Below are 288,358 nucleotides of genomic sequence, written 5' to 3' on the forward strand. Positions count from 1 at the left end.
GATGTGCCATGCGCTGCCAGGAGCATCGAGACACAGGACTCTTGGAGGAGCTATGAACTGTAAAATCTTGGCTGCAAACCTCCTTTACTCAGCAAGAACACTGATGACAGGTTGCGGATGGGTCTTCTACCATGACGATGACCTAAAACATACTGTCAGGCCAACAAAGGAGTGGCTAAAGAAGAAGCATATCGTCACTGTCGGGCATAAATCCCCATATGTCCAAATATGGTTAATTTCATATTTTATCACAAATAGATAGTATTGGTCTTTCCCCTCATTGTCGGTCATTTTTATATATTATTAACCAATTTAAAGTGCTGAAAATAGCTTCAGATCGTTCGTACCATTTTAACCAATGATAGCATCATAACATTTTTTTAGCAAATTAAATTTGCAAATGAAGACTAAAGGGAGGTGGTTGTGTTGATATTGGTGCACAACAGTATATGTTAAGTTATGATACGGACCTGAAAGTTGCGGTGTTTGGTAACTTAAGCAAGATGACGTTTATTGATTTCCTGAAAAGTAAAAGTTTTGGAGATGCGAGGATTTTGCCCGACAGCGACGATAAGGTCTTGGAGTGGTCTGGTCAGTCTCCTGACCTCTATTCAGAAAAGAAAACCTGTGGTAAGAGCTGAAGCTTTGAGTTGACAGCCAATAAACCTGGAAGGATTTGGAGTTTCTGTAAAGAAGAGCGGGCCAAAATCCCCCCTAAACTGTGTGCAAACCTGCTGACCAACTACAAGAAACGTCTCATCGCTTTGCTTGCCAACAAGGTTTTCTCCACCAAGCGTTAATGTGGTTTGCTTGGGGATGAAATACTGTACTTATTTCACTAACTTGTATGTATATGTTTTTTTAAACAGGTATCATGTCAAGTACTATATTCAATAAATAACCATAAACAGACTTAATTTCTTCTTAAGTCAGCAAACTTACAAATTCAGCAGTGGATCAAATAATTATTTTCCCCACTGTACATACATAAATAGTAGCAATAGCCAATAACCCATAGAACCATATTTCCATGATGATGTGCAAACTATTTCCACCGATGGGAGTATGTGACCTTTGCCAGTAGCGGGTCCTTAAAGACATTTTGAATTGACAAAAACTGCAAAGGGACTAAATGAAAACGTACGGAATCGCCCAAGCTATTAAAAGTCACCCTGAGGGAAATGTAATGGAAATCCATCTAATGGACCCAATGAGCCCCTCAGCTATTTTGAGGTAATTTCATTATCTTTACTTTCAACACAACCTTGTATTGGGGATCTTAACGGCGAGTCAAACACTTTGAATGGATTTTTCTAGAACGGCTGTAATAAACCCAAGTAGTTACAATAATATAGTTGAACCTCTAAGGTCAAACACAATCTATTCCAGGATGTGAATTGGATGAATAAACAATCAAACAACCTTTCACACTCAGATTAAATGGAAATTAAAAAAACGTCTGCCATCATCACACCTCCATTTGTGATACATTTTAGCATTCTTAACTCTTTATAGGGCACTCATTGAAATACAGTGGAACCTCAATTTAACGGACTGATTGGGGGGAGGCGTCGTCACTTAAAGTCGTTTGTTTGGCGATTCGAACCACTTTTTACGTGACCTAAAAACACTCAGTACAGTAAAAACAAACAATCAAACAAACAGTATATTGTAAATACATTTATATAAAAAAAAAATTAAAAAAAAGTTAAGTTCATCCAAACATACCTTTTTTTGCTGTGATGGTCTATACTGCTCCCCTCCTTGAGCTGTCACCTTATCGTGGTGGAGGGGTTTGTGTGTCCCAATGATCCTAGTAGCTAATTTGTCTGGGGCTTTATTCCCCTGGCAGGGTCACCCATGGCAAACAGGTCCTAGGTGAGGGACCAGACAAAGCACGGCTCAAAGACCCCTTATGATGACGACAAAAAATGGACTCAGATTTCCCTTGCCCGGACGAGAGTCACCGGGGCCCCCCTCTGGAGCCAGTGCTGGAGGTGGGGCTCGAAGGCGAGCGCCATGTGGCTGGGCCTGCACCTATGCCGTGACCTCCAACTCTCACTGGGGCAGTTCGAAGCTGAGTGTGAAGCAGCAAACCTCCAAATCTGAGACCATGGTCCTCAGTCGGAAAAGGGTGGCGTGCCCTCTCCAGGTTGGGGATGAGATCCTGCCCCAAGTGGAGGAGTTCAAGTATCTTGGGGTCTTGTTCACGAGTGAGGGAAGAATGAAACGGGAGATCGACAGACGGATCGGTGCAGTGATGCGGACTTTGTATCGATCCGTTGTGGTAAAGAAGGAGCTAAGCCGAAAGGCGAAGCTCTCGATTTACTATTTGATCTACGTTCCTACCCTCACCTATGGTCACGAGCTGTGGGTCGTGACCAAAAGAACAAGATCCCGGATACAAGCGGCCGAAAAGAGTTTCCTCCGCAGGGTGTCCGGGCTCTCTCTTAGAGATAGGGTGAGAAGCTCGGTCATCCGGGAGGATCTCAGAGTAGAGCCGCTGCTCCTCCACATCGAGAAGAGCCAGATGAGGTGGCTGGGGCATCTGATTTGGATGCCTCCTGGATGCCTCCTTGGTGAGGTGTTCCGGGTACATCCCACCGGAAGGAGACCCCGGGGACGACCCAGGACACGCTACATCCTTCGGATGGCCTGGGAACGCCTCGGGATCCCCCTGGAAGAGATGGATGAAGTCTGGTCGTCCCTGCTAAAGCTCCTGCCACCGCGACCCGACCTCGGATAAGCGGTAGAAAATGGATGGATGGATGGTCTATACTGTTGTGAAGGTGCCGTTGCACATACAGTACAAGCTGTAAATAGTTTCCTCCAGGTCCCTACTTTGTGCTTATGGCTATGCATAACTCTTTTCTTATCTTTGGTAGGAACTATGTCAAACTTCAATGCAAAACCTTGTGGTTTTCCCCTTACTCGTACGTATGTCACTTACAGATTGTTTTTTCACACCGCATTCCGCACATACTCTGGGCACAGAAACTCCCGACTCAAACTTATTAATCTGTCATACTAAGGTTAGTGTAAGTTTTTTTTTCCACTTCTTATACGATTGAATTCCATAGTGAAGGGATTGACAAAAAACAACTGTATACTGTACCAAAATCAGTATGGAATCTTAGAGAGACGACGCTCCAGTAAACAATAGCCATAAATATGAATAGGTAGATACGACAGGCTCCATTTGAGCTCCGTGCCTACGGCAATGCTGAGCTAATGTCTATGTATTGCCTTTGATGGGAACGTCGCCCCTACCAACATGGCCGCCACGTAGGCACATCAGTTAGCCAGATCTATTTTTCATATTTGTGACAACAGCAGCACAACCCGGAAATACGAGTACCAGTCACTATGTGGTGATTCCGCCAGTAAACAACAGCGGCCAATTCTGGAACTAACGGACTTTGACTGCCATTTTGCGTTTCAACCGGACAATGTTTTCTGTCCGTTAAATCCGAAGTCTGTTGTTTCCGAATCCGTTAAATCGAGGTTCCACTGTATTAAAAAAAATAACCGAAAAATATTGTAGTAGTCCAGCATATGACAACAATGGTAGTTGAACGCTTAAGTTTTAAGTGACATGAGGACATTCCTTTTTGTTTGAAGATGCTGGACAAATTCTGAATTGTACGACTTTAGGGGCATTTAACAGTACAGCTAGAAATAAAACACAACTCAAGTGTGCTTTGTAGTACAGACAAACCATTTACATTTGACACTCATAGGATAACACTATGATGCCAAGAAGTTATGTGAATTTGGATGCTAATTGGCTCCCATGAGGACTACGGGTTAACCTAAAAACGCAGTCAAGGCATCAGCATTCACCAAGGAAATGAACATAGGCACAAAATGCTCTACTAATCCATTTAAAAGATGGTATTTCACTGGATTAGGGAAAGCTTTGACCAGCTCGGGGAACAAGAGGAAAAAAGTCAGCGGATCAAGCAAAGCCTTTAACCTTTATTGTACACAATTCAGCAGAGATCCAAAAGTCCAGCAATGGCTTTGTCATTGTAAAGTCATTTGATGTATTAGTTTGTGAGGTCATTCCAGTGGTACCTTGACTTACATGCTTAATACTTTCCATGACAACGCTAGTAATGCAAATCGATGAGATTTCAAATTAACTTTCCATATTCATTGAATTCAAATGTCATTAATCCCTTGCAGCACCCCCCCCCCCACCCCCAAGAAAAAAACTAACACATTTTCCTAATGTGTTTTTCCCAAAATAAAAAATTACAATCTCCACACTCTGCTCACCATGCATACCCCCTGCACTCTCCATTCCAGCAGTTTCAGTACCTCGTTCATTCCCAAAGTATGCACTTTTTTGTTTGCTATTTTCAATTTTCTGCCCGAAAGGACTGCAAAAAAATGTAACTCACCTCATGCATCCCAATATCATCGTATAAAAAGTTAGTGAGGGCTGCTGTAAATAATTGTTGTGCCTCTATCTAGCCTGTTATCTTTTATTCATCGTGTGCTACGATGTAATGTAATGTATTATATAACTACAGAATATCACACTGTACAGTTTGTTGTCTATGTATTTGTACGTGCTTTTATTTGCCGTCTGCTGCCGGGTCGCCATTGCAAATGAGAATCTGTTCTCAATTGGGGCTAGGTTTTTATTTTTTTTTTATTTTTTATTTTTTATTTAACCTGAATAAAGGTATAAAATAATATAAATTATGCTGTACAAAAATATACAGTAATAACATAATTACAGTAAAGGTGTTAAATGTGTTTGTGCTCAAATATCATTTGTTTAAAGGTTTAGAACTACCACGATATCAATGCTAGTTTTGTTCCCCTTCTATGGCATTTCGCTTTATATTAGCACTAAGATGGCGCACTTTCATAACACAAATAAGGTTTGGTTAAATATACCAAATGTAATTCTCTTTGTTAGTTTATTTTTAAAGTAAACAACTGGGAGTGGCAGTAAACAGGTTGAAGCAAGCACAGTTTACCACTTTTTTTTTTACTGTTTACAGTCTGCCAAACTGCATGCAGCACAGTGAAGGAGGAAATTATATACACATCATGGTTTAAAAAAAAAAAAAAAAAAAAAATTATAATTTTTTTTTTTTTTTTTTTAAAGTCACTCATAATTCATTTTTGCATGCAACACAAAAAGAAAGTCATAAGTTGGGGCACTCGTAAATCAAGGTACCACTGTACCTTTGAATTTTTTTATTTATTTATTTCAATACCTGACAAGTGTTTGACAACATGGCCCAGCAGCTGCCCGACTGTACCCCGGTGATGGATGAGCGGCTATCACCATTGTCTGGAGTGAGGCAGGGGAGAATACACGGTACACATGTGTCTCAAAATGCCAAGGGCAGGGGAGGCGCATTTTAAACAAATAAATGAAAGTCACAGTGCTTGTGCCAACTTGGATTAGACGGGAAGCTTCTGGAAGAGTGTGTGCTCATGGGAAATGAAGTCGAACTCTTCAGAGACCGCAGACGTAATGAAACGATGGGTTGTCACGCTGAGCTACTCACATTGCTGCTGGAATTGAATCAGCACTAAATGAATGGCCTTGGTTACATTGAAGCACAATCAGTGTCCAATCAGTGTTTGTTTTCAGACTCTTCGGAATATCTTTCAATCCCACTTTGTTGGAAGAGTGGAAGATTGAATGGGGACTGCAAATGGGGGTGGGGGGAGGGGGGGGGGACAATAGATGAGAGTGAGAGGAGCGAGGAAAGTGAATGGAAGAGATTGAAGATGACTAGGGGAGTAATAAATGGATGGAGGGATGATGAAGATGGTTTAGAAGCTGGCTTTGGACAACATGGTTCAAAGGGAACTATTGAATTTTCACCGGGGGGGGACAGCATGCAATGGAAGAAGGAATCAAACCTGGATTTACGATAGATTTTCGTTTCAACGGCAGCGACGTAATACGAATTGGTATGTAATTTGGAATGGGCAGTAGTCCATCACGAAATGAGTAGTAAAGTCATGATTACAGTAAATATTTGTATAAAAAAACACTTCAATCAATGAATAACAGTAAGTTTGGCGGTAGCTGAGTATGCCTTCTTGTGCTGCGTCATGACATTCTTACACCGCGGTACAAAATCGACCTAAAAAGGTCGTAAACCGAGAACCCCATGTATACTCCAAAAGTCTAAATACAGGGGTTTAAGTCATTCTATGAGCACACAAATTCTCAAATTATCTTTATCCGATAAAATTAATAGAAATGCCATTCATTTGTTCCATCACTCTGTAAAAAACCCCAAACAATTATGTAATTTGTTTTTGAATAAGAAAAATTGCACTCAGTTTTTTACTGTATAAAAACATACAGCGATAACATCAACAAGAACAAACAATGTAAAAAAAATAAACAGTTTATTATCATTAGCATTATCATCATGATTTCACGCTTTAGCTGTACAACAGCCATTGTTCGTTCCTTCTGGTGTGCGTGCCCCCACCGGGGGGCAGTAGAATAGAAGCGTACGTAATGTAGCAACGTGTTACGTGTTAGAGTTGTCTAAGTTCCGACTGTCTGCGAGACCGTGAAGGTGTCTGAGAGTGATTTGTGATTGGATGAGGGAGTGAAGCTGGTCTTTGGCAGTAGTCGCTCTGGGCGCGTCTCGGGAGGCGAGGAGGTAGGTTTGGTTAAAGAAAAAGATGCACAAAAATAAAACAAACCCAGGCGGAAAAATGGAAAGAAGTTGTTCACTGCGTTCTGTGGGAGGTTGCGACTGTTTCTCTTCCTGACTCTTCAGGGACTCGCTAGCAATTTCGGAGCGATCACGCTTGGCTGGAAGCGTACTTTATACTTTTAGTAGCAGCAGCTATGATTGCCTAGCAGTGGCCCGCGTAGAGGCTGGGAAGCCGAGTCCGTTCTCATCCCGGCATTCGCGTTGGCCAAACTGCGTGTCCGAACAAAAGGAAAGAGGGGCGACCGAGGGCTGCCCCTTAGCTGGGGAGCCGACAGCAAGAGCCAAGAGAGAGGGTGGCAGAGGAGGGAACCACAGGTTAAATACCAAGGGGGTGTGTTCAAAGCGGACCGAGGACCAGAAAAGACCACACCCATCAGCTTGAATCTAGTCTACAATTTTGACCCATAAAATGGGTTTAAAATTATATATCAATATAAAATACTCCCAACTTTGTACTCACTTATAGGTCAAGCATATAAAATGACTGTTTAAACTTTAGTCTTGGCAAATCCACTGCTTGTGGTTCATTTCATGGTGTTTGGGGTTCCAAATCAGGACAAGCAGTTCTCCAAGTGGGTAAAGTTGACACACTGACACAGACATCAAGGCATACATTTGGAATATTTCTGCAGAGTTCGTGAAATATCAAAACAGACATTTATCTTTGGTTAACAAACAACTGAATGGAAGTTCACAGGTTGCAGTACTCTCAACGCCAGTGGGTGGCGCCTTGCGTGGACATTTGAATATTAATCAAATAATGCGTTGCTGTATTTGCATTCCATCGTCGATCTGTCCCTTTTGGCTGCTGTCAGTTCAAACGAAGAAAAGGACTCTTGGATGACTGTAAACCAAGATTTCGAGGGGACCTGCTAATTACTTTAGGGTCCAGTAGGCATCTTCTTGTGGTAGTCTCACAGCAGGGCCACTTGGAAGAGAGCAGCTTATCAAGTCGTGGGGGAGTCACTGTGACACCTCAGGTTGCGGGGAGCATGTCTGCGACAGCTCATATCTCGAAAAACTCGAAAGTCGAGGTACCACTTTATGGGTAAAAAATATGCAGTGTAACTGCATCGGATATATGCAGTCAGCATGAGTATCACATTACAGAAACTAGGCTTTACATGATGAGGATTTTTGGGGCCAATCAACGATCACAGTTTAAAAAAACGACAGATAACCGATCTGATCACAAGATGGAGCAATGTGTCTATTTAAATGACCTGTTCATTTACTGTATATACTTGTGTACTTAATTGCTCAAAAAAGTACATTTACAATAAATAATGTATCTTTGTTCATCTATTTATGCCAGTGAGGCATAGTGATAGGAGGAAGTACATACAGTAATTAATGTAGCTACTTTTTGTGATATTTTTGTTTGTTGGTGTGCCGTGAGATGTTTCAATTGTAAAATATGTTCCTTGGCTCCATAAAGGTTGGAAGTCACTGCTCGTCAGGTCATGTATTCTAATCAGTCAGGTCAAACCAACATTACAGAAATAATGGGTGCTAATTTACTGTAATTAAATTACTTCACCCACGCCGAAACTTTAGAGCATGATTCGACAGAACGGCAGCAGGTTTACGCACAACCGTTACTGATAGCACTAGCTTGCTAGGCTACATAACGTTTTGTTGCCTGCTTGCGAGCAGTCTCATTAAAAGTACGGGAACATACCTCAAGCAAGCCGTAAACGAACGTCCTCTCCCGAACACTGGTGATCACCAACACACGTTTTTCTCCATTTTGTTCTTATAATACAGTCGGGGCGATCCACTCTTGTTGTCGTCGCCACGGTAACGAGTGTATCCGGTCGCATTTGAGTTGACAAGATAAAGCCCAATGATCGTAAATATCGATGGTATCGGAATACAAGATATTATTGCGGTAGTCTGACATAGTGCAATCGTGAAAGAGCAAATTTGTCTTGTAGTCTGATCCAGGCATTACCTGTTGTCTGTCCCACACCGCAGACTTTTTTATTTTTTTAATATAACTTTATTGGCCGTCAGATATTTACAGTACTACGACAAAAGACACGCGACAAGGCTAAAAATAAACTAGATTTTGGATTCAAATATAGTAAATGTCTTTTGCCGATCAATGACGTCATTGATCGGCTCGGCGAATTATGACATTAAAGCTAATCAGACGATTAGCATAAAATGCTAAATATCGAGCGATACCAATCAGGTCGGTGTAAAGTCTAATAGAAACCCACAGTTAATCAACAAAAAAAAACTAGTTAATCTAAGCAACAGTATATGTACAGACCCTTGAATGTGGTCTAAACATGGTGCATTAGAGGTGTACAGACCATTCAAAAAGGACAATGATTTCCAATGGTGGGCAGTGGAACAATGTTTAGGTTGGCCAGTTCAAGACAACTAAAAGGTATGTATTGCTAACTATATGTATAATTTGTTTATCGTTGTTAACTTCTGTGTTGTTCCTGCCCGGTGGTGACACTTACGTAGCTGTTTACAAGCATTTTAGGCATTCACAGCAAGCACTAACCCGGAATTGTTTACTTAGGTTGAATTTAAATATGTAATCTCGGTATTACTCCGCTGGTAACCCTCAATTGATCCGATCTCTCCATTTGCAGTCGGATTGGCAGCTACCAGACACATATCGGAATTTAATCCAGACTAGGAAGAAACCCAATTTCAATCTGAGGTTATGCAATTTCAAGTGTTTTTTTATTTTCTTGTTATGCTGTCATGACTCATATCAGAATTGAGAAAAAAAAAAAATGTCACTTGAACTATGTAATGTGAAGCCATACTTTGGCCTGCAATGTAAAAACAGCCAGAGGAGTTGGAAGAAATGTGGGTACCACATGTCAGCACACGACCCTCGATGTCCCCAACAAAAATAACCAATCCAATTAGGGACAGGGAAATTTCTACCTGGGATGCGTCCCTCCTTACATACATAACTCCTGCATATATTCATATTTTGCTTCTAATAATATGATTTCAGAAAATAGATTGGACTGTCTGTTATAAAGACGGATTGTTCCGTCAACAGCCTATGACCGGCTAGCGTTAAGATCACCGCTCACAGCCTGTAACTTTCCATTCCCCCCTCCATGTTTACTGCTTTCCCAAGAGTGCAAGCCTGCTGCTGTTTCCATTAGCCATTTAACAACCCCGTAAAAGGAGGGATTTATTTCGGCAAATTAGATCCTGTATAACACGAGTGCAGCATGGATCATAAAGTTTAAGTCAATACAAGAAGGGGCTAACATAGTTAGTGGGGGGGAAAAAATAAAAAAAATTAAAAAATAAATAAACACCTAACTGACCTTATTCCTGCAAACTATATCCCTGCGCCTGATAGAAGTATTTTATTCTTCTTGTTACTCCTACAAGGATCCACAGACGTCCCACGCTGGCCATTTGGTCATCAGCCTATTACCTTCAATGGGTGTTGGAGTAATTGGCTATTTCACACATGCCAGCGGAGGGTAAAGGCCAGGCAACCAGCCTGTCAATGTCCTGTTGCAGAGTCATCCATCAATTATTATCAGGCAAAAGGAAAACCAGCGTGGCCCTGAGCCAACACTTTTTCAAACAGTGTGGATAGTTCTTACTACGTTAAGACAGGAACATTCCCAAAACCAAAAAGGCACCTATAGACAGTGGCTAAGACTATACCAGCTTTATGTAGTATATTTGAATCTTATTCATCTTATTCTAGTGTAGAGATGAAACGGCACAAAAGTTTTGTGATAAGCGAAAGAAGCAGGACAAATAAACACCAAATTCAGCAAAACTAACATTGGTTAATAACTTTATACCAGTAATAATCCCTGCAAATTTCCAGTTCACTATTCTCAAATTTAACTATTCATGTGTTTTTGGAAATCTATCCTCTGTTATTTGCTGAAAAACTCACCTATTTGCATTTTTTGTGCTCTTTGTGAAACTTCCCAAGATCCCACAAGCTGGTGACAAAGGCCTGTCCAAACAGTAAAGTAGTACGGTACAGTAATTAGTCCAAGGAAGTATGTTGAAGTGATAGATCGACAAGGACAATCTTTGTATGTCGAGAAGTTTGAAAAATATAGCAAAGGATTACCTCTTGCGTTTTCTTTTGATTTTTGAATCTTTATTCCAAATCTAAGATATCACAGCAATTCTTGTCCCATCACTCTCAAGCTTCCAATAAAGGTAGGCTCGAGATAAGAGAGAAGAGAATAGCACAACAGATGGCTCCTAAATGTAGCCTCGGCACTGGTTGGCAGGTTGTACTTGTGCGTTACGACACAGCCTCCTCCTGAATGCCAACGGAACGGCTCATCTGGAGCATGAGGTGTTTTTTTTATACGATAGTTTCTCATTCACATTCACTGTGATGTTTGTTTGCATGTGACAGCTTCACAGAAACAACATTTTTTTTTTATGTAACTTCACTTAACTATCGCCTTCTGGAACACGATGTCACAAGAATTTAGTTGAGTAAAATTATGTTTCCCCCCATTTTACTGCACCGCCATGAGTCATTTTGCAGCACACTACTTAAACATCCTTGAACATGCTGAATAGGAAACTACATATTTTCCCACGTAAAAAACCTACATATCACCATAATTTCATTTAGAATGGAGTTAATTTTCTATCAAATTTCATCCAATATTTAAAAAAATAAAATAAAACAGTGTATATATATATATATATATATATATATATATATACATATATCCCTAAATGCCCAACGCGTTGTCGTCGCTTAGGGGCTTAACTGGACTAAATTTGGGCAGTATGCCAACACGCATTGGGCCAGCGTGGCAGACTAGGGTCTATTCCATCTTCATGGCAGTACAACAAAAACACGGCCCTCATTCGCCGTAGGCCAAAGAGCCTCTGCCTATGGCAGCGGGCAGACAAGCTTGGCGGCAGAGGGTGCTAAGAATCACTGGGTTAATTATGGCTGCTTACGGACAACGGACTTGGCTATGCTAGACCAGAATACGGTTACCCCTACAAACATTTTAAGTCAAACCCAAGGACAATGTTTAGAAGTAGCAAGAAAGAAGCAAATAAGACATAACGCACGAAATCTTATTTTTGGGACGCTCAACGTGTGAACGCTAAAGGACGACTCTCGATTAGAAGAGCTACAACATGAGCGAGAAGCCATCAAATGGGATATAATTGGACTTGGTGAAATACGTCGGAAAGATGAAGCTATGTTGACTCTCGATAATGGCCATCTATTTTATTACAGAGGATCAGAAAGCAGACACAATGGTGGAGTTGGTTTCATGATTAATAAACGTATCGCCAGTTACGTTACCAGCGTCAAAAGTGTTTCTGATAGAATCGCCACATGCACATGATGAGGTGGAAGCATTTTACGAGGCTTTATCCCGTCTTTATAGTCAATCGAAGCAGAAATTTCAAATAGTCATGGGTGACTTTAACGCCAGGATTGGCCTTAACTCTGGCGAGAAATCAATTGTATCCTACGGAATGGGATCAAGAGACGAAAGAGGAGAACGCTTAATAGAATTTGCTGCACAAGAAGGCTTATACTTTATTAATTCGTTCTTTAACAATAAATGGAACAGAAAGTGGACATGGATAAGCCCCAAAGGTAACATATGCATCATAAAACTACTTCTTGTCCAACGACAAAGGGGTATTTACAGATTGCACCACCCTAAACAAATTTGACATTGGAAGTGACGACAGATTGGTTTGGGTCAAAGTGCAAATCAACTGTCAAGTTGAATGAAATAAACTTCTAAAGAGCAAGCTTACCAAATTAAACTTAATTCAAGAAAGAAGTGACGAGTTTCAAATACGTTTGGCTAATCGCTTTAAAGCTCTTCTAACGCTGGAAGACACAGATCTGTCAACACACAACAACAAAATTGTAAACAGGATTGTTCAAACTGCACAAAAAGTAGCGTCATCAACGAGAAAGACGACAACATCCATAATATCTCAAGCTACTTTCAACTTCATGAAAAAGTGCACGAGAAGAAGAAAAGGAGCAGCATTATCAACAAAATTTAATATGTTGAATTGTGCAAGACGATTCGGAAAAAGATACGAGAAGAATTGAGAATTTACAACGTTCGGCTTGTTCAGAAAACGCTTGAAGCAGGACATGGAATAAAGAAAAACGTAAAACATTCATTAATTCGCCACAAAAAATTGGAAGATGGAACAATAAAATTGGAAGATCACAGCCGCCAAGAAATCATAACGAGTTAAATAATTTTATACAAACCTATACAGTGACCCTCACCGAATGATTACTGGAAAGCTTGAAGCAGACCCAGTTCCATATACCCTGAATGAAGAGGTTTAAAATGCTATTAGTTCACTTAAGGCCGGAAAAGCTAGTGGTCTGGATGAAATTTCTGAAACTTAAGATCCTTGTAAAACTATTTCAACGCTGCTTGGACTTGCAAGATGTACCGACGACATGGAAAGACGCAGAAATCATTTTGCTACATAAATCAAGCGATAAAATGGACCTAAGAAATTATCGCCCAATGAGCCTGCTCTCAACGATTTATCAAGTCTTTGCAAAGATATTGGACAAATGAATTGGAATCAAACTCAGTGAAGCACAGCCGATGGAACAAATGGGTTTTCGTAGCGGTTTTAATACTATGGACCACATACAGACAGTTCAACAATTAATCGAACGACACGAGTATGAAATGCCTGTGTGTGTAGCCTTCATTGACAATGAAAAAGCCTTTGACTCAGTTACCACCACTTCGATACTGCAGGCGCTAGTAAATCAAGGGATAGAGCCGACCTATATCAACAGTCTACAATCAATATACAATGATTCTTCAGGTTCAATACGAATGCGAATAAGTCTCGGAAAAGGGGTCAGGCAAGGCAACACAGTCTCCGAAGCTATTTACAGCTTGCCCTGAAGAAATATTTAAAAAGCTCAATTGGGAAAAAGGACTAAAAATGAACAGCGCTTATTTGAGCCATCTTCGTTTTGCAGACGAGATTTTATTCTCCTACGATGCTGAACAAGTACAGCGTCGTATTCAGGAATTAGAGTTAGAAAGCCGTCGCTCAGGTCTGAAAATGAACATAAGCAAAACGAAGGTCATGTTCAATTGTTACTGTCCACAAAAATATATCAAAATGGAGGACTATGTCCTAGACGCCGTCGACAACTACATCTATTTAGGCCAACTTGTAACCATGGATGGAAATACAAGCACTGAAGTTGAACGCCGCATAAAGCTTGCCTGACAGGCTTATGGAAGGTTATATTCAAGAACAAGCTTCCCATTTGCTTGAAAAGAAACGTTTTCGATCAATGTATTATACCAGTCCTCACTGACGGGAGTGTAACTTGGACTACGAATGCCAAAGTTATACACAGACTACGTGTAACCCAAAGGAACATGGAACGCCAAATGTTGTTCGCGACAAGAAAAGATGCAGTTGGAGAAGACAGCAGACGTGAGTTACCAACGTCATTCAAAAAATAAAAAGCCTTAAATTGAAATGGGCTGGCCACATTGCCTGAAGAGCTGACAAAAGGTGGACCACAGAAACTATCAATTGGATACCACTGGACACAAAGCGACCACGGCAAAGACCGAAAAGTAGATGGATAGATGAAATCATTAAACACACCGGAATACACTGGCAACAAATTGCAAAATGTCATAGTAGAAACGTGAAGGCCTTCATCCTGCAGTGAATAGATAATGGCTGATGATGATATATATAATATTATGAATTAAAAAATACATTGACAAAATAAACAAATAAAAATGTATAAAAATAAACAAATTGCAATAAGAAAATGAACATTCATGAAATACTACAAAATTAATAAGTAAAAAAAAAAATAATGGATGGATGAATATATAAGGGAAATGGACTAGTGGTTAGCATGTCTGCCTCACAGTTAAGAAGATCTGGGTTAGATTCTTTTGAGTTAGCATGTTTCGCCGTGCTTGCATTGATTTTATCTGGGTAATAAGACTAAATTGTCCATAGGTGTGAATGTGAGTGTGAAACGTTGTTTGTCTATATGTGCATTGCGATTGGCTGGCAACCAGTTCAATGACACCACCTCTTGCGAGATTTTTTACGTTACCAAAAAATTTGCCACAGCAGTCATAGTGGGGGTGAGAAACCGAGTGGGCCATAGTTAAACAGGGTGAATGCAAGGTACAAGAGATGGACAAGTGAAATTTATTATTGCCCCCGCACTGACGCCGACTCTGGAGCCAAGCCTGGCAGGGGAGCTTTTTTTGACTCTGCCACAAACTGCAAAGCTGCCCAGTGTCCATGTTACATCCGTAGACAGCCTTGACAGAACAAGACAAAAGTACATGACCACATCACAACGTAACATGGAAGGGAACGTACTACCTTCCATGGTAGAACACTGGCTGAACTGTGATGCACCTCTGAGGCTGCAGGACTCAGAAGCCTCTTCCCCCCATGACCCGTCTTGCATATCATGATCAAAATTAGCAAGACTTGAATACGGAGAGAGAGAAAAAATGCCCAAAATCCAACAGTGCACGATGTTTCCGGCAAACGGACTTCCGGGAACATAGTATAAACGTAGCCTTAAGGCCTACTGCGCTACAGTGTTTTAATCTTGGTCATGATGGTGGTACTTTAAGAGCAAGTATTTTTTTAGGTGGTACTTTTTAAAAAACACTGATCTTGAGTATACTATAGCAATAAAAAAAGAATATGAATTATTAATTATTAAAACAAATAGAATTCAATAAAAGACAAAATAAATTGTAAGCACCTAAAAAAAAATCCTGCTCAGTAGTCATGTGAACAGGCTCTCATGGGACATTCTATTTTACAATATCTTTTGTTTCTTGGTGTTGAAATCTGCCGCATGCTATCCATAAAAGGCAAACGAGTTTCTCTCTCTGCACTCCCGCCATCACTCCATCTCGCTATGCAGTAAAAAAGAAAACAAAATGAGGGGAGTAAAGACTGAGGAGAGGCGGCTCCGGATTGGCCGGCGAGTTGGCCGGTCGGGGTCCCCGCTGACAGGTTGTGATAGGTGTCATCTATCACGTATGAAAAGGCCGGAGGGCGCACCACACCAATCACACTAGTGCCAGATGTTACAGCCGAAGTATTGCACACAAACACACTCGCGCGCATAAACAACACACAAACAACCTGAAACACATATAGAAACCAAATAGAAAATACGGCTGACGCATAAAACAGATTTGTTCCTTTGCAAAGGAGGACAAAACAAGAAACGTAACGAGACAAAAGGGAAGACCAGAGCGCAACATGAGCAATTAAAGCAACAACTTCTCATGTCTACATCGCCCATCAACACACCCTGAAGGAGCCAACGTTATGAGGCCACCTGTCACGCACCCACATCTTTCATGGTCTCGTCAGATGCACACTGAGCTGCAACTTTCAATTATTCTGTCTTTTTTTTTTAAGATGGAAGCTGTTGTCGGATTTTGAAAAACCAAATGAAAAAGAAAATCCAGCTTTAACAGATACCTGATATGAACAAGAGATTTAATTCCTGAAAATGATATTTAATATCATTTTGAGCCATTGTAACATTACAGTATGTAGTTTGAACATTAACACTGTGCTTAAATATAGGTACTATAATTTCTCGTGTATAATGCACATCCATGTATAATACGCACCCCCAAAGTTTACCTCAAAATCTGGAAAACCCTTCTATGTATAATGTAGTTTTACAATGCATGATTTTGCTTCTACCCATATGATCAAAACATTAAGTACTATCTGTATTTTGTTAGTTTTTACAAATAATAATTCTGAAGCTAAGCACTTTATTTGAACACGTAATACTTTCTTTTTATTTACTTGTTCTTATTTTGAAATTCACAGCCCTACTTTTATTTCGTAAACGGGAAAACACACAGTTGTGCTCATATGTTTGATTACCCGGGCAGAATTTGTAAGATGGGTACAATTCTTTAAAGAAAACATGAAGGGCCGGGCGAAACACATTTAGTTTTATTTTAATAGGATTCAAATTAAACTGTCAAGCATTTCAGAAAAGCATTATCATCAAACAAAACATAACCATAAATAAATTTATTATGGTTGTTGTTCAGTCATCATCCATCCATCCATTATCTGAGCCGCTTATCCTCACAAGGGTCGTGGGAGCGCTGGAGCCTATCCCAGCTATCATTCACACCAACGGGCAATTTAGAGTCTTCAATGAACCTACCATGCATGTTTTTGGAATGTGGAAGGAAACCGGAGTGCCCGGAGAAAACCCACGCAGGCACGGGGAGAACATGCAAACTCCACACAGGCGGGGCCGGGGATTGAACCCAGGTCCTCAAAACTGTGAGGCAGACGCTCAAACCAGACGGTCACCGTGCCGCCTTTTTCAGTCATCAGTCGTAATTACATTAAAAAGAAAATAAAAAATAAAAAAAATTCACAAATTCTGTTAGGGTATGTAAATTTAGGAGCACAACTGTACACATGCAGTCATATGTACCCCTGTCATATTGGAATGCAAGTGTAGGCTACACCTTTTTCATAGCCTCTATGTGGCACTGGCATATTAGAATGAAAGTGTACACCTTTCTCAGCTTAGTACCCGCACTCTTTTACCACGAAGCCACGCTGATAGAACACGTGCAGAATGCGGTTTGGCATTGTCTTGCTGAAATAAGCAGGGGCATCCATGAAAAAGACGTTGCTTGGATGGCAGCATGTTTCTTCAAAACCTGTATGTACCTTTCAGCAATAATGGTGCCTTCACAGATGTGTAAGTTACCCATACCATGGGCACTAACACAGCCCCATACCATCACAGATGCTGGCTTTTGAACTTTGTGTCCATAACAGACCGGATGGTTCTTTTCCTCTTTGGCCCGGAGTACACGACGTCCACAATTTCCAAAAACAATTTGAAATGTGGATTCGTCGGACCACAGAACACTTTTCCACTTTGCATCAGTCCATCTTAGATGAGCTCGGGCCAAGAGAAGCCGGCGGCGTTTCAGGGTGTTGTTGATAAATGGCTTTTGCTTTACATAATAGAGTATTTTCTCACACACTTGTTCATAATGAGGTGAACCTTGCCCCATCTTTGCTTGTGTCTGACTGAGCAATTCAGGGAAGCTTCTTTTATACCCAATCATGGCACCCATCTGTTCCCAATTAGCCTGTTCACCTGTGGGATGTTCCAAACAGGTGTTTGATGAGCATTCCTCAACTTTCTCAGTCTTTTTTGCCACCTGTCCCAGCTTTTTTGGAATGTGTTGCAGCCATAAAATTCTAAGTTAATGATTATTTGCTAAAACAATAAGTTTATCAGTTTGAACATTAAATATATTGTCTTTGTAGTGTATTCAATTAAATATAGGTTGAACATGATTTGCAAATCATTGTATTCTGTTTTTACTTATGTTTAACAATTCCAACTTTATTGGAATTGGGTTTGTAATTCAAATGTATTGCACATAAGTTAAAACTTATACCTCAATGTTTCAAAACAAACCGTTCTTAAATATTAAATGCAAGTGTATTGAATAATACAACCGAACTCTACCAGGGCAGTGATTTTGCATAATCATGAGAAGGAGCCCACTACACTTTGAGAATCGCTGGCCTATATGACTAGTAGGTCGAGAAGCATCACTTCAACATACTTCCTTGACACCATATTACGCTATGTTACTATTTAGACAGATCTTTGGTGGTATTTTGTGACATCTTCGGCCATTTTAGGAAGAACACAACAATCACTAAAAGGTGAGTTTTTCAGCAAAGAGCTGGGGATAGGTTGGAGAATGGGTGGGGCTGATAATCGGAAATGTCAACAGTCAAATATTTACGAAGGCAAATCCTTACATGTGTGGTCAACATCGGGTTCAGCCGAGCCACGGAATCAGTGACTGCAACCTGAAACAGAACGATAGCCATTTAGGAAGCGACTTTAAGTGTACGTTGTTTCCTGACACAAGAAGAAGAGCAACTGGTTGTGTTGAGTGTACAGTATATAGTCATTCACTACAAGAAAACTGACGGATGATGGTGTGTTGGTCATCTGGAGTATGTTTCACACTATAAGCACAGTAACTCACATCGCAATTTTTTTCCCCTTGTCGTGTGGGGTGTCACACATTAAAAAAATCGATTAAGATGTTAAAAAAACAGAATGTGTATACCCGAATTAATAGGGTTGTGGAAACTGGGAATGCAGTGTCATAATTCCTCTCCAAAGAATCTCAACCCCCTAATTTTATTGATCGCATTGGCTTAAGCAACACACGCTCACGCGGCCATGACACGTTCTCTTTTAAATCGGTAGCATCATTCAGGCCGCAGACGATGATGCTGTGGTTTTCCTGTGTTGTTTCTCTGAACTGTGAAGGCCAAAGAGCAGGAGGATGAAGAGGAGGGGGTGGGGGGTGTAAAGGTAATGGACCTCTTCATGCTGTGTTTTCCTGGCAAGACTGCCAGGAGTGAAGGGCGATCCAATTGCTGCCTCTACATTGCCCCCCGACATGCTTTAGAAGGTAACAGAGTTTTGGACACGCCAATGTTGATTTATCAAGACAGACCGCGATGGCCTTATTAGACTGGGCCTCCATCCGATGCATGCTATTGGTGCATACTGTATAACAGCAAGACTTAATATAGTGAAGAAAGGCCAATGGTTGAAGACTACTTGCTGTAGAACACAGTGCTGTGTGTCTGTTTTAGCAATGCTATTATGACCATATAGCTTATAACTAGAATATTACCCACTGCTCACTACTCCTGCCTTTCCATTAGCCAAAAGTAGGCACCCCTGCGATCAAGTACTATATATAGTACCTTGTCAGCCCAGGTTCCAAATGTACTGAATAAAGGTGATGTAAACCACTGCAGGTTACTCATTGGCCGAGGAGATTCATCATTGCAAAAAACATTCTAAATGAACACACATGCTAATGTAAATAGCTAAATTCCCGCATTAATCACCACTCCCCCTAAAATGGTTGATAATTCATTTTCGATGCTACAAGATGGTGGCAAAGCACTACTTATTGCTTCGACAAAAGGTGTGGTCTTCGGCGAATATCGGAGGAGAAGGGTGTGCCGACGTGGTTTTTCATCACGACATCCTATTTCGGCCGTTATGTTTCGCGGACAAAAGTCTGCTGAAAAACGAAAACACACTTAAATTCTTAGGTTACTGAATATTTAGTGCATCCCTCGTCCACACGTATCGTTCCCAACATCTTAACTGATTTTATTTTCATTGTGAGACCCCAGTTTTTGTCAGGAAATACAAATTGCGTGTGTTATTAATGCTCTTACCATGTGTGGTTTACGCGAGATGACCAATACTGCAGACCACAAACACACACATAACAAGATCTCCACCGACAACAAAGAGTCTCCTCCCCCAAGCAAGAGGTCTGTCATAGTACCAAGACAGCTCAGTGCCACAAGGCATCAAGACTCACGGAAAATACAAAGAAGATGAAACAGTAGTAGTGGAAGAAGAAATAGAAGAGCTACGCTAGCTTTTAGTTTATATGGTAACTACATTACGGTCGCAAACGCTTCTCGATACGTTGTACAAACACTCAAAACTACCACTCTTAAGTCTTATCACACCACAACCGACAGTATAATCCCTCAGGAGACATTCGACAGTCTGGTCTTTGCTGAGTTTGATCAGAAGGGAGGGAAAGTGCTCAAATTTGGCCTGGTTCGGTAAGTGAGTACCCAGTCTTTGAACCCTTCGTTAACCCGTGGCCCAGCTTCAACAGTGAAGAAGTGTGAGTGAGCAGATCTGATGGAGGAGACCTTAATAAATCATGTCTGCTCATCTCTGTCGCCTTGACAAAATAAATTTCAATTACAGCCGTGCAAAATTGGATTTCCTCTGGAGTATTAGGAGGATTAAGGATCAGCCAAAAGGTTTCACGCTTCAGCTCAAATCCTTCGCTTCCAAGACAAGAGCTTGTGGCGGTCCAGGCAGAGTTTGGTTACTGGTTTATGAAACCAATACTTCACTGTGGACAGATGTGTTTTCTGTGCTAACAGCTTACTCAGAATTAATACGGATGATTACAGGTCAAGGCCACGCAGGGCTGTTCTCTTTCCACTTGGTGACCTTCCGCGGGTGACTCACCCCTCTTGATGACCGCTTTGTGGCTGTTCTGTCATCACCTCCTGATTAGTAGCGCATAGAGCTGTATATTGCTGTTGTAAATAACATTTCTGGAATCAATAATAAAGTTGTAGATCTGTCAAAATTTTTACTTTATGGATGGCGGTGCGGAGCTTCTGGACAATTGAGGGGTTGTGAAAATGCCACTTGACCGCAGAGACTAAAGATTTGTGTAAACGTCTATTTGAATGGGGGGGAAAAATAGATTTGCGGGAAAAAGTCTGGATGCACAATATAAAGACTTACTCATAGGAGCTTACTCATTTTGTGGCACTCAATCTGTACATTTCGCCCATAGTGTTAATTTTAACTAAACATACTCCTTTAATGCAGTGATGCAAAACCCTAACCTTTGGAGCAGAGACTTGTGCAACCTGCTTTCTGTACAAACAAACCTTTACAATCCTTTGTCAATCTCTCCCTTTATTCCCAGACACAATTCTCCCAACAGTGTCTTGTTCTTCATTGTGTTGCACAGATTTCCTCTGTGAATGTCTCTCATGAATGAGCCTTCACCGGCAGGCTCATTTTCACAATGGGCAATAAGGATAAGGCCTTTGAGTTACATCTGATACCAGACGGCACGTGTCCTCCTTGCAGAAAGACCTGCCGCTGTCTTGGTACTGAAGAAGCATCAGTCTCGTGTTGAATTTTCCTGACGAGGATTGCATTTTTGTGTAATGCTGGATTTTGAAAAGTCATTCAATGTCAATGGTAAAACTCACTGGGTCTTATGTTTACAATGGAGTTCCGCAACACCGAGATCACCTGAGTTTGTAGTCGGAACACGTATCTAGTAGGGATGGGACGTTTGTCACGTTCATGCTGCTCTGCACAGTACAATATGGCCTGATGGACGGCAGATTTTCGGTCTTTCTATTGATACCGTGTGTGCCAGTTGCGGGTTCACCCACTCACAATTTTAAGTTTCCGGCTTTAGAGTGCAGCTCACGGACACAGAGTGTAAAACGGACTAGCAAAAGGAGAGGATCTGAGAGGCGGAAATTTTAAGAAGCACTGCCTTCCTTCAAATCTCCACTGAGGATTAATTTTGGCTTCACTGTTGAATACAATGACAGGGCCATGAAAGCTTTTGACAGACATTTTAATGTTTGCAAGAGCAGTTAACTTGAACTAAGTTATATTATTCAGTAAACTACAAATATGCAGTTTTTGCTGACAAGCAAAATAGCTAAATTTTGAGAGTAATTTTTTCCCCCCTCTTTATGAACAAAACAGATACTGAAAATGTACTGAAGTGTGGCCCAAAAAACCGAGGCACGGACGCTACCGTGGGTTACCTGTGCCTTCCCACCTCTGTTATTTACCTATGTTATGCCATAGTAAAGTCATAATTAGAGTAAATATTTGTATAAAAACCCTTATATTACATCAAATAATCAAAAGAAACAGTAAAAGCCAACCATTCCGTACCATTAATCCCATGGTTCCACATGGAAAGGGTTCATTGCACGCCATTCATACAGGTCCCCCACACAATTACAATTAGTCACAATTACTCCTGGCGTATTTTTTTAATTATTATTAAAAGACTGGTTGTTTTGGAATATAGGTCACCAAGAAAGCCACCATAAAAGTCAAAGAAATGCAAAACCTGCATGCGTAATTAATCAATTCATGCTCACTGAACTGTAGGGCTTGGCAATTAATCAAAATTTAATCGTGATTTAGATTTTGGCTTCTAATGAGCATAAAAACGTTATAATCGAAGAAAAACAATTAATGATCAGCAGCGTGGGTTATGGATGCAAGTTCCTGCATTGTAAACGCACCCTGAATGTATCCTGTGTTGCTTGTAGTAAGGGTGTGACGCATGTTCTTCTGCCTTCCCTGAAGGTGCCTTAAGCTGTTTATTGACACCCGCGCGTTAGAGTTTACTGTAAAACTAAATGCACAACAAAATTAATTACACACATTGAGTATTTCAATACAAGACACACTGCTTTAGAAATCACCAGCTTATGCTATTAGTCAATTGAAAACCCTATTGACCGGCGAGCATTAGATCACAGGAGGGATTTACCTTTAAATAATGAATATTTACACACAAATGCCGTAGTAACACAAACAGACTAATATAACAATACTCACAGGCATATATTCTTCCTAATGTGTGAAAAACGAATTTAATAAAGTTTTATTGTGACATTCTTCTTCTACTCTTTTTAGCTTACTGTAATATGCAGCTCCATGCATGCAACGCATGCACGTTGATAGCTGGGATAGGCTCCAGCACGCCCGCGACCCTAGTGAGGAGAAGCGGCTCAGAAAATGGATGGATGGATGGATGGATATATATAATAGACAATAAAGTCACCCCAGGCATGCCAATGTTTTTAGCCATGGCTGTATTTGTTTTTATATATTGTATTTTTAATATTCTTATTATTATTATTATTTTACTTGTTATTAATTTATGTTTTGATTTTTCTATTAAGTTATATTTAAAGTTGAGTTTTGGTACTTAAATACTAAGTTTTGAAATCAATGAATAATCTTGTTTATTAATCATGATTTCAATAATCAAAATAATCGTGATCATTCGTTTTTCCATAATCGCCCAACCCTACTCAACTCAGGTCTTATCAGGTCGTCTTTCTAAGTATCTTGAGAAATCAGCTTCCAAGGTTCCCCAAGAGGGGATACTTTAGATGGTATATTTCAGATAAATGGCACAGGTTGACAGATAAATCCAGATAGTGGTAGCCACAAATTGTTGTTCATGACATGTCTACCTACCACAAATGTAACTGTGTGTGTTCCAACAGTCTCTTTTGACAGAAAGAAAATCATTTCTTAAGAATCCAGAAAGAAAAAGCACATCACTAATTTGTAGCACCATTTGGGCATTTATTTTAGTCCACAGGACGTAAGGTTCCCCAAGGGATAGCGTCAGCCAGGTTATGGATTCCTATCAATAAACCAGACCTCATTTCAATATTACACTTCAGCAGCTTTGATTTCAATTTAAATCACTTTTCCCAGTTCACCACTCCAGCCTTGGTATACAAGGGCTCTCGGCTGAAGGTACTTCATATATGGTAATGGAAGTGAGTGTGTAATTTTTACAATTAAAATAAATAAAGAAAAATAAAATTTTAGCTGAGATATGCTACCTTCCTCTAAACATAAAAATCAGGTGTGTGTGTGTATTTTACTACACGCAAAAACTAATTTGTTCCATTTACCTCTCGTACAGGGGTGTTAAACTCAATCTCACCTGGGGCCAAAGCTCAAAGCACACATTCGCAGGGCGAACATGATAAACATTTATCGAAACTAAACAAAACCTTTAACAAAAATCTAACAGACAGTAGCCAATATAATTCCGAATTACATTAACTTAAATTTAAAATACAAAATACATTTAAAATAAAATATTTTCGTTTTCAAAAAAAATAAAGAAAATGGTACTTTTCAGTAAAAGTTCAAATAATAATTAATCAAAACTTTCAAGTTACTTTGCCCTTATGCCATTTTGTCAGAGCTGGCTTCATTTCTTTGATTCTCAGGATGGACTGCAGGTGTTCATCAGCGATGTGACTCCTATGTGATAGTTTATTATTCATCAATAGGGCCGTTTGATACCACTTTTTTCCCCCTGAATGATTAAAGCACAAGTATTTATTGTTGTATACTCACCGATACTGGTACCATTAGTACTTTTGATACATAAAATTTAAATTAACACAATGACATAATGGTGAACAAAGACCTCTCTTTCTTTCTGACGCACACGATGACTCGCCAATGTGTAAAACCGCCGCGGTGTAGCACCAACTACTGGCAAGGAAAACTTACACGATGTCATAAGTATCAATGACTGATATCGGCAGCATTCACTAGTACCCGATACCTTGAAATAAGGCCGGTATCGGCCCAATACTGATACCTGTTTTCCGGTACTCGTCCATCCCTAATCATCACAGCGAACAGCTGTTCGCGCAGGCATGCTGTGTTGGTAAATGTTTAGATACTTCACTACCCGGAAGGCTGAGAAAGAGAGATCGAAATGGGAAGTGTGTGTACTGTGGTTGGTCTACGAGTAGGTACGGGATTTATGCTAAAGGACAATTAAGAGTTGAGATGTTGTTACATGTTATTTTTGATTTGTTTAAAAATAATTGAGAATGAAATACATGTTAGTAGTTCAATAAAAAAAATATGTTAGAGGGGGTGGCGATTACGAAATATCTACAAGATAATCAATTATAAAAAGATTCGTGACAGCGCTACGTCACCTCATTAAAAAAATATATTGTGGTGCGTTAGGGAATCGGAGGAAGGCGCCGTTTCCCAGCATGCTTTGCTGTTGTCACAATTATCACGTATGACTGTTATCCATCCATCCTTCCATTCTCAATACTGTTTATCCTTACTCGGGTCACGCGTGAACTGGAGCCTCTCGAGGTTGAGTTTGGGATAATGTCTCTTTAATTTTTTATTCTATGACTTGGTGTAATAGTCAAAGTGGTGTCCTTTCCAGTCATGTACGGTCAAATTATTGCTACTTTTGCTGGCAGTGAATGTGGCACCCTGAGTCATGAGTTTGGTGAAATTAATGCCATGGTATCTGTAACACATGCGTTTGTACAGTTAACTCATTCACTGCCATTGACGGCTTTTGAAGTCTTCCTTCATTCACTCAAGCACGCAGGGCGGGCTTGATTCCACGCGAGCTAACAAATGTAACTGCAGGCCTGACTGGGTACCGAGCCGGATGGGGCTTGCGGGCCAAGAGCTTGACATGCAAGTTCTAGTCGATTGCAACCATGTAATGCTGTGTTTACATTGAACGGTCAGTCAGACAACAAGGACATATCCATATTTCATATAATGAAGTTTCAGCATTTGCATCACTTACTGAACCACCAGCTCCTTAGAAGCTCAACTTGTCACTACAATGTCTGGTTGAGTAAAAGCAATGACACCAATCAAAGCTTGGACCCCGAGTGGCATCCGAGCTGCCCCCCTCCTTTTCCTTTTCATGAGCAAGAATGCATTGATAAAGGCCGCGGGCGGCATAAATTTAGCATTAAATGGCCGACTGTCATGTATAAGGTGAAGGATCACGTCAGACAGCGGGCGCAAGCAGAGGCTTGTGAAGGTCTAATGACTGTGACCGTGTCATCTCTGTATGCATGTGTGTGAATGCATGAGCGAGAACGTCCTAGAGATACAACCCACAAACACACACAGGGTGTGTGTGTGTGTATGTGTGTCTGTCTAAGTACACACCAGCCTGTGAAAGGAGACACGCAGTTTAAAAAACAATGCATACGAACCAATCATGTTGTCATAGGTTTCAAACAATTGTCACTCAGAAGAAAAGCGAGGAACGGTGATAAGAAATTGTACCGAATGTGTGTGTGTGTGTGTGTGTGTGTGTGTGTGTGTGATTTGTTAGGCCTAATTTGGGTAATACACAGCGACAGTATAAAAGGAAAAGCAAATTAAAGCGCCATCCATCATCAAACCAACTGTTGACGGATTCAGGTCTTGGATAGACCAGACCCGAATCGTGATGGGAACCCGACCCAATCCACTCTGTAATATGCATTTTAGCAGCTGTTGCATCCATTACAAGTTCCTGTCCCGCCTTGATTTGGAAGAGTGTGAATATTTGTTTTACAGTTTTTAAATGTTGGACAGTATCAGGACCGTAATTTAATTTGCTCATGTTTGCGTTTTCTTGGGACTTGACTTATTTTTCATCATTTTACACTCGTGACAGTTAAGAATGACAAGACGAAAGTGGCATTGCATCTATCTTACGACCATGAAGGGAAAAAATAAAAAAATAAAAATCCCTAAAACATCAGTCAAAGAAGTGGTATCATAGATGGCAAAACAAGGAATTCCAAATTTGTTTTGTTTTTCGAAATTCAAAATAATATTGACAACAGAAAAACCAGAGACTTATGTATGAAAGGAATTTTACAAATAAAGTTTTATTTGAAAGTAGGATAGTGAATTTAAATGACTCTCTAGTACTAATAAAGTATTAATGAAGTCACGATAAGATTAAAATACAGCAATATAAAGTATAAGAAGTTAAAAAAAACAAATCTCTATATCTGTATCCCATTTGTGTTAAAAGCTCAGAAAACAAGGACAACATTTGAAAAATTCACTTAGCCATAAATCAGAAAAAGGCGAAAGGTTACCCTTCGGCATATGACATCATCTGGCATAATTTTGAGCATAAACAGCCAAACAAAGCGCTTCACCTTGCTGTGAATGTATTTTCATCCATTGCAATGTGACAGAATCGTGTGGAGGGGACAAAGAAAAGCCAGCAGAGGAGACGCACATCAGTTATCTCAAAGGAGAAGAAAATTCATTAACAGCTTCTGGCAGCAAAGGGGGACAGGATTAACAATCCCTTTATGCTCAAATGTAATTGAAAATATAGCCCCTCTCATTTCTCACACAAATGTGATTGGCCGCGCTCCTGCTGCGTTGAGGCTAGCTGCGTCTAAGACGTAATTCGATTGTGAAACGGCCATAGACACTACAGTGGCCCAGTTACGATAATGTCAAGTAATAGCATCAGAGTAAATTGCACTGTAAAATAAAGCATTGATTTATTTTTTATTTTTCTCCAATCAAAACGATGGCCGATTCATCTCCAGTTGATGCATGTCTTTACGTTAGTATACGTGTTCATTCTGAAAATTGTTGGGTCATCTTTTGTTTTTCAAAAGTGAAATATAAATACAGTATGTGGTGTATTACGGTACTGTAATTCTGATTCTGTTACTGCACTAGCGTAGATTACTTCATTAGCGTAGGTTACTGCAGTAACGTAGGTTAGTCTCAAAATACATCGCCACTGTAGAAACGGTACTCATAAAATAAGGACCCCCATTATACATGGCATCTTTTAGCAAACCAAACCTCTTTCAATTCACTCCAGAGGCAACTGATCATGATTGATGGTTGTCCAAGTCGGTAGCAATGAGAGTCGCGCAGCGAAACAAATCTAGTGTAAGCAACCACCATCCAATCCTAATCAACGTGGCGTCACTGCGTTGTCCTGTTAGCAGCCAGAGGTCACAGTAAGGACAAGCTCATGTATAACATGCAGAGTGTATTTTATTATTTGATGAGAAATACTCCAGAAATCAATAGTTCATTGTGGAACCGCAGCACTCTACGAGCACAAGGAGACTGCATGCTAACCAGGCACATTTCATTCATCCTTCTCATTTAAGGAAAACAGGACTATAACTTTGAGTATTATTACCTCAAACCAAGACCATGATATTCGGCAAATTGGATTTTCAAAAGGCGGACCGCTGTCATAGTGCATTTGTTTGATATTTCTGATGTTAAATAGTGCCTGAGGGGAAGAATTTCATTTTCTTTCATGGTCAACCAACATGCTTTTGTTGCTGTGGCAATGGCATGCACCTGCATCATCTTCACACTAATGGCTTGAGATTGTAGCCATGTCAAAGCCAAAAAGCTTAGAAAGCTCATGCATTTTTCACCATGTGGACACAAATACACTGTGAGCTTCTGCATGCACCACATTTAATTAACCACATTGCAACATGGCCCCTAGAATTCCAGAAATTGCAGCATAATAAGAATAAGGATTAAAATAATACAGATGAATGTGGTTCGCAGTAAAATCGAACAAAATAGAGTTTGAACCGATGACATAACCCAAGACCTCAGCGTATAGAATCAGACCTCAGTTTAGTGACGGTCAAGGGATGGACTCTTTGGCATTCTGTGGTGTTTTAATGAAACTTATTTAAAAATGAGCTAAAAACGTCACTTGCAAGGCTACAACTAACAATTAAATAATCGATTAATCTGTCAAATTTTGTTTTACTAAATTGGCATTTTTTAAAATTTCGATCTATTTATTATAAAATTTTATTGTTTCAAATTGATAGTGCAGAAAATGCACAAACATAAATTAATTATTCCATTCCTGGTTTGTTAAAATGTTGATCATTATTTTCCGGAAGTAAAAGCAGATGCTTCCAGATGTCTTATTTTGATTAAAACACAAAGGTAATCAGCCTGATTTCATGGAGGACTACAGAAATCTGACAATATGTACTGTTGCGAGGTTGAAATTCCGAGGATTTGAATAATTTTAAGTTAAGGCCGAAAGTGTATCGGCAACTGTGGCTCTGTTTTGTTTTCCACTTCACTTGAATGGTAGCATTTCTGAAGCTCACTTGTAACTAAAAATTTGGCTCGCAACACAAGGCCCAAAAATACTAATATGACCAATCCGTGGCTTGTAATTCGAAAAACAGAGACACTTGTAAATCAATGTACTGCTGCTCTTTGAAATGTTCATTGCTTCCAATGGGGAACGCTTGGTTTTACTTTAGAGTGGTCTGCAGTCAATCACAAGGAACATATAGACAAACAATCATTCACACCTATTGACAATTTAAAATCTTCACTGAACCTAACTTGCATGTTTTGGAGTGTGTGAGGAAGCTGGAGTACCCAGAGAAAACCCACACATGCAAGGAAGATCATGCAAACTCTACACAGGAAGACCTCAGTAAAATTTGAATCCTGAACCTCACAATCAGACATGCAAACCACTAGTCCACTGTGATGCCTGGGTATGAATATATTGAGGATATTTTACACAGTCCTTGTCAGTTCATTTGATGTTATTTTTTGCAGATTTGGCGAAATCACTCAAATCCTGGCTGGACTTCAAAATACGAACACAAGTTATTCAAAACTCATGGAACATTGACAAACAATACAAATATAAGTATCAGTGCAACAAATGCAGTTAAGGACAAGTTGTGTGATGTATCAATGGCTGTGTGCTCTTTGGCTTGTCACTCTGAAACGCCCTACAATAAAATCAATGAGACTTTCATAAAAGCACCAAAAGGGCCATCAGGTTGCACAGATACTGACTTATGATAGCAATCCAAAATTTGCTTCAAGTGGCCATCCAGTGCCAATGACCTCCATAATGGCGTGCGAAAGAAAATAATGACTCCATTCAAGATTTGTTATGATCGATATTTAACAAATGGAGCAGCCCGGGCCTTCAGGACGTTGCAGAATGGCCATCTGGTTATCTCGCCGGCCGAGGCCATGCATTCCGCTGCCCCCGTACCAGTCGACCGTCCATTGTTTCTGCCACGGAGTCTGGCACCGATCATCAGATAAGGATTTTACAGGTTTGCCTCTTTAAAAAAGAGGAGTGAGACGACTAAACGGAGAGGGTGGAGTATGTGACGCAAAACCGCTTGTGCCTGTAATTATTGGTCCATGAATCAATGTTTTTTCTTATAGGAAAAGACCTGGCTGTCATGGAGGACGAGTATCTATCACTTCCACCTGAAGCCAGAGCACTGTGGCAAGGTCGCCGCTGATAGCCTCGCATTGCTTTGTGCCTGTATGTGTGAGTGAATGAAAGGGATGACAGCCAAGCGATATAAGGAGCATAACTCAAAAGTCATCTTATGTGCGACCGACGGCAACGGCCCTGATTACAAGCGGTGATTTACCACGTCCTCATCTTAGGCCTCATAAACATCTCGCCTCAAGACGCCGCATATGGTGCCTTTTTCGTGTTGATTTTTTGCACCACTGGCTCTAGTTGCTGACCAGCAGATCTAATGTGTGGTGATAAAAATGCGGCATCTCTGCTTTATTAGGCATGCCGCAGTTTTTAAACATCATCCTCTGAACAAACTCCATGCAAGGAATAGCGGTTTCAAAGGAGGAATCGTCATCAGTGCAGGCAAAGTGACATGACGCATTGCCCTCTCGTTGTTGGTGTGAGTGGTCACTGAGCTTATCCCCTTGTCGAAAACATTGTCTCTTTTAGGAATTTTTCTGGTATCGCAGTTTGGTAGAGTAAGGATATCCAAAACATGCATATGAAGAGTGGCTGCTAGAAAAGACAATACTTCCAATACGATATCACATTTACGCGTGCTACCCAACACTCTGACAAATTCAAGGAAACGTAACGTTAATATATTACTATAACACCGTCTTGAAATAAACGTTAGCAAACAGCTATGAAGATTAGCGTGTCTAGAATTGGTGAAATAAACATTATACTGTAGACTTGCTACAAAGACAGATCACATGGGTAACTAGCATGGCTAACATCAGCTCGTTTCCGCTCAGACGTTAGTTCACAAAGCAGACAAGGGCGGTGAAGTATACTACCAGTCAAAAGTTTTAGAACACTCAAATTTTTCTCCAGCATTTTCTTTTTTTTTTTTTTTTTTTCTTTTTAAATTGGAAGCCATAGGCTCACCACCTGTGGGAGGGGCCTTAGGGGTCGGGTGCAGTGTGAGCTGGGCGGTGGCCGAAGGCGGGGACCTTGGCGATCCGATCCCCGGCTACAGATGCTGGCTCTAGGGACGTGGAATGTCACCTCTCTAGCAGGGAAGGAGCCCGAGCCGGTGTGTGAGGTCGAGAAGTTCCGACTAGATATAGTCGGACTCGCCTCCACGCACAGCTTGGGCTCTGGTACCAGTCCTCTCGAGAGGGGTCGGACTCTCTTCCACTCTGTAGTTGCCCACGGTGAGAGGCGCCGAGCAGGTGTGGGTATACTTTTTGTCCCCCGGCTTGGCGCCTGTACGTTGGGGTTCACCCTAATACAGTACTTTCTATAGTTGAGTGTATGTAGTACTTATTTTCTAACGTAGGGAATTTTTCAATGTACTGTATGTTTAAAAAAAATAATTAAAAAAAATCCCCCCTCAAAAGAAATCACAGTTTTTAAAGAACTATTCATCCTCAATTTTAAGCATGCTGTCTGCACCTAACAGACAGATTTTATGTACCTCATAACTGGCCCATGTATACATAAATGTGATGATGACATTATGGAAGTAATGTCATTATATAGTATTTGTTGCTAAATGTCACCATAAAGGCTTTATAAAGCATCGTAAAAGACAAATGGCAGTTTGGCTAAAAATGATCCGCACACATAATATTTAATTATGATTATAAAAGTGTTCGTAGTCATCCATTTCCTAGCGTAAACACAAATTTACGATGTTTCCATGTCCCCCATACTCTATGTTAAGGCCTTTCAAGTGAACCACTTATTCATTTATTGCTTTTTTATTTTTTTTTTATTTTATTTTTTTTTACTTCTGTACACAACCAATTTAAATTCTTTGACTTTGCCTGTATGTGCCATTTGCCTTTGGGAATTTCCTTGGCTCTCGGGAAGTCCTTTGGGATCCTTGTCCAATGGCAAAGAATTGTGGGAAATTATACATAAAATATGCATAAAGGGGAGAAAACTCCCTGGGTTTCCTTCCATCTCTGTCCAAAAAAAAAGAAAGAAAGAAAAACTCCCACAAAGTCAGTACAGTCATCGAATATTCCCCTAAGGCAATTAACCATAAAAGCAGTTTTGAGTCATAAGAGGGCACATTGTTGTCAGGTGTGCCTAGTCGAGATATGGTTAACTAAAATAAAAAAAATAAAAATAAAAAGATACACTGATGCATTGTGATAATTGACTAGAATGCCAACGCTGTCACAGATATAATTTGCAATTGCTTTAAACACCATTACAATTGGTAAGTAAGTAAGTTTAATACTGCTCTGTGAAACAGTGGGGGGTGAGCCCCGTTTTTCACAAAAGTCAGCTGGGATAGGCTCCAGCTCATCCACGACCTCATGAGGATGAGTGGTATAGAAAATTGAGGAATGGGCTGCTCACCCCGCTCCCCTCGACTATGGGGTCAACATCGAGTAGAGCATCTGTTATGATGATAACAGATGCTCTACTCGACTCGGGGCAGAGAGAAGGGGTGACGAGGGATGGTGCTACTACTTGCTAATGCAGAAGCCCCATCGTCTGAAGAAAAAGAGCAAACACCAATAAAGACAGTATATGACAGTGTCACTCATAGAGGCAGCACTTCATCACAAAGATGCCGAATTACACTAATTCCCCTACTTAAATTTCCATGTAAATATACCGTACATTTTCCATCCCCTTTAAAAACCTACCCATGAAATCCAACTATTTCTATACCAGCAACTATTAAAGTCAACTTTCCCTAATATATCTCTTTACAGTACTAACCTAATCATCACATTGGATATTGCATTGGGCGTAGCTTTACACGTACTGTCTAGTGAATGTACGGCAGTGACTGAGATGCGGAGCCTTAGTGCACACATATTCTCTTTCAACCAGTTCACTTCAGCTCACCAAAGACACCCAGAACAAACAACATCCCTGCCGTCACAGAAGTGCGTCGTATCGGCTCAGTCTACCACCGCCTTCGTAGCACTTCCTCCCCGTCTTCCCCCGCCTGGCGCTGTAATTAACTGTCAAGTCGATGCTGAAGAGAGGCCTCGGTGTCAGAGTGTCATGATGCTTAATTAGGAACCTTAGAGGTGTTTGAAGGGAACAAAGACCGACTCACCCTGGCAACAACCGCGACACGCCGAAACACTGCCTCTGATTAACTTCAATTAACTAAGCCGTGGGAGATAACCCTGTGTTTTTCTATGCTAATGCGCTCCCTCGGCTGATGGATAATAGAGACCTTGGACCTTTTCCAAGAGGACCGGAGAGAAGCTGCAAAAAGGAAATAAAAGTGCATGTCTTTGGTACATCACGGAAAGGAAGCCTTGGCATGTGATAGCATCAGTAATAATAATATATACATATCTGTCAATGATATCACTTAATTACACAGCTGCATGTGGACACAAAACACTGCCTGCTGGCCATTATCTCACTGAACATCAGAGGCAGAACTAAATTCAAAAGAAAACAGCTCATATTTAGATATTTTGTTCTTACTTTATATTGTTCCCTCTTTTCCCTGCACCCTATTCTTCACACCTTGGGGGCAGTCATATTCTATCAAAGTGCCTGTTTCTTTTCATGCCTCAGACTATTTCCCCTCCTTGTTCCCCTCTTTCAACATCAATCCCAATTTTCTCGGCGTTCAAGTAGCACAGTAATGAAATACAGGAAGTGTGTTCGTGTATGTGTCTCTGGAAATCCACACACATGCCTCTCGCCTGATCGAAGGCTGCTGTGACACCATAAAATGACGGATCATCGCCAAAAATCTCCTCACCCCACCCAGGACACCACCTCCGGCCAACGAATGCCCATGAAGCACCAGGAAAGACTACATACGAGGTAAACATGAACTAAGATGGTAAAACGCTATTCCAACAGAAAATGAAAACCAAGCTGTACAATAAAATTTTGTATGCCCCAATTTTTTAAAGACATTTCTTATGTAAAGAAAATTCTTCTTATACCACTTTTAAGCACCCTTTGTTGGGGCACCAGTGGAGTCAATAGTGTAAGGTGGAGCTAAACACAGTGCCGGGTGATTGGTCAACGGATTTGTCACTTCATTTAGAAAGTACAACAAAGGTCAAATACAGTCCTGTTCCGGAATCAATTATTAGGAATGAGAATCAATTTGTCCCACTGAAAGTTATGGACCAGAAATCATCTGTGTCAGGGCCAAATTGTTACGATCCTAAGGCTGGATTTACATTGCTTGGGTCAAGTAACAATTCAGATTTGTTTCAGGTCATCATGGCAACGTCAATTTAAAAAAAAAAGTGAAAATTCAGATATCCAAATGTGGATTAAAAACATCAACGATATCTGCCAACGTGAGTGCAGCGTGAACGCGCAGATTGACTATACTCTGTCAATGTTAGTTTTAGATCATTGAATTACACCCATTAAAGAAAAAGGGAAAAAAAAAACATATCTATGGAGAATTCAGAGCGTTCAGTTCATTTAAGGCCCGCCGCCGAACACAGTCACGCGGCTGAAGAGGATCACTGAGAAAAAAAATTGTTTTTGCTGCACACAGTGATTGAGCACAAAACATTTACAGACGCACTGCAACAGAAAAACAAACCCTAACCCACATACTGTACTGTAGTTTTTTTGTTTTTTTTTTCAACTGAACCGCAAAAACATGGCCCGATTGTCAAGGAAGAAGCTGATGACCACAAAGAAGAGGAAATGTGGGAATACACAGTGTGTGGATATTTTGAGAGGCTGTTGGCAATGATCAATCACCATATTCACTGACTACCCCCGTTCATTTTGGTGACAGAGACTCTCCACACTTTACTTTCTAACCATACTGCACGGTACATATGAAAAAATAAATAGTAAACAAACAAATTCCACACAGGACCTGGGACCTCGACTGTGAGGAAGACATGCTCATCACAAGTCCACCGTGCTGCCTGTGTACCACATCCCACATCGCAAAAGGGTTGTGTGTCCAGTTCTGTCACCAACAGAAAAAAGCTCCAAAATAGCCTGTGGTGTTAATTTTTCAGATGCTCACTAAATAAAGTCTCGTGTGATGTGACGTCATTCACCATCGCAGTTCGACCTCTGGATAGTTAGGCGATATTTGCACTGAATTTCAATTAGTCCCTAACAACAATATAGGTCGTAACAAAAAGTCGATTCAACTGAGTTATATTAATCATAATATTAAGTGGTAAGGTACATGCTGTCTTATATTGTCATGCTACTGAGTAGTTGGCAAAACAAGCAAATACAAGCCAGATCAGGATACACGGTACCATGGTGAACCAAATTTTATATTGCGTTTAATCTACAAAATGCATTGTATGTGTGGGGGTGGGGGTGGGGGGAGGAGTCAAATAAGAGGTGAACTGTAACAAAGCTGGCAAAAAATACTTGTTGGTTCATTGCCATCTTGCAGATGGCTTCAACCTTTTTGGAAACGAAAGCAAAATCATCCCCGACTGGAGAATCTCATCACCCTCCCATTCAGAGTCCATCTCAGCACAGGACAAAGCAGATAGACAAACGGCATATTGGTCTTCTCTGCTGTGGCAACCCCAAAGTAATCAAGTCCACGGTCTAACCTTCCAGCTCGTACGCCTACTTCACCCAACCCTGTAACACCACGCACCCAAGATCGGGTGCTCCTCCATGGCAACCTGCTGCAATCTAATTTATATCTAATGAAAGCCCTCCTCCATAGCCGGCCCACTCATGAAAATGGGATTTAAAATTAAATTAATAAAGGACAGGTAGAGTGGGGATGCAATGTCTGGAATTTTGCATGAGGGGATTGTTGGATTTACGTTTTTATTATTGACTCCAACGCTGACATAAAAAAGGTCTCAATTAGAGCTTTGAGGAATGTAAGTCTGAGTGATAGAAAAAGCAGCCATTTTCATTTTCCTACACTTTTCATTTTGGTACTTTGAAAATGAGCAAAAAAAGGGACATAAAGCCTTGTTTTAGTGTGTATTAAAATGTCGACATTTTGAGAAAATATGAAAACTGAAGTATAACAATCTCATCTAGTTTCTCATTCAATTACAAGCAAAACAAAAGCAAATTAAAAAATTAGCGAGCCTGTCTGTCAGCTTGTACCAGCACAACAGTTCTTGGTTTATTTGCAGTGTTATCAAATGTTTACCAACTTTCTCGAAATTAAATACCGTATTTTCACGACCATAAGGTGCACCATATTAAAAGGTGCAGTCACAGTTACGAGGTCTATTTCTGTATTTAACACATACATAAGGCGCACTGTATTATTGAGCGCAGGCATGGTAAAACATACGCTAGCTTAAAACATACGGTAGAATGCATGCACGCTAAAATGTTTTTAAAAAGGCAACGGGAGCAAAACTGAGTTTGGTTTTACTTTATTGAAATATTTAATAATGTGCTCACGTTATTTTTTGATCAATCCTCACCCACAAATCCATCAAAGTCGTCATCTTCTGTATCCAAAATGAATAGCTGGGCAAGTTCTCAATCAAACACACCAGGTTCGAGTCAGTCTCGTTGCCGTGCGGCTCCTCAGAAATGATGCCCGCTTTTACGAAAGTTCGAACAATAGTGCAAGCAGACACGTTAGCCCAAGCATCCACAATCCATTCACAAATTGTGGCGTAACTCGCCCGGCGCTGCCTCCTAGTCTTAATAAAGCGGTGTTCGCCATCTGTCATCCATCGCTCCCACTCGCTCGCAACTTCACTTTGAACGCCCTGTTTACACCGATGTCCAGCGGTTGGAGTTCATTAATCCATTGCTCGAGTTTGTCTTCCAACTCGGGCCACCTCGAATTGTTTCTGCGTTTTGTTTTTCTTTTTTTTCCCTGCAGAAACTCAGCTTCGTCTTCTTGAATTGGCGAAGCTCTTTTTCCTGCTTCCTCAACTTGCGAACCATGGATTCGTTGATCGTGAATTCTCTCGCGGCTGCTTGATTCCCATGTTCCTCCGCGTAACTGATAGCTTGCAGTTTAAACTGTGCTTCCTAAGCGTGTCTCTTCGTAGGTGCAGTTTTCGACTGCGGTCAAGCCAGCCTCCACTCGTAAAGTAGCAGTCTAGGGGAGAAGCTCGAACAAGCTGTGTGGAGGGTGTGTAGAGTCAGCTGTAATCCGACCTGCACGCCATCGTGTCCTGGCGACGTACAGGTCCTGGATGGATGGGAGCATACAGCCAATCACCCTCTCAGTGGCACCCACAGAACGCTGCAGTCTGTGCCTGTCCCTGGCACCAACATACTACAATGCTACTGTTTTAGCTGACTGATAGTGTTTTATGATAATTAGCATGGGTGAGTGATGGAAGATTTATACAATCACAGATTTCTGAATATTCTTCTCACATAGCCCTATGTACAGTATATGTTTGTGATTGATGAATTTCCTGAATGAGTAAATCAGAGATAAAAGATGATGAAGTCAGATGAGACCATCTTCCTGGGAGGTCAAAAGACAAAGTCAGCGCATAGGCCATTTTTAGTGACAGGGCCTGACTAACAAATGTATAAAACAGAAGATCAAAACTATTCTCGGTACAACCACGGTGTGCGCTGCTTTTTGCTGTACGGTTGTTGCAAGAATATAAATCATCTTTAAGGTTATCCAGGTCTTCTAGATAATATTTAAGTTATTCCAGCTCTAACGGTGAGTGTTTTAGCTGTAGCATCAAGGCTAAAGGTCAAACAGATGAGCGGCTAAACCCAGGAACACTTTGTTCCTGTTAGATTTCCAATGTTGGTGAGCTTTATATAATGTAGCAATTTGTTTCTATTCAAATAATGACATGTATTTGTTGTGGACCTGACAGAGGACAGTACTCTGCAGTCTAATAACTCTCTCCTTGTAGGACTCCTGTTAGACATTCACAACAAGGCATCCTATTCAAATATATAAAGTGTAGACCAATGACATGTTATTTGTATAGACTAGCACTATTTCTCCCAAGATTTCAAAAGAAAGACTTTGTGCTTTAAATTGTACTCCTTGAGGTGAGTGCTTGAATTCAGCTCCGTCTGATGAAACGGTGGTCCCAGCGCCTTCTAGTCGCTATCTCAGGTGAAGCCCCCGGACGACTGATAACGAAGCTAATTAAGGGCTATTCGCTTGAAAGAGAGTCAGAAGATTCGATGGAACGGAAATGAGGTAACAGGATATGTGCATCTGTAATGAAGCTAACATGTCGAGGAAAATAGGATCATTTAAAAAAAAAGTGGGGAGGGGTTTGGGGGCAATTCCTTTTTTTTCCCCCCCTCTCTCTAGTCTGGACGTAGAAGGGCTGACAGAATCACTCCTTACATTGATTTCAGAGGACAAGCAAAAGGAATGGCTTCCATCAGCGGTTAGAGGGCGAACAAAGACTTTTCAGCGGAAGAGCCGATGAGCAGAGATAAATGCTTGACTGAAGGCTATTCTCCCAGCTGTAAGACCCTAATGATCTGCAGTCGTCACACCGCCATATCTCTTGTGCTACATGAGGCCCAGTGACATGCACAACGCCCTGGTCCATCGCTCAGATCATAGCCATATTTCGTGCGGCCGCTGTTTCTCTACAGGTCACAATCATGGTGCCCCAGCAGGGGGGAAAAAAGCGAAAGAAAGGCACTCAGTAGAGCGCAACCCTCAGCAAAGGTGCAAGGATTGTGGGGTGTGCATGTAACAAAGAATTCCTGGCGAAAAACAGTGGAAAACTCACATTGTTAAGAATATTAATGTGAAAGTGTTTGCATTTGTAATCGCTTCATAACACGACACTAAAACATTTTGGGGGATTATTACCACCCATTGTGTTATTTGTTTGATTTATATGTAAGATGTTGTGCGCAATACTGATTTGTGCAATACTATACAGTATGACCAAATAAAAGGAGAGAAAAAAAATTGCTCAAAGTACCGGTTACCATTGCTTTATACTACATGTCCACGTTGCCCATTGCTTTGACTCTGTGGTTTATTTCGAGTCGTTCTGAGTATTACTATTGGTTATTTATAGTGGCACATCAAACAAAATGGTTGGGTATGGAGCTTGGATTTCAGGTCCCGGTTCGTTTCCCATTGGGTAAAGTAGTGGTGCCATCCATCCATCCATTTTCTACCGCTTATCCGAGGTCAGGTCGCGGGGGCAGTAGCTTTAGCAGGGACGCCCAGACTTCCCTCTCCCCAGCCATTTCATCCAGCTCTTCCGGGGGGATCCCGAGGCGTTCCCAGGCCAGCCGAAGGACGTAGTCTCTCCAGCGTGTCCTAGGTCGTCCCCGGGGTCTCCTCCCGGTGGGACATGCCCGGAACACCTCACCAGGCACGCAATTTTAAATCGACCCAAAAAGGATTAATTAGGTTTATGTTTTAATCCACAAAATAGAGTGGTGCGCTTGCCTCTTAGTAAACGGCAGCAACACTCCTGGGCCTCCGGTTCGGTCAATAACAAGCAGGGTGAGCACTTTGTCAAACAGTGAACAGCAAAATGAGCTCCTCATGGCATGGCTTTTTAACTGGCAACACCTTTGCCCTCCCTTAGCGCTAGGAATGAGCAGCAAGCCACTGCGGGAGAGCAAATTAGACTCGCAATTACCGCCACCATCATTAAAAAAAAAAAAAAAAAAAAAAAGCATACATATCAAATGAAATACAAATATGAGCGTTAACCACAACCTTCAGCAAAAGCATCCTTATTAGTTCTGCATGCTCTCCCCTCTCGCTTGAGACGGCAACCAAACGGTGGCGATCATTAAAAACATATCCATCTCAATTAGGCGGTGCATTAAAACGATCCCGCGCGAGGAATTTTCTATGCCTACATGGTTCAACTCTTTTCAGACCCACGACAAAAACCTGGCACGGGCAGGTAATGAGCCTCGTGCTCTGCAGATGGTAAATAGGCTCGAACTGCATCTGATAGCCTAATTAAAAAGGATTCCAACATAACATCCATATCGATTATTTTGCTTCCATGTGGCGCCATGTGTATGAAAACAGCCATAGTTGCTGACTTGATTCTAGCAAGAGGGCAAGAGGTTTTATGATCGCTGGTTTGTTAGCAGGATTACCCAAAAACAACTGAAGTGAAAAACTTATTTTCACTTTCCATGGGCTGCAGTGACCAATCAGACCCAGCTTTTGGAGTTGTACCTATTGAGTGGAAGAGTGTGGCCTTGCACGTCATCGATCAAATAAGTCGGATAGACGTGTTGTACGACTGGTCAGACCCGGTGGAAGTTCTGCGCTGTACTCAGTGCTTTTCAGGTTTTTATCATCATTGTATCAACACTTCGAGATTGGATTTGGACTTTTGTGCTAGCCAAACAACCAATCATAACATGTCATATGACACCTTGTTAGTAAATGAGTATCCCCATGTTTCAAAACAGATTTAATGAAGCAAGTAAAGACAACCTTGGATAATAAACAATTTGTTGACCAGATAATTACAGTGGATTTATACTGAACTGAGTAAGACTGACACACGTAGGTCATAATTGGCTCCCAAAATTAGCCATTAATCTGTTAATTATGCTAATTTTAGTGGGGTCCTCGGTTTTGGGGTTCCGTTCCCACGGTGGCAACATAGCGGGAAAGTGCTGAAGTCTACCACTAACCTACGCTACCACAGCAGTAAAGTCATAATTAGAATAAATGTGTATGGACCCAAAACACATTGCCAACACAAGAAAGGACTTCTTGGGGGGGGGGGGCTTAGACTGGCCAAGCCAATCACCGGACCTTAACTGAAGATGAAGAGAGCATGCATTTTATCTCCTGAAGAGCAGACTGAAGGAAACCCCCAGAAACAAACAAGAACTGAAAGAGGCTCCAGTAAAGGCCTGGAAAAGCATTTCAAATGAAGAAAGCAACAGCCTGGTCAAGTTAATGGGTCGCAGTCTTGATGCAGTTATTGCAAGTAAAGGTTATGCCACCAAATATTAAATGTTATTCACTTTAAGTTAATTTAATCATGTCTGTTCCAATAATTTTGCTCACTTGAAAAGTGGGTGGGTTCAAACAAAAGATGCTCTGTCCTGAGTTGTTTAACACATCTAGATGTAAATACCATGAAATGAAAGCTGGAATTCAGAATTTTTGCCTCAAATTCATCTTTTGATCTGAAACCCAAATGTCTTTAGTATAGAACAAAAACTAAAGGAATTGACCTTGCCGTTCCAATACTTTACGAGGGGACTGTATAAAACAATCAAATGAAAAACAGTAAGGTACAGCAATATGTACAACTTGAACATTTAATTCAGTGATTATTTCATGTATCACTAGAGGGAGTCCTCATACCACACTAAGAATAACTGAGTAGTGGCTGTGAAATGATCTAAGTAAGTCTATTAACAGTTACTTATGGTTGTGTTTTTTATGAACTACTACTTTTTGCTGACCCCCCCCCCCCCTCTTTCCTCTTCAGACAACAACATCAATGCACATCTGCCCAGTTTCACCATGGCTACCCGTTGCTGTCGGCCAAGTTAGCTGCAGGGGGTCGCTCAGTAATGACAGCCCTTCCAATGTCTGTATCCCCGTGGAAGGAGCCATCCGTCAGCTCACGACAGCGTGCAAAAGTGGCTGACTTGCTGCCTCTGTGTCTGATGGATGGAGCCACCCTCTTTTTATCTGCCCGAGCAGGCCAATCCCTCTGGGGTCGCCCATAATCAACCGGAGCACCCTCTAAACTTCAACGAGAGCTCCAGCCCAAACATCCAATCATGTTTAATGACAGATAATTAATTATTTCTGTAATATATTGCTTGAAATTCCCTTTTTTGTGAAAAATATCAGTTCTCCATGAGTGCATCATCTTCTTTCTTTTCTTTTATAGATAAATATCTCTGTGATTGATTTGATTGCCTCTTGCAGCTTGGCAGAAAAAGCACTATCATGTCACAGCGAGATAAAAGAGAACATGGTCCTCATCTTCTTAAGGAACAACATGACCTTGGAGTACTTGTGAGTAGTTGCAGGCAATATTTCGCCATTTATACCAAACACAGAGATATTTGTTGAGCACCACAGTGCTTTGATTCTCATTGCAAGTAATAGACCATGTCTTTCGCTGCATGACTTCATCTAGTTTTACATTCAACAGGCTTTTGCTGATACACACATTCAGGGGGGGTAGCAAGAATGTTTTCCCACACAAATCTTTCAAATTTTTGGAGGTTGTCTGAGTAATTCAGCAAAACATAATCACACAGTTTTGTCTACTAGCAGGCTAGCCGTCCATTTCGCCATCAAAAGAGCTCATCTGTGCCATGAATCCGGGCAACATTAAAGTAAATTAATTAGGCAGTCCCTCAATGATTATGTTAATTATTCCTGAGTTTCCACCATATCTATTTTTAATCAACTTACCTGTTGAAATGTAAATTACGGCTGCCGTTTGGTCTGACTTCGAAGCAGTTTACCACATGTAACTTCTTTTCCACTGTCACTTCACACATGCAAACTACGGCGGTAGCAAATGACGCTAGAATCGTCATTCAAGCCCTTTACCCTGTTTTCTTAATCGCTCTGCGTGGGTAAAATGACATGTAAGGGTTTGTTTCATTGGAGAATGCTTGAGCTTTTGCCACCCAGACGTCTGTGTGACATCATGGTGAAAATGTCTATTAACTTCTGTTAGCAGAGAAATGTCACATTAGGACACAACGCTACAGCCACCACGTGAAATGTCGTGGCCTGAGATGGGAGAAACAGAGCACTCACCTCAGAAAACAGTCAGCCGTACTCCCCCGTTGAACTCCTAATGACTTTTCCTCAGCAAAGCCCGCTAGAGCTCAGCTGCGGCTTACTGTAGCCTAATAAAACCTTAAGTGAGCAAAAATGTCTTTCATAAAGCGTGTCAGTTCAACAGCTTTATTATCCTGATGCTGGCCAATGTTAAAGCGGCAGTTTCATTGGCACTCGGTCAAAGTCTCTCATCACATGCCCAATAAAACTTTACATGCCCCATCAAATCAACTATTTATTGCAAATGTAGTAACACTCATCAAATGTGTGATGATTTTTTAAAATCCTTTATGAATTATGGATAAGTACATACTTCATTTAAACTATTCCAATCTCTTTCCAGTCACATTTTAATAGAACTGTAACTAACAGGAGGCAAAAGAGATATAATAATGACAATAATGAATGAATAATTACAATTTATTAATATTGTTAAATCAGGACAAATGCTCTTCTTGTTTTCTTAAAGATTGCTAAAAGTCATTAAGGTTATGCTAAAGATGCTTTAGCTTGGACTACAATGGTGGATACTGCTTACTTGGGCCATCTCATCAACCGAAAGGTTGTGGTGCAGGCTAAAGAATAGATCAGAACATCCATCCATCCATTTTCTGAGCCGCTTCTCCTCACTAGGGTCGGGGGCGCGCTGGAGCCTATCCCAGCTGTCATCGGGCAGGAGGCGGGGTACACCCTGAACTGGTTGCCAGCCAATCGCAGTAGATCAGAACAGTTATCAATAAATAATTACATTTAAATGTCTCATAATGAGTTGAGTTTGCTGACTGGACTGACGTTTATGACCTCAGATGAAGCTGCATGCGCAAAGCATCCATAATCCAGAATGTCATAAAAAATTGGCCCCTTAATGGCTCTCAGTGGTCTGACTGCCATGAGAACAGAGTCCTCCACTACACATTGACGACATGCTACAACTATATGCAAACACAGATATTTGCTTTTAATGCTCTGCTGCTTCACCACAAAATATTTACTTTTATAGATTTAAAAAAACATCTCATCTAAATTTTAATTTTGTTATGAATTTCACACCGTCCTTCATTAAGTCGTAAGACAAACGCTTTACGGAAAAGGGCAGGCAGGATATAATATAGAAGGTGCCTGGACCAACAGTGTGTCATCCACATCCGATTTGACGTTTGCGGAACATAGCGTATGTAGGCTAAGTGGTCACCATTGAAGGATAAACCACAAACAATCACTTAGAGCATTTGTGTATGAAGTAACCAAACAACAAAACCTGATAGCAAGACAAATTCATTGCTAATCATGTCATCCACAATCCACATTATTCTCACCAATAAATTGACTAATTGATTATTATGCCCCTTCCTAATTCAGGTACTGCCATTGTTTCCAACTCTGATGTCTGGGACATATTTACAGTATATACCAGTAATGCCCCATTCACTATTCACAAATTCACCTGTTTGCATTTTTTTCCTATCCCTAGCTATTTGCTGCAAACTCACATATTTTTTTCATTTTTCTGTGCACTTTCAAAAGAAAACATACACACGCTTAGATTAGGGTTGGGCATCGTTTGAATTTGAGCAATTCTGGTTCCGATTCCGGTTCCAAACGATTCCCGATTCATATTCTTTTAGTGGACTGGGTCAAAAAAGTTTGCATGGTTTAAATGAAGGGTGTCCAAATTATCAACATCCATTTTATTTTCATTTCTTAGCAGACCGCAGCATAGACTAAAATGAACATTTGACTCGGGGTTCTTTATAACCAGTATCAATATCAAATCTATGAACTAAAAGGCAATGTGTGTGGAACTAACCCAATTGACTTAATATTCATTAATTAATGTTTCAGCTAAAAGTTAACTATAGTATTGTTGAAATAGTTATTTGGGACCATTTCATCACGTCAAACGGTTTATATGTGCAAGTATTAACTTGACCTCATGTTTTAAGCTTGTTGCCTTTTACTTTGAAGGGTACGTACCAGAACTCAGCATTTTGGCTAAGTAACTTCGCACGGCACCGGTGATATTTATTTATTTTTAAATTGATCAAACCAAATGCTATAAAACGCTGATTCCTTTCCCAATTTTCACCGATGAGGCACAAAGGTTAGTGTTTGTGATACTGTGAGACAATGTGTGTGAATTTTGGCCCAATTCATTGTGATGTAAAGTTGCTACTGTGAAGTTTTAGCTCAATGTTAAGCTTTTTTTTCCCCTGTCATCAGCACTTACGGTGGTTTGAAGACTAAAATAAACGCTAAAAACCATCAGTGCAAATGTGCAAGCAACCGTTTACCTTGTTGGCTGTCTCAATGTTGGCATAGACGTATTTTATTGTTTCACTCACCCAATTGACTGAGAGTTGACTTCACTGAAGCTCCGCGCGGTGTAGGCTGAGGCTCGGAGTGCGTCAGACACTGCACATCGTAAAAGCCTCCTTTGCACAATATAATTCTTATAACAAGGTGTTGCACTGAGGTGACTGCTCATTCATTAAGAGAAGACACACTTTTGTTCACCGCTGTTGGGCAGAAGCACGTCTTCATGTGTGTTCTTCATTGGTTTTCGAGGCTTCTTCGTTGTTTTAAACGATTCCGGGAGAACCCGAACGTTAGTCCCGGTTCCAATCAGTTCTCGATTCTCAATGCCTAACCCTAGCTAAGATGCCACCAAAGTCCTCTCTAAATAGTAAAGTACAACAGTAATTTGTATCAAGAAGTATGTTGAAGTGATGCATCTCTACAAACAAACTAGCTTTGTATTTCGGGGATGAGCGAAGTTTAGCCTGGGTTATCAGTGGAAGTATGGAGCGTATTTGTTGCATGTACATGTACAAAGGCAGTTTATTAAAATCTAATTATCTGTTGTGAGATGAGTTTTAAATGATATTAAACTGTTTTTGGAATCATAGTTTGTGGTGTATTTAGGTTTGAAAGTATTAATAGAGGCAATGTTTTTTTGGGGGGGGGGGTGCGTGAATTATTCGTGGTTTTTCGCTATTCACGCAAGGGCTCAGACCCTATCCCCCACGAATACAGTGGTATGCAAAAAATCATGGTATCTTGGTTTTAGGGTCACAGTTCGGTTTACATTGGGTATACCGTAGTAGGGAACACAATGCAAAACATCCATCAATTTTCTCTCGCGCTTATCCTCACTAGGGTCACAAGCTGCTGGAGCCTATCCCAGCAATCTTCGGGCGGGAGGCGGGGTACAACCTGAACCGGTCGCCACCGTTCCGGCCAATGTAAAACATAAAACTGCCTATCTTTTGTGTAAACAGGTATGAACAAAATAAACAAACAAAAACATACAATAAATATCCATACATCCATCCATTTTCTGAGCCACTTCTCCTCACTAGGGTTGCGGGCGTGCTGGAGCCTATCACAGCTATCATCGGGCAGGAGGCGGGGTACACCCTGAACTGGTTGCCAGCCAATCGCAGGGCACATACAAACAAACAACCATTCGCACTCACCTTCACATTCACACCTACGGGCAATTTAGAGTCTCCAGTTCATGCATGTTTTTGGGATGTGTGAGGAAACCGGAGTGCCCGGAGAAAACCCACGCAGGCACAGGGAGAACATGCAAACTCCACACAGGCGGGGCCGGGGATTTAACTCCGGACCTCAGAACTGTGAGGCTTACGCTCTAACCAGTCGGCCACCGTGCCGCCTACAAAAAATATAAGAGCTTAAATATATTATTTTAAGGAAAGTATAACATCAACCGTTTGTCTTCTTTTTAGGAAATGAACAATCAGTAGAACAGAATAGAAGAATGCCATCTGGATGAGTTGCCCGAGTGTGGATGTAGCTCAAATTTACAGAGTTATCATCCTATTGTCCTTCTTCAGACACCAAACCACTCGTGAACGACTCAACAGCGCCTACTTTTGGTTGCAGTCAAGTGTTGCCTCAATTGCTTACCCCAAAATTGAAAGAATTTTCAATAGATTATTATGTCCATCCTTAATCATCACTGAGTAGCGTAAATAAAAGCTTCCTTCCTGCAGGACCCAAATGCCACCAATTAAAACACAGTTCCCTCAAACTAACTGATTTGACATTTTGATTCAATGCAGTGTTAGTGAGCTTCCCACCAAAACACGGCACTCTTTCAGAACCTTGACATGAAGCCAAGCGTGCCATTGCAGAAGAACATCCTGTTTAATCCGAATGTGTTTGACATAAAGGTGAGGGGAAAACACTCATCCAGCTATGCTGGCCTCTTATCTACACGGTTGCCTTCTTAATTATTCATCAAGGTGTGTGTGCTTGTGTGTGTGAATCTGGGATGCCGACAACTGAGTCTTTGGTGAAGTGATGTGCGCGATAAGACATGCCGCAGGTGTGGCGATGGCGACGCACAGCAGGAGTCCACACGAGCGAAGCCCAACCCGACAAGGGCAAACACGCGTGCACACACACATACACTTCGGTGCGTGTTACAAACCACAGGGGAGTCACTTTGATGGTGTCATGCAGGGAAGTTGGGAGAGGAAATGAAAAGACAAAAGGACTGACTGGAACTCATTTCTACACTATTAATGTGCCTCACTCACTTCCATGGCTACCTGTGAAACAATGTGTTGTCTTCCTTTTTCATCATACCTTGGGGCATTAATGATGGCAGTTGACAGGCTAAGTCCTTCTGGCAGGTCTTGACATCCACTCAAGTACTCTCTCTTGTGTAATCACCAAATACAATGGTACCTTGACTTGAGGTTTCCCAACTAACAAGTTTTTGGAGTTGTAAGCCGTCCCTTGATTGTTTGCTTCGAGCAAAAATGTGACTAACAAATGGCATTCCACCACTAGATGGCGGCAGCGAAATGTTCCAACACCCGGCCACTGTTAGTTCATGTTGGTTACCTCACAGTGAAAGTAAAGTGAACTATTTGCAGAAGATGGGAACCGGGCCCAAACGCAAATCGCAAAAATCTGCAAGTAAGTAGTGTGGGTTCAGTTATAACTCAGTGACTGTGAATGTAAATGGTTATCTGTCTTTGTATTTTCCCTGCGATTGACTGGAAACTAGTCCAGGTTGTACCACGACCAAAGTCAGCAGGGATAGGCTCCGGCTCACCCCGACCCTCAAGAGGATAAGGAATATGGAAAATGAATGGATATTTAGGTTTAGTGTATTTCTACTACTAGGGTTGCAAAATTCTGGGAATTTGGAAACATTCCATTGGAATTCATGGAAATACATGAAAATATGTTTGTAGTCTCAATATTGTTTTTTGAAAATGCTTGTGCTCACTTGAGTGTGTTCAGGATTTCCTTTTACGTAGACACCTTCAACATTTGAAAACTTTGTCGTCTTTAAGGTTACTACTGAAAGAAAAGCTTCAACAGACAAAAACAAAACTATAAACCCATAAAAGCCTCACTTCGCTCCACAACAGAGATAAAGCGGCAGGAGGTGGATTTGGGGAGATATTCAGCAGCACTCCAGAGGGTCGGTTAACCTTTAGGCAGCAAAGCAATGTCTGCAGCAGCGCGATTAGGGGAGGAAACATCACATTACCTGACATATCCCTCCCAGTAATAACAGGTCCCCAAATTTATGAACACTATAGAATCTCAAAACAATATGATAAGGTCAGATCTCCCACCATAAATCCAACTAGAATCTTGTTTCGTATCGATGATGGAATCCATCATCTACATTTTATTTAGTTTCCAAAACATCCGTCCATCTATCCATTTTCTGTACCGCTTATCCTCACTAGGGTCACGGACGTGCTGGAGCCTATCCCAGCTATCGTTTCCAAAACAATGATACAAAAAAAATATAGCTTTTACAACAGATTTTATTTTTTTGCGAGTAAGGGTTACCAGTTTATTATTATGAAAACAATCTGAGGATTTCATGGATGCCCATAAATTTTGAAGTCTTTCGTTTCGGGTGAAATCGGGAGCACTGGCATCTCTGAAACGGGGCACCACAAGTGTTTATTGTAGGTCCTTTATAGTTTAGTAAATCGGTTACAGACAAGACATAATTAAAGTAGAATTGAAATGTTACGATTTAATATTACATGTGAGATTATAATTCCAAACATTTCTTGGAAACTGTATGTGAATGCCAAGAACTATTGTCTCTAAGATAAAACGCCATCAAAAAGCAAATAAAATAAATGAAATGCTAGCAATGAATGCTTTTTTTTTTTCCGGCAAACCCCTGACATTGCTGCTTTTCTGTCCCTCATCACGCCTTCTATCATCCTGTGGGAAAACTTCCAATATTTAAGAACCAAGATATAACTGTAGCGACAGGAATACAATTTTACCCTGGCCAAACACTCATCTCATTGTCTTCCGCTTTGACTGAGTTCCAATTGATTGCACTGTTTTTCACATTTAGTTTCAAGATAACATTAGTGTTAATTGAATCTCTACGCACTCATACAAATAAAGCTCAGGTGCAAAAAAATGTCCATACACCAGACCCAAAAGGGTGTGTGTAATGTAAGTGCAAGACCAACTCAGGACAAGGGTTGAAAACTAGTACTACCTACAAAACCCTCTGTACAGTGCATCAGTAGTCTCTATGTTCAACTGTATCGTCCTCTAAGTGACAGGGGGAAGGATGAAAAGATAGGTTGAATAATAAAATGGCTCTTTTCAGAGCCTTAACATGGATTGATGAAAAGGGACGCACAGATCAGTAGACAAAGCTAATTCTGGCATGGCTCGTTGGCTTCGGAGATGCTCCGCAATGTTCCCCACAGACACAGATTATGTTTAATGGTTTCTCATCTGCTGATGAAACCATCCTATTTCCACACGCAGCAGGTCCAAAATGAGCGTGCGAACGAATACAAAGACGTCGGGAAGCATGTGTGTACGTCACTGTGTTCTGACGGAGCATGTATCATGCTCTGTTGGAGCTTTGTATCATGACGGGAACACATGCTGGAATAATACACTACAAGTTTGCTGGTTATAAAACAAGAAGAGAAGTTACTTCAGCTTCACTCACTTTGCTTCAAGGCAATGACTGTGAATGTATGGAAACTATGCATTTGCATTTGGCTGGCTGTCTTTTTAAAAAACTTCAATCAATGAAATCGAAGTTTTATGAAAGAAAATGAAAAACTTAGATTGCACAAAATACTGAAGAAACGTCTGCCAGAAACACCAGTACAGCAGGAACTATGCATGCACCATAGCTTGTCGCTTGTTGAGACAAGTGCAGTACAGTGGAACCTCGAACGCCCCGGTTCACGAACAATTCCGTTTATGAAGAAAATTTCGAAAGGTTCATGCAGTGTGCTTTGTTTCATGAACAATCAAGGTGTTGAACGGTAATTAGCTATAGCGGACACAGCGTGTTACGTATTTCGTCATAAGTGTCCACCCAAAAAACAAGGTAAAGGTGTCTGTCCCAAAAACAAGGTAAACATAACTTTGTACTGGGGATAGAACAAATCCATTTTTCAATTTAATAATTTCTTTTTTCATTTAATGGAAAACCTTGCGAGGCACGGTGGACGACTGGTTAGAGCGTCTGCGTCACAGTTCTGAGGTCCGGGGTTCAATCCCCGACCCCGCCTGTGTAGAGTTTGCATGTTCTCCCCGTGCCTGCGTGGGTTTTCTCCAGGCACTCCGGTTTCCTCCCACATCCCAAAAACATACATGGTAGGTTAATTGAAGACTCTAAATTGCCCATAGGTGTGAATGTGAGTGCGAATGGTTGTTTGCTTATATTTGCCCTGCGATTGGCTGGCAACCGGTTCAGGGTGTACCCCGCCTCCTGCCCGAAGATAGCTGGGATTGACTCCAGCACTCCCACGACCCTTGTGAGGATAAGCGGCTTGGAAAATGGATGGATGGAAAACCTTGCTTCCTTTGTGAACAGTCTCGGAACAAGTTAAATTCGTGAACAGAGGTTCCACTGTACCTGAAAACAATAGCAGGCTTTAACGTGGTAACTCTGCTAAAAATAATCTCAGTCTGTTCCATCTTTGTCTAGAGTCGTGGGAGATTCCTAATTTCCGTTTTGATGTGAGTGTCAAGTTGAACAGAGCAACAGTGCCATACCAGCAAGCTTTGGTGCAAAAGAATATTTTTCTAACAATTGTCTTAACAATAAAACTAAGTGTTGTTCAAAAGAAAATTCAAATGGTGGCCAAGAAAGAGTAGTGCTGCAAATTAGCACAAAACTTAGCTGTGTTATCGGGGACTCAATTTTGCTAGGAAATCCCAGTCTATTCTCTCTTTGCCTGTATGGTAGCAATCAAGAAATGGGAGATGTTCCGATGTCACTTTCAGTTCTATTGTCATGCTTAGTGGAAAAATAGTGCCATAGCATCTCCATTCGTAGCAATCTCTTTCCCTTCTTTAGCCCTCAAAGTAGTTGCTACGAGCTAATTTTTCCTCCATTGCTTCAAGACGAAGTCGACGACACCACACAGCCATTTGTACAAACGCGAGACAAAATTAAGCACATCCCTAATGGTAATATATGAAAGATAGTTGTAGGTTTGTCCAGATGGCAGCCATCCATCAGCATCATGACTCCCACTCTGTTGCCACCCTGACAGTGTGAGTGTGCGCGATCTGCGTTTGTCTCAGATAACTCGGAGGACCACCGGCTTTAGCCGAAGGCACATCAATCAGTAGGCCATCCAGCATCGAATCCTCGCAAAACATCCCCCATCAGACCCCGGCTAAGAGTGTATGAAGAACCCAGCGGACCCTGAGGAGAGCATCCCGGAGACGAGGGCTCTACACAGAGTAAACAGACTCGTAAAATCCACACAGAAGAGCCAATTATGCCAGGAACCTGACATCTTGTCGTAAAACCTACAGCAGGTCGTAACCATCGGACAGAACGTGAAATACAGCCAGTGTTATTGCCCCCCATTTGTGGCGATTAAAAGCCACCCCAGAGAACTGTGGTGCAGGGTAAGGACGGCATTGTGAATGCCTCGGCCTCATCATATGGCACAGCTCCGGGAAGCCTCTGGAGGGATCCCCAGTGCCAGGCAAGCCGCCGTACAAACGCCTGATTTATCACCAGCCGTACACAGCTAATGCACCAGGCTCTCCAGGTTGGCCCACATTAATAGAAACTTGCTTTATTATCACCCATACTGGCATCCAAGACTGAGCAGCCTGTATTATTCATAAGACTCCCCACATTTCCTCATCCAAACATGAGATACATTATGCAGAGTGCAAATGCAGGTCTGATTCATGGCCTTTTTGTTGTGTACAAACATGCACATTGATAAGTTGGAGGGATGTTTGAAAAATCATAGCTTTAAAATGCAGGAGGAAAAGAGAAAATATGAGGGGGAAAAAACAGATACACAGGGGGAAACTGGAATAAAAATTCGAGGCGTGTTCAACCAAAATGATGAATCACGCTGCTTCATCCTCAAAAGAGGTACCAAAGTCAAGACAAAGAGAATGGCAAATGATGGAATCGCTCCATATTGAAAGCTGGGAGGGTGAGAAATACTCGCTTTCTCTCACCGTTTTTGTGGAGTTCCACGCACAAACCAAACGTTGACTGATTTGCAATGGTCTTCCCATTTGTTCCAGCATGCATCAGCTCCAGCCAATTACACCACCCAGTAAACAAAGAGCAAAAGCTGTCTACAACAGCTTACAGACAGCAGGCTGACATTAAATGCAGCCAACGCTCTATTACAATATGCATACAAGGGAATCACGTAAGCCTTGCAAAAACATACAGGGAACCTTGTCACACACGTTTTCTTTGTTTTCTTCACTTAGTTGCCACCCGCAAATATAAAAACAACACACATTCCCAGTTTAACACTCCCCAGTTCTCATCGGTAATCTGTGAGCGTCTGAGGCTATGATAGTCCAGCGCTATTGATTCCACTGTGCAGCAGTACTCAGCGGCCATTTGTAGTGATGAGGGAAGACAATAGCAGCCAAATCATCGTCGGCATTCATTAGGAGGGTAAGAGGAGGAAAGCAAAGAGCGAGAGTCTATTGAAAGTTATAATCAACAGCTGTTGCAGACTAATGGGAGGAAAGCAAATTTGTCTCATGGTTCTCCCAGGGGCTCAATAGGGCCGGCAGAAGCTTTTTCAGCAACTAAAAACCATTGTTTCCCCATCAAGAGTCCAAATTGCGGGTCTGTGAAGAGAAACATTCATTTCTTTGTTGATTCAATACGTCCACGAGCATGTTTATGTTACATATTAGGGATGAGAAGTGGATCAACAAGGTTATGTAAAGCAAATGAAGCACAACTGATTTAATTCCCACAAAGCAACAAGCAGAAGGTGCAATTATTTTACTGCCTCAACCAGCTGCAGCAGCAATGAAAACAAGAAACCGGGAAGACAGCAAAGTTCAGTGAGAATGAGGGCCTCTTTGGCGTCTGGTTTTGCTTAGGAACTTTTCTTACCTTTTCTATCCAAGCATGAAGACCCCAAATTACTTGGAGGAAAGGTTGTTTGAATTCTGAAGCTACTTCGCAAAGGTGCCTTGATACAACCTTTAACCCACCTTTAGCACAGGTTACTCCTGACCAAGTTTTACGAAAGGAAAAATTAATTACCCTTTATCCTTTACATTTTGAACAGCACTGTCTTTTCCTATGTTTGAAAGGAAGCACCTTTTTTTTTTTTTTTTTTTTTTTTTTTTACTTTATGGAACGAAGCACCTTTTCATGTCACCTTGACCCGATGTTTTCCACAAAGGTTAAGGGAGGGTGGTATTAAGTTTAGGATTTGACCCTGAGTGCATACTTGGCTGCTCTTGCCGTCCTTTCGCTTTGCGTGTCAATAGCAATTTCATAACCCCCCTTCAAACTTGGCAGGATACCATTATTGGATTCTTAACAAGTGCACTCTCACTTTTATATATGTACAATGTGAATAATGTTATTTGTTTTAAAGAATCTTTGTTATCGGTATACCATAACTGCATGTATAGCTGAGATGAGTCATGCTGGGATAGAAGGATAATAGATTAAGTCAAAGAACATCCCACCAAGAAAATCCTTTCAAGTACAGTGGATAAGGATTCCTTAAGTGTTGTACATACTGCAAATACAGTCGTTTGTCTCTCACCAATCAGTTTGGAAAACGGCCAAGGCAGACAATCATAATTGTTGAAACTGTTCAAAATCTACAAACGTAAATACAAAATCGCATAATATTTGTGGTCAACACTTAGTCCCACTTAGCCACGGACTCAGTGATTGTAGCTTGAAATGGAATGTTAGCCAATTAGGAAGCGTCCTGGCGCTTGCGCTGTTGCGGGACACAAATCAAGGGGCAAGTGGTTATGTTGAGTTTTTGTAAAGTGTGTGTCACAAGTTATTCATCACAATAAAAATGACAAGGAGAATAATTAGCAACAGTAATGTAGTTACCAGATAAGCTAACAGTTAGCCTAGCTTTTTCAACTAATACTCTCTTCTTCTTTTTTTTTTTTCTTCTTCCCAAGTCTAGATGCCCTGTGGCACCATGCTGCCTCTCACAGGTCAGTCTTGGTGCTACAACACACTGGTTTGTTGGAGGTAACCCACAATTTTAAGTGGTGATGTTGTGTGGGACACCACATACTATAAGGGCAGTAAGTACACACTGTGAATTGCCAGTTTTTTTTCCCTTTTCATATGCATGGTAGGTTAATTGACGACTCTAAATTGCCCGTAGGTGTGAGAATGTGAGTGCGAATGGATGTTTGTTTGTATGTGCCCTGCGATTGGCTGGCAACCAGTTCAGGGTGTACCCCGCCTCCTGCCCGATGATAGCTGGGATAGGCTCCATCACGCCCGCGACCCTTGTGAGGAGAACTGGCTCAGAAGATGGATGGATGGATGTGGGGGGGTCTCTTTAATTTTTTCAATCGGTTAAGATGTGCACGTTCACGTTGAAAAGATGTATCTTTTATAAATGTGAAAGTAGAGAGTTTGCGTTTCTATCACCTCAAAGCAGCCAAAGGTTATTAAACGCTACAAGAGGATGCTGACCACCACAGTTTGCACTTAACAAGGCCCAAGGGAAGCAGCCATGATTATAAAATTGTCTGGCCGAGAGAAAAGGGAGAGTGGGGCTGTAAGAAAATAAGAGCAAAACAAATAAAATGGGAATGACTAAGCTTGGCATTTTATTGTTCAGTATATGAGCAAAGGTATTTCCAATCGAAGTTTATTAACATGCATGTTCTGGATGATTGCAGCTCCCTTATTACTTATATATATATATATATATATATATATATATATATATATATATATATATATATATATATATATATATATATATATATATATATATATATATATATATATATATGTGTGTGTGTGTGTGTGTGTGTGTGTGTGTGTGTAGCATTATTGCCAAAGGTGTCATCAAATGAAGAGTAGTTTTTGTTAGTGTTTTAGTCTTGAACAGTTTTATTATATGGTGGTTAACAACATTTTATACTTGTCTGACAGTTGCATGCCGCTTATCGTCATTACGGTCGCAGGTGAGCCTGAGTCTATCTCAGCTGACTTTAGGCAAGTCAAGGTACACCCTGGAATGGCCGACAGTCAATTAGAAGGACAGAAAGACAAACAACCATTTATACTCACATTCACGTCCATAGACAATTTAGTCTTCTATTAACCTGATATGTATATTTTGGAATGTGTGAGTAACTGGAGTAAATACACACACGGGGAGAACATACTTAATGCTTCATAACTTAAGAAAAAAATTACTCAAATAATCTTTTGACATGCAGAGTAAGGTGTAGTTTTTGTATGATCCTACACGCCATTACCATCTTGCGACCCCTTTGTGAAAGAGGTAGCGTGTTATCCACGGTGTGGCTTTCCTGCCCTCTGCTGGACAACCGTCATTATTACACCTCATAAATTCTGAGCAGATTGCAGGTGGGGAGTGGGAGTACAGTCAGACAAATATTGTACTCAAGTAAGAGTACTGTTATTTGAGAATAATACGACTCAAATAAAAGTAAAAAGTTCTCCAAATAATTACTTAAGAGTAAGAAAATACTCAATGAAAAAACGACTCAAGTGCTGAGTAACTCGTGAGTAACTTCTGCTTTATTTTTAAAATCAGAGTATAAATGTCAAATAAAATAAAAATAACTAAAATATGATTGTGCAAATTCAGATATTGCTGAACAATATCAATTAATCTAAAACATAAATAAAATCTTTATTCAATAAAGCCTTTCTAAAATAGGTTAAGGCAAATTCAGCTCCAAGAAATGTTCTTACACTATATTGTTTCTACTTGTTAAACAGCACAATACGCAACGGTGTACGCTCACCAGGCAGATTATAAAAACAGGAACAAGGCTGCAATGTCTGTTCAAATGCCAGCTTTTTGTGTTATCAAATAATTTTGACCAAGATAAATAATTTTGAACCTTTTTCCACCATCAATGTCACCTAGAATTTGTACAACTCAACTGATTTATCTTTTTGAGAGTGGAGGTGAAAAAAAACAACTGAAATAAACTTGAATGTGATTGACATGGACGCAGGGCACATACAAACAAACATCCATTTAACTTGTTGCCTTCTTGGCCACGTCGCCATTGCAAAAGAGATGTTCTGTTTTAATTGCTCCTTGGCTCCGTGGCTGTGTTAAGAAATAACAGATCACATTCAAACTCATGTTCAAATGGGAGTCCACACACACCTGCAACCATTTAAATTTTTAAGTGGAAAAAAACAACAAAACACGCATAGGGCCTTACAGAAACATTATTTGCTTTATCCACAAAAATGACTGAATGAAGAAGCTGGTTGCCGACCAGGGTTTTGATGTGTGTGCGTGAAAGCGAGAGAGAACAGAACAGAACATAAACCAGAAGATGCATGTTTAACAGTTACTTGTGACCATAAAATAGTGCGAATGTTGCCATATGCACAGCCAAAACATCTGCAACTTTCCAAAAGGTGTTTTCGCAAGTTAGAAGTGGGCTGAACTGTCCAAATATGGGCAGTGACAAAATTACACTGCATGATAAAGCTGTTGTTTTTCGTAGTCTTTAATGTAAACACGAGTCACGAGTGGCTGTCACAACTCACTTTGATTGGCCCGCGAAGCCCAAAAGAAGAGTTTGTGTGCGGACATGTGACTTTCTTGTGTCGTTTGATCGGTGAACTTGAGTCAAACATCACTGTGGTAATCTTGATGAATTGGAGCAACGGCGCCCGATGTGGAAGTCGCAAACGAAAGTCTAAAAATAGATCGCACGCAATTATTGATAAATGAATGTAGAGAGCGGCATGTATATTATTGTAACGGAGTAAAAGTACCGTTTCTTCTTAACATAAATACTCAAGTAAAAGTAAAAAGTATGTTTCAATTAAAACTACTCTGACAAGTACAATGTATCCAAAATGTTACTTGAGTAAATGTAACGGAGTAAATGTAGCCTGTTCCTACCCACCTCTGAGTACAGTATACACCAAATTCAAGTCTGCCTCCATCCTACACATACACTTTGCTCTACTACCTCTTAATCTCATTAAATGTAAGTTTAATAACAAACATATGATGTGTGAAAGCCTGATCCAATCTGTAGTGCCAAAGCCAGATTGAGGTCTCGCCACCAACACTGGTACTGTGACCTCAACAAGCTGACTAAACACCATTGACTGTTCTGCAATCCAATACATCTGTCCCTCTGTCAGTCAAACAAACAATCACACAAAAATGTGCAACAACATGGTTGGAAGCAGTTAGCAGGAAATGACACATTGCCCTCTGAAATCACACTTTTCTGGTCGGGCATCAACAAGTGTGAATGAATAATAGCTAAAGCAGCGCTATAGACTGTAGACTTCAAAAGATTTCATACTATGGTCATACTAGATTAGACATCGCTATTGTTTACAGCATGTCTATTACTCTGCAACCTAAGCTAACACAGTATTAAAGTCATAATTTCAGTAAATATTTGTTTGAAAACCTCATGTAGGCTACAGATATAAATCAATCAAATAAAAAACATAAGTAGGGCAGTAAGCCTTCTTGTGACGTTTGACCACATTCTTACACCGCCACGCAAGCCAGTTAATTGTTGATTAAAAGTATGTATTTTTTGTATTTTACAACCTACCCAAACCTCATTCCTGGAAAATAAAGCAAAATTCGACCATCAGCACTAGTTTGACCGATCAACATGCTACCTATCATAATAGGATGCATGAAAAAGTCTCAAGGACCCATGTCGAATATTGACCCACAGGCCAAAACTGAAGAAAAAATGTAAGGTGTAATTTAAAATGTAATACGAAATAGGCAGTGTGCAGCTTGTATAACAGTGTAAATTTACTGTTCCTTCAAAATAACTTAACGCGCAGCCTTTAAGGTTTAAAACTCTGGCAACAAATGCGACTACACCCCTAAGTGAAAATGTCCAAATTGGGCCCAATAAACCATTTTCATTATTTGGTGGGTTGTACACCGACTACTTTACATTGTAGCTAAGTGTCATTTTTTTGCAGTGTTGTCCCATGAAAGGATATGATAAAATATTTACAAAAATGTGAGGGGGCGTATTCACTTTTTGTGAGATACTGTATCTTAATGACATTTGAAGAGATGCACAGCATCAAAATTCTATCTCAAATTATATACCGAACGAGTTGGGGTTTAATCCACATCCCTCCCTCACCTGACCTAAATGTCTCAATGCAGTGACTTGCCAAGTACTTAGCGGAATTCGTACGCCATTTCAGTAAGACTGTTTTTTATTTCTCATCAAAACAAAAGGCGGAACACAAGAGAAGGCCGACCATCCGGATGAAATGCGAGAAAGGACTCTGAGAGTTAAGGCATGTTGTGATTTCGTGTTTTGGCAGGTGCTGCTACGAGAGTGTTTGCCAATACCCCCAGATGCACCTGGCTTATTACACAGGCTTATCACCCTCCTCAACACCCCCTAATGTACCATGCCGGTCTCCCGCTAGACAATTCTTTCTCTTATTACATGGTAGCCTCTGTCCACACGTAATTAAGCCTTAATCTCAACAAGAGGAGAGGCAGCACTTAATCCAGCAGGTGCAGATGAATGTTCATACACACTATCTTTGATAACACTGCACCTACACTAAGGTCGAAAGTGATTCTTTTTTGACCGACACACCAATGTGCAGCGCGGCCTGATCAATGTAGAAACCTCAGACTGTGCTGGCCTGCATGGAGATTAGATGGTCCTTGTAAATTCAAAAGGCGTCACGCCAATGATTAACGCCTCGCCACCCACCCGGTGATGGAATCAAATGGGAATACCAGAGTTGACCGTCTTCATTATTTCCCACTTATTTAGTTGATGAATCAACTTCAGAACAAGCCATGTCATCATCCCCCAGGCAGACGGAGGTGCTATTGACTGTATTGCATGAAAGCTCTTTGAATTAGTTGCTGAGTTGAGTTGAATCTAGGGAAGCCAGTGCAAGCTGTGAGTATTAAAACAAGTATATGCCAGCGCTCCATAAAACAACCTGGTAAGTGCATCAAGCTTGAGAAGCAAACAAGACCAACAAAGCTAAGCCATCCCTATCTGAGGTCACTGAGATGATGAATTGCTACAATTACTAAGCGCTTCCTGCATCTGAGATATGCCTGACCTGTAGTTTTAGAACACATCTGCTGACTACAAACCTTGTTCGGGAAAACAGCAAGGCTCATAAATTAGTCCTCTTAAAACTGCTTTCTTTTTAAGCTTTTTTTTTGTTTTTATTCTTTGGCCAAATAAATTACCCTTTTACAAGCTTTAACAAACTGAGAAGAAATGTGAAATCTGAACAGCATTCATCGCAAACATCAGTATTTCCAAACTTCTAAACGCTAAAGACTACTGACACAAACTTTCTTAATTTATTAAACATGCAGTACATTCTGGAGGCAAAAAAAAAACAACTTTCACACAAACGTGTAAAGAGGAAAAACAGATACACCAATAAAAACAAACTCCTAGTTGCAAAAACACAAGCTGCATTTCAAATTATTCAAACAAAATACTAGAAATGCATCCGACTATTTGTTTATGAACCTGTACATAGGTCGTCATTGGCTCAAATAAAACAGTGACTCGATAAAGAAAAATATCATCAAATTTGAAGAAGGAGATAACATTTTTGGCTCATGTTGACATGTTTATGACCTTATCACTCTTGCCCTCTGGAAGTTGTTGCTGATATCACAAACCACATTTGTTTTGGGGTCTTTCTTTACAGTGCTCATCAACTGTCGTGGTTTTCCTGGAGCTACCAGTTTGACCGTCCGTTCCTAGTTAAGAAGTGTTTTATTTCTTCTTCAGGACATTCTAAATGTTTGGACTGGCTATGGTCAATAATTGTGCAATGGCTGATTGATTTTCCACACACAACAAAAAAAATCACAAACAAAACTGGTTGGTCTAAACAAAAGGTGCTATCTTCTAAATTAATGTTTCCCAACTTTTATTCATCCAAAGCACCCCTGTAACATAATTTTATCAAAATTGTGATAATCTAAGACACAAATCTATGATGCCTCTCAAATGCAGAACTGCGACACGCCTCTTTCCCAGAGTTTGTGCCTCCACTCCAGATACAGTCATATGAGCTCACAGTGATACGAAACCTAATTTTATTATTAATAGTATTAGTCGGTGTTGGGAAAGTTCATTTTCTACACGATCTAGTTCAAAGTTCAGTTCACCGTTCCAAAAATGAACTAGTTTAGTTCATTATTCAAAATTTTGACCTAACTTCACCATTCCAATAATAAACTAGTTCACAGTTCTTTTGTTTTTTCCCTCAATATGCTGCTGTCAACATTCCCCTTAAAATACGCGCATTTCATTTTCCTATTGTTGCTTCCACAATACAATCTCAAAAACATCAGGAAAAACGTGCTGCTTGAATGGTGTTTTTTAAAATGAGGAATTAAAAGAAAAACAGGACTTTTATCCTTAATGTGCAAACAAAAACACACAACACAGTATGACAGGACACGATGAATGGTGAAAGGACATTGTTATCTTTGCATTTCTCGCAGCTCTGGCTGACGACATTAACAAAATGTTTTATTTGATCTTTTCTTACATTACAAAACAAAACAAATTCAATGTCATGACAGTGTGATTGTACATTTTTAACTAAAGCATTCTGATACAAAATTATTTTCCTAGTAATCAATTTTTACAATGATGTACTGTATTGCAAAAGAACCACAGAAGAAAGCATTCTCTCCCATATACGTAGTGTCCTTGAACGCACCTCGCGTTTAACGCAGCCGCGATGTGCCTGCCATGAATGGCGGCTGTGGCCGTGCTGAATCGGTTGCCAAATACAGCATTTACCCGCAAACATAGGCAGGCTCATATATAGTGTGTTCAGACGTGTTTTTCCTGGAAGTCCCTCACAAAACCTGGAACTTTTTAATGAAAATTAGCTTTCATTCAAAAACTGTTCTTTGTTGCCAGAATGAGTGTGTTCTCAATTACGTTCATTAGGCAGAAATGAACTAAATTCCGTTCACATTCGCACAGAATATGAACAAGTTCAAGTACAACACTGGTGGTAGTAGTAGTAGTACTTTATCCATCCATTTTATAAGTTAATTAAAAAACCTATATTGAAGATAAATCTCTTCAGCAAGCCTCCTCCAACTACATGTCGTGACTACTTTTCCCTGTGACGGTCAACTGATCGAAGCGAGCAAAACTGTGGACACCGCTAATGCTAATGCTTCTAGAAACATGGCTAGTACAACTTTAACTCTGGAATTACCAGTATGGGTGCATTTTGGCTACCCAGTTGAGAACAGAAATGGCAATCTTTGCGTAGTTGACAAGATCCAGTCAGCAACATGTCGAACATGTTTATGCACCTTCAAAGACACACATCCCTAACCTTAATTTAAGTAGGTCTCATTGTTCTCTGGAGTGTATAAGATGTAAAGGAACAGCTCAAGATCATGTCATCATAGTAAGACAGTTTGACACCTGGTTAACAAGAGTGTAAAACTTGACAACATCCAACATACTGCACATTTACGAAAAGGTCCTTTTCAAGAGGCAGTGACCAAATTACCCAGAACACCTCTTGCTACGACCATGGAGGTCTTGGAACATTTCATTTTTCACACCTCTGCCTAAAACAACAGAGCAACTGTGGCTTAACGGGGCAAAAGCCAACACCAACACACTGTTCGCAAACCTACATAGAAGTATTTGACTGTAAAAACCTCACAATGATGCTGATGTCAGCATAATGCATTATTAGTCAGAAAGAGCCACGCGCTCCGGAATAATACATCATCTGCCAAACCAATGTCTACGAAAATGGGGGCAATGGGAGGTTAAACATGCCGCTAAAGAGGTGTGGCTCATCCAAGTCGAATTTGTCCATAAATAATATGACATTGTGCAATAATGTAGGCTAAAGTTGGCTTTAAGGACTCGATGTGTGCATGTGTCAGTTGAATTGGAAAGGACATAGGAAATAGTGAGCCGGGGCGGCCCCACTCACGCTTGAAGGATAAACAGCTGAGATGTAAATTCCCAGTGAAATGACAAACAGAGCAGAACCGGTGCAGAAGAATTTCCAGGCACATCAAATAGCAGGACACCAAATTCCCAGCGTGCAACAGCTGATTGTTGGTAGCAACTGAATACCAACACTCAACTGTAAACTGCTGCAAATAAGTCACTTTAGGTTTATTTTTAATGTATACTGTATATATTAATAGGATTCTTAGTTTGACACACATAATCCCTTATAGTTTGAAGATTATCAGGTCAAATTTGCCTGGGAAAAAGAGAGAATTAGAGAGAAAGGAGCAAAAATACAACCTCCAACATGTACTTCCCCAACTATTTTATGTTGTCTATTCTGTAAAAATCAATAGGGTTTTGCTTTGACATGGTGAAAATCATACTTGGTGGTTTGGTTCAACCTCGGCCATCTTGTGTTAGATATGCTGAAAAGTCTAAAGGATTTTTATCTTGACACGTAATCCCTTCTCGTTTGATCTTTATCAGGTAAAATTTTCCTGGTGAGAAATTGAAAATTAGATATGAAAAAAAAAATTAGATATGAAAAAAAATTTGAAATTGAAAATTAGATATATTAGATATTCAACCTCTTTCGTAAAATCGACAGGGTTCTTGCTTTGACGGTGGGAAATCATTCCCAGTGGTTTGGTCAAAATGTGTTGAAAACTACACCTCGTATAACAGGTCAGAACAAACATGTTTTGGTTTAATCTTTGGATAATGCCGCAAAATCAACACTATTCTTGGTTTGACACACAAATAATCATTGATAGTTGGAAAACTATCAGGTCAAATTTGTCTGGTATGGAAAGTGAGAATCGGACTTCGGACGTCATGGGCCAAGGGATCGACAACACGCTTTGTTCAACTGCTCTTCAAACGTTCATTGACATAGGCTCCATGTTACAGATGACAACGTAGTCATTTTGAGGGTATTAAGAATGGGAAAACACACACATACTAGCATTAAAAATATATTTCAAATGATCCAGCCATGATACAAAGATCTGTTGTGTCAATATAATGCAAATAATGCAAATAAACCGATTGTGCGCAGTCTCTGGAGTTTTAAAGCCAATTACAATAAAACAGCCTTCTGCTTTGACAAAATGGATTATGAAAAATCACACAAACTAGCTCTTTAATCACGATTTAATCAGAAATCAAAACACTTGAGTAGATCTGCAACAATTATTCGGTTAATCTGAGATTTGGGTGGAATACAGAATTTATCAAACGGGAACTCTTTGGTTGCAGATGAACATGATTATAAACTAATGTGCTGGACAACTTAATATTGCTTGGGTAAGTAGATTGATGCACCACTTGGAACATTTTCTCAACATAACACTAATCAAGAGTCCACATGCATATACTGTACTTACAATTGAAAAATCCAGAACATCAAAGACCACATTGCAATGGGTAATATGACACGATACTCATTTTTGCAGACAAAAAAAAGTAACTCTATCCAGACCTTCCAATACGATCTGTTGAGGAAAAAAAAAAACATCCCCCAAACTCATCTCTCATGAATTTGGTTGGATGCCACTAGTTTGGTTAGGACATGGAGACTTAATTTTCAAAGTCAACATTTAGCCTGAGCTAAGTCAGCAGTCAAAAATGGAATGAAAAGGCATCTAGTCTAGCACATTAAGACGCTGAAAGATTTAAAAGGCTCAAAATCCCTCAAATAAACAACCGCGGGAAGTGGGTTAACATTCATGATGTGAACAAGGAACTCATTCTAAACAGCAACATAACAGAAATTACATAAATACATATGAACTACATACACTTACAAGCAATTTTATGAGGTACGCCCATACAATCGACACAGGAAATGTATACACTTTTACATCAATACCGGTTGTGTACAAGTTAAGGAAAGCAGCGTTAAAGACTTCTTTAAGGCCACTTTAGTCACTTTTAACACCTCTCATTTATTAAGTGTGACCATTAAGAGTTTAATTCCAAAAAAGTGATGTTAAAATACAAAAAAAAAAAGAAGTTGTTTCCTGTTTCTGTGGAATTATTTTCTCTTTACTTTTGTCAAATTTAAGACCTTGTATTCTTTATATATTAAATTTTTTTATAAAATCACAATTGTTTTTGCTGATTGTACTAATACATAGTCAGAATAACATAAATAAAAATAATATTAATAATAAATTCAACAAAATTATTTACAAAGATTTTAAAATATAATTTTTTTTTATTATAAATGGATTTTTTGTTCTACAAGTAGTTCATGATTAAGTGTCATTTGTGAGGATAATTAGGAATACATTCAATTAAAATTTAATACAAATCAAATTTGAGACAATAAATTACTTAAAACAATAATTTGTTTATGGATTATCACTCATAATTGTGAGATGGGTTTCTGGAATGTTTCAAGTGTATTTTTTGATACCTTTTATCAATATATGAGCGAGACGGTCCACATGTTAAAAAAAGCTTAACAATAAACAACTTTTGAAATGACAGTGTCTATCAAATGCTAGCATTATGATCTTTGTTGAGGAAGAATGTTTTATATTTGAGCTCCTTTAGACTGTGCAAGTGTACCTAACTGTATGTCCAGTGTAGCATACATAAATGAAATACCTGTGCTGCCTTGACTTGCTGTGATGCTGCCATGTTGGTGGTCATATCCCTCTGCTGGAAGACGAAATGTTACAATATTGTACAGAAGTGTCATTCCAGAATTGGAGGGCATGATGACCAACTGCCATATCAAATTTAACCAATAAAATAAACCAGCTTTTTTGGTATGGTTTTGTTGATGTCTTTCTTGTAATGGTTGAAGCAATTTGTTTTCTCACACATATATTAAATTGAAGAAATCATGCTCTAAAGTTGTCTCAACAAACACGCAACCCTGTTACTAAAAGGTTTTTAGCCATCGAGAGGAAGAGAAGAAGAAAATGGTGAGTAATGTGACTCAGCAGCAGACATGACACCATCAAGCTACTGTCATTTCTCGTGTATAATGCGCATTTCTTTCCCAAAAACTTTGCGAAACGTCAATAGTGCGCATTATACATGGATATAAGGGCAAATGGAAAAAAAACTTTGTTTTATAAATGTATGCTGCCATCTAGAGGTTATGAAAAAGCTGTACACCTTCATTCCAAAATTCCACCGCCACCTAGAGGTTATGAGAAAGGTGTACACTTTCATTGTAATATGCCAACTCTACCTAGTGGTTATAAAAAAAAAAGGTGTACAGTAGGTACGGAAAGTTTTCAGACCCCTTTAAATTTGTCACTCTTTGTTATATTGCAGCCATTTGTTAAAATCATTTAAGTTCATTTATTTCCTCATTAATGTACACACAGCACCCTATATTGACAGAAAAAAAACGTAATTGTTGAAATTTTTGCTAATTTATTAAAAAAGAAAAACAGAAATATCACACAGCCATAAGTATTCAGACACTTTGCTGTGACACTCATATTTAACTCGGGTGCTGTCCATTTCTTCTGATGATCCTTAAGATGGTTCTACACCTTCATTTGAGTCCAGCTGTGTTTGATTAAACTAATTGGACTTGATTAGGAAAGCCACACACCTGTCTATATAACACCTTACAGCTCACAGTGCATGTCAGAGCAAATGTGAATCAAGGTCAAAGGAACTGCCTGAAGAGCTCAGAAACAGAATTGTGGCAAAGCACAGATCTGCCCAACGTTACAAAAAAAAATTATGCTGCACTTAAGGTTCCTAAGACCACAGTGGCCTCCATAACCCTGAAATGGAAGATGTTTGGGACGATCAGAACCCTTCCTATAGTTGGCCGTCCAGCCAAACTGAGCAATCGGGGGAGAAGAGCCTTGGTGAGAGGGGTAAAGAACAACCTTAAGATCACTGTGGCTGAGCTCCAGAGATGTAGTTGGGAGATGGGAGAAAGTTCTAGAAAGTCAAACATCATTGCAGCCCTCCACCAGTCAGGGCTTTATGGCAGAGTGGCCCGACGGAAGCCTCTCCTCATTGCAAGACACATGAAAGCCCGCATGGAGTTTGCTAAAAAAACACCTGAAGGACTCCAAGATGGTGAGAAATAAGATTCTCTGGTCTGATGAGACCAAGATGGAAATTGTTGGCCTTAATTCTAAGTGGCATGTGTGGAGAAAACCAGGCATTGCTCATCACCTGTCCAATACAGTCCCAAGAGTGAAGCGTGGTGGTGGCAGCATCATGCTGTGGGTGTTTTTCAGCTGTAATGTAGAAAAAAATGAACTTAAATGATTTTAGCAAATGGCTGCAATATATAAAAAAAAAAAAGAGTGAAATATTTAAGAGGGTCTGAATACTTTCCATACCCATTGTAGTCTACACTTTCATTATATATATGCATATGTACAGTTGTGCTCATAACATAACATCCCCTGGCAGAATTTGTGAAATATTGTTTTTGGGTTGTTTTCTTTTTTTTTTTTTTTTATAAATATGACTGACTAATTTCTCTATGGTTATGTTTTGTTTAATGATAATGCTTTTCTGAAATGCTTGACCGTTTAATTTGAATCCCATTAAAATACAATTAAATGTGTTTTGCCTGGTTCTTCATGTTTTCTTTAAAGAATTGCACACATTTTATAAATTCTGCCTGTGTTATCAAACTGTGTGTTTTCTAATTTACTAAATAAAAGTAGGGCTGTGAATTTCAAAATAAGAGCAAGTAAATAAAAAAAGTATTAGGTGTTCAAATGAAGTGCAGAATAATTCAGAATAATTCTTTGAAAAAAAACAGATAATACTTCATGTTTTGATCAAATGGGTAGAAGCAAAATTATGCATTGTAAAAATGCATTATACATTGGTACAAGGGTTTTCCAGAATTTTGAGATCAACTTTGGGGGTGCGTATTATACATGGGTGCGCATTATATACAAGAAATTACAGTAATTGCTCTGACCATGAGTGATCCTGGGTTTTCAACAGTCACTCAAACCTGTTACAGACTTGTCGATTTGTTAATTTCACATCTCAACAAAGACATTTAAAGCATGATGTCGACTCGTCTCATCAAATCTTTTTGGGTTAGGGTTAGCCTTAATGATGCCTTAATTCAATTAAAATGTCTTTTATTTCTGAATGCCAGGTTTGGTAAGTGAGGGAGATGCAGTCAAGGGGAAAACAGCCACGCTCCAGCAGGATAGTGAAGAACCCTTTCGGCCCACACTATCAATTTGGTGGAGATGTGGGATTTATCCCATTGCACACGAAGACGTCTGTGATTATTTCCAAATACCGCAGATTCCCAGCATTCAACTGGCTGCTGTGTTGGGCTCTACATGAGGACAGGTTTTTCTATTTGACCGAGTTGTGCGAACGTTACCTGGCTGTCCCCACGGCAAGCACAGAGCGATCTAGAACTTTTTTTTCTCTGGCCGGAAATACCAGTGCCTGACACGAGCATTCACCCAACCCACATCGATGTTGTAACGTGTATATTCTACATAAATTAGATGTATGCGCTGTCCGTTGTAAATTCTATACAAATCTCTCACTCCTCCTTTGATGTTTTTAAATTACAGTACTGAAAAAATATCAAGCACGTCTTCAGCGAGTAGTCGACGTTGACTCGACTTTCATCACGTTAGTGGCGACTTGAAAAAAAACGGGAGTCACCTAACCCCTACCTGATACTCATCGTCAGAAAAAGGCAATAACATATATATATATATATACATATATATATATATATATATATATACATATATATATATACATATATATATATACATATATATATATACATATATGTATATATATATATATATATATATATATATATATATATATATATACATATATATATATATATATATATATATATATATATACATATATATATATATATATATATATATATACATATATATATATATATATATATATATATATGTATATATATATATATATATATACATATATATATATATATACATATACATATATATATATATACATATATATATATATATATACATATACATATATATATATACATATATATATATATATACATATACATATATATATATATACATATATATATATATATATACATATACATATATATATATATACATATATATATATATATATATATATACATATATATATATATATATATATATATATATATATATATACATATATATATATATATATATATATGTATATATATATATATATATATATATATATGTACATATATATATATATATATATATATATACATATATATATATATATATACATATATATATATATATATATATATACATATATATATATATATATATATATACATACATATATATATATATATATACATATATATATACATATACATATATATATATATATATACATATACATATATATATACATATATATATATATATACACATATACATATATATATACATATATATATATATATACACATATACATATATATATACATATATATATATATATATACACATATACATATATATATATATATATATATATATATATATATTAAATTGTACTGCGAAGTTTGTTCTTGACCAGTTAGCATAGTAACTAACAAAGCTAGCATTCGCTTCAGCAAAAATTCTAACATTAGCATTGATTTGCAACCCTGTTACTGTAATGAGAGGAACACTACAATTAAATTCGTGTTCAGGCACAATCAAACTTGTTTTCTTCAAATTATTTATTCATCAATACTTTATTATTATATATATTATCAATACTATATTTATTTTTTTAAATGTATGTTTTTCAGGTGCCTGAACAGGGTACCAAACATAGCAAACTATAAAAATGAATGACAAATAAATTATCTCCGAAAAAGTGTACTGCTTTTTTGGGGGGTGACTAACTTGTCCACCAATTCTGGAATTACACGTACATGGCGCTGCGAACTTACCTGGTAGTAGTCAAAGAGCTGCAGTGCAATGCTGTCCATGTGCACTAAACACTGGTGGAGCCTCCAGAGCTGATCCCCCGGCTGCTTCACAGCCTCTTCCAACCTCAACAGCTGAGCTCGCTGTGCCCAAGTCGCTCTTCTCTCCTCCAGGGCGCCGGTCAGCGCGAGCAGCTGGCCCACGCACCCCGCCCGAGAGTCCTTCTCGTCGGCTTGGGGCTGCCCGCTTCCCCGCTGACAATTTGCCCGGGTCGCCGTGTCCCTTTTTGTTTGCGGTTCCATCCTTACTTCCGGATTCGACCCTTAGTGGTTTTTGTCGGCAAAGTGTGGCGCATATAGTTTGTCACAGTGCTTCCACTCGGGACGAAGTTTGGACACTTTAGAAGCTTCGAAAGCGTTCGCAGTCCAGCTCAGCCGACTCCGAGGCGGGAGATTCGTGACGTCGTTGCGCTGACTCACCTTTCACCCTCCGCTGCTTCTCATTTGAACTATGACCCCCCCCCCCTTTTTTTTGTCAAAATATTTACTACACTTATATATTGTTTTGTTTTATAAATGTCATTAACATTACTTCATTTGAATATCGTCAAACTCAGTGTTGTGAAGCGAAAGTGACCAATAGATAGACAGTCACAAAGATAAAAGTGCTCAGTTTTTACTGACTGGGTAAGTGTAGATTTAAAGATCCCATGTCATCAAAATTCACTTTTTTTCTACTGATTTATGCATAACAGGTGAAAAATGAGTTCGTGACATGGTTTAAAATTATTATCTATGCGGTTTGGGCGAGCCTCTCAAAATATCTACCTCTCTTTTATTTTCACTGCTGTTCCGGTCCCTATAAGTGGGCCAACAATCCAACGTTTGGTGAATTCTGCTGCACAATACGTACAGAAAGACTGTTTCCATTGGCCAGTCCCATCCATGCATTATTATGGTTGTGAATTGTTATTAGTCTTCACTGACTGACACTGTATGGCATATTTTAGACTTTTCTAGGATGTGTGCTTACATTTCAGGTGTCTGGCATCTCCTTCTAATGTAGCGTGCACTGTTTTGACAGCGTGTTTTGTTGTTGTTGTTGTTGTCTAAAGAAGGAGAAGCGTACACTTTCAAAGAAAATTACAATCTGCAAATGTCTCCCTGTGACTTATATCATATGGAAATATGAAGCACAGTAGTCATTTAAGTGAATACATTTTCAAAGTTCAAAGTGTGTTCATTTAAGATATTTTAGGTTGTGTATTATTTGTAATGAATAACCACTCTTAATTAATTACATTGCATTCTTAATACATTCAGAGTAATGTGTTGCATTATCCGGTTAAACTTGATGCATGAGTTAAAGTGCTATCATAAATCTTTTCATCTGCTGGACACCTAATAGGACACTAAAGTCCAGCAGATGTTTTTGCTTAAGACGGCGTGGACATTTTGACAGATTGATGAAATGCAGCTTAAAATCCTTTGGATCTGTTTGGTGTATAATCATTGAAGCGGACATGCAAGCCGCAACTTTGAGGCGTCACAGAGACTCGCGACACCTGAGAACTCCCACTCCTCCACGCTTGCCCTGCTGTGAGACGGCGACTAGGAAATGGTTGGGGAAAACGATGTGGTTAATATCCACCGATGCACGTGAGGCTCCACCCACTGCCGTTGAGAGGAACTGCAAGCGCCAGAACTTGTGGACGTGCCTCTGATGTTTGTTAACAGAAGATAAAATGTCCGTTTTTATATCTTGCAAACTCTGTAGAAATATTCCAAATGTATGCCTTGGCGTCTGTGTCCCCATTCCCACTTTGACAGGTCCTCTGCATGATTTTGAAAGCTGTTCATGATTTGAAATCAAACAGTACGAAATGTTGGGGTATTTAACTCTAAACTCACAGTCAGAGTAGAGTTGAGCTGAGTTGAGTTGAGGCTTCTTTTTCCTTCTGTGCTGGCAGGCTCCGGGCACCCCTCCCCCTTCTTTTGTTCCCCTTTTGTCCTCGGGCACCTCCGGGTGCCACCACGTGCGCGAACACCCGCCGCCAGCTTGGTTTTGATCGAAGAAGTCGACATTGAGGCTCCGTTCGCTTTACCTAGCCACGATGGGTCGGTGGGGCATCAACGAGCAAATGCCGACATCCCGGACGCCTCTGAGGGCCCTCGGCAGCGGGTCAACCGGCAGGGAAGTTATGAGCGCATCCCAAATGGGACAAATTTCCTTTCCTACTTCTTTTTATTTTTGTGCATCTGGTTTTACTTCAACCAAACCTGTTTCTGTTTCTGAAGACCACCCCGAAGACCAGCTGATCAGCGTTCGTGCGTCGACACTGCAATCCTTACTATGACGTACAACATCAGTGCGTAATAATTGTGGGGAAATTACGAGCTTCACACAAAATCCCAACTTTTGCATTCTCTCGCTCTGACTCGACGCATTAAACGCTCACACGCTCATTTAGTTTAGCCCAGCGACCACACACGATGTCCTAATTTCCATTTTTCGTACGCCTTATTTTCTCTTTCGTTTACCCTTAGTGTTATTTTCTTGTTGTAGTTGTAGTTGTGTGTCTCATTAAATATATCATAAACATAGCGTAACAGTCTTGTAACATAGCGTAACAGTCTTGCCGCACATTTCTCTGAATGTAGCCTGTAACGCTAGTCATGCCAGTTATGTAGAGTCTGAGTCTGAATTCTAGGGGGCACAATGTAAGAGGACTACAACAGTTGAGAAGACAAAAAATAAGAGATGAAGAAGACCGTCAAGTATGGGTGCAACGTTACCTCTGTCTGGTAATGATAAAATAAAGTGAGTCAAATGAAATAAGAGACTGCTTTTTCAGAATACCATAATAAAACTGAAGTGATACTTTGTCACACTATCGCTTGTGTGTCTTTTTACTGGACGTGCCACACTGCAGCGGCTTCATGACGGGAGGGCGCTTGACTCGCCAGGAGGTAGCGTAGCTTACCTGTCATTTGTTGGTTTTATAGTAAAGGATGAAGTCAGATGTGTTTCTTGTCTCTCTAAAATCTCAGTTGCAAACCTTGCATATTGCCATTCTTTCCCCCTGAATGTATCAAAAACATAATCCTTTAATAGAGATATAATAATCTTTGGAGCTCTAAAAACAAAAGGCACACTATTTTGGAAATGTACATTTTCAATTATAAAAAGGCTTGTTAAGTCATGTAGTTCAAATCAAAGTCAAGCAGAGTCATATGTTTTAGACAAGCAAGTCTCAAGTCCTAAATTTGGTGATTTAAGTGGCACTTGAGTCAAGTCATGTCATTCAAAATCCCCACTTCTCGTATGTGTAACCAATAATTGATCCCAAAATAAACAATACAATAGTTGACTACACTTTTATTGTTTCTTGTTCAGCCAACGAGCAGTTCCAGTTTGATCCCATATGTGTGGCAACTAAGCTTTAGATGCTTCTAGAAAAAAACAAAACAAAACAAAAACACTCCCAAACCGTTCATGACAAGCAACGAAAGCACAGATTAGGTTTAGCTGGGACACTCTGTTGCCGGAAAAGGGATGCCACGCAGGGTGGAATGTATCTCTCATTCACGTTAGAATGTGAGCGCCACAGTTTTGAAAGAAACATTTTTTTCACTAACTTTCAAGGCAATCATGCATTGCATTTGGCAACCCTTTGCGCTCATCTGTTGCATGGAAGGGGGAAACTGGGAGAAGCACTTTGCGGTGGATGGTCACAACATTGAAAGCATGGCCGCCATCCAATCTAAATGCAGCATTTTCATCCTTCGATTGAGGGAAGTTCAAATTGTAAAAATAAAAAATAAAACGTTGTAAATGGACACACGACATGGATAATGTTTGGGGAAAATAATGAGCATTATTGTCTGTTTCGTAACAATAAAACATGGTAGTAAGAATGAGCTAGGCGTGTTGTCCTGTTATGGGGAAAAAAACCTTGCCACGTATAAATGAGATAAGTGCTAAATTGGCACCAGTGTCACTAACTAAAAACAATTACTCTTGGGCACAAAGCTACAGCCCTGTTTCCACTTATCACTAAAGGTATGTTCAGTTCACTTAAATTCAGTTCTTTGTTGTTTTTAATATATATTACGTATCATGAAACATGATCTTACGTCGTTTGTTGCATTTGTTGGTTGGTTTGTTTGTGTCACACTATTTACAGTAAATGTCGCCGTTATCTCCAGTCTGCGTATTACCAGGCTTTCCAATCTGAATCGTACCATGGCGCTCTGATCCGAACTGTAAGGCTTGGTGGAAAATTTACACATAATAAAAAAAAAACCACACAAACTGATTCCGATATTTTTTTTCATGATATAGCCGAAGCTTCCGCTTAGCAGAATGGCTGGGTTGAGTTGGGTACACATTGACGTTTTCATTCTAAATGTCCCAAAATATCAGGCCTTTTTGGATCAGTACGAAACAGTTTGCCTGTGTAGGGAAAAGCTAGAGACGTTGTTGTCCACCGATTGGGCCACAGAGATTGGCTGGATTACACCAATCTGAAGCGTACCGTGGCAAACCGAACTGTACTGGACTGCGTGATGGAAACTTCGCACATTTAAAAAATAAAATAAAAATTAAAATAAATTTTTAAAAAACCAACCGATTCCGACGCATTTTTTATGATCCAGCCAAAGCAAACATAGCTCAAGCCAACAAGCATGGATATATTGTCAGCATTCTTGCATATGCTTCAATGTCAACAAATCATTCAATCCAGTTGACTCATGAACAAACAACACAAATGAATGAGGAGCTATACAGATACTCAGTTAAATCCATCTAAATTATTAAAACTGCTAATCTGTGACAATGCAGCCTGTGAAAAAAGTGGCTCTCATCCAAAACAAAACCTTCTAAGCATTGAGCATCATAAATTAAAGTCACTCAGAGTCACATGCCAGGACAGAAGATGACTTTTCCTGTGTTGATAATAACGTCCTCTCTCACTTTCAGTCCAAGCATCTGCTTTTGTGCTTCCCCAGTTGGTAATGTTACAGCAAACAGTTAGTCTGGCAGTGTCAGCATGTTGAGGGCCTCCTCTGCTCATGTCTGAGTACTAAGTTCATAAACTTCTGTGGTGTGCTTTGTTCACCCGCGTACATTTTAGCTGAATCATTGCTGCCGTCCGAAGATCAGAGCGTTTTCTGCGGCCCTAAGTACACTTGAAGGACAAAAAGTAGATGGTCGTTACACCTACAGGAAGTACAAATTGAAGAAGAATGCCTTAATTTGTGCACCGGGAGCCCATTCAACCCAAATTGTTCCCGTGAAAGCTGCCAGCATACAATTGATAAAAGTACCGTATTACCTCAAATAGTAGCCTCAACTTCAATGGAAACTGTACCTCAATTAGTCACTGGGTTTGTCGTCCACTTGAATAAATAAACACCGCAACTCAAATAAATGCTCCCCACTGCCCAGGATGGTGACATTTACTTTTTATAGCATTTGTGCTTATTTGGGTGCTGGGTGCGCTGCAAACTATCCCAACTGACTTTGGGTGAGAGGTTGCCAGCAAATCACAGGCACTACTCACAAAAATGTAGAAATAATTGGGATTTCGGGTGAAATTTCAGAATGAACCTAAAATGTACTATAATCTTGACAAGTGAACTTAATTTGACCTTCTCTATACTTTTAAATACACGACCAGCTGTTTAATGTTTCAGTAGGTTTTGCACAGCTTGCTGTTCTCAATCAAGGAACTGAATGGAAAAATTCACAATAGGCATTTGATCCATGAATCGGCCAATATATTTGTCGGTTCAATTAGAATTTGTATTCAAACAGTATTCACCCGAAAACTGAATACCTTTAACCTTTTGTGAGTGGTGTACTGTGGACAAACAAGCATTCACATTCACATTCACACCTAAGGAGATGTGGAGAAAATGCAAACTCCACACAGGAAGGCCAGAACGGAGATTCAAACCCAGAACTTCAGAACTGTGAGGCAGACATACTAACCATTAATGCACTCTGTCCAAAATGGTTCCCCCAAAAGTTGGCAGCATACAACTGATAAAAATAGTAAACACAAAGGATTTAAGTACCATATTTCCTCAAACAGTAGCCTCCATTCTAAGCCTCAATTAGTCCATTTGATTAAACAAACGTCGCACCCCAAATAAACGTAATTACTGTTCCTATGAAAATGTGCAACACACACACCGCCTGCAGAGCGGAAGTGGCATCTGTAAAGCTGAAGAAAGAGCTTCCCAGAAAATGCTGCTAAATGGGATTGGGGAAAAACTAAATAATATATTACATATGCAACCCCAATTCCAATGGTGTTGGGACGTTGTGTTAAACATAAATAAGAACAGAATACAATGATTTGCAAATCATGTTCAACCTATATTTCATTGAATACACTACAAAGACAAGATATTTCATGTTCAAACTGATAAACTTGATTGTTTTTAGCAAATAATCATAAACTTAGAATTTTATGGCTGCAACACGTTCCAAAAAAGCTGGGACAGGGTCATGTTTACCACTGTGTTACATCACCTTTTCTTTTAACAACATTCAATAAACGTTTGGGAACGGAGGACACTAATTGTTGAAGCTTTGCAGATGGAATTCTTTCCCATTCTTGCTTGATGTGCAGCTTCAGCTATTCAACAGTCCGGGTTCTCCGATGTCGTATTTTACGCTTCATAATGCGCCACACATTTTCAATGGGAGACAGGCAGTTCAGTCTAGTACTCGCACTCTTTTACTACGAAGCCACGCTGTTGTAACACGTGCAGAATGGTTGAACATGATTGTTGCAAATCATTGTATTCTGTTTTTATTTATGTTTAACACAACGTCCAAACTTCATTGGAATTGGAGTTGTATTTAATCTAATAAATATCGTTTGAATTCAGTATCATTATTTGAATATGATTAAAAATATATACACTGCTTTTCTAAAAGTTAATTTGTACAATTCAAACCCTCTTTTTAGTGAATGCCTAACCTCTAAAAGAAGCCTGGTACTCTCTGCATCCCTGGCCATTACATTAGGAAATACTGTATTGACTTGACCATGTGGAGTCTTTTTTTTCAATGAGGTTAAGCAATGGTTGGGCAGGTTGAGCTTTGCTTTAACTGTATCCACTTAACAGAGGCCGTACTTCACTTTTAGTATGAAAACAAACGCTAAAATGGAACTGAAGTGCAGGTAAAGAAAGACGTACAGTATAGAGATACTCGTAAACGCGTGCACTTATCCTTCACAGATGATTGTTGAGCTCCAAAGTATGGGATGCAGTGTGGATTACAGGAAGTCCTCGATTTACGAACGAGTTCCGTTCCTACGCTGGCGACGTAACCCGAATTGCCGCGTAAGTCGGATTTCACCGTTAAAGTCGAAATTTACGTCAAAATACTTCTGTTACGGGTATTGTCCCACGTGATTGTGACAGCAAACTCAGTGTGTGTGGGCGCGTGCGTCGATGTGTGAGTGAGACGGGACTGTGAAGGAGGAAGGAGTGCGCGCAGGTGCGAGTGTGTACAGTGGCAAGTGTCGTGACGGCGACCGGGGAAGAGTCGAATGTGCAGAGGAGCTAATAAAGTCATTAAAGCAGCACATCGGTGCTTCGTGCCTTTATTGTTGCCGCCACCCAGCTCAGCTGTGCAACGAGAGAAGGGAGTTAACCCCGAGGAGGACAACCTCGGCCCTGGAGAAGGCGTCTCCCCTGCATCTCCCGACCACGGTCAGGTGACCGTAGCAGGAAAGGTTAACACTTTGTATAAAGAAACTAAAATACATAAAAATAAAAAAAAAATAAGATGCTGTACTTACCATTACTGCTGAGAGTGTGAAAAAAGGAGGGCGAAAAAGGCAAAGATACTCCGGGTGCACAAACACAGATAAGCACTATGCTAAGTGTTTCTGCTAAGCAGAAACACTTAGCATAGCAAAATGGCGGACGAGGCACGGGCGTCGTAAAGTCGAAACTTCGTAGGTCGAGTACGTCGTAACTCGAGGACTTCCTGTATTTCGTTTGTATAAAAAAAACAAATCCCAAAACTGATGTGTTTTGAAAGAAGTTATTGTGAAAGATTAGTGCAGACATTTACATAAGGCATATTTCAAAAAGTTGACAGAGCTCCTTTGATACTCCTCCAAAGAGGCTTTTTATGGATAAATAAGGGATGCCCATTTCCGTGTGTTTCCATCTATTCCCACAAGAATCTTCCGGAAGGGGGAAGAGTTGGAATGAGAGGAACCGAACAATTGTGAAAAGAGTCCCAAAAGTCCATCTAGGTGGTCAACCGTAAAATAGTGTTCTTCACGTGGAGGCGAAGAGAAAGATGGTGCTACATTCAGAGGTTCAGGCAGAGAACGGCCACCAGGAGAAGGCCGAGTGTGCTGAGAGGCTGGGTGGCCATGATACTTCCTCCTGTGAGACACACATGCGCAAATGTCACTTTGACGACATAACATTCCACTGTAATAACATCTTCCATTAATACTGTATGTTATTATTTGTGTGAAGTTTGCATCGATTTAGTTGCGTTACCTAACGACTTTGTTACAGCATGTTACCAAGTTATGCTAAGTTATTATGTGCTGCGTTATTATGTTACGTTCCTTTATGCTACCTTATGTAGGTAGGTTCACCTTACAGTATATTATGGTGCATTACATTATGTCATATTTTCTGTAGTGCTAAGTTATCTTACTTTATGTCGTGTTATATATTCTGTTCCCTCAAGTTACATTATATTTACATTATATTTATTTGGTCGCATTTTGGTCACATTATGTTATACTGTACTGTGGTGCGGTATGTTATTGTAAGAGTTACATTATGTTATCTCTCTTTCTTACATTTAGTTCTGTTATGTAATATACTGTAACTTGTTACACTGGTTTGAGTTACCTTATGTTATGCATTATGTTACATTATTTTATGCTGTGGTACCGTATTATGTTGTGCAATACTCTGCAAATACTACTAATATTACAATAGTTAAGTTACATTATTTTGCATTGTGTTCTGTCTTTCTACAATGCATTATGTTGTGTTACATTGCGACTTGTCACATTATTTTACTTTATGTTCAGTTATGTAAGATTACGTTATATTCTGCTGCGTTACGTTCTGTTAGGTAACGTTATGTTACGATATGTTACATTATGTTACGTTATGTTACGCTATATTACGCTGTGTTATGCTCTGTTATATTATGACATGTTATGGCACTTTGTTGTATTATGTTGCGTGCGTTACATTCCATTCAATTATACGTTATGTTTCATTACGTTACAATGTCTTACATTGTGTTGTTTTACGTGACATTGTTATCGTACGTTGCCCTATGTTACCTCATGTTTCGTTTAGCTACGTTATATCACATTATACAATGCTACATGATGCTATGTTACGTTACTTTTTGCACTAAACTATGCTATTTTCTGCTGCATTATGCTTAATCCCTCTACTGTCCTGCATTTGTCAAGTGAGCAAATTGTCTGTCAGGTGCATCTAGATCAGACGATAACAGCACCACTGGAGTGAATTCCTCCTCTAATCAAGATCAATTGCATGGGATTAAGCCAATTATTAGTGTCAGAAGAAATTGAGAGTCAGGAGTCAGGGCTTTCGTTACGTCGTGTAAAATTTCATATCTGAGCCTTGTGCTCTGAAATCTGGAGTGACATTCCCATTCTGGCTTATGGGAACTATCTCACTGTGACAAATTATAGCCTGCTGCCAACTTTGAACCCTTTATAATTTAATGTGCAAATGTTTGGCCAGCAGTGAACACATAATATCAGCAAAGTCCTGTGTATGTAAGATTGCTATGTTCAGCTCTCACTTAAGAAACCAAAATAAGTTCTAGTTGCATTACCCATAATGAAGATATGTGACAGAGCTCCGTCGCCGCCCTCCGTATACGCTCGGACCTCCACCACGTAGGTCTCGTTTTCAAAGAGGGGGAGTTCAATGTGCCGCCATTTGGTAATGTACAGCGTGCCTGTGGATTGACCCTGCGGCCTGTACAACACCTGCACACAAAGCACACGTGCTAAAGTCGGCAAAAGTCAACTCAAGCCAATTTCATAAATTTGTGCACTCACTTTGTAACCGTCCACTGGTGCCTCGTTTGCCAGCGTCTCCACGTGTTCCCAGGCGACGTTTACCAACTTGCCCTTGAACTTTTTACTTATGATTCTAGGGGCTTGACCAGGAGCTGAAGAAATAAAAATAAATAACAACAACAACAATGATTAATGTGGGACGACCTAATAAGGTGAAGTACTTCTTACAGTAAACCAGAGCTATTTGTTGGCCAGCCGCAAATAGTGAAAAACCGGGAGTAATTGACCCCCGCCCAAAATGTTTATAAAAAAACAAAAAAACAAAAATATACCACAAACTATGGGACCAAAACAGTTTAGTAAAATTTGTTTGTTTGCGTGAGATTTTTAATAGCCACGAAGCAGAGCAAAAACATGCACATGGCGAAGATTCTCCGTAACAACCCCGGCTTAACTTAGCTCCTCCCCGACATTCAAAGATCATAGAACAGTCGAGATGCATCACTTCAACAAACTTTCTTGATGCCAAATACTACTTTCCTATTTGCCAGCGCTTTGCAAGCAGCTTCCACAGGGAACAACAAGCAAATACGTTAATTTAGCTCCTCCCTGGACGCCTCCCTGGTGAGGGCATGTCCCACCGGGAGGAGACCACGGGCACGACCCAAGACACGCTGGAGAGACTACGTCTCTCGCCTTGTTTTGGAACGGCTCGGGATCCCCTCGGAAGAGCTGGAGGAAGTGGCTGGGGAGAGGGAAGTCTGGGCTTCCCTGCTAAAGCTACTGCCTCCGTGACCCGACCTCGGATAAGCGGTAGAAAAATGGATGGATGGATGGTAATTTGTGAATAGCAAACCACAAATAAAATAAAAAGAATAAATAAACGATAAAAATAAAGGTTCACTATGTACAACATCGTCATAGACAACTTACGCGGTTTCTTGGTGTGGATCTCAAGGCGCTCGCTGGGCGGCCCATATCCCGCGGAGTTGTAGCCCCGGATCTCAATGAGGTAAAGGGAGTCGGGCTTCATTCTGTCCACTCTGGTATGGTTTTCCCTACTGGACACCACCACTCTGTGGGCACCCCCTTCACTGTCTTCCTGTTTTCTCCAGTACTTAACCTGAGAACCAAGAGCAGGGTGCAGGAGTAAAAATGAGCAGGTATACGCTCTGAGTTACTGTAGTATATCCTATGGTAGTGTTTGAAAACAATTGGAACTTGAAAGTCGACCTGACACTCACAAAATTCTGAATATGAACAAAATTCTCAGGAAAAGTATGAATCTAAAGTTAGACAAAAATGTGAAATGTCAATATATCTTGTAACTTTTCTGTTAGAGAAATAATCTGTTGCATCTGTCACCATCATAAATGCTTTAGTAACATTTTAACATTTTCCACTGTCATACTAGTTTAAAAAGATTCTAACTATGGTATAATAAACCAACAAAGCACTGTACCTAAACTTAAGTAACAATTTACAGTCAAGCAATGAGGACAAGCGATTGAAATGCCATATGGACAAAAGTAATGGGACCCCACCCACCTACAGTTTCAAACGGGAGTCTGCATACTAACCTTTGTGGTACAGTATATTATTGTTGTTTTCGACTTCGACTGAGTGCACATCAAAAGGATTAACTCTACAAGTGCTTTTTTTTATACCACCACAGAAAAAAAACATGTTTTGATAATGGTAGAACAGCAAATGTACGAGTGACAGAAATGCTAATGCAGAGATCATCTGTCCTGGCTGCTCAGGACAATATGGCTACATTGACAATATTAACCAAAAGAAACATGACAGTGAGCCGTGTTGAGTCTTTCTGTGAAGAGACTTTATTTTATTTTTAACAGCAATTGACTAGTGTTTTACATGTGTAAAACAGCTAAGAATGTGAAAATATTTCTTCAAACAAAAAAGTAAAAAAAAAGGTTTGATCACGGCGACAATTTGATCCTGGAATGAATTAATTCAATATTTCCTATTGGAAAATGGATTATAAGTGTCTCGGAATGGATTGTGTTCCACCTTAGAGGGGCCTGTATAGATCATTTTCTAATTGTGTGTGTGTAATATTCATGTACTGACCTGGTATCCATCTATGTTGCTCTGTGAGATAGGGATCCACCATACAACAGCTTCGGTGGCAGAGAGCGCTTTGCCGTCAATGCTTCCGGGAGCATCGGTGAGTGCTAGAACAAGACACATAGTATCAAAATTCATGTCCATGAGCAAGATACTGAATCCCCCAGTTGCTCCTGATGCTGCGTCATCAGTAGGTGAACGAGTCAAAGCGCCATTGAGTACCTTGAAACTAAGTCAAAAAGCCCATTTACTAAAATATATGTGTGAGTGTGCTATACTTGGTGTAAAGTGTCACACTCACTAAATTGCAATGTTAAGGTTAAAATTTCCATAAATGAACTTTTCCAGATTTTCCCCAAAACACTGAGCCAGTGGTTTTGAGCCACACAGGCTCACCTGGCTCAGACATACAGTACTAAGAAAGGCATGCTCTTGCAGATCCCTTACCAGACTGCAGAAGTGTTGAGGCTACTCTCTCTACTCAAAATTGTAATATAATGTTTTTATCATCATAATAAAAAATATCTAAATGCATGAATTGTTTGGTCATTCTAATGTGAAGACATTGTAAAGTAGCCATTGTTAGCAGACCAGGAGCCACTGGATTAGAATAATTTGTTAAATGAAAAATAGGGAGATCAAATATTCAGCATCTGGTTGTGAAATGGTTCACTTAAATATGTTCATTTAACAGGGCCACATTTAACACTATACAATGTATACAATGCACGTTTGTTTTTATTTATTACCGGTACTTAATTTAATATTAAAGAGGGTTACTGTGTTTGAAGGTAAATATTTCAACAGAGCTCAATATATGTCTGCCTGTGCCCTGATCAAATTCAACAAAATCGCATTAGACCAGCGGTGAAGCCAGCGCCGGCAGTTAGACGAGGTCTGAGCAGGCGTAAATTCGTCACTCCGCCAGGCGCTTATCGACACACCCATACTGTGCCAGAACGCCCAGCTTGGCGCAGACTGGTCTGCCAAATTGGCAAACACCCACGGCAAGCGTTGCGCTTGCACAAAAATCAGAATCAGCCAGCCTTTGCGCCCCGCCGCAGATTTGCTGTCTACGAATATAGAACCCCATGTGTATGTTTGATGAGCCAACGGGCGGCATTTCATGCAATTAAACGTTCCGAATGATCCCACCTCAGTTTGGGCCAGAAAAAACCCTGAATGGCATGCTCTCGAGTGTTGCTGTGGCAAACTGACTTGACTGAGTGTGCGAGTGGTCTTTCAGTAAAGGTTAATATCTGTTCAAGGTTGACATCTCAATAATCGCCCCCAACAAAAGGCGAGAGCAGAAAATGGGGCTCACTTTCAAGAGGGTATTCTACCCTCGTGCATCGTGCATGTGTGGACGTGCATTCTACACGTCCACACATGAGAACTCCGTTGTGAGAAGATGCCAAATTGAAGGCACTGATCGATGCCATCACAGTTCTGGTGATGCTCACCATCTTGCGCGGAAAAAATGGTCTGCGGCAGACTGTAGGGTCCCTCCCCTTTGCTGTTGTATGCTTGGATTTTCACGATGAACTCTGTCGCAGGAGCGATGGAGGGATCTTTGTGCACGTAGCGTTCGGCTTGGGGGTCCGACACGGTCACCTGTGTCCACTCAACACCGGCTCGAGGTTTGAAGGCCACGATGTAGCCAAAGTAAGGCCCGTAGTAGTACTGCTCCTGGACAGGCTGGTGAAGATAACAATGGCAATAATGTCATTCACTGAAGCTATTAGCGAGAACCAAAGGACCCGAAGGACGATGGATTACAAGGCTACACCTTTTTTATAACCACTAGATGGCGGCATGCATTTATAAAATGTGAAAGTTTTTTCCATTTGCCCCTATACCTATTTATAATACGCACTATTGACGTTTGACAATTTTTGGGTGGGGAAAAAAATGCGCATTATACACGAGAAATTACGGTAGTTACTTCTCTGCGCTTCTCTGCTTTGTCATGGAGGAATCACAGAGGAAATGAACCGATGTTAGCCATACTAGTTAGCTTCTTAGCTAGGTATCTACCTCGGTAGCTAGTCTATAGTATTTATTTCACCAATTGTAGACACTCCTTTATCCAAACATACAGTGATGACATAATTAAATATAATGTAAAGGATCTAAACAATTATTGCCACATTCTTTGCCTCAACTCAATGGACATTGTGCTGCTCTTTCTGGTGTGTATGCCTTGGCCACCTCGGAGCAGTATAACACAGACATACGGAGCTACTGTACATGGAGACGGTCTCAGCATATCAGTAATATTAGTCATTCTTCCCAGAGGATAAAGAAAATATTGTCATATTGTCTGTCTACATGTGTTATATGTGTAAATAATAATTATTTGTACTTTAATTTTATTTATTTTTTTCCAGCCCACCCCATCGACGACTGCCATTCTGCCATTTATGATGACGATAAGTATTCGATCTGTTAAGTCCATCAGCACCCCTCCCTCGATGAATGGTTGCTGGTCTGCAAAATTAATGTACTTGCATGAACCGATCCATGGTGGGAATAAGGTTGGGGACCACATAGAGATATACCTAACAACATGACACAAATGCTATTCATTAGCCTGTCTATGCCATTTCCCATTTCGTATTAGCATTAATCTGAATGACTGTGCGGAATGACTAATATTCTGAGCTACCCTAAAGTACACATTACATTCACCCTGTATAAGACCGTGAGCTAGTGAAAAGTCCAAACTTACCGTCCACGTGATGGTCAGCTCCCTGTTTGTCCCGCCACCTCCGCCCACATCCGAGGGCGCCACCACAGGACCTACGACGAGAGCGCGACGGTAAAACTCCCGGAGCTAACATGCAAAGAATGCGCACAAACCACTCCAACCCACACAGGCTGTAACTACCTAACCACGACATCCTTCTCAATATCTCCTCCTGTGCCAAGTGCAACACCTTCATCACTGATTTATTTATTTATTTATTTTTAAGAGGGTCTGTGATTTTCATTGTATACTTGAAATTCAGAACACGCTTTCCTCAAAATGCTCATTTGTGGAGGTTTGTGTGGTCACTTAGGCTTGTTGTGAAGGAGGTCAGCATGAAGGTCTTTGTTGCTAACTTGTATTTACTGCGATACTCATCATAACCAAAGAGTTATTCAAGACAGTAAGAAAAAAAAGAAAGAATGAAAATCAGCACGGAAAGCTGGGCTGTAATACTGCCTTTCCATTCCATGACCTTTTACTGACTAATTCGCATGATCTTACTTGAGGCCAGGGTTTTCGCTTTGTGAGATGGGATGCTCGGGGTGCCTGTGCCCAGTGTGTTGGTAGCGATCACCCTGAAATCGTACTCGGTCCAGGGCACCAAGTCCACCACAGTGGCCGTCTCTGCGTTCCCTTCAATGTCTGGTGGAGCTGTAACGACAAGGCTGACATTTTAGGGCTTCAAGATATTGATGTGGGCTCCAAACTATTCTATGACACCGTTGTCGGATGGCAACCTCGTAAGTAAATTTTATGATGATTCGTGCAATTTTGTAGCTGAACAACATTGCATTTCAAACATTACATTTCTTCTGCACTGGTAGCCAGTGTTGTTCAACACAACATGTACAGTGAACACCCCTGCCTATGCACACTTTGCTATTCAGGAAGTTATCTCCTTCTTGTCACGAATACTCACCTTGATGCAAGTTTCGAAACGTTCTAAGATGTCATAAGATGCTGCCAAAGCTGCATATATAGGAAAATGTCAAGGAACTATGTTGAAATGACACGTCCAGACTGAAAGACAAGCTTTGTATGTTGGGGAGGAACTAAATTTAGCCTGGGTTGTTAGTGGACGTTCCGGAAAGTCTTCGCCATGTGTATGCACACGTATGCTTACGGTGCATTTTTTCCAGATCAAGTCATCCGTAAGACATTTATTTTCAAGGGTAATGTTGTCAGCTGAGACTGAAATTATTTGATCGATCGATCTATCTATCTATCTATCTATCGATCTATCTATCTATCTATCTATCTATCTATCTATCTATCTATCTATCTATCTAGCTATCTATCTGAGTTTTGAGTCTATGAACGTCGCACAATGAGCTTGCTTGTGGAGCCGCATAAGAATACGTGGTCATGCAGCACAAGATGGCATGCTCAGTTACCTTCATTTTTAGTTTTTCATTTGATTGTTTAATATTTATGTCCTAGAAGTGTTTTCATATTTGCTGTAATTTCAGAATGAGCCTCAAATGCACTCCAACCTTTACAGGTGAACTTTACTTGACATTCTCTAAACCTTTGAATGCTCATGTTCAGCTGTTCGCTGTTCTAGTACTTGCTGTTCTGTAACACGGAGCTGAAAGGCAAAATTCGTAACAGGTTTTTATCATAAATCGGCCAATACATTTCCAAGGAAAATTTTAAACATACAGTCATGCCTGGGTCTACGTTTCTGGTGCTACATATGTCAAATAACAGTCCGTTGACAACAACAATATTGCCTTCAAATTACACAGAGCATCTGTTGCCTACTTGAGTGCTCTGTAATATCATTCCTTTAAAACAATAAAGATTGTCAATTTTTGGAAACCTTAGTTTAAAGGTGTCATTTTACGCTTAGTATCATGTAGGTTCTCTAGATAGCTGGTCATTATAAAAGCCATGGGATGAACTTAGAGGTAGTGCTGTTTATTTGGCGTTCTCACATGTGGTGGCGTTCTTCCACACGTCCGGGGAGAAGGCGTCCCTATACTGGATGGTATATTTGGAGATAGGGCTGTGGTTGTCTGCTCCACGGCTCCACTGCAGTGCTACGTTCTTGTCACTTTTGTCTATCACTCGCAGCCCCGCCGGAGCGCCGGGGGGTCCTGGGTTGAGCAACAGAGGAGATGAGTTAGTGTTGCTTGATGGCTCGGGAAAATAACACACCTCCTCCAGTGGCAAATTCAAGCACTTTGGGGATGTTTTTTTCCAAGCATTTTAAAGAGACAGCAGACTACATATTGTAGACAAATTCAGTACAGCAATGTCAACAGCATCAAATATCTAAATACGTTCTTGTCCTTGTTCTTAGGTACATTTCATTGAATGCTATTCATGTAAAAATGCAGTATGCATGTGATAATGAGTAAAAGTGCGGTGTAAGATTACTAGGGAATACTAAAAAACATAATTGTCTTCAATTTTTGTGTTTAAAAAATATATATCATAAAAATATCAATTTAATCATTTGTGAAAACAACAAATTGCAGGTAAAACAAAAATGATAAATTACTCCTTGGGCCATTTAAATTTTTTAAATTTCTATTTTACTCGTGTTATATTTGATTAATTAATGAATTTAAATATACATATGAAGTTTGTCATTGTTAAAATGTATTATTTATTACTATTGTATGTTTTTATTTTATTACATTAAATATTACTATAAAAAGGGGCTAATGGAGAAGAAAAGCAATAAATGCTGTCATTGTATGTGTAAATATTTTATAACTTTAATGTCAAGGGTTGGCGTCGTCATAGCAACCAAAATGCCTTTTACATTTTTTCAATAGTCTTATATTTATTCTTATTTTAATTTATAACATATTATTTTGAAATACATATCCATCCATCCATTTTCTGAGCCGCTTCTCCTCACTAGGGTCGCGGGCGTGCTGGAGGCTATCCCAGCTATCATCGGGCAGGAGGCGGGATACACCCTGAACTGGTTGCCAGCCAATCGCAGGACACATACAAACAAACAACCATTCCCACTCACATTCACGCCTACGGGCAATTTAGAGTTGTCAATTAACCTAGCATGCATGTTTTTGGGATGTGGGAGGAAACCGGAGTGCCCGGAGAAAACCCACGCAGGCACGGGGAGAACATGCAAACGCCACACAGGCGGGGCCGGGGATTGAACCCCGGTCCTCAGAACTGTGAGGCAGACGCTCTAATGAAATGCATATGCACTTTTTTATTTAATTATAACTAGACAAAAGGGATTAACGTAGTAGAAATTGAATGAATACATGCTATCATTGTATGTGTAAATATTTTCCAATGGCATCGTCATAGCAACTCATAATTTTTACATATAAATAGACTTATATTTTTTCTTATTTTAATTCCTTTTATAATTTATTATTTTAAAATACAATAATAATTATAATGCAATCATTTTGCAAATAATTATTTATTATTATTGCATTTTTTTAATTGTATCATATTAATTATGACAATACAAAGGGGATATATGCAATAGATAATTGATTGAATATATGCTACGACCATATGCGTACATTTTTTTCCAATTTCAATATTAAAGGTCCGCTTCCATACATTTTTTATATAGTCCCTTATGTCCTTTTATTGGGCTTGATATATATAGATAGTTTGGGATGAAAATACCCAGAGTGTCCTTTTTGTTTTGTTGTCACTTTTCCTGAGATGAGTGGGTGTGTAGCAACCACGAAGTGGGCAGATACTTGAATAAATAGTCACTTTTTACGTCACGCACACATGGGAAATCTTGTGCGGTCGTTTTGCAAGACTTATGCTGTTTATAGTCTTTTGCATTTATTTGACAAACCTCATAGATGTCAAATTCATTAACTTATTTTCACCATAAAAAAGTAGAAAGAAAATGTATTTTGAAGGAGGGGCAACTTTAAAAGAGAAGGCATTGTCATAGAAACTAAAGAAAAATGTTTGTTCAACATAGAGAGGAGAAACACATGCGCAAATTAGATAGATGGAAACTAGCTCAGTGATCTAACCCACAGTTGGCCTGAAATATGCACGAGTGTGTCTCTCGTTTCTCCCACTGGAACATAAGAAAAAAATATATTCCCTGATAGCAAAACTACAAGTATGTAGTATCAGCCTCACTCCAAACCCACAGCCTCACTAATAAACTCACGAACCTGAACCAAGATGACTCAGGCGATTAGGTGGTCAAATTTGGACAGGCCTGGATGGTGGCGTCAAAGATCTGGAGCAGTTTCATCAGAGATTAGGCCCTTTTGACGTATTTGTACACTACTGTCATGTCATGGACGTCGAGTGTGGTGATAAAAAGGATTGTTTAGAGAGCAACTGTCATGCCAGTGTACAATAACATACTATTATACGGTCTTCCTGGAGCTAATCCTGACACAGTAAATGTCTATCCTTCAACACCACCTCTCTGCAGGCAACCCACTGACATTTAGGCCTGCATTAGTCACGGCCTGTGTTTAGAGAACCTCACAGTCATTTGCAGTGTGCGTCCACCTGTGTGACTGTGCAATACTGTGTTGTGAAAGTCGTGCTGGTGGCACAACACATTTCCTTTGATCGTTATTTAGGAAGGCGAGCTGTCACTCACCGTTAAGTACGTGGTGATAACAATCATGAAACATCAGCGGCTCGGCCTTGCGGCCCCACCCGAGCTACCACTTCTCAATAGTGAGAAAGAGCTAAATCTAGCACCACTGAAAAAATCAGTCGGAAAGACACATGCTAGCAAACAACAAAAACGGAGAATTAAGGTCTTTCCTTTCTCAGCATGTGGCTGTAGATTTCATCCAAGAGGAGAGTAAGAAAATGGCAAGAAAATGGACCCCTGCCGCAAAATGGAGACTGGGGAGTGTAATGGCATAAAGGTCAAAGCTAAGGCACGGCGACAGGCTAATGGTCGCGTGCGTGTCTATCTTTGGAGACCAATTTTATTTGAGTGGAAACTGAGGGTCGCACGTAAACCGGAGCATGACAGTAAAGTAGAGATTGTGGAGTACATGGGCTTGTCACTGGCATAACATCATGCCTACACCTTTTCCTCCCATGAAAAGGTTTAAATAGCTCTCTTATAGATTGTAGTTTAGAGAAATACTATTAAACGTTAATCTATTTAATTAGGGTAGGTAGATCCCATAATAAATTCTGCTAGCTGTGTCAAGAACACACACTTGACTGGTTTTCTAATTATAGCCCTTGTTCTAGTAATTCTACAGTAAGAGCATGACTCACCTCTTACGACCAGGCTGGCAGAGGAGGTCACGTTGTCCACGGTCGTCTGTGCTGTGCAGGTGTAAATCCCAGCGTGTTTCAACTGGGCATTCTTGATCATCAGCTCGCCAGCTGAGCTCCCGTTCTGCAAAACACAACAATTGTTAAACTTGAATGACTCATAGACAGGTGAAAATTTAATCTACAAATGCTTTAAAGTAGTCGATATCTGATTGTGTCACTTTTGAGTCCTTCCGCAAGTCGAAGCAAGCAGCCGGCCACAGCGCACGCTAACTGGCGAGAGGTCGAGAGCCATGCCTACGAGCGATGTAGAAGTGGAGATGGCAAAACGGCAGCCGGGATGTGTGCAATTGCTGGAAGGTTCCAGCTTACTGTTACACACGCCCTCACTGATGAGATAGCATCCCTCTGTTATGCATACACTTGCCGGCAAGATGAATTACTATTATTATTATATGAATTATTTAAATACAAAGAGGATCATAACTTTGAAATTGCAATGAGGAGAAATGGAAGAAAAATCATTTCAAGGGTTAATGAGTATGCTAAACTCATTTTGGAGGGTCAAATGCTGTTATGAATACTTCCTAAACCATATTAAATCAAGCGGACCACATTTTATGTGCGGAAAAAAACTAAACAAAACCCGATATTATGTAAAACCCATCAAATTCCAATGTGGTGTGTGGCAAGTGTCCACAGCACTGACCACCACTCTGCAGAGGGAGCAATTCGGTTTGAATCAATTGATGCTATCAGAAATAGCCATTTTATTAAACTGCATAAAATGCACCGTTAAACCGGGCGACTTCCAACTCAGTGCAAATCTTTCATCGCCTCTCACCGGGGTGCGTTCGTAATGCTGGCTGTCCTTGTCGAGGTCGATGACTCGGCCGTCCAGGGACCAGATGAAGGCGATGTCCAGGGAGGAGTCATGTGACGCGGCGCACTGCATCCAGGCGTTTTCCCTCACTTTGACATCGGCGTTGGAGGGGGCCAAGGTGATCTTTGTGGAGTCTGATGGGGGTCACCAATATGAGGGGTCGTCAGGGACATTCAATAATAATTCCGTTTTTTTGCCCTCACACGCACTACTTTGACATTCTCATACACATTTTGGAAACGTTTTCATTCACACTAATGAAACACTTTCATACACACTACTGACTCGCATAACTAGTGATTTTTTTTTTCACTCACACAGTCCTAAAACGCTCTCATGCAAATTACTGAACACTCTCATTCACTCTACTAATATGCTCTCATACACACGACTGAAACACTCTCATACATACTACTTAAATGCTCTCACACATACTACTAAGATACTGTCACACTCACTACTGAAATGCTCTGTCACACACACGAACACGATTGACAGTTTTTTGTGGTCACACGCACTACTTTAACATTCTCATGCACATTTTCGAAAAGCTTTCATACACACTACTGATTTTTTTTTTTTCATTCACACAGTCCTAAAACACTGATACAAACAACTGAAAGACTCTCAAACACACTAGTGAAATGCTCTCACAGTGATACTGAAACAGTTCACACAATACTAAAACACTCACACACACTACTGAAACACTCTCATACATACAACTGAAATGCTTTGATACACTATTGAAATGCTATGATACTCTCTACTGAAACACTTTTGTACTCGCTACTGAGACGCTCTCATAAATGCTACTGAAATGCTACATACACAATACAAAACACTCATACACACTACTGAAACACTACCACACACTGCTGAAGTGCTCTCATACTCACTTCTGAAATGCTCTCATGATCACTTCTGAAATGCTCTTATACTCTCATTCACACTACTGAAATGCTTTCACACACTACTAAAACACTGACACACGTTACTGAAAAATTCACACACACTACTGAAACGCTCTCACATCACACAATATTAAAACACTTCCACACACCCTTTACAAACTTTCTCAACCACAATATTGAAACAGGTATTTCAGTATATTTTATGACTGCATTTCAGAATCAGAATCATCGTTTTTTTATCTTTATATTATCTTTATTGGCCAAATACCGGTACGCTGAATACAAGGAATTTGGCTTGTGTCGTCAAAATGATGCAATTGATTGACTGATTTTTTAAAATGTTGAACATGTTAGAGTGAAAAAAACAACAACAATAAAATGTACAAGATAAAATAAAATAAAGTAAAAATCTAGTTAAATTATACATATTACATAAAAATCTTTTTACTCCTATCCCTATCCCTACTTCATCATTATTCCAATCGTATATAACTATTATTTTATAATCCCATGTAATTATTACTTTATATGAAAAACTATATAATACCATAGTCAAACAATAATAATAGCGGTAAGTAAGATAATATTAAAAATACTTATATTTATTCCTACATACATTAATACAAATTGTTATATCATTATCAGTAGTATCTCAAATATTAATGAAAATAAAATAAAAAACAACAACCACTAAAATACAACCATAAAAACAAACAAACACCTATACCTTCATAATATACATATGTATATACATACATATGTGTATATGTGTAAATATACATTTGTGTCCATTTTGGCACATACATATACAAAATAAATCACTTAATTTGTCCCCAAATTATTGTTTCCCAATTGCAAATATATCTTTCTTTATCTATCGATCTATGCTCGTGTCGCCACCTGTTACCATTCATGCAACACAATAAGTCATGGCTTTCAGCGAGTGTATCAGCTTTGAGTTCAATTAAACAGGCCCAGATTTCACACTGACAAAGTAAGTAAATTGAGACAAGATCATCTTATTTCAGAATGCATACTTTTGCCGTTTTTGTTTGGTGGTGTGCCGTGAGATATGTCTCATGTAAAATGGGTGCCTTGGCTCAATAAAGAGTGGGAAACAGTGGCTTATTCATCCAATCAGGAAATTAGACTATTACATGAGAAATCATCAGAAATATTAAAAAAAAACAAAAAAAAAAACTTTCATTCCGTTATTGCCCAATGCATAGTATACTGCCTGCTTGTGGAGTGTTGGGGTAAAAAAAATAAATAAATAGATGGACTAGTTCAGTATGCACAGTTGTCCATAGGGGGCAGAAAAGAGCTGCTTATGAGGCACCAGTGGAGGAACCGCTCAAGCCTAACAAGTTGACAGCTTCTATTCTATATATTATCCCCAGTAGCTGTACAATTGACACAAAATCCAATTATATCCTTGATATAAATCACAATGACGCTTATATCTCATTAGATCTGTTCCTAGGCAATACTCGCATGTCTCCCCCATGAAAAAGTGGCATCTCTTAGAGCTGCTATTTAACATCAGTCGACATGTGGAGGTCAGAGAGCACAAGAGTGATGATTGCCCAGCCAAGGCCGATATCAGTCAAGCAGTAAGGCAGGCCCCAGATCGGAAGAAGCTTATTTATTTACCTGTTACCGTTAGAGAGCCCGTGCTGTTGGCCTTGCCCAGGTTGTTGTGGGCAAAGCAGGTGTACCTGCCCTCGTCTGTGCGGGTCACGTTGAGGATCTCCAAGCTGCCGTCCTCCCAGATGAACATCCTGAAGAGATGGAGCCGGAGAGTATTTGACTCAAGGTAGGGTATCAGGGCTCAGCAAGGCCTTCTCTGCTGGCCAAAACATTATAAGAAGCACTAACTTACATTTACAACCTAAATTCTAGTGGGGCCTTGAGATATGGGTTGAATTCACTGCATGCCCAGGCTCTTAACTCAAAACACTAAATCATCTTTCCTTGTTGTAATTTCAACAAGGAAAGATGATTTAGTGCTTTGAGTAAATAAATGCCATCAAGCCATTCCAGCCTCCCAAACAAATATTTTTGTAATTTGTTTTTAGTTGGGAAAATAGCACTCTTTTGTATTTTACTTAATAAAACCATATAGTAATAACATAACTGAATTTAAGAATGCAAAGAATTAAAACGTTAATCATGATTAAATTGTTGTGGCTCTTTCTGGTGTGAGTGAGTAGTACTGTATAATACAGTCATGCAGACACAAACGAAGAAGAGTTTCACAACTAATGTAAGTGACTCAGCTGCAGTAATATTCGTCTTTTTCGAAGAGGATAAGGAATATATGCCTGTGAATCTTGTTATATTGTCAGTCTATACATGTGTTGCTCGACCGTTTGTGTTCAAATATCCGTTGCTTTAAAGTGTTATAAAACCGCCAGGCTATTCATTTCCCATTATGTGTTAGCATTAAGCTAGCAGAGCTTAAGGCAAAGTTATGAGGTTGTTTTAAATGCATGTGTACTTTAATTCTCTTTGTATTACATTTACTTTGACAGTAAAGTCTCAAGTGGGAGCGGCCGAACTGGTTCTTGTTGTGAAGTAAGTTAACTGCCACCAAACAGCGCTTCTTTCTCAAATTTTTGCTTGCAAGTCAAATAAAATAATAAAAAAAAGAGTCTGAATGACAGCTCGCCTCACGAAAAACTCGTTAGTAGGTTCACTCGTATCCCCATGCGCCACTGTGTTTGTTCTATGAAATGGTATTGTTTTATTCCCAACAGTGTATTTGCAGTGTATTCCAATCAGGTTTCAGCCTCAATGTCTTGCCATGGCAATCTAATCTGCCCAGGGTCTTCATAGTTGGTGGTGTTCGATGATGTAACTTCAACTATAATGGCAATGGGACTGTTTGTTTAACCAATCTGTTTTAAAATTCATCCTCACAGGCTGGAGTTCTGGCCCTTGATGATGTCAGTATTTTTCCATCTTCTGATTGGTTGGTCGGAGCAAAACTTGTTACAGCCAATTTTGACTAGCAAAACACGTGTGTAGCGATTTGCACACATTAAAATATTTAATAATCAGCATATCTGGTGAGTAGGATTGACTAAATTTACTTAAATCTAACTTAAACATGTTATTAGATAAATATTAATTCTGAACTGCTCCAGATGATGTATTGCATGCTGTTTTTGTATCAACGGATGTCTTCTGGCGGCACGGTCGGGTAAATCCCTACTGAAGGCCCAGGTACCAAATGCATGGGGCGCCACTGGTCTGAATGTTGAATAAATCATGCAAACGCTAAGGTTAAAAGTTCACTGTGTATATTCCATGTGTGGATAGCATTAAAAAAAAAATGGTATAAAAGTGCTTGGAATATGTGATGCTTCTCTAATAAAGTTTGAAAATAGAGCGTGTGAGGTTGAAAGTGAGCTGGAGGCAAAAAATAAAAAAAATAAAAGATGAAACATTCCCTTTTTCTTTGCATATTTCAACCTCATGCATAAAAAATAGCACCCACGCCATCGAGGCGATTAAGGGGCATATGCTGCATAGTAATTTGACCACCGCTCCTCCCGCGTTTGGATCCCACCGTGGGGGGTGGGGAGAGGGTCAGGGGTCTCCCAGCACCCCCCAGATTAGGCTTGTTTTGTCAGCGAGGGGTTTACCCGTGAAGATGAGCTTAACGTCAGGAAAACCACATCAACAACATGCCTTTCAGAATTAGGGAATACGCAGCTTACTTCAATCCCTGAAATGACACATTACAGGAGCGGGGATTCTCTGCGACTCATCCCATGTGGTATTTTGACCCAGATAGAAGAGGGGTGAACCAGAATATGACAGTCTTCAGAGGAGTCAAGGACGTTCTGTGGGGGAGAATCGCTCACCTGCTGGAGTTGGTCAGCAGCTCGGTGTCCTTGCTCCACGAGACTTTCGGCTTGGGTGCGGCTTTGGGTCGACACTCGATCACCACTCGGCCGTTTCTAGGAGCGAGGACGTGCTTGATCGGGTTGTGTTCGAAGGTGGGAGCGCAGTCTGAGATGGGAAAGGAGGGAATATGGATTATTGATGAAAACAAGCACACATTAATGACACATTTTACATTCAGAATGAAGAATCGGCCCCACCATCCATGCAATCAGCCCTCCATTTTCTTTACCGATAATTTTCATTAGGGCCGCATGTGAGCTGGAGCAAAGACAATTAAATGTGGTCTAATATGCTATGGAGTGGAGTAATATGGGATGTAATATTGGCTCTATGTTGCCTCAGTAAACGTGTAAAATATCGTCCACGCATTCCTGAGTACCAGAGGTTTTCTGCCGAGAGGCCTGAAATCAGGTCATTCTAGTATGTCGAGCTTATCTACGTCACCAGCGAAGATCTCCGCCTACCTCTGCGCTCCTGAGCCAGCGCTGTCAACATAACAAACGTGTGCGCTCACAAGTGGTCTTCTATACGGAGGCAACCAATCAGAAGAAAGGAGCGGTCTCAGCTAAATATGGACAAAGCGGATACAAAACTGGGTCAAACAGAAGCAGCTGTCAGAGGGGCCTTTTCTGGACACTCTTATGACAAAACCAAGGTGTGTTTTTAAAAAAAAAAAAAAAGCAATTTACACTTTTATACTAGTCCATGTTAGAGATTCACTCTATGGAGGTCTATATAGCCTAAAATACGGGACCTTTAAAATTAATGGGGGAGTCGGCCCAGGGAAAAAAAAAACTTTACGTGAGTCCTGTGGAGTTATTAGTCATTTGGGCATGTGTGCATGCAGGTTGTTTCACGTGTTTTGTGTAAACACAGCCATATCTGATACATTATGTTTCAGTTACACAAATAATCTAAGAAAAAAAATCGGATACAAGATGTAGCTGTGCCTCAGCTCAATGAAGAGGCGAGGTTTCTGGCAGTGACAACACAGAAGTAAACAATAATCAATAAATAATACAAACATTAAACAGTGTTAAACTATTTATACAACAGACAAACAAGTCCTAAATTTCAAGACAAACCAAGCCAAAGCTCCGTAAAAAAGAAACAGAGCTGAAGTCTTAAAGGTAATTTTCTTTGTGTTTGTAAAAAAAGACTGTTGTATGCTTTATTGTATTTTCTCCAGATCTTGGAACTGATATTGTGCTTATTTGTCCTTTGTTTTCACTGTGTTAGATGACCACACACTGTGACTGATGAAACCAATCTGCAAATAAAGTGAAGCACCCGTCTGAAAATGTCTCCTCTGTTCATTGGGCTGAGGGACAGCTACACAGAAATTAAATCAGCATTTTGCACTCGGACGTGCAGTGGAAATCCAGCCTTTGTTTTAAATGAAACGTTTCCAAAGCAAACTGCCTTTGAGACTCACCAAACACACGCAGCTCCGCGTTGGAAAAGATGACTCCGTGGGGATTCTCAGCGATGCACTGGTACATCCCGGAGTCTTCAAATGTCAGGTTGTTGAACACCATCTCTTTTCTGTCCAACTGTGCAGAATGCCAGTCACAAATGCAATCAAGTAACATTTGAACTAGTCCAAATTGCCTCCGACTGTTTGATTTGCAGCCTTCTGCTGCAAATCAAACAGTCGGATGTTGACGTGCACAGATGAGAGGATGCACATTTGACTGGGAGAGGCCTTTATTAATGTATCAGATGCATATTTTAACACCCCCACACTGCTGTCACTGCTATTTATTTATTTTTTTCTAATTGTTTGTACTGGCAGCAGCTCAAAAGCAACAGGGAATTTCTCTTGACATAACAAGCTGTCTATGTGCCAGCTGTCTGTCAGTGTCGGCTGGGCTGCAAACAATATAACATGCTGGCTAAATGTGCGTGCAATGAATGGGCTTGAACATTACCGCTTCTCCGTTCTTCAGCCAGCGGATGTGCGGTTTGGGTTTGCCCCTGGCCGAGCAGGACATGGTGTAGGCGCTGCTGAGGTCTTTATCTGCGTTGCTGATGTGCTCCACCCACTCAGGAAACGCTGCAAAATGTGGAAGGGAAACGCACGTGAGTTAAAGCTATTTTTGAATCAGACATTTAAAGCAGGACAAGGTTCCAAAGTGGCTGGGGTGTTCCACTTTGAAATAGAAACCGCGTCACATTGAACGCATCGGTCAAAGCGAGACACGCTTACAAACAACACCAATTGAGAACGAGAGTGTCCTGTATTTACTTATCAGGTAAAGGAGATGTCTTTTATTCAAGGGGAGACTGTGGGCAGAAAGAACCGCCAAAGCGAAATGGACACTCTGGGGCACAATAATACAGCGTCCAGAGTTAAGGCACAGCAACACAAATATCTGACATTTCCCATTCAAAGAGACTTGAGGGCAGCAAGAAAAGGGAGCGCTGCTGCAAAGCAGAGACTGTTGGGCATAATTATGCAGCAGCCATAGCTCGGACACAACAAAACAGTAAGCTAATATTAGAAGACAAACTTTTTTCAAGTGGAAACTGAAGATACCTGTCCATACCTTCCACAGACAAATGTGCACTGTGGTAGTCCTTTCCCTTGGAGTTGGCTGCCTCGCACTGATACGAGCCGCCGTCTTCCGACCGCACGTTGTACAGGTGCAGGTGAGCCCCCGCCACCTCATGGTTGGGTGGAAGCTCTCCATTCAACTTCCTCCAGCGGATCTCTGGGACGGGGCTGGACAAAGACAGAGATGGCAAAGACAATATATTGCCATACAATCAACTTAATGTACATAGACATTATTGGCTGTTTCACTGCCATCTGCTGCCTCATTTTTGTTTTGCAGAAAACTCAGTTGGGATCTCTCAATGCGATGCAGTACAGTTCTACACCCGACTACAACAACCACAACACTTACGCCAATAGATGGCATAAGTGAAAAAAAAGATTTGCAAATTCATGTTGTCAATGTTCACGGGTTCATTTGTGCAAAAACCCTTGGAGTTAGTCAAAGTACAAGCCCTGGAATTCATCCAAAATGGGCTACTTCAATTCATAATGTCCAACTTGCAGTTTAATTCTGGGCAGGCTTTTTTCCCCCCGTGTGTTCTATTATGATAGACATGTCTACCAAAGTTTGTGTTGATAAGTGAAATTGGGGTTGGGGGATCCATCCATCCATTAAATTTCCTGAGCTGCTTCTCCTCACTAGGGTCGCGGGCGTGCTGGAGCCTATCCCAGCTGTCATCGGGCAGGAGGCGGGTTACACCCTGAACTGGTTGCCAGCCAATCGCAGGGCACATAGGAACAAACAACCATTCGCACTCACAGTCACACCTACGGGCAATTTAGAGTCTCCAATTAATGCATGTTTTTGGGATGTGGGAGGAAACCGGAGAGCCCGGAGAAAACCCACGCAGGCACGGGGAGAACATGCAAACTCCACACAGGCGGGGCCGGGGATTGAACCCAGGTCCTCAGAACTGTGAGGCTGACGCTCTAACCAGTCGCCCACCGTGCCGCTGGGTTGGGGAATAATTTATTTAACTTTCCAGAAGTCTACTGTTTTTGGGCACGTCAAGGCCCCAAAAAAAGGTGATTAATTCCATGAAATAATGATCCTAAAAACAGCGATTTCAAGATGCTGGGGTTAGTGGAGGTTCCCCACTGATAAACACATGGCTTTAATATCTGATGTCACTTAATGGAATTTACAACCACATTTGGGTATGTTTCTGAACTGCTGAGTTCTTTCGTTCTCCAACTTACTTCCCCAAAGCAAAGCATTCCAAAGTGATGTTGTGCCCCGCCAGAGTGGTGGTGTCTGGGAACTTGACGTTGAGGTCAGCCGGGTACTTCCTGATGGCACCTTGGAGGTGGGCAAAACAGAACTTGAGTTCATCTTTGCAGCTAAGAGGAAAACGGTCGGATGAAAGTGAGGTACTGACGTTCACTGAGGGGCACAAGCGGAATGTAGTTGGAGAAGACGCTCTTGGAGATGGAGGAGCTGGACGCGATGCACGAGTAGTTGCCGCTGTCCGAGGCCTCCACTTTGGAGATGTAAAGGTTGCCCGTTATCTGCGAGACGAAGCGCCTTTTGTCGGGCGGGATGAAGGTGGGGAACTCATTGAGGATCCACCGGAACGACAGGTCGGCTGCACTCATACACAAAACACCCGCCTGTCAATCACCGCCTTGGATGCATAGCAACCACTCTGGAAATAGCTCAAGGCGCTCAATGCAATGTTGGCTCAATGTGAGCCATCTGAATGGATGCAAATTGAGGAAAGAATGGCACATTTATTCGACGCTGAGAAGGATTTATTATTCATATATTGACCTTTCAGATTAAAATCATATAATTCTACTAGCCCGCAGTGGGATAAGAGAGATGCTGTCTGGTGGATATGATTTTGCATAAATATGAAAGCATGGGGATGAGACTAAATGTATTAATTCAGTGTCAAATACCGAGCAGTATAAAATGAAATCAACTTTATAATAAATTATGCAGGACACATGAACGGAATAAAACTTGAAGTGAATATGCTCCAGAAAGTCCAGAAAAAGATACAAACTTGTCGTTGATGTTGTTTATTACATCAGTGATTAAACCTCATACTTCCAGAACTGTTTTATCCTGCTCACCTGGATGATGTGGAGGTGGAGCACAGAGAAGAACTGCCCCCTGTCCTTCTTTGACATATACCGACTCCCTTTCCTCTGATGAGAAAAGGTCCAAATCTGAGGAATAATGAATTTAAAAAAAAGTGGAGATGATTTGACACATCGTTAAGTACAGTCCCACAACCTAATGGGATATATTACAAGATCTGTATTTTCAAATTCTGCCTTACAAAGTTAATAATGTTGAGTTTTGACAAAGAGGTATTTATTTACATTTTTTATTTCCATTTTGGTAGTTTTCAATGATGTATAACTCTAGCATCATTGTGCACTGCTTCTATTTTACCCATCTAAAGTTGCAAATTTGTCTTTTTTATTTTTTTGTAGGTTAGTATTATGTTAAGTTACTTATGCTACTTTCGCACTGCATTTTGTCTATGTTTCAAAATTGTACCAGGAAATACAAAAACCAAGGCGTATTGAACGCATCAGTTAAAGCTAACAAACAAAGGTCTCTTATTTTTGATTCTCAGGTAAATGGACAACTTTTATACAAGATGAGACTGAGGGTAACAGGTACATGGTGGACGGACAACTGGTTCTCGAAAATGTGTACAACTGGACCGCACATAGAATTTAACAACAAACTTTTTAAAAACAAATTTTAGATTTTTTTTAACAAATGTAACAACATTTTTAAACAAAAACAAAGACCATAAATTGCTAACTAAAAAATCTTTATTATAAATAACAAATGACTGTTTCGCCATTTATTACAAATCACGGAAAAATGTGCATCTGAGGTGTGATATGTGAAAAGTAGCTTTTGAGCGAAGACAGTGCAAATTTATTGAACAAAAATAACCTTACACTGCCTTATTATACCTGTATATTAATAACATGAAAACAAAATTAACTTAAAAATACCAAATTTAAAATTCAAATATGAAAGCTCATAAAAATGTATGTCTGAAAGATGTAAAATACAATTTCTTTTACCCGAGGACCAGATGTCCACCCACGGACCAGTTGTGCGGATTATACACGAGAAATAACGGTAAATAAATAGACAGCTGCAGCAAAGTGGAAATCGTGGAGCCGAATATTGCAGCATCAAGAGCTAAGGTACAACAAGTTGGTGAACAAAGATTAGTGTGTGTTTATGTTTGGAGACTAATTTTATTCAAGTGGTGACTGAATCGGCAAGAAAAAGGAGTGCTGCAGTCAAGTGGAGAGTATGGAGTATAATGCTACCCTGTTGCCCCGAGATATGGCAGAGCAACAGCCTAAGATAACATCAGCATATGTGTTTAACTTTGAACCCAAGTTTTATCCGAGTGCAGATTTTTGGCACCAAGAAAACAGACTGCTGCAGCTAAGTGGAGACTGTGGAGCCTAAGACTGCAGCTTCAATAGCAACATCAGGATGTGTGTTTATTTTTTAATAAAACTTACATCCGAACTGGACCGAGGCCTCTCGACTGATGATCGTCCCGTACGTGTTGCTGGCCAAGCAGGAATACCTCCCCTCGTGTTTGTTTTTGACGGGCTCGCTGATGACCAAGTTCCCTTCTGACAATGTGTAGTGTTTGTGTTCAGCGCTAAGGTCGATTTCTACACCGTCCAGCATCCATCTGCGAGGAAAAAGTAGCCCAGGTCAGTGCATTTTAAATGCACAACATGCCAGACATCAATAGGAGAGAAGGGGGGAGGAGAGAGGAGAAGCAGCAGTAAAACGTGTACTTTAACTACAACCCCAATTCCAATGAAGTTGGCACGTTGTGTTAAACATAAATAAAAACAGAATACAATGATTTGCAAATCATGTTCAACCTATATTTAATTGAGAACACTACAAAGACAAGATATTTAATGTTCAAACTGATAACCTTGATCGTTTTTAGCAAATATTCATTAACTTGGAATTTTATGGCTGCAACACATTCCAAAAAAGCTGGGACAGGGTCATGTTTACCACTGTGTTACATCACCTTTTCTTTTAACAATATTCAATAATCGTTTGGGAACTGAGGACACACATTTTTTAAGCTTTGTAGGTGGAATTCTTTCCCATTCTTGCTTGATGTACAGCTTCAGCTGTTCAACAGTCCGAGGTCTCCATTGTCGTATTTTACGCTTCATAATGCGCCACACATTTTCAATGGGAGACAGGTCTGGACTGCAGGCAGGCCAGTCTAGTACCCGCACTCTTTTACTACGAAGCCATGCTGTTGTAACAAGTACAGAATGTGGTTTGGCATTGTCTTGCTGAAATAAGCAGGGGCGTCCATGAAAAAGACGTTGCTTGGATGGCAGCATATGTTTCTCCAAAACCTGTATGTACCTTTCAGCATTAATGGTGCCTTCACAGATGTTTAAGTTACCCATGCCATTGGCACTAATACAGTCCCATACCATCACAGATACTGGCTTTTGAACTTGGGGTCCATAACAGTCCAGATGGTTCTTTTCCTCTTTGGCCTGGAGGACGCGACGTCCACAATTTCCCAAAACAATTTGAAATGTGGACTCGTCGGACCACAGAACACTTTTCCACTTTGCATCGATCCATCTTAGATGACCTCGGGCCCAGAGAAGCTGGCGGCGTTTCTGGGTGTTGCTGATAAATGGCTTTTGCTTTGCATAGTAGAGTTTCAAGTTGCACTTACGGCTCTAGCGCCGAACTGTATTTACTGATATTGGTTTATTGAAGTGTTCCTGAGCCCATGTGGTGATATCCGTTACATATTGATGTTGGTTTTTGATGCAGTGCCGCCTGAGGGATCGAAGGTCACGGGCATTCAATGTTGGTTTTCGGCCTTGCCGCTTACATGCAGTGATTTCTCCAGATACTCTGAACCGTTTGATGATATTATGGACCGTAGATGATGAAATCCCTAAATTCCTTGCAATTGTACGTTGAGGAACATTGTCCTTAAACTGTTCGTCTTTTTTGCCACCTGTCCCAGCTTTTTTGGAACGTGTTGCAGCCATCAGATTCTAAGTTAATGATTATTTGCTAAAAACAATAAGGTTTATCAGTTTGAACATTAAGTATCCTGTCTTTGTAATGTATTCAATTAAATATAGGTTGAACATGATTTGCAAATCATTGTATACTGTTTTTATATGTTTAACACAGCGTCCCAACTTCATTGGAATTGGGGTTGTAAATCCCACTTTTTACCTCTTGTATTATCATTCTAACCGTCATCCATATATATATATATATATATATATATATATATATATATATATATATATATACATATAATAATGTGTCTGTATGCAGATGACACCAATAGAAAGACATGACAAGGAACATCATTGACATACATTTGTATCGGAATTGGCTGAGCTCATGATAAAACAGATTCTGCTTTGCTGTACTGTGCAATGACGTGGCAGCTGTTGCAACATCGTCTTGCCCCCCCCCTTTAACCACTTGTATTGACAGTTATATCACTGTTAGTGGGAGGACATATGAGAGCAGGAATTTGCATATTGTTGAGGTCCAATGAAAAAGAAATACGCATCAAATGTCTAAAAGGCTTTGTCGTTGGCTTTTTTGTGACATTTAGCATCAATAACGGGTGCTGGAAGAACATTTATCATCGTAAAACTCCAATGTCATCAAGGTAGTTAACGTATAGTCTCCATTTTGCTGCAGCGATCAATTTTGTTGCTGCCAACTTTGCTGCAGCGGTTAGTTTTGTCGCTGCTGACATTCTCCTCTTTGCTTCAGCGGAACATTTTCTCGCTGTCCACAGTCTCCATTTTGCTGCAGCGGTCAGTTTTGGGGTTTTTTTCACTGCCCACAGTCTCCACTTTTCTGCAGCGGCCCATTTTATCACTGCCCAGAGTCTCTACCTTGCTGCAGCAATCAATTGTCTCAATGATCAAAGTATCCACTTTTCTGCAGTGGTCAGTTTGCATTGCTGCCCACAATCTCTATTTTGCTGAAGTAGTCCATTTTGTTCGCGCTCACAAGACGTACTTTGCTGCAGCGGTTTGTTTGCTTCACCTGTCCGTTTCTCTCAGCCCACAGTCTCCCTTAGCGCAGTCTATTTTTCTTTTTCGTATTTTACTCAAGACAGTGGTTATTTTTACACTTGAATGGCTGTCTGCACAGTTAATGTTTTTTTCGGTACAGTATTATAATCATATTATTTATAATGATTTATTTTTCCATTCCAACAACAATAACACAAATTTCCCAAAATCTGTACTGTGATTTGCAATGATATACATTTCACATGGTCACAAGATCTATTAAAAAGGTGTCAAGGTTAAAATAACCATCCTGTTGACCTTGGCATTTATACTCAGGACTTTAAAACAAGTGTGGCGTGCATGAGGAAACATATGTTACTTGTATGTGGCAGGTGGACTGGCTCGGGCCCGGCAGGTCATGGTGATTTTGTCCTCGGGTGACTCCTCGGGGTAGATGGTGTCCACCGGCTGCTCCATAAACACCGGCCCGTAACCTGTGGCTTCATCTGCAGGCAAACAAGGACAAGGTAAACAACAACAACAACAACAACCAGATGGACGGGCTTACAAACATCAACAAAGTCAGGGTGAGTCCTGGTGACAGTTCACGGGCACTTCCATCAAAACGTGACAGCTGCATTGGCATGGAGAGTGGAAAAAAGACATTTTCCATGGCGAAATGCGCTTATTTTACCACACAGATTGTAACTGAAATACAAGACCATAGACCATCGATATAGACCAACAGACATCAGCTTTATTTTCTCATAAATTCCAGTTAATCATTTGTCGGATCCACAAGGTGATTTTTTTAGGCATATTAAGGTTTTTAAATGTGATTCAGTTGCATGGGGATTTTCTAAACATCAGGAAATAAGTTTGGGTTGGTCGAGATGGAATTAATCTCACTGGTTGGACGCTTACTTACTGCTTGCTTAGAATTGAAAGCGGTTGAAACGAGGCACCGCGGGGCTGATGGGAGGCAAATTAAGTGAGAAAATCTGTTCTGGGAACGAGGGATGATTTTAGCAGACGATTTTCTTTGATAGAATTTAAATCATAAATGCACACACACAAGTGAAGAGAACCTTAGCGACCCTGCTGTGGATAAAGTATTTGTACAGTAGATAGAAGAAGAGCAGAGTGCTCTATTTGAGCATAGCAATGACTCCTGGTGGCAGTCCAATTGTTTTACTGTAATGTGGGATATGACAGATGGCGGGGGAGGGTGGGTTGTCAAAGCAGGCCACAGAAAGCCCGGAGACCCTGCGGTCTCTTGCACCCTCTCGTGAACTTGTGTCTGACTTGCCTCTGTGTCCTCTCTGCAACCCACACAGCTGCCTTATTTGCATATTTCGAGCTGTCTCCAATACTAGTTTTGAAATTGGCAAAGTTGGTTGGGGTTTAGATGTTGTTCAGTTATGTGCCATTACGGTATGTGCTGCTTTGTTACGTTATGTGCCGTTATGTAGCCTTACGTTACGTGCCGTTATGTTACGTGACTTTATTCAGCATTGCGTGGCATTATGTGGCGTTACGTTACATGGAATTACGTAACGGGGTTGATTTATTTGTGTTGTGTTGTCTGATGTGACATGTAACATTATATTACATTACATTATGTTGTGCGGCACGGTGGACGACTGGTTAGAGCGTCAGCCTCACAGTTCTGAGGACCGGGGTTGCCCGTAGGTGTGAATGTGAGTGCAAATGGTTGTTCGTTTGTATGTGCCCTGCATTTGGCTGGCGACCAGTTCAGGGTGTACCCCTCCTCCTGCCCGATGATAGCTTGGATGGGCTCCAGCACGCCCGCGACCCTTGTGAGGAGAAGCGGCTCAGAAAATGGATGGATGGATTATGTTGTGTGCTACGTTACTGCGATTGGCTGGCGACCAGTTCAGGGTGCACCCCGACTCTCGCCCGAAGTCAGCTGAGATATGCGCCAAGCCGATAAGCGGTTAAGAAAATGGATGGATGCTATGTTACATTTTGTTGTATTACGCTGAGTTCAATTTCTTTCGATCCTTCACTTTCAGAGCCACACGCTGAAAAAAGATGGTCATGAAAAGAATGAGTGATGATGTAACTTTGGTTAACATTAAAGTCCTTTATAATTTCTCCAAATGTAGAGAAGACGAAAAGTCCCTTCAATGACTTATTATGGCTTCATAATGGAGCTTGGAGCTTTATTGTACAGTCTTACTTTCTTACTCTTATATGTTACTACAGTGCATCAAGCAACTTTCTGTTTCGTCTTGTGGGAACACTTGACTGTGAATGGATTAAGTGAGAGCTTATTCACGCTCAGTGAAAAGAGTGGCCCTTATTTCCCACTCACACACTGCAAAGAAAAAAACACACAAAAAACCTACGGACCCCTACTCATAATATCAATCTCATTTTATTTGCATTTGATCCAATTGGTCACCTATGTGAATATGTCGATAGATGTGGGATTTGACTTCACACATTAACATTAACTGAACAGGAGCAAGTCTAAATGATAATGGAATGCTTCCTGGAGGAACCAAAAGCAGAGTGTAGCAATCATCACTAAGCACAGCAGGAATCATCTCTGGAGCGAAAGAAAATCATACGGTGACTGAAATAAATGTGCTCCACAAATGGAATTATTCCACTGAGACTGAAATGATTGCCATTTCTCAGAAGTAGCTGATCTGATTACAGTGTTTTCTTCTTTCTCCACAAATCCAAATCTTTAAAACCAGAGACTTTGCATCTCACTAGATTTGTTTGTGTCAGGAAAGGCAAAACAAAATGCTTGACCCCTTTGTGACTGATTGAAGCACAGAATTTTGAAAAAAAACAACAACAACAACAACAACAACACTGCCAAAGAAAGAAGCGCTTCTAATACTAAAGCTACTGCCCCCGCGACCCGACCTCGGATAAGCGGTAGAAAATGGATGGGTGGGTGGATGGATAGATGGATAGTAGGTTTCAGTCCAGCTCATTGAGTTGAAGCATATTTGCCGTTCAAGAAGAAGAGAACATATATTGCGGCTGGACAGCTTTTAAAATGCATGCGTGGGTTTTATGTGAGAGAAAAGGAAGCGAAGTAGCAGCGATATAGACGTTGCCGTGATTAAGATCTGGCTGACAGGGAGAGCAGAAGAACTCTGTTGTGCATCTCGGCGGGAAGACCACCTACACAATGTTCCCGCCTTGTATGCTGACTGCGTCATCGACTATAAATATAGCAAATCACAGAATATGCAGCGTTTTGCACAGAAACACTTTCTGACAAAAATACAAGGGGGATATGGTTTGTCCCCTAATTCAACCTGCTCACAGTATCACAGCATGTTCCCGAGCAACGAATCAGCAAGTCCCCCCCACGCCCCCTGCAGTACGCCTCATGCTGACAGTCTGATTACTTTCCTATCAGGAAAGAAAAACAACAACTTGCAGAGAGGAAAAACACCAGGACACACTATCGCTTGAAGCTGAAGACACAATGCTCTATCTTCCAAAACCTAGAAAGAAAACACCTGGATAAAACAGACTATTATTTTCATTCTTTTCATCATTTGTCATTACGTTATGTAATGTGATGTTGTGTCAATTTGAGTAGCGTGACAAAATGCTCCAATACGCTGTACTGGTGGACAACCAATACCGTTACACTTTGTTAGGTGACGCTACATTATGCGACACTACATTACGTGACACTAAGTTACAAAGTTTTACATGAATGTGATGTTACATTGTTATGAATATAACAATGAATATAAATAGAACATGTACAAATGTTAGGATACGCTGTGTTATTTGACACTATGTTGTCTTATGCTGTTTGGTATTATATTATATTGCGTTACATGATGTTCCGCTACATAGTGTTGCACTACGTGACAACACGATATATTACACTGTATAACCTGGCACAGTGTTACCAGACACCACATTATAATACACTGTGTTACGAGATACTACGTTACAAAGTTAGACGTTATATTTTTATACAGTATACTGTATACAAATATTTTATACTTGTACATAAAATATGTATGTAAATATAAATGACATGGTGTGTTATTTGACACCATGTTGTTGAAGTTGTTTTGTCTAATGTGATGTTACATATCACTAAATTGCTTTAGGTGACATTAAATTGTTTTGTCTATTGTGATGTTACGCTACCTAACACATCGTTACATTTCACTTTGTCACGTGGCACTGGGTTACGCGGCACGGCGTTTGTGTGGGAATGTGTTACAAGACACACAATTTTGTGATACTAAGTTACGTGACACTACGTTACGTTTGTTGCGAAGTATGACGCAAACGTGGTGTTAAATTGGGTTTCACTGTGTGGGGTATGTTGTGTGATTTGACGCGGTTGTCTTACGTGATGTTGAATTACATTGCAGTATATCAAGTTGTCTTGTTCTATGGTATGTTACATTGAGTTTTTGCATACAACATAAATATACAATACATAAATAGGAACATATGCACGTGCAATAAGGGTACAAGTGCTGGTGCAGCCCAAGCAGTTGGGAATTCAGTTCATTGCCCGAGGACACTGGCACCACTCCAGCAACTAGTCTACTGTGAATGTAAATATGTTTCGTCCATAGTGTCCCGGTTTGTATTTAACAGTTAAGTCATGACATACATAGCAATTGTCGCATTTCTCTGCTAGTGCTGTTTATCTGATCAACTGTGAACACTATCATCGGAACCACAATAATATGCACAATATGTCATGATGTCACATTTCAACTTTATCGATGTAATTTTAACTGGGCAACGTTTAGTCAGATCATTCACTTGCACACACCAGATAAATGAGCACTTAGTATTGTATTTTCTGCTTAGGAGTCGAACCAAGATATAAAAAAAAAATCAATCATAAAATGCTTTACACTCCAAACCAAGTTTCATGTGAATTGTGTCTGGCCTGGACATGTGAAAACCAAACAAGAAGATTCAGGTAGAACATGACCTCTCGATGACAGATCATAATGACTGTAATAGATGTTGTGGATTTGACCTTAAATTTGCAGCACGTGTCCTTCTTTGAAGGCCAGAGCATAATCAAGCACTCAGCGCAGTAACTCATTTCCAGTTGTCAATCGAATCCAACTGGTGATATGTGTTGTTCTAAAGTAGATGACAGGAATTATAGATTGGCAAAGTCTATTTTGGCCATCGTTTTAAGTCCAGTAAATGTTTTAGAGCAGTGAAGGCTCGGTGACATACCTCCATAAAAGTCAGGTTCCTCCTCATGCAGAGATGTATCTGTAGCGTGTCAACAAAGGAAACAGAGTTAGCATATTCAAACACGTATGGTGTTTGTTTGTTTGTTTGTTTGTTTTAACAAAAAGATGTAATCAAGGAGTGAGTCAGAGCTACTATAACTACGCAAGTTGGATTCAGGAAAAGTTCAAGTGGCAAATGTTGATTTAAGTACTGTATTCATGAAGGTCGTTGACTTGAATAGGCACTGCAATTTATGTTGCCAAATTTGGGAGCACTTCAAATGCAGCCTGAAAAGGTCCAACTGTCAATGATTTTCCATGTTCATGACAAAGTAGACTTACGAGTGATTAGCGTTAATAAACGTGGACATTACACCTTCTTGCTATCGAAACCATGTTTCAATAGTTATGCGGTGTTACGTTAAGCTTCATACACATTATGTTGCGGAATTTTGTTGCGTTACATTTTGTTTTACTGTGTCACGTAACGATGTCGTATGTTGTCTTAAACAGTATGTCATTCTGTCACGTTATGTTGCGGTGTGTTCTGTTACATTGTGTTCCGTCACTTTGTGTTCTGTCACGTTGTGTTCTGTCACCTTGTGTTCCGTCACGCTGCGTTATGTTAACTTAGGTGCCTTGTTAAGCTGCGTTACCGTATGTTATGTTGCGCAATGTTGTGTTGTTTTACATCGCGTTATGTCGCGTTACGTTACGTCGCATTACGTTATGTCGCATTACTTTATGTTGCATTAAGCTATGTAATGATCCATTACGTTCTGCTGCGTTGTTATGTTACTTTAGGGTGTATTACGTACGATACATTGCGTTACAGTTACGTTGCAGTACAGTACGCTGTGTTCCGTTACATTGCGTTACTCTGTGTAACGTTGCCTTATGTAATAGTGACGTTACTTTACATAATGTTCATGCACACGTTATTCATGTTTGTGTAAGGCTACCTTTTGTTAAATTTGTGTATGTAAAGAGAATAGTATTGACACTAGCCCAGTGATAAAATCTGACGGGATCTGATTTTCAAGATGAACGCTGCATATAAGACTCTGGGCTGACAGATTATTGAGTCAAATCACTCACATTAACGTCATGCGAATCAATTAAAGGTGTTAATTTAATCAATACCACAAATGCAACACATGACAAACATTGCCTTGTGAATTAGCATCACTGCAGTTGTTGAACTACAGGCACCAACGGCTGCACAGTGCTGTGTGTGGGCTCAAGTTTTGTTTTTGCCATCACACTGGCCATCAACCTTCATCCTTCACCCCCAAAGAAATGTCAAGCCAATGTTCTTGAGTCGCAATAACAACGCCGTCGGCTGCTGGCTTTTGTGATGCATCGGCGCTTTAGACTGTGCACTTTACTTTTACGTGCATAGAAGATGAGAGGTCTGTATGGGGCGGAGCTTCACAATTCTATATAACCTGAAGTGGTGCTGTAGTGAAAGAAAAATCTCAATGATTTATTGAAGTGAACTGTGATTTGAATCTGGAGACTGAAATCAATAGGCGAGCTGCAAGTAATAGCTCAAAGTACACCAAGGAGGCGGGATCTTTTTCAGACAGTCCATTTTCCCCACTTATTGTTTTATGTCCACTTGGCTTTGTTTCCAGCATGGTTGATTGCGCTGCATGTTCGCAATAATAAAGGGACAGAAAGCTTTGGCATTATGAGTACTGCAGATTTGACATGGTTTGGGTTTCCTCACGTGTCATCAAATAACTTAGTAAACATTGATAGATAATCAGCCTCTCACAGGCTATAGAAGTTGAAGTACAGTGGTACATTGACTTAGGAGTGCCCCAATTTAGAAGTTTTCGGCATTCGTTAAAATGTTTTTGTTGTGCGTTGCGACCAAAAACTTGATGTACGAGTGATCTTCAAACAATCCGCCACTAGATGGCGGCTGCGAACTTCACAAAAACTGTTGATTTACGTTGATTACCTCGCAGTGAAAGTACTCATACTCCAAAACAGGAAGCGGATTTAATTTAAGCATGAAATTATAGAAACATGTGAGCAATCTTGGGGAAAAAAGTAAAAAAAAAAAAAAAAAAAAAGTTTAAATGGGAAGATTAAGTTAATTGAAAGTCAGATGGGGCGGCACAGTGGACGACTGGTTAGAGCGTCAGCCTCACAGTTCTGAGGTGCGGGGTTCAATCCCCGGCCCCGACTGTGTGGAGTTTGCATGTTCTCCCCGTGCCTGCGTGGGTTTTCTCCGGGCACTCCGGTTTCCTCCCACATCCCAAAAACATGCATAAATTGGAGACTCTAAGTTGCCCGTAGGTGTGCATGTGAGTGCGAATGGTTGTCTGTTTGTATGTGCCCTGCGATTGGCTGGCAACCAGTTCAGGGTGTACCCTGCCTCCTGCCTGATGACAGCTGGGATGGGCTCCAGCAAATGGATGGATGGATGGATGGATGAAAGTCAGATGGATTTTTTTTTTTTGCCAAACTGATTAAATCTTTACATTCAATTGTATTATACGATTACTGCAGGTTTTTATACATACATTTTTTTTTGGGGTGGGGGGGGGGGTGGCCAACGTTGATTTGAGATACGAGGGATTTGAGTTACGAGCATGGTCACAGAATGACTACAACTTATAAATCAAGGTACCGCTGTAGCTGAGATGGAATTTCTGCCTGCCACTGACCTGCGAGGGAGCCAAAGAGCAGCAGCAGGAGATAGAGGAGCAGGCTGAGGTTTGACATGATGTCCACGTGACAATTGCCTGTTGGAGGAGCTTCAGCTAGACACTCAGCTGATGGAACATTCGCGGGACTGCCTGGTTCTCCTTAATGAGACACAACAAGAGAGATCCTTTATCAGTATATGAAGAGAATGTTTTAATACTTTGATGGGAATGTGCATTCAATACAATGACATGATATTACAAGATATGATAACATGGAGACAAAATGCTCAACGTTTTTCCACTATTTTTAGCGAGAATTTCAAACATAATATTAATAAGGGAAAAGCAAAACCATGGTGCACCATTATTTTCTTTTTCTCGGGAAAAATAAAGAATTAAAAATAAGCGTACTACTCAAATTTCACCTCACCCCATTAAAAAAGTAAAAAAATCGCCCTTATCATTGTTAATAGCAATAACAGCAATAACAAGAACAATAGAAAATGATGAAAAACTACATTGTGGAAAAATGATAAAAACAACAAAAACAGAAATAATGACAATGATAATAAAAATAACAACAGCAATAATTACTACTACAACTACTACTACTATTTGAATAGTACTAATACTACTACACTTACTACTACTACTAATAATAATAATAATGATGATGATGTTAATAATAAGAATAAGTAATGATAATAATAAGAGAAAAAAAGGTTTTCGTTTTAATTGTGTACTTTTTAAATTAAAACAATAAAATATAATGTAGAAGGAAAATATATATTAAAGAATACAGTTGCTTTTTCATAAAATGAAGTGTTCATCAAAAAACAAGACAGAGGTTTTACTCCAAGAACATATAACATATAATGTATTTAATATTATTGTAAGCCACTGTAATATTGTACACAGTTTGAACATTAACACTGCTCTTAAATAAAGTAAAATAATACAAGTGTGCTTAGATTATGATTCACTTAAACTGTATTGCACATAAAAGTTCAACCAAAAAAAAATTATGTGAATGAATGTTTCATAACTAACAGTTGTAACAGATTAAACGTATTGAACTTCAAAGTTGTATTTGAGCATACCACTAGTGGTACACGTACAACACCTTGAAAATCACTGCCCTAAATGACAATGTTATGTTGTCTCTCTTCTTCCATTTTCAAAAACATGACGGCACACAATTATGCGACGTGACACATCAACGTCACCTTTTCCTCCATGCTAAGTCACTAGTATCTTCACACTAACTGCTTCCTGTCAGCCTCCGCGGCTCAAACCAACTGACTGACTCGTGGACCCTCGCCAAAACAAACCACCACTGGCGGTTCAGCTGAGCAGACATCTCGACATTCCCCAAAGACGTTAATGTCACACATATCACCGGCAGCCAGCAAGCACCTCGACCGTGCACACGCTAACACACACCCACTAACACAATATGAAAAGCAACAGCTTTCTGAGCGTCGCGTCCGCAAGCACCCACAGAGACAATGGGAAGGATAATTAGGATTTCACAATGGGTGAATTAATTCATTATACATTTTAAAATTAAATTTCTTTACCATATGATGTGCCTGCTACAATGACTTTAATACCAGAAATTACACAAGGAATGATGTGTCTTATTATGATGTGTCAATCTCTTTCTACTGGCTTGGTGCAGGCGTTGGTGTCCATATCAGTATAATATACTGTATACAAATAAACATATTGGTATAGGTATTTTAGGGGACTGCAAAAGTTCTGGTATTGGTGCAATACAGTACTGTACATGTATGGCCTGGGTATCATATGAGTATATGTACAGCTATAGATAAAGTATAGGATACTCTACAGGCCGAAGTGAAGTTTAACTATCAGGATAAGATGTATCAGTACAGATACAGTACCGTATAGGTATAGTCAAAGGTACAGTGCAAAAAAAAACAAAAAACGTATGGTATGAATACTGGTATATTGTATTGGTAAATAGGTACAGCGTATTTAACTGTGGAGGTATTATAAGAGTATGTATAGGTATCGTAGGGGTATAGGTACAGTACAGTACATGATGGTATAAAGTAGATCTAAGCACCAGTACAGGTACCTACGGTAGGTCTACTGTAGGTAGGTATTCATACTGTACATTGGAGGCATTTCTATACATGGAAAACTGTATACATATAATTATGTATAGGTGTAGTTCTAGTACAGGTATACTTATGGGTATATATATTATATATGTAACTGTATGGGTATCGGCGGCACGGTGGACTAACATGCATGGTAGGTTAATTGAAGTCTCTAAATTGCCCCTAGGTGTGAATGTGAGTGCGAAAGGTTGTTCGTTTATGTGTGCCCTGCGATTGGCTGGCAACCAGTTCAGGGTGTACCCCGCCTCCTGCCCGATGACAGCTGGGATAGGCTCCAGCACGCCCGCGACCCTAGTGAGGAGAAGCGGCTTGGGAAATGGATGGATGGATGGATGGATGGATGGATGGGTATCAGTACATTAGTGTTTTGGTACAGGTAAAACACAGTATGGGTACCACATTAGTGCACAGGTATGTATAGGTATACTATATAGGATACCATACAGGTCGTGGTAAAGTTTAACTATATGAAGAGGTACAGATACAGTAAAGGTATAGTTACAGATACAGCACTACGTATATACTGTACATATGTGTATATATGTCGTTCTAGTACATATATAGCTATGGGTATAGATACAGTATAGTGTACATAGGTACTGTATGTAGTAATGGTAAGCAGGTAGAGTATATGTAACTGTACAGGTATTGTATGATTATAGGTATAGTACAGGTATAGGTCCAGTACAGTGTGTTGAGGTAAAGTTTCACTGTGGATAATATGTGTTGGTACAGATAAAGCATAATTATAGTTACAAGCACAGGGCAATATACAGTAGGTATATGTATAGGTGTAGTTTCTGTACAGGTATGCACATCTGGGAAGAGACACTCTATGACTAGGATAGTATGAGTGAAAAAGGGCAATATTCTGTATGTAATTGTAGAGGTATTGTATAAGTAGAGTCGAGCTACACATCGGCGAAGTGCAGTACAGTACAGTCTATACGTTTTGGTCTAGGTACAGAATACTGTATGCAACTGTATATTGCATGAGCAGCTATATGTGTCTGTACAATGGGGTATAGGTGAAGTACAGTACAGCTTGTGTTTTGTTATATGTACAGCAAGGGTATATGAGTAGGTATAGCTTGGGTTTGAATACCAGTACAGTTACAGTATATGGGCAATGTTTGTATAGGTAGTTATACTGCAGATACAGTGTATTTATTGCTAAATTTGTTATACACATGATTATTTATCAGTACAGGTAGCGCATGGGTATACACTGTACGTATATATGGTATAAGTAGGGGTATTTGTGTTATTATTTAAATATTTCTATTTTATATGTATTATTATTCGTATTTACGTACTAGAACTGGTACAGCATGGGTCTAGGTAAAGGTTACGGACCCTGATGCACTATTCCAAAAAGATTCTCAGTCTGAGACAGAAAATAACCAGAAAATGGTGGAGCAACACATGCAGACAGACATGGCAATACTCACAGGCATATTTTCTTTAAAACTAACAAATATTACTGCAGCTGTATGAGTAGTTGTGACCGTCTCCTTTGTGTTGATACACCCGTCTCAACCATTCCAATCAACTCGGGTGTGAGCAGAGGCTAAATTTTGTGTCTTCCGGTGTCTACATGGCGACCACACATCTAGAATAAAGACCAAAAGTGTTTGGTGTGAAACTCGTGACCGCTCATCCTGTCCAAAGTGTTCATCTGCTCGGATACAGAGGAGCAGGCGTCTCCTAGCAACACCAGCCCAAAAAAAAAAAAAAAAAAGACATTTTGTGTGCTGCGGTGCAGTGGTAATGAAACTATGCAAACGGTCATTTACAGCCTGGTGACCTGCCGCTGCCCGTCGATTCACCACATCCTTCTTTTTGAAGTCATACAATGCTATTGTGTTTATTTCCACTCTCCCTCGTTCGGTTCCTTCCCCTGCTCAGCTCGTCTTTGCTGCCAAAAACAAGTCGTGTCCCGGCCATGAATCATATATGGCGGCAATAGATGCACTTAAGAGATTAGGGGAGATGACAGGCAGCCTCGTTTTAACGTCGGGGGTGCGCGGCGAGGCGGCCAATCCCATCTATCACATTAGGAGCTCCCAGCGAATGGATACAGTGGAAGAAGGGAAGCAGGATGCTTTTATAATCAGTATTAATTTAATAAGCGGGGGCCTCTATCTCGGAGCTCACCCTCCCGTCGTCGCGCTTACTCAACGGGCCTACATGTGACAGCGACCTCAAATGCCGCCATTTTTAACACTCCCATGAATTACACGAAGGGTCATGCCAGAGTTATTTACCGATTGTAGTGATTTCCCCCCCCCCCCACAGTCGCCTGCAGCTTTAGTCTGCTCGCATCATTTCAGTCAATTCCCTTTTTAGTCCTTGTAGAATCCCCAACCTGATTGCGCCGGGATTAGAAGTCATACTACATCAAGAAGCCGCTGCCGGGGGACAAATTCTGGGATTCTGAAGCATCCCTCCACTGACCACTGCTGTCATTTGCGCTTGTTATCATGACCCCATAACCCCCTTATGTCGCCAGGCGAAGAGGACCCCCTTCCTTCTCCGATGATAATGGGGTGGGGGTTATAACCATCCCTTATCAGATAAGAAGATCCAGCTTCCGGATTGAGGGGGGATGGGGAAGCATTTGGAGGGTTCAGGCTTGAAAACCAAGACATTCCGACGGCCTCCCGACGCCCCATCGAGTTTCACACATAATCAACAGTAGCAATCATTAACATCAGATTTGTGATAATCCGCGCAAGAAGAAGCCAAGATGGGGTTAAGGCTCGATTGGTTCTAATCAGTCGAAGAAGGGAAGATGTGCACTGCTTAGAGCAAGGTTGTCCAAACTACTGCCTCCGGGGCTGCTGTACATCCTTTAGTCTCCCGCGGCATATACTAAAAACAACAATTGATACTGCCTGTGTAGTTTGCCTGCATTGCACTACTTAATTTCTACATTGTGTGGCAAGGCAGGAAATTCGTTTTCCAACAATCACACATCCTTCAGTAAGATGTTGTGGCCTTGTTGATCAAGTTTTTGGGTTTTTTTTGCGCCACTTTCTGCTCCGTGTCAAAGTCATCTGAATACAGATTGCTCTTGTTTTGGATCTAAAGGTGGAGATGTGATTCTGATTAGCGATGGGACTCTAAAAACAGTTCATTCGAGAATCTGTTCGCAGTTCGATTCCAAGAAATCATTTGTTTGCTTCCCTGACGATTCCTCTTATTAATTCCTCTTCTTTCGCAAATAAGTGACAACATCCCTCGCAAGAACATATTTTGGTTCTGAACGTTTCCAACAAAATATAAAAACTTTGACGTTATAACATTCTTTTGTTTGTTATTTCAATGTGTGGAGCATTGTGTTAAATCTGTCCCGAGACGGAAACGCAACAACAGTCTATTGCTTCGTCTTATTACTTCTTCAATGCTACTACATCACCTGCAAATACTTGTTTCCGACAATGCTAGTGGAGCATGGACGTAAACAACATTTTACATGACATTACAATACACAACAACAGTGTCCAGTTCTTTAAAACTGGTTGCAGTACCAAGATATTTCAAATGGTATTTTTCCACTGTATATTTTTGTGGGTATCCCACTTAATGTTACTGTTTTGGTTGTCATCAGACAGCCGCGGTATTGTTTTTTTACATTTGAGCTTGACAAATGCAGCATTTGAACTTGTTCTCACCTCTTCTAAAGGTTTTCTGCAATGAAACATGTTCCTTGGGCCAGTTGATTGAAAATCAAAAGATTGGAATACACTTCCACAGGCAATTGGGAAACAGCTCAATCAATAACCTCATCTAGAAGTTGCTCATCCCATCTTCTCCCTCCTGACACCTGATAGGAATGTTCAAGAGATAAAGCTGCCATCCATTTCGCGCTACATTGGATCTTATTTTTACCACAAAGTAGCGATGCGCAAAATTCTCACTCGTGAATTATTGATGGCAAAAAGTATTGATTCCCAAGATCTTCTTCAGTCTGTCAGGAGAATACGAGTGGAACGTCATATCAGATTTAGTGTCAACTGACTGGGTGACAACAACACTCAACAGAACGTACTGCAATACAATTGGGTAGGGAGTTGCCGTTGATTACCTCAGCCAATGAAGTTCTCATCCGTACTTGTTTTTAGCAGGATTACGCAAAAACGAGTAAACTGATTGATCTGTAATTTTGTGGAGGGATGGTGGCTAGCCCATGGAATAAGTCAACATTTTGGTCTGGAGTATTTCCAGCAAAAACACCCCAGTACCTCTCTAACTGAGAGCAAAGACTTTGAAATATTCATGATGTAATCCAACCCCCAATATTGATATCACTAATAAAGACGCACGCAGACTTTAAAGGGCCAAAATCTTAGGCAATGTTCACATCGCAACACACCATGCCTGATATTTTTCTGTCGTCGTTCCCATGACAAAAACAAATGCAACTTCCATTGCGGATGCCAACGAGTCGTTGCGCCTGCACACAAACACGTCACATGGCGCAGTGTATTTGCAGGAAGTAAATTTGGCCCCTTGCGCAGGTCTCTTCATCACGCATTTGAGGCAATTTCAAGGACTTTGTGCAACCGGAGCCAACATTTTCTGATATTTATCAGCTATAAAGCATCTTCTTTTCGCCACTGAGTTCGTCTGCCATTTTGTTGCATGTCTCTTTTGTCAAACAATTGTGAAGTTTGATGTATCGGTCAGATTAGCTACCTGCACGTCCACACTGGACTCTGATCACATATACAGTATATCTGATTTATATCCACATACGAAAAAGGCCTGAATCAGATTTTGGAAAAAAAAAAAAATATCTGTACTATACCGTTCTCATTGACAAATCAAAAACAAATCAGACATGTCACATTGGGCATAAAAAATAAATAAATAAATAAATAAAAACAAATAAAAATGGAATTGACCTCCATTGTGAACATAGCCTTATTGCCATCACAGCCATTTGCCTCAGGTTCACTTACTGACGAAATAATTTCTCGTCCCGGAAAATTCCTGCCAGGACACCCTTCGGTTTAACCGTTTACCCCGAATTAACCTGATCACGTAATGGTTATTTCAAGACAGAGAGAGCTAGTGTTATATACTACAACTATACGAGGAGCCCGTGAGACAAGACCTGACTGTTCCTTACCACTAAAAATTGCTGGTGTTGAACTCTTGCACTAATAAAAGTTTCAACACCCACATCTTCCACGGGTGTGACAACATTCTCTTTCATTCTCCTGGCATTTAATCCTTTGCACATCGACTCATCTGGTTGTCTTCGAAGACGTTTCGCCTCTCTGTCTGCCCTGTGTGCTTAAACAGAGGAATGATGAGAGGAGAAACGTCTTCTGAGACAAGCAGAAGATTCCAGTTGTGATTGATTCAATGCCATGTGCATCCCATGTTGAACAACGCACGTGCGCGGTAACCCAAATTGCTGAGACTGGGAAACGGAGACGAAAGATAAATGCAGCAATGTACAGAGATGAGAACCTGCTCCAGAGCGCCCTTGACCTCAGATTGCGACGGCAGTTCATCTTTCAGCAGGACAATGACCCAAAGCGCACAGCTAACGTATCAAACGAGTGCCTTCAGGACAGCTCCTTTCAATGTCCTTGAGTGGCCCAGTCAGACCCCAGACTTGCATCTGATTGAATATCTCTGGAGAGAGCTAAAAATGGCAATTGCGCTCCCCATTATACCTGATGGAGCTTGAGAGGTGCTTCAAAGACGAATAGGGCAAAGCTGTCCAACGGCAGCTGTGCCAAGCTATCTAGCAAGCTAGCATGGTATTCAAAAAGACTTAAGGCTGTAAGGTGCAGCAACAAAGTATTGAGCAAATATTAGGAATACTTATGGACATGTGGTTTAAGTTTTCTATTTAATACATGAGCAAGCATTTCCCAGAAATGTTTTTTCATGTTGTTATTATGGGGTGTAGTGTGTAGAATTGTCAGGAAAGAAACAATGTATTCCATTTCGGAGTGAGGCTGCAACAAAACAAAATAAGGAAAAAAGTGAAGCGCTGTGAATACATTTTGGATCCAGTGTACAGTCACCAATCGGTGTACAGTGGTGCCTTGAGATACGAGTTTTAATTGGTTCCTTGACCATGCTAGTATCTCAAATCACTTGGAAATGCCATTAATCCGCTCCAGCCTCAAACAAAAAAAAAAAACAACAGAAATGTGTTTTTAATGAGAAAAATAGCACTATAATATGGTACTCACTAAAAATAAACTGTAATGACATCAATAAATAGAATTTAAAAGAATTTTTAAAAAATTGTCACACTGCATCAACTGAATGATCATTGTGCTGTTCCATCTGGTGTGCTCGCCTTGGCCACTTGGCCACCAAGACAGACATACTGTTCATACTGTTCTCAACTCCTCTCAGCTCATCAGTTTGGTACTAATATTAGTCATTCTTCAAAGACGATAACGACTATATGACTGTGAGTCCTGTTATATTGGTTGTCTACGTGTGTTGCTGCACTGTTTGTGTTCAATCCATTGCTTAAAGCACCCGTAGTGCTTTTAATCATCTACAATGTCTTTTGCTTAACACAAGATGTCACCACAGAACCACCAAAGACTCCAATATTAGATGTATTTCACTTTTGTCCAAAGACACCAACCATAACAAAATGTCGGGTTTCAAACAATCACGTCATCAAATCGGACGCCAGTTATCCCGTTTCCGGGGTTGGTCACGTGACATTCCGCATATAGCGGATTGTGCCACTCGAAGAGCAGAAAAATTGCGAATTGTGTCACTTGAGCCATGTACTGTGTTTCCAGCCGTAGTTTGAGGTAAAACGCTTTCTAGAGTTTTTAATCATGCATGACAGGAGATTGCGAGGGGTGGGTTTCATGACATTTGTGCCCGTCTATTTCTTTTTCAAGATAATTATTAAGTCTAAAATGCTTTCAAAATACGGTTCAGCCGTCACATGGCGTCATACGCGACAGACTGTCACACAGGCAAAGGTTGCGATGGGAGTCGTGCGCTCTATTACATCGAGTACTCGGCTTAATTGCTTCATGCCACATCTGCTCCATGAAGATATGGGATGAAATGTTTCTGGGGAGACATATTTAATAAGCCCCCCTATGTCTCCACCACTCGCTCACAGTGGTGTATTATCTCGATGACAGAGCGGGATGAGTTCTCACTTTGCAATTATCTTGAATCGATACTGATTCATCCTAGTTCAGGCTAACACAGGGGTTCCAAAGTACGGACCAGGGCCATTTGCGGCCCAGTGCCACTTTTAGCGGGCCGCAGCAAATACTAAAGATAGCGTTCGACAGGGTCTGCGACGCTATTTATAAAAATAGTTTTAATAAATGGGTGGAAATGTGTGGGTAGAAAAGTTTGGGTGCAGAAAAAGTGTGGGGGTTGGTCCAAGTGGTCCAACGTATGAGTTGTTCGACATATAAGCCGTCGCTTGACCGAGTAAATTTTTTTGTTGTTGTTGTGAGCAAAATTTTGGGTACCCAACGTTGGTGGTAGAGAACTTCACAATAAGCAACAGTTTGGCAGCGAGCGAACAATTCTTCAAAATAGAGGCCAGATGCTTGCGTCAGGCTGTTCATTGCCACTCCCAGTTGAAATTTTACTTTACAACTAAACGTAAAACATAGAGAACTGGACGTTGTGTATTTAAGCAAACCACATAATTAAAACATCCGTTAACACACAATGCTAAACACCATAGGGCTAATGAAACTAGCATCGACTGGCAGTCATATATCCCTTTAGTAACGGATGATTGAACACTAACAGTGCAGCAACAATACTGACAGGCATATATTCTTTATCCTCAGATTGTGTAATTTCATTATTTTATTACTGCATGCTTTTATAAAGTGTTTTTCTGGAGGGTGGAAATTGATTAATGACATTTCTATCCATTTCAAGTTGGAAAGATGACTTGAGACACGAGTCTTTCGAGTTAAGAGCTTGGTTACGGAACAAACTCAAATCTTAAGTGAAGGCACCACTTTATTTACCATTAAAATAGTAATTTAAAAAAAAATCTCTTCATCATGGTGAATGAAGTTAGTCCGTTTCAGGAGCAAAAATAGTTTGCTCCACTTTGGACACCTCTTGTCTAACCAAAGGCATTCTCCCATGATTGGCTTAAAGGGAGTCGAGCCAGCGTTGGGCCGCAGATTAACAAATGTTGACAACAAGTGCTCATCGAAACAAGCGACGTGTTTAATTGCATTATGGCGGTGATGATGTGAGCACACTTGAGGCAACAAGGTCACAAAGTGTCCTGCGCTTACCTTGCAGTGTAGAGCTGCCATGCCTGTATCGAGGAGGCGAGATGAGCTACTTAGCAGCCCCTGTCCCCGTGGTCCGCCCCCTCCCAACATGCATACCCTGCCAAGTGTCCTAAATACTGAGCTCCATTGTCTGTCCCGATGAGATGCCGCTGGATGGAGGCTCGCTCTTTGAGGTGCGTGCACAGGGCATGCGAGGGAAGGAGGGAGGTAGCGGTACAGGGGGGAAATAAAGAAAGGCTAATTCCCTGAGCAGGACAGAGGGAGTCATGCAAATGGATGCGACTGAAGACGCCCCCCACAGTCAGGGGGCTTCTCTCTTCCTTGTCTGTGGCCAGGCTGCTGTTTAATCATTTAAGCCCTCTTGTCCCACCAACACAAACACACGCACACAAGCACACGGGTCGTCATAAGACGTCCTCCCCCCTCTAACACACGCTTAAGCTCAGCAGTGGTCCAGACATTTGATCATCATTTTCTTCACTGAATGTTCACAATCTTCACTACTTCACTGAAGGTTCATGTATTTATTTTATTCCGAGTGGTTTCTCGTCATATAAATATTGCTAAGCCAATAATTACTCATACCCTAAACACATTTTGGGGTAAATCATGCAATTTCAAGAGGAGGGAAACAAGTATTTACAAGTTTTGTGAGATTTTATTTGTCTTTCTTTAGAAATTAACATTATTTAAAAAAAAATAAAAGAAAAAACATTTTGTCTATATACTGTCCATATACAGTGTTCCCTCGTTTTTCGCAGTTAATGGGGACCAGAACCCCCTGCGAAAAGTGAAAAACCGCAAAGTATGATTTGCAACCCCCCCCCCCCCCCCCCCCAGGAATTTTTCTTGGATGTGTATGTGGGTACCAGAATGTTTAAAATATGTAAACAGTATTTATAAAGATTATAAAGACAAAGATTACAACAGTACACATATTTACTTAAATCTTTAATTATTAAACCTTAAACAGTATTAACATTTATTATACAGTAATTAACATTCATCAACATTGCCTTCTGAGAGAAGATGCATAACTTCTGTCCTCTTTGATCAAATCTAAAAGTTTCACTTTTTCACTGATGGTCATCATCTTCTTCTTCCTCTTGGGCACCCCGGAGGAAGCCTTCGCAGGGGCACAGCGCTTCGGCGGCATTGTAAGGGCTTGCTTAACTAATAAAAAAAAATATCGCTTAAACAAAAAAAGTTATTGCGAACACAACAGCGTGGACGAGACTGGCGAGACACAACACGGGAAGATGTTGGGTGAGGCTGCGATGATGCGGAGCCAATCAGCTCACAGGATAAATCCACTCGTGCTCTCATTGGTCGATGTCGCGCCGGGAACCAATCACACGCCTTGTATGAGTGCCCGTACAGTACAGGCATGTACAAGGCCTCTGAGTCAACTCATTTCTTTGTTTGGCTGCAGGGAAACCTCTCGCGTGCATCAACATAAAACAACGCGTCTTTCCGCAATATGGCTGCCGATATGGCTGTATTTTTATTTTATTTTTTTAATGAATATTTTGGAAACCCACGAAGCACTGAAGCCGCAAAACGTGAAGCACGAAGTGGCGAGGGAACACTGTACAGTTAAACCCCAAAATATGCATCCCCAACTCAATTTGAATACGAGTCGATGTTGGTGAATAAAAAGCTGATGGTAATTTCACAGTTATTTTTTACATTCACACAAAAATACTCAAGCATACAGTTTCTCAATAAATGCTGTATGCAGTGTTGTCAAATTCATTAAAATGTTCTACATTATCCTAGAAGTTACTTTAGAATAGTGCAATATATTGTAATTCCTCAAAGAAAATTCTAAAAAATGATGAATATTTTTTCATTCATATCGCTAACACAACTTGTTTGGCATTTTATTTTAACATTTCCAGCCAGGAGATAGCAATTCAACAAAATATTAAAAAAAAAAAAAAAAAACACTTAAACTTTAATTTGACCCAAGTATGAATAATTTTGATTTAAACTGTTTATAAATAGTCCAATCTCCCAAATCTGGGGGTTGTTTATTTAAGTACAGTCCATGGATATGATACAGAAATATTACATTGAAGTCAACATTTCTTTTCTAATGTTATGACTGTATTTCTCAAGGGATTATAATTAAATTCTGTATTTTTTGTCATAGCTTGCCAAACTCAATTACCAGTAAATGCTACAAAAAGAGAGGTCAAATAACCCATGCAAAAAGGGATAATACAGCTGTGAAATGCTCCCAATAATTCTAATGACGTATTAAGTCATTCATTTGCCATATTTCCCTTCACGTATTTTACGATGAAATCCAAGCCAGTAAGTCTTAAAACGTAAACCTAATGTCTCCTTTTCCAGCCTTTGATTCATGACTAAGGAGGCTCACAGGCCTCACACACGTTGAAGCAGCTGCCGTTGATGATGCATCTTTCCGTTCTAACGTGCACACGTAACAAATGACCATCCACAAACAACGAAACCAAAGCAACGCGAATCTGTCAGAGACATGCGGCCAGCTTGGAGTCTCGCTTTGCTCCGCTGCTTTCTCCCTGATTAAGAGACTGACCTCTGACTCAGCACAAGCTCAAAGCGGCATTGTTGTTAAGACGGAGTAAACGCGACCGTGGCAGGTAAAGCGCTGCTTATGCACTCTCAGCTCAAGTGCGCTACATACGAGTCCACAGTTCAGGGAGCATCTAGGCTTCTGGTTTGCTTGAATGAAGCAAAAAAAAGATTTTGGACAGGAAGTGAGCAGCCTCACATTCAAAGCAGCAAGACTGCAGCGTCACCATATAACATGCATGCCATCGCCTTCTTGTTACTGCTTCATGCTCAAGAAATCCGCAAAGGAGCGACCGTGTGTTTATTTTAGGCACAAGGGATACTGTGATGCAAAGGCGCTGTCACGCAGAAGCATCCACATCCCTCACAGGTGTGACACCCCCGCTGGCACGTCAAAGTTAAAAGGTCGGTAGAGCTGCATTGAGTTCTGATGGCTACGCTGATTAGCGTTAGCTAACAGCGTTAGCTTCTAAGTTGGGAAGTTGAGAGCATGGTGGAGACGCATACAGACAGTGTAGCGTCTGAAGCGACGCCTTTGGTCGTCATGGTAACAAAAGCCAGACTGGCCATAGGTCCAGCAGTATATGGGGCGGGGTATACAGTTGCTAGTTTGCATAAGACAGGGCTGGTCTAAAAAAAAATATATATATATATATATATATATATATAAAATATAACTTATAACTGATATAAACTATAATTCCTATAATTCTTCATTCTTGGAGTACTTTGATGAAAGCTAGTCCTGCACATGTTGTAAAGACACCTGGGTACATGATTTTGACCAGTCTTTTCTCTAAAAAGACTACAGTTACAAAATATACTGTATCTTCAAACTTAATACTCTAGGGAATGACTTGACTGTAAATAACTGGGGTATTTTTATTTGAACGATTACGATAACTATCCATGTTCTGAACCTCTAACTCTTGATTTTGCTCGTTGGAGGAAAAAAAGGAAAAAAAGTCATCCGGGATATTTTAAATTGTGAAAAAATACATATCTCCTTTAATTTATTTTATTTTACTGTGACGTTTTGTCAACAACTTATTTTTACATTTGTATGACACTTAAGAAAGTAAAAACTACGATTGTGTTTCGACCTCAGTGCGAGTAACGAGAATTTAGATTTTGTACATTCCTGCAACTGTGTTCAACACAAAAGTCATCATGGAGCATGAATAAATGAACACTTTTCCATCAGACGCTTGTCCCGCCCGCCCCCTTACTCCTTCATTAAACTTGTTTTATTTTGCAACCAATGGCAGTGAAATTTAAAAATCCTCCCCCCTATAATCGCCTAAATGGGCATCGACTAAAAAGGAATTACAATATTTCCTATTCTCTTTTTTTTTTACATTTCAAGTCTGGTTATTAAAAAGACCTTTTTCATTGCAATCCCAAGTCATGTGTGTCAAGTCTGAAATCTGCCGTGCCCGGCTTTCACACCCGTTAGCATCACACTTCGCGTGCTGTCGCGTGTCGGCCGAAAATGAAGCGAGCGCATACATGAAAGGAGGAGAACCGATACATATTCATATGCAATCTTTCTGAAAAGAAAAGACTCGAACTTCCAGACTTGCATCTTTTATCCACAGCTGTTGGATTCATTTTCTTTGGTTCAAAACCCAAGCATGTACAAATGTACAGTATAGATATTTGAACTAGTAACAGTATATTGGAGCTTAAACGCGTGTAGCTTTAGTAGGGTTTTCATCCAAACAGATATATTTGGATCCTAATCTTCTGCTTTTAAAGAACAGAAAAATATTGGATTCTTGTAGCAAACTGTAACACAATGTTTCCACACCGTGTATGACATTACTGTGGAGTGTGTTGTTTGAAATTGGTGCCGTTAACTTCTTTCTTTTCACGATTCACGACCAAGTAATGACGGGAACACGCTGAAGTGCGCTCCTGAACTGTGTCCCACTTTAACGTGCGCTGATGCTTAAGAACAGGTCAGTGAATCTTGATTATCCACCTGCTCAACATGAATAATCTATCTTGTTTTTTACATGACACTTACAGTAGGCTATTACCACAACGTGACGCATATTCGATATGGCTGACAATCAACCAGCATGCGAAGATGTAAATAACTCCACAAGCGACAATGCCGGACAGTGATAACATGGAAGTAAACATCAATAAATAAATAATACAAATAGCAAACGTTACATTAGTTGGACTAGGAGGCTGACTCTTTCTCCCATTGATTTATATGAGGATAACCTCCACACATCAATTATTTTGCTTATTTAATGGACACACCTCTAATTACCATGTTTAGACCATATTTAATTTTCTTTGCCATAGCGTATATTTACAGCAGGTGGTTTTCTTATGTGTTGCTTGGGCATACGTGGGGGCGTAAACATCACCAATCGTTTTTTTTTTTATATGACATCATACGCTGGACTCAAATTGGCAGATAACCGATACGCATCAGATTTGTACCCACGTTTGAAAAAAGCCTAATTCCAATCGGAATATATCCTAATTCCGTATGTTTTTTTGTGTGTGTGTCTTTACGCTGCGATGACGCATGACAGCACAAACGTGAAATGTGTCCTTGAACCATGCAGTGTAAATCCAACTTAAAGGGTTTTCTGTGAGGGGCCACCCAAACTGGTTCAAAAAGAAATTGCTTCCTTCAAGCTTTTAACTGTGACCGGGCTGAGAAAAAGATTGGAATCACAGCAAGTAACCAAAAGACAAAGACATCAATTTAACCTCAACCTGCCCACAAAGCTTTAGTCTGCAGTGATTAGGAGAAGTAGTAAGTGGTTTGGGCGGCACGGTGGACGACTGGTTAGAGCGTCAGCCTCACAGTTCTGAGGACCCGGGTTCAATCCCCGGCCCCGCCTGTGTGGAGTTTGCATGTTCTCCCCTCTCTCTAAAATGCCCGTAGGTGTGACTGTGAGTGCGAATGGTTGTTTGTTTGTATGTGCCCTGCGATTGGCTGGCAAGCAGTTCAGGGCGTACCCCGCCTCCTGCCCGATGATAGCTGGGATAGCCTCCAGCACGCCCGCGACCCTAGTGAGGAGAAGTGGCTCAGAAAATGGATGGATGGATGGATGGATGGATTAAGTGGATTGGAGCAATGGAAGACAGCCTGCAACGGTTGGCATAGAAGATCTAACACAGTCTTTCACACAGAACACAGCTGGACAAGAACGAGACAGAATGCAGCATTCAGATGACAAAATGGCATCATACTTACTACATGAGGTTTTTTTTTTGGGGGGGGAGGGTGGGAAAATTTAGTGTCAGGTCTTAAACTTCACCTGGAATTCAATCTGCTATTCCTTTTCATACAGCTGCCATCCAGCCTCTGATACGACCTCAGAAGACAGAAATATACATAATGTAGACAAAATACCATTCATACCTATGGATGATAGCAAGTCTTTAATGAACCTAACGTGCATGTTTTCGGAATGTGGGACGAAGACAAGAGTACCTGGAGAAAATCCATGCAAGCACGGGCACAACATGCACACTCCTCACAGGACGGCCTGAGCCAACATTTCAACCCAGGACCTCTCAACTGGAGCTGTGGCGTTATGTGCTCTTATTTTATCGTCTCCACAAAATTCTTACGTAGACTGATCTCTGGTGTTTAACAGTTAAAAACGTATATACAAACCATAAATATTTTTCAGAATCATGCCACAAGATAGCAGCAAAGCACTTAAAATGGATAGGATCATAAAGCATCAACAACATGCTACTAGCAGGTACACAATCATGAAGCCATGGTACATAAACAACTGTATTCAGTAGTTAGATTTTTCAGCACAAAAAAATTACCTTCACATGAGGCTGATCAATAATATTAGCTAGCATAGCTACTAGCCTAAATAACACGTTTGCGCAAACTGATGTGACATTTACACGTTGGCAAACAAAAATGAGCATGAGCTCTTTACATAAACGCTGTTAGGCAAGTCGCTAAACTCACCTTTTGGCATTTAAAGAGAATAAATGTTATAAAATACATGTACAGGCGAATCACAACGGCAAAGAAGACTACAAGGACTATTAGAAGATGCATCAATTCAGAAGAGAAACAGAAACCCACTTTTGACTGTGAAACTGTCAAACGCAGATAAATAAAAAAAACATGATGAAAGAATCAACTCTCACAACAACAACACCAAGCTTCAAGACAGCAAATCATTTTTTCATCGAATAACAGAGGATAGGTTTAAAAATATACTGTATACAGTACACATAATAAAAGAACAGCAAATATGCAGGATCGTCGTGACAGAAGGGCCGCACATTTGATTCCACAAATTTGATTCTCTGTTTTAATGACAGAGGAAGTAAATTAGCGTTAGTTCAGAATTTTACGTCCATGGATCATATTTTACAACAATAAAATCCCCTGTAGTCAAGTGTGTATAGTTTGAACAGTGGACGCATCACATTTAGACATTCAGGTGTTCAAAACGGTCCACAGTTAAGCATACTAAAAACTTAATGACTTTCTAAATAATTGTTTAAGGGCTGATTTGAAAGATAATTGCTTGGGGAAAATACACGGTGCACTAAATGAAGAACATCCAGGCCAAAATCTTTACGATCAAAGTATTTCAACGCCAGTTAGTCAACCCTACACCTTGCTCATTTGGTTAATTTGCCATGACCTACTAATCTAAAAACCTTATGCACACGCAAGGGCCTTGCCCTCGCATAAATCCCTCCGAGCAAAGAAAAAGAAAGCCTCATTTCTTATTGGTCAAACTTACAATGTCGGTAATATAGAATTGAAAAATTCTATATTGATGAAAAACACTCACACTATGACGCAACATACATGAATGAACAATGCACATAATGTATGGAGGCACGAGCGCAGCACATATGACGATGACTACAATTTCCTCTCCATAGGCTACAATGAGCATATAGGGCAAAGGCTTGATATGAATGAAACACATTACGCACGGTAGCGAGAGAAGAAAGAGAGAAGTTCAATATTCCATGCCTGCCTTGGTTGCTCAAACATGCGCAAGAAAAGTAAAACAGCATTAGTCACGATTCTGAAAGATGTCAAATGTGCATATAATGTATGTCATCATCTATAGAAAAGCTATCGATTGTTGCTCTGAGCCTATCCCAGCTGACTGCGTGCGAAAGCTTGCATAGAAGCCGGAGTACCCGCAGAAAAGCCACACAATTATGAGACAAGCAAATCTTGAGACAATTAATTGTGTATAGATTCTAAAAGTTAGCGGCTAAGCAGTTAAAATGGAGATGATCATAAAACATCAAAGCCATGCTTATGGCAAGTACACAATTATGAACCCATGGTACATAAACAACTGTATTCAGTACTTACATTATTCAGCACAAACGAACTACATTCACATGAGGCTCATCAAAAATATTGGCTAGGATATTAGCCCAAATAAGAAACTAGCACAAAGTGACGTGACATCACACATGGGCAAACAAATGTGTGATATGTTAAACTCAAAATGTCCGTCTGCAATAATTTAGACTTTAGACCGATCTTATCGGCCTGATCGGTATCGGCCGATAATTAGCATTAATTAGATCCGCTCTAATGTCACAATTCGTCGATGCAATCAATGATGCCATTGATTGGCTCCGCAAAAGACCTTCACTCCGCGTCGCCATGTACGGTATATTTGAACCCAAAAGCCAGTGTATTTTTAGCCTTGTCGAAGTAGTACTGTAAATATCTGATCAGACTTCAAGACAAATTTGGTCTCTCACAATTGCACTATGTCAGACTACTGCACTAAAATCTTGTATTCCGATACCACCGCATCCCGTTTTTTACGATCACTGGGCTGTATTTTCTGAACTCAAACGCGACCGGATACACTCGTTACCACGGCCACGACAACAACAATCGATTGCATCGTTTGTATTGTCAGAACTAAATGGGGAAAACGTGTGTTGCTGGTCACCGGTGCTCAGGAGAGGACTTTAATTCAAGTATTGCTTGAGGTATGGTCACGTACTATTAATACGATATGGGTCGCAAGCAGGCAACAAAACGTTATGTAGCCCAGCAAGCTAGTGTTAGCGCTAACGGTTGTACCGGCGTTGAACACAGATCTATTTATTGTAAATATATATTTTTTGAGCAATTAAGTAAATGAACACACATTGCTCCATCTTGTATTCGGATCGATGATCGGTTATCGTTTTTTTAAACTCGCTGATTGGTGATCGGCCCCAAAAATACTGATTGTCTAAAGCCTACAATAAATGTTCGTGTGAAACATTGATTCCGGCAGCGCAACATGGTCCCGGGGAGAACCTCTTTTTTTTTTTCGTCCCGACGGAGCTTCGAAGCAGAAATTCTTGTGTCGACCTATTTTTGAAGTCGACCTAGACGAGTTATTCAAATGTTATTCCCAGCCCTACTTACAGTAACACATGAGAAATTTGTCACCCACCACACACACACAAATATCTCTCTGCTTGAGCACAGAATGCTTCAGGATAAACGTCTGGTGCTGGTTTGCAACTGCTGTCATGGCACCCTGCACTCCTCTATCTCGGGCACTCAAGGTCTGCTTCGCCAATCTCTCACTCTTCCACCCACCCACACACTCATGGCACGCTTAACCTTTTGCAGTGTGCCCTACTTGTGACCGGGCCTCAGGAGGTAGAGACGGAAAAGAAAAACAGCAGCAATGGAGGATATTGCCAGTAAGGTGACATCAATATTGTAAAGGGAGAAACTAAGTTCGGCATGTTACCGGAAAATGCAAGATTTCCTCAATGGGGAATACAATAAAATGGTAAATGAGAAGAATTTGTACGATATAGTACTTTATTTTTTAACCTTCATTGTTCTCTCATTCATACAACGATGATGTACGCTTCCATGGAAATGAATGAAAAGTACATTCACTCACCCATGACGCAACATCAGGGCTTCGGAATGAAGGATTCATTGACAGGATGTTCTCTTTTCCCCCGAACACGTACAATCTGGGCTCTCACTACCTCGGGCATGTACTGCGCTACGCTGTGACAGCTGTGACACACGTTTCTGTTCAAGCCCATCCTTCCTCCACAATGTGACGACGCCACAGTGGTTTCCAACACAAACCAACAGCAACAGGCTAGATCTTATGCTTTCCATGCAAGTGTAACTTATGAAACACCTGTTCAATTCAAGCATTGAATTGTACATTTTGGTAGACGTGAAAACTGCAATTGGCAGGCGACCGCTGCCACATCTCCCGCCTTAAGTCAGATAGGAATTGCTCCAGCTCACCTGAAATCCTAAGGAGGATAAGCAGTATAGAAAATGGATGGATGTCCTTTCTATTGCATTGAAGAGAAGCTATTGTCAAACTGTTAACAAGAGGCAATTGGTAAAGATTTGCTTACCCAAGACCGGATATACATCACAAAATCAGATAAGAGAGATGTACAAAACAACTTTGTGTGCGTGTGTGTGTGTGGGTGTGGGTGTGGGTGTGTGTGTGTGTGTGTGTGTTATTCATGGTGACTCGGCTGAGTGGTGGGGCGGAATGGCAAACAAAGAAATTACCTGATTTCACTACTTTAAGATCGATTTGGCAACCCACCCCACACACGCCACTCAAGAGTCATAAACATGTTTTTTTTTTCTTGCTGGTGGTCGGTGCGAATTCACAAATTTCAGTCATTTGGAAAAAACAAATGAGCGCAGAACGGAAACCATTTTAACTGTGAATAACTGGCAAACAATCCAATGTGTACTGGGATAGGTCACCCGTGACCCTAATGAGGACAAGCAGTATAGAAAATGGATGGAGGGATCCTGTTGGAAAACCCTTCCAGCAGTGTGTGTGTACTGTACAACAATGCCCAGTGAAGTATTCATCTTCAGTGTACAATGTAAATAATGTCTCCCAAGTGCATATTGCACCTTGAGCTACAGGTTCCTATAAAACCTGACATTTTTTTGTGTGCATTCATTGTGACCTTCTAATGTTCACAATGAAACATCCTCTAAGCCTCTCCCTCTTGTCTTTGACGTTCTGTACTTCATCTTTCCTCCTCTCATCCATAATGGATGCTCTGAAGATACCCACTTCCTGCGAGTGGACCTTGTGCCAGTGAAGCCAATCCAGCTGTATTGATTCCTACGCTTGAGTCATTAAGGCAAATATAATATGGTTTCAGAGTCATAGTAAATTTTCTGCATGGCTTTCCTCCCTCCTCCTCTGGGAGTCCGTCCCAAAGCTCCACCTGCATCCCTTTCAACACAATATTCATAACAATGTATCTTCTATATGAACAACTTGGAGTTATCATGGTCTTACAGCTGTGCAGCAAGTACAAATTTGAATATACTGTATGCGTAACCTATCGCAGGGGTGTCTAGGATGATGTTTAGGCGACAAGCGGGGAACAGTGAGTTCCACCAACAACTGCACCGCATTATTGAGAGAAATCTCAATCTCTCTCCAGTGCGTAGCTTCTGCCGCCCCCTAGGGTGGAATTCTGCATTACAATAACAGAGCCGTCGCGTTGATATGATGTAGACCAGTGATTTCCAACATTTCTGTCCAAGGCACATATTTTACAAGTGAAAAATCTCACGGCACACTGACAAACAAAAATCTCACAAAAAGTGGATACATGAATTACTGTATGTACTTCCTGCCATCTAACGTAAGAGCATTTATTTGTTCTGTCTGTCACTTTGCCTCACTGGATAAATAGATGAAGAAAGATACATTATGTCTTGGAAATAAAAAAAATTTTGAGCAATTAAGTCAAATTTTATATTACCCACGGCACACCTGAAGAGCGCTCACGGCACACAAATGTGCCCCTGCACACTGGTTGGGAATCACTGATGTAGGCTATGCCTAGCCACCGTCTCCCCACCGTGTGATTCTACAATATTTTCTGTTTTGAGGGAAGTCCGTGGGGGGAAAAAAAAGATTATTTTGAAGAGGTATTGTTTGATTGTTTTCTAGTACAAAACACAAAATACTGTTTAGTTAGTCTTTTACAAACGGGAGACAGAGGGCCACATGCCGCCCATTGCAAGGTAAAATGCATCATGTCTGGCACGTCATTTCCGGTGCGCCAGCAAGCGTGGAGCGTCGCCAGTCAAGCCGAAATTTAAAAGCAATTCAGAAAGATGTTAGAGGAGCTGATAGGTTTCATCAACATTGTGTCATCTGCACTAGCAGTGATTTGGGTGAAAATGACTGAAGTTACGCACTGTAACTTTAAGTTCCACAGTGATTTTAAACTGGATCGGCAAATTGGTATGTTAGTCAAGTCTAATTTTTTTCACCTCAGGAAGTTAGCAAAGCTAAAGCCTTTTCTTACACAGCAGCACTTGGAAACAGTAATCCATGCCTTCATCACATCTGGGGGGATTACTGCAATGCACTTTACTTTGGAGCCAGCCAGCCCTGCCTCAAATGTCTCCAGTTGGTTCAAAATGTTACCGCTTGTCTCTGAAATGAAACATGTAAGAGAAAGCACATAACTCCTTCCATTGGCTGCCTAGCCACTAGAGTTCATTTTAAGATTCTGCTATTTGTTTTTAAATCTCTAAATGGTCTCACTCCACCTTACCTTTCTGAGCTGCTACATCCCTACACTCCAACCAGCTGCTCCTGGAAGTACTGAAGTCAAAGCAAAAGCTCAAAGGGGATACGGCTTTTTCTGCTGGCGCTCATTATAATGCACATTATAAAAGACACCCTTCATTGTCCATATTTAGAACATACCTTAAAACCCATTTTTATTCCTTGGCGTTCAACACAGTATGAGACTTATTGTTTTTGTTTTTAACGTTCTTGCTGTTTTTTGTTTTTTTTTTAAATGATGTTATGTTCAATTTCATTATGTTTAATGTTGGTTATTATTTTTATTTTTTTAAATGTACAATACTTTGTTTTAGCTGCGGTTTTTAGCATGTGCCCAGGCCTTCTCTTTTGACCCAGGTCTTCATAAAGTATATAGGTCACCATTAGCATTCAAGTGGATGGCTGACCACACTGCTCTTTTTAGGACTAAAAGGAACAATCGCTTCTGGCCTGCAGCATCTGAGCACAACAATGTTGGCGATTTGTTGTTGCTTTAAAAAAAAAAAGACCTTCAAAGGCATTGGGGGGCCCTCAACGGAGGGGTCAACGGTTCTTCATTGCGTCTGAAGCACCATGCAGGGTGTCTTTAAATAGAGCAATGTTCACACCCGCTGAGCAAAAAACATACAATGTATAGCTAGTGGGAGAGATGCAAAGGGACAAGAAGAAATATGTCAAGAAAACAAGCTTGGAGCCAGCGTGGTGACGTTTATTTTGGACATTGTTGAAATTAGAGACATACTTTGCACTGTGAGCTGTTGGTCATTCTTCCCAATATATTGCTGGGCCAATGGAAAGTATGAATTTCGGCCTAAACCCTTCTTCTAAAAAAGCTAGTGCGAACTGCGGAGTACTCTCAAGGCCCCACCCACAAAGCCAGCATGAATTATTGAGAGCATGTGATTTTTCCTCGTGGAGTCACCACTTCATCACCAAGTCGCTCAATTACACTTGTAAATTAGCCTGCAAATCCGTGTTTGTGGCGCTTTTAGTAATGTAGTAAATACATTTGTCAGTCTACATCACCAATCAAGGTTTAAAATGTAACTATGATGAAAAGTCTTCCTTTCAAATCATACTAGAAACTATTTCTTCATGATCAACGTGCTTTTCATGAAGCTGTGCATTGAGCCAAGGTTCTATAATAAGCCAACTCATTATGAGTCCATTGTTCAACAGCTTAGCTGCAGTGTCATTAGACGGCTGGGCTTACCAAGAGTACCCTACCCTCTGTAGAGATGTGTCACTATTGACTTAAGACTTATTTCTACACTCTCACAGTCTAATTTACACACCTGCATCAACCTGTGAATGAGTGAAATTACACCTTTACTGTCAATCATCAGCTGCAATCACTGCATTCAACAGACTCCCAAGTCAGCAGTGTGCAGTTGCAAAAAAAGGAGTTGCCATCGCCCTCTAGCAATATATGGCTATTATACTTTTCTCCGAGGTGGAAAAAACAGTTGTGACACCTAATTAGCCGACAGCGTCACAGCACAGTCACCGGCCAGGTCGCTTGCTCCGACAAACATGCTCACTGACATTCTGGTAGAATGCAAATACTGATAATTACTATGCACAACTAAGGCCATCGCCACTTCGCACAATAGTTGCCTGATGTCACTGATGTGACAAATGTGTGTTGGTTTCGCCTGCAGTCGTTTGACACAGTTGGTCGGTAGATTATTTCTCTGTTGTAGCAATGCTTCTTGCCAATACAGTTTATACCATCAGAAAGCCTCCCTCCGCCCCTTTTTTTTTTTTAAATAATGCTATATTTGTAAGGGATAGGGCCTGTCTAAAATGTGCCAAATCTTCACAGCCTATGCCAAAGAGCTTATTCTGATGTTATTACTCACTCTGGTGAATTGGATGACTGATGTCTAAAGCGGATTACTGTACACCCATATCGATAATTGGGCCAAATTGGAGTGTAGTAAGTGGACACTTGCAGGGGTATCATCACATTTTCAAAATTGGTTAAGATCATAAAAATCGGCATGCGTGTACGTTTCTTTATTAGACTCAAGATAGAAACACTTTTAGAATGTGTTCTTTTAACAAGCAATCAGGAGACTCAGATGCTTGAGGAAGAACCACACAAAACTGGTCACCAGTCTGGTCACTCACTGCAGTGAGACAGTATTCCACTTCTCAACATGTACCACAGAGACATAATCTACCAAACTCCAATTTCCATGTTTCCCCCTTTATGTTTACAAACCAAACAATCTCCCCCCCCCCCCCCCCCCTTCCCTCACTGCTCACCTTTTGTGTTTCATGTTCGTGTTGTCATAGACCAATTCAACAGGGAGTGTTGTTGTGCATCCATGAGGATTGTGAACGTTGTATACAAAGACGGTAAACTCTCCATCCTGAGTAAATGAGATTTTAACGACCAGGGAGCAAAAATGGAAGTCGCTGATTGTCCACGGCCAGACAGGAAGCTCTTACTGCATGAGACAGCAACGACTGTGCTGATGGCTGACTAAAGGCTGTCAATCAGCTGCATGCACTAATCATTTTAAACCTGATGCGCTGGTTATCCTCATAGAGTATATAGAGAGGCAGATACTTGTTTTATAATCTCGAAATTATCATTTTACATTTACATGCATATACGGGAAGTGAAGTACAAGTATAATGTATTCATAAACTAAGGGTAAATATGATTCCTGAAATCTAGGACCTTAATAGTTTTTGTTTTTTTTAATAAATACATTGGATTCTTTGGAAGAGATTAAAAAGTAAAAGTCCAAAACAACTGCACAACTAACTAGAAATGCAAGGTTTTACACATTGGCAATGTATCCCACAGGGCATCCTCAATTTGTTCATGATACTGTGTATGTATCATAAAGGTTGTCGATTGAATACATTCGAAAGCGATTTTTTTTTTTCCATTTTCGATTTCAATAACGTTCAGTAACTTCCCAATGTATTTACTAACATACCACCCCAAGTTTAGCTAATGATCCCCAAAGGATACCATAATCATAATTTCACATTGGGGCGTGAAAATAAACAGTTCATGATAACCAAGTCGTTAGGTAGACGTGATTAACATCAAGCGACGCTGCTGACAGGCTGGTGCGTTTGCAAGGTTTTACCGATGGAGATTTGTCTCGCAGACATTTTGGCAGCGCAACTTTGGGGCGCTAAGCAGTTTAAAGGCTCAGACACATCCTCTTGAATTGAAAGTGCACCAGATAAAAGCCTCTTCTATGGCTCCACTGACTGCTTTACGCTCTCAGGAGTGACTCACGGCTTTTACGCGATGACGTGCATATTCGTGTCTGGTCAGCAGAAACACTAGCCCAAAAGTTTTGAATAAAGATATTAAATAAAGCTGAAACTGTACTCATGACTGAGCGGCTACGAAGAATGTGTTGATTAAATCGTGTCTTGAAGAAACTGAGACAAAATAGGAGTGCCCTACTGTACACGTACTGATAATTACTTTTGTTCCTTTGTTACTTTTGTAGAACTTTCGGTTGGACCATTTTTCTCGCTCATTTGTTCCTTTGTAAAATAAATACGATTTGTCGTATTCCACAAAGCTCTTTGTCTGATTTGGTTTCCGACCAGTTACAAATCATTACAGAAACGGAGCAACCGGTCGGCTTGAGTGTTTGTATTACGTGTCTCACAAGTCATTCACCAGGATAAAAATGACAAGGAGAACATTTTGCAACTGCAATTGACTTAGCAGGTGAGCTAAAAGTTAGCCAAGCTTTTTGTTTTACTTCTTCCACTTCTACTATTCTTTGTACGTTTTGTATGTTCTGGCAGTCTGGATGCCCTGTGGCGCCATGCTGCCTCTGCCATCTTGTGTGTGGTGTACTGTGTTGGTCATCAGGGGTACACCGCTGACCGCACACTATAAGAGCAGTAAGAACACAATTTTTTTTCCTTTGTCATGTCTGGGGTCTCTCACATAAAAATAAAACATGTATACAGCTTATGTCTCCACTAGTTTGCTGCCTAAAGAACCATAAAATGACTTCGGCAATGCGAAGTTGAACCAATCATTCTGATCAATATAAAATCCATCCAACCATTTTCTAAAGCACTTATCCTGTTCAGGGTCATGGGTGAAAGGCGGACTTCACTCTGGACTGGTCGCCGGTCAATATCACGGCACATATACGGTAAAGACAGCCGACCATTCACACTAACATTCACACAATCACTGGGAACTGAACCCACACTGCCTTCACTGACATCAGGAGAGTACCACTACACCATCGGTGACTCAATTTAAAATCAACAATATAAAACATAATATAAAAGGCCACTTTAAAATCCAAACAATTATTGCTTTGGCATCAAAGTACAATCTCTTAAAGGGCCGACTCTGGTGGAGCACTAACAAGCATTAACCGCCCGTTCACTGTTGTTGTTGTCCTCGGTAACAGGGGAATTAGCAGAAGCATGGTCCCAACCCTTTCCGTCTATCGTGTATTCATATGTGTGTGTTTGTGTGTCTTTGTGAAGACTGCTCTATGTGTTGATCTTTGACGCTGAGCCTTTCGCTCTGTCTGGAACCACTGTTTGTGTGTGTGCGTGCGTGCACGCGTGTACGCACTGCATGAGTGGAGCTGTGTGCTACTGAAAACACAAGTGCATTGACGAGACAGTATGTGCGCGCGAGAGTCCGAGTCGGATTCACCTCTGGATGCCCTTTCCAGCCCTCCCTCCCAGTGCACGTTCCTCATGAATAATCCATCTGGTGACAGTGGCCACTGTAACACTGACACATTTCAAGGGCCCACACGTGTAGTGTACGGTGGCTAGCTACTTTCATGCTACAGTTAGCACACAAGTGGTGGTTTATCTCGACATTATTAATAAATGTGGGCCTGACAGTAAATCCCAGCTAATGTAAATGTATTTTCTATTTTAGCGAACAAATGCAGCAAAAGTTCCTTGAAGTATCTACCAATGTCAAATGCTAGCTCTAATTAGCTTGGAGCTCATTTGCCATCTCGCGTGACATTTTAAACTCAACAGTAATTAAAAATGTCAATAAAAAAACAACATTTCCTGTTTTTGGGAGAAAATGTATCAAAAGTATTCTCAAGTCGCCTAACTGGTCTGCTGCCAAACTTGAGCTAGCGACTTAGCGGGTTAGGGTTAAGTGAATTCGGCAAACACAGGAATGCATTACAGGGACAGTTTACTCTTTTTAAAACTCAAAAGTAGTTAAGACCATGTGTAATGCAAGTTGATCTCCCTTTTTAGTGAAATTCAGTAAAAAGGACCCCAAAATTCCTGATCTGCTGCCAAATGGTAGCTCTAACTAGCTATTTAGCTTACAGCCAATTATAACCAGTGTGTGATTTAACATTTTAATTAAACATGCAAGAACATTAAAACGTATCAAAGGTATTCTCAAATATGAAGTCTGCTGCCAAATGCTTGCCCGAGCTGTCCAGTTAGCGACTGTTAGCTTCAAGCTAATTTAGTAACGTGAGTTCCGCTTTAAAGGGACTTTACAACTGTTTAACTAAAGAGTAGTTAAAACAGTGTCTAATGCATGTTGATTTTCCGTTTTAGTGAAGAAATGCAGCTAAAGGACCCTAAAGTACCTGCTCTGCTAACTAACTAACTGGCAATTCCATCACCAAATGTATCAATGGTACTCTCAAGTACCAGGGACCTCATGTACAAAAGGTGAATATGCACAAAAACGTGGGCTCCGTTCTTTTCCACGGCAAAGGTCAGATGTATCAAGAGGGAAATGACCGTGGAAATGTGCGGTGCCTCATGCCAACTGCATGGCTGGCGTACGCACGTTTCTACAGCTTTTGGTGCTTTGGCGACTGGCGACCTCACTTATGCCGCCTATTGCCAGATACTCCTGTGACTGTGGACTGTGGACTGTGGACGTATCCACCGTGCCTGTGACACTAGAGACGACAGGGATGGGAGAGGAATCCCCCGAACATGTAGCACGCAGTGAATGCTTGTCCTCTCCTGTGTATAAAAATAAGAAATAATTATAATTATTAATAAATAATAAATTGAGTAATTAAACATGTCACAATCTTTGATATCCTCTTTGATATGCTGACATGCTTGTATTTGAATTCAAAGTTGAATTCAAAATTCGTGATTGCAGCGACTCTTTCCTCGAACGGGGTGAGGCACTCTGCCCTGGTTCCTCCGCCGGTTTTGGCCACACTTTGGCAGTGGGCAGCTGTCCTCCGCTTCACATCCACCTTTATATCAGACCATTTCTTTTTTTATTTCAGCGTATGTGCGCTGTTCCGACCCCACAGCATTGACAGTCGCACATACGCTGTCGCATTCGTTCCTTTTTCTCTGGTTGTTCACGCCAGACGAGAGCGTGCCGAACAGGATTATTTGCCGTGCCTCCACTTCATTTAGCAGCGTCTCCACTTCACAGTCAGTAAATTTCCTTTCACTCCCTGCCATGCTCATTTTCTATTTCCTCCGATCGTGAGGCGATTGGGATCGCTTTTGCAGGGTTCATTTAAATGTGATTTGCATATTCAAATGTGGGCGTGGACAGGGAGGAGTCGTCTACTCCAACATGTGCGCTCATTTCCACGTTGATTGGAATGTACGAAGGGAATGTGCTTGGATTCATCAGTACGCAGAGTTTCATACATCTGGATATTTTTGTACGTACGACGTTTTCTGGATTTGAGCGTACGCCATGTTTTAGTAGGAAATCCACACAAGTATTTGTACATGAGGCCCCTGGTCTGCTGTCAAATGCTAGCTATGATTGGATAGAAAGTGATCGTTAGCTTTCAGATAATTTGGCACCGATAGTGTGGCGTTACAGTAACAGTTTTAACGGGCCTCCTAATTTTTTAAAAAGGCAACGCCATCGGCGGCACGGTGGACGACTGGTTAGAGCGTCAGCCTCACAGTTCTGTGGACCCGGGTTCAATCCCCGGCCCCGCCTGTGCGGAGTTTGCATCTTCTCCCTGTGCCTGCGTGGGTTTTCTCCGGGCACTCCGGTTTCCTCCCACATCCCAAAAACATGCATTAATTGGAGACTCTAAATTGCCCGTAGGCGTGACTGTGAGTGCGAATGGTCGTTTGTTTGTATGTGCCCTGCGATTGGCTGGCAACCAGTTCAGGGTGTACCCCGCCTCCTGCCCGATGACAGCTGGGATAGGCTCCAGCACGCCCGCGACCCTGGTGAGGAGAAGCGGCTCAGAAAATGGATGGATGGATAGCTAAAATGACAAACCTGCTAAACCAGAACAATCCTAATTTGGATCAGCACACCTTGTTTTGATATGCCTACATTTGTCATTAAGATTTATGGATTATTCGCTGAGAACATACAGAAATTTTGAAAAATTACCTATCCTACAATGTTAACAAAAGGGGAGAAATGCACACATTAAGCCTGAGCTGCATCCAAATTGAATGGGTTCTTCCTTGGCCCATCCTCCAAGCCTGGTTAAGTAGGCTTTGTGTAATCCTGCTAACACCTTAGCTAGACTAAAATATTACCGTAATGTTAGATTATGGTCTCTGAAATTAGCATTATTATTTTTATGTAACTCTTGTGATGGACCTCATTCGATTATGCGGGTGTACCCTAATGAAGTATCGGCAATGGGAAACATGTTTGCTTGTGGCATTTTTCTTTTATTGAGCAGTCTAATAGCCACTGATCGGAACATTTTCAGACTCTGTGAGAGATGATTTCCTTCTCGCGTGCAATTGACTAATTCCGGCTCCTCCTTTAGTGTAGACAGCCAGTAATGAGAACAACAATGACAAGCAAATTTATGAAGCGTTCCTTATTTTGTATTTAATTTCTAAACAAAATCAAAAAAAGGTGCCATTTTAAACCCAACCCTAAAAACATAACCCTCAACTTTTATCATTATGGTTTCCTCTTTCAATCAGTAATGATAAGGATACTATCTTAACCCTAACACTCAGGTCCTAACCCTGTAACCTAACCCCTAATCCCAACCTTAACCCTAATCATCTTGATTGCCAGCTCTTCCTTCAATAATCCTTCTGGTAAATAAACCAGGCATGAGAACAAAAAGGATGCTCTCTTGACCCAAATCCCATCACCCCTAACCTTAAACCTACCCTAAACATAACACCAAATTTAACACAAAATGATAATCAACTTCATTTCCTGCTCATCCTTCAGTCGAGACAGTCAATAACGAGAACGACAAGGATGCAAGTTTAACCCTAACCTAACTACGCCAGCTCAAATCAACTGCTTCTTCGGTCAAGACAGCCAGTAATGGGTACAAGGGTGCTATCCTAACCCGAATGCCCTAACCCTAAACTTAACCCCAACCCTACAGCTACATTTATACTATGTTCCCAGCGGCCACGGTAGCCCCGTTTCAAGCCACCGTGGACAAAATGGTATGGTCGTGAGACAACGCAGGGGGACAGGATGATTAAACATGTCAGACCATGATTGCCATGAAATTGTCAAAACATCTGCCTCAGCAGTCACGCTGTGGATGAGAAAACAAGTCTTCTGTAGTTAAACGGGATGCAAGCACCTAAACCTGACAGTATATAATAGGGCGAAAACACAATTTGGAGGCGGTTCATAGTGTGACAGAAAGCCTTGCTGTTCCCGGCATCTCACTTGTCGCCTACAACCCCTCTAAACCTAAGCCACATATCTTAACTACAGCTCCTGCCGTGCCATACATGTTTGTGATGCTTTAAAGTTAAATATGTGTGTGTGTGTGAGAGACAGAGAGGGAGAAAGAGAGAGGGAGAAAGAGAGAAGGAGAGAAAGAGAGAGAGAGGGGGGGGGGGGGGGGTGCTAGCTGAACCCTAATGCCCTAACCCCAACACATAACGAGGTGACCCTCTTTTTAACCGTTGGTCTGCTTGCTACTCAAATAATAACAGAAAGCAAGATAATCAAGAAAACAATATTTGCTGCTTTTCATGAACCCCTCTTCTCACGGGCCAAATGTGCTGTTGCTAAGTAAAACTGTGGGGCTGTAATGTCAGCAGCGTGAATTAGCAGATTGCAACAAAGGCTCTTGCAGCTGCGAATCAAGAGCCAAGGGGGGGGGGGGGGGGGGGAAACGGGAGCGCAATTAGTCGGCAAGACTCATGAATAAGTCAGCCAGAGTCCGTCCATCCATCCATCGGAATGCTGCAGTTTTCAGGCTGAAGAATGATACTGTGGCTGAAAATATTAACGCTTGTGTGGGGACATTTTTAGGGATAGTTTGTCAGAAGCTATTAGTGCTGATGTATTGTCCCGAAAACATGACGCAGGTGGTTACATCACCGGCGACAGCGTCACGCAAGCTAAACAGCATCGTGTTGACCTGCCAGTTGAAGAGCGAGGCCTGGTACAAAGACTACCCTCAATCAAGAGGGCTACTTATGCTTTCTTCTTTGCAAGCAACCATTAGACATGCAGCAAAAGCGTTCATTTGAGGTCCTTTGAGAAAATCCAAAGGGAAACCCAACCTGTTTGTCTCACTCGCCCACACCGAATGCTAAATAAAGGCCACAGTAATGCTCTTTTTGCTTGAGATCGGTCCGAAGGGCCAGAAGCTCGGAGGCTGACCAGCGAAACAAATACGGCGTAGCGTTAGCGCCAGGAAAGGACAGCGGCTGCCCACAGCGCAGAGCTCACACCGGCCCAGCTTTTATTTGCGGTTACACTGATTGAAGGAATGAAGGTAGAGCTCCAAATGTTTTGTTGCATTCTCCCCAAACTCCCTTTCTCTGTTTAGCCCTTTCGACAGAGCCAGAGAGCCAGACAGAGAAAACAAAACAAAAATGTTGAATCAGGCCGAGTCATAACAGACAGCGTTGGTTCACAATCAGCATGACACAGCACTGTAACTTTAGATCGATCCCGAAAATGAAGCTCTTTTAGTGCGATGAGTGTTCCAGAAATTACAGCACATAGTGGATGGTTTAAAAAAGAAAAGTGTGCACACTCTACCTAAAGTAGCAGGAAGGAGAAGCCAAGCACGAGAGAACACTCTGCTTCACTATTGTTGCGAAGTGTAACACACATAAGTGTCATATATGAAACATAACGGACATTTTCAGAAGCCAATGCTTGTTTGTGATAAACACTAAGAAATATCTTTTTTTTTTTCTTTTTCTTTCTCTTTAAATATCTTTTGCCAATAATGTCCTCGTGCAACTGCATCTTATGTTCGCATCTAAATATTTTGTTTCATGCAATCAAGTTATATTTTAGAGCAATGTTGGAATGACAGATTTGGGAATGTTGGTAACCATCAAAGAGTGCATTAATTTGCTGCCCAGATGGGCTGGTGAAACAGACAGTAAAGGGAGTTAAGGGAGCTAAGTTTGTCCAGTACTGTTTTTAACACATTTACAAATAATAATTTGTTGTAAATATTGCATGTACACTGACAATACTGCAGCTACTTTTTAAATTGGCCTTTTTTACAGTTACAATGATAAAATACCAGCATTAATCCACATCGTTACTCTTGCAATCTACATTTGAATGTGAACACGTTTAGCTTTGAGCCTCGACAAGACAGTTCGTCCTCAAAGTATTCAATACGATATTTAATTTCTTCTTGGAAAGGGTTAATTGTGTGCCGGCAAAAATGTCAAATGTGATTGCCGCATGAACAGATGAGGTTGTAGCCCACCTCTTGCCCAAAGCCAGCTAAGATAGGCCCAGGCTCACTCCTGACCCTGAAGAGGGCGGTGTTATAGAAAATAAATGGATGGATAGATTGATGGAACAATTGATAACTGATTGTTAATTTCAACACATCAGGGAAACTTCCTTCTACATCCCATTGTGAAAAAAGCACTACAAATACCTTTGAACAGTAATAATAGCACAGACCGTGTCAAGCTTGTCCACCAATATTATCGACCAGTAGAGACCATTGTACGTGGGTGCCATCGCAATGACAGAGATGCTACTCTCTCCCTTTCCCCAGCCAGCGTACCATCAACTTGATTTTTTAATCCGATTGAATCTCTTTCAGTAAATGGCTTTAAATGATTGAAAGAAAAGCTGTCTTTGTTAGTAAATGTAATATCTGCCATGGGTGGTCCTAACGGAAACAATGCAGGTAAACCAAGAGGCAGATTGAATAATGGGCATAGCAGCAGCAACTGCCGAGGACTCTAGCGCAATCCTCCCCATCTCTGCCAAGTGTAATGGGATTTCTATGCTTTAAATGCACTTCACTCACGCTGTTGGGCAACGAGGAAGCTCAACTATTGATCCACAAACAATTTAGCCGTCCAGCTGTCCGGAGAAAGGGAAAATAGAACGCCTCTAAATGTAGAATGAAGCTTCCCAGGAGGTCGGTCTCCTCGGTATGCGCTTCACGTGCCAGGAGGAAGCTTTCGCCTTTTCGGGCCACGTCCTCAATGAGCCCTCCATCCGTCAATTCTCACACATAAATATCCGTCGCCTGAGGGTTCAGGGTCAGCCGGTATAAAGAAGAGTGTTTTTCACTAAGGACGTTCCTGATTAGACTCAGAATCCCCTGAGACTGCCTTTGGTCTTTCCACAAATCGAGTTTAGGATGCTTTCAAAGCAACAAGACTCATCTGTCCTGAATCACTACGATGAAACAAACAGGTTCATGTTTGCTACATATGAGAAATAATAGGAAGCGTTATTATACACTGCAGTCTTGAATGCTGATCAAGCGTTTTGTGCTCCTGTCTTCCACACATGCTTTTAGCACCATAGCAACAGGCCGTGTTCAAAGGCCCTGGGAGTGGCCCAGGCCCAACGAGGCTTCTCTATCTAATTGGGCAGCTCGGAACGCCATCCGTCTTGTTCCTTATCCCCGGCGCTCAAAAAGATAGCGGCGCAAGCATCCGAACAAACAGTAAGCTTCCTCAATCCCACAATGAACGTACATTGAAGAGGATTAAGTAGAAAACAATGCAGCAGATTACTGACAATATCAATGCTGAAGGATACAGTGGTGATCTAATCTTTGAAATGAGGCTAAATAATGCATTTTATATGTACATTATGTCTTACCCTTAAATCATCTATACAGCGTTGTTAGATTACTTCACGAGGGCACTTTTTCCAAAGCACTGTGCTTGCAACGACTATTTGCTATTGATGTTTTTTTCACTGACGAAACCAGGTACGATTCCATTTCCCCTCTAACATGACAAGTCGATACCATATGAGTGGGTGACAATGTGCAGTTTTCTACGACTAAAAACACAAAGTCAAGCCGTGTTGGTATTGTCAATTTGACAAAGGTACTGAAAAGTTTTTACGCAATGGTACATACACAGGAAGAAAAGTGTGCGGATGTATCCTGAGAGTCTGTTTGTGGGTGTGTTTGCCACATTGCAACACAGCAGATCAAATCTCAGCATAAATCAGTGACTGGTTTTCTGTTGCACAATATTGCATGTCATCTCATCTTCAGTGGCCCAAAATAGCATTTGTTTGACTTTTTTGCATTTGTAGAGAGCACAGTGAATCTGACTGAGCTTTAGATGGTGTCATGTGGACTGCACAAATGCTGCACATGAAATCTGACGCCTTGATGAGTCGTTGAATTCTCCATTAAGAAACCGGCAATTACATAATTATGTAAAACCTATCCAGAGTACATATTAAGCTTGAAGTGCTCTTCACTTGAACATGCCACCAGCATTAAATACAAGCCTCTGATGTGCAATGCAATAGTCTGTTTCATGAGCAAATTTGATATGTTGACAAACAAACAAATGCAGGTGCTAATACTGCATTGAAGCCAACACAAATATCATCAATATTGTGTGAGTGGCACACGAGTAATAATGACACTGTTAATCCCAAAAGATACAGATAGCAAGTATAAAAATAGTATCGGGTAAAATGTATCATAAAAAAGTTCAATCATATGAGTAAAAGTTGTTTTGTTGAGTTGTTTTATTGTTGACTAACGTACATCACTACATTAGCAATGTTAAGTCAATTCGAGATTGTTTTTTTATAATTAAAAACTGATTAATATCCATTCATACATTTTCTATTCTACTTGTGCTCATTAGGGTTGCGAGTGTTGATTAATATCAACATAAAAACAAATACAAAGTTCAATACAAAATATATGCCTTCGGAAACATAAGACGCAAAAGTGACATCACATTGAGGACATTGATTAGTGTCATCCAATTTCCCCAGCGAGCATCAGAGAAATCCACTGGCCAATTTCCTAATACTGCCAGATTGTCGGGCACATATTGCCTCAATGGAAACGGAGCAAATCGGATTCTGACTGATATTTGGAATCACTTTAGAAGATCAACAAACTGGAACAACAATATAGAAAGCGTAGCTAAACAACAACAGTGCGGGTAAATGGAGACATCCATCCAGCCATTTTCTGTATCGCTTATTCTCACTAGGGTTGCGGGCATGCTGGAGCCTATCCCAGCTCACTCTGACTCTCAAAATCACTAATAAAATGGTGCCTTCACAGGTCAAAGTTGAAAATACTTCTTTTTGCGCAATCCCAATCTGACTTGACACATTCCAAAACATAGGGAAAGGCCTAGTCACTAGTCCACATGACGTAGCATTCCCCAGGACACAATCTTAGGTCCACTTGTGTTTCTTATTAAAGTTCTGCCTTAGTGTTGAGTACTATTCTGATAACTTTCTGCCAACTCTGCAGCACCATAGTTTCCATCATTTTACATGAATTTTACATTACCCTTGTTTGACATCCAGAACAATCTAATGATCTCCAACCATCTAAATCTTGGTGAGACCCTTGACGTCATTCCATAATATCACTCAGTTTGGTCAGTTCTGCAATGTTTTTTTTACCCTTTTCTTCTGGAATTTCCTTTCATAAGAAAGCCTTGGATTGTACCTCCTGAAATGGGTCTAGTTAGTTCAGAACCATTACAACCATTACAATGCGGTTGGCTCATTCTTTCTTTTCTGTTACATTCGATTGTCTTTACAGGGTTTTAACTCATTGGACTGTGTGTATTGTAATGTGTCCTTGAATGCTTCAAAAGTGCTCTTTAACCAAAACATGTCATCCTGGGTATACATGATATTACAATGTTTTATGGTAGTCTTGTCTACTACAGAACATTTTTGTCAAGCAACTTAATCCTATAAATAGATTAAATGAGAATAGCTGAGGTGTCATGTCCCAAACTATAAATACTTTCCATAATGCACTCCTTTTTTATCTGAACCACACACAAAAAAAAAACACATTTATTAAGGTTTATAGAAACATAAGATAAAGAATTAGACTACAGATAAGCTAAATCAGTTTAGAGTTGAGCAGCTTTGACTCAGTGTGACTGCATGAGTAATCATATAAAATCTGGCATTAAAAGCGACAACCCCCCAATAGAGTAGAGGGAAAACCAGGTGCAGTGGCCAACAGAAAAGCAAAATCAGCACTTGGTAGCGCTGTCATCAGGGAGCAAGGTTACGCATTATTGCAAGGTGTTAATGTCAAATATTCCAGTAAAGGATAGTTTTCTCTGCAATATAATTAGATAGATAGATTAGGTGGATTTGCATCAAAAGGGGAAAAAGATCAATTTTTCAGTCTGGCTCAACCACACAGTATATTCATCATCGGGTTCATGCAGAAAGAAGGCAGCAGGCAGGATAAAGTGCAAACGGGGACTTTCTCCTCCTCAGGCATGAACAGAAGAGAGCCCTGTCTGTCTGTGTCAGTCTGTCTTGTCTGTGTTCGTTTGCAGGCAAAGACGTCATGTTGTGTCTCCGCCTCACAACTGTACCATTAGTGCATCTCGCTATTGATTGTTCATTTGTCAACTGCAGAGCCAACAAAAAAAAAAGGAAGGAGGGCGGGGGGAGCATGAGCGCAAGGACAGAAGGAGACATTTGTGCAAGCGTTCAGGAGAGGTGGTGCAATCAAGCTGCAGTTTGACATCGTTGTTACTCCCTGCTCAGTATCGACAGCGCTTTCTGTGCTCAGTTGAGCGGTTCCAATCAAATTCGGAGGGTCCACTGGTTGGCAGCAGTGGACGCTCGGAATTTTAATGTTTTGACAGTCGAACAACTCAATTCAACTTCAAGACAAATATGGTCCAAAGCATGACCGTTTTAGCACCCTTTCGTTGATGCACCTACCAAAGTGGTACATGATGGCAATGCAGTGTTTGAGTGGAGATACCGATCACCAGTCAATCACAGAGATGACAAATGGAAACAGACAACCATTACCGAGCATTGACATACATTGATAAAACTGGTTTTCATCGTGCACCACTTTAAAAGCACTCTTTCATTAACCGTAGTGGTACTCTATTTCTATTGCTTGGCTGTACTCATCTCAGTCAGCTGAACTCTACGAAAACCACGCAGCACTGAACACGTCAGTCAGAATGAGACAACACTAGCACTAACAAACAACAATGATTGAAGAGCATGAGGGTTTTCTCTGTTTACTACTAAGGAGACAACTGTTGTCCGAGACTGAGGACTGCAAGAAAACGGAATGGAGACTGTGGTGTATAATCCTGCGGCATCCAGAGTTAAGGCACAAAAACAGAGTAAGCTAACATTGTGAAGACAGGATGTTTATTTACAAGTAGCACAGTATGATGGCATATTGCTCAACCTTGTTTAATTCATTGGTGGGTTATGCTGTCTCACTGTTATGACGTCACACGAGCTACACAACTATTTTAGTAAATCACAATAGGTTTGAGCGTTCAAAACAACAAACAACAAACTATCACGCCCTGCCAGGTGCCAATTTTGCCCATCGGTTAGACATCACATAAACAATCTTCATTCGTCTGTTTCGCTACAGATTGAATTCAAGGGATGCACCATCCAGGGATCAGAAGGACATCTGGAAAGCCGTCTACTCGCCTGAAATGACTCTAGAACTGCCGTCATCTGCCATGGCAAACATCCAGATTGCTGTTCTGTGCACTGCTACTCATGAAGTAGCATAAGCGCCCTCACATATCTTCCCTTTAACAAGTAGTGAATGTGGACTGTACAAAATAATGACATTTTTTGATGATGGTTTAAAACTTTGGCAAAAGCAAATCAGGGAAAACCTGCTCAGCCACGTTTAATACAGTGCCCCCTTGATTTACAATTTTAATTCATAACTCGAAACGCTCATCTCAAATCATCTTTTCTCATTGAATTGAATGGAAATGTCATTAATCCATTCCAGCCCCTCAAAAATCACCAAGTTTTTAAACAAGTAAAATAGCAGTCCACACAATAGAAGTTTGTAAAAACAAACAATGTTAACATAATTAAAAGTAAGAATAAATAAATACGAATGGAAAGAATCAATTGTCCTCCAGGGCGGCCGTATAATACAGATATGCATAATACACGAAGATGCGTTTCACAACTAAGTGACTGAGTAGGTTGCAGTAATCGGAGTTGTTTTTGCAAAAAAATATATGTGCCTATGAGTATTGTTATATTGATTACATGTGTCGGTGCACCATTTGTGTGCCAATATCTGTTTAAAGGGTTAGAACTACTGTCACATTGATGCTAGTTTCGTTAACGTGTCTATGGCTTTTTACATCGTGTGTTAGCATTAAGCCATCAGACTTTAATTCAGTAAGTATTGTAGTTTGGTTTGGTTAAATACACAGTGTGTAATTCTATTTGTTTTATGTTTAAACTTTGCATGGGAGTAGCAATAAACAGCTTGAAGAAAGCACTCGGTCTCTTTTTTGGAAGAATTGTTTGGCTGCTTGTTGGGAAGTTCGCTGCCACAAATGATTGCTCGGAACTCAAATTTCTGCTCGCAAGTCAAGACCAAAACAATTGGCAGCGCGACAGAATCCTCAAAACACGTTCGTCAAGGTACCACTGTATAGCCATTCCTCTGCAGTGTCTGGAGTGAGCAGAAGTGAGCAGAACTCCATGGAATATGCCCCAGGAAATTGTTGTTTAGTTTATCCCGTGATTTATTTCTTTAAGAAAAGAATACCTTTGAAATCCAAGTCTATTAAAAGGTCAAACATCCTCCTGCAATGCATGCCAACGCTGCCATTCAGTTAGTTATCACGCCGACAATCTTTATTTGTCTTTTCCGTATAAGTCAAGGGATGCACCATCCGGGGATCAGAAGAACATCAGTAAAGCCATCCAATCAGCTAAAACTGCCTTCATCTGGTACGGCAAACATCCAGATTTCTGTTTTGTGCACTGCTGCTTACTAAGTAGTATGAAAATGTCAAAAACCCATTGTCCCTTTGAAGGGTAAAAAAAAAGGAAAGAAAGTTTGATAGTGCAGGGAGGGACATGTCTTACAAGAGAGGAGTAAAAAGCCATTCACGTCACCCTTGTGGCCACGCTCAATGAATGCAAGGCCGCCTCACCACAAGACGGATGCAGTGGGAGCCTTTAAAAAGATCACTTGTGTTGAGTCATTTGTTGTGACAGTAAAAGAGGATGAGAAGAGCTGCGTCCTTATAATGCATCAGGAGCCAGGCATGCGTGCCGCAGGCATGCGTGCCGGCATTGTCGGCAGGCGAGCAAACTTATTACAAAATTCAACGCGCCGCCGCAGTTCAGTTTCAAAGAGATGTTCGCACGCGGGAGTTTAACCTACTTTGGAGAGGGCTAAATTCTTTTTTCACCTAGCAGGACGTAGAGGGTCTGTCCTCGGGGGTTAGGGGGTTGAACGCACAGCCGAGGATGCGTTAGCAGCAGTCCTACTTGCAACATTCATAAAGTGCTCCACCTGACAGGCGTCCATGCAATCATTCCTGACAGTATGCCGCATTTTGGCGTCTCGTGCGTTCTTTTCCACACAAGGCTCAGTAAATTCTGAAAAAAAAGGTCACGTATTGTCCTGTAGATCTTTTCAGAATATTTATAAACAATAGGCAACGAGGTACTTCCGGGTAGTGATTGACTTTGACTTTGATTGAATTGAAAACGCCAGCCAATAGACAAACAAGCAATCAAATCTATGGACAGTTATTTAGCTTAACATTTTTTTTGTTTTTTGGGGAAATGGGAGTAAATACCCCGGGAAAAGCAATGCAAGCATGTGGAGAACATGCAAACTCGATACAGGACTCCTCAAGATTCAAACCCCCGAACCTACGGACTCTGAAGCAGATGTGCTGAGCGCTATTCCATCGTGCTGTTTAATAAATACAACATTTTTGATTTATACAATTAACAGGTTTACATACATAACATGACGAAATTGTCCTTAGGTGTGGATGTGAGGATGAATGTTTGTCTATATGTGCCCTGCAATTGGCTGGCGTCCAGTTTAGGGTGTACCCCGCCGCTCGCCCAAATTCAAGTTTGGCTTTGGTAGTATAGAAAACGGTATGGATGGACATAAACAATACCAAAACAAAAGAAATGGTGTACCTCATCTACTAATCTATTTTAACATCTCATTCACTGCCAGCCTTCCAAGTTAACATGGATATTTGACTTCTAAAGCCGTCAATGGCAGTGAATGTGAGCCCAAAAGTGTAGCATCAAGTGTTTCTAATCATTTGGTTACCTTATTTTTAGCAAGATGACTGTCCAACTATTAGAAATTGCTTCAACAATAGTACACCTTTTCTTCCGTTCAGACTCCGACACTCACAATTGAACATTACAACCAACAGCGCGCAAGTGTGTCATCAAAAACACAGCACATACTGTATAGTCGGAAGGATGCAGGACGCGTCCATATGCACCTTCACCTGCAGTCCGGAAATCTTGAGTAAAAAGGCGAAAGATTTATACGCCTGCCGTGAGCTGTTACCTCACATGATCCCCACAACAGCAGGTCTCAAGAAGAGTGTGTGCATCATTTGTATTGCACTTCGTGGCACTACATGCTAATGAGATGCTAAGTGGCCCAATCAGAGGGAGGCTCCTTTAAAGCAAGGTGTGTTGTGTGCATAGTAACACGCGTCACTATCTCGAGAGCACGCGAAGATCATCAGCACCACCACACAAGTGTCGCTGTATGTGCCACCGCACGTACAGCGACTGAAAAAAATACACCATTTGATTTGGTCCGATAAGCACACTATATTCTGCATTGCGGAGGGGCAGCGTGCAGGCTTCCATCCCACGGACATGTAAACAACACTCCATCCGCCTCCAACCTCCAAAGCTGTCACCATTGCCGGCTTTTTCCCCTGGAAATGCAAAATGTGTCAGCCTCTCTTACCTTCCGCGGAGGGCGAGCCTTGTGTGTGGGTCTGTGTCGTCCCGCACCACGACGCTCACATCTGCTCCAGCAGCGCGCCGCCGGCCGCTCGGGAAGGAGCTGAGGAGGTAACTGACACGGAGAGCGAGCAAGAGGGAGAGCCGCGCCGTCCTGCTGTCCCCGGTGGGTTGGGAGGGAGGTGCAGTGAGCGCTCACGCCACTAGAGGGAGCCAAACGTGTTGTCATGAGCACAAGAGCAAAAAAAAAAAACACTTCCATCCAACATCATTGTGTGTATTAACATTTCATTTAATGGTACACAGTTATAGGAGTTATAAAAAAATATATATTTATGATTTGACTTTTTTTTTTTTTTTTTTTTTTTTTTTTACCCCATAGCGCGTACATACATTTGGTTTTGGTACTTATTCAGTTGAATGAATCCATCTCTTGATACCAACACACCACTACACGTCACAATTATAGAACCCATCAATACCACACACACACACACACACACACACAAATCCACAATATAACAGCATGCACATAATCTGGAAAACGTGTGTCTGTGTGTGTGTGTGTGTGTCACGAGTGCTTTGCAGGGTTGACGTGTTGGAGTCTAGCAGCTGCACCTTGTCATCCTAATTACACCTGACTGCTCTTAAGACCCTGTGGGACTCCAACTCGTCGCCAGACTATCAACGCTCTACGTCGAGTTCGTAGCCTAGCCACCTTGCCATCTTTTTGCTTCCTGAAGACCTAGTGAGTTACCTCTACCTAATTCTTGTTCTTTGCCCCCCATTCTGCCATCTGCCCTCGCTCCCTGCAAACCAGCGCTCACCTCTTGCGGCCCACCGACAACACGGACTCCTACCCTGCCGGACCGGTCCTCGTTAGAACCCTGCCAATCCCGGATTTCGTTCTCGGAGTTCCTTTGTCCGCTTCCAAGCTGCGCTAAACCTTTATTCACAAACTCACCTCCCTGTCCTCTCTGCATCTGGGTCCAATTTGCAACCTGAATCCTAAAACAGAGTCATATACAGTGGTGCCTTGAGATACACGTGCCTTGATTTACGAGTTTTTCGAGACACGAGATGTCGCTTGGCAGATTTTGGTTTTTTTTTGTCTTGAGATATGGGCAAAATCTGAGATGAGTGCGCTTCGGACCCCCACCGCTAGATGGCGGCAGCATTCACAACGGCCGGCCACCATCAGTTCACATCGGTTCCTCGGCGTCTCCACCGATGTCTCCATACGAGACTGTGAGTGCGCCGCATTTAAAGGGAATGAGAGAAGCCGCTTTGATTGGACGACTGAAGTCCACAGCAGCGCAAACGTCCCTCTTTTAAATGCGCCGGTGTGCGCTGGCCCACGAAATGACCAACACAGAGCGGGTTTAACCTTACTCCACGCAGAGTTACGTCGCGCACCACGCCGGATTTACGCCAGTCACGAAAATAGAGCCCACAGTGTTTTCTCGCTGTGCTATTGTTGTGGCAGTATTTTTCGATATCATCATATACACATTGGAAAACACTCAAGAGTTGTCTTTTAGCGAGCTAGATTATGTTGGCAGATGATTGTATTGATGTGAGCGAGTATTCCATGCACACTGTATTTGTGTGTACACCAACATAAAACCATATTTTATGTATGGATTGTTTTATTTCAATGTATTTCCCTGCCTGTTTTCCAGCAGGCACACATAAAAAGGGCATGTGTTGCCATTCCAAGGCCGTGACCATGTGTCAGTCCAAACACATGATCCCCCGGGGGTTACATTTAAATCTTTGATACAAACAGTGCACCGCAAATAATACTCTGATGTTGTGACAGTGCGCCATTAATAATTCAGCGATCTGTGAGAGAGAGTGGCCTTGAATTAATTTAAGGACTTGGCCCCACTTGGGTTGATAGAGAGGGGGTACATATGCTGAGTTAGTTCTTTATTAAAAAATAATAAAGTACGACAAAAAAATCTGTCATACTTTTTTGGCACCCTTTCATTTGTGTACCAAAAGCAGCGGTACTAAACAGGAGGAGCTAGATGCTGTCCATTGATTGGTCAAAAGAGATTTTTTTTTTTTTTTCTCCTAAATTTCTCAAATATATGTTTTCTATGTTGGTTTGTTTAAAAGCGCGCTAATATAACAATACAACTTTTGGGCACTAGTGCACTGAGACACAAAGGGTGTGATGTGGTACTAAATGGGAGGAGCTACAGTACATGCTGTCCATTGATAGGTTGACAAAGAATTGTCACATACACTGGGGGCATTCAACTTACTTTTGAGAAAACAGTTAGGCATGAACCTTAATTTCTAAAATAAAAGAACTGTATCACATTTTTGGCACCCTTTTGTTGTGGTACCAAGAGCATGGTAACAAACATTGGTCTTTAATATTATTATTTTTTTTAACTTTCTTCTTAATTTCTCCAGAATAATGCATCAATATGAATCACCATTTCTAAAACAACTGATCTGTACCACTTTTTGGCAACGTTCCATCGGAGTACCAAGGGCAAAGAACCAAACAGGAGGAGCTAGAATGCTGCGCATTTTGTCAACAGAGAAATCATCACTCTATTTGACAAGCTTTTTTTTTTTTTTTTAAATTTGATGTGTCAGAAATGGCAATCTATGAAAGCGTCCAACTTGGCATTGTTCAATTTCAGCCAATTTTGATGTTGGCCTCAATAATTTGACACATTTTTCATTCAAGTGGACTAAAGTAGTACCAAAGTTTTGGCACACTTGCAACGTGGTACCAATGGCGGAATGGTACCAAATAGGAGGAGGTATAGTCGTTTCTGTCCGTTGATTGGTCAACAGAGAATCATTGTATCCTTTTATTTATTTTATTTTTTCTCAAGGATAATGTGAATCTTAAAGGCAATTTTTAAAATCACTGATCTGGACTACTGTACTTTTTGTTAGCTTTACAGTGAGGTACCAAAAAATAAGATAGTTAGTGTCTATTGTCACGTCATTGACATTTCTTTTTTTGAGGAGTTGGGTTTCTGCGAAGGTGTACAATTTAGTACTTATCCAGAGAATTTTGGGCCTTGGAGAAGGTTCTGTCTACTTTTAGATGCAAGTATCAGATTTCCTGACATTTTTCTGAATTTTGGTTGAATATTAACATCAGAATAAAGTCATTTGCAGTGCAGGATGAATGCTTCTTTTTTGGTTCTTTGTTTGTATGTTTGTTGCTCCAGTTGTGTTTGTTTATTCCCTGCAACAAGAAACTGTTGAACAAATACAATTTTCCACCCTGAGAGCCATGGAGTGGGTGTGTGCCCAAGCGGAGTGAATTGGGTGACACGTCGGGTGCCGTGCATAAGAGCAGCAAGTATATCAATTTTGCGCTCAAGTTGTGCGAGATGTATGTGTGCGCAACCCTCGGACGAACACCACTTCCCTTACCCAGCGAACAGAGACGAGGCCTCGCCGGTGAATGACAGTGTTAGAAGGCTGAATAAGAGGAAGTGCAAACACCCTGCTGTCTGGAGGGAAGAATGGGAGGCTGTCATCTTGCGCAGGAGGAGGATGGGGGAGTGATAAATGAGGACTTAGCCTCAATGATCTGTGTGAGGGCTCATGCAAAAGTAGCCCCCCAACCTCGCCCCTCTTTCACCCTTCAAACATATACATATGGGACACAGTGGGGAAGCTCGGGGGATACGAATCAGGGTGTGGAAAGGATTATAACCTGGCTAGTGCTATCATGTGACTGGGGGAGGTGATACGGACGTCACATTGGTGCAACAAAGGACGTTTGGTTCAAAGATATGTGGGGGGAATGAAAGAATGACATGATTGACTTGAAGAACATAAGACTTGGCGCATGCATGGAAATATGGCACACTCGTCATAAGCAATGATCATCTTGCAGCTCCCAGAACTGCCAAAACAGCAGCACATTTACATAAAATGGTAAAGCTTTGCCTTTTGTACCCTTAAGGCCTGTTACCACAAAGCAGTGCATGTTGGTACCATACGAGGTGTGTCAGAAAGGTTCCAGGACTGGAACTGGAAGAACCTTAATTTCAAATTTCCTCTTGGAAGTAGGGTGGACCCTTACTTTTCGTATTTCCTTGTGGAATACCCCTGTGGTATGATTCGTTTTGTGATGATGTTTTTTCATGTAAATTTTTGTTCAGGTTTTTGTACAGCTGCTCGGTTTCATACACTCACACACACACACACACACGCACATACACGCAAAGGTAGAACTCAGCCATTCATTTTGCATTTTTTCGTAAGTTGTGTATCAAGGATTCAACAGACAGTATTCCACAATGTCAGGTTTTATGAACCACTCAAAGCAATAACCCTCCTGGTCTGCTCTGCAACACAAAGGCAACTTTTGCATCACACATCCTGCCAAAAAGTCAGAGCATCAAAATAAAAGCACCCAAAAAAAAAAGCAGTTTCAACCCACTTTCTTGGGCCACATTTAATAGTCGTACTCAATAAACTAGCACAAAGTAGGCCTGACAGCGCTATTGCCAATTGAAATATTTAAAACCCTTTGTTTTTTTTCATGGATTATTCAGATTCAGATTCAAACAATTTAATTGTTCTCGGGGCAGGCAATTGATTTTGAGCTGCCAAGTACAAATGTACATCCAGAATGAATTTCTATATTACTGTACTAAACACTGGAAAACACCAAGGGCTTTATTTTCGCAGACAGTGCATCAGCGGCAAGGGCGCAAATGGCGGTGGATCCTCATTTTCGTGCCAGCCTAAGGTTCGCTGCGCGTTTGCCGATTTGACATTTATGCTTGCTCAGACAGTGACTCAATCCTAGCGCAAGCTAGACCGCTGGTCTACTGCAATTTTGATGCATTTGATTAGGGCACAGGCAGAGAGATACTGAGCTCCATGGATATATTTAAGTCGCCAGCAGTTATTCTGTATACCCACTCGCATTGTCTGTTGCCACACCGGCCAGTGAAGCGATAATGCTCCACTCTCTTCTGGACAGAGAAGTCTCCAAAGAGACTGTCAGTTGTGCCACATTGAAAGGGAGTGAGAGGAGCCGCTTTGATTGGCGGCGAATGAAGACGTCTGTAAACACTCCCACTGTGGCGCCCACCCTAAGATCCGCTGGGTTGCGCTCGTCTACGAAATTACCAACACCGCTCTTACTTGCCTCTGGGGCACAGTTGTGCCATCCGCGACCGCAGAATTTACGCCAGTCACAGAAAATGGAGCCCCAAGAGCTAAACCTACTCACACTTGTACTAAACATTGTGATCAGCCTTGTTGTGACAACCTTAAAATCGTTTACAGTTACATGGAACCAGTGGTTCAAAATAATTTTGTCTAAGGAGCCACATGCTGCTTTAGCGAACCAAATACAGCGTCATTTTCTGAAATAACCTTGACGAACTAATGTTCAGACGTCCGAAAGCAAGCAGTGACAGTTCAGCTGCTGCACATGCCTATCAATCAGAGAGGCTGGACTGGCAGGAAAAAGACGGGGGAAGATAATGGACGCCGCGGCAGACGTGCGGCCGACGCAAAATGAATCCGCCGGGAAGGAATTAGATGAGGGGAGGGAGAAAGGGGGGGATGAGTGGTGGGAAGGAATAAAGGACTGAAGGGTTCCTGGCATTGAGGAAGAGTAAAAAGGGCAGCTGCTGGCATAAGACACTGTCAGTGCTGGTATGTCACTAGGTGGCAGTAAAGTCAAGAGGAAACAAATTAAAAAAAAGGTTCAATCATCGAATCTTTGCTGTTGGCTGGGCTCTTCTCTCATATACACATCCATGTACCCTTTTTGTCTCGTATTCATTCGAATGGTGGGTAAGCTGGAGCCTATCAAAGCTGACATTATGGCGAGAGAAATAGGGTAACGCCCTGAACTGGTATCAAACGTAAGGTAGACAAACAAACATTGAGACTCACACGTGGACAGTTCAGTGGAATGCAGAGGGAAGCTAGAACATGTACATTAATCAGAATCAGAATCAGAATCAGAATCATCTTTATTTGCCAAGTATGTCCAAAATACACAAGGAATTTGTCTCCGGTACTCCAATGGAGAAATGAACCTGAATCTCCTGAACACGAGGTAGATGTGCTAACCAGTATTCCACTAGAGAGTACTATGTTTTTCAAATTAGACTGTACATACCTGTATAGTGCATAATGCATTTATTAGAACTGTAAAGGTAAAAACTCACTGAAATTGAAAGAACACATTAAAGCACTTCTCAATGCTCAATACCCAGCATAAAATGCAAAGTGTCCGCTGAAATAGAACGTGCACGTTAAAGCACATCTCAACGCTAGATAAACAATGTAAAAAATTGAGAACTCGCAGATATTGAAAGAGAACACATTAAAGCACTTCACAATGCTGGATATGAAATGTAAACTGCCAAGTGCTTGCTGAAATTGAAAGTGTACCCATTGAAGCACTTCTCACGCTTGATACGGCTATGTAAAATGTCAAAGACCGGCTGAAATGGAAAGAGTATGCATAGAAACACATCCAAACGCTGGAAACCCATTGTAAAACGTGCTCGCTGAGGCTAGAGTGGAAAAGTTGGCATTAAAGCATTGCACAATGCTGGATACTCAATGAACAAGTCTGAGTTTGTTAAAATTGGAAACTGTATGCATTGAAGCACTTCTCAATGGTTGATATGGTCATGTAAAACATAGAGCACTAGCTGAAATTGAAAGAGTACACATTAAAGCACATCACCTCAACACTGGATACCCAGCATAAAATAGAGAGTGCTTAATGAAATGGAAAGAGTAGTCATTAAAACACAGCTCAATGCTGAATACCCAATGTAAAACATTAATAGCTTGCTGATATTGAAAGAGTATGTATTAAAAAAAAAACTTTATAATGCTGGATACACCATGTAATATGCTGAAGGCTCCTTAAAATTGTAAGAGTTAACATCAAAGCACTTTGCAATGCTTTGTACCAATGTAAAATGTTGCCAAAAATGAAAGAACACATTAACGCAAATATCAGTGTTGCCAACTTAGTGGCATTGTTGCTTTATCAATAAATCTGCCTTGCCTATATTTGGTGACCAACCCCTCCAGCGATTACTTCAGAAAAAAAAGGTACGTTCACCTTGACGCGTCCAAATTGCAAATGAAAGGCGCTCGTACGAAGCCATCGCTGGTGGATTCAAACGTAACCCGCCACAAACCTTTCAGAATCTTCTAGTTCGTTCCTGCTCTTTTAGGTCCCAACTCTGAACTGCCTCTTTCATAGTGCATGTAGAATTGGCAGATTAAACTTGATAAGACCATTCAAGAACAAGCCTTGATTCAACATCGGAGGAAAATGATTGTTTATTCAGTCAATAGAGATTCCCGTATGAAGAGTCATACTTGCACTAAAAAAGGGCAATTAAATCGAAACAAAGAAAGTATTTTGTTAGTACAAATCTGTTTCTTAAATACAAAAACAAGTTGAAATATTGTTGATAACATTTTGGCAGTATAGAAATACGTCAACCAGACAAGCAATATCTGAAAAAAAAAAAAAATTAAAAAAATTAAATCAGGCGTATATGATTTGTATCTGCCCATTCATTTCATTGCAGAACAACATATGTACACAATGCACAGCAATAAAGAAAAGATTACCGTATATTTATATATATTCTCTACATTTAATACAGTCCTATGAACATTAGAAATCATGCACAATGTCGCCTTGCTCGCAAGCCCTGTACAATCCACTCGAAGGTGTATTTACATATTTCAACAAAATATTCTACAAGTCATCATCATAACAATAAAAAGAAAGTCAAACTTGATGCAAGTTAAGAAAAAACAAACCTTGATCCCATCTAAAGGCTCTCAAGAAGCGTTGTTAGTACACGTCAACACATTATTATTATTATTATTATTATTATTGTAGAAAATGAATAACAGGTGTGGATGCTGCATACATTCAGATGACCTAAACATGATGATGTTATTTGTTTTAATGCGGTCCAGTGAGACTACTCAAAGCATGGGCTGTGACTTAAAACAATGAGAAGGTGAGTACTGACCTTCACCAAGGAAAATACAATGTAATTGAATTAAATTTCTTTGCTCATGTTTATTGTACAACAGGATTATGTTGGAAAAAAAAGTGCCCAAAGACAAAAACGGCCCCCACCGCCACTGCGTTGAAAACTTCACGCCGTGATGACGAAATAAAGTTAAGAGCACTGACCTCCGCCGAGGAATAAATCCTGGATCTCCACATTTATCCAGACCTACACCCAAATTTTATGGCACATTTTACTAAGGCCCACGAAAGCATTTGACGTGGCCCGTCAAGCAATTCCAAAAACAAAACAACAACCTTAGAGGAACTGTTATATCAATCTCTTAAAACATAGCAAAAATGTCATGAAGTAAAACTTCCCCGTTACATGTTGTTTTGTCGTGAATGTCGTAGGTATCGAAGCCCTGCTTTGCGAAGAAAAGGCACTGGCACGTCATGAAGCAGAGGACACATGCATGTTTTGGGCGGTCACGTGACAGGCCATGCAACAAGTCATGATGAAGAACATGTACAGTGCTGCATGCCACCAATGCTCTGCTTTATATCTACGGTACTGTGCAAAAGTCTCAGGTCACCACTAGCTTTGCGGTTTTTCCACCATGTCTGTGTCCATTTTTAGTTAGCAGGCTATTTCCTGGTTAGACGGTACCTTTATGACTCTGGGGGTGTGAACCGTTCCATTGACATCAAAACGGAAAATACAATTCCTTTATCCAGACCCTGACTACAATGTAATAGCTTCTTTCTTCTTCCCCTCTACAGAGTATTCTTGCTAATTAACGTGCGCGTATCAAGCTAACACACTAACCATCAAACTGTTGCCTTACGCTGTCACACGTCATGAAGGTGGAACATGATTTATTTTCTTTTTCCCTAACTAAGTGTTCGCAGGTTAGGTAATTAACCAAGCAGTCCAATCCAGCTAAGGAGCCATGTAATAAATAGCTTGTTTGCCTGCTAACTAATCTGTTAGCTAGCTAGCTAGCCAACACAGCAACTAACAAGCAGGGGGGAAAAGGGGTTCTATAGTTTTTGCATAGCCAAGCTAAGTAACCAATTTGTGAAGGGAAAAAAAATAGTTGGTGTAGGATTAGCAATGAAACAACTTGTGGGTTAATTTTCATATCATCCTGCTAACTAACTAGCTAATGCCTAAATGGCTAGCTTGTTTGTGAACTCACCTGCAACCAACCAACCAACTAAAAAAGAACTCAAATACCCTTCCTCTCACGCTTTTTCAGTGGAGATACTGAACAGGAATGGGATTATGAGCAACAATTATTGTAGCATTCAATTTAAGAGAGCATTTACGAATGTATCAGGCTAATTTAGCCAAAAGAAGCTGGATAAAACCACAAATCTAAGAGTGGGCCATGACGAATGCACAGGACTGTTAATATGAAGATATTATGAATGGTGGGCCTTATTTGATGGCGATTAAATTTGTGTACAAGCTACTTCGTGGGAAGAATAAAACATGGCAGTCATAGTATGAACAAACAAGCAAATAGACCTTTGACGATGTCAGTTTCCTTAATAAAAAATAAAAATTTAAATTAATGCAGCGGAACCTGCGGGCGAGGAGGATAAATCGAGTGCAGAAATGATCGCAAAACGTAGTGGCCACTTTTAAAGGGACTGGGAACCAAACCGTACCAGTGAAAAGTCTTGGTGAAAATGTCTAGAGCGGATAATTAATAGTAAAGGCATTCGGTTATTGTCTTCCTAAAAGTGTCTCCGTGAAGGTTTCCCATTGACAACATGCCTGTCCTTTCCCCCCCCATGGATGTCGAGACTACACGAAGGAGTTCAAGGAGTTCATGGCGTTAATCGGGGAGGGCGCCTCGGAGCTCTCGTGGCCCTCGGCGGCGGCGGTGTCCCGGCTGACGCTCTTTCCGCTATACTGGCCGATAAACGAGCCGTCCTCGTTGAACTGGCCGTCTCCTCCTTCCCCGTAGTCTACTAAACTGTCGTCACTGTCGTCCCGCTTAACCGTAGCGCTCGATGGTGTGCGGCTCCCTTTTAACGGTTTATGGTCCTCATTGTCGCTGAGGAAAAGAACGACATGCAAGGCGTTAGCGGTGATGATGACGTGCTGATGCCACTTTTTCTTTCTTTTTTTTTTTTTTTTTTTTTTAGACGGAGCATCAATACAGTAACTTTTACCACTACCGAAGCCAGTTTCCCAACCTTTATGAAGCCAATATATTAGAGAAATCTCACAGTACACCACCAAATGAAAGTTCACAAAAAGTGTGTTAAATAATCCCCCGCTAAATCGCCATGCCTCTATATCGCTGATAGATGATCAAAGACACATTATTTGTAGGAAAAAGCAAATTCTTGGACCAATTAAATCAATTTGGACAATTTCCAACGGCACACCGGATGATCTCTCACGACACACGAATTTGCCGTGGCACTGTGGTTGGGAGTCACTGGTCTAAGGAGCTATAGTAAAAGTCTTTGAATTCGAATGTGGCTAGCTCCACATATCTAAAAAAAAAAAAAAAAAAAAAAGCATTGATAAATGATTCATTGGTTTCCATCAGGCAATAGGGGAATAGACGTCAAGCAATGTCACACTGGTTGGATTCCCCTTGAAACCAAATAAGACATGAGGTGGTCAATGTGTGTTTGTTTTGTTGCAGCGTCACAGACACAAAAAGGCTGTGATGACAAACTCAAAAATGACATTGGGAAAAAAAAGCAACCAAACACCGTCCATCCAAAAGCAAGCGTGACAGTTTTTACAAAGCGTGACATAATTTTATATACATATATATTTATATATATATATATTTAAAAAATCGTGTACATGAATTGAATGTCAATGACACATAAAGCCAACATGGAGCTAAAAGGTTTGTTCAATTCTGACACTTCATGGGCAAAAGAATTGGCACACCTCAAAATGGAAGAACATGGACTTGGTCCATGGATTACCAGTTAATTGGTATTGATTTTTTTTGCCGATATGATGTTTAAATATTAGCTTGTGTCCAACCTCAAGGCCACATACACAAGTATGTGATTGTTATGCCACATATACAGCTTTGAGAACGATTGTTTGATCACAAAGCTGTTATGTCACACAGAGCTTTGAGAGGGATTGTTGACGCCACGCGTGTATTATTGTTATGCTACACAAAAAAATTCAACAATTATTGTTTTGACTGCAACACTGTGATTGTTTTGCTACAAACACAGCTTTGAAAGTGGTTGTTTTGACTACAAGAGTGTGAGATTATGCAAGACGTACAGCTTTGAGAGTGATTGTTTCAACTACACGACTGTATGACTGTTATGTCATACACAGCTTCAAGGAAATGCTATGATAACATGAGTGTGTTATGTCACACACAGATTTGAGAGTTGTTGTTTTGACAACGCGAGGGTACCACTGTTATACCACACACGGCTTTTAGTTATGTTATGGCTACGAGTATGTGATTGTTATACCACACACAGCTTTGAGAGTTATTGTTTTTTGAGGACAAAAGTGTACCACTGTTGTGCCACACATAGCGTCAAGAGGGAATGTTTTGACTATACAAGTGTGTGAATTGTTATCCCACACATTCGGCTTCGAGACAATACAGTATTTTTTTTGGGCTGCACAAGCATGAGACTGCTATGTCACACATACAGCTTTAGCGAGTGATTGTTTTGACTTTACGAGCGTACGACTGCTATGCCACACGTGGCTTTGAGAGAGATGAAATGAATGATTTGAAAGATTGATTAAAAGTTGTGTGTCAATACAATTGCCCGTACACTTCAAGTATGTAAGATCCACATTGAAGCCAAGAGAGGTATTCTCTCAATGTGCTCAGACACCACGAAGGCTTTATGACTGACAGCCTGTGATGCATTCTCAACTGGGCATTTTTTTTGTTCGTTCTTGTTTCCACAGTGACACCCACCCGTTCATACACACATGTATGACATCGCCCTTACCTCTCCCAAGGCCGCACGGCAGGATTCCCCTATACATTCACACATGTAAACATTGTCCGGTGCAGCGAACAAGCAGGTCTCACGTGTGACTTATTGAAGAAATAACAGCAAATATTGAACTGGAAAAAAATGGACTTACTGATGAACCCATGCCCATCTAATATTTACCCAATGACAAATATGTACCTGTTGAAATGTAAGGAGATGATGTCAAATTGTCCATCTCCTGGTTTGTTCAAATCAGCTCTTTTTGTACCTTAGGCTGATTGTACGAAGGAGTATTACAACCACAGAGAAAAATTGAAAAAATAAAATAAAATTATGAGGGAAAAAAAGGATATTTTTCAGAGAAGAAAAAGTCATGATTTATGCTGTTGAAATTACTTCTTCATTCTCTTAAAAATCTTGGACTTTTGTCCCAGAGGAAAAACCTTGAAATGACCCCAACCAAAAATAAACAATAATCAAAAAGGAGAAGGAAAATTAGCGCTACACTGAAAAAGAAGAAAAAAGTAGTACACAATTAAACATGATAGTCGTAATTTTGATAGTTGTAATATCACAAGTAAATAACTATTAAAAAAAAATCAAGCGGGAAAGTTCCATCCATTTCCAACACAGCTTATCCTGGTTAGGGTCGCGGGGCGCTGGAGCCTATCCCAGCTGACTTCGGGCGAAAGGCGGACTCCACTCTGAATTGGTCGCCAGTCAGTCGCAAGGGCACATATAGACACGGACAACCATTCGCACTCACATTCACACCGTCACTGAGTGGGAACTGAACCCACGCTGCCCGCACCAAAGTCAGGCGAGTGTACCACGACACCATCAGTGACGGAAAGTTGTAATATTATATTAAAATTTATTCTCACAAAACTAGGACTTTAAGTTTTAGATTTTTTTTCCCTCGCAATATTTATCTCTGTCCTACTTAGTGTGGCTCTAATATTCCTTTGCATTATTGATTATTATTTATTTTTGTCTAGTGACATTTCGTGTATTACCCTTAGAAAAAAAGGCAAACATTTTAAAATAAGGCCATCATTTCAACAGAATAAATCATAATGTTATAGGACTGTTTTTAAGCTAAAAAAAAAAAATCACTTTTTGTCATGCTTTCTTTCTCATAATATTACGACTTTATTTTCCTTTGTATTATTTAGTATTATACATTTTTGGGTTGGTGTCATCGTATGGATTTTCTTTTTGAAAAAAGGAAGAAAAAAAAATCAGTGTTGTTATGAAAAGTATTCTCCCAATGACTGCATCCTAACAACATTCACCGTTTAAACCCATATGCATCTGTACACGTAGACGACCAATGTATTTCAGCACATTATAAGCTAACGCAGTCTTTTTAATATATTGTATATATATGTATCTAAGCTCTTCACAACATGCTTACCACATATTATATCATCATTTATATATATATATATATATATATATATATATATATATATTATATATATATATATATATATATATATATATATATATGTCCTGTACATATACAGTAGATATGCATGTTTATCTCAGTAATAATTTGGGTATACATACAAAAAAAAAAAGAATATAAAGTACTTTTAAAAAAATGCTTGGACCCCAATATGTTGTTTGTGCACATTAAAGTAATAAGAAACATGAAAACACAAACAATACAGATACAGAAAGGTTGCAAGTAAAGTGCTTCGTTCTGTGCACAGCCTCCAAACGGGATGCTAACAGGCATAGCTTGATAACGGTGAGCTTTGATCGCTGTCTTGAGTAGCTTATTATTTGTATTAGCTTTTATGTCGCAACGGAACTGAATGTATATTCTCATAGGAAGAAACAGACCCCTTTTATCCTGAGAACATGAAGAGTCTTGCTTCTCAAAAAAGACACCATCAAGCAAAGAGTCCAATAATGTGCCATCTATGGGCGTCCTCCAAAAAATGTGCTTTATGCTAATAGGGGAGGGGAATGCTTCCTGTTGATCACTTTCAGTCGTAAGTGGTGAAAAGAGCTCCGGCCCGGCTAGAAAGAGTCACTGGGTTTAAAAGGGCCTCCTGGGCTACTGAGCCTTCAATGCGGTCTCTCACCTGTATTCCCCAAAAGTGCAGTCTTCATCTTTCATGGGCTGGAACTCCGGGTCCGTGTGAGCGTCCTCCTTTTCTTTGACTGCGCCCAAATAGGAAGAAATGTTAGGCAGAGAAAAAAAAGAGTCAACAGTTTTGCCGCTGTTGCTGGCGGAAATGCCGTTAAATGTTATTTTCCAACGAATGAATCACCTTTTTGGGGGCCCAAAAACTTATTTTTTTTCTTTCTTTAAATCTCAGAATCGTGCTTGTGTACATCTCTGGCAGGTCATATCTTGATCAATGATCTTGATGAATGACTACCCCACGTTGTGGCAACAGGAAGTGCCGTAAAACGGCATGTGTCATAGTTTAATGAACCCCTACTAATTTGTACAGATGAGCCTCAGTCAGAAGCAGGTATCGTAGATAGATGGACGCCCCTAAATGTAATTTTATTTATTTTTTTTTGCGCCTATGCAATGTACAGCGGGCTGATCTTGGAATTAAGTTATGATGGATTCGGTCTGAAAAGTGGGTGCGAGATCTGCCTATAGCAACGGTAAGTGGTTGGTGTTTTCTTTTTCATATAAAACGGAAATTCGGGACTTATGTGGTGCATTCCTCACCTGGATATTTGCCTCCCTTGTTCCTCTGGATGAAACAGATGATGAGAAGGATGAGGATGAGGAGGGCGATGGCACACATGAGGCCGATGAACCAACCCTGCGTCGCGATATCCACCTGTCGGCTCGCCACAGCTGAGCAGAGAAAGAAGGAGGAGGAAGAAAGGAGGAGGTCACTCTAACCTTACCTTTTAAGCACCGACTATTCTCCTCGACACAAAGAAGCACTTGTTGTTTTAGTATCTACTTGCTCAGCAGTGGGTCATGAATGGTTAACTTCCTAACCACTTCCATGATGGAGGAGTTAGAAATGTCCAGTGTTGGGAGAAAGGTCATGCAATCAAAATAACTCGCTTTTTGCAGGAATTTGGCAATGTAAATCATTGCTAACGTTTTGGTAATATAATACGCATTGCAACTTTTGTCATTTGAACTTTTATGATGATCAAACATCTTTTCTCCACTTACTGCATTGTATAAAAATGCTTACCGCTGGCATCAATACTCTTCATTCACTCAGTCAGCATGTACTACTCCACTCTATGTCACTTTGGTTTCTAATTATGTCCGCCTTGCTACACCATCATTGGCTCATATTTCCGTGAATGTTGAAAATAGACGGCAATCATTAAAGCTAGCGCTGACTGGTCGTGATGTCACTCAGTATTACGCAAATAAATTATATTTAATAGCTTTTGATTTTGGTTGTAGTTTATTTAAAGGGGAAATATGATGGAAAATCAACTTATTATAGTTGGTATAGAAATAATTGGGTCTCGGGAGGTCCTGCCCGCCTACTGTGAAACTAAGATGTGATGAGATAAGCTATAAGACAATATATGATATCCCCAGAGTAAAGTCAGGTGTTACAGGAGTAAAATAAAATAAAAAAAATAAATTATATATATATATATATATATATATATATATATATATATATATATATATATGACAACAATACAAATAATAATCATCTTAGTCATCATCATAAATAGAAAATATATAAATATTCCTCTTTAATAAAAATATTCCCTTTAAAAATATACAGCTGACCAAATTAATATAAAATATAAATATAATCAAATTATCTAATAATAGTAATAACATAATATATAATATAATAAAAAATATAGATTAATTACAAAAAATATATAAGCAGAACAGAAAAAGGATGGATGGATGGATGAATGAAATAAACAATCGAGTCAATCTGCCTATTTCTGAAAATCTGTCTGCGAGCCACTCTGCACTGTGTTGTAACAGTGGGGCTAATTTACATAATAACCACTCCCACACCGAGCTTCTCTGCTCATAACATGATCAGCTAGGCTGGGTTAAGATCCAGAACCATTTTCAAGCAACGGCTTGGACTACACTGAACCACAGGTATCATGCAGAAACACCCACATCCATGTTTGTTGATGTGTCCATGCGCCATATAGATATATCATGTGTTGCGAGTTGCTGCCTCTATGATTTAAAAGCATTTAATTGTTTTTTCGGGTCTTCAAAATTTTCCCAACAATGTGTGCTTTGCGCCTGCAGGAAGAAGGCTCTGCCCCTGGTCTTTATGTTAACAAAAGCCAGATTTGCCTTTGGCCCAAAAGACCCTCACTTACAATACATGAGACAGGGACACCTAATTTCAACCAGATAAAATATTGGGTGCGCAAAGTGTACTATAATTCTGACTAAACACACGTTTCCTTTAAAGTCAGACGTTGAATAAACTAGAATAGACTCGACGAAAATCACGATTAGTTGGCCATAATACTTTTGCTGGAAGTGGGCCATGAATGTTTTTTTAAGCAACTGTCTCTATGAAGCGAAAACACATTAATTATCCTTTGATTTTGTGAAAAAGTGCAAAAGTTCAACGGAAGTAAGCCTATTACGACTATCATCATTTGGCATTGTTGTGCCGTTAAAGGTATTAAGGTACTGTATTAACGTTAACTGCCGTAGTTTAGAATTCTGCAGTTGTTTTTTGTGAAAGTAACTCAGAATTATTGCAGCTGTAGATGTGGTGATATTGTAACCAGCAACAAGTGAAACAGGGTGCCAAAAGTCACTATACACTTCTTTTTTCTATTTTGTTTCACGGATCATTCGGACAGATGTGAGGCCCACAGCATTTTATCGCTTAAACTTTGTGGTTTTTATGAGCCTATCATTCATTCCCTTGCCCATAGCTCGCTTCATGACATTGGAGCAGTGTTGCAAAATTGCTGCCTAGCAAGAAATTTCTTCTGTCCCCAACTGCAGTTGATATGCTTACAAAAACTGCAAAGCCTAGACTGTCAAATGCTAATGGCCTTCCATTCATCTGAATGATCCCTGAAACGAAATAGAAAAAAAGGACGTGTATAGTGACTATAAAATAATTACTGGCATTTTGGAAGTAACTTGCCCAACACTGGAAATGACAAATATGACATAGATGATGCAATGTTTACATATATATCTCAAACACAGACAATCACATAAACATAGCGACAACACAAATACACATCATTCACACACTCACAAGTTCACTACACTGTAGCTGATATTTAGATATTAATAAAAGCCATGTAACGTACAACTATATGAGCGCTACAAGATAAGTAACAACTCCCTATAACACTACTACAGTGCAGGCCTGTCTGAGACACCGGAACCATCCAATGTACCGCTTACAAAACGTGCAAAAGCTCGGGTGGGCCCAGACACGCGCCTCACCTGGCACCGTCACCGTGAGCTCCTTGGAGCGGTGGGGCTCTTGGTCGCCGTGACCTTGGGCCACCAAGCGCACCCTATAGGAGAGGCCCTCCTTCAAGCCCCTCAGCATAAAGTTCTGAGAGCCGTTCACCAGCTCTTTGCGCCATTCGTCTTCGCCTTCACCTGCGGGGTGGGGGGGGTGGGGGGGACGGCGAACAGTACAGCAGATGTGTGCGGGGTTGGATACGTCAATAAGGTTGAGAATGTGCTGGTAGACTATCTTCTGCTCATATCCACTTATGAGCCACTTATTAGGTATACTTGCACAATACAGTACAATGAAACTCAAAACAAGAGCTGTATCAAAAAAAATAATCCTGCGAAGAAGTTGTAACCCACTGGGCTCAACTTCAGCTCTTTAATAATTTCACTTGTTTACATCAAATTGTACTTTTTGGCTCTATTATTTTGTCCATCTTATAAATCCTCATTTAATGGATTGAATGATACAATTTGGGTAAAATGGATTTCATTCTTAACTCAACTCTTGGAAATGTTAATCTTTTTACGTTTTCTACCACATTCCATCATTTATCACTTTTTCGACAAGGGAGCAATTTCATGGACCCATATGTAATAGTCTATTGTTTCCTAAGGAGGTGTTAAATGGCTTGCTGCACTCCAGTGGAGCAAATGAATAACACAATGATTTTATGAAGAACCCATCTGTAGACCATGGACAAGCATTACATTTTAATTTAAGAAGTGGAAGCTCCCTCTGCCAGCTGTAGAAACACTGCACTATGAGCTTTATGAATGTATAAGGAAAACAGGTAGTAGTGTAAACATTTAATTTTCAAGGTCCAAAAAAAAATAATTGAATTTAAATGGGTTATTCCCATTTTTTTAATGTACAAAAGATTTAAGATTTTTTTTTCCTCATTTAAAAAAAAAATGCAAATTCCAAATTATGTTCAAAATGATACAGATACGTACATACATACTAACAAAATGAAAATAAGGCCAGTGGGGGCAACAATTTTATAAATCAAAATAATTTAGATTTTCTTTAAATATAAAACAGGATATATATTTTTGGGGATAAACGATAAAATAAGAACTAAAATAAGGCCAGCGGAAAAGTTGAAAGAAATGCTTTTATGTTAAAATAATGAATAAAATCTATATTTTATTTATGTACAAAAACTATTAGGATAAAATAAGTATAATAAGTTAAAAAAAATACAATAAATAAATACAAACAATTAGGCCAGCAGTAAACCTTGATTTGAAGTATATACATTTTAGGATATGTGTATGTACATAAAATACTTACATTTATTTTGTGTAGTTTCTTTTTTACTTAAAATATTAGAATCAAATATTATATTAAAAAAATAAAATATTAGAAGAAGCTGTTGGTATGAACAAAAAAATAAACAAAAACAGAAATATTATCTTTGAAAATAAACAAATAAAGATCTCAAAAGATTGTGCAAGTGTACTTAATGTTGTGGCCAGTGAGCCTACTTCTGTATATTAAAACTCATTCACCGCCAGCCTTCCCAGTTAACATGGATATTTGACTTCTAAAGCCGTCAATGGCAGTGAATGTGTTAGGGGTTATCATGTGATGGCCAATTCAACGATGATTATGGCAGGTGTTAAAGAGACTAACACAATTGAGTTGTTGTTGTTTTTTTTTAAATCCACGACTCAGGTAAAATAGACCACACCCTGATCCAAATCAATCAATACTGTGATGACTGTGCAACTTTTGATGCTGCTTGGAAATACATTCAGCTCCGGTCAATAACAGGGCGGAACAATGAGCAATCTAGTGTTGTTTATCAAAAAGCATCTCTTGCCACCTTACGTAGAGCTCACAAAAATGATAATAACGACATTGCTTACTGTTTTCCACTATGTATTCTAAATAAATGTTTCTCTCCGGGCCCCAGTACTCCCAACTGATCAGTGTGCCGTCCTCTCCCCTGGATGAGTTAACGCTCCCGAAAGGACTGGCCGCCGACGCTGAACACACAAGAGAGAACATCTGTTGGCGGACATGATGTGCTAAGGTGCTAGCAGGGGGGAGATAGCGCAAGGCAACACAACCAGATGATGAATGCACAAACACTATTCACGGGCAACATCAACAGACTCTTCGAGGATGGGACGCATGTTCTTTTGAGGGGTTCCGGACAAACAAACAAGCCTTTCCATGCAAGGGGAAGCCATCGTCATATACAGGCGGATACGCCAGTTTGTGCGCTCCGCCGCAGTTGGACAGTCCACGAAAACAGAGCCCTTCGTGGCAAACTATTGGACGGTAGCCATAAAACCTTAATCAAAATGACAAAGATTTAGTTAGCCCTAGTTCTTCTCAATTAAACTTGGAAGTCAACCAGCAATTGTGTTCGACTTTGGAGGTTCCACTGTACTGTACACATTTTTACATCTTTGGTTTTGAGCAGAACATTTCGTGGAAGGCCACACAATATGACATTCAGTATGGGGATAACTTGCATGCCCGTATTCTATGCATCGCTATAGATACCGCTGCCTCCCGTGCCGACGTCTTTGTCGAGATGAGTCATGAAAGCTCAGATACGAAGGAGAAATAACAACAGAACATGGTGGAATCACTATAGATGTGGACACACAAACACTTGCAAACATACACTACAGTAACACAATCACACAGAGTTGGCATGGTTGGTGTGAGTCACCTTTTAAAGCAATGCAAATGGGTCCACACAGTTTATCATGCTGTTTAAAGTGCGCATATAAATGCTATGGAACAGCGAAGAGGATACTCAACATCACATGACAATGACACAACAATATTAAAACACTAAATATTACGCTAAGATATTTTTTATTACCGGTACGTTTACAACCCCAATTCCAATGAAGTTGGGACGTTATGTTAAACATAAATAAAAACTGAATACTGTTGAACAGCTGAAGCTGTACATCAAGCAAGAATGGGAAAGAATTCCACCTACAAAGCTTCAACAATTAGTGTCCTCAGTTCCCAAACATTTATTGAATGTTGTTCAAAGAAAGGTGATGCAACACAGTGGTAAACATGACCCTGTCCCAGCTTTTTTGGAACGTGTTGCAGCCATAAAATTCTAAGTTAATGATTATTTGCTAAAAACAATAAAGTTTATCAGTCTGAACATTAAATATCTTTTCTTTGTAGTGTATTCAATTAAATATAGGTTGAACATGATTTGCAAATCATTGTATTCTGTTTTTATTCATGTTTAACACAACGTCCCAACTTCATTGGATTTGGGGTTGTAAAATCAAAATCTTAAATCATTATCATCTGAAATGAATATGACCTGTGTATTATAAAGTATATTATGCATATAACTATTGTCCATTTTATTGTATAATGCTAAACATATGGTAAATAAGGTGTTGGATCAAATAATTAATTGATATTGATATATATATATATATATATAGAAGTCATATGGTTCTACTGCCTTCTAGTGAGGTGTGTGGCATCAAATTTCAACTTTAAATTACCAAATACGTTCCCCTTCTTAATTGACAGTAGAAAACTTTACTTAACCATAAAACTAGTGTACGAGGCCAATTTACATTGTATGTATGGGCTTTTATCAATTAAAAACATGATCATTGCGGACGTTTTTCTGGCTTACCTTCGTCCACGATGGTGACCGCTTCCTGCGTAACGGCCGGGCCGGGCCCCTTACGCGTTTTGGCATTCAAATAAAACTTGTAGCGCGTGCTGTACTTGAGGTTGAGCAAAGTGACCGAGGTCTCATTGGCAGCCAGGGCCAGCTCCTCCTCTGGGCCCAGCTCATTGGAGTTATTGACTACGAGATGGCAGGATGATTGGGTGGTAAATTGAATAAAGGTGCGAGAAGGAGAAGGATGGAGGAGGAGAAACGATGTTGATGGGATTCAAGTGTCAATGATGACAAGTGTGGAGCAAAGAGGGTTCAGGTACAAGAGGCGGGAATGACAAAAGGTGATTTGTTAATTGGTGTAACTGAACCTAATTAAAAGGTGACTACATATTTATTCATCCTCTCTCTCGATGACCGTACAAGACATGCGACTGCAAACTAGTGTACATGAAGCGAAACATTTGTTGCTAAGAAAAAGACAAAAAAACAAGCTCACCTGGGTGGTATTTGAGGGTGTATCCTGTCAGGAGTCCGTTCTGGTCACGAGGAGGGTTCCACTCAAGGCTTAAAGAGTCCAAATTGGGGTTGGTGACTGTCAGGGAGGAAGGAGCTCCAGGAACTATGGAAATTCATGACAGAGGTGTACGCAACCGTCAGCTAAAGTGCTCTGGAAGACGTCCAAGGGGCAGTTAATGTCATATTTATTGACAAGAAACCTTCAGTGATGATGGCAAACATCACTGATACAGTAGTGATCTAACAGGATAGATACATGACAAAATATAACTAGCATTCAGAATGCATTAGCAACATTATATTTGAATGTCAATAGTATTCAATGTGACGATGATAGTAATGTTCTAAAATATTTTAAAACAATAAAGTACCCCTTGAACATACAACAGTGCAGTCATATTTAGCATGCGAAAATCAACAATAATAGAGGACAACATAGAATTTAAAGGGAGACTAAGGGCTGTATAACACTACAGTATCAAGGGATAAGACAAATTTAGAGACCAAAAGTCAACCTGTGTGTTTATTTTTTTTTTTCAATTTTGAGACTGAGGGCAGCAAGAAAAGAAGTTACTGCAGCAAAGTAGATACTGTGGCGTATATTATATAGCAGCACCCAGATTTAAGCCAGAACAAAAAGGTAAACTCACATTTGTGTTGATTTCTGTTCATTTCTGAATTTTACTCTAAAGGAGACTGAGGGTAGCTAGAAAACGGAGTATGACACTGCAGTGTCCAGCTCTAAGGCAGAGCGACAAGATTTGTCAGTTATGTGTGTTGCTTTTTGTCAATTTCAGTTTTATTCGAGAGACTGAGACTGAGGGCAAAGAGAAAATGCTCTGCAGCAGAATGGAGACTATTAAGTTCAACTCTGAAGTAGACTAAGAGACAGAACATCAGCGTAAGCATGTGTGTTTTGTTAAATTTGGATTTTATCCGAGAGGAGACTGACGACAGGAAGAAAACGGGCTGCTGCAGCAAAATGGAGACTGTGGGGTATAATACTGCAGTGTCCAGCTCTAAGGCAGAACAGTAGGGTAAGCTAACATCAGTATGCGCATTGATTTTTGGCAATTTGGGATTTTATTTGAGAGGAGACTGCGGGGGCAACAAAAAAATGGGCCGCTGCAGCAAAATTGAGGCTGTGGAGTACATCCCCCATATGGTATGGACTCTGCCAAATAGAAATCTACTAGTAATAGTCGTTGAGACAATTCCTTCTATTTACCTCCTTCGGGGGTCTCAAACTGCTGGTTGCGACTCGGGGGGCCCTCTCCTTTGCCGTTAAACACTCTGACGTTAAATGAGTAGAGGCTGAAGGGATGCAGGCCAGGAAGCTTTCCCTTGCTGTGGTTGCCGCTGAATGTCAGGATCTGCTTCTCTGTGTGATGGGGGTTATGTTTGTGCAGGCTGCGCTCTCTCCAGTAATACACCTGCGAAAATGCGATCCTCAGTCGTCTGATTTGTGCTGCTGCCGTTCGGTTTATTCCCAGGCTCATTACGCCGTACCTTGTAGCCTTTGAGGTATCCACGTATTAGTTTTTGAGGCACGGGCTCCCAGTGGATCTCCGCCAGGGTGCTGTTCAACACGTATGCCTGCACAGACTCTGGAGCGGCGACTGGCACTGTCACGAGGAAACAGAAGCATGCCTTCAGTACTTTTTGCGGGGATAGGGATGGGGGTTCAGTTTATTTATCCAAACAAAAGTTTTTGACTTTTAGCTGCTGCTCTTTGCATTGGTCAAAAGGACAAGCAAAAAAAAAAAAAAAACACAAAAAAAAGAAAAGCTTGACAGTTTGACTAACAATCCTCTCCAGAGTGGCCGTAAGCAACGGCAGGCTCGGGTGCTGCTCCGTAGTCATTCACAGCCTGAACTTTGAGCTCGTACGGAACAAACGTGGGCGTTCTGGACACAACAAACTTGGAGTTGTTGGCGACGGTCGCCACGATCCACTCGCTGTCCATCATCTTCTGCCTCCACATTACTCTGTAATGGAGTCCTGGCCCGTTGGCCTGGAGGCCTGACAGCGGCTAACAGAAAAGAGGTTTGAGAACATCACCAAAAGGTCTAATACTGTGATGATAAACTACAGTGGTACCTTGACGTAATTCTTTCCATGACCATGCGTTTAACTCAAATCACTCAAATCAAACATATATCTATAACATAATTAAATAGGATGTAAAATGTGAAACAGTTTTGTCCACATTTTTTGCTTTAATTAAATGGACATTGTGCTGCTCCTTCTGGTATGCACGCCTTGGCCCTAAAGAGGGGGAGGGGGGGGGGGAGTAATATAATACAAACATACATATATACATTCATATAGATTTGATGATGAAACATTAAAAAGACTTTGACACCACAAGTGTACCTTTTGTGTATCAGTTGTTTAAAGGTTAATATCTACCACAATATACAGTAGATGCCAGTTACGTTAGCCCATCTATGGTGTTTCCCATTGTGTGTTCGCATTTTGCTAACGGACATTCATAAAACAAATTTATGTGGTTTGGTTAAATACACGACGCGTAAATCTCCTTGTTTTATGTTCAGTTCAACTGGGAGTGGCAAACAGCTTGAAGCAAGCACACTTGCTGTCTTTTCAAAGAAATGATCATGGTTAAAAATAAATAAACAAACAAACAAATTGCAAAACTGCACACAGACATGAAGGTATGGAAAAAACCTCACTCGTAATTAGAATTTTTATTCCAACACAAAGCAAAAAAACAAAAAACTCGAACAAGCAACGGCTCATAACTAAAAATAATTCGAAATTTGGAACATCGTAAGTCAAGGTACCCCTGTACTTCATAAAAATGTACCTTCCATGAGATGACAAGATTGTCATGTGCTGTTCCAAATCCATGTACATCTGTTGGATTCTCATCTGGAGCTTTTAGTGGTGGGAAAAAATTGAAAGTTACACTGAAGTTCCCAGCAGGCGATAACATTTCACCCCAGGATTCTAGTACCTGAAGGTTCAGTCTTATACATCTTGGAGGGGAAACTGGGTCGGCTGACACCCATGGAATTGATGGCGAGGACTCGAAAGGTGTAGTGAACGTAGGGCGACAGCTTCAGGTGGGCTGTGGTCTTAGTTCCGGGGACTTCGGTAAGGTTGTGCCAGTGACCTCTGTGGTGGTGGAGAGAGTCTTCATACTGGATCACAAATTCTGTGTAAAAAAGATACACAACAGAATGAAATATATCTGAATTTACTCTATTACACATTTTTAAATGAGTTTTTTTTTTTTTTACAGTACACATGCAAGTCTGAATTTAGAGTTATGCACTTCAGTGTAGTACCACGTTGTGCTACAATATGCCGGGAAGCACTGAGGTCTACAGGAAGACATGCAGCGAAATTAAGAGCAAGGAGTAGAGGCAGAGAAGGTCACCTAGCAAGTGCCAGTAATAGTCATTCTCACAGAGGAAAGAGAAGACATGCCATGAAGTTTGTGTGTGTTGCTGCTCCATGTGTCAAAGTAGCAGTTGTGGAATACTTCAAAAAGTGTATTTCAACAAGGTTAAGTGTGTTTGATTCAGTAAATTTTTCACGTGGGAGTGTAAAACATGTTTTTTCACATAGTTTCTCTATATCTGGAACGTCTCCCCATAATAAATGGGCGTCCACTGTATTAATTAAGAATGCTGCTGGATTACGAGAATTATTCTAAGAAGTGGACGGCCGATGGACTCAAGGTAAATGCTGTATTTAACTTTTGTTAACTGACAGCTAGCCACAAACGTGTAACCTCGTGGATTGAAAGCAGAGTTCAGTATTTGGCTAAATATATCATAGTCTGCTCCATACAACACTGGCATGGTAAATAGGTGTTCAGAACATACAGCGCGAGATTCACACATACTCTGAATAGGACTGTTGTGCTCGTCGCCGGGAATCCAGGTGAGTTGAACACTCCTCTTTTTGTGGTCCGTCAGTTCCAAGTCGGTCGGGGGTTCGGGTCGCTCTGTGGGGAGACACGGCACACGACGCGTCAGTCAGTCAACGCCAAGATGGACGCCGTCGGGTTCATGCCACGAGAAGACACAAATGAAGACGTACTCGTGCAAGCACCATCTCGTGCATATGAACAGACAGATGTCGAGCTTGAGTGATCACTGGGGATGAGGTACCTAAATTGATGTGTTTTGCTCAGACGAAATGACTGATGATTGCGTTTGACATTTGAAAGCGTGTCAAGTACTGCGACTGCATCGCAAATCATCCTGTGCTCAAACGCGAATGGCAATGGCCTTTCTTTTGACTCAATGTCTCAGATAGAACAACCATCCATCCATTTTCTATAACGCTTGTCCTTCATAAGGGAGGCGGGAAAGCTGGAGTCTCCCTCAGGTGACTTCGGGGCAAGAGGCGTGGTACATCCTGGATGCCAGCCAAATACAGAGCACATGGAGACAAACAAGCATGTATCCCTCAAATTCATACCTTCGGGCAATTTAGAGTTTTCAATAAACCTAACATGCAGTTATTAGGGAATGTGGAAAGAAACCGGAGAACCAAGCACAGGTAGAACATGCAAACTCCACATGGAGATTCAAACCCAGATCTCCTGACTGTAAGGCAGACATGCTAACCACTAGCTGCCTTCATATAGAACAATGAAAATAAAAGTGAAATACACATCTAATGGCATCATCAGGACACAACATGCTTCCCTTTACAACATTTTTTTTTAAAAAAGTAAATAAAAAAAAAAAAAAAAAAAAAAAGGGAATACTGGAAGCATCTGGAAGGTGACGTGTGCTTCAGGTGTTACCGTTGACAACAGCCGGCGCCGGCGTGGCCTCTGCCGGGTCGGTGGACAGGCGTGGGGAACGGAATATCATGTGGAGTGATATGTCAAACATATTAAAACAAATATTAACCAGCAATAATAAAATAATCATGTTAAGACCGTAGAGTTTAACCCTAACCGTATGTAGAGTAAATCCACTAAAAGCCTGGCAAGTAAACAGCCCGCAGGTTGACCTCGAAAAATAATCTTTTGAGTGAGCCGATATCGTGTCATGATGTAGTATGTACAGGGCTCCTACCGACAACGGTGAGCTCGGCGCTGGCCGAGTCGTGGTCCAGCGTTGTGTTCATGATGCACGTGTACACGCCGGCGTCGCTCTCGGTCACGTCGCCAATGGTGAGGCTGTCGGCGTCCACTACGAATCTGATTAAAGAAAGAAAGATGTGTACAGATTAACTCTTGGAACCATACATGGTAACGTGAGTCAAATAGACAACAGGTAAATTATAGGTAAGGATTTTTAAAAAATTATAAAATTATAAATTTTTCATATTAAAGCACAGGTGTCAAACTGGTGGCCTGGGGGCCAGATCCGGCCCGCAACATCATTTCATGTGGCCCGCGAAAAGCAAACCATGTGTGTCGACTTCATGTTTCTTGTGAAAATACCAAAATTGGTGTCTTTACTTGTATAATGTTGAGATACTGCAAGCATTTTATGTACCAATCACCTTTTTGAAATAAATGGAATAATAGTTTAAACACTTTTATTGGCTTCTGATTTTAAAACTAGTTGTCCATCAATTTGTTGTGTATATGTCATTATATGAGACAATATTTTATATGGGTTCACAGTCATAACGGCCCTCCGAGGGAAGCCATAACTACAATGTGGCCTGTGACAAAAATGACTTTGACACCCCTGATGTAGACCTTCTCAATTACAAAATGAACAGTAATCCTTCTAGTGCTGTTTTTGGAAAAATGTGCTGATAGTGTCCCTTCTCAGCTTGGTGGGACAGTGACAACCTCAACTCGAATTGTTGGCGTGCCACCATTTTTCCGCAAACAAAAAAAAAAAAAAAGTAATATACAACTTTATACACAAACATGATAGCTGTGTTTCACAGAGGCAAAGAGCAGGACCCCGGCTGGGTCTCACCTCTCGTCGTCGGGCAGCTCCCCGTTGTCTTTGAGCCACGTCATGGTTGGTGTGAGCGAGGGGTCGTGCTTGACTTTGCACTCAAACACCACGGACCTGCCACGCTGCACCACTCGGTACTCGGGCTGCCTCAGGATGCGGGTCGGTTCTGAGAAGAGCGGAGGTTAATGTGCAACCATTACAATCAACAGAGACTCTATTATAGTGAGCCTCCAAGTTGTACGGAGCCTCTAGCGTTACTCAGTGTGTGGTATGTAGCGAGGTTCTTAGCAATAATTACCTTTGACTTCCAGGTGCACATGATTCTCATAGATACCGAGAGAATTCCGGGCCACACAAGTGTACTTTCCGCTATTCCTAGGCTGAGCCACACGAATCTCTAAAGTGCCGTTGTCGTGCTCCTTGTGCGTCTCGGCGTCTAGCGTACCAGAACGACTCTCCTTGAACCTGAGACAGAGGTAGGGAATGCCATTGAAGCTTTTCCATGGAACATCAGCCATCCCGGTTCAAGGTACATTAACTCACCAGGTAATTTTGGGGATGGGTGAGCCGAAGTAAGTACACTCGAGCAGGGCTCTGTGATTCTTGATGACCTGGTAGACTTTGTTGGCCGGCGTCAGCACTCTGGGCGGCTCGGCTGGGAAAACGAGGTGTGGAAGTTAATGCAATGCCGCCAGTCGTTGCGAATGGATTTGCGTCAGCCTCATTTTGTTATTGGAAGCAAACAGATCTCATCTTCTTTTTTGTTTGTTTGTTTGTTTTGTTTTGTTTTGTGAAGCAGCAATAAGGAAGACAGACAAATATTTGTGATTGTGTGACAGCGCCACATCCTGGCAGTGCGGCTCCACTAAAACTTCAAGCTCAGTGTCTGGATCCCAGATTTCCATAGTAACTTGACTTTACACAGAGGGTTCGGATCAACAACAACCTGTCAGACCTCCTCACCACCCTGCAGGGTTCCCACAGGGCTGTGTCCTCTCACCACAGCTCTTTTCATCCTCTCTCCACCGATGAGTGCAGGACCTCAAAACCCAACTGTCACCTCCTGTCTGGGCCCACTCAGCAACATGGACCTACTCTGCAGCAGTTTTTTGAGTGCTGTGAGACCTCTCGACTGGAACTAAACACCTCCCCAGCATAGTCAAGGTGTGCTCCAGGACCATTGGACTTTCCACTTGCTCGCCGACTACTATTTATGAGCAGCAAGTTTGAGGCATCAATGCCCGGATCTTGTAGGACCCCTCCCTTGCTCTTTTCTATGCATTAGAGAGGCTGCCATGCAGTCACAGTCTTTGGTGTCCAGCTTGTAGGACCCAGAAGAGGATATCCACTTTTGTCCCCGGGGCTGTTCTCCTTCAGAACTCTGACCTCCAGTCACACTTATTTCTAATTCTACCCTTACTTATGTTATTTATGTTGTAAACAATCTGAAAAAAGTGTCAACAACTATGCCATACGTTGGTCCCTTAATTAATTGCCCCACATGAATAAATAAAGTTTTCTGAATTTGAATCTGGACTTACACAGGACATTAACGAAGGCGTTGGCCAGGAGGTAGCCGTGTTGGTTGGAGACGTTACACTGGTACACAGCGCTGGATCCTGTCTGCACGTCGGTTAATATGATAGTGTCGTCCTCCACTTTCCGGCTGGGGTCCTTTGGGATATCTGTTCATCAATGACGGAATATCATAGAACTTGACTGACAGGGAATTTTCATCGCGTGCACTATTTTTTCCGACCACAAGTCTACTTTGTCAGGATGACCAACGTGCCCATGTCATGGATTTTCATGGTATTGAACAGATTTATTGATGAAAGCCAAAGATTTTTGGAAACTCTCAGTTGACCAGAAACAAAACTTTATTTACCCTTCTGATTTACGTTTGTTTATGACTGACTTAGGACATTCATGCAAAAATAGTCAGAAATGGAAAAGAAATCCCCAAAACACTGATTAGATCGCATAATTAACTCCATTATGCACCATTATCTAATGCTGTAGTTGATTAAACTTGTAAAGTCTTGCTACTAAGCAAATTACAATGGGTTATTTTGACCTTTGACGTTGAGTAACAGAAGAGATATAAAAAGAAGTTGTGGATATTTTTTCTATGGTTGCTTTGGGAAATTGAAAAATGAGAAATGGCTTAGATTTGGCTACATCACTAAAATTAGCATTAAGGCTAAATAGCGTAAACAATGTAGTTCTGTGTGTGTACGTGTATGTGTGTGTGTGTGTGTGTGTGTAGTATATATATATATATATATATATATATATACCCCTTGCATTTCATAAAACAGAAAAATAGCTAAATTAAACAGAACCAGATCTCATCATTATTTCAGTATTTCTATTTTTTGTGCCATTTTTGTTGAGTGATGTACAGTGTTCCTCCACATATGAGCAGTTGAGTCTGTACTCACACTCTATGGGAACACCATTCATGGCCCACTGGATGCTGGGCTTGGGCGTGCCACTGGCCCTGCACATTAGCACCCCGTTCTCTCCCGGGGCGAGGACGAGGTTCCGGGGAGCACCGCTGATCCAGTATGGAGCAGCTGTAAAACAGAAGGGAGATTTAATCAAGGTGCACACAGCATGGATCAAAAGGTAGACCCGGAGGGGGAGGACGAACCTTTGACCGTGACCTGGATGGTGTGGTGGACTGAGCCCAGCCTGTTCCTGGCAGTGCAGCGGTAGTTGCCAGCGTCCGCTTCCGACACGTTGACGATGCGCAGTATTTTCTGGTGATGCAGGAAAGAGGCGCGCATGGTCGGGAGCTCGCCACTCACTTTGGCCCAGGATATGTCAGGAGTGGGCCTTGGAGTCAAACGAGAGGAAGATGAGACACATGAAGGCCTTTAATCAAGGGTGGCAAGTTTAAAGAGGAGATATTACGGAAAATTTTTTAAGTTTTAATTGTTTATTTACAAATGTTTGAGTTTCTGCAGTTTATGAGTTTCCAAATTTGGACTTGTCGTTTTGAAATAAACTACTTTCTTGGAGTTGTCCGGTTTTGCGATGAAATGACATCAAAAGACCTCTTCGAAAGACCTTTTCAATAGACGTTAGATTTTCCCCAAATTAGCCCCTTAATTGCTCAATATGTACAATAACTTGGAATTACCAAAAACAAAACAAAAATAGCTTTAACCTGGAACCATAAATAAAATTTAAAAAAAACAACAAATTCCACTCAATTTCCCAAAAAATGGAGACATCTACTTTTTTGCTTTTGAAATTTTAGGCCATTTTAAAAATGTGTTTGACAGCACTCCTGGTAAAGTGTATGAAGTGCTGAAGTGAAAATGCTGATTGTCTTTACAGGGGCTATCATTTTTATCCCTCCACACATTTGGTCAGTAAATGAAAGAAGCTACTGGCCCAGCAATATATGTGGCAGCAACAACAACATGCCGATTTCAGCTTGGAAAGGAATTGTGTGAGTAAAGTATAAACTATATAATTCATGATCCTTGGGGTATTTTGACGAAATCATGCCACAGACATGTTACTAAAACACCAGGGAGCTATTTTAAATTGAGGAAACAAATACAGTGTAATATTATACGTACAGTCCTTCTGCAATGCACTCCATCTCCAGCACCTGACCACGTAGCACCATTTTGGACCTGGAAGGTCCAGACGGGATAAGGAACGTGGGCTTCCTCTCATCCACCGGCTCTTCTGCAGTCACATCCGCACAGGAGTTATTATCACTCAGGGGCTGGGCCATATGTCACTGGCATCTACAATAAACCAGCGCAATGCACACACGTGCACCTGTAGTCTGACTTTATAGCCCATGATTTGCATTTTCAGTCCTATTTCTGGCTTATGATTTGCCCTCTGGAGGGTCATAACGGCGAGTGAAATGGATAAATGCAAATGAGATAAACTGTTTCTGACAATAAACCGGGAAAGCCTCTGTAGATGCTTATGGCATTAATGCGACCAATTTAATCCAACAGTTTACACGCCAAAGGGCAAATAAGAAAGACAGGATAAGCGGAAGAAAATGGATGGATGGATGGATGAGTGTCTTGCATAACGAAATGAGGAGGATGACGGAGACAGAATTGTTAATTGGGTGAGAAATTAGACTTTTCTCTGATGTCAAATATTGTAAAGATGTTATCACAAGGCTCATTTAAGAAATACATCATAAAAAAGATAAGCAAAGGTCTTTGATTGGAGGGGGGAGAAGTGGGAATCGTATTAAATCGGCTCGTTTGGAGGGAAGGGGTGAGTGTTACGGGCTGCTCTGGGTTTCTAAGACTAGAGTAGTGAGTAGAAGGCTTGAATTTAAGCTTTGACGGGTTAGTGAGTGGGAAGGTCTGGATCCCATACAGTGGAAGCTCCAAAGTCGAACGCCCCAATTTGGAATTCGAGCAAATATTCAGATCAGCGAGGATTAAGGATTCACTTTATGTATCTTGTTTTGCTTTTTCTTTGGCTTCTTTTGGGATTTTTTTCGTGACGCCATCACAACAAAGGTTAAAAGCCATGGCAAAGAGTGTGATGATAACCTTAGAACCAGTTTCAATTTACTGTGACATTATGTGTTCCAAAAACTTTGACATCATGTCAGAGTCTAACAACAGCCAATTCTTGCTCAAATGATTTCAAATTTTAACGAGACGTGCAAAAAGAAAGTAGGACGTTAAAATGCCTTAAAAAAGACAAAACAATTTCTTGTAAATTTCACACACCCACCACAGAGAAGAGTGTTTTTACAAAGTCTGCCAAATGTGAATCAAATTATTTTTTAAATCCCCATGTAACCAGGTATGTAAAATATGGCTCTAAAATCATAAATATAAGGCACGGAGGGTAGCTGTGGAGTATTGGATGGATCCAACAAGTGGTCCACAAGCCCACTAGCGGCTTAGTCACTAGAAGCAGACCTGGAATTTCTATGATTAAATCTTTAGACTATTTCATTTTGTTTGCCTAGGACATATTGTTTATATGAATATAAATACTGTATTTATATTTCAAATGATGTCAGTTTTTTGGATCACCCTGTATGTCAATTGCATACACAATTTAATATTACCAAGGAGATGCTAAGGTAAGGGGGAGCTTTGAGTAGTTTAACTGTATTGCACAGTGGTAACTTGATTTATGAGTTTAGTTTGTTAGAAGATAATGTAAAAAATAAACTGCCTTGAAAAAGTGTAATTAATGTACATATACTGAAGTTTTCATGTGTTGGATGTGTGCCCTTAAGGCAGGAATGTCAAACTCATTTTTGTCTCAGGCCACATTGTAGTTATGATTTCCCTTAGAGGGCTGTTAGAACAGTGAAATGTTTTGGTGTTATCACCAAATTATATCATTACCATTACACAACAAATTGAGGAATAACTAGTTTTGAAATCAGAAGACAAGGATAATAGTTTGTTCAAGTATTGTTTAAGTTACTGTAGAACAGGGGTGTCAGACTCATTTTTGTCACGGGCCACATCGCAGTTATGACTTCCCTCGGAGGGCTGCTACGACTGTGGACCCATATAAATGAAAGATGACCTCATATACTGAAATCAGAAGCCTATAAAAACATGTTTTTTCAACTATTACATTTCTTTTCAAAGGGGGATTGTTAACAAAAAAAATGCTTGCAAATATCTCAATGGTATTACACAAGAAAGCAATTAGCGATTTTGATTTGCTTTCACGGGCCACATAAAATGATGTGGAGGGCCGGATTTGGCCCCCTGGGCCACCAGTTTGACACATGTGCTGTAGAAGAAGGGTTTGGTAACAGAAAAATGCAATATCTCAACATTATTGTTTATTATTATGACAATTTGAAATTTTGTACAGATTTTAGCAAAAATCACGGAAGTTGACGAGCATGATTTGCTTTCTCGGGCCACATAAAATGATGTGGCGGGCCGCACCTGGCCCCCGGGCCTTGAGTTTGACACCTATGCCTTAAGGGCTCAGTGAGTGACATCAGTTCTCATTTTGTATTTGTTTGACAGTCAGTAAACAGCCGATACTGCATTGCCGCCTGTGGCGCCCCTTATGAGAGCATCACAGTACCTTCATTGCTCCATTTTTTTCCCCTCTTCACTGGAGCACTGCCGTATCTGACCCTCGCTTGTAACTCAAATTTTGGCTTGTGACAAAAGAGTAAAAAAAATTAAGAACACTCATGAATTGGGGCATTTGTACAACAAGGTACCAATGTAGTTGAATGCAATTTTTGTTTACACTTACAGTATATGAGAGTGCAGAATGTGACTTTAAAACATTGCCTGTGCAGTTAACACTGGTATTTTCTATGGGAAATTTTGAAATTGGAACAACTTGGAAGTCAACCAGCGCCCCGGAATGGATTGTGTTCGACTCTGGAGGTTCTGCTGCATTTAAAGGCGGGAAAATAGAGCACCGGGAGAAATGCAAGGAGTCGTAATTTGCCGTAACTCACCACTAAATAAATCAGTGTCATTGTAAAAAGCTTCCATTGTTTCATTGATCGCGTCCACTGAAACACAACAAAACAAGTATTCAAACAAGCGAGCACGTGAAAAGAAAAAAATAAGGCAGTGGAGCAGAGATGAGAAATGATCATGCTATGGCGAATAATAGCGGGCGTTGTTGCACTGTACTTCCGACAATGAATTTTCAGTCGAAGGACCGGCTTCTGGCGTCTCCGAGGACGGAGTCGGAGATAGGAAACATTACTTCCCTCCTAAGCCGCCGTCTAACAGTCGAGCATCCCGCTTCCAGTATGTGCCCACGTAAAGAGGATTACCCACTTACGGTTGAGGACTTTGACGGCGATGGGCTGCTTCTGCTGGATGGTCTGCGTGTGTGGGAAGCGGGCGTAGCAGATGTAGTCGCTCCTGGAGTCCTCGTGTAGCACGTTGGAGAAGTAAAGGTCTCCGTTCAACGACTGGGACACCCTATTGCTCTGGGGCAACCTCTGGAAAGTCTGACGTGGAGACAAAATGGAATCGAGGTAAGATCTTTCATCCATCTATTTTCGACAGCGATGCAACTGAACGAGACTGAACTGGACATTCGCAAACAAATTTAGTTTACTGTAATTTCTTGTGTATAACTGCCCATTCCCCCCCCCCCCCCTAAAAAAGTGTCAATAGTGCGCATTATACATAGTTATAGGGGCAAATGGAAAAAAAAAAAAAACGTTCACATTTTATAAATGCCATCGAGTGTTTATCAAAACGCTGTACACTTTTCATTCCAAAATGCTACTGCCACTTAGTGGTTATAAAAAAAAGTGTAGCCTACACTTCCATTCCAATATGACAAGGGTACATATGACTGCATATATGTACAGTTGTGCTCATAAGTTCACATACCCTGGAAGAATTTGTGAAATATTGTTTTTTTTTTAAATATGACTGATGACTGAACAAGAACCATCATTAATTTGTTTGTGGTTATGTTTTGTTTAATAATAACGCTTTTCTGAAATGCTTGACCGTTTAATTTGAATCCCATTAAAATAAAATTAAATGTGTTTCACCTGGTCCTTTATGTTTTCTTTAAAGAATTGTACCCATCTTACAAATTCTGCCTCGGTAATCAAATACTAAACACAACTGTGTGTTTTCTAATTTACTAAATACAAGTAGGATGTAAATTTCAAAATAAGAACAAGTAAATTAAAAAAGGATTACGTGTTCAAATAAAGTGCTTAACTTCGGAATACTTCTTTGAAAAAAACTAAGAGAATACAGATAATACTTCATGTTTTGATCATATGGGCAGAAGCAAAAATGTAAAAATGCATTACACATAGGTAGAGGGGTTTTCCAGAATTTTCACATCAACTTTGGGGGTGCATATTATACACGAGAAATTACGGTAGTTTATTTGTGTATTTGTGTGTGTGTGTGTGTGTGTTTGTGTGGGTGTGTGTAAATGTTTACTGTTGTCCATCCAGAAGACAATGGGCGGAGGAAAGCCAGCGGGGGGTCGACATGGCAACACCAAGGACACGCCCTCCTGAATGACGATTGGCTTGATCTTCTCTTTGGACCACAAAGGTGACCCTGGATTGGTTAAAGCCACAAAGCCATTAGATAAGTCGAAAAAAAGATTCATACTATACATGAAATGTGTTTGGCTAAAAGGGGTGATGAGGTGAGGTGAAGTAATTATACAGTGGGGGAAATCATTATTTGATCTCCTGCTGAATTTGTAAAATGATTTACAAAGAAATTAACAGCCTCCAATTTTTATGGTTGGGTATTAGTCGAACATTACAACCCCAATTCCAATGAAGTTGGGACGTTGTGTTAAACATAAATAAAAACAGAATACAATGATTTGTAACAGGTGAACAAGCTAATTGGGAACAGGTGGGTGACATGATTGGGTATAAAAGGCGCTTCCCTGAATTGCTCAGTCATTCACAAGCAAAGATGGGGTGAGGTTCACCTCGTTGTGAACAAGTGCATGAGAAAATAGTGTAACAGTTTAAGGACAATGTTCCTCAATGTACAATTGCAATGAATTTAGGGATTTCATCATCTACGGTCCATAATATCATCAAAACGTTGGGCGAATCTGGAGAAATCACTGAATGTAAGCAGCAAGGCTGAAAACCAACATTGAATGCCCGTGACCTGCGATCCCTCAGGCGGCACTGCATCAAAAACCAACTCAGGAACACTTCAGAAAACCAATGTCAGTAAATACAGTTCGGCGCTACATCCGTAAGTACAACTTGAAACTCTACTATGCAAAGCTAAAGCCATTTATCAACAACTGAGCTCATCTAAGATGGACTGATGCAAAGTGGAAACGTGTTCTGTGGTCCGAAGAGTCCACATTTCAAATTGGTTTTGGAAATTGTGGACGTCGTGTCCTCCGGGCCAAAGAGGAAAAGAACCATCTGGACTGTTATGGACGCCAAGTTCAAAAGCCACCATCTGTGATGGTATGGGGCTGTGTTAGTGCCAATGGCATGTGTAACTTACACATCTGTGAAGGCACCATTAATGCTGAAAGGTAATACAGGTTTTGGAGTAACATATGCTGCCATCCAAGCAACGTCTTCTTCATGGATGCCCCTGCTTATTTCAGCAAGACAATGCCAAACCACATTCTGTACGTGTTACAACAGCGTGGCTTCGTAGTAAAATACCTTTTCTTTTAACAACATTCAATAAACCTTTGGAACATCCCACAGGTGAACAGGCTAATTGGGAACAGGTGGATGCCATGATTGGGTATAAAAGGTAAGTTAATGATTATTTGCTAAAAACAAAGTTTATCAGTTTGAACATTAAATATATTGTCTTTGTAGTGTATTCAATTAAATATAGGTTGAACATGATTTGCAAATCATTGTATTCTGTTTTTATTTATGTTTAAACTTCATTGGAATTGGGGTTGTCGTTGGAGAAATCCAAAAAGGGAAATTCCAGCTAGCGTTTCATGCCGCCTTCTCCATGCAAAACTTTACCTTGCAGGAACACCCTTAAGATGATAAACTCAACTTAGTTTTTTATGGAAAAGAAAAGATACATGCAGTAAGAGGATGAAATAAAAAAAGAAAACATGGACAGAGAGCACTGAGATACTTACTGGGCTGCCGCACCACGATGTCATTGGAGACGGCGGTCCCATGTTTGTTCCTTGCCGTGCACTGGTACGCGCCCTCATAGTGCTCCGCCCGCTCCCGGCTGATGTCCACCACCAGCGTCCCCGAGTGGGCCCGCATGTGCACGTTGGGGTGCTGCTCCAGGTCAAAGTGGGTTCCGTTTCTTGTCCAGGAAAAACTTAGGAGCCACATAAACAGCAGGCGAACAGCTGATGATTATATAGTATAATTATCTTATAATTTTTTTTCACTGGTTTAATCGCATTGGACATGGATTTTTTACATTTTGTAAGGTATTTCATAGATATAAACATGCATGTGCACACTAAAATAGTGAAAAGAGTTTTTTTGGAAATTCTGGATTATTATTATTATTAACTTTTCTGTGTAAAGTATATTTTAATTTTACTGTTTTTGAAACTGTTATTATTATTATTATTATTATTAGTAGTAGTAGTAGTAGTAGTAGTACTGTTCTATTAATTACATAACATAACTAAAAAATAAATATCGGATATTTTCTGTGTACAGCATAATTCTGTTTTAGTATTTTTAGAACAATTATTCATTAATAATTAGTTTTTATAATTCCTTGTGTTATTATTCATATTTACAGTATAATGCTGCTAAAAAGAAATAGTGGACCTTAGCTGTGTACTTGCAAATTACAACCACAATCATATGAAAAATTGTGTTAAATTAATACCTCTCAAAGTGTCAATAAACTAAAATCATTATTACATGTTTTTGGGCTACAGTTCATGTATTGTATCTCATATGTACCAATAATGTTGAGCCTAACAAATATATACTATTTTATTTGATGATATTTTTGTGATATTTATTTTCTTCGAGTTGACCTGGTCAGTTCACCTTCTAATTTGCAGGAGGTATCGTATGTACTACTAGAAAGTATGAATTTAAATACTGTTGAAAGTAGAAAAGTAAACACACGCACGCACACGCACACAGACGAGAGAAGGACTGCTCCTTACCTTGGATGAGGCTTCCCTTTGGCCTCACAATGGATGACAATGTTCTCCCGGGGGTCGATGATGTAATCCTTGGGGGATTGGTGAGTAATGGTGGGGGGCTGTGGCACTAAAAGCGACCAGAGAGCAAGACACAAGAGATGATGTTCGACCTTGACCTTCACTGCAAGGAGGAGTGTTTAACCACACTGACACACTCAATAAAAGCTCTCTCGGTTAACCACCTGCACAATAGCAACAAAAAAAAAATGTGGCATGCGGGACACAATTTATTTGATTTTACCGGTGCCGGGACACAAAGCTTGTAAGCTCATGCCAACGGCTGCATGTCTTTTGCAACAGAACCCAAAACAATCATGCAACACGCTATGTTTCCACTGCAAATCACACAACAATCGTGGTATCAAATGAAAAGAATCCTCCAAGCACAACAACAACAAAACAGCTTCTTTGTGGACGTCACACTTGCTTTGGACTTACATTTTTCCAGAACTTTCCCCCAAAAGAATCAGCACAAGTCACAATAAAGAGAACCATACATTAGTGTGGAAACGATGGCTCTTACGCAACCAATGGAATACTCTAGCTACAAAAAAAATAATGTCATCAAACTGCTGATCTGGAAGGCTGACTCATAGGAATATCTATTTTTGCTAGCATCACTATTATATATTTTTTCATATCAGGTGGTGCTAATTGCTTTGTTTAATTCATTAATTCATATCTATTAAATCAACTAATATGTAAACTAAAAATACTGTAATATATTATTTGATGAAATTGCAGCTCTAAGACACTACACAACTTCATAATAATAAATATGATTATTCTCATCTTTAAAAATCAACTAAGTTAATGGATGCTGTACATACTACATATAATTGCAATCATAATGTTACATTGGCTGTGGAATTAATATGATGAGGATGATGACTACTGTCGAACTAAGTTTGGGTTCTGTTATAAACCAAGTAACTGCAGGTTTACTAAAACGCTTGAAAAAAAAATGTAATAAAATTTGAGTATAAAGTAGAATATTGAAAAATATATGTTACTATGGACATTTACAAAAAATATTGGTGGTTAAGTTGCACTTTGCAATTGACCCAAGAACATTTTTCGTGCGTCAAAGAAACAAACATCACAGCAGAGTTATATTTCATATTGCTTCATAACATTTCCCCCAAAAAAGGATATTTCTTCCACTATTATGAGCCAAAATATTATGTACATAGTAATTATCAGTTTGTATATAAACATGTTAAAATGTTCTAGATTGACAGTGAATATGTTATTTTTTTGTTTTGTTTTATTGTTTTTTAAAATCATATTTCGGTCTTCGTACTGTATATTTGAGTATATATTTTATGTGTGATATAATTTTTTTTGTGGCTGGTCCTGTTAGTTGAGACTTGACAAGGGCTTGTGCTGCATGTTTTGTTTTGTTGTCTTACGGTCTAGCGGGACGTCCAGTGTGCTGACGAGGGGTCCCAGTAACACCGCCCCTACCACCAGCAGCAGCAGCGGCAGAGAGTGTGGCTCGCCCATCCTCCTTTCCATCATCAGCGTGCGACACCGAGGTCTGCCACCAAATAGCCCCGCCTCCCGCTGCTCAGTCACGTGGTCGAGGGGACACGTGCGTGCTGACTCACACTACAAGGATGGAAAGACAAATAAATAAATACATTTTACAAAATTGAACATTAGAGGGAGAGAATGAGAGCGAAAAAGACTCATCTCTGCAACAGTGGACACAGATCAATGGTCATGCATTGCAGATAATGGAGTGCTGTAGGAGGATGCCAACATGAGCTTTCTTTGCTACGTTGGTCCGCAAGCCATCACTCCTCTGAGCCATATTGATCACACACAAACGCACACACCCACACCCACACACATCAACAGATGGCATATTGGAATGAAAGTGTACAGCGTTTTCATAACCTCTAGATGGCGGCATACATTTATAAAATGTGAAAGTTTTTTCCCTCATACCTATGTATAATGCGCGCTATTGACGTTTGACCATTTTTTGGGGAAAGAAATGCGCATTATACATGAGAAATTACGGTACCATAAAGTACCTTCATACGGCTGACGTGGCTCATGTTCCACCTTCCCGGAAGTTATGTCAGGCTGGTAAAGTGCTATCGGTCTGGTAGTATTTTCTCGATACATTTTCTCGAGTCTGAATAACAGTACTGAGAAACAGTATCAGCTCTAGTTTGTACCCTGCTTTATCAAAGATTTCACTCACGTATATGCCAACAAAGGGTAGTGTTTTCTTTGCAAAGTGGCACATTGCAAGCTACTGGTCTGGCATCTAAATTACAATATTTCAATCATTTTTGCAAGTATGTCTGAACAGGGAATTTGTTTTTTCCAAAACCTTTGTTGTGAAACGCTAATGTTTATGTAATCACTGTCCACACCAAAACGCGACCCAACGTTCACAGGCATAACAAGCAATTATTCAAACCGATACCGTCGGTATAATTTCTTATTTGCATAGCTTGTGAAGCTTGAAAACTGAAATTGGGAGTCATATTCCGGCATGCTTTTATCTTTCTGTAAAAGCGATTGGCACGGAACGGAAAAGTCATTCTGAGGGCAGACTTTCTCATTTCTCTAATCGCAACAGCACACATTGAACTTTATGGTAGACTAAAAGAAGAAATAAAAATTGGCCTGTCAGACACAGCAGCACTGGGGCAGGTCTGATGGCGGTGGGCGGGATTTTCATTTTGTACGAGAGGTCCTGACAGCCAAACAAGTTGGCCCCCGTCCCGACCCTCCTTTGGGGGACCGACTTGTTTGTTCGCGCTGCCCTTGGGTCATGATTGAGATGAAGTAGTCTGAAGCCCCCTGGCTTCCTTCAAACACTCTCTCAGGAGATTGTGTGCATCTGGGTAAGAGCCAATCACACGGCTGTGTAGTATCACATACTGTTGTAGCGTATATGGGGTTACATAAAATGTACTTAATTTGGAAAAAGACACGAAGGAAGGTAATCGCCTGCGTTCACTTCCGGCTTAGTCCGATTTACGCTTTAACGTTAAAATCAAACTAATTTGTCTCATAAAGGGGCGCCACGTCCCTTTTTAGATGTATAAAACTTGCTACATTAATTAGTTCTCGACAACAAGAAGTCTTTTGTTGAACCCAAACACACACAAATGATACAGGTAGTGCATTTTTATAGAAAATTTTGTGAAACCTAACATGGGAATCTATAAGGGAACAATACATAAAAAACAAAACAAATGACAGACGAACATTGGCAAAGGAGACTGACTTGTGATATGAGGGTGGAAGGAGCGTGTAGTGACAATACAGAGAGCTGGTGGTTCCTGTTCTCGTTAATTTAAACCCAGATATGCAATAATCTGTACTTTTAGTTGACCACAAATTGGATTTACATGCGTGGACCACAATTTAGGGAGGCGGGTCGATCTCCCGAATGTTTGGCCGTACGGTCCGGACGGGGGACAGGTGGATTTGGCGGGAAAGGAAGAAGGGGAAAAAAAAGAGCAGGAAAACAAAAAGTTCGCAGACAGGACGGCCGGAGCCCATATGTTGCTGTTCGCAAGACGTTCGGAGCGGACGTGTGCTGCCAGCTTCCTTCCCCACGGAGTTCGCCCAAGCACCCAAAAAGGGTAGATCGGAGCGCTGGCAGGGTGCCCAGCGGCGGGTAAGGGTCCGATGTGTCCTCGTCACCTCGTGGTGCGAGTTGGGGCGTCCTGGCTGAGCCAGTCTTGGGCAAGTTGGTTGAATGAGAGCCCCCAACAAAGGGGGCTCCGGCCTTTATGGCCAGCCGCCAAGGGGGTGGTCCCCAACTCCCCCTTTCTCCCCCACCTCTGGGACCAAAAGGGAAGATGGACGGCCTCTGAATGTTACTTTTAAAATTTTGGGATTATGTTGTGGTTTAAAAACAGTGGGATAAAATATTAATTATTGGATTTGGATTTAACGATACCATTTTCCAGCCTTGCATTGTCATGCGCACATCCTCTTTAATCCCTGTAACAAATGTTTCAATTGCATGTGGTTGTTGAGAACACAGTAATATTTGCAATGTGGCATTTGTGTTGTGTGGGCTAAAACATTTCATCCGGTTCAGTTGGCAAACAGGTTTGACATCAGACATTCAAATTTGCTGAAATACAATCACTAGTGGCGCTATTGCGATGGTAACACTGGTGGCGTTCATGCAAAGTTCTTAAAATATTATATAACATTCAAGTCCAGTGAAGATTGTGATTAGTTAATCCGGGGTTGCAGTAGCTTTCTACTACCTGTTGGTGTCGCTAGTGCTCCATCCATTGTTCCAGACCGGAGGAACAAATGTCACTGAAAACAGCGGGAAAGAGAAGTCTTTGCTGGTGAGACTCTTCACGCTAGCTGGGGGTGGAAGTTAATTAATTTAGCGTCCGGGTGAGAAACCAGTGTCTGTGTCTCAGCTTTATGTATGTTGTGTTATGTGTTGAGATTATCAGAGAACACCACACAAAACACGACCACAACTGTTAAATGTGTGGGGTCTTCTTTTAAGATTTTGAAAATCCTTGTGTGTACCAGGACTAACATGCATGTTTTTGGAATGTGGGAGAAAGCAGATGTATCCGCATAAAACTCACACAAGCACTTTGAATTCAAACCCTGAACTTAACCGATACTTCACCATGCTTCCTTAATTTCCTCTGCTGTGTGGACTGCATGCAAAGAGAAATGTTAGACGTCACGGGAAAAATTATTAAACCACTCTTGTTTCTTCAAGTGTTTTGCTCATTTTTAATGCCTGTTACAACTAAAGGTAGATTTGTTTGGGCAAATTATGACAACAAAAAAAGCTCATAATCGTTTAAGGGCTGATATTTAGCCATTTTCCTTGGTTTTATTGATTGTAACCAAAATCACTGGGAATGCAATTAAGCTTTAGCTTGTCAGAAACGACAAAGTATAATGGAATCAGTTTATTTTATTCTTTAGGTAATATACATTTAGTGGTACCAGGCATTAAAATTAACAAGGCATTGAAAAAAAACTAAGTGGTATTATAATTTTTTCCATGACTACAGTTGACTTTTGAGGCATGTCTTCCCAGAAAATTAGGGTTGAACTGCTTTTGTTGAATTGTCCACTGTAAAGGAGAAATCAGCCATGCACTCTAAAATCGCCACCAGTAATACTAGCAATGATAAAATAAATAAATAAATAAAAAGGGAGGGCGGCACGGTGGGCGACTGGTTAGAGCGTCTGCCTCACAGTTCTGAGGACCAGGGTTCAATCCCCAGCCCAGCCTGTGTGGAGTTTGCATGTTCTCCCCGTGCCAGCGTGGGTTTTCTCCGGGCACTCCGGTTTCCTCCCACATCCCCAAAACATGCCTGGTAGGTTGATTAGAGACTCTAAATTGCCCGTAGGTGTGAATGTGAGTGCAAATGGTTGTTTGTTTAAATGTGCCCTGCGATTGGCTGGCAACCAGTTCAGGGTGTACCCCGCCTCCTGCCAGATGATAGCTGGGATAGGCTCCAGCACACCCGCGACCCTAGTGAGGAGAAGCGGCTCAGAAAATGGATGGATGGAAATAAAAAGGGGGGGCTTATTAGGAATAAAAGTGTTAATTATAAATGTGGAGGTAAAGCCTTGCATGGAGATTCTTATCTGGAAAGCTTCCAGGGCGGATTCATTACACAATTTAATGAGCTGAGGAGGCTCCACTCTTGCCGTCGCCATACCGTGTGTGTGTGTGCGTGTGCGTGTGAGTGTGTGTGTGCGTGCGTGCTACGCGTGAGCACACTATAATTATCCCTGTGAGCTGCGGTGATACGGGGCCCAACCACTCGCATCCCCTCACTCAGCAGGATCTCAGCGGTGCTCTCAAGATGAGGAACCAAACGCTCACAAGAAAAAAAACAATGAGAAGTATAAATAATGTACACACTTTCCTGTATTTAATTCTAAGCCCCATGATAATGTCGAGGGGCAGGAACCTCTCACGTCTTCATGGTAAAACTGCAAGTTCAAATTTGGTGAGAACTCTACATGATGTGAAAACAGATGGTGGAAAAGCAGAAAAGTCAATAACGCTAACAACTCAGTTTAGAGTGTTCTGCCAAAAGCCGTCAGACGGCCGATAACATCAGGGAGGAAATCTTTCCACTGGCAGGCCAATCTTTTTTTATTCCCCCACCGCCAAACAAAGAGATGAATCAAATGTGTTGCTGATTCATATCTACAGATCAGCACATCATTCAGAACTTGCACAGCGCTTCGTTTTTTTCGTCTGTGTCTCATTAAAGAGAATGCTCTTTTAACAAAGTCAGAGGATTTCCATACAAAAAGCATTGCTGTGTAATTTTAAAAATACATATATTTAATATATATATAGACAATAAACACAGACACAGTATATATATATATATATATATAAATATACACACATCTATGTACACACAAATACCTACAGTATATACCGTAAGCACATACTGTACATACACACACGCAGTATATGTGTATATTTACACACGAGCTAGCTAGTAAGTGAATGTTTTAATGTATTGCTATTACAGTGTTTAACTTGTTGTACAAGTTAATAATAACATTTGATGATGCATCCGTTTGACTCGGGAACAGATTATTTCTACTAACCTATTTTTTTCCAATGGGAAATCCATTCACTTTCCAACTAAACAGTTGCATGAACCCCCACCCTCTACTCACTATCGACAATGTGCACATTATTATTATTTTTTTTTAAATAAAACGATGCAATCTTTAAATAGGCTCTTTATTTAATGGAGCACAAAGGGAGATAGCAATAATAATAAAAACAAAAATTAAAAAGAGCCTGGGAGGAAACCAAGTTCAGTGTGCACACCTGCTGTGACAATTGGATGTCAACGCTGGAATGCAGAACTAGAAAACCTAGTTAGAAAAAAAGCCTTTGCAACAATGAGGCCATCACCTAAAGTAGATTTGGAGTCAAAGGGAATTTTGATGGTAAATGGCAGAATCTTCTGGCGGGAAATGACATAAGAAAGCCGAAAAGACTGGAATAAGTTGCGCTATTCATGTATTATTATAGAAACTATTCATGACATATTCAAAGTATTATAAAGTATTTGCTTGTTACTTTTTCAAAATTATTCATATCCCTGCTCTTCTTGGACGATTCTGAACAAATAACCATTTGCACTATACTATTTCTATCGGATGAAGGCTTGAAACTAACACTTTTTTTCCAGGCTGATACCAGCACAAGTATTCACTTGTGAGTACTCACCAATACTGATATACCGAGTATCGTTAACACTAGTACTTCTAAGACAAAAGTTATATTAAATGTGAACAAAGACTTTTTTTTTCCTTCTGACGTACATGATGATTCGCTGTTGTGTCAAACTGCCGCAGTGTAGCGCCAACTACTGGCGAGGAGGACTTCAGTATTAAGTAGTACCTTAAGTATCGTTGACTGCTATCGGCAGCTTTCACGACTACCTAATAACTTGAAATAAGGCGGTATCGGCCCGATATGATACCTGGTATCGGTACTCGCCCGGTACTTGTTACTTTTTCGTTGAAACCCTAACAAAGCTTGAAAACCTAATTTAATATTGCTAATTCTGGATTAAAACCCTAACAGGCTTGAAACCTACATTTCAAACCTTAACTGTGTGTTGAACCCCTACTTTGAAACACCAACAATGGCTTGAAATCCTAATTTGGAACCTGAATGCAGACTCAAAACCCTGCTTTTAAACAGTGATTTAAAAGCCTAAAAAACTTGAAACCTTAATTTTAAAAGTTAACTATGTGTTGAAACCCTAATGTAAAACCCTAACCCAGAATCAAAACGCTGATTTGAAACCTAAACTGTGGCTTGAATGGATTTAAGACCCTATGCCTTGTTTAAAACCCTAACATAAAACGCTAATTTGACACCCAAGCCCTTGCTTGATACCTTAATATCGATTTGAGACCCTACTTTAAAATGCTAACTGTGGATTTAAACCATGTGTTTAAACCCTCCTTTGAAACCCTAACCATGACTTGAACTCCCAATTTTCAACCTTAACCCTGACTTGAAACCCTAACCCTTGTTTGAAATATCAACCCAGACTTGAATCGTTTTGGACATGGAACTTTTTGCTGCTCCCTTCTTATACTAGGCTACCATTTCACCAAATAACAACACACTTAAACTCAAATTTAGCCACAGTAAGAATAATGTTGGCCTACCTATGTGTTTTGTACGTGTGCAAGTGGCTTCCAACGAAAGTCCAAACAAAATGTGAGCATATTCCAGTATGACTCATAATATGAACGCCTATGATTAGAATTTATCAATATCTAATGTAATGCAAAGTAGACAACATTGCTTCTGTCATAGAACATTTGATCGGAGAAAACAACATTGAATCATCAAAGACTCCATTGTCATTTCCCATTATGTTTTCCCACCTTACAATACACAACCTAATTGAGGTGCGTGAGGTCCATATTGACAGAGATGCACATTTCAACGTGGCCACAAAAGGTGAGGGTCGGGATTGGTGTGCTGGAAGCTGAATCGAAACGTGTAGCTGTGTGAATGAATAGTAGGCAGTATGTGTGGATTTAATCCACGCTGCCTTTGTCCGGGCAGCGCAAGGCTGACGGAACGCTCGCGCTCTTGCCGGTGTGATAATGAATGCAAATGATTGTGAAGCTGAGCAGTCATAATCAAGTCTAGCGGAGGCTCGGGGGTTACAGCTCACTGATTGGCTTCCTGGGTGCTCATCGCGACGTGCCATTTTAACAGCTACGATGCAAGGCATGAAGGGGGGTTGATTTAAAGAGGTCACGGGATAGCAGAATATACGGAGATAGCACACGGCAAACTGTATTCTAGTGGATGAGAATACGACGTATGGGTCATTTTAGAATTGGAGGACAATTTAGACATCTACATTTTTTTCAAGAACAACCATTTATTTGATATTTTTTGTTTTCAAGATAAGCAGGGAATTAAACATCATATGATTTTATTCGTCAAACTCAACCATCAATGGTAACCTTTTAATGAGATATTCTATATTCAAGCACCTAAAAAAAATATGCAGTGGTGTCTTGAGTTTAATGAGTTAGTTCCATGACCACGCTTGTAACTCAATACGTTCTTACTTTAAATCATCTTTCCCCACTGAAATGAATGGAAGTGCTATTAATCTGTTCCGGCCTCTCCCAAAACATTTTTGTAATGTGTTCTTTTTTTTTTTTTTTTTTAAATAAGAAAAATATCACTCTAAAACATTGTACTTAAAATGTAAAATTACAAAAATATACAATAATCACATACCGGTAATTAAATACAATGTCAAGAATTCAATGATTTTGCCACATTTACTTAATTTCTAAGGACAATGGGCTGCTCTTTCCAGTGTGTGTTCCTTGGCCAACTGGGGGCAGTATAATACAGACACAGATATATATTAATGAGATGGTCACAATTGTTCAGTAAGCCACAGTATTAGTATTATATTAGTCATTCTTTGCAGAGAATAAACAATATTTGCCTGTGTGTATTTTTATATGATCTGTTTACATGTGTTGCTCCACCACTTGTGTTCAAATGTCCATTATTTGTTACCTCATTTTTGGTGTTTCCCATTATGTGTTAGCATGGAGCCACTGCGACATTGCTAAAGCAAAGCTTTGTGGTTGTTTGAAATACAGAAGGTGGAGTGGCAATAAACACCTCGAAGCCTCTTTTTTGAAAAATAATCCGCTATTTGCTAAAGTGCTGAGTTGAGTTGAGTTAGTTCACTGCCAGCATACAGCGCTCAAATCTCAAAATGCTTTCTCACGAGTCAAAGCAAAAAGTTATCTGAACGATGGCTCGTATTTCGAAAAACTGTATAAATAAACATATACATCATATATAGCTGTATAATTCCTTTACAATTAAATTATGTTAAATATTATTTTAATATGAACTGATTTTAGTATTACTTCAGTTACCATAACAGAGTTGCATAAAAATCCACCAATTCTGGAATGAGCCGTATAGCCACCGTGTGACTTTGACAAATGCCTCTCCCAGCCCCCCTGTCGGTGACACAATGGAAATCTCACAGTGCGCCTACGCCACAATCTTCTCATTAGCTTTCATAATTGCGGGGTGGTATGCAAATAATTGGTGCGGTTACCATATGAATCGGGGGTCCCGTTGTTGGGGCCACCACCTTTCATCCGCACTGTACAATGCCAGAAGATCGAGTGGGCGCTTTAATTCATCGCATCTGTGGTGAATATGTTGTTTGAGACTTTTTAATGAAGAGATTCAAAAGGAATTAACTGTGACAAAGCTCAACTATGTCAAATAGAGTGGATATAGAAAGGGAACTAGAACGCGGGCCAAAAGCTTTGCTTCTGTCAGAACATAGAATTTGTTCCACAGTTCCAAAGGGTCTGTTGGTGTAAGTACATGCTTGGTGTAACCTATGAACTGTTTCAAACAGCATAGTATTTTGACTTTTGTGTCATTCCCTTTCAAATCATGCCGATCTCAGGCCAACTGTTTACATGTGATGTGCAATGTCTTTTTGTGGCTTTTTTGTTTTGTTTTTTTACATGGCGTTCCTCATTCATACACTTTATAACATACTGTACATATACAGTACATACTCTGTTTAACTGTGAGGTGCCCAACTTGTCTGACTTCCAACATATTGGCATTTCTCTCCCCCATAATTGACGTGACAAGCAGAGTTTCACGGCCTAATATTTATCTTCTACTCTAAAGCTGTGCTGATCGCCAATCCAAAGCGACACTACGATCTTCAGGGATCTGTTTTACAACCTGAATTTTACAGGCAAGCTGAGCAAGATCCTCTTCTATGCCTACCAGTTGAAAAACGTACTTGACAAATATACACGTTGGTGGAAGTAAACAATTGGATTCCAGTTGTGAATATACAGTAAAGAAATCCACAGGAGTGCATGTTAAAAAGTAAATTTTTCACAAAATGTGCCCTTTAAAAACATATTGAAGAGAACCACAACATGAGAAAGGCATTCAACTATAAAGTTTATTTCTGTAGGTTTGACTGTAGTATAAAGCGGATTATGTCCTTCAAGCGGTCCATTACAAGGAATTACAGGACCCCCTGGTGCTCCTCTATTTGACATCCTTAAATTGTCCATCAAAATAACAGGACAGTTTTGACCTGTTTCTGGCATTGATTAGTTTCTTAACATATTCACTGCCATTGACGGCTTTAGAAGTCAAATATCCATGTTAACGGGGAAGGCTGGCAGTAAATGAGTTAAATAACAATTTACTCTTGGTGCTAGTGGGCATCTGCTACTGTGGGTCCAGCAATTAGTTTGCTCTTGAGAGTCATTGGCATTCTCAAAGCTTGTTCCCCATACGTGCCAAAACACTCCGGGATTCGGTTTGCCTTCTATGGCACCCCGGACAATAATTGCCGCATCTACTTTTTGGAGGCGGCCGATGCTCTTTAGCATGCAGATTGACACAACATCAGTTGGATGGGACGGCGGCGTGAAGGCGCAAATCCCTGCCTGTTAGAGCAAAGTGGAACTGAACGGCGTTTCACTTTAATCTCATCGCGTCAGAACCTCGGAACAGAAGTACTTCTCCTACGAGGTTCCCTGCGCAAAATCGGCAGCAATGTGAAAGCCCTCTCACATCATCTTGTGACGATGGCCCGTAAAATGCTTCATAATGCATTAAAGTTGTGAGTCAGTAATGTGGCAAAGTGACACTGAAGCACTTGGCTTGGGAAGTGGCTCATATTGCTAATACATAAATGAAATGACCTGAAAGGTTTATATGTATATATATAAAAAAAGGTTCATTGCAATGAGATCATGAATGGGAACTGTGGGGCATTACTTTTTTTTTTATTAGCTATAAATATGCATCAGTACTACTTTTTCTTTCAAAAAGTCCAGCATCGACGACGGATATTATGGATTGGTTGATTGTGCTTGGTCTCAAAGTTCCCCGACATCAAATGACGCATTTTAGCACAGGGGGGGGGGGAAGTAATCAACATAAAACCAATTTGCGGTGAGGAGACGAGCAAATCCTCTGAGGCGGGAAGCGGAGAGGGCGTCAATGCATGCACAAAATCACAGACTAATAATGTAAAAACACTAATGCAGCCCTATGGGTGGCACAAGTCAGTGCAAACTGTAGGCCGGTCCCAAGCCCAGATAAATGCAGAGGGTTGCGTCAGGAAGGGCATCTGGCTTAAAACCTCGCCAAACAAATATGAGCGTTCATCCAAATAATTCCATACCGGATCGGTCGTGGCCCGGGTTAACAACGTCCCCCACCGGCGCCGTCAACCTGCGGGGCGCCGTTGGAAATTCAGCTACTGTGGGTCGAAGTCAAAGAAGAAGAGGAGGTGGAAAGTGGGTTCTTCGGCAGAAAGAGAAGAGGAAAACACAGAGCCTAGAACTGAATGTGGGGACTTTGAATGTTGGGACTATGACAGGAAAATCTCGGGAGTTGGTTGACATGATGATGAGGAGAAAGGTTGATATATTGTGTGTCCAGGAGACCAGGTGGAAAGGCAGTAAGGCTAGAAGTTTAGGGGCAGGGTTTAAATTATTTTACCATGGTGTCGATGGGAAGAGAAATGGAGTCGGGGTTATTTTAAAAGAAGAGTTGGCTAAGAATGTCTTGGAGGTGAAAAGAGTATCAGATCGAGTGATGAGGCTGAAATTTGAAATTGAGGGTGTTATGTGTAATGTGATTGGTGGCTATGCCCCACAGGTAGGATGTGACCTAGAGGTGAAAGAGAAATTCTGGAAGGAGCTAGATGATGTAGTTCTTAGCATCCCAGACAGAGAGAGAGTCGTAATTGGTGCAGATTGTAATGGACATGTTGGTGAAGGTAATAGGGGTGATGAAGAAGTGATGGGTAAATACGGCATCCAGGAAAGGAACTTGGAGGGACAGATGGTGGTAGACTTTGCAACAAGGATGCAAATGGCTGTAGTGAACACTTTTTTCCAGAAGAGGCACGAACATAGGGTGACCTACAAGAGCGGAGGTAGAAGCACACAGGTGGATTACATTTTGTGCAGACGATGTAATCTGAAGGAGGTTACCAACTGTAAGGTAGTGGTAGGGGAGAGTGTGGCTAGACAGCATAGGATGGTGGTGTGTAAGATGACTCTGGTGGTGGGGAGGAAAATTAGGAAGACAAAGGCAGAGAAGAGAACCATGTGGTGGAAGCTGAGACAGGACGAGTGTTGTGCAGCTTTTCGGGAAGAGGTGATACAGGCTCTCGGTGGACGGCAGGAGCTTCCAGAAGACTGGACCACTGCAGCCAAGGTGATCAGAGAAGCAGGCAGGAGAGTACTTGGTGTATCTTCTGGCAGGAAATGAGAGAAGGAGACTTGGTGGTGGAACCTCACAGTACAGGAAATCATACAAGGAAAGAGGTTAGCTAAGAAGAAGTGGGACACTGAGAGGACCGAGGAGAGGCGAAAGGAATACATTGAGATGCGACACAGGGCAAAGGTAGAGGTGGCAAAGGCAAAACAAGAGGCATATGATGACATGTATGGCAGGTTGGACACTAAAGAAGGAGAAAAGGATCTATACAGGCTGGCCAGACAGAGGGCTAGAGATGGGAAGGATGTGCAGCAGGTTAGGGTGATTAAGGATAGAGATGGAAATATGTTGACTGGTGCCAGCAGTGTGCTTGCTAGATGGAAAGAATACTTCGAGGAGTTGATGAATGAGGAAAATGATAGAGAAGGGAGAGTAGAAGAGGTAAGTGTGGTGGACCAGGAAGTGGCAATGATTAGTAAGGGGGAAGTTAGAAAGGCATTAAAGAGGATGAAAAATGGAAAGGCAGTTGGTCCTGATGACATTCCTGTGGAGGTATGGAAGCATCTAGGAGAGGTGGCTGTGAAGTTTTTGACCAGCTTGTTCAATAGAATTCTAGTGCGTGAGAAGATGCCTGAGGAATGGAGGAAAAGTGTACTGGTGCCCATTTTTAAGAACAAAGGTGATGTGCAGAGCTGTGGCAACTATAGAGGAATAAAGTTGATGAGCCACACAATGAAGTTATGGGAAAAAGTAGTGGAGGATAGACTCAGGACAGAAGTGAGTATTTGCGAGCAACAGTATGGTTTCATGCCTAGAAAGAGTACCACAGATGCATTATTTGCCTTGAGGATGTTGATGGAAAAGTACAGAGAAGGTCAGAAGGAGCTACATTGTGTCTTTGTAGATCTAGAGAAAGCCTATGACAGAGTACCCAGAGAAGAACTGTGGTACTGCATGCGGAAGTCTGGAGTGGCAGAGAAGTATGTTAGAATAATACAGGACATGTACGAGGGCAGCAGAACAGCGGTGAGGTGTGCTGTAGGTGTGACAGAAGAATTTAAGGTGGACGTGGGACTGCATCAGGGATCAGCCCTGAGCCCCTTCCTTTTTGCAGTGGTGATGGATAGGCTGACAGATGAGGTTAGACTGGAATCCCCGTGGACCATGATGTTTGCAGATGACATTGTGATCTGCAGTGAAAGCAGGGAGCAGCTGGAGGAACAGTTAGAGAGATGGAGGCATGCACTGGAAAGAAGAGGAATGAAGATTAGCCGAAGTAAAACAGAATATATGTGCATGAATGAGAGGGCTGGTGGGGGAAGAATGAGGCTACAGGGAGAAGCGATAGCAAGGGTGGAGGACTTTAAATACTTGGGGTCAACCGTCCAGAGCAATGGTGAGTGTGGTCAGGAAGTGAAGAAACGGGTCAAAGCAGGTTGGAACGGGTGGAGGAAGGTGTCAGGTGTGTTATGTGACAGAAGAGTCTCTGCTAGGATGAAGGGCAAAGTTTATAAAACAGTAGTGAGGCCAGCCATGATGTACGGATTAGAGACAGTGGCACTGAAGAGACAACAGGAAGCAGAGCTGGAGGTGGCGGAAATGAAGATGTTGAGGTTCGCTCTTGGAGTGACCAGGTTGGATAAAATTAGAAATGAGCTCATCAGAGGGACAGCCAAGGTTCGATGTTTTGGAGACAAAGTTAGAGAGCGCAGACTTCAATGGTTTGGACACGTCCAGAGGAGAAATAGTGAGTATATTGGAAGAAGGATGATGAGGATGGAGCTGCCAGGCAAGAGAGCTCGAGGAAGACCAAAGAGAAGGTTGATGGATGTCGTGAGGGAAGACATGATGGCAGTTGGTGTTCGAGAGGAGGATGCAGGAGATAGGCTTACATGGAAAAGGATGACGCGCTGTGGCGACCCCTAACGGGACAAGCCGAAAGGAAAAGAAGAAGAAGAAGAATGTAAAAACACTACCTCTGTTTCAACCTCACAGTCTCACAGTTCAGGTAAATATATAACTAAAAAGTCGGGACAGCTCCGTTCAACTTGCACTGGTACGGTTTGGAAACAGTCATTAGTGTGACAACCCTGTAATCCAACATAACATTAACCTGCTCGAATGGAAGGGGTGAGGGCTGTAACGATGGAATCTTTTTAGAATCCATTATCTTAAAGATAATATTTTTTTGTACTTCTAACATGCATTTCATTCTCATTTATGAGGGTTGGACGTCTACCCTTGAACTGCATATGTTGGTACAGAGTGTATGGTATAAATTTGGTGTACAGAATTTGAGACAGCTAAAGGCTAAATGATTAGCAATCACAATTAGCATTAGCGTGCTAGCGATGATCATTTTAGGTAAAAAAAGGAAAAAAAATGCAAACTACCATTCAGCTTACTCATACTGATCATGTTATATGTACATTACACAACTAATAGTGTTTTAAAAATCACTTACAGATCCTCCTCTGTAGTTTCCCCCCCCGCCCCCAAAGTTTATCAGTGGCCCAACACTGCGTCCATCTGCAATAAATGTCAGAGTGAAACATTTGTTCCGGTGGCACTGGCAAGGTTCTGGGTGGAGTTTTTTTTTCCCCCCCTTCTTTTTTTTGGGTGTCGGCAGAGCTTCGAAGCAGAAATTCTGCGCCGACCTATTTTTGAAGTCGATTAAGCAGAGTTATTGGATATTTAGTACCCTTCCACTATTGCCTTTTTTCCACTGCATATACATGTCACCGTAAAAAAAAACACGTCTGTCCTAGTAATCCGAGCAACAGAAAAGTCAATTAATTAGCCAGTCCCTCAATGATCATCTTAACTGTGTCTGAATTTCAACCACGTCTATTTTTGAAACAATTTACGCGTTAAAACATAAGTTACAGCCGGTTTTAGGTCTCCATTCCAAGCAATTTACCTCACGTAACTTCTTCGACTGACAAGGGACACATGCAAACTTCAGCGCTAGAGAAGAAGGTTAAAATCATCAATCAAGACGTTTACCCTGTATTGTAATTGTGGACGTAAGAAGGGAACTGTAGTTGTAGTTTTGAGAGAGAAAAAAAATATTGTCTTACAGTTCCGAGAAGCAAGTCACATGATATGAGAAGAAAGTCAAAATGTAATGTGAAGCAATGTTTCTGAGAAAAAAAAGTTACTTCCAAGTTATGAGAATTCAGAAAACCATTTTATTAGATCCAGATCCCTCGCTTGGTACGTTAAAAAAAAAAAAATGAATGGAGCCGGCAGGTTCCTTGCAAACATCCACACTTTCCCTTTAATTCTCACCAGCATCCTCTCTCTTTAGCAAACTGATTCTTCCTTAACTCTTAATCTATCTTTTTATGGTTTAAGAAATGTGATCAAGTACAATATATTGTATATACAGCATCGAACGTCTATACAGGCTCGCTGTTCAGGGTGTCCATATATCCAATCGGTATTTGGGATGGACATCACATTCCATCTGAGTAGCCTCCTCTTCCCGCGATGCAGGAGCCAATCATGTTGAAGCGGGGCGGGTCTTGCTGAGAAAGGCCGTGGGATTTCCAAGAATGTCTGTGAAATGGGCCCCTCCCTTTCCGGGTTTCCGCAATTGTAATTTGTTTCATCTTTTTGAAAAAGCTTTTCTACTTTTGTTTTTGTGTTTCCTGAAATGTTAAAGTGTTTCGTCTTTTGTTTTTGTGTTTTTTGAAATGTTAAAGTGTTATGTGTTTTTATTTTTGTGTGTTTCCTGAAATATTAAAGTGTTTCATGTTTTGGTTTTGTGTTTTCTGAAATGTTAAAGTGTTTCACAATTTGTTATATTGTTTTGCACTTCCAGGGCACCGTAAGACCCTCATGGTCCTCTCGTTTGAATTAATATGTTCAATGCGCCATGAATTTTGCAGTTGGATGCAGCTACTTGTGGAGAAAAAAACCACCACACCGAACAGAGAGAAGTAGAGTACCAATGGGTTATTTTGGGACACCTTTTTATTAACTGAAATGCGTACCATATTGACCATGTCCAAACACAGGTGTTCTTCATCCACTCAGTGTGTCAAGATGCTAATAAAGTCACGCCAAACCCCAGGAGGAAAAGAAAAAAGAAAAAAGAAAAAAAAACGAGAGGCCCAGACGTATTTGTCATCTCCTTGGTAACCTTGAGGAGAAACTGTACGCCGGACATCTGCAAACTCTCAAACCTCATCTGAGCTCAACAAAAGAGGTGTGATTACTGCTCTCAGTTTGCTACCAATTCCCAACCGGAAGGCTTAGTCAACGAGATGGGAGCCAATATGTTGAGTTTACTCTGAGCTTAGCGGCGGAAGAAAACCTAGTCAATAAAAGGTCAAGATGCACCAACAACTGTGCTGTTTTTGAAGCAAATGAGCTCCCGCGTGGGTGCGTGTCCACCCGGCTCCAGTCTGAGTTAACAATGAATGCAATACAGTGTGCTTCTAGGAACACAACAGGGTGTTTCCAGCAAACACTCGGCTCCAGAGCCAATTTGAATAGTGCTGATATACAGTAAGTAGAAGCGGGCGGCTACGGGTCATTTGCAGCTCACCGCTGCTTTGTGTGTGGCTAAAATCTGCCGACAGCATCAGATATGGTGAACACACTGGAACAATCTGTTACAGCCAGCCAGTTAGAGGCAACATGTAATTTGGCCGGTGGGAAAGCAAGCGAGTCGGTGTGTTATTGAGCACTACATCTTATCACGATTATAGTGACCAAAATTAACACGGTTATCGTAATTTTCACAAAATTACTAAAAGAAATATGTTGAGGCTATGCTAATGGGGGTGGCACAACTAAATAGGCACAGAAAGCAATATTGCTCCAAAAGGTATGAAAAATATAGCAAAATGCAAGAATATTCAACAAAAAAATGCAGGAATATTAGGGGAAAAAAATATAGGATTAGGACTGGAAGACCATAAAATAAAAATTAAAAAAAACATTCAAAAAATACACATAATAATAGGAAACAAGAAACAATTTTTGAACAACTACAAACAAATGTAGCAAAAACCTGCAAATATTTGGACAAAAAAAATACACAAATACTTGATGAAAATATTTTTTAGAAATGTGAGGAAAACATTCTGGGAAAAAAATTTATGAAAAATACAAAAGCATCATGATAAAAATACAAAAATTTGACATAAAAGAAAAATAAGACATAAGAAGAAAAAAGAAAGACACAAATAACAGCACAAATACTGAAATATTACAATGTAATCAATTAAATTTCTATCAAAAAGACACAAACATGAGAAAAAAGAAATACTACAAAGATAAATAAATAAAAAGAAAAAAAATATTTTAAAACAATGAAATTAGGAAAAAAATCTAAATATTTGACAAAAATACACAAATATCTAAAAGGACAAATACAGTAAATACAAGAAAATGACCAAAAAAATATTAGGTTAAAAAGAAAATTTAAAAATTGTTTAAAAAATAATACCAAATATTGGGCAAAAACACCACTATTGTAAACAAGGGATATATTCGATGAAATACACAATAATTACAGCATGAAATATTTTTATTTTTTTTAAATGTTACATAATGCCCGCCTGTTTGATTTGGCCGGTGGGAAAGCGAACGAGCCAGAGAGAAAATCTTGGGCAGGTGGGGCAAGGTCTAGTGTTATTGAGCGCTCCATTCTCAGAGTACCAACACAATGGCCCTCCTTCCATTCCACCTGTGTCTCTGAAAGGTCAGCCCAGAGGAGGGTCCTCCCATACCTCCCACCTAGCCTAAAGCTACAGTTCCCACTCCACAATCAGCCCTACAGCCAGGAAACTCAATCAAAGAGACCTCTCAAAACCCGGCATTGTCTCCTAAAGGCTTTCCCCACATCGTGGCTGCTCTTACATGTAACACTGGAACAGGAGATGCTCATTACTGCCCGTCCCCAGCTCCCCTTTTTCTCTTTTTATGGGGCTTACAGAATAATCCAACCGGGACAATGAGAGCACGGTTATGTAAAAGGAGAGAAAAGTAAGAACATGGAACAAGAGGAACTCATTTGCAGGAGTGAGGTGTTCGAGATGTGACCAGAAGCCGTCACCTGGAGAGTCTTTAATGACATCTCCCCTCGTTCCCTGCCTAACATGCAGCAGTTATTGACTGATGGGCACACCACAGAACAATGTGCATGAATGTCACCACAATCCATTAACACATAAAGAAAGCACTATATTGTCAGCGCCCCCTCCCACCGCCGCCCGCCTCTCACTCAGCCCCCCCCCCACCCCCACCAATCCTCGAGCCAGCTTCATTGAGACGCGGCAGGTGAATACAAATCATTTCCCCTCGGCTGCCTTCCAAAAAGAGCGCACCATCCAATCTCAGCCACACAGGACACAAACAATGCTGCTTTCAAAAGTGTGAGAAAAATCAAATCGTGCCATTTTTAAAATGTAAGACACATACCACAGTTAACTGTTGGAAAATATACTACAAAACATGCATGAAATGTTCACTTTGAAGAATCCAAAAGATTGATTCATGTTTCATTGTGTTTGGTTCTTATTTGTACAGACAACTTTTGGGACACACACAAAAATAGGTCCGAATGCATATAACTAATAGGTATACAAAGAAATGACTAAGGGAGTATTAAGAAGCATGTTACTAAATAATGGTCACAATGATTGGGAGACACCTTAATTCATCCATCAGGCGAGACTGCTTGGTTCCCTATGAATTTGGATTTGGTATCGTCGCCCCAACATATTTCAGACAATGCTTCCAACTCAATATTCCAACATCAATCAATCTGGAAAAAAAAAAAAACAACAACATTCAGTTGGGATATGCTCCAGCTCACCCGTGACCCTAATGAGGACAATCGCTAAAGAAAATGGATGGATGGATAGAGTTGCTGAACTTTTCACTGTTTGTCAATTTATTTCCGAGACAGTTTATTGTGTTCACCGCCACGGGGAAGCCCAAGGAGACAAGTGTAGTACAGCCTGGATGGATGACAACCTGTCATTTGGTCACAGGGCTGACATATGAAAACAGACAACCATTCACCCTAGGAAAAAATTGGAGTCTTCAGTGAACACATGGTCGAAAGTGGGAGTAGTCGCAGAGAAATACCCCACAAATCTGTCAGTATTCTATTAATTACAGTGAAAGTTTTTCATAAAATCAATTTCAGAAGAGGCTCCCGTGTTCCTGTGTGTAGCTCCTTAGCATAGCCAGACAAGGTGAGACCTTCCTCCAGGGAAGGACACCAGTCCCTTTCCAGTGCTTAAAATATGATGAGTGTGATAGACATCAGTCCTGGAACCACCTCAGTCCTGCAGATCTCCATCGCATGACAAATGACTACATGGTTTCCACGGTCACACACATCCATAAGTGTTCAAGTACTAAAGACCCATCCATTTTCTTAGAACGCTTGTCCACAATGGTGATCGTTGTGCTCGATCTCAGTAGTGCGAACATGATTCGTCTCATTGGTTGAGCTGACTGATATGTGGGCTAATGATCTTTAATGACGCTAATGAGGACTTTCTTTCGTGCTGCAGACCCTTTGTAACATGATACCAACTCGAGTTATTCTGGTATAACCATAATGGGGGAAGTACACAGTATTTCCACCAATACATCCATTTAAAAAAAAAAAAAAAAATGTTTTTAATCTCGTTTCATTAGGTTAGTGGGTGAGCTGTAGAAAATCCCTATTGACGTTAGCCGAGAGGCAGTGTCTACACCCTGCACTGGTAACCAGTCAATCCCAGGTCAAATATGAACAAACAACTATTCAGACTCACATTCACACCTATGGACAATTTAGAGCCATTAATGAGCCTAACATGTTTTTGGAATGTTGGAGTAAGCCAGAAGGGGTCCGAAAAAAACCCACACACGCACGGGAGGAAAATGTGAACTACACACAGCAAGGCCAGAGTCAAGAGTCAGACCAGAGACTTCTCGACTGTGAGGCAGAAGTTTGAATCAGTCTACTGTGTCACCCACATATTGCTGGAAAAATGCTGGAAAATATGATGCTTGGGCTAACACGTTTTACACAGTTTTCAACTGAATTCTTGCAAGGAACCCATTCAACCCAAATGACAAAGTGGTAGTGTGGTTCACTGTCTTTCTGGCATGGGATCTTTTCCCTGTGATTGACTGGCAACCAGTCCAAGGTATGTTTTGAAGAAAGCTGGAGTACCCGGAGAAAACCAACGAGCTCAGATTCAAACCCAGGACCTTTCGACTGTCAGGTAGACGTGCTGACCACAAGGGTACTGCATTGCTGGTAGTAAATGTGTGCATTGGAAGTTGTCCATCCATCAATTAGAAAATGGCATTGAAGAAAAAAAGTACGAAGTTTCGTATGAAGTTGTAGAGATATGGAAAGCTGTGGATACTATAGTGAAATAAAACAAAACAAAAGCACTAGAAATGGAATCTATTTGTCTGGGCCAGACAAAGAGAGGTTGGTTGGAAAAGGGGAAAAGAAAGCCTGGAGAAAGTTTGCACAGTTGAAGAGGTTTAAAAAAATGATAAAAATGCTGCCTCAGATAATAAAAAGTATAATTTGTGACTCTCCAGGCAACGTGTGAGTGAGCTGTGCATGAAGCATGAACTTTCCCTTGCTATGCTTGAAGACGGCAGAGGACAAGGAGGAGAGCCAAGGGGCCCCGTCGACCTCGTTCACATCACTCGGTTGCTTTTAGCTTCTCTTTGCATTCAGCCACACAGAAACTTTTTAAACACAATAGAGCTGACAGGACCATCAACACATCTGAGGAACGTCAGACAGAAACCGAGGAGACATGTTGGCATCCACCTAGAGGCCCCCCTGTCAGAATCCACCTGCTCAAAAACAGAACTCAGACCTCTCATTTCCAACAATATGCTGGTGTTTCTCATGTTTATATACATACATCTTCACACCTTTTCCCTATATGGGGTCCCTGTTTTGTATGGGCCTTCGCCAAATGTTGCAGTTCAGAGCGTTCCTTTTATGCATTTTGTTCTCTTTCAGATCTGATTTAATACATTTGCTCCATCTGGTTCTTGGTCTTCCTTGTTTTCAAGCTACTGTACTTCCATCTGCATCACTTTTCTTTCAAGATGCTGTCCTTCAGTTCTTCTCATCAGATGTCCAAACCACCTCAACCTTGCTTTTTGTACTTTCTTTGAAACTTGGCTTACTTTCACCGATCCACTGATGTATTAATTTCTTATTGTCTTTTCTAGTCACTACAGACATCGAGCTCAGTGTTTTTATTTCCATAACATCGAGTTTCTTTCCTCATACATTCCTGAGTGCTGCTGCTTCCAATCCTTACATTAATGGCTGTTCGAACCACTTCTTTATGGAGTTTACCTTTTTATTACATGGATACTCTTCTGTTACATATCACCCTCCATACTGTCCTCCAGTTGTTCCATCCACATTGTATATGATGGTGTTTATATACATCAGTGCTGGTAAACAGCATGGTCTAACTCTAAACAACAGCGAAAGCATAGACAATTAAACATGGTCTAATTATGCAACGGAGTTGTGTCCATCATTAAATAGTACAAGTAATTTTGGAAGTTACCCTCATTTAAATCAATGGGGCAATAGTCAGCGCATGCCAACGAAACACGGTTTAGTATAATTTATGTACTATTGGTTACTTCCAGCGGCACGGTGGACGACTGGTTAGAGCGTCTGCCTCACAGTTCTGAGGACTGGGGTTCAATCCCCGGCCCCGCCTGTGTGGAGTTTGCATATTCTCCCTGTGCCTGCGTGGGTTTTCTCCGGGCACTCCGGTTTCCTCCCACATCCCAAAAAAGTATAATCGCTCACGATAACGTTTTTGAGACATCCGCTAATCGGGCCTTATTGACTTTGTCCAGAAGAGAGCGGGTGGATGCTTAATTTTGTAACAATAAACTGAATGTGTGGACTCCATTTAACCAAGAACTGGTTTAACCAACATGGATCTTGCTGTGAAATCATAGTCCAGTGGCTTTGTGAGGACTACAATTATTGTGACACAATATCCTATCGGTCTGAAGAGGCAAAGCTCGTATGGTCGATGCAATGTTTGAAATTCAACACACACAAACAAGGACGCCACAAACAGAATCCTCTGCAGCCTTCTATGGGACAACCTGAGACCTGAATGCCGCCAAACACAAAGGCTGTGTCACGCCTGACTGGGCTTCAAATACTCAGAGTGTGGCCCATTGGAAAAGCGTGGACTCAGCCTCTGTGGCCTGAAGCAATGCCGTATCGAGCCGCTCATTCGCAAACAACAAGCAGAGGTGACAAATGCATTCACATTTTGTACTTAAGTACAAGTACAAATACAGATCCGATACTTGTGTACAAAAAGACTGGTTCAAAAAAAACTTTTTTTTTTGTTAACGGGAATTAAAGTCAAAGGACATCAGAAGAATAAATATGCATGGAAAGTACAGCTACCTGAAAAAATCTACTTAAAAACAGTGGTAAAGTATTTGTACTTTGACTAATTTCCAAGCTGGCCAAGTGAGTACAAAGGTGGCGACGGATGAGCTCATAGTCGTCACAAGCTTTTAACTCTGCCCTCAGCTGTGGGTGCTGTCTCTCATCCCTGAGGCTGAGGTGCAATCCTTTCCTTCACACTCAGCTGAGTCGTAGACATTTATCGCAGATCGCGTCACCTGCACTCACGCGGCATTAGCTCAACCTCTTCTGGAATCTCCGATGCACTTCAAGCTTGGCGAGAGGAAGAGATGAGCCCGAAGGTGGCTTAGGATCCTTTTCAAAAGAGTCGATTGACTACTCAACTGCAAATTGAGAGCTTTCCCGCTTCATGCCATATCAGGATTGCCAGTCACAGGTGGAATATCAGTCTTTCCTTTCACTAATTCATATCTACCTGGTATTATATCAGTATTGAACCTCATTGATATCAGATCAGTATCAACCATCACTCATCTCTAACTAACTGACATCTTATCAGTATCAGCCATTATTTTTGTATATCTAGCGGGTGTCATATCAGTATCACCCATCACTAGTCCTTATTTAACTGGTATGACATCAGTATTGTCCATCACTTGTCTTTTTGAGCGGCACGGTGGACGACTGGTTAGAGCGTCTGCCTCACAGTTCTGAGGACCGGGGTTCAATCCCCGGCCCCGCCTGTGTGGAGTTTGCATGTTCTCCCCGTGCCTGCGTGGGTTTTCTCCGGGCACTCCGGTTTGAGCCCACATCCCAAAAACATGCATGGTAGGTTAATTGAGGGCTCTAAATTGCCCATGTGTGTGAATGTGAGCGCGGATGGTTGTTTGTTTGTATGTACCCTGCGATTGGCTGGCAACCAGTTCAGGGTGTACCCCGCCTCCTGCCCAAAGATAGCTGGGATAGGCTCCAGCACACCCGCGACCCTAGTGGGGAGAAGTGGCTCAGAAAATGGATGGATGGATTGTCTTTTTGAAGCTGGTATTACTTGTATATCAGTAGCACTCATTACTTACTAGTCCTTATCTCACTGATATGATATCAGTGTTTCCTATTACTTGTCTTTTTCTAGCTAGTATCACAGAAGAGCTGGTATTATGTCAGTATCGCCCTTATCTATTTGGTACTGTATAAGTATTGACAACTACTGGTATCATATCAATATTGCCCATCACAGGTCTTTTTCTATCTGGTACGGTATCCGTCCTGAGCTGTCGGTTATCATATCAGTACCACCCATCACTAGCACTTATCACTGGTATTAAATCAGTATCAAGTCAGTATTGCCCATTATCTATCTGGTATCATAGCAGTATTGGCAATCACTGGTATTCAAACAGTATCAAGTCAGTATCGCGCATGATCTATTGGTTATCATATCGTTATTGAAACTTATTGATATCTGATCAGTATCACCCATCAGTTGCCCTTAACTGACTAATATGATATCAATATTGACAATCATTCGTATCATGTGATTCTTGAGCATCACTCGTCCTTATCGGGCGTGTTTCATATTAGTATCAACTATCACTGGTATCATTCAGTCGCTATCAGTATAATATCTGTATAACCCATGAATGGTCAGTGGAATCATATTAACATTGACAACTACTGGTATCGTCAATGACTGGTACAATATCCATATCACCTATGATTTGTCCTTAATTATTTGGTATCATATCAGCATTGAAAACTATACAGGTATTATAACAGTATTGCCGATCACTGGTTTTATATCAGTTTGATCAATCACTAGTTCTCATCTATCTGGTATGAAATCTGTGTTGAAAATCTCTCTTATAAACTGACTTGAATCTTGAAGATAACTGGTATACATACTTTTTCTTTTCTGTCTGGTAGCATATCAGTAACGCTAATCACTGGCTTTATATTAGTATCACCCATCACTAGTCCCCATAATGCTCAATTTAGACTCCAAGTACTATTTTGAATTCCCTCGCATCGCTGCCCACTGTCACAGGGTGGGCAAAGATAAGAGGGTGCGTTACTACGGCAACCATATGCATTAAAAATGCCGTTGGACTCCTGCGCTTCCAAATTAGCTCCAAGACAATACAAAACCACGCTGCCAGTGGACAAACACCAGTCAAGCGAGCTTTGACCTTTCCGTTTAGAACAAGAACAAAAGAGAAGGCATCACTTCTGTTTACAGGCCTATTAGCTCTGTGGAGTGTTCTAATATTTACTAAAACGCCATTCTGGCAGCATCATGTTGGAGGTTGTTCAGACCCAGAGGGGAGACCCTTTACCAGATATGGTACACAGACTGACATTTGTTCGATCGCATGTTGTGGGAGGGGAAACGACACTCAAAAGAACATTCAGTCCTTTCTGGAAAATGCGGACGTTGGCCAGAGAGTCAAAACAATTCCAACTTACCAGGAAAGACTTAAATCCCCGCTCCCCTCCTCCTTCTCGGATGTCAAACCTCGTTCTTTTTGTTTATCTTCAATCTGTTTGCAGAAAAACAAACAGTTCAGCACACTGTGTATGTTTTAGTTGGTTTGTTGGTGAGGGTTTGTCACATGTTCTATTTCTGTCAACAATTTATTCTGCACCATCCATCCATTTTCCGTAGTAATTGCCCTCATTAGGGTTGCGGGTAAGCTGCAGACTATCCAAACTGACTTTGGGATAGAGGCGGGGTACACTCTGGACGGGTCACTGGTCAATATAGCACTTTATTTCAGCTGTGGTTGTTTTTAAAGTGCTCTTTAAATAAAATTGAATTGAGTTTAATGGGTTTTCACAATGGGTGGTACGTTTTCAATAATTTAATTTGATATTATAAAAACAAAGGCTAGTGGTTAGCACCGCTGCCTCACAGTTCTGAGGTCAGAGGTTTGAATCTTGGGTCCTAACTTCCTGTATGCAGTATGGATACTCTCCCTGTGCTTGTGTTTTTTCTCCAGGTACCTCGGCTTCCTCCTACAACCCACAAGCATGTATGTTTGGTTAAATGAAAACTCTAAATTGACCACAGGTTTGACTGTAATTGTCCGGAGACCAGTCCAGGATGTACCCGGTCTCTAGCCCCAAATTCAGATGAGAGAGGCTCTAGCTCACCTGCGAACAAGCACGATAGAAAATGGATGGATGAATTATAAAAATTACCCAAATATGAATCATAATAGGAGAAAATGTCATCTGTTAAATCTTCCACATAAACCACATTCTGATGCTGCATATTTGGCAACAATTTCAAAGGGAAAATCCCAACAGCAACTCACATATCACATCATATCTGCAAAGAAGAAAATCTAAAGTGATAAAAGCTGGGGAGAGAGGCACATGTATTTCATTTCCTTAAAGACCCGCTGTCATCCCCCTTTTGTTCATCTCCCATCAACACCTCCTGTCATCTTCACTCTCTAGATCGTCTCATCTCTTCTTGTTTCCACCCCTCCGTTTCTACCCCCTACTATTTTTTTTAAATCGCATTCCTTGTCCATCTCCCTGTTTAGATTTCAACCTTCAAGGAGACACGCGCCATGTTGCATGTCACTGAAAATAAAAGATGGGTACAGTGAGAGACCCCACACACGACGAGAAAAAAACTGGCACGTGTTCTTGCTTGTCTTACGTGTGGTGTACACGAGTCGATCAACAAAGCAAACTGCACACATGCTATATCTCCACAGACAATCGCGAGTCTCCTCTTGATGACTGTTGTAGTACCAAGACTGACCTCCATGGGGCAGCTGGGTGCCACGGTGCACGCAGAGTAACAACATACAAAGTAGTCGAAGAAGACTTGACTCATTCATCGTTTTATGCTATGAGAAATTTTTTACACTTCAGACTTTTTGCTGTTTTGGACTTTTTGTGCTGCTTTTTTTGCATTTTAGTCTTTTTATGCTTATTCATTTTCACACTTAACGTTTTACGCTTTTGGACTTCTCACTCTGTTTTTTTTATGCTTTAGTCTTTTTCTCACCCGCGTCCCTTACATTACAGGAAATACTAGATGCACGTGACATGTAATACACCACTCAACACAATCAGCTCCTCTATTTGTGTGCGGCAACAGCAAGAGCTTCAAGTAGCTTCCTCATTGACTATCGTTCTGTTTCGCATCAAAATCACGGACTCTGTGGCTCGGCCCAACTCGACGTTGACCACACACGTAAAATGTTGCCGTTGGAAATATCGAACAGGTTTCACATTGATTGTCGGTCACAATTGTTTTCCGAGCAAATCAAAGCGAGCAGGAAAAATCACTCTTAAAAAAACTAGACTGCAGGATAATCGCTCAAGATAATCTTTTCGTGACTTTGGAGAAATGGGCCCTTGCTGAATTTGTTTGGAAGAAGGGAAAATGCTTGAAGATTGTCAGTAAGTGCGTACCCCGCGTAAGAAGAAAGAGTGTGTTTTAGTATTGCCTTCTACAGTTTCTTTCCTACCCAGCCTTCTCCTCACTCCAAACTTATTGGAATCGATACATAAAATGATTGACGTCAGTGTAATTTATGTGCAGCAGATGATTATCGACTTCAGGCTGAACCAATATTAGATGCTGCCTTTTCCCACTACTCTATGAGACACTACAGCTAAATGGCCTCACAACATCCTGTTACTGACCTGATGCTATCAAAAAAAGCGAGTGCTGAACTCTGATACCAGTGACCTGACACTTTGGCTCGGTTGCCATGGAGATCTAGAGAAGGACTGAAAATAACCTTTTCCGATGGGTCACCACCCGACGGTGAACACTCGCCACCCGATGGGGGCGCTCTCGTGATAGCAGCGCCGAAAACCACCTGCAGATAGGCGAGTCTTTATGGAGGATGTGACAAGAGGGAACCTACTAAATGTGCCAAGTAAAGCCCTCCAGTGTAAAGACAACCACAAAGAATTCTCACAATAATAATATGTTTATGACGAGAAGAGGCTGAAGCTAATTAAAAATGACATTGTGACTCGCCTTGGATATATTATAAAGTGTTTTAATGTCTTTCCGGGAATTGAGCAAACAAACCAACTGGAGTTCATCTGTTTACAACTTTTTGTGAAGGAAAATGTTCTGCAGTATATCACTTTCCACACTGAGTAAAGGGTCATTATATACAGCCGCAGAAGCAACAAAACAAGAAGAAAATTGCCACTTAAAACAATGTAAAGCGTCGTAAGAAAGCCAATGCCGGTTGACACTTGGCTAAACACTGGATTAATGGACAGTCTGCTCCAGCCTGACATAAAGAAAGACAAATTATGGGTAATTTTGCATCCCTAACAAGAGCATTCAAAAAGCTCAGATCTTTGCCAAGGCCGAAACATTTGTCATCCACAGGATCCTAATAGCTAAAAGTCAGCAATTTCATCCAGATGCAAGGGACCAAAGCAGAATAAAAGCAGAATAAACACAAATAAATCACAACCTGATAAAAGTGTCTCAAGAGGATATATTTAAATTCAAAGGACATGAAACCCACCACAAAATGCCGTAGAAAATCTTCACAAAATCCTATAAGAATTAAGCAAAATATTATTTTGCTCACTATAACTGTTACAAATGATATACATTCGTTTACTTTCATGTTTTCCAAAATTTCATTTGAACTTTGAAAAAAATAATAATAAAAATCATACTCTACATACATAGTAACAGTAAAAACAATTAAAAAGAAACCTAATCAGGAAGTTGCAAACCAACACATTAGCACACATTGCCTCCGTGGTGGAGACAATGAACCTAGAAACAAGTTAAATGTGTCAAAAATAAATAAATCAGGAAACCATGCACATCCTAAGTAGAATTTGGAATCTTCCGGCCAACAAGTGGGAAAGTGGTCATCACTGCTCCAATGGTTTACAAATGCAGTCGTATATTTTCCAGAGAAAAAGGGAAAGATAAAAAGTTCATTATTTTCAAGATAAAAAATATATATATTTTCAAGATTGAAGTTGTTTGAATAAAGTCGTAAATTTTCGAGAAAGTCAAATATAGCTTTGAGAAAAAAAGTTGTACATTCTCGAGATAGAAAGTCTGATATTTTGGAGATGTGGCAATATTACGGGACTGGATATTTTTTTAAAAAAGAGGTTTTGTTTTTTTTCAGATTTTTTGTAAAATATCTACATTTAACGTAATATAACAAGAGTGAAGTTGTATATTTTGGGAATAAATTGGACATTTGAGATTAAAAATTGCTTTTTTCTATCTTATTTTCTCTAGATTAAAGTCATAATATTATGAGAAAATTAAATTGTATATTTTCAAGAAACTACGGCTTTGAGAGAGAAAGTAGTAAATCTTTTAGATAACTTACAATTTCAAAATTAGTTATATTACAAGAATAAAGTCGTATATTTTCCAGAATTTTTTGTTAATATAATTTCAAGAATAAAACGTGCAATTTCAAAATTAGATTTGCAATATAAAGAGAATAATGTCAGACATTTTCAAGGAAAAAGACTAACCTGTAAATATACAACTTTATTCTGGTAAAAGTACAAAAAAAAAAAAAAGTAAACTATTTTTGGAAAAAATAGTCAAATGTTTTCTAGATAAGAAGTTGGATATTTTATGATCAAAGTCATAATATTACAACAATAAAGTTGTCAATTTTAAAGAAAAATGCAGTATACTTTAGAAAAAAATCCAATTCTTTCGCAACAAAAAGTAGTAACAGTCATAATATTACAACAAACAAAGTCGTATAATTTCTAGACAAAAGTGTTATAATTTCAAGAAAAAAATGTGTGCAATTTAAAGATTAATTTGTAATATAAAGACAATAAAGTCAACAACTTTATTCTGGTAAAACTACAACTTCAATCTACGTATAGTATTTCTCAAAATATAAACAAACTTAATTCTTTTACAGTAAGACTACGTCTTGAACCTTGTCGAGTACTTCTTATTTTTCTTCTCTGGGTGGTCCTGATACTACTTCGTGCATAGTCCAAGCTAGATCTATGCATCATTGAACATGCAAATGTTTAGGGCCAAAATAAAGATGAAATTAAGACATCCCCGCAGGTTGAACAAGCTCGCCGCAGACTTCCTCTAATGAGCGTCTGTGGGGTTTCTTCTCTGGGCTGTGTTTTTTTTTTTTTTATGTGCGTCAGTGTGAGGGGATGGGCGCTTCAGTTGACCTGAGGGTTTAATTTTAGACTGGCGCCTAATGAGAGGCAGAATGCGGCTTACGGACGTTACGGCTCTCTCCTGACGAAGCCTAATTAGCAGCAGAGTGGGAGACAAGCGTTGCGGCCGGAACACAATTGTCTCCTGCCGTGACTTCATAACAAGGGATTGAGATGTGCCCTGATGCTGTTACTTGCAAGACATGCTGACGAAATAGGAAAGGGCCTCATTTACTCATTTCCAAAATAGCGGCTGCGAAATTACATGTTCACTCGAGCACATTGCGCACACTGTTGGCAACAGGTGTGAGAGGTGGAGACCGCCATATGTAAAAGACGGTTTTGTGCTTTAGGCTGGTCTGATGGTTTTCACCATTGAAAATTTGGGAGAGCACAGCATGCCAAAAATGAAGTTTGAAGTGATGAAACTGGAAGTGTGAATGGAAAAGGCAAACAAACATTAGTGAGTTGTAGAATAGCATTTATCACAGTGATAATTTTGTGTACAAGTACATAAAAGCCATGTTTTATTTGATTTAACTCGTCCCAAGTGTGTGGGATTTGGATGTATCGGCCCATCATGGGGACCATTGCGTTTAAAACCTGGGACAGCATCCTCGAAAAACCTGCTCTGAGAGAGGCCAGCACCCAAGCAGTTTTGTCATAGGTGATCTAGCATGACTCCTTCTTGTGACTGACAGCCCTTAAATCATTCAGTAGTTCCAAAATTTCATTGCTCGGTCGACGATATGCTGCGATTATTTCAAAAGCATTGGACAATTTATAGTCTTCGATGAGCCTAACATGCATGTTTTTGGAATGTGGGAGGAAGCTAAAATATCTGGAGAAAACCTATGCGACCAAACTCCACACAAGAAGGGTGGTGCCGAGATTCTAATCCAGAACCTCTCAACTGTGAGGCGGACGATTGTAATAAACAAGAAAACTCAATTAAGAGTCTATTAGTTGCTTTTAGCTCGTGAGGTACTTTTGCTATCAAAAGCACAACAACAAACAAAAGCCACAACGTAAATGAAAACATCCATCCATCCATCCATTTTCTGAACCGCTTCTCCTCACTAGGGTCGCGGGCGTAAATGAAAACATACTATACAAATGTAAGCAACAACGTATCCCACCAACTTAAACATTTTCGAACATTTCAATGGGTAAAAACACATAAAGTAGCTTTTCTAGTTAGTATGGAAGTTGGAAAAGTTGTTTCATAAAAACTTTGGAGAAGGTCCATACATTTGTCAAAATTGAAGAAGAAAATTCTAATAGAATTCGGAATACATGGGGTCACAAGAGAGCTCCATTTTAATATACAGCAGTTAACTTCTTACACTTACACAAATAAACATTTAAAGCATCCACTGAGAATGTACTACAGCAAAAATATAGGCAATTATATATGGCCTACATATGCTCAATTAGAGGTGTGTCCTTCATGAACTAAACAAAATAATTTGCAACGGCAGCTAGTGGAATAATGCAGAGTTTACCCTCATTTAAATCAATAAGGGGACAGAGTCAGCCCAGGCCAACTATACGCTATGTGGGTCATTCCAGAATTGGAGGACAATTTAGGCACCAACATTCTTGAAAAATAGGCCATTTATTATATATAAATTTTATGTTTTCAAGAAAATCCGGCAATAAATTACAGATCTTGCTCTCAAAACATCAATGATACACTTTATATGAGATATTTTATTTCTCTTAATATGTATTTTGCTGTGTTTGGCACAACCCTGTTACAGATACTCAGGTACCTGAAAAACACATTTTAAAAAACATTGCTTAATGAATCCTTTACATTTAAATAAAGAAAGATGTTACTGGTATTTGAATTTTTATTTATTTTAGTACTGCTCTAATTCCAGTTACAGGGTTTCAAGTAACTGGGCTGCAAATCAATGCTAACGTTAGAGATTTGGTTCAAGAGTATATGCTAGCGGTGTTAGCGGCTATCCTAACTGGCCAAAAACAAAGTTAGCTATACAATAAAAAATGTAAATAATTGATATTAAGATGTGTTTTTCTAAAAATACGAGTAACAGGGTTGCATTGGTTTGAGTGACACACTCCCTTACTGCTGAAAACATTGAAAGAATAGAAGAAGGAAGTCACTTCAGAGCAATTCGTTTGAGGATGTCATTTCTGCTGAGTCATGTAGCTCACTTTTTTTTTTCTACCTCTAGATGGCAAAAAGGTTTTAGTAACAGGGCTGCTTGCGTGTGTGTTTAGAGACAGCTTCGGAGCATAATTACTATCATTTAATATATGTCCGTGATCAAACTATATACTATATACTATAAACTATATTTATTTTTTCTGTTATATTTGATATGCAAGTTGGTCATCAAGTGGGGAAAAAAAGTCAATTTCGGGGGTGCTCAAGAGCTGTTCGGTGGTTTAAATAATATTTAGGAATCTCTTTTATTACACCTGCAGTTATATTTTGGACTTGCAGTGTAAATCCCGCCTTATTTCACTGTCATTACAAAACCATTAACTTCTTTTTACCCTTGTAAAATGGCAACAGGTTGTCTCTTGATCAGATTACTTCAATTTCCATTACTTCCAATTGGGAAACTAACAAACAAATAAGAGGCTCCATTAAACCTCAGAGACTCTACTATATCATTATTTGCCCATTTGCTAGTTCTAAAATACTGCTATATACACATAACCACATTCCCAATACAACCGTGACAGACGGTTCATTCCGTGCACAAAAGATGTCGACAGTAGAAGCAGAACAACAATCAAGCTCACCCCTGTCCAAAAAAAATCTAAATCACACTGCAAGTTTTCCAAATTCCTCACTTTGAAAGAGGCCATAAATGTACCGCAGACTCTTCCAGAGCACTGTAGCCAATTCAGTGACTGGCTCAGTGATCACAGGTTTCTGATCATCAATTCCACAGCAGGTGACTTTACCCTGAGATTAATACAAAAATAAATACATCACCTTTATCCCAGTCAATATCATAAATCCCCAGAGCGGCAGGCGCATCAGAGGTCAACCGACATAATCCGGCGGCTCGTGTAGTCCTCTGGGCGTCGGAGGCGACTGACTGACAGGAGAGGGAGGAGAGCGGATTCCCTCTCAAACATCGCCCTCCCCAGATAACCCTCCCAGCCGCCCCCCACCCATCCCTCGCTGGTCCCTCCCCAGAGCCTGCCTCCCCTGTCACAGTGGGATTAAAACCAACCTTTTGTCTCTCTACAATGGGGGGTTAAACATTTCCTGGTATCACATGAAGTTACTGGGTGGGATTTGTTTTTTTCTTGCTATACTGAATATTCCAAAGGGAGCACGATGAATGAGTGGTTAGCACATCTGACTCAGCATTCTGAAGTTTAGGGTTTTAATGCCGGCTCCGGCCTTTCTGTGTGGAGTTAGCGTGTTCTCTCTGAGTTTGAATATAGTGCTCTGTGACAATAAAAGCACTGAACCTACCAAAAGAAAGAGTAGACTCACTTCTTGCACCAAAGGCCCAAAAACAATTACAGATTTAGAGTACAACTACGAAAATACTCACTGACTGCCTCGAGTTGGACGTCAGTGGCTTTTTTTACATTGCGTTTATCATTCACTCCATGAAATGCATTATCTTTACTCACGACCGTGACACACATTTTCTATTACCTACCGCAACACATACTCTGTTTAAAGAGTTGTACCATACTCTGTTCGAGTGTCAGGTGCCTGAACTTGTCTGACTTCCAACGTGTTGGCATTTCTCTCCCTCATAATTGACACGACAAACTGAGATTAACCGCCTAATCATCTACTCAAAAACTGTGCTGATCTCAAGCCCCCCCCCCCCCCCCCCAAAAAAAAAAACAAAAAACAAACATACGTGGCGAAGACTCCACTTGCCAACCTAATGAGGACAATCGCTATGCAAAATGGACAGATGGATAAATATTCTGAAAAAGTTACACTGAAGAACATCAAACTGGACAACGGGCAGATCATGACAGTCAATGTAAATGTGAGAGATGCTCAAAAAGAGGGTCTTAAATGAATAAAAAGGCCTCCAGCCACAGCCTGACAACTTCCCTTCCCACACAGTGAAACAATGTGGGTGAGGGAGAAAGCACTCACCTCCACCTAGCAGATGTCCGCTTGCAATCTAATCTCAAACAAAAGAAAAGGGTGGACTCATTTATTGTCCATTCTTCTCTGCTACCCACTTCAAAAGAATAGACGTACTAAAAAAGGCCTTTTGAGGTGCGTTAGCTATGGTTGCAGAGGGTAAACAATGGTGGAGGCCATCCCTTTGAAAGAGTCACTATACCGAGGGCCCAACCCTAAATAATGCTCCGCTCACTACAAAAGCGCAGAAAACATAAATTAATCTCCCTTCATATGGAACAACAATTTAAACTCTATTACAGGGACCGAGCCCCCGCAGATTAGCCAAATGTTTATACTTGCCTATATTACCATGAATATACCATAAAGTATAATACCAAAACACTAATATATTTCAAACTCATTTTACAACATTACTTTAAAAAATAAATTACAGATTATTTGATGTAAAAAAAAATAATAATAATAAAGTAAAAAAAAAAGTGAGGATGCTGGTATTTGTTAGCTGGAGCTATTTAATTGCCAATCAGCAGATTAAAAAAAAGACATTCGGCAAAAACTCTCCGTAACTTCCGCTAACAACCCAGGATAAACTTAGTTTTTCTGTATGGATAGCTGAGGATAGGTTATAAAGGATAAAACTCAACTAGATGAATTTGTGAATAGCAAACTGCGAAAAGAGGAAAAGATGTGTTTTTCTCCTCACTCCCTCCCACTCGTTATGGACAACACACAGCTTCTGCAATAAGCACTTCATATTCCTCCAACAGGTTTGCAATATGCTCATTGTTTGTGTTCTATTATAGCGTCACAATTTCTTCCCACTTACCATAATGAGATCTGTAGGCCAGTGGTTCTCAAACTGGGGACCCAGGGGACTTGGTCGCAATTGCAATAGATCATATCACTTTGGAACAAGTGCATACCTACATATGAGGACCAGCACATTACTAAAACAAACATATTAAACGAACTCTTTAACTTAGTATTCTCTGATATGATTGTCATGTGTATAAATCTGTGCCACATTCCTAGGTCTTTCACGCTCTTCTCTAATGAAGAGTTGAGGCAAGACAACCCAGACAGAAGTTTCCGACGTGGTAAAATTAGTACTACTGCAATGTACTAAAAGGTCACCGTGTCTTCGGAAATGTTCAGCATGAATGTCTGTGTGATTACCTTCCACCAGGCACCTTTGTTGTCATAAGGAAATGTGTGAAAATGATTCTGCTCATGTTCTTCTGGTTCTTAGTAAGAATTAAAGTCGCTAGTCACTTTTTTTAAATAGTCGCTAAAAATCGCGAAGTTAGCAACACTGACTGCGCTGTTGTAAACTAGATCCATGTTATTAGTGGAAGCAGTGCACGTCAGCGAACGACGATGGATAAATATTGAATTGAATGGAATTTAATTTGGTTAAGTTCCTTTCGACTAAACAGGTCATGAATATTTAGGTTGACATGTTGAAAAAAAAAATTATTCCCACGGCATTTTGGGGTGGACATGGTGGTTATGTTGAATTCGTGTTAGGATTATGAGGGGGTTCTTAAAAAATAGTTTGAGAAGCGTGCCACCTCATTGTGTGAGGTGACAAAAAGCAGCATTTCTGCATGCTGGCCCAAATGAAAAGCATCAGCAATTTTCGGACTCAGCAAAAATGTCGGGCCATCGATTAGAGAAATGTATCGTAAATAAAGGCGCTCATAACCCATGAGATGATGGATAGCGGCGAGCTGTATGGATTATTGTGTGAAATTAGTCAAAGGGCGATATTTCACAGCGGCAGCGGCGTGGACGAGCACGTCTAATGGGCATTATTTCTGCACGTTGATTCTGTTGACCGCACGACACTGGGCGATCACCGCCAGCCCATTGCTACGTCAAACTCACACAGAGACGGGGACAGGCGCCCTCCCTGCTCTTTGTTCGGACTTCAATAAAAGGACAATATTTCAATGGCCGTTTTCAAACAAGGGAAAGTTCACGCCAAGGCCTTGGCTGAGCATTCCAAGTCACACCAGCATATACCGGCTGCATTGAGATGTGTTTACTGGACATTTTTACTAAAATCTGTACGTGGGTAAGAATCAAAAGTTCACAACGACACTTAAGAATAAGTATTCCTCGCTTGCTGCTCAATGGTAAGAGGAAAAATATGACACTGAATTACATCCATCCATCCAAGGATTCAAAATGGCTTAAAGTGTGCATGCAACGTTGTTATCATGTGACATGATACAGTATGTGGCTTGCTATTACTCAGGAAGAAGACAAAGGAAGATACTGTACCAACAATTTATACAAATCTATGGACAAATGTTGGTTCTATGCTAGCATCATGTAAAATAAGACCTGATAGTGCATGGCATGCTACTCACTGCTACAATTTGCACTTATGTGGATAAACAGATGTGTGATGCAGGTGTCACATGGCCAACCATTGGAAATTAAAGTGATGTGGTCTAGTTTTAGGTCACATCACAGCTCAAAGTCTGGATAGTCGCACTTCTTTGTCAGTGTGAGGGAAATAGAAAGTGACAGTGCACGATATGCTGATTGTTACTAAGCCTAAACTCAACTAAGGAAAGGAAGAAATGGGTTGCTATGCTTGTGTCGTGCAATGTCCAGTAGGTAAGCTCAGTACTTAGTCATACATGTATTTCACTGTCAGATAGGGCATGATATGCTGCTTGCTGCTATAATTTGCACAGGTGCGCTCTACTGACGTCACATCATCAAAATAGGGGATGAAAGTCATATGGTCTAGTTTTCAGACACACAGCAGCCCAAAGTCTGGATAGTCCCACTTTTATGTCTGTTAATGAAAAGGACAATGATAGTGCATGATATGTTGCTTCCTGTTATACCTTAATGAAATTAGAAAGAAGAAAAATAAATGTGACTACGAACCTGATATTTACACAAATCCATGGAAAAATGGAGGGCCAATGCTGGTATCATGTGATGTAATTCATAATAGTGCATATGCTGCTTGCTACTCCAGTTTTAAAGCATCCGTGGATTAACAGAAACGAGTAAATAGTACCACTGCGGACACAAAAGTCATAATCTAGTTTTACATCATAGTCACATAAAAGTATGACTATGCATAAACAGTGACAGCGCGTCATATGCTAATTACTGCTAGCCTCACCTAACTAAGAACGAAAAAAGAAGAAGAAACTTCAAAACTCCAAATCTGGAAAAATATGACCAGATAGTGCATAATATGCCGCTTGCTGCTATGCCACACTGAGCTAAGGAATGAAAGGAATAGGAGCGCAATGCTTCAGTCATGCTTTCGAACAATGTAGAGTTGATAAGTCAGTGCATTAAGACATGCAAGTGCATGATATGTTGCTTGCTGCTACTTGGGAAGAACGGAACAAAAACTGGAGGCTGGTCTTGACGAGTTTGCAGGTCCAAGACTGGCAGCACGTAAAGAACACAAGGGCTGTATTTTGCCTGTTTTAGCAAATGTAATGTTTTGCACTTGCGGAGCATTCTAGATGCCTCCAGCAGTAATTGCCCTCCTGTCAATTTGAGCCTGTTTACTCTTCCAATAAAACTCATTAAAGGACAACAACGAGGAGTAGTTTGCTGATATATTGAGCCCGGCATAAAGGGATGGACGAAGGAATTTCAAGTGCGGAAAGATCCACACAGAAGAACTCGGATTGGGCTCGGAGACAATGAGGAAAACAAAGCGGTCGGGATCTTGAGGGAATTACAGCAAGGGGCCCATTGGGACCGGCCGACCTCACCTCTTTTTATTTTTATTTTTTTTTGTAAACGAAACATGGCCCTCAAGCCCGCCCATCTACATGCAGGCACACGCGCACACACCCACCCACCCAACACACACACGCACACACACACACAGACACACTAATGTACAAAAGACGCAGTGGTAAACAATGGCGGCAAGGGTGGTTTCCATGGTGCCTGTGAGGCTCACTGACAGGGCTGGAGTGTTAACACGCTAGCAGACAACAGGCAGGATGATGGAGGGAAGACAAGAAGGATGGAGGAAGAGAGAGCGTGAGAGAGGGAGGCATTTAAAAAAACAAAACAAAAGGGGACAAGATTTACCACACACAGGCAGCAGACCATCCCTTAAATTGAGGACCTCTGGTGTCGCCTGTATCGTATTTCTTTATCATGGCGAGACCCTCACTCACGCACAATGGTCCGACTTTCCACAAGTATCAGCACTCTCTTCTTAGCTTACAGCAGCCAATTCTGCTTCGCTCACAGGCCACAACATTAGTAGCATGTATCTAAATAGCCTAAATATTAGAAAAAGCATGATGAGTATGATGCAGAGCCATCGTTTAAACCATAAATATACGACAAGCTATGAATCCAAAACACTTTTTGGTAAACTGATCTTACAACATTTCCCATTTGGAAGTCAGCTACAGTTAACTTGGGCCAGACTAATTTGGTGCCTAAACAGGCTACGGAAGAAATCACACTACCTTTCTTTTTAGAAGTCACGTACCATTAATTTCGGTTGCTAGTTTGCTGTCTAAACGGTCTGTGGTAGAAGTCCAAGGTCAACAAAAAGGTAGCGCTTCAACACCTTTGCATCCCCGTAAACTTGGCTTACATTCCTTTTTTCAAGTCAGCTATGATTAACCTTGGCCTGATTAGTTTGCTGCCTTAAAATCCGTTTTTGTGGTAGAAATCCAAAGTAAACAAGAAGTAGCACGTCAACATCTCGGCACCCCCTTCAACTTTGCTCCTTTGCCTTTTAGAAAATAGTGATGATTCAACTCGGCCCACCATTGAAATTGGACTTGAACAAAGGGGAGCGTGTCAACACCTCTGCATCCCCCGCAACACTGCTATCTTGCCTTTTAGAAGTCAGTTATGAATGACTATGGCCCAACTAGCCTGCTGCTTAAATGGGCTGTGGTAGAAATCAAAAATCAACAAATGGTAGCACGCCCATACATACTGTATGCATTCCCGCAAGTTTGCTACCTTGTCTTTTAGAAGTCAGCTATGATTAGCATGACTAGTTTGCTACCTCAACGGACTGAATTAGAAATCCATAGTAAACAAAAGGTAGCATGTCAACACCTATGCATTGCTTCAATTCCTGTTAGAAGTCAGCTATGATTAACCTTGGCCTGACTAGTTTGTTGCCCGGTATGTGGTAGAACTCACAAGTAACTAAAAGGTAGCACGTCACAACCTATTGTATTCCCACTACTTTACTACCTTGCCGTTTTAGGACGTCAGCTCCAATTATCTTCAGCCAGACTAGTTTGCTGCCTCGATGGGCTGCAGTAGAACTCATAAGGAAACAAAAAGGTAGGCTGTCAACATCTATGCATTCCAGAAAATATGCAGACAACCATGAAGCCAAAGTATCATCCTTGTGGAATTAAAATAATAATAATAACAATACACGAACTGCTCTTCTACTGCAAATATGAGGAACTCCATGTGAAGAAAGGAGGACATGGAACAGATCCAAGAGATTTTGCGGTGCATCAAAGGGTGAAAAAGACCCAACAAGCAGATCTCCTCCTCTGCATACTGTCCCCTGCGAGGAGACCATCCTCCCTCAAGTCGGTACACTGGTGCGCTGATCCGAGCGACCATATGCCTCCCCCAGAAGGTGGAGGCGGGCGAGCACACTACCCAGGCTTCCCCGCAAGTGCTCATTTCAATCTTTTCGCCAGCTGAGTGAAAGTGCGATGGATGTTTGCACGGGATCCGTAATCATTATTGCACCGAAGCCAACAAGCATCAAGAGTGTGGCTTTCAAATAATTGCTTTCATTTGCCCCTTGCATCTAGAAGCCATGTTTGAGGCGTATGTAGGTCGCAGCAGGAGCGGGATGGCGCCTTCATCCTCACTCGCTACCACCACCTGTGTCAGTTGAAAAGATGTTACGTGAGGTAAATTGCTTCCAAGAGACATGGAGCAAGTTGATTGAAAAATATATTTTGTTGAAATTCATTTGTTGAAATAATGAAATAAATAAATTAATTAATTAAAACCCACCTAAAAACGGCGTTAGCGGCAACTTTACATTGTAAATCCACAGTTTATGCTGTTATTTTTTTGTGGTAAAATAAACACAAGCTTAAAACATTAAACTGTGAAAAATGAAAAAAAAACATTAGAGGGAATAAAATGTACATCGTGTACAGTACGACTGTGCATTACTGTATGTTTAAGAGTTTAAAAGGTGTTTAAGAGTGTAGAAATATTGTATAACAGTATGGTAGAGGTTGAAAGGAGTGTGGGGAATGTTAATAACAGTCTTGGGAGGTTCACACAGCTTTAAATATTTATAAAGCTCAAAAATATGTGGTCGCTACTTCACGGACTTCACCTATTGCGAGGGTGATCAGGAACCTAACCTCCGTGATAAACATGGGACTACTGTCCAGGATATCACATTCACACGTTTTTTTTTTTCTCACAGTTAAATATTAAAACATACAACACAGTAATGGCGGTGAAAAGATCATTTTACTTCCTGGTGCAAAAACTAAACTATTGTTTTTAATTAAATACAATTGCCAGACGTTCGCCGGCACGGTGGACGACTGGTTAGAGCGTCAGCCTCACAGTTCTGAGGACCCGGATTCAATCCCCGGTCCCGCCTGTGTGGAGTTTGCATGTTCTCCTCGCACCTGTGTGGGTTTTCTTCGGGCACTCCGGTTTCCTCCCACATCTCAAAAACATGCATTAATTGGAGACTGCAAATTGCCCGTAGGTGTGACTGTGAGTGCGAATGGTTGTTTGTTTGTATGTGCCCTGCGATTGGCTGGCAACCAGTTCAGGGTGTACGCCGCCTCCTGCCCGATGACAGCTGGGATAGGCTCCAGCACGCCCGCGACCCTAGTGAGGAGAAGTGGCTCAGAAAATGGATGGATGGATGCCAGACATTCACCCACTCTTCCCTCTGCATTTGCAGTTCCATGCAAAAAAAAAAAAAAAAAAAAGTAGAGCTAGATAGTGTAGCTGCTGTAGTGGTGTGCAAGTGAGGCGACTGAAGCAGCCTGCAGCCCTTCATGTTAGTGCAGATAAACATGCAGAGGGCGGGAGAGAGAGACAGCCACTTAAAAGAGAGGAGCAAGGCCTGAGGCCAGGTGCAAACGAGGGGAGCCAAAGTGAAAAGGCCACCGAAGCTACTGGCAGGTTGTTTGTGTGTGTATTAATGTCCATCTACGTGTGAAGTGTGTGTGTGTCTGTGCATGTGTGTGTGCGTGTGCATGCATGCATATGTGTGTGTGTGTGTGTGCGTGTGTCCAGCATATAGGAATCGCCAGTGTCTGCAGTGTACTGTATACTGTAATCCAATTAGAATGAGCTGCCAACAAAGCAGGCTGCTGACGAGAAAAGACATTCAATCAAGCGATGGTGAAATTCACATTCACGCCATAGCTGTTCTTTTGAAAATATACATTCTAACTGTAGAGAGTATCCACGTCATCAAATAAACAGATTTCACCTACCAGCAGCAGTTAACTAATTTCCTGCCAAAACGGGCTGCTGCTGTAGAAATCAAAAGTACAAAAAGCAAGTGCATCAACGTCTTCGCATCCCCGCAACTTTGCTCCTTTGTCTTTTATAAGTCAGCTACGCCTAACTTTAGTCTGACTAATTTGCTGTCTAAACAGGCTACATTAGGAATCAAAAGTAAACAAAATGTTAGCATGTCAACACCCCGGCATCCCAGAAAATTTTTCTCCCTTGCCTTTTTACAAGTTACGTCTTACTGACTTTGGTCTGACTTGTCTTCTGCCTGAACGGCCTGGGGTAGAAAAAAAAAGTAATCAAACGGAAGCATGTTAAGACCTCTGCGTCCCCAGAATTTTTCTCCCCTGCCTTTTAGAAGTTAGCTCTAATTAACTCTGGCCTGATAAGTGTACAGCCTAAATGGGCTCCAGTATAAATATTTTTTTTTTTTTTTTTTTTTTTTTTTTTTTTTTTAATAAATATCGTGTCAATACGTCCAATGCCACGCCACCTTGCTGCCTTAGCTTTTAGAAGTCAGCTATGATTAACTTTGGCCCGACTAGTATGCTGCCTCAACGGGCTTCTATAGAATTCAATATGGGCCAAAAGCTAGCGCGTCAACACTTTTGCATCCCCTGCAACTTTGCCTGCATTAATTCACATAATACTGTCCCCACACAAAGTTTCTCTACCCATGACTTATCAGCCTGGCTGGGAGAAGATCCGTCATTTTCAAGTGACGGGCAGAGTTTGTCATGTCAACGGCGAAAGGTAAGTAGAGTTGCAGCGTTAGCGTATATTAGCATTAGCTCACAGCGTTTTCAGCGGTAGCTTCTAATAACCATCACATACTCAAATGTTGACGTGGATGCAGAGGGTATTTGTGTTTGGTGATGGTGTCTGCTGCATGCGCCACATGCCCAGGTCTGCAAAACTCATTGTATAAGTGTGATTTAGTGGTTTGCTGATGAAGCGCTGCCTCCACGAGTTAAAATGACTGGGTTTATGCGAGCTCGTGCTTCTCTTTAGACTCTGAGCTCTTTGAGAACAATTCTCCTCTCACCTAGTTGTAACCCCCTAGCTCTGCTCTCAATCGTCATGGTAACGAAAACCCATTGGCCCCAAAGAACAGGGTGGTGGGTTGAGCAGTAGCTCATTTGGGTGAGACAGAACGTATGCTGTAATTCTTAATCATTTGTGTATTTTTGACCAAAGAATGTCAGACCTTTTTACTGAGACACCTGAAAACTGTTTTAAAATTGTGAAGAAGAAAAAAAACCCATTCATAATCAGTCTCCTTTAACAAAGGTAGAGTAACTTTTAAAACAACATAAAAACTATATATTCCTCAAGACAGCAAGGGAAGAGGCTCCTGTCCTTTAACCCTCTCTAGCTATGCTCCTCTTTGCTCCTAATGACCTTCCTCCATTACTTCCTGACAGCACAGCGACACAACGGGAGTGCTTCAGCTGCTGTGTGTTATACTATAAAATCTTTGCGGAGGAAAGTCCAAGTGAAAGAAAAAGCGAGGAGTTTTTTTTCTTTTCTTACCCACACGGTGGGTCATTTGCGCCTGTATGTGTGGGCAGAGCTGTAGACAGTGCTGCTGTAATTAAAAGGCAGCACTGTCTCTCCCTGACAACGCGTGTCGCACACCAACACAAAAAAATACACACAAACACACAGTGGCGTGCGGTGCACCTGCCACAAGGCAGATTGGATTTACACTGCATCAATAATTCAGCTGCACCTGCCTAGATAGGCTGCAAAATGCATACATCCCCGCAGCACAGGTTGCCATTGAGTAAGTGATAGCAGTATAGGAGGGGAGAATATTACACACGAGCACACTGCAGCACCCGCTCCCTGGCCCATTGAAAAAGCCCTTATAATTTTAAATAACCTCAGTTACTAAACCAATTACAGGCTTGGTAAATAGCAACAATGATGATATGTTTTATGGATCTATTTCTGTTTTCCAAGCTAGACAAATCAAGTAAATTAACATTAAAATGTCACACAGCACAAATAAAACAAAACGATTGTGGCTTGAAACGGGTCCTGTTTTTCGAATAAGATCTGTTTATGCTTCAGATACTGTATGTTATGGCAAACTAACGTTAGCTGTTGCTACCTACTGCACTTTTGTCAACATGTTGAACCTTTTGAGATAATTCATTGCAAACCAACTAGGAGTAATATGATAAAATGACAAATAAACACAGTCCTACCTCAACTATCTCCACTTCTAGCTTGAAAACAGGCCGAAGGAATAGCTTGGCTGAGCTTATGTTAGCATGTGTTTGATATTACATCCCTACCTTAACCACAACCTCATACCTCATTGCCTATTGAGCAACCAGGTCTGCGGATGACGCTGTCAACATGGGACTGCACTTCATCCGAGAACACCTCGACAACACAGGGACCTACACGAGGATCCTGTTCGTGGATTTCACCTCTGTGTTCAACACCATCATCTCCGAACTCCTCTCCTCGAAGTTTCTCCAGCTAAGCATCTCGGCTGCCATCTGCCAGTGGATTTACAGCTTCCTGACGGGCAGGGCACAGCAGGTGAGGCTTGGGGACACCACCTCATCAACACACACCATCAGTACCGGGGATTTGTCCTCTCTGCGCTACTCTTCTTTCCCTACACAAACGACTGCACCTCCACGCACCCAACTGTCAAACTCCTGAAGTTTGCAGCCGACACCGCAGTCATCGGCCTCATCAAAGACGGTGACGAGTCTGCGTGTCGACAAGAAGTAGAGCGGCTGGAGCTGTGGTGCGGCCGACACAACCTGGACCTGAACACGCTCAAGACTGTAGTGACTTCAGGAAACATGCTTCGCCACAGCTGCCCCTCACGCTGTCCAACTGCTGAGTCAACCGTTGAAACCTTCAAGTTCCTGCGAATTACAATCAGGACCTGAAGTGGCTGCGATTGGCTGGCAACCAGTTCAGGGTGTACCCCGCCTCCTGCCCGATGACAGCTGGGATAGGCTCCGGCACGCCCGCGACCCTAGTGAGGAGAAGCGGCTCAGAAAATGGATGGATGGATGGATGGACCTAAAGTGGGAGACCAACATCAACTCCATCCTCAAAAAGGCACAGCACAGGATGTATTTCCTACGGCTTCTGAGGCAACACGGCCTGGTATCGAACGATGCAAACTAAAACCAGCAGACATTCCAACTGCATCTTCCCGCTTGCCATCAACCTCTTAAACAGTTGACTTATAATTTCATTGCAACATGCTGCCAAATCTCTTTTGGGACACTTCTACTTTATTCGTAGACTCATTGTTTTATCACACTCCACTATTTGCATACTGTTGTTGATTACTACTGGCCACTTGTGTTTGAGAATGCTCTGTACCATTTGCAAAATCGTCACTGTACCAGATCATCGCACTATAAGTCACTTTAAATTGCTCAGAATTGCTTGAGGACTCTGCATCATGTGCACAATTGCCATTATATCAGCATCACCACACTAGTGGTACACTTTCATTGCTCAATTACTCTTCATAATTGTGTTTTTCTCCTAAATGTATAGTTTGTGATATTGGCTGTTTGTTGTCATACTAGAGTGGCTCCAGCTACCGGAGACAGGTTTCTTGTGTGTCTTGTAACATACTTGGCCAATGCAGAGAAAAATATTTGTGTGCATGCATGCATGTTCATGACAATTAAAGGTGATTCTTCTAAAGCTGATTCTGATACTTTGGGCTTGCTTAGAGGCTGAAATAATGGCTTGGCTTAGTTTAGCTTAGCATGCCAACATTCACACCTTAACTTTCCAACTCTAGCTTGAAAATGGGGCAAACAAATAGCTTAGCTCAGCTTATGTTAGCATATCATTCGTTCCAACGTTTAAATTTATATTTCCACCTTAACCATGGCCGTCTCTTACTTTTGGCTTGCTAAGAGGCTGAAATAATAGCTTAGCTTAGTTTAGTTTAACATGCCATCATTTGCACCTTAACTATGTTAACACGTCACCTCTAGCTTGGCAACAGGCAAAAAGGATAGCTTACCTTAGCTTATGTTAGCATTTTAATTTATCATCATTAACTAGGTTTGCCATTAACTATTGCCTTGCTAACACGGTAGAAGGATAATGTTGGATTTATCTTACCAAACATTATAATGAATAAACACAAAAGGAATGAAGACTTTGGTCATTTTACTCATGAGGAGGGCGCATGGGAGATTGTTCAGGTTAGAGCCTCTCAACACGCTCTAAACAATCTCCCCCGTCGCTCCTACATTTATTTGAAAATAGGAGGGTTCTACAAGACATAATGTTCTAAGCATTAAGACACAACACAAAACATAGGACCAGACGACACCTGTCCCGTCCCCGACCACATCCGATCACGTCCTTGGTCAAGGCGCCCTTCCATCAAATGTTTCTGAGTCATCTTCTTGAAGGCGAGACATCTTTCTATCTAAATATTGTCCATAATACTAATGCAAGCTACTAATGCAAAATACTAATGCAAGCTAAGCAAATAAATGATAACTACTAAAATATATCTAACAGATAGCTTAGTTTCCTTTATCTTAATGAGTCAGTATGTCAGCTTTCCGTCACACCTCAACTATGTTGGTTTGCCAATAGAATAGCTTAGTTTAGCGTATTTTAGCATAATACTTGTAGTGATTGGCTTTACCTTTGCGAATCCCGTCACAAATCCCAAACAGGAGCCTATGTCGAGAATACATTGTTATCTGACTTAAGGCCAAAGTACTTTTGGTATTACAAGAGGAAAAAGCAGGAGTTATTGATCAAATAAGCCATTAGCACTTTGTTAGAAACACTTGCAAGCAAATCACATCCAAATGTTTGCTGCAAATGGATCTGCGGTGCTCCCGGCAATGGATAATGCACTTGTATGCATCCATTAGGCCGTTTGACAGTCACCCATAGCGAGGATGTTTGACCTTGGAAGGCACAATCTACAGTATATTTTTTTTCTAGAAGTGGATGTCTGAGTAAGAATTGCTGAATTGTATTATAAAGTAATTTATTCACATAGATGTTAAGTACTTAGAGTGTGTGTGTGCGTGGGTGTGTGTTGGGGGGGGAATAACAATTGTTCTTTTCTTTTCCTAAATCTGCATAATTATTGAGGTTAATTCATCTGCAAGCTGGTGTGCTATTGTCTTTGACCGTGCCTGCTGCCGCCGCTTAAATGAATACTTTTGTGACAGACAAGCCCCGCCTCAGCAATGTCGCAGAAAGAATCGACAGGGAAGATAAATGTCTTGCATTAGATGACAACAGTGTTTGCGAGTTACAGTTCCCCTGTGATACAACTTCTTTGTATCTGCCTTAAACATTTCCTGCAACCTTAATGTGCTAGACTGCTACACACATGATAAGCGCAATAATCACTGCAGTCAATGTGACAAGGAGGCACCGTGTATTCTTCAAGGAATCACAAAATAGAGCAGATGCTCCAGAATAAAACAACTTAACATGCATTTCTACGAAGGAATTACTAGTTCTTTGGTACTCGTAGTTATTGGAAGTAACAAAAAGGTTTCTAATCAGGTACACTACTCACAAACGAGAGCTTTTCAGCTTTCAGGGGAAATATTAAAGGGAACTTGCTCTTCTCCAACAAGGAGCTGAATGTCAAGTGTTTCATCCACAACTCGACCAAAACATTTCCAAGGATGTCTATCTCTATGCCTTTCTGTGACTTTCCCAGTCTCCCCACTGCAACCTGACAGTCTATGACACTCCAAGCTCTGTTACCACTTCCCACTGAAAACATCCTCTTGCATATTCTCTGTACCAGGACTAGGACTGAACAATTATAGCCAAAATGATTAATCACAATTATTTTTATCAATATTGTAATCACGAATATTCATCACAATTATTCATCATGTTAGGGAAAACATCTGTATTTTTACTGCACTACTTTTTAACAAACAATATGTAAACAGTCTTAGGTGTAAAATGCAACTTTAAAATGACAGAATTGTCATTTTAGAAAAAGTGATAATAAAAAATAATAATAACCAAGAATTACAAGTTCACCAAGGGCTAACTGAATAAATATGCTATTATCTTGTTTAACGCAACTTGCCCTGAATCCGAAACAAGACAAGATAATGGATGTGAATCCCCTTCAAGGCACTCACTCCTCACCGTGATGCGCCTCATCGCCAATTTTTTGCTGTACTTTCTTCTTACACCATGACTCAGAGGAGGCGGTCGCTTGTTATTTAGTCAGCATAAAGCCTTAAACCATGTGTTCGCCCCCTGGTGGTTGGCCGACTACTGGTTGAGAAAGTGCTAGATAAACAGCAGAGACTGGTTAATTTAATCGTGGCAGCCAAAACTGTGCACACGATTAAAATTTTATTAATTGTGTGGACCTAACCAGGACTGGAGCCTTCTTCTTACTCTTAGTTGCTAAGCACTGCCATAATTTACACAGGCTCTTGATATACTCAATGTGTGTCCTTGACATGACTGACGATGACAAAACACCTCAACGAGGCTCTTGGATGTGAGGATAAAACTTTTATGAGTGGCGTTTGGCGACCGAAAGGGATCTCCACTCTACAAGAGTCACCTCTCCACATACCCCCTGTCTCCAGGTCTTGAAATCACGTCTTGGATTGGAATGGACTGGACTGCCAAGGTTGACAAACTCACCAGACTGTCTGCTGAGGTGCTTTCAAGGCTTTACTCTGCTTGAGTGCTCAATTAGTGGCCAAGAAGGGGAACTACCACTGATGTTTGGCTCAGCTCTACAGAGAAAGTCACCATGCACTTATTTTCATTCACAGACATATTTCAATATAGAATACAGGAGGTACATACGTATGTACTCTGTACATGTCTGTTAATAAAAATACAAGTTCACAGTAACTTTCCAAACACCCTGTACTCGACTCGGTTTGGGACTCTCGGTTCTTCCAAACAGTACAGCAGGAAACTGGGAAAATTAGGGTTTCCTGTATACAATATACCTTTCAAAATGTGACTGTTGGAAAGGAGACATTTTATTCCAGAGGAGACTGAGGGCAGCAACAAAACAGAGCAAAGTGGAGACTGCAGAGCAGTGTCGAGAGCCACAGTATTAGGGTAAGCCAATATAAGCATGTAAATGTATATAATTTCAAGACGTGCATCCTAAAACGTTACAATGAAGAATCTGCTCGACCAATGAGTGACCCGCTATGGTTTACATCCACCATAAGGTATTGGCTTGACACTCTTGAATGTTGAAACGCCAACAGACCAGGTACTAGACCTACTCATGCCTGGTTTTGTCAATGCAAAATATCAACAATGAGGAGAGATGTTGAGTAGAGCTGTCCAAACCACCATTTGAAGGAGGCTGGGGCCACTTTCATAAGCTTGAATTATTATTCATTTTAAACCCTTTTGTTTATTTAAACATGCTTGACCCAATCCAATGTAGGTCCTGATATGATAAGCAGTCAAATGCTATCAAAGAAGAGCTGTTAAAATTAGTGTTCTGAAACAACAAACATGTTGGGAAACTCTTGGGAAAACCGGAAACTCTTTAACTCAACAACAGCACAATAAAACAAGAGCCAGGTACTACATACAAAAAAAAAAAGCAGATAATCTTGGAACCACTTGGAATCGCTTTAACTTCTTTGGCTCTTGATTTGTTGACTTTAGAGTCTGAGTTTGCAGATACGCGTGCATTGAAACATTTAGGGTATAAGCTCCATTCAAAGAGGAAAGTATTTGCAGCTGGCAAGTTCATTTCATGCAACAGTAATCGACAGAGCCCAGCAAAAAAAAAAAAAAAAAAAAAAAATCAAAATCAAATAAATAAAAAGAACCCGGGCCTCGAGAGCATTTCCTCTCTCCCACCGCCTCCTGCTCCTTTTCCTTTCCCCTACACACTCACTGAGGAATGGCAAGTCAAAAAGCTTCACGCAGTGGTAGGCATCATGATCCCGGAGTGCCTTTCACATGGTAAACAGTTTTAGGGCTGGAAACAGTATTGTGCGGTCATATAATACAGCATCTGCTTTATGGCATGGAAGAAATGCATTGTCACCAAGTGGCAGTGAAAGAGCCCATTGAAGGCCAGCCAAGAGTTTTCACACCCAACCAAAGCTTTGACCGTGACACCGTGCTCGAAACGTTGTGCTCTGATAAACCCACGAGCTACCCACTGACTCTGGGCTGTAGCTGACATAGCTAAACAAGACTCAAACGGCAAAACGACAAACAAACCCTAATGAGCCTTTCTATCCAATCTCCGTGCAGTCGAGCGGGTCTGAACGCTGCAGTGAGCTCTCGGAATGAGGCAGAAGACACTCTGCTTGAAGCAGTATCCAGCCACATGCTGTAGGTGTTACGGCCACAGAGCCATAAATCATCAAGTACAGTGCAGCAATCTGCAGGACACCAAACGTTCTCCCCAAGTCCTCGTCACTCAAAGAACATCAGACAAGATAAGTATGCAACAACTATCATTGTAGCTATCATTTTACGATGTTATGTGTTTTAGCATTAACTAGTCTGTTCTGCTCTCATCATTAATTAGGAGGAAAAATTGAACATGCAATGATGACCCCACAAGGCCACAACTCAAGAAAGGTGCACACATACCGACAATCTGGCTGACTTTGAGATCCTTCTAATTTACCATATTTTCAAGACCATAAGGCTTAAGGTATTAAAAGGCTCAGTCACAGTTACGCGGTCTATTTCTGTATTTAAGACATACATAAGGCGCACCGTATTATTGGACGCAGTCATGGTAAAACGTATTAGCTTAACACATACGGTAGCATGCATGCACGCTAAAACATACGCTAGCACCCATGCTACCGTATGTTTTTAAAAAGGCAGCGAGAGCAAAACTGAGTTTGGTTGTACTTTATTGAAGTAATGTAATGTATTTTTTGATCAATCCTCATCCACTAATCCATCAAAGTCCTCATCTTCTGTATCCGAAATGAACAGCTGGGTAAGTTCTCCATCAAACATGCCGGTTTCCCTCCCGTCATTGTCTGAGTCAGTCTCGTTGCCGGGGGGCTGTTCAGCAATGAGGCCGGCTTTCGCGAAAGCTCGGACTTCAGTCAAAGCAGATACCTTATCCCAGGCATCCAAAATCCATTCACATATGGTGGCATAACTCGCCCGCCGCTTCGTCTTCTTGACCTGGCGAAGCTCGTTTTCCTGCTTCCTCGACTTGCGAACCATGGATTCGTTGATCTTGAATTCTCTCGCGGCTGCTCGATTCCCATGTTCCTCCGCGTAACGTGTCTCTTCGTAGGTGCCATTTTCGGGGGTCCTTAGCCAAACCGATGTTGTTTTGCACAATGCATATACCGGTGCTATATACCTACTGGGGGCGTCCTCTTTCACGCGTACACTTCGCCCTTTAACGTCCGCATGCTGTCCTCAGTCACATCTGCCTTTCCTCTATATAAGCAACGTGTCGGCAGGAAATGCTCCCAGTCAGTCAAGCGGAACGCTCATCAAAGTCACACAACAACATTTACAGATTTTGGAACTCGGTGCACACATCAGGCAAGCCGTATTGTAAGGCGCCCCGTCCATTTTGGAGAAAATTTAAGACTTATGGTCATGAAAATACAGTAAGTCAGCAAAGGCCCAATTGGCGAAGGTCTCTAAAAAAAAATATTCTGAGCGATTATCCTGTGGTGTGAGGTGTGTTTAGAATATTATTTTCCTCCATGATCTGCTTGGAAAATGGTCAGGGCTGAAAATAATTTATGTCTCAATCAATTAACAGAGAAAACAGTGCGTTCATCAACACAGGTTGTCATCAGATGGTTTTTTAAAAGGAAGTAACGCCAAATCAGCATGCAGCGCGGTCTGTGGTAGAAGAATGCTGTTGGTAGATACTTGTTCATGACCCAACATAATTTTTGTTCATTGGTTGGTCAAATACACAATGTTGACAGTCCATAGAAGACAATACAGTCAATCACAGACAAGTCCAAATTGTCATAACGTCTACAGTACATGGTTTGTGGCAGAGAGTGAGATGAAGGGGCTTGTTTTAATGGTACCAATTACCAGAAAGAGCACTAAAAAATCCAAAGTCAATCAAAGAGACAAACTTTTCTTTAAATAATATTTACGACTTGGTAGAGCAAAAAAAGGTACGATCGATTCTGGTGGCCAGTTGAGATACCTGTTAATGATAATAACAACTGTTTTGCCTCAGTTGTTTAGATCCAGCAGTGAGGGAGAATACAGTCAATCAGTCAAAGATAATACAAGTCCAAATTGTTAGCATAGAGTGAGATGAAGATTATTACTTTTAATTGTGCCTATTAGCAGCAAAATCACTCAAAGAATCCTAAGTACATTAAAGAACAAGATTTTCTTTTCGTAATTTTTCCGACTGAGAAGAGCAAATGCAGGATCAATTCTGGCAGCCAGTGGAGATACGTAATGACACTGATATATTTTTTTCTTGGTTGTTTAGTTATGCAGTGTTAACGGCACACGGAGACGAATACAGTCAATCAAAGTCCAAATTGTCAGAATGTACATACATGGTTTGCATCAGCGAGTGAGATTAAGATGCTTGTTTTTATTGTGCCTAATAGCAATGGAAGATTCTTGCTTTTCATCGTGCATAATAGCAGCAAGATCAATGTAACAAGTCCAAAGTCAATCAAAGAACAAACTTTCCTTTACGTAAATGTTCTGGTGCCGTAGAGCAAATTTATTCAATTAAACTACCATGCATGTTTTTGGAAATGTGGGAGGAACCCGGAGTACCTGGAGAAAACCCACACACGCACGGGGACAACATGCAAACTCCTCACAGGCGAGGTCGGATTTTAACCCGGGTCCTCAGAACTGCGAGGCAGATGTGCTAACCAGTTGGTCACCGTGCCGCTATGTGTATATATATATTCTCTCAATGAGTTTTCCATGCATTCCAGTTCATTTGTTTTCCCATTCAATGTCAATTTCAGACACAACAATCCATTGCCACAATCAGCCGTCAACACTCACAACGCATTTTTTCGACCCATTCACATCAATCTCATACCACCGATTCTGAAAATTTTAGCATCACAAAAACACAAATATGTTGAGGTGGCTCTGGCTGCTTGAATTGGTAAGAGGCTTGGTGGAGAATGAAGGAGGTGTGAATTAAGGCGGTTCGGCACGCAATAGTCCAGTGTTATGTAAAAGAGCCACTTTTATACTATTTTACCATGTCTGATGTGGTGGGAAAAAAGAAGTGGCAGCGTCAATCAAACTGAAGAGTAATGATGAGCTGTCTGTGGCCACCGACTCCATTTTGCTTCAACTACACACAATAAATACCCGCTAAGTAACAATGATGAGAAACGAGGGCCCTCCTTCATTGCGGTGCATCAACTCCGTTGCAGGATTGATTCAGTTTGTCGCCCTTAACTTCCGCAATTGGATTTTTCAGTCTGTCATGTAGCTATTTAGCACAACATAGTTTAAAGAATACCAATAATTTGTCCTGGGTATCGATTCCAGTATCAGGAAAGGCTAGTATTGCAATATCAAAATTTCCACATCGATCTGCCCAGTAATGTCAAATAGGTTTGAGGCCAAGTGTTTTTTAGTTATTTTTTCCTGTGATGCGTGCCTTGAAGAACTTGACTGAATCCATCCATTTTTTATTGTGTTTTGATTCATGAGGCTATCCCAACTGACATTGGGCAAGAGGCAAGGTACACCCAGGACTGGTCACCGTGTCATTGGCAGGGCAAATATTAAGTCGTATTCATATTTGCACCTATCGACAATTTAGTCTTCAATTAACCTAATATGCATGTTTTTGGAAACTGGGAGGAAGTCTGAGTACCCGGAGAAGATATGCAGTCATCACACAGGAAGGCCAGAGCTGAGATTTAAATCCCGAACCTCAGAACTGTGAAGCAGACGAGCTAACCACTAGCCCGCCGTGCAGCCTTGACTGAATCCAAAGACGAGAATACAAAGAGTTGCAGGATCGAAGCTAGTGATGCCTTGGAGACAAGTCGCCCCGGGCCTCCAGCAAGTACATTGTTGTATAAAATGAAAAGAAAGGAGCCATATTTCAAACCTGCATGGAACCCTCTTTAAGTGGTGGGGGGTTGTGTCCTGGTCTTTAACCCAACCCTGACCCCTTACTCTTCCTCACTTCAACCTCACATCCTTGAGCTCAATTATGGTCTCCTGTTGGGAGACCGTTGAGGCGCAATGACCGTAGATACCATCGAATCAATGAAGAATCAATCAAAAGTCATCCTTAAGTTGGGAAAAGGGGGAAAGACTTTATTGGGTTTTGTTTCAACTTAAAGGGTTTTAGGGTAGGCTTAATCTGTCTGCTGTTCCCAAGCCCGCAGTCACAGTTTTAATTTGACTTCAAAGCACAAGGGGATTGCAAGCAATTTAGCGAACACTCTGCATGAAATCATATTTTTTTTAAAATCATTATCACCCTGCAACACACTACCGTCCCAGTCACGACATGAGCTCCATCCTGCTGGGGCGCTTGAACATTAAGTCGCTCGGGCAACTCAAAACTGCCATGTCAGACGCGTAATTTAGCCGTTTGGTCTTCCGGCTCCCCCGATAAACTGATCTGACACTGTCTATTCTTGCAGTCTCTTTGCACCGATTTCATCATCAGCCCTCCTCAGCACGCGCCGGCTTTAGATTATGGGAGTCTAGTTATCACCCTCTCCCAGGGTTGAGGGTTTAGATTGCAGGGCCAGGGGTAATCCTGAGGAGTTTGACTTGGGACGCCTAAGGTTTAATTAGATTTTTGTTTCACTACTGAGGGCCGTGGAGAATCCAATCAGTTCGACCTCCGGCAACTGCACGGAGTTGACGTTTTGAACTCAAAATAGGCCATTTACGTAAATCGGATAGATCCGATGAGTTTTTCCTGGGGGGTTTGCCATCACTGACGTCATAGGCTGTTTTGTAGTCATTGAATGCTGGCAGTTAGAAGCCATTCCACACATCCACCATCAACACACAGATGTAACTGTGAATATTACTCCGCGGCGGACTAATATGCAGCCTGAGGTTCCGCCTTTGCGCTCGAAGTCACAGGAGTTGACGAGTCCAGAAAAAAACTTCCGCCGCTTCTGCTGTTAATAAGTAGCGGTACTTTCACTCCGTTACAATGATCTAAATGTCGCTCGCTACGTTTATTTAGCAATTATTGCTTATTTATCAACTATTTCTTCCGCGAGAACTACGACTTCGACTTTGAGTCATCCAATTCAAGCGCTAGTGACGTTTAAGTCTAGTTCACCAATCAAACGACACAACAAAGTCGCATGACCACACACGTCGTCTTCCATTGGGCTTCCCGGAAATAGGTATTACACTAGATAAGCCTGCCCCGCGGATCATCGTACGTACGTGGTGTCGTCGTTACCATGAAGGCAACGGCACGCTACTCTTGTTTACATTTAGACGAACAAAAACAACAGCTTTCATGTATTGTAGTATTTTTCTGGCACTGTCTGCCCAAACGTGGATATTTCAGCTCACTTATAACTTGAGAAAACACCGTGCAGTAAATTGCAGATGTTGTTGTTTTTTTGTGTGGGTTTGACTGTGCATACACACACACCACACACACAGAGCAACATCAGAATTTGTACAGTCACATTTTATTTTGTAATTTTTTAAATTATTATTATTGATGTTCATGCTGTGGTAAAAAACAACAACAACAAAAAACTCAGAAGTTACTCACTATTTACTCAGTACTTAAGTAATAATTTCACTGCGTACTTTTTACTCTTACTCAAGTAATTTTTTGGGAGGACTTCTATTTACTTTTACTTGAGTCACATCATTGTCAAGTAACGGTACTCTTACTTGAGGACAATGTTTGGCTACTCTACACACCTTTGGAGCGGACATCCTCTATTGCTACTCTTATGTTTAAGAAACATTTTCAGATCAGCCAAAAAAAATTTTTTTTTGCCTTATTGTACTCTTTAAGAGTCTTGCAGATTGTTTAATTTATGTTAAAATAAAAAAGAATCCCCCCAGTTTTTATTTGTTTTTTGGTCACCTTTTTATGCCTTTGGTGTTTGCGTGTCTGTGGTCTGATTAGACACAAATCAGCAAGCAAAGACTATGTTTAAAGGCTATGTAGGAAATAAGAAACTTGTATATGGATATAATGAATGCTAATAGTTTGCCTAAAGGCTGTATCAGAGCGTATAAAGAAAAAAATGTCCTTGGTAGTTTTTGGAGTAAAATATCTGAGGAAAAAAGACATTTGTAATTGCATCGATTGCACAAGCACAAGAGACGTTCTCATTAGACGGACCATTTTAGAAGAAACAACTGCTGGCAGCAACATGACAATTGCACTGTCAGCTGGAAAAAGCAGCTCTGAAAGGGAAGCATTTCACCATCCTTTCTCCAGAATCCTTTACGGGCTTAATGACCAATGCTTTTTGCAGCAGTCATCTTTGTTACACGGTGCAAACTCACTAAGAGGTGCGGTTTCACAAGTATTCATTAACATTTTGACTGGATTGATTTCCAATTTTGTTTTACTATTCTGGTTTCGAAAGAAGTCAAAATAGTTCTCACTTGAGTCAGTAGAATTGCTTCCAGTAAAAAGGAAGCTAACATCATTTGGCAGCATCTGCTCATGTTTTTAATAGTTTTTCCATTGGGTGCCTATTTAAGTCTTTTCGCCAATGTGTCTTCAAACTGCAAAAACACTTGCAAATGTTGTAAATAATCGGCTAGTTACAACCGGCCATGTGCATCTTCCTTACACTTGCGTCTATTTACGATTTAATAGCTCTTTATGAAGTGTTTGCACTTGTAGTCTTTAGTCTATGCACCGTTTACAACTGATCTACTTTTAGAGTTGCCATCATTGTGGAGGTCACTCGCAAATACTTTGGCAGTGACACGGAGAGAGAACGAAATCCGAACGTATTGTTCTTATACACTTTTAAATGGAAATGGAAGAAAAGGAATTCATCCAAAGTAAAGCTTGCAGCTAAGTCAGTAGAGGAGAGCAGAGTATCATCACTAAAAGACCACTCAGCTATTTAAAGCCCACAGTACAAATAAATCCATACGCATTGTGAAACCCTGGCGTCGCTTCATCATGGAATATTGACATTTTTACTGCAGTAGCACTTTTTAATAATCATCTAAAAAGCCTTCCATGTGCATTAAGAACTATGCAACTACTGTGCTTAGGACATCAAGAAACTCGTTCAGTATTTTTCATGAAAGGCTAAACATCTAAAAAAAGTGCCCCTTGACGTCGCCACATGTTGACATTTCAACTACAATTGAGACATCTCAACCAGTAGTTGTGGAGAAGAGACCACCTCAGTAACACATTACAAATGGCCAGTGAGTAAAAATATCCCATTTCTTCCTCCACACAAGAGCCTGTGGAGGCGTTGTCCGTCTCGCCGTAACCCCTTTGAGTTCCGAGTGCGCTCAATGATGAGATGCGGTCATTGTGCCTTTTGCCCCGGGACGCCCCAGAACCAGCCAACCTTGAAGTCCCAGGCATTGGGTCGACTTCACATGGGCAGTCTTTTGAAAGTCTGCCAGCACAAAACCAATGTAAGAGACACCATTCACCATCGGAAGCCAATCTGACAAAGGTGGGATTGTGTGGCAAAAAAATGTTAAAAACATGAAAACGCCTCTTTCTGCTTGCGGAGAGGTCTAGAAAGACGATTAGCAGTGTGGTTCTTGTCACTAAAAATGTACTAACATATAAAAAAAAAAAAAAAAACAGAGTCTCAATGGTGTCCAGCCATCACTACATTTTGCGCAGCACCGTACTTCATGTTTTTCATATAATCGTTACATATTTATGGCCGAGAAGTGTTTTCACACAAATATTTATTGAATGAAAATGACTTAACCCTTGTATTAGCGTGGGTTAGGGATAGACATGGGGCATCTTCTGACTTGATTCGGCTTACGTCGCAGCTGTCGGAACAGAAGTCCGTCGTAAACCGATGACTGCCCTGTATCCACTAATTGTTGTGGTGTGATGTTATTCTTGCCATAATGAGCCAGTGGCGGCTGGTGGAGTTTACTCCGAGGGGGTATGTATTTACCTTTATATATACATTTAAGAGGCGCGTAGTACCAACAGCTAGGCTAACTGACTTTTGAGGGGTGTGTGATGAAGGAGTGTCCCGATCAGAAGCTAAGAAGCCAATTGCTGACATGGGGCGAGGGTGTGACGCAAAAAAAATTAAATAAAAGATAATAAATACATCTGAAGCCCGGTCCCACAGTGCTACTGCATTGAAGAGGAGCTCCTGCGCATGTAAAACCTTTAAAAAGAGACAATGGGTAAAGATTTGGGCGCCCCAGACAGGAAATGTGTCACAAAATCAGACAACGGAGATGAACAAGACAATAGTTAACTCATCATTAACTAGATGCTATTCATCCTGCACACATTTTGAAATATTTTTATGATGAACATATATTTTAATTATTATTATTTATTTTTTTAATATGGTGACCACCATCAGTGGTGGGGCAACCACCCGCCACTACCTAGAGCGCTGCCCTATGCAAGAAGAACGTAGCGTAAAACTGCATCCAGTTCCCCAAAGAAAGGACGTTCCAACGTGGGACAAGTGATACTTGGGACCTTTTACAATGGAAACTGAACTGAAGCGAAAAGTACTGCTTGGTGGAATAAAAGGTAAAGGGAATGCTAATAAATCAAGCTGGCATTTATCTATCCTCCACCCAGCCAACCCCTCCTCGTCTTCAAAGTCCAGTCCCAGCCAGTAATTATCCCTCTGACAATTACATTCTCCCAGCTCCTAAAGATGCTTCGGACAGGGATGCCGGCAGCAAAACTGACCTCTAAGAGATTACGATGATTGCTCTTCCATAGCTTGCATTTGATCCTAAATTGGTCTGATAAACACACGCACATGCACACATACACACATGCTCACAGACTCACAGAGCACACGCTCTTTTATGGTGGTCCCCATACGGGGGGGTTCACCATAAATCATATTCATGGGCAAAGTTGCTCTCACAAGCTAGTTGAGAAGAATCATGTCGTTGACGTAAAAGGATGTGATGACAAATCCTAAACATCTACTTGTTAACACAAAAATGATAAATCTACTGTCATTATTATATTGTTGAGTGTGATTGGTATACAAACATTCGCACAAATACAGCAATTAGTTATTTTCATGTGTTTATAGTCTTGTGTTTAAAATCTTTTTCTCACTTGTTTTTGCAAAATAAAGCCAAATCAGGCTTCCTTTGACAGAAAATTAACAATCAATAAATCAAACGGGCAGTATAGTGGAGAGTGGTTGGAATGTCTGAGGTTCAGGCTTCAAATCTGGGCTCTAATCTTCTTGTGTGGATTTTGCATATTCTCCTTGTGCTTGTGCAGTTTTTTTTACAGGCTCTCCGACTTCCTCCCACATTCCAAAAATGTGAACATGAGTGGGAAACTGTGAATGATATCGGTCCAAACGTGCCCAACGATTGATTGCCGACCAGTCCAGGGTGTAATGCACGTCTTCTGCTGGGCTAGGCTCTAACTCACCCGTGACCCTAATTAAGATAAAGGGTATACACAATGGATGGATCTTTTTTTATTTTTTATTTTTTTTTAAATGGAGAGATTTTAACCTCATTAGAACTTCCATGTGGTGTCTGGACAACCACAATGAGAATGTTTGGAAGCAACACCAAATGTAAGATTTCCATGGTTTTCTGACCCCAATCTCCCCTAATAGTCCTGAAGCTTCGACAAAGATTATCTTTTATAGATTATGTATTCCCCCCCACCCAAAAAAAACCCCACAACATATCCGGACAAAACAACGCAGCCAGTGCCGTCATTGTATGCTGTGCTTTTGATAACTGGCGAGACGTGCCAATTTTTCTTCTGCTCAATGGCCGGATCGCCAATCTAGACGGGATTTGTTTACCATCCCGTTCCTTTGTCTCCTCCTGGGGATTTTTTCCCAAGATTCCTGGGGCTGTGTATGGGGAGGGCTGGCGAGTAAGTAGGGTGAGGGGGGTGTTACAGGATGAAAAAGAGGGAAAGAAAAGCCCATTAGTTTCACTGGCATCTCGAGCCAAGATGTCATCTCTCTGGGATTAAGGGCCCTTCAGTGGTGGCTGCTGAGCTGCTAACATGGTGTCTTACCCTCGGATGGGCTGTGGGAGGGTTCTAGGGGTGGTGAATGAGTAGTCGGTGATGGCATTAGAAGGCATGGCCTAAATAAGATCTTGAGGTCAGCGGGCCTTCTGAACCATGGCAAAGCCACTTTGTGTTTCTATGTCAACTTTATTCATGAGTGTCTCCCACTTTCCAGTTGCATCGTGTGCTGAGGTGACTAGTTAATCTACGCCTCCTCGCTCCTTATCTCACAACGCAAAGAGATGTTTCCCATTTCTACAGGATGTAGGCTTACAAACCGGCCTGTAAGAGTGCGGAAGCTTGGGCGGATTTCTTGGCAGGCCGGTGTTATAATAAGAAAAAGAGCTGCAGGATACAGTTGCTGAGCCATTACCCAAAAAAGGGAGCCGCATCACTGAGTGGGATGTGCAGACAATTTTTATTTTCTGAAGATTTATGGAAATAGGAGAAAGGCTTAAGAATGCATTCAGTCTAAATTCCCTGTAAATTTGGCCACCGTACCCCCTGCCAGTGGAGTGCAGTCCAGCTCCTGCTCATGACAAGAAGGGAAGCTGTGATCCTTTGAGTGAGTCGCCTCCAGGTCATCGCTGGGCTCCCGCTCCAACATCTGCTACCCATCCAGAGTTGGCCGGAATCACGGGTAGCCCGACGTAACATGGGCAAGCAGTATGTACGCCCAACTTTGTACCGTGAACTTTATCAGACTGGGGGCAAGAACAGACACCCAGGCGATAGACAGAAAACAAGAGCCCTACACGAGCAAGCCCTCCTCCTCATCCTCCATGCCCTAAAAGCTTAAAAACACTCCAATACTTGCTTTTGCTCAGTCTTCCATTGGTTCTGAAGCATCTCAAGGTTCCCTTCCTCTGGTTGGAAGCAGATGACAGGTTGATAAACATGGTCCATTTCCACTATATGTGATCAGTTCAAGGTTGAATCTTCACCAGAACCAAGCCTCGCAAGAGTTCATTTGGTACCATACAAGGTAGTCTCAGACCATCTGACTTAATCTGGACCCCATTTTGAATATTGTGTTCACACCTGATCAAACAATACAAACCACACTTCCGTTAAAACAGATAGTGGTTACACCCAAAGTCGGTATCAGGGTCTTACAAGTCAAGATTGATTTGGGGTGAGATCTACTGGTCATAAAGACACAGTAAAACCCACAACAGCACACTCCATTATCTCCACTTGAAAAGAGAGCTGCCGTCACTCAAATGCATTTGTTTGGACAGAAAAGAGTATCACTAATGCTTTGTTCCACAGTAAGGAGTATAACAACATGGGTGATAATAGTGTTCCCAAGGCAACCTGCATTGATTGAGCTTGAGAACTGCCATGGTGTAAAAGGCACCGATGTGAAGATTGGGGTCGTCCAAGGACCACCACACCATATGTCAACATTACTTACCGTCCAAAAGCAGGGCGCTAATCTCAAGTAGCCATCTAACCCGACAAAGCCAAACCCAACAACACCTGGAATTACTTATTCATGTTGAATCATACACTGGCTCATGTGATTGACTGTTAAGATTGAGAAGCAATTATGTTGGATTCACTCTGACTTTTGCAGAGATGTAGCTGTAGCAAACAAATGTTTCCCAAATCATCAAAAGTAATTTCATTATGGATCAATAAAGGTGAACAGTGTGCACACAAAGATTTTTAAGATCTTAACCAATTTTTTTAATGTGAGACCCCCCATACATGTCGAGGAAAAACTGAGCTTACTGCTGTTATCGTGTGGAGTATTCGAGATGACCAACACAGCAAACCATATACTGTACATAACAATGTCTGGTGTAGTATGAAGATTGACTTGTGAGAGGCAGCATGGTACCACAGAGCATCCAGACTGCCGAAAATACAAAGAGGAAGAAAGAGTAGTAGTAGTAGTAGTAGTAGTAGTAGTAGAAGAAATACAAGAAGCTAGGCTAACAGATATGTCGTAACTATTTTAGGTTGCAAAACCATTTTCCAGGCAGACCGCGAAGGAAAACTCCCTCTTAACACATCCCACACCACAGGATAATCCCTCAGGGTCATCTTTCATAGGCATATGAGAATCGGGCCTTTGCTGGATTTGATTACCACAACACACTTTTGGCCTTTTCTAATGATTAATGACTTTTATAATGATTAATGACTCACCCAAACTATTGATAGGCTCCAATCTTTCAATTATGAATCTCTGCAAATTAACGAACTAATCAGCAGTTATTCAGCCAGATTCAAGTGTCACTGTTATTTCAAAAGAGGGCATGCCCAGCAACTGCAGATTCTTTTAGCTCTGAAAAAAATCACCTCAAATCAGTGTTTATGAGTCACCTGTCACAATCTTCTTCTGATAATCTAACGTGGCTGGAGCATGTAAACATCAACAGTTGCAGCTGTGCGGAGGCAGAATCGCAGCGACGTGTCAATTCCCGTTAGACCTGATGCCTAACTGAGTGTGAAACGCTAATTGCGCACACCAGCTTGCAACCATTTGAGGTCCTTATTCACACTGTGTATGAGATGAACATGCAGGTCCTCCTTCTTTGCATGTACTCATCCACTCCCTGCATAGATTTGTCCAAACTACAACCAGAGCCAGTGTTCAGGCAGCCGTGAAGAAGGGGGGTTGGATTTAAGGGGGCTTCTCTTCCCTCTGTGCTCCTCTAATGAGGCGCTTATCAGTCCCAAACTGGCTGTGAGGGTCCAGGCGATGACAGTGCGCTGTGCGTGACTGGACCACTAGAAAGGTACGCCCGGACCACTGGTGACACTAATTGATCCGAAAGGGTCTCCTCATCAGTCCCTGGAGATTTAGCCCCGACATGGCAGAACGGCACTCGGCTGCTCTAGATTGTGTCCATTCAGGACTAGTGCACCCATCAACAAGTCGGTGAAGATGAAGCGACCAATAATAAAGTACTTGGTCTATAAAGGGGTTACACCATATAGGGTAAATTGTACAATGCACGCATTATTGTTTTGGAGTCATCATCATCAACATGCTCTAACCCAAACTACTGGAATAATATTGATGTTTATATCTTGAGCTACAGAATATCTACAAAGTCTCGAAATGTATTACAAAAACAATATATGAGATATGTTATTCTGATTTGTTGTATGTGCTCAGTGGTTATCCAAGTTTGCAATCACATTGCGGGATATGGGACATCAATGACCTGCAGCAAAAGATCACTCATGCCATTGCCACCATTGATGAGATTATGCCACAGATAACATGGCCTGAACACAAGTACCGTTTGGATGTGCTTCATGTAACTAATGGTGCGCATATAGACCTGTATTAAATAAGGCAAAAACATCCATATCTACTCCTTATTTTGTAAGGAGTAGTGGATATATATTTTTTTGTATAACCCACTAAATCCTTAACAGTGGAAAGAAGCCAAAACAGTGTACTCAATGTACTGTTGCCACAAAGGTCCTTTTTGACTAATCAAACTAAATCGTTGGTCAAACAATGTCATCATCATCATCACATAACAAGCCTGTGGGTCGCATACCACTTCCTCTCAGCAATGACGTCCTCCACGTCACCACCAGTGACACAGAGGAACTCTTCTCTGTGAGACACTTTGTCATGGCCCGTGGTCGGCAGCGGTCACCATGCCACAGACAGCGGCTTACAGAAGGCCTTGATAACAGACTGCATGCCTTTGCCAACCCACGGACTGAAATCGATGGCATTTTCCCTCCAACACCCAAGCTTTTCCCACAGCCCCCTCAGGTACTGGTTTTAGGCCGGCGGGGTGACCGACTGGTGCATCCACAATGCCCGCCCCCGTGTATGGTGATAATCCATCGGTTATGCAAATCTTCCCTGCCTGGTGCCAGTTCCTGCTGCGGGTGAAAGTTAAGATGGCAGCTCGATATAGGCCACTATCTTGTCCCGATTTTACATATCATATCGGGGACCCAGTGAAACATTTACAGACCTCTCTCTATTTCCATCTTTTTTACATTGTGTCAATATCGGGTTGAAAAACAGGCCTATTTTGCCAAAGGAGTAGAAAGTACGGATTCTTTTCAAATGTATGGAGTACAAGAAAAAAGTCAGTGATGCCTTGAGTTATGAGTGACCCAACTTGAGTTTTTCGATACAGGAGCCGTTGTTCGGACGAGTTTTTGCTTTGACTTGTGAGCGCAACGAGTGCTGTATGGTGGAAGTGACTCAACTCGGTTCATAACAAGCAGTGTGGCAAATTGTGAACAATTCTTTCCAAAAAATGGCCTAAAGCTGTTTATTGCCACTCTCAGTTGATGTTTACTGTCAAAATAAACATTAAACTCAGAGCATTACATGTTCTGTGTTTAAAACAATCACATAGTGTAGCTTAGCCTTCAGTCTGCTAGCTTAATGCTAATGCTAACATAATGGGAAAGACCATAGTCACGGACTAACTATTTTGGGGGGGGGAGGCTGGAATGGATTAATTGCATTTCCATTCATTTCAATGGGGAAAGATGATTTGAGATATGAGTGTTTTGAGTTACAAGCGTGGTCAAGGAACAAATTAAACTCGTATTTCAAGGAACCACTGTATATAATACCCGATTTAAAACCTACTTAAGTACAGTAACAAAGTATTTGTACTTTGCTTCTTCCCAACACTGATGAAAACCCATCAAAAAAAATAATAATAATACAAATACAAGTGTGTCTGTTTTTACGTTCACCTAGAAATGAGGTCCCCATAGTAACGGGCATGTCGTTATTTTCTTACACAGATTAACGGTAGTCTGCTTGGGGTGCATAAACATTACTCGAAAGTGTGTCAGTGCGTTGAGGGAGCAGGAGGAACAATGAAGACAGGGGGTCATTAGCATTGGCATTAATGTGTCTATTTGAGCAAGGAGCGAAAGTGTGCAGCTTAACTGTATGTGTGTGTGTCTGTGTGTGTGTGTGTGTGTGTGAGTGAGTGAGTGAGAGTGTCTGAGGATGGGCGGGAACATGGCGTAGAAGCCGGCGGGGGGAAAGGAGGTGGAGGAGGAGGAGGAGGAGGAGGAGTATGATAGTGAGGACCCCCTTTGACTGAAGCTTTAACCAGACAGAGGGATGAAGAAGGGGAGGAAGGAGGGGGGGGATTTTAGGGGGGTGGGAATGCGCAGTTGTTTTGCGACGGGGAACACACGGAACGGGGTGTTGTTGGTGAACCTCCAGGGGGGAGGGCGAGGGGGGTGGCAGAGGCGAGTGCCTTTCATCAGACTGAGAGGCAAACAAACGGCGCAAACAAGCCGCTGTCACGAGTGGTGATATGAACATGAGGGGGAATTAAAAATGTGGACGAGAAAATCAGCTTAGGGATTTGTGTGTGAGGCTTTTCCGTCGACAACGGGCCAAAAAACAACTGTCAACCGTCAATGTCTGCCTAAATATACCAAACACACGTACTTTATTCACTACAACTGCACCTTCTTATAAGAAACAAGAACTGTACATGGAGATAGAGATATCATTAAGAGAATGATATCATTCATCGGTACCATTGATACTCAATAGAATCGACACTATTTATTGATACCATAGATAACATGGATGGATACCACTGATATCACACATCAATACAATTGATCCAACAGATAGCAGAGATGGATACAATCTAGACCACAGATCCATAACTTTGAGACATGGATAGAAAACATTGATACCATAGGCAGATACCATCTATTGATACCAAGGATCGATACCCCATGTGCCATACACGATGCTACAGATCATATATGCGAAACTCAGGCCCACGGGCCTAATCCAGCCCGTGGTGTGATTATACTATTTGGCCATGAGAGAGCATATCAAATGTGTATTAGTATGATTATAAAGTGTATGCACCACCAATACTACAAATCCCAGAATGCTTTGCTAGCGTGTTGGCGTGTCGGTCGACACCGGCAAGAGCCTCCTTCCTTTTTTGTTGCAGTCATTCGTAGCAAACATGTGACCAGTCCCCTTCCCAAAAATGGCCAAACAAAAGATGAGCTTTCAAGAAATGTGAGAAGATGCAGACGATCTGTTCACTAATGTAAAAGGACAGACCTGTTTGTCTTGCGGCGCCAACATGGCTGTAAAGAATAAAAGAATAAAACATAGCTTGGATTAATGTTTTCATTACGCACTTTTTGTACTCCAAACTCTAGAACGTTCAAAGGTTGGATTTTCATTGAGGGACGTTCTTATATTTTTAATATTTTTTAATATTAATATTTTTTTAATATTTCCATTAAAAAAGAACTCAAAAGGATAAAGATGGAGGGACACAGAATAATATATTTTATTATTTACAAAGGGAAAAAATACCACTGATGTGTCTTATTTAAAAAATTTGAATTACATTTTTAAATTTAAAAAAAAAAAAATCATGATTTTATAATTTTAAAGTTTGCTTGCTCCAGATTTGGTGTTTAATTAAACAAAACTTAAGGTTGGTTTCATCGGTAAAGGTTTAACATTACATATCTGGAAAGAAGTGAAAACATGCACAATTGCAGTCAATTTTCCAAAAAATATAGCGACTTTGTCCCAGGTTTTTTTTTTTATTTTTTAATTTATTTTGGCCCAATGTACATTTATGTTTTACATTCCTGTCATAGATGGACACCATTGAAGCCACAAAGAGACAAAATGTCTACCATTACCACTGACAAAAACTTCAACTCACAGTGTTCAATAGATGTAGACCGCAGTGCTCATCACACAGAACATTCTGGCATCTTCTCGCTGTCTACAGCCTACGTTTTCAAACTTGTCGCCGACTCGCAAAACAATTCAAGGAGGCAAGCAACTCTAATGCTAATGCTAAAAACAAAAACAGTAGGCTTCCCATTATGGGCCCTTAGCGGTTTCGCAAACTCAAAGAGACACTTCACCGACGACCTTCATAATATCATTTAGCATCATAGCATAGCATTATAGCATCTATTGAACTCTTCCTCTTTAGCAGTGAGCTGGAGGCTAACTCAGCTGACTTTGGGCCATTCACAAATATGGACTATTTAGTCTTCTGTGGACCCAACACGCAGGTTTTTGGGATGCCGGACGAAGCCGGAGTACCCAGAGAAAGGGGCAAGAAGCTGAAAACTCCATGCAGGAAGACTCGAGCCGAGATTCGAACCCCGAACCTGTGAGGCAGACGTGCTAGCCACTAGCTAACTGTGCTACCCAGCATTACATCACTGTGTATTTATTTGATTATTTTGCTGTTTATGCCCTATATCGTTACATTTGGAGGGTGTGCCAGTGTTTGTTAACCTTTATTCAGCCAAGGCACATATTTTACACTGGGAAAATCTCACGGCACCACACCGAAAAAAATGGCATAACAATGATAAATAATGACGATCTCGTCTCAATTTACTGTACTTGAAATGCGGGTATGTTTGTACGCACACAAAGCTATTATCCTGGTTAATTGTACCCTCTGCCATCTAGTGGAAGCGCATTTAACTGTTCTGCCTGTCACTATACGTCACTGGCATCGATAGACAAACAGAGCTACATTGTCTATAGTAGATGAAAAAAAATGTTCAGACTATTGAAGTCAAATTGGCTGGTTTCACATGGCACACCTGATGATCTCTAGTGTCGCAGTGGTTGCGTATACACAGTGGTTGTCATTTGTAACACTTTTTACTCATCTGGGTTGTAGAGTAGCACAATATTAGGAACAGCAGTGTTCAATATGAGGCAGCACAGTTGCACATCACTGCAAGCCACATTCATCAAAACTGAGCATAATCATGAATTGTCTATCCATCCATCCAATTCCTTCCAACAGCACACAATGTAAACAGTGCAGAATGCTAAGCACGCCAAAAACATAGTTATTTGCTTTTCAAATAAATATGCAATTACAATAAAACATGCAAATATGGATGCTTCACGTCATTTGGTTGCTTTAGCAGAAGCTGCCTCACTCTCTCGTGCAAACTCTTGACAGCAAATGGCTTGCACGTGGTCCCCCCCCCCCCCCCAAAAAATAATAATACTATAACGCGGACACAGGATGAAGAGTGCAAATCAGCTGGTTTACCTTGCCTTCACTGGTCCACGCGTGGGAGTGTCCACACGAAACGATGCTTTCTCATCCACCTCCTCGTCTCCGGATGGAGTCCCGCTCGCCGCCTGCACTCGTCTTTACACAGATTCCTCTCTCTCTTTCTCCCTCTCTCTCCCGCTACACGCACACACACGCACACAAACTCGCGGGGGCGCGCAGCTCGCCTTCCTGGCGCGCGCGCTGCCCTGTTCGGACCCTTATTATTATTATTTTTCTTTAACCCCAATGATAACAGATGGACAACATCTGGGCGTGTTTGAGGATTTAAAAAAAAAAAAAAAAAAAAAGATTAAAAAAAAGATTTAAAAAAATTTAAAAGCCTACAGTTGGGTTTTTAATGCACGTTAATGGATATAGTGTATCTTTAATCCCAAAGGTAACAGAACAATTGTTTCATCAATTAAATTACTACCCTGTCTAAAAAAAATAATTATTATTATAATACCGGAAAAACATACACATTAGGTCACACCATTTGGTACACCTGCACCATCTCTTAATACCAGCACTATCATGTCACAATTATAGAAATCATCTATACTATAAAAACAAATGCAATTTAACTGCACACAAATGCCACATCCAGTATATCATCTGGAGCAGCTAAGTTCAGCTCATGAACCTCCGTTTATTTGAACCTCTAAAGTGAAAATACCTAAACAGCTAAACAAAAATGTGGCCATAGTTCAGAAAGTTGAAAGGAATGGAATGTGATATTTAGATTCAGCAAACATTTTAAGGTGTTTTAGGCTGGTGGGTCAATTACTCAGTTTTCACTGTTCGTGGGGTTTAGGACCCAAGAATTGCTGTAAATTGAGAAAAACCGTGAGAGGGAGTTGACTACACCTCACCTCCATGAGCCAAGAAGTAGCCTGTAGCATAAGGTTGTAAACACAACAAACATATAGGGCATTTCGGGACAATGGCCCTTATCAAGTGCACCACTCGTTTTGGAAATGAAACTAATATCATATCTTCCTTTGGTATCAGTCGCAAAACTAATTAAGTGCTAATGAGCTGGCTTTCTTTGCTGCAGTTTGAGGCGTAATTGAGAGGCGGTCGCTTACGGTGGTTAAGATGATAACAAAATGAGGCAACACAATGCTTACGCATTTTGTTTGAATGTCTGTGGCCAAGGTGCAAAAGAAAATTCTAATTAGAGATGCGATTCCAGCCGGGGGGAAGAATCGAGTTCATGTGTTAAGATGTTTACATCCGAAGTGGAATCATTTCCTCTTCCAGGCTGCTGTGTAATTACATTAGAGTGTTTTTTTCTATTGAGTGGTAGCAGCCGTTATTGGTTGTTAACTATGTTAACACGCATGGGGGGCAAACACACACACACACACACCACTTAATTTACTAGATGCAGAGGAATCACAAATGGAGCATCCACGTTTGAGATACACATATAAAGGTAATTTGTCAGGTTTATGTCCCATTTTCAATAAGTTGTTTGTAACTTTTGCGTTTGTAAGTTGAAGCGTCACCACACTGTTCACACAGGAACACTTGTTATTACCTCATGGAAAATGTTCGAATGTGATGCGTTAAAAATGTAGTAATCAAATCACATCACTTTTTGTTTTTTAATAGTTGAAAAAAAATCAATGTGGCAGTTTATGTTGAAACTGCAATGCATTGTGGGTCAGATTTACATAAAGACATGTTTCCATTTTGTCACAATTTTACTATGATAAAATAAAACCCTGAAATAATTTGACAAATTCATTTCTAAATGACATTTTAGCAGATTTAATTCATTTTCTTCATTCACAATTACATATTTTATTCATTCATTCTGAAATATATATATATATATATATATATATATATATATATATATATATATAGATATAGATATATACACATACACACAGACACACAGTGGGTACGGAAAGTATTCAGACACTCTTAAAATTTTCACTCCATTATATTGCAGCCATTTGCTAAATTCCTTTAAGTCATTTTTTCTCCCCACAGCACCCCATATTGACAGAAAAAAAAATGAATTGTTGAAATTTTTGTAGATTAAAAAAGAAAAACTTAAATATTACACAGCCATAAGTATTCAGACCCTTTGCTCAGTATTTAGTAGAAGCACCCTTTTGAGCTAATACAGCCATGAGTCTTTTTGGGAATGATGCAAGTGGTTTTTCACACCTGGATTTGGAGATCCTCTGCAGTTCTGTCAGGTTGGATGGTGAACATTGGTGGACAGCTTTTTTCAGGTCTCTCCAGAGATGCTCACTTGGGTTTAAGTCAGGGCTCTGGCTGGGCCATTCAAGAACAGTCACAGAGTTGTTCTGAAGCCACTCCATTATTTTACTTCTGTGCTGAGGGTCATAGTCTTGTTGGAAGGTGAACCTTTGGCCCAGTCTGAGGTCCTGAGCACTCTGGAGAAGGTTTTTGTTCTTTTTGTCAATGTACTTGGCCGCATTCATCATTCCTTCGATTGCAACCAGTCGTCTTGTCCCTACAGCTGAACAACACCCCCCCAGCATGATGTCGGAACTGTATTGGGCAGGTGATGAGCAGTGCCTTGTTTTCTCCACACATACCGCTTAGAATTAAGGCCAAAAAGTTCTATCTTGGTCTTATCTTATCTATTATTTATTTCTCACCATCTTGGAGTCCTTCAGGTGATTTTTTTTTTTTTTTTAGCAAACTCCATGTGGGCTTCCATGTGTCTTGCACTGAGGAGAGGCTTCCGTCGGGCCACTCTGGCATAAAGCCCCGACTGGTGGCGGGCTGCAGTGATGGTTGACTTTCTCGAACTTTCTCCCATCTCCTGACAGTCCAATCTCCTAATTAAGTCCAATCAATATAATCAAACACAGCTGGACTCCAATGGAGGTATAGCACCATCTCAAGGATGATCAGAAGAAATGGACAGCACCGCAGTTAAATATATATATATATAGACTTATGGCTGTGTGATATTTCAGTTTTTCTTTTTTAATAAATCTGCAAAAATGTCAACAATCCCATTTGTTTTCTGTCAATATGGGGTGCTGTGTGTACATCAATGAGGGGAAAAAATGAACTTAAATGACTTCAGCAAATGGCTGCAATATAACAAAGTGAAAAATTTAAGGGGGTCTGAATACTTTCCGTACCCACTGTATATATATAAAACAATAACAAAAACAAACGTTTAATTTAAAAAAAAAATCCATTAATCATGATTAATGATTCATGGTTTTAACATTTAAATTGAAGTCGCTACATTTTTTTGTTCTAATTTTCATGAGGGAGAACCATGACATACATCATCATTAAGCACAAACGCTTTGGGAATACTGTGTAGATGATGTTTATCAGCCCAAATGTCACCCAGAGTCATTAAGCATCAGGTAGAGCATCATTTAACACTGATAAAGTGTACCCGTCATCTTCCTGAGAAGATGTTGTGCAACAGCAGCTTTTCGTAATCATATAATTAAGGGGCAGAATGCGGCGGTGATGAGTCTTAATTACATACATAGACTGTGGAATTGTTATTGTATGTTGTTGTAGATAAGTACCTGTGCATCCATCTCATGACTGGTCTTTGAGGATTCGTTGGCGCATCAACGATACAGTACCTGTGTGAGTCAGGACACTCAAAATGGATGTGAGGACAGAAGTGCCAGTGTCGTGCATTCAGGCAAACAAACGCAATGCTAAAACAGCTGACTGGCTAAAACAATTTGTAAAAGTAATATCTGTGAGGTCCACTGTGGCTATGTATACAAGTGGGGTTACATGCAAAGTCAAATCTTTACTGTTGCTAGTGCTTGAAATAGATAGTAGACCATACTTACACACTTCTCAGGGGGGCGGACATCATTAGTAGTTCATTGTCAACGACTTCAATTGCCCATTAGCTGCATTTTGTGCAAAATTAGAGTAATATCGCTTGCATTAGTTGCCAAAATTAATCATTGGTTTGACCTATTTTCTTTACATTTTCAGTTTGACCTTTATAATTTATTTACAGCGTTGTCTTAAGTGGCGTACACACATACCGATAACTGGGCCGATTTTGACCCAGACTTCCCTCTTCCGATCAAAGTCAGCAAATGCCCAATTGTCAGATGCCTCTTGAATTTAAAAAATAATCAGTTAATATTAAAAAAACTAAACAAAACAACTGTGTACCCCGCCTAAAAGTAGCACTCTTTATATCAGCCAGCAAATAGTTACAAAAAAGTGTTCACAGAAGGTAAAACAATCTGGAAACTTCACATTTTAAAGGAGGGAAAAGTTCCCACTTGTTTGAATTAGTCCTGTCCTGTTTAACAGCACCAATTCAAACAAAAATAAACCACAGATCCAATAAAAATAGATACTCATGCAGGCATGCTGCCCTATGAGATGTGGTGTGTGATTCTGTGACCCTAAGACACAGGTGTCAAACTCCCCGCCCGGGGGCCACATCAGGCCCGCTACATCAATTTTTGTGGCCCGGGAAAGCAAATCAAGAGCGTCGACTTCATGTTTCTTGCTAAAATAACAACATTGCAAATCATCTTCACTTTTAATAACGTTGATTGCAAACATTTTTGTTACCAATCCGCATTTCAAAATAAACTGAATTCACAACTTTTTACTGGCTTCTGATTTCAACTATAGCTATTTATGGATTTTATTTTTTGTGCGTGTGTATATGTAATAACATGAGGCAATTTTACATTTACTGTATGTGTTCGCAGTCATGACGGCCCTCCGAGGAAAGCCATAACTACGATGTGGCCCGCAGCAAAAATTAGTTTGACACCCCTGCCCGAAGACATTATTAACAAAACATGAGGTTCCAAGTATCATAGAATAAAGAACAAAAGTCTCCATGTGTGAGGTAAAAAGTGTAGTTGTTGTTGTTTTTTGCTGTGCCTAAATCTTAAAGGAGTTCAAGGACAAAGAGTTATACATGTCGGCCCTGGTCCTGACCCACTCTGCCAACCTCTGCGCGGAGCCCTTCTCTCGGGTGAGGATGCGAGCCACCTTCCGCAGCTTTTCCTCGTTCCTTTCCAGGTAGCGGAAGCCCTCGGCCTGCAGCAGGTTTAGCTTGTCCTGGCGGTTGTCGTCGATGGAGATGTCCTCGCTCACGTACGGGTTGAAGCGGAAGTATGTGTCGGCGGGCAGGAAGCCGTCCAACATGGCATGGACCTCTGGAGAGCCAAGGAATCACGATTACTCATAGCCTGTAATACTAATTTTGCTCAATTAGTGGCTCTCTCTTCTAGTTTGAGGTGTAAAATATTTTCAATAAAAGAAACAGCAAACTGTGAGCACGTAAAGTCTCCTATACATGAAACATTCTCAAATAAACAAAATAATGCATATAACAGAATACAATAAATAGTTCCTTTTTAGGAAAAATGCAATTTTTCCTAAATTCAAGAGATGATATCTCAACCTAACCATCACTAGCAGTGGAAACAATTTCAAACTATACATTGTATAGTAATGATAGGTATGAGGTCAATAGTTGTGATGCATGCAAGTGCAACAGTAATAGTTTGAACAGTGTGAATTATTTATGCTGTAAAATGATCATCTAGTTTTTTATGCTATGCTTATATTCATCGTTTCAAATGAGTTAATAAATTTGACGCACTGATCAACACATATTGCCACCTATTATGTCTATATGCCAGAGGCTGAGCTGCACTGTGTTTGTTTACCTAGTAGACATGTAAGCCAGAGCGCAAGGCCGTTACACTTCACGTCTTACCTAATATGTTAGGTGCGGGAACTCGATATACACCATACTGAAAAAATCTCAATACGAATACATCCACCATTATACCACAGAACAATTATACCACAGGACTTTTACCACAGGACTTTGCTACATTAGTCGTAGCTGCAAAACGAGAGCAGCTGTGGGCCAGATGGATATTTGGAACTAGTGGAAGCTTGTGTTGGTGATTAAAGGCCAATCTGGAGGATAAATGAGAAGCTTCAAGATACTGCAAAATAACACAGAAGCTGAGGGTAAAGTGGTCCACAGCACCCCCACGTGGCCATTTTCATATGCTCCTAACCCTAACCGAAGTGGAAAAGTGTACTTTGGTCCAACGAGTCCACATTTCAAATTGTTTTTAGAAAAGAACCATCCTGACGCAAAGTTTAAAAGCCAGCATCTGTGATGGTATGGGGCTGTGTTAGTGCCAATGGCATGGGTAACTTACACATCTGTGAAGGCACCATTAATGCTGAAAGGTACATACAGGTTTTGGGGAAACATATGCTGCCATCCAAGCAACGTCTTTTTCATGGACGCCCCTGCTTATTTCAGCAAGACAATGCCAAACCACATTCTGCATGTGTTACAACAGCGTGGCTTCGTAGTAAAAGAGTGCGGGTACTAGACTGGCCTGCCTGCAGTCGACGCCTGTCTCCCATTGAAAATGTGTGGCGCATTATGAAGCGTAAAATACGACAACGGAGACACCGGACTGTTGAACAGCTGAAGCTATACATCAAGCAAGAATGGGAAAGAATTCCACCTACAAAGCTTCAAAAATTAGTGTCCTCAGTTCCCAAACATTTAATGAATGTTGTTTTAAAAAAAAAAAAAAAAAAAAAAAGGGGATGTAACACAGTGGTAAACATGACCCTCTCCCAGCTTTTTTGGAACGTGTTGCAGCCATAAAATTCAAAGTTAATGATTATTCGCTAAAAACAATAAAGTTTATTAGTTTTAACATTAAATATCTTGTGTTTGTAATGTATTCAATTAAATATAGGTTGAACATGATTTGCAAATCATTGTATTCTGTTTTTATTTATGTTTAACACAACGTGATATGATATACTGTAGCACGCGTGTATGCTGTAGCAGCTCTACACGTTGCAGAATAAATGGCAATGAATAGTCAAACTGTCTGCTTGGGCTATGTTAAGCTACCAAACTTTTAAGAAAACAACTAGATGAAAAATTCCCAAAAAGAGCAGGGAAAATACATAAACTATGTTTCCCCCAAAACGGTTCAAAAGTTCTGTTTAAACTAATGGCCTTTGAAAGTGTGTAACAAAAAACATTTTCATAACATTCATATGATTTTGCATTTGTTTACTCTGCCTGTAATTAACTATTTTGAAGTATTTTTATTGATTGACTTGGAAGACAATAAGTCTATTCTTAACTGATCTTCCGAGTTATTGTTTTGTCTCAAAGACAGAACCCTATCAATATTGAAGGATAAGTATCTGAAGGTGGTGGGGGTTGTTAATCTTTCAGAAATGGTTGTAAAATATCAAAGCAAGAACGCTTTTGATTTGGTGAGCTTCTCAACAAAAAGATGGTCAAGTCCAAATAAACACTTATCAGTGGAATACTATTCACGATTTTTATAGATCTTAAAACTCTCTCTGCGAAGACTCATTCAGAACTACGGCTGCTATAGAGTGGACGAGAAATAATGCAGTGAAAATACGCACAAACCTTGGATTGCATATCATTCAAAATCAACAGGACCCTCATTCTTACTTGAGAACAAGACTTCCTGGTAGTTTGGAGTCAGAGTCGTTCAGAATAAGAATTGCACGAGAGTGGATGAGAAACGTTGCACACTGATTGGAGCGTTTACACCTGCTAACTTGACCCTTTATCCACATCAAAGAACATTATTTATTATGAAAAAACAGTAGCTGAGATGGAATGTACATGTTTGTTAATGCTCTGTCAGACATAAATCTTGGAGGACGAATGAACAACTCTTGATTTTGAAAGACGGTAGTGAATGTATGTAAAGCCAAATGTCTAGTTAAAAGTTAAATGCAACTAGTTTTGGACTTTGCCACCCAAACTTAATTTCAACAGATTGTTCTGTTTGCCAGTGAAACTGACAGTTCTAAATCAGTCCTTTTCAGGGAGTTCAACTGTGACATTTTGGCCACTACGCGTTTGTTGGCGCGTCATCCCGAGGGCCTTGTTTCCATCAAAACACTATAAGATCAGTCCAACACCAAGTGGCAGGCTTGTGAACACCGCGACAGGGAAGAAAGCTGTAATAAACAAATAGTAATCCGCTGTTTTCACAATAAAGCTGAGCTGGGGAGAGACCTTAATCCCAAATATGTGAGGACCAAGTATAGAGTAGTATCATCTAGGTCACGCACAGACAACAGTGGAGCCGGAGCCAAATTTAGGCACAGCAGAGTTGTCTGTGTCCAGACGTGATAAAGAGGAGTGGGACATTGGGGCAAGGCAGGTCGAAGTAGGACACAACAGGAGCAAAGTCATAGGGGCGTTTGACATTGGTGGCATCGAAAAATTTGACAAAATAAACCATGTCCAACAGTTAATTTCATGAAATAGACACAATCTTAATATGCTTCACCAGACCTGACAGGCATGCAGGCTGTTAGGTAGTCTATGCACCACATATAGTCATTCCTTCAGTTTCCTGCAGCTCAAAGGATTGGTTCTGCTTCACGGCTAGCTGTGACAGCCTTATTTTTTTTCAAAATTGGGATTGATTTTGACCCAAATGTGCCAAAAAAAAAAAAAAAATGCAGACAAAAAAAAAAAAAAAAGGGGCGTTACGGTGCCATGTGGAAGGACAGGATGAGCTGACTGGATTTTTACTTTGATGTAGGCAGTGCATTATTCTTGCATCTTGCATTATGAGATGTGCTACAGGATCATGTTTATTGATTTTGAGGCAAAATCAGTGGACAAATTGTAGCCTTCCAAATAAGCTTGATTTGTCATGACAGCGCATGATACACTGGAATGCCTGACTGAGCTCAGGAGGACCACTTGCTATGCCAAATGTCTATAATGAAACAAAAAGATTAAACATATGGGTGGTTTGCCTTCTTTACACAGGATGTTAGTGAAGCGTCTCTCAAACCTTTGCGGAAACTGAAATGATTCATATCAGTCTGACATATTTGCAGCTACAGCATGTAACTACACTCAGATATTTTTGTGGAAAGTCGCAGAAAACCCCCCATGTTGCAGAAATGTATCTACAGTACTTTGTCTATTGCAATGTTTTTTTAAAGTATACAGTGGTGCCGTGAAATATGAGTTTAAATTGTCTCATGACCATGCTCACAACTCAGAACACTCAAATCATCGTTCCCCATTAAAATTAATGGAAATGCCCTTAAGCCAGGGGTGCCCAAACTTTTTGGCTCAGGGGGCACATTGACGTAAAAACTGTCATACGGGCCAGCATGAATTTTACATGCTACCGACGGGGGGAATACTTTTTTGTATTTATTTGTATTTTACTTTGTTTTACTATGCTGTCTGCTGCTAGGTAGATCTGAAAACTGCCTGACCTGGATAAATGAAGGTTAAAATAAAAATTAATTAAATGCAAAATAAAGTATTTTTATGAAATTTGACTCAAACTTTATTTATCAGAATCAACAAACAACATGTTTGCATTAATGTGAAGGGCGATACTGAGATCTCGACTGTAGTAAATGGGGCAGGTCTGGCTCAAAAGTGATGGTTTTAACGCCCAAGACGTCACGCAGGTGGGAGTCACTTAGTCTTGTCCTCACGCGGTTCTTATTCATGTTCATGACTGAGAATGTCTTCTCGCACAAATATGTCGAGCCAAACAAGCTCAACATTTTCTTAGCAAATGTACGAATCTCTTGAAACCGGTCTTTATCCAGCTGCTGGTAAAAGTTGACAAGAGGGAGTTGTTGGTACCGGCTGCGACGCTCCGTGTCACACTGCAGCTCAATGAGCTCCAACTGCAGGTGGGCTGGAACGTCACTGAGATCCACGGAAACAGGAGAAGAAAAAAAGAGTGATCTCCTTTTCAATAGTTGCAAAATCCCTGAAACGCTGTTGAAACTCCTCAGTCAGAGATGAGATGTTTGCGGCATACCTCCTCATTTGCGCACTGATATTGTACGCTGGAAAACAGGTCATTATTTCTTGCAGAGATTGGAAATGTGTGGTATTGGGCTGCGGTGGGTTTGGAAAAGTAGCACCTTGGTCTGAAAGGCTTTAATATGTGAATACAGTTGGCTTATCAATGCATTTTGCCCCTGAAGACTCGTGTTCAAGGCGTTCAGATGTCAGGTTATGTCAACTAAAAATCCAAAATCAGACAGCCAAACAGGATCGGTTAGTTCTGGCATCGGTTGTCCCTTTTTTGCCAAGAATTGTCCAATTTCCTCTTTGAGTGAGTAGAAACGCTGCAGTGCAGACCCCCGACTGAGCCATTTTACATCGGTGTGATACACAACATCTCCGTATTCAGCGTGAATATCCAGTAGAAATTGTGGAAACTGGCGGTGGCACAGGGCTTTGGAGCGAATATAATTAATAGCCTTTATCACCGGTTTCATAACGTGATCATATTTCAGATGTTTGGCACATAGAACTTGTTGGTGAATAATACAATGGAGTTTTATAGCTTTACCTCCTTCTTCGCTTACTTTGTTACAGACTAGGGTTGATAATCCACTGTGCTCGCCAACCATGGCAGGTGCGCCATCCGTAATAATCCCTGTGATTTTATTCCACTGTAATTTTATGTCATCTACGGCGGAACAAACAGAAGCAAATAAATATTTCCCTCTTGTTTGGTCCTTAAAGCTCTGGAGTTCAAGTAGCTCTTCATGCACGTTCATTTCACTGTCCACCCCTCTCAAAAAAATCAGTAACTCAGCGGTGTCGGATGCATCCGTGCTTTCGTCACAGGCTAACGAAAAAAATTCTAACTCCACTCCTTTTTGCGTGCAACTCTCTCTTAATATCAGAAGAAACTTCTTAAATCCTTTGTGACACAGTGCTAGGAGCCAGGCAAACATTGGCGAACTGTTGCTTTTTCTCAGGACAAATGTTCTCCACCATTTTCATCACACGGTCTTTAATAAATTCACCCTCAGTAAAAGGTTTGCAGTGCTTGTCAGCGTTGCCACCTCATAGCTTGCCTTTGTTGCATTTTCATTCGACTCACTGGCTCTTGTGAAAAAGTGTTACTGTGCCGTTAAACCAGCTTCCAGTTGCTTAAATTTTTCACTGCGTTCGTTCCCAGTTAGCTTGTCATAATTAGCATGTTTCGTCTGGTAGTGTCTCTTTATATTGAACTCCTTGAAGACAGCCACAGTCTCTTGGTTAATTAGGCAGACGCAGTTGTTTCTAAATTCAGTGAAAAAATATTCAGACTTTCATTTGTCCTGGAAATGGCGGCCCTCGCTATCAACATTCATTTTCTTACTTCCAGTTGCCATTTTAGAAATGGGCAAAAAACAGCAAAACGGCCCCGCGAAAGTTCGGCCACAAGTTTACTTCCATCCTGTGGTGAAATATAAAATTGCACATGTATTTTGTAATGCCGGGCCACATATTATTGATTTTATGACAGAGGCTTCGGGCCAGTGGAAATATGAACACGAGCCGGATTTGTCCAGGGGCCGGACTTTGGGCATGTCTGCCTTAAGCCATTCCAGCCTTGACAAAAAAAAAAAAAAAAAAACTAACAAAATTGTTTGTTATGCATTTTTTAATAAGGAAACTAGCACTCTATAAATTACTTTATAACATATATAGTAATTTGTTAATTGTAAAAAATGTAAGTTTGTGCATCTTGATTCATTCATTGTGACTCCTTCTGGTGTGCGTGACTTAGCCACCGGGGGCAGTATAACACAGTCAAGAAGACACAAATGTAGAAGACTTTCACAACTACTCTAAGTGACTAAATAAATTGCTGTACTGTTAGTAGCTTTTCCACAGAGGAAAAATAAAATATGCCTGTGTGTAGTGTTATATTGTCTGTCTGGTGATGCGTTATAACATCTTGACAATCGATGCTACTTCTTAGCCCATATATAGATTATTGCATTGTGAATTAGCATTAAGAGAGTGGAAGGCAAAGTTGTGGCAGTTTGTTTTAAAAACACAATGTGTAATTCAGTTTATGTTAAGTTTGACAGTAAACTTCAACTGGGAGAGGCATTAAACAGCTTGAAGCCTTTTTTTGTTTATATTGTATACTATCTGCTAATCTGCTGCTCGCTGTGAAGTGAGTTGAGAGGAGCTGACTGCCCAAGCAGCGCTAGCATCACGATATTTTTTTTCTCACAAGTAAAAAAAAAAACAAAACAACAAAAAACAAGAGGCCAGACGATGGCTCGCATCTCATAAAACCCCTAAGTCGGGTCACTCGTATCTCGAGGGACCACTGTACGTACTTTAATGCCCATGCATGTCGGAAAGCAGAGCCACAGTCGACTATGCACTTTTAAGGTGTTTATTCAATGCCAGTATAAAAGTCAAACACAATCAGCACAAGCACCAGGAGCTGGAGTGAAAAGCATAGGCTGTATTCATTGACAGGTTCAAATACAAATGGCCAAAGCCGAACAAAACCCTCCAAAATGGTACCCGATTTAACAGATGTTACCGTTCAAAGAATTTAACGTCAACCTACCAGGACCATCACTTACCCTCAGTGTCTGTGGCGCTGCTGATGACATTGTTGATTTTGGTTTTGAGGCTCGTGGAGGTGCCACTGTTGCTCTTGCCTGCCGTTTCGAAGCGGCCAGTGCCGACCGACACCACGCACTCTAATGGTGTGTTGGGCCACAGACACTTGCACTCGTGGATGGCCAGCGCTGTGGGGTTGTTGATTAGCAAACCTCCGTCCTGCGCACATACAAAAAAAAAAAGATGCTTGATGATGATGGTCGCAGAGCTCAGTGCCATTATTTAATTGGCATTTGAGGCCTTAATAAATTCCATCCATCCATTATCTGAGCCGCTTATCCTCACACGGGTCGCGGGAGTGCCGGAGCCTATCCCAGCTATCATCGGGCAGGAGGCGGGGTACACCCTGAACTGGTTGCCAGCCAATCGCAGGGCACATATAAACAAACAACCATTCGCACTCACATTCACACCTACGGGCAATTTAGAGTCGTCAATTAACCTACCATGCATGTTATGCATACTTACAAACTTTTCATGGATTTTTGGAGAGTCAATGGATTACATTTTTAAGGATCATGCGAGCAAACAAAAAGATCAATGTGGCTCCAGAGCTGCTCACTACGGTGACAAAGCACACAATGAAATGGCTGTTTTCCCCCCCCCCCCTTCTTCCTTTCTCCACTTTGCTCACAGTTACTGTCAGCTCCGTTTTGAAATCGAACAACCGCCTAGGAGTGCGTTTGCTTTGAATTCATAGTCTACCTAAGGCGATGGGGGTGTCACTGGAGAGACAGCGAAGGATTGATGAATAGGCATGAGGATGCATGGCTGCAGGGTTGGCAGCAGGATCAAACACACAGGGGCCAGTCCTCATTAAAGAGGCCAGGCTGGGGATGGAAGCCGCAGGGCCCCTCCAAATGTCTCGGGAGGGAACCCGTAGGGTGTGGATGAGAGCTTGTTTATGGGACCGTGATGTTAAATCACAACTTCATGCGCATGTTATTGCTGTTCAATGCAATAGTAATATGAGTTTTTGTCCGTCAGAGCAGATGTCGCTTGGATTCCTACTTTTGGTGCCACACTATAGTTCCCTTTTGTACTACACAGTGTGATGGCGAATGACATCAAGGAAAAAGTCCACCAGTCATCTGGTGGACTTTTTGGTAAGGAGTAGCACCAGAAGTGGCTAAAGAAATAGCAGCAAGCATCTAAAGTCCCATTCATTAAGTTTGCCAGTGTGGTGACATTTTAGCTGCAAAGCAAGGAAGAACTGACCAGAGTGGCTCTTTATCCAAAATTTTGGATGCTGTCACACAAAAATATTAATCCCAAACAAGAGCGAAAATGTGTTGGACTCGATTCAATTGAGCAATTAACGGGACTCAGAAGCAGTAAAAATTCAGCAGGAAATTACAAATCAGCAGTTTGTGTTAAAAGTGGCTCCACTGTGTCTACTTTGTGAACTCAATGGCATTAACAGTGACACTCCAGTCATGGGATCTTCGTGCTGGTGGCTCAGTTTCACCCACACATTGGCCAAGGACAATTTAATCATTAGAGGCAGACCCGTCTTGTGAGCTCCAAGTAGAATGCTACCATATGGCTCAATTTCAGGGCACCAGCTCGGCGAGCTGAGTCGAGGGCTTTTAATTAAGAAAGTTCTGAAACGTTTCATGCTTCCTCTTGAGGACTGGTGGCTATTTTTTTAGTGTCTATGGTGCTCATAACTTTTTCCAATGTATCATTTATTTTCGGGAGTTCTCATTCAGGTTCAACCAGACGACGTCTGAGACAGACAAAACGTAATGCCCGGATCAGACTACAAGACAAATTTGCTCTTTCACGATTGCACTATGTCAGACTACTGCAATAAAATCTTGTATTCCGATACCACTGCATCCTGTTTTTTCCGATCACTGGACTTCATCATGTCAACGCAAACGGGACCGGATACACTCATTACCATGGCGACGACAACAATAATGGATCGCGCAGTGTGTTTGTAAGAACAAAATGGGGAAAAACATGCGTTGGTGTTCACCGGTGCTCAGGACAGGAGAGGACGTTCGTTTAAGGCTTGCTTGAGGTATGTTCACATGCTTTTAATATGATGCAGCTTGCAAGCAGGCAATAAAAATGTTATGTAGCCTAGCAAGCTAGTGCTAGCACGAATGGTTGTACGTAAACATGCCATTTAAAGTTTTGGTGTGGGTGAAGTAATTTTATTAAAAATAAAGTAATTTAATTACAGTAAGTTAGCACCCATTATTTCTGTAATGTTGTAATGTTGGTTTGACCTGACTGATTAGAATACATGATCTGACTAGAGCGACACGGTGGACGACTGGTTAGAGCGTCTGCCTCACAGTTCTGAGGTTCAATCCCGGCCCCGCCTGTGTGGAGTTTGCATGTTCTCCCCGTACCTGCGTGGGTTTTCTCCGGGCACTCCGGTTTCCTCCCACATCCCAAAAACATGCATGGTAGGTTAATTGACAACTCTAAATTGCCCGTAGATGTGAATGTGTGTGCGAATGGTTGTTTGTTTATATGTGCCTTGCGATTGGCTGGCAACCAGTCCAGGGTGTACCCTGCCTCCTGCCCGTTGATAGCTGGGATAGGGTCCAGCACTCCCGCAACCCTAGTGAGGATAAGCGGCTTTCCATCCATCCAAATGGATGGATGGAAATAAAAAGGGAGGGCTAATTAGGAATAAAAGTGTTAATTATAAATGTGGAGGTAAAGCCTTGCATGGAGATTCTTATCTGGAAAGCTTCCTACCCAATGATAGCTGGGATAGGCTGCAGCACGCCTGCGACCCTAGTGAGGAGAAGCGGCTCAGAAAATGGATGGATGGATGGATGGATGGATGGACCTGACAAGAGCACTGATTTCCAACGTTTATGGAGCCAAGGAACATATTTATTACAATTGAAAAATCTCACGGAACACCAACAAACAAAAATGTCACAAAAAGTGGATATATTAATTACTGTATTTACTTCCTGCCATCTAATAGAAGACCATTCATTTGTTCTGTCTGTCACTATGCCTCACTGGCATAAATAGAGGAACAAAGATACATTATTTATTGTAAATATAGATATTTTTAGCAATTAAGTACACAAGTATATACTACGGAAGCGTATTGCATTCACTTGGATTTAAAAAACCTGGTTTTCTGAGTAATTATTCTGAGGGCTTTGTTTTGTTTTCTGAGTATTTTCGTTTTTTCTGACAATTTTTTTCCCCACCTGTTTTTCTGACTATTTTTTTCTGTTTTTCGTACAAATGTTTTTCCACCTGTTTTTCTGACAATTTTTTTCTGAGTTATGAGGACACATTGAACTCACGCGAGAACCTGCGAACTGCAAGTGACTCTTTGCGGACTCCGTAAGCAACATGACCGGCTTATTTAGTTTGATCAAGTTTTATTTTTATATGGGTTTAAGACACTGGGAGATACTCCTGTCTTTGAGTCACATAGATGGTATTGTTATTAGTTTGTCGACATTGCGCAGGCACCTGCAGACTTTGCGTTTGTTCAGGAGGAAAGCCCCTTTAGATCTGCTAGATACAGCAATGTTTGTCCAGCATCACTTGGACAGATATGGTATGCTCCATGGATACAAGATGATGCATTTAAAATCCATTCAGGCTGGCTACGTGGTGACTCAAGAGACGATCAGGAGACTGATGAAAATACTGGACCCGCATGGTGTGCAACTGAGGCGCCGGAATCGGCTTCGCCGGCGTATGTACCACAATCCCGGCCCAGCAGTAATCCGCCATTAGTGAGCCTGCAAAGAGTCACTTGCAGTTCGTAGGTTCTCGCGTGAGTTCGATGTGTCCCGATAACTCAGAAAAAGATTCGTCATAAAAACAGGTGGAAACATTTTTTCAAAAAAACAAAGCCCTCAAAAAAATTACTCAGAAAAACAGGAGGTTTTTTTTTCTTATCCAAGTGAATGAAATACACTTCCGTAATATACAGTAAATGAACAGGTCATTTAAATAGACACATTCCTCAATCATGTGATCGGATGTCGGTTATTGTTTTTTTTAAACTCGCTGATCAGCATGTAAAGCCTATTCACAATATGGCCCACATGCATACACTCACTTAAACGGTGTCCTGAAAGACAAAGAAGAAAACAACGGCCCACATGGAACAAACTGCAAATGGGCTTGGCATTCAAAACGGCTAAATGTAGGCAGTCTGTGGCCACACAAAGCACGATATAAGGCAAAGGTTGTTTCTGTCTATCATACTTTTGGGCAGTAATACCGCTGGTACTTCTAATGAATCACAGTGGGAGAGGATGCCTTGTGTCACCAAATGGATGCCCTTGGAGAGTAAGCACCTGTCAGTGACAGAGCTGGAGTTCTGAATTGTTAAACGACAAGCAGCTTAATGATTTCCTGCCAATGTCGACTGTTGGTCCTCCAGAGGATTAGCGCTCTGCCATGCTCGCCTTCGCCCCTTCCGGGGCTGATCGCTGGCTCATAAACCAGATCATCATAAAGTAAATTTTCAACTAATTAGGCCATCTTCACCTAAGGGAATGTGGTTCACTTCTACTGATTGACAATTAGGGTCTTAAAAGTAATTGCTCCAACAGCACATTGTGAAATTAGAATTGCAGGAGGACATCAGCCGGCTTGAATGAACAACAGTGAAATTTGCACTGCTGTTTGAAATGACTCATCTTCCATTAACGTTTGCGAGCTTATCTCCACTGTGCCACTTGAAGCTGCCCTGTAGGGGTGTTGCTGATCTCAATAGAAAAGAGCCACTATCGTCGAGATCAGTAAAAGTCATTTCACGGCCGAGTGTACGTCAGAGGCCATTAGCTGCAAGAGCAAACTTTATTCTCTTCCTTAAGGCTGTGCATTGCGGTATCTGGCTGCCTCATGAACCTATGCACAGGCATTAGACGTTGGCGAGAGACCCAAGCAGAGACACAACAAACGTTCCTGCTTAAATCCAAATTTGAGCTGCGTAGTAGCTCAGTCTGTAAGGTCTTGGCCTGAAGATCGTAGGGTTTCCTGGATGAGGATTATTACTAAAAAAAAAAAAAATTAAATTCAATAAAAAGATTCATTAGGTCTGATTGCTGGGTTTTCTGCCACTGCCAGGGTTCAATTAAACAAAGGACAAACCTAACTGCTCCAAGGTCTTACACCTTTACACAGGGCCTCATTTTATGAACAATATTTTAAAAGAAATTTCAGTTACATATTTTCAGTTTAAGAACAGTCTTGGCATGGCCGTGGAAGGCTCAGAACGTTGTGCTTTTTCTCATGCCGCATAATCAATCATTGGCTGCGTGCTTATGATTTCTGTATTTTTTGCCTAAAATGCCACCACATCCCACAATTCAATGCAAAAGCAGCCCTGCATTGTGGGAGGTGGTGGCGAATTAGGGCTTGCAGTAAAGTAACCACAGTGAACGTAAACATTACTGTACCCAAAAAAGCTAAGAGACTGCAGAGTGATTTACTAGCGAACCTACTGTTATTTCATCAGAAATTGTGTTTTCACCCATTTATATTTCTAATACTGTGGAGTATTCATTTTTAACCACAAAATGATCCAAATAAGGTAAATATAACAGTTTTGTGTCTGGAAGCATTAATTGCATTTCCATTCACTTCAATGGGAAACATTACCTCAGTTTATGAACGTTTCAGTTTGAACACGGAAACACGGGGGTCACGCAACAAATGTTATTTGTAACCCGAAGTTCCACTGTAAAGGTATATGATAAATGAGCTGAGCCCTGGACATGCATCTGGTGTGGTATTCAAATCACAGCTGTAGTCATTACAAATTGCCTTTGGCCATGTTGTCAAGACTGAACCGGGGCACTGATTTAAAAGCAGGCTCTGCCAACCCGACTCTCCCTCATATGCCAAGGAAGCATTCACAAGTCCTGAATGGTCGATTTTGCCCGTAGAGATGGTCATTCAATTCATAAAAGAAGGAAATTATGCCGGAAGCAGAAATTCACTTTCATCATGAAAATTGGCTCAGTTTATGCCAAATAAAGCATTCTCCGTGTCGTCGGGAACGTAAATCATTGGTTCATTGAGCTACATAAGCTGCCGAGACAGCATCCAAATTGCATAAAGGCCACCCCTGTTAGCAGGAAGGATGAGCGTGACAACGTCGTCAGTGTTGGAAGTGCCACTTAAGAGTGGCAGTCAGTCCAGGTCAGATGTCTTCATGGCAAATTATGAGATTACGCTGAACAGATCTTCTCCTTTCCTTTTAGATCTCACGGGGCCCAAAAGGTCAGAGTGAAGTTCAATTGAGCTCCCCCAGCTGACAAAAGAGGCGGGACTCATCTGTGTTGAGGGGGGGGGGGGGGACCGATGCCTCAGGCAGGGAAAGCATTTGAGATTTATTGTCTCCCGCTGTCATTTCCCACACAAATGCACGACCACACATGTGCAGCCAGTATTGCTGCAATGAATCACATAGCTATACAACCACTGAGGTTAAACTGCGATATAGTAGTGCACAGATCCACCGTGATTACATTCACTCAAACGAGAGTCCCTTGAGGTGTTATGTACATATTAGTTGACTTCACACCACTAAACATCATTTTGATTTCCACCGTCTGCTGGGTCATCTCCTGGGCAATTTCACTCTAATTTCCCTGCTGCAAGCAAGGAGATGAGGCTGAAGACGCTCTTGCATATTAACACGAATGAGTGCAAGGTGTGACTTGATGGTTTATTCAGGGAAGTATTTCCTGGGGCTAGGGCAATGTAATATATGATAAACAAGGAGTGTAATAAGTGCACAGGCCCAATCCATAACACTGAAGCAGTCAGTTGGAGACTCAGGTGACTATGAAAAAGGCAAGACTGATCTCCATCGCATAATCTATGGGTGCACTCGCAGAAGGGTTTAAGGCCAGAGGAGCTAGCCTGGATAAGGAAGTGGCTTCAGGCTCATGTGTATCCGTCCCCTCTGTCACCTCCTGAAATCCCTTCTTCTTGCTCCATCAAAAGCTTTAGTTCAGCTTTCTCTTTGGAAACTTCTCTTAAGAGTGGCCTTTGTTTTTAGTGCCGGTGAATCGTGATCTGTACGCGATTCATTAATGGAAGCGCTGACGGGATTCACTACACCACTCAAGACTTCCTGCAGAGCACGGTGCCCAGTTGGCGCTCTTGAGAGCTCTCACCGACTGTGGTGGTCCAACAATCCCATTTCTCGCATTAATAAGGATGGCAGAGGCGGGCACAAACCCACGCACCCATTCCACCCCCATTGCCTTAGGAGACACCATGGCAACAAGGCCCTCCTCGTTATTCCATACAGACCCTTACATCCATTGTGAAACGTCTCAAGTCATGTACGCCTGTGTCATTTAGTGCCGGGATACTTGTGAACGCTTTTAATGTGGAACATGCACCCTGTTCTTTTCCCCTTGTTTCCACTCACTAAGACTCTGTGACTATGTAGCAAGTGTGAGGCAGAGATAAATTTAAACAAAGTCTTTCCCGCTCTGAAAAGGTCAAGCAAAAACTTATAAAATCCCCGTATTTAAATCTTAAAATTTTTGGACAAATAGATTTCCGAAAATGGCCTGCAGATCACATAACCAAACAATCATACATTTCTAGGCTCGTCGCTCCACAAATTCCAGTAGTCATTCAGCACATGTAGCAACCCTTTTGACCAAACAAAGGGGGCATTGTTTGGCTGCTGAATTAAGTGGAGAACTCTGTGGTCGTGGGTGGAAATCAGTGGGATGACGCTGTGTCTGATGAGAATCATGACATCAGATAGATGGCATGCTGTGCTCACGTTTCAGTGGCGCAAGTGGAACGCATTTCTGTCGCTGTGACTCATATGTGACCAAAGTTTGACTTAATGTGCTTTGGGCTTGTCAGATCAATTATGTGACGGGTTTACCATGGAGGCATTTCCTATTTGATTACTCTTAAGCCATGACTTCACCAAGTAGTGCAGTTGACTTCAGTTTGTCATGGTATGGTTCAGAGCAGTAAACCTACATTGAGCTTGTTTCCACCCTGTGGTGTGTATGCGGTGTCGATGTTTAAATAGCACGACAGTGTACCAAGGTTAAACTGCAGTAAACATGGGAATGACACACTGTTCCATGCTGTGTTCTAAAAACTAGATTTTGAATCCTGCTACTGTTGGAATCCACAATAGTTTGTAAAAAGTCCCGTTCAACCCATTCCTTTCTCATTGAGGTCCAGAAGAGACAATTCTCTGTCGACCAATCAATAGACTTCTGTTTTTTTTTTTTTTTTTTTTTTTTCTCCCCATGTCTTCACTCCTTGTATGAGTCCTCAGAAGCCTTGTGACTGGCAGCAATAACAGAGCTGCAGGATGCTCTTTTGGCTATGAGCCCATGTGTTCATGTTCATTTTGGAAGCTGTAAAATTAAGTTTGAGAACCTTGAGATCCTTAAACCTACAGATTATTGACCGTGAAATGGAGTCTTCCACCTTGAGATGCTTGAACTTTGAGAAGCTTGCACCAGAGGCAAATTCTTCCAATTAGGTGCACTCACCAGCTCTCAATATAAAATTGCCGTTGGCATTTGGGCGTCATTCTTTGCACATAAGACTAGCACAGCAGAGATGATGTGGGCAATACAAAGTGTAAGTCAGAAGTATTCCCCAACTTGACGTGGTCTTTCCAGGTCATGTTTCTCCACAGAAAGCAAAAAGTGAAAGCTGTTGAGCCACTATGCTCTTGCCTCTGGTCGATAGACCAGAAAGGGGGATTGTTCTTAAGACGCCAAGCATGGGAAACCCTGACATCGAGCTGCAGGAAGACCATGTAGTTGTTCCAGACAAGCTCGTAAACCATGAGGTATCATTAGGGAATTGAACTGCACTTCTTGGTGGAAACAAGGGTTTAGAGTTATAACAATCCAAAGTTGATAGTATGTGGTTTGGAAGTGCATTGAATGCATAAATATACTGTACTGGGGGGCAGCTCTGTCTGTATGGACTTTGCTTGGGGACCAGAGGGCTGCACGTTCGAAGCCTACGGCGGGTGAACATGTACAGCGCCGTGAAAAAGTACTTGCACCCTTCTCAAATTCTCATTTTTGGCATAGTTTCTCCATTTTAATGTTCAATATCATCAAACAAATATAAATATCAGACAAAGATAACCTGCTGGAAGCAGGGAGTCAGTAGAGTGGGTCAATGACAAAGTGAATAGCGAGATACAAGTATACAGTACTGTAAGCGACTTGTTTGCAACAGCAATTATCTGTTGCACCAGACAGAATGCATTACTGTTTTACGAGATGTTTATTAGTGAAAGTTCTGGTGACTTTCACTTACTTAGTGACATCCGCTAACAGAGGTGGAGCGCTTTGTCTTTCCAAATTAGAGCATAATACAGGAAGTGCTATGTTAACCGTGTTAAGTGTAAAGCCCCAATACATACAATATTTCTTTATTGTGGTTCCTTGTGCTTTTATTGAAAAAAAACAAATAATTATTAACCCCTTCCTGATATACAGTATTTGTTTTGGATTCATGACAGGGTTCATGTCTTGTAGTACTTATTTTATGTCAAAATGAGAATTACATTTTAGTTTTTGTGGTTGTTGTTTTGAATAAAAATCATATTTATTTTTGAATATTACAATATTAACGGATCAACCTCGACAAATGGACCTTTGAATTGTTGAAAGATTTTTTTGTGGCCCTCTAAAAAAGTAGCCCTGCTCTAGAGAGTCAATTTTGATCATCTTCTTGGTGGATCCACCTGATGATCTCGTGGCATAGTGTTTAGGAATATATCTACATGGACACAATATATGGAATTTGGGACTATTTGTGCAAGACCAAAATCATTGTCTGAGGCAGGGCTTTGCTGTTTAGCAACCTCTCTCTGACATCTGTGGTTAGTGCATAAAGACAACGCCCAATTGGGGATCAATAAAAGAGGAACATGAAAAATAAATGCTGCAAAACAATTACTGCGGTGGAAAGTAGAGTGACTAGGCTGAAAGGCGCTTCCATCTTTACTCCTTTTGCAAAGTCAATGACACAATAAAAGACACACAGGTTTCCTCCAACTGGCAAAGCAAGCGCGTGTGAAGGGGCCCTTCTGTAATTACATTGTTTGTCTTGTCATCGCAATGAGGCAATGAAGCAGTCAAACGGCCATGTGTGATGAAGGAAGCTCTGCTAATTTATGCGACCCCCAAGATGGTAGAGGCAGGGGAGGGGGGGGGGGGGGGGGGGGGGGGTTGGAGTATTCCTTGACATACAGCAGGTATGTTATCATCAACCAGTCTCTTTCATTCTTTTTCCCCCCCATTCAACCCCACAACCCACATGGCTTTCCAATTAAAAGCGAAGGGAGCGTCATGCTGCTGGGATATTGCCTTTGATGCACTCACACACTTCACTTGGTGTGTACAGAACATCTGTGCTGTGAAAGTCAATCCAAGGAGATGTCGACATCCCAGTGTGATGCCATCAAAACAGGAAAACATTAAATTGAATACACAAATCTTACACAACAGCTGCATTTTGGTCTGTTTCCTATAGTGTTATCGCACTTTACTAAGGTGCCTTACTGATGCAATTTTAACAGACTAAGCACTTACTCGCAGAGTAAAGGCATAGGTTAGGTATTGATGGCTCAAATGGTAATGTGGGGGATTTTTATGTTATGGCTAATGCATAGCTGTTCAGCGGTGATGGACTTAAGTGCATCTCCGCCTCACTCACCTGGCAAAAGAAAAACAAACAATGATAGGTAGGAAATGCAGTTCCTCCGTCCTGCGCATATAGCAGGGTTTTACCTCAATGAATCTATAAAATCGGTATAGCGTCTCCCCTGACTGACCTGATGGAGATCACTCCCCAAGGGGAACTCCTGGAAGTACCCGGGGGCAGCCGATGTGGCGCGGATTGCCTGCCAGAGCTGGTGCTGACAGCTCCCTAGGTAGTGGGAGCGCACCCCCGGCAGCAGGTTGTAGTTCCTGAACACATAGGCCTTCAGAGGAGTGCCTCGGTTCACGATGGCGCTCACTGCTGCCACCTTGGGGGGGGGGGGGGGGGCGGGGGGTTAAATGAAATACCATGCAAGTTGATGCCATGAGTCTTTTCTGCTCTCAAGTGGTAAAATTTCAGATACGCAGCATAAATAGAAGACAAAAAATACGTATGGAATTGGATAATATCTTCAGATTGGAATCTGGCCTATTTCCAAACGTGGATAAATATCTGATTGGGTTATGTGACAAGGCGAATGCAGAGTAAATGCGCAGACTGGATCTATGCAGTTAAGTGAGCTTGACTTTATTGAAATGCATATACTACCCCATAACTATTACTAGAACACAACATTTATATATAAAAAAAAAATTAAAAAAAGCACCTGCTACAAATCTTAACCAAAGCGAAAGAACAGTGGATAAAACAATTATATGATACATACAGTGAATATAAAAAGTCTGCACACCCCTGTTCAAATGCCAAGTTTTTGTGGTTTTAAAAGAATTTGACCAATACAGAGCATTTCAAAACTTTTTTCCACAGTTACTGTGACCTACATTCTGTACAACTCAATTGTAAAAAATAAATAAATAAATAATTGAGAGGGGAAGAAACAATAAGCAACTGAAATAATGTGGTTGCAAATGTGTGCACTCCCTCTTACTGTATAATTATGATGTGTTCAGAATTACCCAATCATATTCAAACTCATGTTAAATGGGAGTCAGCACACACCTGCCACCATTTAAAGTGCCACTGATAAATCCCAAATACATTTTGGCTGATCTAGTAGGGTTTCCCTGACATTTTTCCCTTTCTAGCAGAAGCCTAAATATTTTGTTCCAACATTGATTGATCTTTTGAAATGTTCATGATTCCTTCCACCTTGTCTAAGGCCACAGTTCCAGCTGGAGAAAAACAGCCCCAAAGCATGATGCTGACACCACCATGCTTCCCTGTAGTGATGAGCAGTGTTGTGCTTGCGCCAAACATATGGTACCTTTTGGAATTATGGCCAAAAAGCTCAAGCTAACCCTAACCCTTGGTTACAAAATTTTGCGAAAGCATCGGAGCCAGTGAAATAATGAAGTTGGAGGTTACCCTCATTTAAATCAATGGGTAGCACATGTAATGTTTCATATTTGTAATATTTATGTATTATTGTTTACTTTCATGTTGTCACTGCCCAGCGTTGATGCTTGTGGAGTTATTTACGTGCACTTTGGGAATTGGCGTACACAGGTTGTTTAATGGGTTCTCTCAGTGTAAATGCAGCCATATCGGATATATGTCACAGTCAGAGTCACAGTCAAAAATCAGATAAGAGGATTAAAACGGAATTGTGCACCTAGACCTGCAGCGAAAATCCAGCCTAAGGCATCGTGAGGCCTCATTTTCAAATTAGTCTAATTCAAGGTGACAAGATGTTACACTGACACAACATGGAATGAAATGCAATGAGGACTACGCCGCCCTGTCTGTGCCACGTAACAATATATGAATGCTATTTTCACTGTCCTGTATGATTTGACAGAAATTTCTCCTTCTACTTATCAAGAAGAGGAACTCACTTTGGGACATTCCGGGTTTCTAGAAGTCTCCACTAGGAGGTGTGAGCCCATTTTCTCTCTGTCATACGGAGAAGAGGAGTTAATTTTTAGTGATATTATTACGAATTGCATAACAATTATAACCAGGCAAATCGTTTCTAAAACTATTACACAAATTCAGTGTAAACTCCAAGTTCTATTGGTGATGCAAATTCCTCATAAGAAAAAAAACAACAATAACACGTTGCAGGGTCAAACTGGCAAACTTAGAAAAATAACATTTTAAAATTCTTAAACGTGTAAAAGTGTGTCATCTATAACGATGGTTCCAATTCGAATTTTCTTTACAAATGTACAACCTCAGCTGCATTTGAATTTAGAAGTTCCACTGTACATTAAAAAGGCTAACAGGAAGACTACAAGCCTGGATCCCTGGTTTTGAACTTTTTCACTGACTCAGCTCCTTCGGCCATCAACATCCAGAATAGGACTAACTTCAGCATGCTCTCCCAGGCTTCGCTGTCATAGAAAGCGTGACTCCAGCCCATCTTCACTGTGCCGATAATCACATTCTGCTTGAAAACGTCCGAGCCCAATTTGCGGTAAAGATCGTCACACTCGCCTGGCGGGAGCTGGAAAACGCCCAGCATGAACCCCAGGATTGCACCTAGAATGTGAAAGGAGGTCAGAAGAATTATTTTCTACTCTGATGCTCTATGGAAGCATAACAGTAACACAAGTGTAGAGAGGGGGCATGATTGAAATTTGTGTTTGATCAAAACGAGAGCAGCTGTGGGCCAGATGGATATTTGGAACTAGTGGAAGCTTGTGCTGGTGATTAAAGGCCAATCTGGGGGATAAATAAGAAGCTTCAAGATGCTGCAAAATAACACAGAAGCTGAGGGTAAAGTGGTCCACAGCACCCCCGCGTGGCCATTTTCATATGCTCCTAACCCTAACCGAAGTGGAAAAGTGTACCGTGGTCCTACGAGTCCACATTTCAAATTGTTTTTAGAAATTGTGGACGTCGTGTCCTCCAGGCCAAAGAGGAAAAGAACCATCGTGACGCAAAGTTCAAAAGCCAGCATCTGTGATGGTATGGGGCTGTGTTAGTGCCAATGGCATGGGTAACTTACACATCTGTGAAGGCACCATTAATGCTGAAAGGTAATACAGGTTTTGGAGTAACATATGCTGCCACCAAGCAACGTCTTCTTCATGTACGCCCCTGCTTATTTCAGCAAGACAATGCCAAACTACATTCTGTAGGTGTGACAACAGCGTGGCTTCGTAGTAAAAGAGTGCAGGTACTAGACTGGCCTGCCTGCAGTCCAGAACTGCCTCCCATTGAAAATGTATGGCGCATTATGAAGCGTAAAATACAACAACGGAGACCCCGGACTGTTGAACAGCTGAAGCTGTACATCAAGCAAGAATGGGAAAGAATTACACCCACAAAGCTTCAACAATTAGTGTTCTCAGTTCCCAAACGTTTATTGAATGTTGTTCAAAGAAAATGTGATGTAACACAGTGGTGAACATGAACCTGTCCCAGCTGTTTGGGAATGTGTTGCAGCCATAAAATTCTAAGTTAATGATTATTTGCTAAAAACAATCAAGTTTATCAGTTTGAACATTAAATTGTCTTTGTAATTTATTCAACTAAATAAAGGCTGAAAAATGATTTGCAAATCATTGTATTCTGTTTTTATTTATGTTTAAGACAACGTCCCAACTTCATTGGAATTGGGGTTGTATAAATCAGCAGACCAGATAATCCGTGCTGCAATAGTACACATACACAACTCACCTGTGCTGACACCACAAATATAATCAAACAGTTTGTAAATGGGTTTCCCGGTCAGGGCCTCCAACTTGTGCAAAGTCTGGAGGGCAAGAAGTCCCCTGAAAAGTACAAAATAAATAAATAAGAATAAAAAACCAAAAAGAAATTATAAATGATAAACACAGCACAAACAGGGAGTGTGGCATGGTATGTTGTACTGTAAAGATAACACTACGAGACTACACAGTCACACACCAAATTGTGTGAGTGTGTACATGTTTGTGTGTGTGCATGTAATAGAGATTGAATGACTACAGATTTTTTGTAGTCAGGCATAATGTGATAAATCAGATTAATCGATGATGTCATTGATATTTTTTTCCCCCAGCACAGCCCAGCAGTCACCAACCTTTTTTGCACCACAGACCGATTTTGTACTGTACTGGTGTTTTTAGACCACAAAAAAAGTGCTTCTATTTAACGGACGATCAGATTTAACGGACAACACCCCCGACCACCCACCCACCCATTAGTCCGTTACATCTAGGTTCCTGTAAATAAATATTTTGACGGACTGGCATAGAGGCAAATAAGAGCAAATGATGAAAAATTTACCTTAACCCACCCCCATCTATGGACAGGATGCGTATGCCGCGGCCTTTTACAGGCTTATGGTAGCCCACCAGAGCAAGAGCTTCTCTGACCGCTTCCCTCAGTCCAGGGTCACTGGCCTGTTGCAGACGCAGCAAACAGGGGATTACCTTCTCCTGATGAACACAGAAAAGACATTTAATGTGCTGACTCATTAGATAATGTGGAAGCAAAATACACGTATATGGATGCTGAGGTTAACACCAGAAACTGGGAAGTCTCAACTGCATCCCGCCTATTCTGCTGTCCAGCATTATTCACATTAAAGCATGAGAAAAATTAAAGTTTCTAATCAGGGTTTAGCTTAACAGCAACCACTTCTAGATCTGGAAGTCATAAGGTCTTACTGTCTTATGTTGGCAGGGGATTACCACCCTTACATTAGCGAAAGTGGCCGTGGTTGGAAATAGGTTAGGTCCTGACGCCATCGGATAAAGAAAGCTGTGATATAAATAAAAGCAGGGCAGGCTGCATGCCTCCATGTTGGTGTTGAGGAGCTATTTAGCCTGACACAAATAATGATAATGAAAACTACAAGCAGCGATGAACGTACCCTCGTTCCCC

The 288,358-nt window shown here is 40.8% G+C and overlaps 3 protein-coding genes across 8 annotated transcripts in view; all 3 read right to left on the reverse strand.

Annotated features, from left to right (window-relative positions):
• Nucleotides 1–72,748: 72,748 nt before the first annotated feature.
• Nucleotides 72,749–153,663, reverse strand: cntn1a (contactin 1a). 6 transcript variants are annotated; one of them, XM_061678026.1, is made up of 24 exons: nucleotides 153,500–153,663; nucleotides 111,759–111,899; nucleotides 109,079–109,117; nucleotides 104,229–104,355; nucleotides 101,312–101,490; nucleotides 99,878–99,973; nucleotides 99,178–99,384; nucleotides 98,999–99,098; nucleotides 97,788–97,963; nucleotides 97,170–97,294; nucleotides 96,674–96,791; nucleotides 95,196–95,343; nucleotides 92,977–93,104; nucleotides 90,371–90,543; nucleotides 89,527–89,650; nucleotides 86,238–86,399; nucleotides 84,802–84,951; nucleotides 84,280–84,350; nucleotides 83,012–83,246; nucleotides 81,552–81,655; nucleotides 80,391–80,580; nucleotides 79,497–79,609; nucleotides 79,268–79,424; nucleotides 72,749–77,811 (listed from the first exon to the last, which is right to left on the reverse strand). In XM_061678026.1, the coding sequence occupies exons 2-24, from the start codon at nucleotides 111,814–111,816 to the stop codon at nucleotides 77,735–77,737; spliced, it is 3,057 nt and encodes a 1,018-aa protein (XP_061534010.1). In that variant the 5' UTR covers nucleotides 111,817–111,899; nucleotides 153,500–153,663; the 3' UTR covers nucleotides 72,749–77,734. The 6 variants fall into 6 exon arrangements, with proteins under 6 accessions (XP_061534010.1, XP_061534013.1, XP_061534014.1 ...); XM_061678029.1 differs by lacking the exon at nucleotides 153,500–153,663 and adding an exon at nucleotides 152,980–153,077; XM_061678030.1 differs by lacking the exon at nucleotides 153,500–153,663 and adding an exon at nucleotides 132,133–132,145.
• Nucleotides 153,664–160,807: 7,144 nt separating this feature from the next.
• Nucleotides 160,808–225,600, reverse strand: LOC133403269 (neuronal cell adhesion molecule-like). Its single transcript, XM_061678032.1, has 29 exons — nucleotides 225,493–225,600; nucleotides 193,035–193,233; nucleotides 191,584–191,689; nucleotides 190,573–190,766; nucleotides 188,909–189,032; nucleotides 187,774–187,943; nucleotides 187,439–187,495; nucleotides 184,575–184,686; nucleotides 183,635–183,819; nucleotides 183,423–183,557; nucleotides 182,520–182,663; nucleotides 181,522–181,633; nucleotides 181,277–181,443; nucleotides 180,997–181,144; nucleotides 180,133–180,257; nucleotides 179,856–179,885; nucleotides 178,944–179,045; nucleotides 178,047–178,247; nucleotides 177,897–177,967; nucleotides 176,873–177,098; nucleotides 176,576–176,691; nucleotides 176,295–176,499; nucleotides 175,047–175,169; nucleotides 174,560–174,736; nucleotides 172,791–172,910; nucleotides 170,898–171,059; nucleotides 168,180–168,311; nucleotides 167,575–167,653; nucleotides 160,808–163,578 (listed from the first exon to the last, which is right to left on the reverse strand). The coding sequence occupies exons 1-29, from the start codon at nucleotides 225,535–225,537 to the stop codon at nucleotides 163,326–163,328; spliced, it is 4,020 nt and encodes a 1,339-aa protein (XP_061534016.1). The 5' UTR covers nucleotides 225,538–225,600; the 3' UTR covers nucleotides 160,808–163,325.
• A 37,426-nt stretch (nucleotides 225,601–263,026) lies between these two features.
• The window catches only part of LOC133403270 (calcium-independent phospholipase A2-gamma-like), a 29,226-nt gene continuing 3,894 nt past the window's right edge, over nucleotides 263,027–288,358 (reverse strand). Inside the window, exons 4-10 of the mRNA XM_061678033.1 lie at nucleotides 287,759–287,910; nucleotides 287,168–287,262; nucleotides 285,853–286,024; nucleotides 285,379–285,436; nucleotides 283,656–283,850; nucleotides 272,806–273,004; nucleotides 263,027–265,538 (exon numbers count right to left, since the gene is read on the reverse strand). Coding sequence (XP_061534017.1) covers nucleotides 265,261–265,538; nucleotides 272,806–273,004; nucleotides 283,656–283,850; nucleotides 285,379–285,436; nucleotides 285,853–286,024; nucleotides 287,168–287,262; nucleotides 287,759–287,910 — 1,149 coding nt within the window. The 3' untranslated portion in view covers nucleotides 263,027–265,260. The remainder of the gene's footprint in view (nucleotides 265,539–272,805; nucleotides 273,005–283,655; nucleotides 283,851–285,378; nucleotides 285,437–285,852; nucleotides 286,025–287,167; nucleotides 287,263–287,758; nucleotides 287,911–288,358) is intronic.

Source organism: Phycodurus eques, chromosome 5, assembly GCF_024500275.1.
Source record: "Phycodurus eques isolate BA_2022a chromosome 5, UOR_Pequ_1.1, whole genome shotgun sequence".
Taxonomy (NCBI): Eukaryota; Metazoa; Chordata; class Actinopteri; order Syngnathiformes; family Syngnathidae; genus Phycodurus; species Phycodurus eques.

What these genes read in the sequence shown, in the direction of transcription:
- cntn1a (XM_061678025.1), bottom strand. An exon ending in GAATGCTTTGCTTTGGGGAA is followed by an intron (nt 97,964 to 98,998) that starts GTAAGTTGGAGA and finishes GTCTTTGTCCAG; the next exon opens with CCCCGTCCCAGAGATCCGCT. An exon ending in CACCAGTGGACGGTTACAAA is followed by an intron (nt 79,425 to 79,496) that starts GTGAGTGCACAA and finishes CTTTGTGTGCAG; the next exon opens with GTGTTGTACAGGCCGCAGGG.
- LOC133403269 (XM_061678032.1), bottom strand. Translation starts at nt 225,537, where the DNA reads ATGCGCCTGCCGCTCTGGGGATTTATGATATTGACTGGGATAAAG. An exon ending in GTATAAGACTGAACCTTCAG is followed by an intron (nt 177,968 to 178,046) that starts GTACTAGAATCC and finishes CACCACTAAAAG; the next exon opens with CTCCAGATGAGAATCCAACA. An exon ending in GTTTGAGACCCCCGAAGGAG is followed by an intron (nt 175,170 to 176,294) that starts GTAAATAGAAGG and finishes GAATTTCCATAG; the next exon opens with TTCCTGGAGCTCCTTCCTCC.